The sequence below is a fragment of the Engystomops pustulosus genome, chromosome 4, assembly GCF_040894005.1.
Source record: "Engystomops pustulosus chromosome 4, aEngPut4.maternal, whole genome shotgun sequence".
NCBI classification, from domain to species: Eukaryota; Metazoa; Chordata; class Amphibia; order Anura; family Leptodactylidae; genus Engystomops; species Engystomops pustulosus.
In genome coordinates this window covers 205,919,373-206,161,949 of record NC_092414.1, presented here as the reverse complement: position 1 = coordinate 206,161,949, position 242,577 = coordinate 205,919,373, and the positions used below count along the sequence as shown (strand labels likewise).

Genomic DNA, 242,577 nt, shown 5'->3' with positions numbered 1-242,577 from the left:
TCAGGAGCTGGGTTACGGTAAAAAGATGTTACAGGGGTAATGAGAGGATCAGGAGCCGGGTTACTGTAAAAAGATGTTACAGGGGTAATGAGAGGACCAGGAGCTGGGTTACTGTAATAAGATGTTACAGGGTAATAAGAGGACCAGGAGCCGGGTTACTGTAATAAGATGTTACAGGGGTAATAAAAGGATCAGGAGTCGGGTTACTGTAATAAGATGTTACAGGGGTAATAAGGGGATCAGGAGCCGGGTTACTGTAATAAGATTTTACAGGGGTAATAAGAGGAGCAGGAGCCGGGTTACTGTAATTAGATGTTACAGGGGTAATAAGAGGATCAGGAGCCGGGTTACTGTAATAAGATGTTACAGGGGTAATAAGAGGTTCAGGAGCCGGGTTACTGTAATAAGATGTTACAGGGGTAATAGGAGGATCAGGAGCCGGGTTACTGTAATAAGATGTTACAGGGGTAATAAGAGGATCAGGAGCCGGGTTACTGTAATAACATGTTACAGGGGTAATAGGAGGATCAGGAGCCGGGTTACTGTAATAACATGTTACAGGGGTAATTGGAGGATCAGGAGCCGGGTTACTCTAATAAGATGTTACAGAGTAATAAGAGAATCAGGAGCCGGGTTACTCTAATAAGATGTTACAGAGTAATAAGAGAATCAGGAGCCGGGTTACTGTAATTAGATGTTACAGGGGTAATAAGAGGATCAGGAGCCGGGTTACTGTAATTAGATGTTAAAGGGGTAATGAGAGGATCAGGAGCCGGGTTACTGTAAAAAGATGTTACAGGGGTAATGAGAGGATCAGGAGCCGGGTTACTGTAATAAGATGTTACAGGGTAATAAAAGGATCAGGAGCCAGGTTACTGTAATAAGATGTTACAGGGGTAATAAGAGGATCAGGAGCCGGGTTACTGTAATAAGATGTTACAGGGGTAATAAGAGGATCAGGAGCCGGGTTACTGTAATTAGATGTTACAGAGGTAATAAGAGGATCAGGAGCCGGGTTACTGTAATTAGATGTTACAGGGGTAATAAGAGGATCAGGAGCCGGGTTACTGTAATTAGATGTTACAGGGGTAATAAGAGGATCAGGAGCCGGGTTACTGTAATAAGATGTTACAGGGTTATAAGAGGATCAGGAGCCGGGTTACTGTAATAAGATGTTACAGGGGTAATAAGAGGATCAGGAGCCGGGTTACTGTAATAAGATGTTACAGGGGTAATAAGAGGATCAGGAGCCGGGTTACTGTAATTAGATGTTACAGAGGTAATAAGAGGATCAGGAGCCGGGTTACTGTAATTAGATGTTACAGGGGTAATAAGAGGATCAGGAGCCAGGTTACTGTAATAAGATGTTACAGGGGTAATAAGAGGATCAGGAGCCGGGTTACTGTAATAAGATGTTACAGGGTTATAAGAGGATCAGGAGCCGGGTTACTGTAATAAGATGTTACAGGGGTAATAAGAGGATCAGGAGCCGGGTTACTGTAATAAGATGTTACAGGGTAATAAGAGGATAAGGAGCCGGGTTACTGTAATAAGATGTTACAGAGGTAATAAGAGGATCAGGAGCCGGGTTACTGTAATTAGATGTTACAGGGGTAATAAGAGGATCAGGAGCCGGGTTACTGTAATAAGATGTTACAGGGGTAATAAGAGGATCAGGAGCCGGGTTACTGTAATTAGATGTTACAGGGGTAATAAGAGGATCAGGAGCCGGGTTACTGTAAAAAGATGTTACAGGGGTAATGAGAGGATCAGGAGCCGGGTTACTGTAAAAAGATGTTACAGGGGTAATGAGAGGATCAGGAGCCGGGTTACTGTAAAAAGATGTTACAGGGGTAATAAGAGGATCAGGAGCCGGGTTACTGTAATAAGATGTTACAGGGTAATAAGAGGATCAGGAGCCAGGTTACTGTAATAAGATGTTACAGGGGTAATAAGAGGATCAGGAGCCGGGTTACTGTAATAAGATGTTACAGGGGTAATAAGAGGATCAGGAGCCGGGTTACTCTAATAAGATGTTACAGGGGTAATAAGAGGATCAGGAGCCGGGTTACTGTAATAAGATGTTACAGGGGTAATAAGAGGAGCAGGAGCCGGGTTACTGTAATAAGATGTTACAGGGGTAATAAGAGGATCAGGAGCCGGGTTACTGTAATAAGATGTTACAGGGGTAATAGGAGGATCAGGAGCCGGGTTACTGTAATAAGATGTTACAGGGGTAATAGGAGGATCAGGAGCCGGGTTACTGTAATAAGATGTTACAGGGGTAATAAGAGGATCAGGAGCCGGGTTACTGTAATAAGATGTTACAGGGGTAATAGGAGGATCAGGAGCCGGGTTACTGTAATAACATGTTACAGGGGTAATAGGAGGATCAGGAGTCGGGTTACTGTAATAAGATGTTACAGGGGTAATAAGAGGATCATGAGCCGGGTTACTGTAATAAGATGTTACAGGGGTAATAAGAGGATCAGGAGCCGGGTTACTGTAATAAGATGTTACTGGGGTAATAAGAGGATCAGGAGCCGGGTTACTGTAATAAAATGTTACAGGGGTAATAAGAGGATCAGGAGCCGGGTTACTGTAATAAGATGTTACAGGGGTAATAGGAGGATCAGGAGCCGGGTTACTGTAATAAGATGTTACAGGGGTAATAAGAGGATCAGGAGCCGGGTTACTGTAATAAGATGTTACAGGGGTAATAAGAGGATCAGGAGCCGGGTTACTGTAATAAGATGTTACAGGGGTAATAAGAGGATCAGGAGCCGGGTTACTGTAATAAGATGTTACAGGGGTAATAAGAGGATCAGGAGCCGGGTTACTGTAATAAGATGTTACAGGGGTAATAGGAGGATCAGGAGCCGGGTTACTGTAATAAGATGTTACAGGGGTAATAAGAGGATCAGGAGCCAGGTTACTGTAATAAGATGTTACAGGGGTAATAAGAGGATCAGGAGCCGGGTTACTGTAATAAGATGTTACAGGGGTAATAAGAGGATCAGGAGCCGGGTTACTCTAATAAGATGTTACAGGGGTAATAAGAGGATCAGGAGCCGGGTTACTGTAATAAGATGTTACAGGGGTAATAAGAGGATCAGGAGCCGGGTTACTGTAATAAGATGTTACAGGGGTAATAAGAGGAGCAGGAGCCGGGTTACTGTAATAAGATGTTACAGGGGTAATAAGAGGATCAGGAGCCGGGTTACTGTAATAAGATGTTACAGGGGTAATAGGAGGATCAGGAGCCGGGTTACTGTAATAAGATGTTACAGGGGTAATAGGAGGATCAGGAGCCGGGTTACTGTAATAAGATGTTACAGGGGTAATAGGAGGATCAGGAGCCGGGTTACTGTAATAAGATGTTACAGGGGTAATAGGAGGATCAGGAGCCGGGTTACTGTAATAACATGTTACAGGGGTAATAGGAGGATCAGGAGTCGGGTTACTGTAATAAGATGTTACAGGGGTAATAAGAGGATCATGAGCCGGGTTACTGTAATAAGATGTTACAGGGGTAATAAGAGGATCAGGAGCCGGGTTACTGTAATAAGATGTTACTGGGGTAATAAGAGGATCAGGAGCCGGGTTACTGTAATAAAATGTTACAGGGGTAATAAGAGGATCAGGAGCCGGGTTACTGTAATAAGATGTTACAGGGGTAATAGGAGGATCAGGAGCCGGGTTACTGTAATAAGATGTTACAGGGGTAATAAGAGGATCAGGAGCCGGGTTACTGTAATAAGATGTTACAGGGGTAATAGGAGGATCAGGATTGCATATATTGTAATGTAGTAGTGAGACGTTGAATTACTCCAGTGTGATGTTACAGGGTCACTAGTGTGAAAGGGGATCTGAGGTCTGTTATGTCCGCTCCCCTCCCTCTCTTTTGGATCCCTGCAGGGGAGTAAACAGACTTGTGTAACGAGGAGAACAGAATGTACTTTGACAAAGCTATTAATAGATTTCTCAGCGACAGGAACGGTGTTAGTGTGAGAGAACGGGAGAGAGAAGAGGGAGGGGGAGCGGAGAAAAGGGAACAGAAAGGAGAGCGATTTTTAAGGAGAGGTCAACTGGGGTAATATGGAGAAATTATGTGAAGAGAGATATTGGAGAGAATATATGGAGCAACAGGAGGACATATAAGCAGAGTGTACATGCAGTAATATTTGTAACTACCTGTATGTACTGAGCAGTATGAGGGCTTGTTTTTTGCAGGAAAAATTTATATAATAGGATCCGTTTAATTTCCATGCAGTGTAAAGGGAAGCCAAAAAAAATCTACATTGCACACACATCGCACACCTCCCATCTGTCCACGCAAATCCGGCAAGTCCCGGATTTTGTGCTCTGCCCGTTGTCCCATGCGACGTAAGGTAAGTCCCGGGGCATCAGCTCACTGAATACAGTGATGATGCAGAGTCCCTCCGCAGAGCTGCACACAGCAACAACAGGGGAGAGGACTGCTGCAGGGGAGCAAGGAGAGGTGAGCAGAGGACTGCTGCAGGGGAGAGGTGAGCAGAGGACTGCTGTGGGGGAGCGGGGAGAGGTGAGCAGAGGACTGCTGTGGGGGAGCGGGGAGAGGTGAGCAGAGGACTGCTGTGGGGGAGCAAGGAGAGGTGAGCAGAGAACTGCAGGGGAGCAAGGAGAGGTGGGGAGAGGTGAGCAGAGGACTGCTGCAGGGGAGCAAGGAGAGGTGAGCAGAGAACTGCTGCAGGGGAGCAACGAGAGGTGGGGAGAGGTGAGCAGAGGACTGCTTCAGGGGAGCAAGGAGAGGTGAGCAGAGAACTGCTGCAGGGGAGCAAGGAGAGGTGAGCAGAGGACTGCTGCAGGGGAGCAAGGAGAGGTGAGCAGAGGACTGCTGCAGGGGAGCAAGGAGAGGTGGGGAGAGGTTAGCAGAGGACTGCTGCAGGGGAGCAAGGAGAGGGGGAGAGGTGAGCAGAGGACTGCTGCAGGGGAGCACGGAGAGGTGAGCAGAGAACTGCTGCAGGGGAGCAAGGAGAGGTGAGCAGAGAACTGCTGCAGGGGAGCAAGGAGAGGTGGGGAGAGGTGAGCAGAGGACTGCTGCAGGGGAGCGGGGAGAGGTGAGCAGAGGACTGCTGCAGGGGAGCGGGGAGAGGTGAGCAGAGGACTGCTGCAGGGGAGCGGGGAGAGGTGAGCAGAGGACTGCTGTAGGGGAGCAAGGAGAGGTGAGCAGAGGACTGCTGCAGGGGAGCAAGGAGAGGTGGGGAGAGGTGAGCAGAGGACTGCTGCAGGGGAGCGGGGAGAGGTGAGCAGAGGACTGCTGCAGGGGAGCGGGGAGAGGTGAGCAGAGGACTGCTGCAGGGGAGCGGGGAGAGGTGAGCAGAGGACTGCTGCAGGGGAGCGGGGAGAGGTGAGCAGAGGACTGCTGCAGGGGAGCGGGGAGAGGTGAGCAGAGGACTGCTGCAGGGGAGCGGGGAGAGGTGAGCAGAGGACTGCTGCAGGGGAGCGGGGAGAGGTGAGCAGAGGACTGCTGCAGGGGAGCAAGGAGAGGTGAGCAGAGGACTGCTGCAGGGGAGCAAGGAGAGGTGAGCAGAGGACTGCTGCGGGGGAGCAAGGAGAGGTGAGCAGAGGACTGCTGCGGGGGAGCAAAGAGAGGTGAGCAGAGGACTGCTGCGGGGGAGCAAAGAGAGGTGAGCAGAGGACTGCTGCGGGGGAGCAAAGAGAGGTGAGCAGAGGACTGCTGCGGGGGAGCAAAGAGAGGTGAGCAGAGGACTGCTGCGGGGGAGCAAAGAGAGGTGAGCAGAGGACTGCTGCGGGGGAGCAAAGAGAGGTGAGCAGAGGACTGCTGCGGGGGAGCAAAGAGAGGTGAGCAGAGGACTGCTGCGGGGGAGCAAAGAGAGGTGAGCAGAGGACTGCTGCGGGGGAGCAAAGAGAGGTGAGCAGAGGACTGCTGCGGGGGAGCAAAGAGAGTTGAGGAGAGCACTGCTGCATGGGAGCTGAGAGAGGTGAGGACTGCTGCAGTGGAGCAAGGAGAGGTGAGGACTGCTGCAGTGGAGCAAGGAGAGGTGAGGACTGCTGCAGTGGAACGGGGAAAGGTGAGGACTTCTGTGGGGGAGTTTTTTTTAAATATTTTATTAAGCAGCATCAGAGAAAGGAGATGGTGAGGGGCCACAAAATGAAGGGAAGCTGCAGGGTGGGGCACAATATTAGGGAGGCCACAGGGGTTAATATAAACTGTGTAGGAGTGGAGTAAGGGACAGGGCACAAAGTGTTATGCTCGCCACGTTTGTCCCTCTTCTGCCACATGAATAATGGTGTTTGTTATAAGTCTCTTGCCAACACTGACCCTAATATGGTACATCATAGCGGCAGGAACATTAGGCACTGTCCTATAATTTGTGGTCTTCCCCACTGTCATGGGCAGCAGATCTCCCGCGATCCGTCCTGGAGAATGCAGATAGAGTTTAATGTAATGGTGGAGCAGGGAGCCGTCCATTACCCGCTCCTCCATTCTGCCACTAGGAGGACGAGATGTGATGATGTCATCAAAGAGCTGAGAAGGAGGCATCAGTAGTGCGAGGGGGCACATTATATACAGTATGGTGGTTGACAAAAGGGGTACATTAGAGAGTGTGGGGTCCCAACAATGGGGCATTATACAGTTTGAGACTGTTAAGTCGTGCTCGCGTATCCTTAGGGATGGGATTATGGAGGATTCGATGTCTTTTTCCGGTGATATAATAGTTGAGGCGCTTGTATTAGATAATACATTTCCTAACATTATAACATTTCTGCGCTCGATGAGCTTTACTTGCGCTCCATTTACAGGGATATTCCATGGAGACGGGTCAATGGGGCGACATGTAATGAGCCATGGGCCCTTTGTCCTGCCGGCGTGGATGTGTGATGTGTACACACGTCCTGCGCGGATGAGCACATTCTTACACAGGATAATAGCGGGGTTATTTGTGGTAACCAGAGGCGGTACAGGAACAGGATATATGGAACAACAGGGCTTATATGTTTGGCTGTTTGTGATCCCCCTTTATTTGCTGTTTTTCCCTCCCTCTTTTTACAACATGCACCCGCCGCCCCTCCCTGCCCCCGATCGTTTATCATACAGTCTGCCCTTAACGTCCTGCTTTTCTTAGAAAAACACATCCAAAAAGCTGCAGGGCGGGGTATGGGGGTATTTAAGGACACAGTCAGCATATGGTGACAGCAAACCTTGTACATTGCTAGTAATCCCTCCCAAAGCCAGAGACAGACAGAGCGTCGCCCCCTACAGACACCTGCAGAGCATTGCTCCTCATTCACAGCACCATGTGGGAGTTTTGGGATTAACCCTCTCAAGTGGAGACACGTAACATTAACCATCTGTGGGAAGGATTGGGGGGGGCAAAAAAAGACACATTTATCAAAGTTTTTTTTTTTAATTAACTTTTTATGGTGGAAAGGGGTAATTTTAAAAATAATAAAAGTTTTTTTTTTACCCTGCTCTGACTCCTGGATGTTTGAGGACGCGTTCACACATTGCGTTAAAAACGCATTAAAAAAAAGCAATCCAAACGTTATCACACGTGGATGTAACTTGGCGTTTTCATACCTCAGTTGGAGCCTTTGGATTGCTTTTAAAACGCATTTTAAAAAAAAAAAAAAGTAACGTGTGAACGCGGCCTCAATGTTCTATCAGGGTGCGGTCATACGGTGCGTTTTTGCCTGCGTTTTCATTGCGTTTTTGAACGTAGTTACAACAGCTGAGATGAGGTGATTTGCGTTTGTTGTTTGTGTTAACAATGTGTTTACGTTTTGTTTGTACTTTTGTTAATGCTGCGTTTACAATGCATTTTGTAAACGCAAATGTTAATTGTAATGTAATTAGGCAAATCACCTCATCTCAGCCGCTGTAATGCGTTTCGAAACGCAATAAAAACGCAACCAAAACGCACCGTGTGACCGCGCCCTTAATGACACGTACCGCTAGGCGTCCATTCATAACACAACGCTAGCGCACAGGGGGAGGTCCTCGGCCTGAACGCACATGCGTTTCCAGAGAAACGCATGCGATTGGCTTATCAATTTGCATGCGTTTCCCTGGAAACGCATGTGCGTTCGGGCCGAGGACCTCCCCCTGTGCGCTAGCGTTGCGTTATGAACGGACGCCTAGCGGTACGTGTGACCGCGGCCAAAGGGTGGGGTTAGCACACGGCCGTGGAAATAAGGCCTTAGCTCTATTAAAACCCTTTACTGCTGCGGCACTTTAATAACCAGGCAATTTTTATTTTTCTGTCACTATACCTGTATGGAATCTTGTTTTTTGCAGGACAAATTGTAGTTTTTAACACAATTTCTGTACCTTTCAGTACAGTGTATTCCAAAAAGAAAGGAAATCTAACGCTCTTTCAAATTAAAAAAAAAAAAAAAAACAGGACAAAGCAAAACTTTTTGCATCATCTCCTTTTAGGAGCCGTAACTTTTGAGATTTGTTGTCAATGTAAATGTATGAGGGCTTGTTTTTTGCCAATAGATTTTTGATCACTTCCAATACAATTTTTTGTGTGGATGATTTGGGCATCATTTTCCCTTTTTTTTTTAAAGTAATTTTTGTCATACTGGATGAATACTATTATATGAATACTATACTATACTATACTATACTATCACATAAATACTATTATTTTTTCTTGTCTTGGGTAGATACAGGTTTGGAAATAGCAAAATGATTGTGCTTTTCCTTTTTTTTTTGTTGGTTGCTTTTGTGTAGTGGCATTTATTGTTACTTATATTTGATTACTTTTTTATGGACTTTATTTTTTTTTTTTTTTAAATCTACATTATTTACATTGTCCCTACAGGGAACACTGACATGCAATCACTTGATCTCTGATATAATTGGCTGCACTACTCATGCATGCCAGTCAAGCCTCTGGCATAGCTCTATAGGAATATGGTGCAGATGGGCCTAAGGTCCATCAAAGGATCTTCCTTTTCACCCATATACACATCACGTTTCATGTTTGACCCCGGTGTCTAAGGTGTTAAAAACCCAAGATCGGAGCTCAAGGAGTTGTGTACTGTGGATTATGGCAGCATTCAGTTCTCCATACAGCACTCCCGCAGGAGAATTGAAGTATTACAATAGGTTTTCTATGTCCAGCACAGGTTCACTGGGTCCTCCGGAGAGAGAAGGGCTCTTTGTAGCCTCAGCCCAGACTAATAGACTGTGTGTGGGTCTATCCTAAGCTTCATAAATGTAGAGTGTATTTACTAAGATTGCCATAGGCCCCCCAAGCTCAGTAGACCCTGGCTTCTGCCCAAGTGAGTCTTGTGTGGACATCGGCCCTGGTCCAAATTCTAGCAAAATATTATTGCATGTTGATACAAAGCTCAGACTGATCTCTCCATAATGAAATATTCGGAGGTTTTCCCGATTAAAGGGATATCAGCCCTAATCCCGGGATATCTCTACAACATACAGCATTACTCCATTAACCCTGTCTACATGCAGAGCATTGCTCATTCGGGCTGGCAGAACATTGCTCCAGGATGATCTGGTGCAGTTACATAAACAGACAAAAAGGTTTTCACGCCACTTTTTGGCTGGCAGGTTATTTACAGGACAGCTGTGCCCCGGATGTGGGTGAAGATGTGCGGCGCTGGCGTAGTACTTGGCACAGGTGTTACGTGACGTCGCTTCTTAGTCTTGGAAGGAAGTAATAATGTTATTCCACCGCCGTCCCCCATATTACACAGCACAGTATCCGTGTGGGGAGTAGTTGCCAGGAAATATATAATGGTGGGTACCATACGCCAAGACTTTCCTGGGCTCCTGAATGGCTGCGCAATCTTCTCATGGACATATATGCATATATAAGTGACCTGGTAACAAATTTTGGTGCTGTATTAGTATTCCAATATATGGTATATACACTCACCGGCCACTTTATTAGGTACACCTGTCCAACTACTCGTTAACACTTAATTTCTAATCAGCCAATCACATGGCAGCAGCTCAGTGCATTTAGGCATGTAGACATGGTCAAGACAATCTCCTGCAGTTCAAACCGAGCATCAGTATGGGGAAGAAAGGTGATTTGCGGCCTTTGAACGTGGCATGGTTGTTGGTGCCAGAAGGGCTGGTCTGAGTATTTCAGAAACTGCTGATCTACTGGGATTTTCACGCACAACCATCTCTAGGGTTTACAGAGAATGGTCCGAAAAAGAAAAAACATCCAGTGAGCGGCAGTTCTGTGGGCGGAAATGCCTTGTTGATGCCAGAGGTCAGAGGAGAATGGGCAGACTGGTTCAAGCTGATAGAAAGGCAACAGTGACTCAAATCGCCACCCGTTACAACCAAGGTAGGCAGAAGAGCATCTCTGAACGCACAGTACGTCCAACTTTGAGGCAGATGGACTACAGCAGCAGAAGACCACACCGGGTGCCACTCCTTTCAGCTAAGAACAGGAAACTGAGGCTACAATTTGCCCAAACTCATCGAAATTGGACAGTAGAAGATTGGAAAAGCGTTGCCTGGTCTGATGAGTCTCGATTTCTACAGCGACATTCGGATGGTAGGGTCAGAATTTGGCGTCAACAACATGAAAGCATGGATCCATCCTGCCTTGTATCAGCGGTTCAGGCTGGTGGTGGTGGTGTCATGGTGTGGGGAATATTTTCTTGGCACTCTTTGGGCCCCTTGGTACAACGCCACAGCCTACCTGAGTATTGTTGCTGACCATGTCCATCCCTTTATGACCACAATGTACCCTGTAACATCTGATGGCTACTTTCAGCAGGATAATGCGCCATGTCATAAAGCTGGAATCATCTCAGACTGGTTTCTTGAACATGACAATGAGGTCACTGGACACAAATGGCCTCCACAGTCACCAGATCTCAATCCAATAGAGCATCTTTGGGATGTGGTGGAACGGGAGATCCGCATCATGGATGTGCAGCCAACAAATCTGCGGCAACTGTGTGATGCCATCATGTCAATATGGAGCAAAATCTCTGAGGAGCTTCCAGCACCTTGTTGTATCTATGCCACGAAGAATTGAGGCAGTTCTGAAGGCAAAAGGGGGTCCAACCCGTTACTAGCATGGTGTACCTAATAAAGTGGCCGGTGAGTGTATATAAATGCACAGTGCATCTGTCATGTCTTCTTGAAGTGCAATGGTGTTTCCTCACACTGCTGTGCTCTTAGCTCACTGCAATGAACTGCTCCAGAGCCCCAGACACTTTTCTTGGTTCTGTGCTGTAGCTTTTAACTAGTCATCCGCTAAAGATTATGTATAGAGGAGGAGGAGAAATTGTAGGAAAGTTTAATCATCAGGCTAAGTCGCATCCTTAAAGGGGAAGTCATCAAGTGCTGAGGGGTGCATGTGGACCCCTTTCTTACGGGATATGTGCATCACTTATAATACTGGAGCAAGGAGGGGGTGGCATGAAGATGCATCGTTATATTCTGAGACAGACGATGATGTCACATCATTATTATACACGGGTGACATCATCCTCTCAGAATATCTGCCATAAATTATCGCTTGCCGTGTGACAGATCCATTGTCCTCCGAGTCACATGACAACTTGTGAAAGTGTCAGCCATCGCCTCCGAATCAGCAGGATCAAATCTACTGAACACAATGCAAAAACCTACAAAAATATGCAAATTTATACATTAAGATTGTGTGAACCCATCTGATGACATCACACTGCCTGCAGCGATGACATCATGGCGACATCTAACCCCGGGCTCAGTTCCTATTTTACAACCTTACTCTCTACCCCATTATAGTCGGATCAGAAACAACCCCTTTAATGGTCAGTCTGCCCCTGGATGTACGTTACACAAGGGGAGATGATATAATAGATCCGAAATGTAACTAGCACACACTTCACCCGAACACATGAGAGCGCCAGGAGGGATAGTACACGACCCGTATTATAAAACATCTTATGGTAATCTGGGCTTTACAGAGCAGCTGGTGTGTGGGGCAGTATGGAGGTGACGTCCGGGATTAACTACTAGCAAACCCAGACCAGAGAAGACAAGGGACACGAGTGAGGGATGTAACCAAGAGCCCCAGCACAATATATATCGCTCCAAGATGTACTGTAATAAAGGCAGTCCCTGGGTTACATACAAGATGGGGTCTGAAGGTTTGTTCTTAAGTTGAATTTGTATGTAAATCGGAACTGTATATTTTATCATTGTAATCCCAGACAGAACTTTTTTGGTCTCTGTGACAATTAAATTTTAAAAATGTTGGGTTTTCATAAGAATCAATATTAAGCTTCATTACAGACACCTGTGATAACTGTTATAGCTGATCATTGCAGCCTAGGTCTAAAGTACAATAAATGACCAATATCCAGAGGTCCGTTTGTAACTAGGGGTCGTATGTAAGTCGGGTGTTCTTAAGTAGGGGACCGCCTGTATTCATAGCAGTTATTATATATAGACACAGCCAATACAAACCTTAACACAAATGTTAGCACACATAATATAACATAGATATTTTACTAATGATCCTCTATGTACAAGAATAGAACTACTATAATACTGCCCCCTATGTACAAGAATAGAACTACTATAATACTGCCCCCTATGTACAAGAATATAACTACTATAATACTGCCCCCTATGTACAAGAATATAACTACTATAATACTGCCCCCTATGTACAAGAATATAACTACTATAATACTGCCCCCTATGTACAGGAATATAACTACTATAATACTGCCCTCTATGTACAAAAGTATAACTATTATAATACTGCCCCCTATGTACAGGAATATAACTACTATAATACTGCCCCCTATGTACAAGAATATAACTACTATAATACTGCCCCCTATGTACAAGAATATAACTACTATAATACTGCCCCCTATGTACAGGAATATAACTACTATAATACTGCCCTCTATGTACAAAAGTATAACTATTATAATACTGCCCCCTATGTACAGGAATATAACTACTATAATCCTGCCCCCTATGTACAAGAACATAACTACTATAATACTGCCCCCTATGTACAAGAATAGAACTGCTATAATACTGCCCCCTATGTACAAGAATATAACTGCTATAATACTGCCCCCTATGTACAGGAATATAACTGCTATAATACTGCCCCCTATGTACAGGAATATAACTGCTATAATACTGCCCCCTATGTACAAGAATAGAACTACTATAATACTGCCCCCTATGTACAAGAATAGAACTACTATAATACTGCCCCCTATGTACAAGAATAGAACTACTATAATACTGCCCCCTATGTACAAGAATAGAACTACTATAATACTGCCCCCTATGTACAAGAATAGAACTACTATAATACTGCCCCCTATGTACAAGAATAGAACTACTATAATACTGCCCCCTATGTACAAGAATAGAACTACTATAATACTGCCCCCTATGTACAAGAATAGAACTACTATAATACTGCCCCCTATGTACAAGAATAGAACTACTATAATACTGCCCCCTATGTACAAGAATAGAACTACTATAATACTGCCCCCTATGTACAAGAATAGAACTACTATAATACTGCCCCCTATGTACAAGAATAGAACTACTATAATCCTGTCTTCTATTACCCAGAGTATGAATAGGACCCAGCAGAGATGTGTAGTTGTACTTTTAGGGCTCTGGTGAGTAGAAGGAAGCATGTTCCCCTTTCAGTACAGTACAGGAATGAGTGAGTGCGGTATTTTTGGCAGCATTAGACGTGTAGGCATTCCATGTGGCTGTGTAACGCCATTCTTGGTGCGCTCCGGGTCACACGTGATTGGTGCGGCCAGTGTCAGCTGACATACTGTACAACACAAACAGTCATTCCGTGTTGGAATATTCTCCGTGCTCGGAGCGACCCCGGCACCGCCCTCCTCTGGATGGAGGCATTTTCCAGTACTATAACCTGGATCCGATGTTATTGGAAACGTAACGATGGAGATTTCTCCGGCGCAGGACGCAGACCGGTCTCTTCCATTCACACAGTCTCCAGCCTGTGCGGGCGGTGGTGGTGGGTGGGTGGGCGCATGGATGGATGTAAACAACTGGCGGATCTAGTAATGGCCCAGAGAGTAGAGGAGGGGACGCGCTGTGCCACCTCCTTACACTTCCTTGTCCTCAAACGCCCGTCTGGACACCGGCCCAGAGCTTGTTAATGCAAAACTGACAGTCTGCACGTAGCCGTCTGCAGACACACAAGTACACAGCCAGCGATCAGCCAGGACATAACAACTTGTACAGCGCTGTACACACTCTGATCCAAAGCTGCTTAACCCCGCGCACGCTGATATACCCCCCGCTAACAAGTGCTACACGGTGATCCCACAGGAGCCCCCCAAGGTAGCAACGCAAGCAAGTCATCTAATGGAAGGACGTCATGTACCTCACAAGCACCTCATACCATCACCTCATCTTCTATCATACACATTGCCAGAAACGTACTGAAAGTACAACACCAGCCACACATGATATCAGCATAAATAATGTATAAATCATAGGAAATATATAAGATAAAGTAATCTGTCCTAGTTATCTGATGTACCTCCCATCATGCATCAGGATAGAAAGGATATACTCCTATTATCCTATAATACTGCCCCCTGTGTATAAGAATATAACTACTATAATACTGCCCCCTATGTACAGGAATATAACTACTATAATACTGCCCCCTATGTACAAGAATATAACTACTATAATACTGCCCCCTATGTACAAGAATATAACTACTATAGCACTGCCCCCTATGTACAGGAATATAACTACTATAATACTGCCCCCTATGTACAAGAATATAACTACTATAATACTGCCCCCTGTGTACAAGAATATAACTACTATAATACTACCCCCATGTACAAGAATATAACTACTATAATACTGCCCCCTATGTACAAGAATATAACTACTATAATACTGCCCCCTATGTACAAGAATATAAAACTACTATAATACTGCCCCCTATGTATAAGAATATAACTACTATAATACTGCCCCCTATGTACAAGAATATAACTACTATAATACTGCCCCCTATGTACAGGAATATAACTACTATAATACTGCCCCTATGTACAAGAATATAAAACTACTATAATACTGCCCCTATTTACAAGAATATAACTACTATAATACTGCCCTGGTGTACAAGAATATAACTAGTATAATACTGCCCCCTATGTACAAGACTATAACTAGTATACTACTGCCCCCTATGTACAAGACTATAACTAGTATAATACTGCCCCCTATGTACAAGACTATAACTAGTATAATACTGCCCCCTATGTACAAGACTATAACTAGTATAATACTGCCCCCTATGTACAAGACTATAACTAGTATAATACTGCCCCCTATGTACAAGAATATAACTAGTATAATACTGCCCCCTATGTACAAGAATATAACTAGTATAATACTGCCCCCTATGTACAAGAATATAACTAGTATAATACTGCCCCCTATGTACAAGACTATAACTAGTATAATACTGCCCCCTATGTACAAGGAATATAACTACTATAATACTGCCCCCTATGTACAAGGAATATAACTACTATAATACTGCCCCCTATGTACAGGAATATAACTACTATAATACTGCCCCCTATGTACAAGAATATAACTACTATAATATTGCCCCCTATGTACAGGAATATATAACTACTATAATACTGCCCCCTATGTACAGGAATATAACTACTATAATACTGCCCCCTATGTACAAGACTATAACTACTATAATACTGCCCCCTATGTACAAGAATATAACTACTATAATATTGCCCCCTATGTACAGGAATATATAACTACTATAATACTGCCCCCTATGTACAGGAATATAACTACTATAATACTGCCCCCTATGTACAAGACTATAACTACTATAATACTGCCCCCTATGTACAAGACTATAACTACTATAATACTGCCCCCTATGTACAAGACTATAACTAGTATAATACTGCCCCCTATGTACAATAATATAACTACTATAATACTGCCCCCTATGTACAAGACTATAACTACTATAATACTGCCCCCTATGTACAAGAATATAACTACTATAATATTGCCCCCTATGTACAGGAATATATAACTACTATAATACTGCCCCCTATGTACAGGAATATAACTACTATAATACTGCCCCCTATGTACAAGAATATAACTACTATAATACTGCCCCCTATGTACAAGACTATAACTAGTATAATACTGCCCCCTATGTACAATAATATAACTACTATAATACTGCCCCCTATGTACAAGACTATAACTACTATAATACTGCCCCCTATGTACAAGACTATAACTACTATAATACTGCCCCCTATGTACAAGAATATAACTACTATAATACTGCCCCTATGTACAGGAATATAACTACTATAATACTGCCCCCTATGTACAAGAATATAACTACTATAATACTGCCTCCTATGTACAAGAATATAACTACTATAATACTGCCCCCCTATGTACAAGAATATAACTACTATAATACTGCTCCCTATGTACAGGAATATAACTACTATAATACTGCCCCCTATGTACAAGAATATAACTACTATAATACTGCCCCCTATGTACAGGAATATAACTACTATACTACTGCCCCCTATGTACAGGAATATAACTCCTATAATACTGCCCCCTATGTACAAGAATATAACTACTATAATACTGCCCCCTATGTACAGGAATATAACTACTATAATACTGCCCCCTATGTACAAGAATATAACTACTATAATACTGCTCCCTATGTACAGGAATATAACTACTATAATACTGCCCCCTATGTACAGGAATAGAACTACTATAATACTGCTCCCTATGTACAGGAATATAACTACTATAATACTGCCCCCTATGTACAAGAATATAACTACTATAATACTGCCCCCTATGTACAGGAATATAACTACTATACTACTGCCCCCTATGTACAGGAATATAACTCCTATACTACTGCCCCCTATGTACAAGAATATAACTACTATAATACTGCCCCCTATGTACAAGAATATAACTACTATAATATTGCCCCCTATGTACAAGAATATAACTACTATAATACTGCCCCCTATGTACAAGAATATAACTACTATAATACTGCCCCCTATGTACAGGAATATAACTACTATAATACTGCCCCCTATGTACAGGAATATAACTACTATAATACTGCCCCCTATGTACAAGAATATAACTACTATAATACTGCCCCCTATGTACAAGAATATAACTACTATAATACTGCGGCTATGGGTAGAATATGACTCCTATAGTGTAGCAGGTGTAGATGTGAGGCCTCTCGTGCTATCAGTGAGTGATATTTGGCAGTCAGGATATAAATGTAGTTGGATATAGAACAGAACACTCAGTGACATGTAGTGTGGAGGATGTGTATAAGATAAGGTTATCGTGATGAGGGACACGGAGGGGGGTAGGTATGTACATGGCAGGTGGGTGATCCTCCTGGTAAATATACGGTGTCCTTCCTGTGACAGGTAAGCTGAGGCTACAGACTAATCAGCTTTGTTATTGGGATAATTGAGAACAATGGCGGGGAGTAGTAATGAGCTGGCAGCCGTTTGCCTCCCATTAGCCGGGATTCTCCCATGTGAAGGTCACTTGGGGCGAACCGCGGATTTCTCATTGGGCGATTCTGATATAATGGGTAGAGATTACAGGATGGATACAACAAAGACCGCACAAGGACATGACATGCTGCTCTGAGACTGCCATGTACATGTGATACACGAGTGCACCTTAGAGGGGGGTACCCCAGAAACAGCGCCACTCTGCTCCCCAGGCTGCGTCTAGTACTGCAATTCAGTCCCATTTACACCCTGGATCTGATAAATGTTAAAAATTTCAAACTAACCAATCAGCTTTCATTCTTACACTACAACTTATGCTGGTAAAATAAAAGCTGGTCTGTGATTGGCTGCTACAAAACCTCCTGATTAAAGGGTTTCTTTACATTAACCTTCCAAGGATGCAAACGATTTTCACTTTTGTATTTCCTGTTCTCACTTCCCATTTCCGAAAACCGGAATTTGTTTTATGTGCCATACATTGTACTGGGAAGATGGGGGGTAAAAAAAACTGCTATCAAATGTGGCAAAATAGACACAAAAAAAAATGGTTGCGCTATTTTCTTTAAGGGGTTTCATAAACAAAAGTTAGGCCCTATCCACAGGACCCCCCCCCCTCCCATCGCGAAAATGAGGGGTCCGTCAGACCCCTCGTCTCTACGTCGGGCTAATGGAGCAGACGGCCGCGCATGACCATTCTACTCCATTAATCTCTATGGAGCTGATGGAAATTGCTGAGCGCGGCGCTTACCGATCGCCGTCAGCTCCATAGAGATTAATGGAGCAGAGCGGTCATGCGCAGCCGCCTGCTCCATTAGCCTGATGGAGCGGCTCAACGGACCCCTCGTTTTCTCAATCTGTGGGGGGTCTCAGCACGTTATCCCCTGTATAGGGCCTAATTTTCGTTCGTGGGAAAACCCCTTTAATGGTTGTTTTTTATTGTTAAAAAAACCCCCAGTATACTTCAGTGTATGGACCTGTATAACGGGTTGTTTTTTGCTGGACAAGTTGTGGTTTTCATTGATACCATGTTGGGAAATGTATAATATTTGTGCAAATTTTCTGTGTCATCGATCTGTCAGCTCCATAGACATTAATGGAGCAGAACGGTCATGCACGGCAGTCTGCTCCATTACTCTGATGGAGCGATGAGAGGTATATCAGAACCCTTGTTTTCGTGATCCTTGGGGGTTTCATCACTGAGATAAGTCAAAGTTAGGCCCTATCCTGTGGATAGGGCCTAACTTGTGTTTGTGGGAAAACCCCTTTAAGTCAGGGACTGCCTGTACTGAAGACCACACTAGTGATGCCACATCAGCAGCAGCGCATGAACACTGCAGCCAATCACCCCACAGTTCACCTTCGAGTTTAATTCCACTTCGTCGTATAGGCCTCACTCATAGCAACCAATCACAGCTCAGTTCACAAATATCCTCAGCAGTTTAAAAGATGAAAGCTGAGAACGGATTGGATATTATGCGCAACAAGACAAGTAGTGATAAAACCCCCGACCTCTGACATTATACAGTCCGCCATAGTCCTGCTATTATGTCCGCGGGCACGCAGGCCTGGCACCAGATACTGTGAAAGTGCACACATGGCATTTAAAGGATTTGCACGTTGGACTAAGCTATTTCCATAGACGAAACCGAGACTTGATGTGAGGCTTCTCTCCAGAGGTTTCCTGCTCTGTGTAAGTGGTGGCTCCAATGAATCACTGCTAAAAAAACGTGACGGTATTCAGTGTAGACCATGATGGGATCCTGCCCTCTAGTGGTTAATAAGTGTACCACGAGAAATACCGAATACTAATAGGCTGTATCCCGAGGGTGTTACTTTGGGACTTCATATTATTTCAAATAAATTACCAAAAAATTATGAATTTTATTCATTGATAGAATACCCTAAAAATAGAAAAGAATAGTTGATATAGATATGTACAACCACATTAACTTCCACAGCCAGTGACAACCCTACTACAATACCAGAACAGTATTAAGGCTCACCCGTAACATAATGCTATCACAAGGTCCCTGAACAGTTCTGTGATGTCACTGGTGAGAGTGACATCACAGGACTCCTGCTCAAAGGTAACCCAATGGCATCACAAGGTGATAGAACTCAGTATGGCGGCTCAGAAGTACATAATGACATCACAGTGACATCATAGCGCTGCTGCTTACCAGTAACCTGATGACATCACAAGGTCCTAGAACTCAGAAGTACATAATGAAATCACAAGGTTCTAGAATTCCGCAATTCCATTACTGGGGTGCATAAGAACATAATGACATCAAAATGTCTTAGAAATCAGGAGGCCATGCTAGTGCAGCTGCTAGACAGCGACCTGATGACATCACAAGATCCCAGAACTCAGGATGACATCACAGTATTGCGGCTCAGAAGTATATCATGACATCACAATGTCTTAGATCTCCCCAGTGATTACAAAGGGTAGCACCAGTCTGAGGTGAAATCACATGATGACATCACAGTACTGCTGCTCCCCAGTGACACAAGTGACATCATAAGGTGGCACCAATCTAAGGATAATAACCAAACAATGACACCAATGCTCAACAGTAACCATGTGACATCAATCTGCAGTGAAGTCCCAGGATGACATCATATTACGGTTGTTTACCAGTACCAGAATGACATCACAAGGAATTACAGCTCAGATGTGACATCACACAGAGGCACCACACTGAAGTTACATTTGAAAGCCATTAAATAAAGTCTAGATTGTGTCATATCGAGTGTTGCCGAGATTCTACCCTTCACCTGGTGACATCATAATATCACAAAGCCCCTTTTGTTAGTGACGTGACCCGAAACATCACTAGATATGTGGTTAGTCCTCGATATCTGCTGGTTATTTCATGACATCATAGAAGGTCACATACTCATCCAAAGACAATGACATCACAGAATTGCCCTGAGGAATGATGTCATAGTCCCGGGTGATGTCAGTGCTACGTCACCACGCTCCGGTCTCTCCGTATTAGTTACATTTGCTGTAATCGGACACTAAGGTCTTAAAAGATTTCCAGACCAGGGGGTCGGAGCTACACAATGTGCCCCCTCCTCTCTGCATCTCCTCGTTGTCCCGGTTCATATCACCGATACAGGCCCAGCCCGGGGCGTCGGACCAGGTCACACACCACTTGGAGTGGTCAATATGAGACGAGTAACTGATAGTGGAGCCAAAGGAGATGTTCTGTATGGTGTACGTGTGATACGGCTGCGAGCAGTTGGATTGGAGAATACCCCGAGAATTCAACCAGAACTGCACACACAGGTCCGACTTCAAGACCTCCGACACCCAACCCGAGTACAGATCTGTAGAGACAATGTAGACATTAGGCTCATGCACCTGTAGGATTACAGCTCCTGAGCCATAACCCTATAACGTCTCACCATCTCCAAAATTAGCATGTTTGGCAAAACTGGTGAACTGCTTGCCCCCGGACGAGGTGAGAGTCACCTGCCGCTTCCACGGTGGTTGGGTTATCTGCTTCTTCATTGCTGCAGACTTCAGGTCAGGTAGGTCGCTAGCGAAGGGGTCAGGAACTGAGGAATCATAGGGTGTGATTGTGTTGTACATGAGTTGGGTACCTAAGACAGAACACGTGGTAAATATAGGAATTTCCTGGAGACATGGAAACTGTCAGCAGGTAGGACCGGTCTGGATAGAGGTCTCATCATATATTTATAGGCTGCTAGTAGCAGCAGAGCTGTGAAAAATGCACTTAATTAAAGAGTTTTATATTCATCAAGTGCAACGGGGGCGTGTCCTCACACTGCTGTGCTCTTAGCTCTCTGCATTAAGCCATCACATCCCCTTTAGTATAGTATTCAACCAGAAGCATGACTCAGAGGGGTAGACTATACTTACAGCAAAGAGTACAGCAGTGTGAGGATACCCACAATCCAATTAAAAGAAAAGAAATCTAACATCAATATCCATCATTATAATTGTAATTTGTTAGTAGCAGCAGGACTGTGAAAAATTGACTACATTTCTGAGTATTGTAGCCTCTTTAAAGGAAATCAAAAGCCTTCATGATAAACCAGGGACACTTCTTCATAGGTCCAGGCACTGTGGATGTGATAATCTTCTTATATTTGTTATACATGGTCCCCCTTCATTTAAAATTATGCTAATGACCCAGAGGGGCTCTGCTGGTGTTACATGAGTTCCTCTGTGCTGCACCTTCACAGGATGTTACACTGACAACCACCCCCTTTCAAAATCCAGTCAGCACTTCCCCACTCCCTCCGTTTAATGTAATCTCGCACAGTGAAAGTGAAAATGCTCAATCACAGTGTAACATCCCATAAAGCTGTAGCACAGAGAGAGGTGCTAGAGCCCTTCTGGGAGTATTTTTTAGGAGGAAGGAGGCCATGGATAACCAATATAATAAGATACCACAGTTACGGTGCCTGGATCTATGGGTAAGTGTCCCTGGTTTATCCTGATGGTAGATTTCCTTTGAAGAAGCTACAATACTGGAACATTTAGTTAATTTTCACAGTCCTGCTGCTACTAACAACTGGCAGATCACATTTAAATCTGTAGCCCTTCCTTACCGATGTCTTTGAACTGCGCATACGGGTAAGTGACGCAGATGAAGGACTGGCCGTTGTGATAGGCATTGGGGGGCCAGTCGTACTTTAGTGAGGTGGATGGCGGGAAGTGCGGAGTGCTGTGTATAAGCCAGAAACCCTGCGTATTGTCGAGGAGGACGACACCTGGAAATGGAGGATGATGGGTACTATTAGGAGTTATATATATATACACACAAGGCTTCATAGACACAACCTAATGATAATACCTCACCCAAGTCATTATAGTGTGTGTCCCTTTAACTGTATCCTGACCTTATTAAAGGGATATTATCTTAGGTGTTGGGGTACTGAGACTCCCCATTAGATGATGTCCAGCACAATGCCAGATATATCTGGAGGGGGACACTAGGGTCTGGAAAGGGCACAGAGTTGTCTGGCCCGATATATGTTACGTTGGATGATTGGGCACCTTTAGTGTGGCCACGGATGGCGTTGGTCGCAACGTTAGGAACTTGATCATTGTACAGCACATAGGCCACGTCCTGTAAGACAAAGAGAAGTGTGAACATGACATAAAAGCTGGAGCAGGCTTCTGGTTGACTACTACAGCAATCACAGCATACAAGAGAAGCTTAAAGGGTCAGTGGTTTGATCCTACAAATTTGCAGCCAGTGCTGTGTATTGTCCCTGGAGAGATGTGTGATGATACCTTTGTGTATGGTGTAAGTAGCAGCAGGATTGAGATATATGGATTTATGTTCTATGATTGTACTGGGAGGGGGGGCATGTCCTCACACTGCTGTTCTCTGTGCAACCAGTGTTATGTATTGTTCCTGGAGAGATGTGTGATGATACATTTGTGTATGGTGTTAGTAGCAGCATGACTGTGAAATATGCATTTATTGTATATTCCAGGATTGCATCTGGATTTGGAGCACTCTGGTGCACTGGTGTGTGAGATTTCTTCTCTGAACACGGCATAGGCCCTCCCCTTGAGTATGACTACAATGACAGTTAGTTGAGTGGGAGGGGCTGTTCTGTAGTGCAGTAAAGCAATCTCTCACACCAGTGCTGCGAATCCAGCTACAATCCTGGAATAAAATCCATATTTCACTGTCCTGCTGCCACTAACAAACAAAAATATGATTACACATTTCTCCAGGAACAATAACCAACACTGGCTGCAGCTTTGTAGGGTCTAAACTGCTGACAGATCCCCTTCAATGCAGGGAGCTAAGAGAACAGCAGTGTGAGGATAGTTGAAATCTTGGAATAGAAATTCTTTTTCACATTCTTTTAGCAAACAGCTCACCAGGGCCAATACTCAACACTGGCTGCAGCTTTGTATCACTGGTGCTCGCTCATCAAAACTGACCAAAACTTATGGGAAGTGTTACGAAGAGTGAAACTAGAAGTAAATATTTCCAGCGAACATATTACCCAATATATCGGCAGTATCCGGAAGTATCTGCCCCCTATCATGACTATACCTCAACCAAACTAGCAGCATCATAGTGATCTATGGCTGATGGACACAGCAGCACAGAGTATTTATGCCGTTACCTTAGAATGAGAGGATCGGTAGAGCTGACTGAGCGTTTTTCCTACAGCGCTGTCTGTGCTATTCATCAGCGAGGCCCCACGTACCCATCCCCCGCTGTTACCGTCCTGGTACATGTACTTCATGCCCCCCTCAGGGGTGTGATCCTGCCGGGGTAACTTGTACACAATGAACCTGGGGATAGGATTTTTAAAAAAATAACGTAAAATAAAAAAAAATTATATCAAGAAGACACTTAGGTCTTAAAGGGATTGTCCACATGACAAGATCAAAGAGAAGACAACTCACCAGTCTACAGGCCCTCCCTGGTCTCCATAGCAGGAGATGGCGGCAGAGCAGAGGGCGGGCAGGACGAGGGTCACCAGGAGCGGCAGGGACATCGTACAAGCCGGGGTCCTGGAAATAAGACACATAAGAAGTGGTCAGAGGAGACAGCACATGGAAGCTGAGAGCCACAGGGGTCAGTTGCTGCTGCCGAACCTCACTGTGCACACCTCAGCTGCTGCAGAACCTCACTGTGCACACCTCAGCTGCTGCAGAACCTCACTGTGCACACCTCAGCTGCTGCAGAACCTCACTGTGCACACATCAGCTGCTGCAGAACCTCACTGTGCACACATCAGCTGCTGCAGAACCTCACTGTGCACACATCAGCTGCTGCAGAACCTCACTGTGCACACATCAGCTGCTGCAGAACCTCACTGTGCACACATCAGCTGCTGCAGAACCTCTCTGTGCACACATCAGCTGCTGCAGAACCTCTCTGTGCAGACATCAGCTGCTGCAGAACCTCTCTGTGCAGACATCAGCTGCTGCAGAACCTCTCTGTGCAGACATCAGCTGCTGCAGACAATCATATTATAAACTTTAGCTTCTACAGATTCACAATACACAGAGCAGCAGCTGCAGAACCTCATTATATAAAGTTCAGCTGCAGAACCTCATTATATAAAACTCAGCTGCTGCAGAACCTCATTACATAAAGCTCAGCTGCTGCAGAACCTCATTACATAAAGCTCAGCTGCTGCAGAACCTCACTGTGCACACATCAGCTGCTGCAGAACCACATTGTACACACCTCAGCTGCTGCAGGACCACATTGTACACACCTCAGCTGCTGCAGGACCACATTGTACACACCTCAGCTGCTGCAGGACCACATTGTACACACCTCAGCTGCTGCAGGACCACATTGTACACACCTCAGCTGCTGCAGGACCACATTGTACACACCTCAGCTGCTGCAGGACCACATTGTACACACCTCAGCTGCTGCAGGACCACATTGTACACATCTCAGCTGCTGCAGGACCACACTGTACACACCTCAGCTGCCGCAGGACCACACTGCACACACCTCAGCTGCCGCAGGACCACACTGTACACACCTCAGCTGCTGCAGGACCACATTGTACACACCTCAGCTGCTGCAGGACCACATTGTACACACCTCAGCTGCCGCAGGACCACATTGCACACACCTCAGCTGCCGCAGGACCACATTGCACACACCTCAGCTGCTGCAGGACCACACTGCACTCACCTCAGCTGCCGCAGGACCACATTGTACACACCTCAGCTGCCGCAGGACCACATTGCACACACCTCAGCTGCCGCAGGACCACATTGCACACACCTCAGCTGCTGCAGGACCACACTGCACTCACCTCAGCTGCCGCAGGACCACACTGTACACACCTCAGCTGCCGCAGGACCACACTGCACACACCTCAGCTGCCGCAGGACCACACTGCACACACCTCAGCTGCCGCAGGACCACATTGTACACACCTCAGCTGCCGCAGGACCACACTGTACACACCTCAGCTGCCGCAGGACCACGCTGCACACACCTCAGCTGCCGCAGGACCACGCTGCACACACCTCAGCTGCTGCAGGACCACGCTGCACACACCTCAGCTGCTGCAGGACCACACTGCACACACCTCAGCTGCTGCAGAACATCATGATCCAGTCTAAGCACTCACCCAGCAGCAGTTTGGAGATGTGACTCACTCCACATACAGAGGCGACTAATGCCTCTCACTTCTCCTTTTCTAGCTCTACCCCCTTCCCTTCAAACACTGTGATCTCAGCAATAAATCATCAGTATTGATTTACCAAGAAACCCCCTTTAAGGACTCTTTACACAGCTGATGATCTATGCCCCATGTACTGCAATAACTGCACATAACTAGAGGACACCATTGTGTACAGGACACCTTCCTCCAACCAGCACACAACTATAACTCCTGCAGCACAGACAGCGCCCTCACCCTCTCCACAGCAGGACATCACAGCATCAAATCAGGCCTCTGCTACAGCGCGTGCGCATCAGCTCCGCGCACGGCGGTGAGGCTGTCCGGAACTGTTCTTTATGCGCCTGCGCATAATGCCGTGCTGCCGTGAGTGATGCGCATGCGTACTTGTGCTTCATCGAGCTTCCCGCCTTATTTCCGTGACAGGATTGCGACGATTAGCGGATGAGACGTGACATTTATACAGTATTACAGGATAAATGTGAGAGAGGAGAGCAGCTCCGTATTGGAAACAGGGTGTGCTGCTCTGTTAATACTGGTGCAGGGGGGAATTTATAATCCATTCACTGGTTACCCATAACAATGAATGCCAGCCTCATATACCCACATAATAGTATGTACCAACCTCATATACCCAAATAATAGTGTGTGCCAGCCTCATATACCCACATAATAGTGTGTGCCAGGCTCATATACCCACATAATAGTATGTACCAACCTCATATACCCACATAATAGTGTGTACCAGCCTCATATACCCACATAATAGTGTGTACCAACCTCATATACCCACATAATAGTGTGTACCAACCTCATATACCCACATAATAGTATGTACCAACCTCATATGCCCACATAATAGTGTGTGCCAGCCTCATATACCCACATAATAGTATGTACCAACCTCATATGCCACATAATAGTGTGTACCAGCCTCATATACCCACATAATAGTGTGTGCCAGCCTCATATACCCACATAATAGTGTGTGCCAGGCTCACATACCCACATAATAGTGTGTGCCAGCCTCATATACCCACATAATAGTGTGTGCCAGCCTCATATACCCACATAATAGTGTGTGCCAGGCTCACATACCCACATAATAGTGTGTGCCGGCCTCATATACCCACATAATAGTGTGTACCAGCCTCATATACCCACATAATAGTGTGTGCCAGCCTCATATACCCAAATAATAGTGTGTGCCAGCCTCATATACCCACATAATAGTGTGTACCAGCCTCATATACCCACATAATAGTGTGTACCAGCCTCATATACCCACATAATAGTGTGTGCCAGCCTCATATACCCAAATAATAGTGTGTGCCAGCCTCATATACCCACATAATAGTGTGTACCAGCCTCATATACCCACATAATAGTGTGTGCCGGCCTCATATACCCACATAATAGTGTGTGCCAGCCTCATATACCCACGTAATAGTGTGTACCAGCCTCATATACCCACATAATAGTGTGTACCAGCCTCATATACCCACATAATAGTGTGTGCCAGCCTCATATACCCACATAATAGTGTGTGCCAGCCTCATATACCCACATAATAGTGTGTGCCAGCCTCATATACCCACATAATAGTATGTACCAACCTCATATACCCACATAATAGTGTGTGCCAGCCTCATATACCCACATAATAGTGTGTACCAGCCTCATATACCCACATAATAGTGTGTGCCAGCCTCATATACCCACATAATAGTCTGTGCCAGCCTCATATACCCACATAATAGTGTGTACCAGCCTCATATACCCACATAATAGTGTGTACCAGCCTGATATACCCACATAATAGTGTGTACCAGCCTCGTATACCCACATAATATTGTGTACCAGCCTCATATACCCACATAATAGTGTGTGCCAGCCTCATATACCCACATAATAGTCTGTGCCAACCTCATATACCCACATAATAGTGTGTACCAGCCTCATATACCCACATAATAGTGTGTACCAGCCTCATATACCCACATAATAGTGTGTACCAGCTTCATATACCCACATAATAGTGTGTGCCAGCCTCATATACCCACATAATAGTGTGTACCAGCCTCATATACCCACATAATAGTGTGTGCCAGCCTCATATACCCACATAATAGTGTGTACCAGCTTCATATACCCACATAATAGAGTGTACCAGCTTCATATACCCACATAATAGTGTGTACCAGCTTCATATACCCACATAATAGTGTGTGCCAGCCTCATATACCCACATAATAGAGTGTACCAGCTTCATATACCCACATAATAGAGTGTACCAGCTTCATATGCCCACATAATGGTGTGTGCCAGCCTCATATATCCACATAATAGTGTGTGCCAGCCTCATATACCCACATAATAGTGTGTGCCAGCCTCATATGCTCACATAATGGTGTGTGCCAGCCTCATGTATCACATAATAGTGTGTGGCAGCCTCATATACCCACATAATAGTATGTACCAACCTCACATGCCCACATAATAGTGTGTACCAGCCTCATATACTCACATAATAGTGTGTACTAGCCTCATATACCCACATAGTAGTGTGTACCAGCCTCGTATCCCCACATAATAGTGTGTACCAGCCTGATATACCCACATAATAGTGTGTGCCAGCTTGATATACCCACATAATAGTGTGTACCAGCCTCATATACCCACTTAAAAGTATGTACCAACCTCACATACCCACATAATAGTGTGTACCAGCCTCATATACTCACATAATAGTGTGTACTAGCCTCATATACCCACATAGTAGTGTGTACCAGCCTCGTATCCCCACATAATAGTGTGTGCCAGCCTCATATACCCACATAATATTGTGTACCAGCCTGATATACCCACAGAATAGTGTGTGCCAGCCTGATATACCCACATAATAGTGTGTACCAGCCTCATATACCCACATAATAGTGTCTACCAGCTTCATATACCCACATAATAGTGTGTGCCAGCCTCATATACCCACATAATAGTGTGTACCAGCCTCAAATACCCACATAATAGAGTGTGCCAGCCTCATATACCCACATAATAGTGTGGGCCAGCCTCATATACCCACATAATAGTGTTTGCCAGCCTCATATACCCACATAATAGAGTGTACCAGCCTCATATACCCACATAATAGTGTATGCCAGCCTCATATACCCACATAATAGTGTGTACCAGCCTGATCTACCCACATAATAGTGTGCCAGCCTCACATACCCACATAATAGTGTGTTCCAGCCTCATATACCCACATAATAGTGTGTGCCAGCCTGAAATACCCACATAATAGTCTGTGCCAGCCTCATACACCCACATAATAGTGTGTACCAGCCTCATATACTCACATAATAGTGTGTACCAGCCTCCTATGCCCACATAATAGTGTGTGCCAGCCTCATATACCCACATAATAGTGTGTACCAGCCTCATATACCCACATAATAGTGTGTGACAGCCTCATATACCCATATAATAGTGTGTGCCAGCCTCACATACCCACATAATAGTGTGTGCCAGCCTGAAATACCCACATAATAGTCTGTGCCAGCCTCACATACCCACATAATAGTGTGTGCCAGCCTTATATACTCACATAATAGTCTGTGCCAGCCTCATATACTCACATAATAGTGTGTACCAGCCTCATATACCCACATAATAGTGTGTGCCAGCCTCATATACCCACATAATAGTGTGTACCAGCCTCATATACCCACATAATAATGTGTGCCAGCCTCATATACCCACATAATAGTTCATGCCATCCTCATTTACCCACATAATAGTGTGTGCCAGCCTCATATACCCACATAATAGTGTGTGCCAGCCTCATATACCCACATAATAGTGTGTGCCAGCCTCATATACCCACATAATAGTGTGTACCAGCCTCATATACCCACATAATAGTGTGTACCAGCCTCATATACCCACATAATAGTGTCTGCCAGCCTCATATACCCACATAATAGTTCATGCCATCCTCATATACCCACATAATAGTGTGTACCAGCCTCATATACCCACATAATAGTGTGTGCCAGCCTCATATACTCACATAATAGTGTGTACTAGCCTCATATACCCACATAATAGTGTGTGCCAGCCTCATATACCCACATAGTAGTGTGTACCAGCCTCGTATCCCCACATAATAGTGTGTACCAGCCTGGTATACCCACATAATAGTGTGTACCAGCCTCATATATCCCATAATAGTTATAGAGGTAGGACCCTCACAAGGTCCCCAGGGTCCAGTGTAATATCTGCCCTTAGGCGCGCAGCTTCTTATAGGCATCATGGTGCTTTACATCTCTTTTACATGGACTTATATGAAGAACGACTGGTCTGAAAAATGTTCTTGTAAAAAGCTTGTTTATTGCTCATCATACAGTCAGATCCTCCTACTATTGCCCTGTTTTATAGTCGTTTATAATTTCTCCTTGTATAAGGTGCTGCGATTGATAAGGAGAATGGAGGGCAACGACGCTGGTGGTTCCAGACTGGGCAGTATTTATTTCTGCCTGAAATATCTCATGATTTTTGTAAACGCCATCATATTTGTGAGTTTAGTGCTAAATACATGACCATAAGACACCTGGAACATAAGGGTGGATGACACGCTGACACTTGTGGGACAGGGACGCGCTGACACTTGTGGGATAGGGACACGCTGACACTTGGGTGGACAGGACAGGGACACGCTGACACTTGGGGGACAGGGACACGCTGACACTTGAGGGACAGGACAGGGACACGCTGACACTTGGGGAACAGGACAGGGACACGCTGACACTTGGGGAACAGGACAGGGACACGCTGACACTTGGGGGGACAGGACAGGGACACGCTGACACTTGGGGGACAGGACAGGGACACGCTGACACTTGGGGGGACAGGACAGGGACACGCTGACACTTGGGGAACAGGACAGGGACACGCTGACACTTGGGGGGACAGGACAGGGACACGCTGACACTTGAGGGACAGGACAGGGACACGCTGACACTTGGGGAACAGGACAGGGACACGCTGACACTTGGGGGGACAGGACAGGGACACGCTGACACTTGGGGTGCAGGAGGGGGACACGCTGACACTTGGGGGGACAGGACAGGGACGCGCTGACACTTGGGGGGACAGGACAGGGACACGCTGACACTTGGGGGGACAGGACAGGGACACGCTGACACTTGGGGGGACAGGACAGGGACACGCTGACACTTGGGGGACAGGACAGGGACACGCTGACACTTGGGGGACAGGATAGGGACACGCTGACACTTGGGGGACAGGACAGGGACACGCTGACACTTGGGGGACAGGACAGGGACACGCTGACATTTGGGGGGACAGGACAGGGACACTCTGACACTGGGGGGGACAGGACAGGGACACGCTGACACTTGAGGGACAGGACAGGGACACGCTGACACTTGGGGTACAGGACGGGGACACGCTGACACTTGGGGGGGGACAGGACAGGGACACGCTGACACTTGGGGGACTGGACAGGGACACGCTTACACTTGGGGGGACAGGACAGAGATACGCTGACACTTGGGGGACAGGGACACGCTGACACTTGAGGGACTGGAAAGGGACACGCTGACACTTGGGGGGACAGGACAGGGACACGCTGACACTTGGGGGATAGGACAGGGACACGCTGACACTTGGGGGACAGGACAGGGACACGCTTACACTTGGGGGGACAGGACAGAGATACGCTGACACTTGGGGGACAGGGACACGCTGACACTTGAGGGACTGGAAAGGGACACGCTGACACTTGGGGGGACAGGACAGGGACACGCTGACACTTGGGGGATAGGACAGGGACACGCTGACACTTGGGGGACAGGACAGGGACACGCTGACACTTGGGGTACAGGACAGGGACACGCTGACACTTGGGGAACAGGAACACGCTGACACTTGGGGGACAGGACAGGGACACGCTGACACTTGGGGGGACAGGACAGGGACACGCTGACACTTGGGGGATAGGACAGGGACACGCTGACACTTGGGGGACAGGACAGGGACACGCTGACACTTGGGGTACAGGACAGGGACACGCTGACACTTGGGGAACAGGAACACGCTGACACTTGGGGGCACAGGACAGGGACACGCTGACACTTGGGGGACAGGACAGGGACAGAGGACACTTGGGGGGGACAGGACAGGTACATGCTGACACTTGGGGGGATAGGGACAAACTGACACTTGGGGGACAGGACAGGGACACGCTGACACTTGGGGGTACAGGACAGGGACACGCTGACACTTGGGGGACAGGACAGAGACACGCTGACACTTGGGGGGGATAGGGACACGCTGACACTTGGGGGACAGGACAGGGACACGCTGACACTTGGGGGACAGGACAGGGACACGCTGACACTTGGGGGGACAGGACAGGGACACGCTGACACTTGGGGGGACAGGACAGGGACATGCTGACACTTGGGGGCACAGGACAGGGACATGCTGACACTTGGGGGGACAGGACAGGGACACGCTGACACTTGGGGGACAGGACAGGGACACGCTGACACTTGGGGGACAGGGACACGCTGACACTTGGGGGGACAGGGACACACTGACACTTGGGGGACAGGGCAGGGACATGCTAACACTTGGGGGACAGGACAGGGACACGCTGACACTTGGGAGACAGGACAGGGACACGCTGACACTTGGGGGACAGGACAGGGACACGCTGACACTTGGGGGACAGGACAGGGACACGCTGACACTTGGGGGACAGGACAGGGACACGCTGACACTTGGGGGACAGGACAGGGACACGCTGACATTTGGGGGACAGGACAGGGACACGCTGACACTTGGGGGACAGGACAGGGACACGCTGACACTTGGGGGACAGGACAGGGACACGCTGACACTTGGGGGACAGGACAGGGACACACTGACACTTGGAGGGACAGGACAGGGACACGCTGACACTTGGGGGACAGGACAGGGACACGCTGACACTTGGGGGACAGGACAGGGACACGCTGACACTTGGGGGACAGGACAGGGACACGCTGACATTTGGGGGACAGGACAGGGACACGCTGACACTTGGGGGACAGGACAGGGACACGCTGACAGTGATGAGCCGTGATTAGGATTTGACATGAACATGTTAGAGCATTAGAGCTGCTTGTCTTTGCTGTACTGTGTGTAATTTCCTTCTCTGTATGTTCCCCTTTGTAGATTTGCGGCTCTATACTTATAGGAATGGGACTGTGGATAAAGTACGGCACTGAATCCTTTGTGAGGACCATTGGAAGCCACTCTGCATGCTTCCTGCATGTCAGCTTGTTCTGTGTCGCTGCAGGAATTGTTATGGTCGTTCTGGGATTTTTAGGTTCTTATGGTGCCTACTGGGAGAAGCGAGTCCTACTGCTCATTGTGAGTTACCACTGGAATTGGCAGAATTGGTAAATGAGGTTTTTCACTTAAGACATTTATGGCCTTACACAGTAGAGGGCACAGTAGTCACCACAGGTTACCATGCCTACAGCAGCATATTATTTATATGGGGGTATAAAAGGTTGTATATTGATATTGATCTATCCCCAGGATAGGCCATCAGTAGTTGATTGGTTGCTTTGGGACACATACTGTAGAAGTGAGTTGGATCTGTGTCTGCAGTATAACTGGACCACTAAGGACAGAACCGTTTGCTTCAACTCTGACTATAGTGTGCAAGATATCTGTTATCTGTATGACATATTACATGTCCACATCAGCTGTAACTCAGCATTAGAAGATGATGAAATATACCTGTTATCCTCAGAGTTGTGCAGAATTTATTTATATGTATAATAGATGTAAATGGAAAATACACAAGTACTTTGAGCCTCGCTAAAAGCTGAAAACAATCGGTCATGTACAAAGCTGAGATCATGGCCTTGACCGTGACTATGAATCATGTTATCCATTTATTCCCACGCACAGCTCATTTTTATAATAAAGGTCTTAGCGAAATAAAATGTAGGAGGCAAATCTTTCCTAAAACATCAGCTAATTTACAGGGATGAAAGAACATACTGACATCTATCAAGGCCAAAAGCTTCTTGGCATAAGGGCACACGGACATAGCGGTATTATATGTTGTACAGAGCGTTATTGGGGGTTTGTCATGTATTATATTTTTCATGTAATGAGAGCTGAGCTTGTAGTAACAGTACCTGGCCACTACACATGGCATGGAGTAATATGCACAACAGCAGATCCTAAGTTCTCATGCACACCACCATACGGGGGAACGTGATCCAGCCGCACAATTTGCGGCCCCCATAGGCGTCTATGGCTCTTGGTCATGATGCAGTGAGAACACAGTGGGGCACATTTACTTACGATGGGATAATACACTGTGCCGCGAATCACTAACACCGTGCGCCCGATATCCTGCATGTGTGGCTTCCCCGCTCAGGTCCACCGGAGTTTACCTTCTTTTTCCTGGTGCATGTAAGTGCATTGTCTTGCCACACAATTTGAAAGCTAAATACCGCTCTCAGTCCGAATGAGTCAGATTGTCCGACAGGACTCCCCCGCCATTTCTGTCGGGAAGCATGGAAGCCAACACAGCTACAACATAAACAGATCGCGTGCACCAAAATCCGGGCGCAGACACTTGCTAAATACCTGTCACAGTCCAACGAAAGTGAGCAACGCGACCCTCAGTAAATGAGCCCCAGTGTCTCACCGCACCATGACCGTTTCGCTTTATATGGTTATACCTTTTAACGCTTTTACTTATCAAAGCAATTCTGAGATTGTTTCTTCCTCACAAGTTGTACTTCATTTTAGTGGTAAATTCTGGCTGATAAGTTTTGTGTATATTTATAAAAAGAAATAAAAATATGTCATTTTCAAAATTTGAAATCATCGCATTTGCAGGCAAATAGATTTACCACCTAAATTAGTTGCTGTATAACATTTCCCATTTGTCTACTTTACATTTTCATCATTTTTGAAATGTCTGGACAAGTTATTTTGTTGTCACGCGGCTTATAAATCGAATATTGGTTTTCTGTATTTTCAAAATTGATTATTTTGGGGATAATTACTGTTTTTAATGAAATTTTAAATATATAACATTAAAAAAAACCCCCCTATATAATCAATCCATTTTCAAATCTGCACCCCTCAAACTATCAGGAACATCTTTTAGGAAGATTGTTAACCCTTTGATATGTTCGTTTAGCCCTAAAATGTACACATTTCCAAAAGATAAAATAAGAAAATCTATGTTAAAATTTGTTATGTGATTTCTCCTGAGTACAGAGACCCCCCACATGGGGCCGTTACTTGTTTTATGGGGGCACAGCGAGGCGCAGAAGGGAAGGAGGGACCTGCAGCTGCCAGGATTTTAGTTTTCGCATTGGCCCCTTGTGTAGACTATAAAATTTTACCTTTTTCATTATTGGGGCCATATGGGCATAACATATTTACTGTTTTGGCTACGGAGCTGTTTGATGGCTTATTTTTTGAGGGACATGTTGTACTTTTCAACAGTATCATTCTGGAGTACATGTGTTTTTTGATCACTTTTTTTGCACTTTTTGTGGGATGAAATAGGTAAAAATCATAATTTTGGGTGTTTTTTTAACATTTTTTTTTACGGTGTTCATAGAGCTTGTTCAATAATGATCTTATATGTTTATGGGGCTTATGGGCATTTTTATTAATTTATTTTAATTTAAGAACATTTTTAAAATCTTTTTTATTAGTTCCACCATGGGAACTAATACTAATGTATTGCAGGGTATTAGCTGTGTCAGCCTATGCACATGCGAGATCTTACAGGCACTGCCTGAGGACAGTCCCGATCGGACCTCAGGGCTGCCATTACAGCGATCGGCGCCACCCGAAGACGGCACGGGGTGGCCGATCATGGGGGAGAGACCATTGGCAGGAATGTTAAATGCCACAACAGCGGGTGTTACACTGTGATGTCAACTGTTAGTTACAAGTTAAGAGGTTAATAGGAAACATTTACTCTTCTCCCCTGGCAAAGATTTGTGCCAGGGGCATAACTAAGAGGGGCAGGACCCCATAGTAGATTTCTGAATGGGGCCCCCATCGCACTAAAAAAAGTTATTCAATCATAGACACACATTTATACCCTCGCACAGGCATGTACACATCACATATACACACATATACTGTGTCATATACAAACAGCATATACAGTAAACACAAAAACAGTATATACAGCATATATACATCACATATATACATATTATGCTGTACAATGTGCAGCATAATATGTATATAATGGTGAACATCCTCCGTTCTTTAGTGTCAGGTCAGAAGATGGGGCCCCCTGACACTGCGGGCCCCATAGCGGCTGCTATGACTCCATCAGGGTACAGAGGGGGATGAGGCAAGTTACCCACTCTTTCCTGTCATATTTGCTAGAGCAATTGAACCCCTCACCAATCTGAGCAGAACAAGAATGTCCAGCCCAACTTATTTTACATTCTGGGTTGTATCAAGGTTCTGGTTTGAGGTATGGAACTTCATTCAAAACCTGGAAGAAGGGTCAGCATGGCCTCTCCCCCAACTTCCTGATGTCCCCTCACTGCTCTTCTTTTTTTTCTCTATTTGATTTTATTCCCTTCTTTTTTTTACTGTGTCTCTGGGCCTCCTGATTACTATACAAACCCATATGTCACTGACCGGAATGTCTCCACACTGTTCTCTGATATGTACAATGTATCTAGAAGTTAGTTACTTTGTTCCTATTTTCTATGTTTGTTTTGGGTGTCACGGTGTCATATTTCTTCATTTCTTCATTTTCTTCTACAATTAATTAAACTTGAAAGCTCAGCAAACCGCTGGTAAGAGAAATACCCTCCTATACACATAGATGATAACTACTAATACCAATAAATACAGCCTGCAGATCCTCTAGTAATATATGTATAAGTCAACCACCTGGTTACACAATAACTGGATGCCAAGGACTAGGATCCGGGGGCTGATCACTAGATGTAGCTCTTGGAAAGGTAACAAGACTAATGAGAAATCACATAACATGATAATGCCCCCCTCCCCCCTCCATAAGTGAATGGCTGGATTGTCCTCCATCAAACAGTACATTATTTGTCCCCACAATGCTGAAAGCCGTCAGATTTTCCTTAGTACATAATAGCGGTATTATAGATGTATGACTGTGTTTTTCTTTGTGTCAATATATTTGCAGGAGTCATTTCCTTCTGTTTTGTGTCACTTTCTAAATGAGTGTTATTGTTCCTGTGCAGTTTCTGCTGATAATGCTGACCCTGTTTATCTGTGAGGTGGCAGCAGCTGTTCTGGTTCTGGCTTTCGCTGACTTGGTGAGTATTGTCTGGTAATACTCTAGTATAGATTTTATTACCTTCCCCATAGGACGTATATAGGATGACATGCATCACGCTGCACAGTATGGCACCGCTTGTCATCAGATCATACAGGCACTAAAGTTCTACAATTTACACATAGAAGAAAGGGTGTACGACCAGGCCACTTTCCTACATTCTTTCTTTGTTTATTTCAGTACTAGTGGGTTTCTCAGTTATTCTCAGCTGATTTTTCTGGCACCATGCAAATGTTACCGAAACATGGTAACCAAGGCCTGTATATAGACTGTGCCTCTGACAGCATGATGCATTGTACTATATAGCTAGGCCAATATTTGATGGAAGCTATTAAATAACCGCATATTAAGTCTCCAAATTTTCCATATAATAAAGATTTCTCTTTTTTTTCTTTTTGGTTATTATCCATGTAAGGCTGAAAGCATTGTAAAAGACAAAGGTCTGCAGTCCATCAGGAAGAACTATTATGGGAGCAATGGCCATGGACTGGTGGTGGAAAGCTGGGACTCTATTATGAAAAAGGTGAACTAACTACTGTATAGGTACAATGATGTACACACACAACCCCTGAGGCTTCACTGCTGATAGTGACAAATAACAAACCTTTTTACCTGCATAGATGTGAGTCCAAGGCACACCAGACTCACATCTGAAGATCTCGCCACCTCCTGTCGCATTGCTTCATTGAAGCTATTATAGTACCCCAGCTTCATTGTGCATGAGCTGTACCTATGGCGCTTGGACGGTGAGGCTGGATTGTGCTACGTCTTCTTGGGGAGATTAGTATAAACGTTTGTTTTTTTATGTGCCCATGGTGAAAACTCACACTGGGCACTCTAAGACACTAAACCACTAGTCCATGAGGACCTGTGGATGGTTTTGTGTCCCAAATCTCCCTGATAGATTCCCTTTAAATACTACTGTGGGGTAGGGAACATGAGGTAGGTAATAAGAACAGACCAGAATACTGTTTGCCGGGCCTGATAGCTTCACTGGAGAAGTAGCTCTTCTTGTGTAGAACATTAGATGTATTAACCAAACTACCAAATAAGTATCGTGGAGGTAAGCCCCTACTGCCGGTGTATGGCAGTAACTTTCTCCTCTCTCCTATTCACTATCCATTCACTGCTCAGTGCATGGAGATCTCACTCCTAATTATGTCTTTAACAGGATTATCTCTACTTCTTTAGTTGCTGATGTGGCTTTAATGTGGTGACAGTAGTTCAAGGGCTCTGTGTCCTTAATAGACACTTATGATAGATAAAATAACTTATAATTGGAGGTCTCAGCACTGGGACATAAGGGCATAACTACTAGCAGCCCGGACTATTCGGCACGTAGTAGTGGTGAGTGAAGGATGTGTAGCTGTACTGCTTCTCTTCTTCTGGTATCAATGTATGTCATGAAAGAAAATACTGTAGGTGCACCTGTACTTAATACTGTTTACATAGCAGCTACAGCCTTGCTATGCATTTATCACTGCTGGGGTGCAGAGTATGGACAATCTTCAGCCAAAGACATGCATTTTAGCCTGTAATACTAGGCCCCAACCAAATTTTGGGGGGCATCTCCTTGTTACTTTAGTGCCGCAGACTGGTGCCCTCCTAATTATCCTTATCAACCCTCTTCCTCTTGTCATCCTAGCCAGTTACCCCATGGCCCAGATATTTTTTTTTGTGTCTAAGTATATAGTTTTTTTTTCTACGTTTGGACTAAAGAAATTGCCTTTGGAGCTGGCACATGTATTTATGAAGTGTTTGCGCCAATATTGTGTCATGGCTACAATTTGTCTCGCACTTTAGAAATGTGGAAGGGGAAAGGCAGTGCTTAGTTGGAGTTTGTGTCACATTTATTACTGAGCTGCTCTACAATTCTGTCACAACAGCACGAAGCAAAGGGCACTAAGAAAAGAAAGGTGCAGCTATGATTTTGATTATCTGGCGCAAACTGCACTGAAACAGGTTACACCAGTTATCATATATTTGGTCCCCGTCTTTATACACTTTTCCCCAATTTGGTTGATAAAGGTGAGATTGTATCACCACCTTTGGGTTGTACATTGTATTGCACAGTTTCAAAAGTTTCTTTATTGTATACTAATGTTTTCAAAGCACATTGTAGCACGAGGGCTTCCCTACTGGATGATTTATCCGGAACCCCCCTAGAAGGGAGAACTCAAGGTGATCTGGGCAGAGAAGGTTTTCTGTGATTGAGAGAAGGAGAGACAGTGGGGGGAATTCATGAAGCCACTTACACTAAACTTCTGCGCCAACAATCACTTTCCGACACATTTATAAAGGCTTTTATACCATTATTCCCCTTTTCTGATGAAGGAGGTGTAAGCTTTGGAAAAGGGGCATTGTCGCTGGAAAAAAAGGCCGTGCTCCAAAGGAGGGCGGCACACTCTTTAGACTAGCAAAAAGCAGGTCCAAAAGTAGAACCTAACAGTTTGAAACTAAGACTGATTCATCATCACAATGATGAATCTGTCAGAGCAGAGTGTTGAGCTATGTAATGTTGTTGAGCTATGCACTGTCAGAGCCGGTGACACATTACTGAATTCCCCCCAATGTGTGAGAGACAGAGATGTAGCCCCATCCAGGGGACACCCTGGGCTACATCTGTCTTATCCAGCCCCAGATTTAGCCACCTCCAGGCCTCAGCTATGGCTAGTACACAGCCAGCCTTACCTCAGCCCTGCCTGCTACCAGGTTTTGCACTACCGTACTGTATTCCTAGACCAGAAAATAAAGAATTATACGTTTGCCCCATCGATTTTCATGTGTTTCCTTAAGCTTTCCACGTTGACCATCACAGGTCTTCTCTGTACCATCACCTGGGATTACCCAGGGGGATCCTTGCACCAGACTGCTGTGGGAGATTTAACACTATTAAATGTCTGTTATAGCACAACCCTTTTAAATAAAAAGGCATTTGAATCCCGTTGATATGTAATATTTGTAATGAACCCAGTTTTAAGTCTGACTTATTGCCCTTTTTTTAATTTAAAGTTTGCTTGCTGTGGATTCTTCGGTTATGAAGATTTCATCAACTCCACTTTCTCTGTGAAAACCGGATTAAAGTATCCCAAGGCGTGCTGCAGAGATCCCAAAAAGAGTGACTGCAACGGGATAACAACAACTGAGCAAGTCATTAATAAAAAGGCAAGAGACTGGTTACTGATTAAGAAGGTGATCGGTGATACAAACCGTGACTGAGCATGCCATATATAGCGTCTGTCTAAACGGCTTGTACCTACAATGCCACCTCTTTCTACATACCCTACGGGGGACCACCCACAGGACCATCTTTGTTAGGCTGCATTCACACTACCGTATAGGGATGTATGTACGGCGACAAGCTTGCAGACGTACATACATCCCCCATAGACGGCAAAGGCTGCATGGTGAAAAGATATGTCTTATCTCTCCCTATGTTATGGCTTGTACGCTGTGCATTTCTATGGAGAGGGGAGGAGTCACCCCTCCTCCTATCCATGGCGCCGGACGTATGCCCACCCGGCCGTAGCCGTGCGGGCATATGTTCATGTAAATGCAGTCTGAGGCAGAGCCTAACAGAACTGAAGTATGACACCTCATAGAGCAATAAGCATTGTACTATTTAGAGGCCTCCTTATTGTGGCACACAGTGGGGGTCATTTACTAAGGGCCCGATTCATGGTTTCCCAACGTGTTACCCGAATATTTCCAATTTGCGCCGATTTTTCCTGAATTGCCCCGGGATTTTGGCGCATGCAATTGGATTGTGGCGCATCAGCGCCGGCATGCACGCAATGGAAATCGGGGGGCGTGGCCGAACGAAAACCCGACAAATTCGGAAAACCCGCCGCATTAAAAAAAAAAAATTGGTCGCACGCGCCATACTTACATGCACCAGGAAGAGATCAGTGAACTCCGACGCAACTCGGCGGACCTTGGCGCAGCAGCGACACCTGGTGGACATCGGGCGCAGGACCTTCATGAATCGCCGGAAGACCCGAACGCTCGTCAGTGAAGCCGCCGCTGGAACGCGAATGGGTCGGGTAAGTAAATGTGCCCCAGTATGTATGTTTTTCTCCAATCACTTCATTGTGCCACCATACTGGCAATTTGCATGACAATGCAGTATCGATGAGGCCCAAGATGAAAGTAAAACACCCACACGAACCAGTCATGAAATAATCCATGTACATAAACCTCCCGCTCACATCATCAGGGTATACATCAGTGTTATTGTAATTACATGTATCTTTTGCTGTGCAGGGCTGTTTTCCTACAATTCTTGAGGCAGTGAAAAAGAACAGCATGGCTCTGGGGATCGCAGCAGCTGTTATAACAGGATGGGAGGTGAGGAAGTGGAGATCATTATGGAATAAATGGATTAGTAATTTACATTCTCTGGTAACATCTGTACTCCTAGGCTGCATTAATACCGTTATCTGGCTAACTCCAGGTTGTGAGGCGAACAATTCATGTACAAGATATTGAATGTTCTCCTTAAAACCTTTTCCAACAATAAGGCCGTGTTCACAAGCTGTGTGCCTAACCTAATGGCTTGGGGGCAACTGGATTCCCCTGGTAGCTGAGTGACTGGCTTTAATGCGGCCTAGTGCTGGACTTGTCACAGTCACTTGGTCCAGGTGGAGCAGGCCTCGTCCATGCCAGGCAGGACCAGCGAGGGGATGCAAGAAGATGGGGCGGCTGCAATATGATGAAGGTTTCCAGCTGGGGCACTCCCAGTATATGTGTGATGTAGGGATCCCCGGGAACATGGTAAAGGGGAGGCCAGTGATGTTAGCAGCAGCCAAGGATCCCACATAGAGACACTCCGTGGAACATCAAACTCACAGTTTCTTTATTCCAAGGCCTCAATGCAGCAACGTTAACAGGCTGAGGTGATGGAGGGGGATTACCCTCAGATAGGAGATAGCAGCAGTACACTGCTTTATGCAGGTCGTGTGTCCTCTCACATGGAGGTCTCCGGCTGTTCTGGATTAGTGATGTGTCGTTCGCAAACGAGCCGGATCTAAGAGCCAACTCTTGTTCGTGAAGGTCAAGAGCGATGGTTCACTTAACCCCACCCCTAACCAACTCACCACGTCCTCTTTAACCCGATACAATCAGGTTAAAAGTGGTGTGGAGCAGCGGTGATTGACTGGCTTGCGGCTCCCTATTATATATTAAACAGGGAGCCGTTCAGGAGCCAGAAAAGCCGGCTATTCTTAGTGAGCGGAGCCTAATGAGCCAGCTCACTTACAAGAGCCATAATTCCATCACTATTCTGGATCTTCCCGTCACAGGGAGAATAAATAAACTTCCCTTCTGGGCTCAGTTCCAGGCATCCACCAATTAGGAACTTTGGTGCAGAACAGGATTGTGATTAATGAAACACGACTTCTCATTGGTTAACATGTAAACCCACCGTTTTCCAGGCAGATGTTATGTTCTGCAACATTACCAGTAATGACCAGTGCCAGTAGATGGCGTCTATACCAAGGAATTAAAATATCATTAGAAGAAATAAATATAATGTTGAGACAACTTAATGTAGGACCACTTAGAATATAGGATATAGTCGACTGTATTTCACCTACATAAGTAAGGATCACTTAAAATGTAAAGGTTCGTAAGGTACCCGTCCAGCAGGCCATTACATTTAGAAACGCACATCCAGCGGAGAGGAGCTCACAGTTGTGTTTAGACCTAAACGCTTGCCTGATGCCGGACTGAGGAGACGTGCGCCGCGGAGCTCCCGGGACCCGACACCCCATCTCCCTCCTAAGGCAGCCATCCCTCACCTATACTTGTCCCCTTCAGCTCCGGGGTGCCCCACAAGCTTGCCGCTGTCCTCCGGTCCCGATTTGGAGGCGGCTACGGACTCTGCGCCGCTCCTCCGTACCTCGCCGCGGCCGACCACGTGACCCGCGCGGCGGTCCGTTCTTAGCTGCCCGGTGCTGCTGCACCGACCGCCGGGGAGATTCTCCTGCCTCTGGCTGCCTGGACGCCGCTCCCACCGCCGAGGGCACTGAGGCAACGCTCCAGCCAGCCCTTCATCCTGCTGGAGGCGCCATCCTGCGGACTCCCCTGCGCTGCCTGAGGCCTAGGCGCGCAGGGTTAACCCTGACACTGCTGGACTGATCCAGGACCAGGTAGGGAAGAAATTCCCCTGCTGCTGCCCACCTCTGCCCTGGGGACCCCAAGCTATACAGCCCAGCACTGAGTCCTCCATACTCTCAGTGATCCCCTGCCCGGGTTCTGTTTTATATTAACCCTTGCAGTGCCGCTGCAATACTCCACGTGGGTTTGGACTGTATCTCTGCTAACTACTGGACACTAGGCTCCTTGATTGTTTATCACTGGCCCCCCCCTGCCCAGACGCCATGGGTAACCGGAGGAGGACGGCTAAAATGCTCAAAACAGCGTCCGGGGTGTCTGCGCCTCCATCGGATGATGAATCCGTCCATGAAGATCCTCCATTCCAGTCCCTGGAACCCCTGGATGCGCAGGATTGCTCCACATCCCAAGCCGTTCTAGCACAGATTCAGTCGAACGCTGCCAAAAAGTTAGGGAGATTCTCCCGCACACAACCCTGCTCTCCTCAGGGGTCCCCAAACTCCTCTCCCTCCCTCTTTGAAGGCTCCCAGAGCCCGCCGCAGCTTGTAAGCTATGAGGAGGGTGCTGATCTGCCTGACGCGGCTACGGAGTTGGATCGGAAATTTGCAGAGGTGCTGGCGGCCATTAACGGATGCCAATCCAAACTGGTTACCAAGGTGGATGAGCTGCGACAGGACTTTGTTCTTTTAAGACACGATGTCCACAAAGCTAAAGAGCGAATTACTGAAACTGAACGCAGAATATCTGAGGTGGAGGACGTCCAGAGGCCTATGCCGACACAGATCAGAGAGCTTCAGCGCCAAATGTCTGCATCCATCGACAGAGCTGATGACCTCGAAAACCGCCTGAGACGGAACAACGTCGGAGTGGTCGGCCTCCCCGAAAAAGTGGAGGGGTCTGACCCTGTATCCTTTTTTGAAAATTGGCTCAAAAATATGCTTCCTGCAGATACCTTCTCCCCGTTCTTCACAGTAGAAAGGGCCCATCGTGTGCCATCCCGCCCTGGCCCTCCAGGGGGCAATCCAAGACCCTTCCTGGCCCGGCTGCTGCACTTTAGGGACAGGGACTCTATCCTCAGGGCTGTCCGTACCAAGGGAGAAATTCTCTATGCCAACAGCAGAGTGTCCTTCTACCCTGATTTCTCTGCATCCGTCAGGAAACAGCGAGCACAATTCACCGAGGTCCGTGCCCGTCTCCGTGACAAGGGGTATAAATACTCCATGATGTACCCTTCCAAGCTCCGAATTGTGGATGGTCAGAAGACTCGATTCTTCACTTGCCCAACCGAAGCACTTCACTGGGCTGATGCAGCTCCACGGGCTCCAGCTGCAAGGCCCGCACCTCCTGAGTGACTGGACTCACATATCCTTTTATTTGATGTGCTATGACAATGCTGGACTTAGTCCTGAATAGTTATCCAGGGGTCCCAAATCACTGTTACAGTTTTCTAATATTTGCTTATACTTTACGTGCCTCACAAATGTACCCTGTGATTGATTTGCGCTTTCTTCTTGGTCATCTTGACCAGTGCGCCATTTATGGCACTCCATTCTCTCCCCACCTCCCCCCCTCCCCGCCTCCCCCTACCATTACCTCCTTGCGTCTTCCTTCTTCCCCCCCCCCTCCCCTATTTCCTCTTGGTTCTCTCTAAATATGGCTGCCTAATAACCTCCTGATCATCTATTCATTAAGGGTTGAAGGTCCCGGGACAAATGGTGTAGGTTTGTCTTGAGTTAGGGACCACTGTTCTAATATTTGACTGTTATTGGGTCTAGGTCTACACTACTGCTGTTAGGGTGTTAGACAGGGGGTTTGTATTCTTGGGATTGTTAGTTCAGTTCTGTTATATTTGTTATGCTCACTGTTGTCTGTCTGTCTATGTCTTTGTGGTATGAAAGGATGAATGCTTGGTTGCTCATGTCTCCTTCCCCACACCCCTTTCCCTTCCGCTAATATGTCTTCACTTAAGGTAATGAGCTGGAACGTGAGGGGACTTAACTCCAAATTCAAGAGGGCCCTGATGTTAGATGTCATTAAGCGTCAGGCCCCCCATATTGTATGTATCCAAGAGACACACCTTACGGGTCAGAAGATCCTCTCCCTGAAGCGGGCCTGGGTGGCTAGAGGTTACCATTCCTCCTACTCTGTATACGCTAGGGGAGTATCCATACTCATATCCAAAGCGCTTCCCATAGAGGTCATACAGGTAGCACCGGATCACTTTGGCCGTTATGTGATCATACATTGTGCCTTGTGGGGCTTTACCTTTACTATTGCGTCTATTTATGTCCCCCCTCCCTTTGATCCAGCTGTATTGCACCTAATATCCAGTAAGCTGGCTGCTATGCCTCCAAGTCCGATACTCTGTATTGGTGACTTCAATGCAGTCCCTAACCCCTCCTTGGATCGTACAAGTGGTCTTGACACAGGCTCGGCCCGTCTGAACGAGTGGCTCACCTCTCTAGACCTCGCCGATGTCTGGCGTAGTAAACACCCTCAAGAGAGAGAATATTCATTCTATTCCTCTGTTCATAAGAGCTTCTCTCGGATTGACCTGGCCTTTGTCTCCCCTGATATGATGCAACACGTTGACCAGGTATCCTATTGCCCGCGCAGTGCGTCAGATCACTCCGCCTTGCTCATCAGTTTCCTTATAGGCCCCCCCAGCGACTCCCGCTTATGGCGCCTGCACCCGGCTTGGCTCCTATCCCCAGCGGTCCAGAGTACTGTTAGGGCAGCGCACAGCGAGTTCTGGGATGTACACTCAACCCATCCTGATCCTCTTCTAGTCTGGGACTCGTACAAGTCCTCGGTGCGGGGGGCATTCATGTCGGGGGTAGCTGGCCATAGGAAGTCCTTAAATGCCCAGGAGGAAAGGCTGACGGCTGTACTGGTGACTGCAGAAAAGGATTATCTAGAGAAACCTACTCCGGGGAATAAAAAGACTTGGGCTCAGGCGCAGAGGAACCATCTAGCTGTAGTGAAGGAGCGCACCAGCAAACGCCTGCTAGCCAGGGAAGCGTCCATCTTTGAATTTGGAGATAAAAACGGGAAGCTGCTTGCGTATTTATCGCGGGCTGAACGCCCCTGTGCTTCCGTTCCCTCTATTATTGATGGTAACGGAGCATTGATCACAGAACCCCGGGCCATTAACATGGTATTTCATGAATACTATTCATCTCTTTACAGCTCCAGATTGTCCGCCTCTTCCGTCGAGATTTCCGGATTCCTTGACAGTCTTCCACTTTGGAGGCTCACACAGGCACAGTCATCGGAGCTTGATGCTCCGCTCTCGGCAGAGGAGGTGGAACTGGCCATCCAATCGTTGCCCCCCGGTAAGACACCTGGACTTGATGGGCTGGGAGGTGAGTGGTATAGGGATAACTGTGAGACTCTGGTCCCCCTTCTCCTCAGCCTGTACTCCGATGCGCTTGATAGCGGTTCCCTCCCTGACTCCATGCGAGAGGCCCTTATTGTAGTTCTTCCTAAGCCTGGCAAGGATCCCCTGCTTCCTGACTCATACCGCCCAATTTCCCTCCTAAATTCAGATGTTAAAATACTAGCAAAAATTCTGGCAACAAGGCTTAACAAAGTAATACTATCATTGGTTCACCCGGACCAGACAGGCTTTATGCCTGGGAGGGGAACTGACATAAATATACAAAGACTACACCTGAACATTGCAGAGGCAGAGCGGTCTCCAGACCCTGGGTTTATATTATCCTTAGACAATTGTAAGGCATTTGATTCTGTGGAGTGGCCTTATTTGTGGACCCTTTTGCCTAGAATGGGTTTTGGCCCTCGATTTACAGCATTGGTTAAGCTACTGTATAACGATCCCAAGGCTAGGGTGCGGACTAATCTTAACATCTCACCTACTCTCCCTATGGCTAGGGGCACTAGACAGGGTTGCCCACTATCTCCCCTCCTCTTCGCACTTGCCATTGAGCCCCTTGCTGTGGCGATCCGCCACTCTGAGGGCATTAAGGGCATAACTAGAGGTACTATTATTGAAAAGGTATCTCTCTATGCTGATGATACACTTGTATACCTTGGAGACGTGGGCCCCTCTCTGGAATCCCTTCTGTCCCTGATAGAACGTTATGGGGGGTTCTCAGGCCTTCGGGTTAACTGGGACAAATCGGCCCTCTTTCCCTTATCTGATGTAGGGGTACACTCCCTCCCCGTCCCAGTCCGGGTGGTGTCCACCTTTAAATATCTGGGAGTCCAGGTGTCACGCAAGGTCCAGGCATTTACGGAGTTAAACATTACACCCCTGATAGCTGCAACGGAATCGCGCCTAAAAGCCTGGTCCACTCTCCCCTTGTCTTTGTACGGGCGTATTAATATATTTAAAATGATTTTTCTTCCAAAATTTCTATATCTTTTCCATGCTTGTCCTATACTACTTCCTAAGAGTCTGTTTAAACGCTTGGACGGCATTCTCAGGTCCTTCTACTGGCAGAGTAGCGCTCCGCGATTCAGTCTAGCGCTGCTTCAGGCTCCCAAGTCTAGGGGTGGACTGGCTGCCCCGGATCTGTACCTTTATTACCTGGCTTCCCAGCTAGTATATGCCCAGTGGTGGATAGATATAGACATGGGTAATGCAGCTACTGCACTGGCTGGTGCCCTGGTAGGTTCCTACGAGGCCCTTACAAACCTGCTGTACAGGTATAAGTCCCCATCTGATACCCCACTTCCCCTACGTACGGTAGCGGTGTGCTGGCGTAGGGCACAATCCCTGGTAGAACCGAGCTGCTCTCCCCCTCTCTCGCCTAGGACTCCATTGTGGCTCAATCCGTGGCTCTCTCACTTCCTCTCCCTCCCAGGCTGGACAATGTGGGGGGCGGCGGGGGTGAAATTTGTAGGTCAGCTCTTATCCCCGGAAGCAGAATTACTCAGCTTTAACGAGATAAGGGAGAGACATACGGTACCCAATACGGCTAGCTTCCATTACACGCAACTGCGACACGCATTCAAAGCCCAATTCGGCTCCTTCAGCCTGACAGTGAAATTCTCCAAACTAGAGACTCTGATGAGTACCCCGGACCTCCCTAAGCCACTCACTCAGTGCTATGCTCTCCTACAAGAGCAAAAGTCCAGACCGTTTGATAGAGCCTGTGAACGCTGGAGACAGGATATCCCTGACCTGTCAGATGATGACTGGAGGGAGGTCGAACTGTCCTACTTCACATCTGTAGTGAGTGCGAGGGACTTCCTGATCCAATCTAAATTCCTCCATCGAGTATATTTCACCCCTGCTAGACTATTCCGCATGGGAGCAATGCCTAATGATCTTTGCTTTCGCTGTCAGGCTGAAGTCGGATCCTTCCTGCATTGTGTCTGGTCCTGCCCTAGGGTTCATGCCTTCTGGTCCGAAGTGCTGGAGTTCCTTAATCTACACTTTGATTTCCCACGCTTACTGTCTCCCTCTGTGTGTCTCCTCGGCATCATAAACGAAGTTGTCAATGGCCACCATGACAAAATTTTCTTTAGGTTTGTCTTATATTACGCCCGAAAAGTGGTGGTGATGACCTGGAAGGACCAGGAGCCCCCTCCATTAAAAAGATGGATACTACTCATTAATAGTGTCATTCCCCACTACCGGTCTCTGTATACCAACAGGAAGTGTCCCCAGAAGTTTGATCGCATCTGGTCCAGATGGTGCGCGACTCCCCATACAGCCTTATAATCACATGTGATTTATATTCCTCTCCATGATGAAGGAGACTGAGCGTGCTGGTGTGTGTGTGTGTGACTGATTGTCTATGTGTCAATAGTTATTTGTGTTGTATCAAGATGTCTGGCTGCAGTATCCTGCTGTTATCTACTATGTAATATCCCTCAGGTAGTTTTGAAACGCAGTAAGAACCTGACTGTTACCATGGCTGTTGTATAATAATCCTGTATTGGGGGGAAGGAAATATGTGACAGACAATCTTGATTTCTGGTTTTGTTTATTATGTTTGTATAAAAATTCAAAAAACTGCAAAAATAAATACTTTTAAAAAAGACCTAAACGCTTGAGATCGGGAACAGGAGACAAGTGTTTTGCATTGTTTGCCACCAAAGACTTGTTACTCCCCATGGAGTGTTTAGGTTGAAACGCATCTGCGATCAGATGAAGGTCCTCACAATTCAAACATAGGGTTTTATTTACTCAGGGTCACGGATCGCCCTTTTGTCTGACTTTGCACCGCTTTCAGGATAGGCGCAGCTTTGACGGGTATTTAACAGATGTCTGCGATGAGATTGTGTCGCACGCGATCGGATTGTGGCGCGGCTGCGCTGGCTTCCATGCAACAGAAATCAGGGGGGCAGCCATTGCGACTGATTCAGACTGATTGCGGGATTTAATTTTCAAATTGTGTCGCAAGACCAAGCACTTACATGCACCGGGAAGAAGAAGGTGAACTCCGTCGGACCTGAGCGGGGAAGCGACACATGTAGGATATCGGGCACATGATCTTAGTGAATCGCGGCACAGGGCATGATCATTGGAACTCCTCCGGACTGGTAAGTAAATGTGCCCCATAGTGTGTGAAAACTTCCTACAGGCAGATGCAGACGACATTCTGTTTTTAGATTGATGGGATGCAGCTCAACAAAACACAATGGGGGTCATTTACTAAGGGCCCAATTCGCGTTTTGCCGACGTGTTACCCGAATATTTCCGATTTGCGCCGATTGGATTGTGGCGCATCGGCGCTGGCATGCACTCGCCGGAAATCGGGGGGGGGGGGTGGCCGAACGAAAACCCGAAGGATTCGGAACAACCGCCGCATTTAAAAAAAAAAGTGTCACGAGACTCGCGCTTACCTTCACCAGGAATAGGCCGGTGAACTTGAGTGCATTTCGGCGGGCCTCGGGGAACTTCAGCGCAGCAGCGCCACCTGGTGGACGTCGGAGGAACCACCTTAGTGAATCCCGGCCGGACCCGAATCCACCACAGAGAACGCGCCGCTGGATCGCGAATGGACCGGGTAAGTAAATCTGCCCCAATGTGGGGCATTAATTATTGACCAGAGACCCAGTGTCAGAGACACCCGGAGACCCTTGGGAGAAGGGAGGTGAGGTTTATTACCACTTCTCCACTCCTCACAGCATCGGGCTGAAGTAGCGCAATGAACAGAGGAGCAGAGTCGGCTCCATTCATGTCTATTGGAGCGTGCTATATCCAGCATGCCAAGTCTATGGGAGGGACAAAAATACGCGGCAAACTAAATATGCTCATATCATATATCACATCAATGACTATTTAAGACTTCATAGTTGCACTTGAACCTAAGGCCTGATCTATCCTCATGTGATACATAAAGTAACTGTTAGGCTGTGTTCACACATTCCGTTTGGATTACGTTTAAAAACACCAGTCAGAATGGAAAGCGGCTAGTCCCGAACACATATTCAGTTTTAACTGAAACGCATCCGATCGGCAACACCACATGTTTAGTATGTAACCAAGGCACACGTGTAGCCCTCACTGATCACATGTCTTTCAGTTTCTAAATACAATCAAAACAGAATGTGTAAACGCAGCCTAAGGTCTCATACACACCAACGTCTTAGCAGAGTATCATTTTCTTTTGCCATCGAAGGTGTGAGTGTCAGTGGCACTCAGAGTGGCACTTGTTTGTGGCCTTAATGTAACATTACATGGCACAAAGCCTTGAGCGGGCATACCGGACCTGTCACCTGTGCCCAGGATCTCACCAAGGATCCCAATGGAAAAAGCAAAGGTCTGAGGGTGTGTGAATTTTGTGATACAGAATATCCTTCTCTGAGAGGTGATGTGAAAGCACAAGATAGAGATTTGGAGGGACATTTATCTTAAATCTGGAAACCTATGTCTAGTTTTTGGGATTTTTGTAAGGTTTTTGGGCTTGCCTGATTTATCTTGATAAATGAGGCCTGTGAGTCTGTTGGTTGTTGAGACTTTTGTCTGAAAAGTCGCACAAAAGTCATGCACATTAACATATAGAAGGACATGTATCACTGCTTCTAAGGCAGTTTCTGATGTAGAAGCACTGAAATAATCGCAATGCACACTGCAAGAAATTGTGATTATTTTTGAGCTGGCATAGGGCGTTCCTGCCCCATGCCTGCATACTTTCTAAAAACTTGAATGCAAAACTTTGCCAAGTCGGACCACCTGACGGATACATTTTTAGGGGTTGGCCAGTTTTCAATAAATCTGTTCCATTATACATATCTTTGCATGCACATGTCCATGTACTTTTGCCTTCTGGGAGAGCTTCAGCCTCTCCCTGTTTTCACCATGCTGCCCTCAGCATATATACACAGCTTCCTGTTTCTCACTCCTTCAGTCCGTCCTAATGGTGTCACTCACTGTGCCTCTTTCTCTCGCTGTCTGTCTCGCTGACAGACAAAAGGAGAGGAATGGGAGGAGAACAGGATGAGCCATAACTCTCCTGCTGCAGCTCCTCCTATTTCAGCAGTGCTCAGACATGTAAACAAAGATCCACAGAGAGTTTACAGACAGCACTAAAGGAAACATCAGGGGTGATGAATCAATTGTTGAACATTCCAGGAATATTATTAAAGGAAACCTACCACCACAAATCTACCTATAAAGGTAGATTGGGTGGTAGGTGAATCAATGGGACGTGAGGATAGCCCTTTTAAGGGCTAATCCTCACGTCCCCTCACTTTTTTGATAACTTTTATTCCACATATATTTAAATTTACTTATGCGGCTACTGGGGCATGGAGTAGCCGCATCTGAGGTTACACGAGGCGGCTACTCCACGCCCCGGTAGCCACTTTACCCCTCCTACTCACCCATCTTCGGCGCGCAGCTCCGCGTAGCTGCGCGCCCTCGTCCGGCGATCCTGCCGTCTGCGCATGCGCAGAAGAGCAGGCCCGCGCCTGTTTCGGAGTTGTGACCGCGCAGGCGCGGGCCTGCTCTTCTGCGCATGCGCAGACGGCAGGATCGCCAGACGAGGGCGCGCAGCTACGCGGAGCTGCGCGCCGAAGATGGGTGAGTAGGAGGGGTAAAGTGGGTACCGGGGCGTGGAGTAGCCGCCTCGTGTAATCTCATATGCGGCTACTCCACGCCCCGGTAGCCGCATAAGTAAATTTAAATATATGTGGAATAAAAGTTATCAAAAAAGTGAGGGGACGTGAGGATTAGCCCTTAAAAGGGCTATCCTCACGTCCCATTGATGCACCTACCACCCGATCTACCTTTATAGGTAGATTTGTGGTGGTAGGTGCCCTTTAAGGCCATAAAAGCACATAGGCAATTTATGTAAAAGAGTGGCCAACGTCTTTAAGAGCCCTACACCTCTTGATGTATCCACCATGACAGGAGGGTATGGCCGGCCTATGATAAATACCTCAGTCTAGAATAGTGGACTGATGTAACAGGTTTGCACAGCTAGACAGTGACAGATGAAAGGCACAAGTTAGTTATGAAACTTCTTGACACCAGAAACTAATTCAGAAAAAAACTACCAGTGCAATTATATTAAAATATCAAAATATATTAAAACATTTGCTACACGTGGATAGTAAGTTTGTCTACCCTGTAAACATGTGTCATAGTGCAGTACTGTCCTGTGTATGGTCCCTCACTGGCTTCTCTTCATGTCTGCAGCTGTTCTCCATCATTGTGTCGGTGGCGCTGATCGCCAAGCTGGGATAACACCCGCTGGGAGACGTCAGCCATACACGGCGCACTGCCCCTGCAAAACTCCAACCCCCAGCACAACGTTCTCGCCTGCAGGATCCTTTCTTCTAATGGTTGGTTTTATAAGCCCAGATTTTCATGTTCAGTTTGTTACCTTTTACCAAATATTGTATTTGCATTGTTAGAATGGAGAATAGTTTCTTGTATTTTGTCTCTGGAGGGCGACGATTTATACGAGAAATGCAATTAAAGGCAATAGAAAAGCATTCAATAGCCGCTGTCCCTCAGGCTCGGCAAATGATTTCCAATAGACCCTCAGCCATTGTATATAATGTGGTGCTGGATGTAGCGAGCTTATTCTCTCCTCTTCATTTCTGCTAATGAGTCTCCTCTAATCTCATCTTACATTGTACACGGCACAATAGCCGGCTGTGATAAAGGCAATGGACGCCTGATTACTGCCTTCACATGAGCACAACAATAACAGAGGCAATTTCACGTGAACGGTGCGGTCCAGAAAATGATTGGTTGTTATTATTATGAGTATCGGCACAGCTTTCCTCCTTGTATCCTTACATATGCGGATACATGTGTGTTCATCACTACTATACATGGACATTGCAGCTGCTTGTAGTTCGGTATTTGAACACTAGATGGAGCTACTTGCCTTATAAAAGTAGGACTCCATTACATATCAGGTGTATAAGAAGGTGAGGAAAGAAAGAGAAAGTATCCCAGCTCACCTCCAAAATCACACTTGAGGTCGGCACGGAACCCGCCATGTTTGCACAGGCAAAATACAGCAAGAAATAAATTTGATGGTCCAGCCAGCATCGGTGATCTTTCAGACTTTTATTTCGTCAAAATTCCATTTGTCCACAGTGTTAATTCATAATTCTGACGAAATAAAAGTATAAGAAGGTGAGTCAGATTATACTGGGTAAAAACTGTAATATTCCCAATCACTTTCTCTTGTCATTAGATAAGCTGCTGTATGGAGGACAGTATTTGAATGGGACCTTCTCTTTTGGTGGGACATAGACAGGTTAGGCACACAGCAGCACATTTACGAAGGGCTGTGCACCAGTGTTCTGTCGACCTCTGCATGTTCTTTCTAGTGCATACCGTTTGCACCAATATTTAAGAAGTGCCTGCACCAAATTTGTGTTGCAGGACACCCTTTTGTGGTTGCACTATTCTTCAGGCGACACAAATGTCTGCACTGAAGGGGGCGTTCCCGAGCTCAGTTGGACCTCGTGTCAGATTTAACATGCAAAGTCCGACAGAATTGTGTTGCACGCCCTATGTTAAAGGTGCACCAAAAAAAAAGTGGTGCATTCTGTCAGAGCACTGAAGGGGGAGCTAGATTCATGAAGAACTGGTGCCAGAAATCCTGAATCTGGCGCCGCCTGCACATTACACAGGCATACTGCATACAGTACAGATTGCACTGTAAATGTGCCCCATAATTTTCATTCCTGATATTCAGACTAAAAAAAAAAAAGTAAAAAAAATTGATGGCTTCTGTGAGGCTTTCAGGTTCAGTGTTGTGAAGGTGCACCTCTGCTGCACACAATAGGGCAGATGTATCTTATACCTGCAATTTGTGCCTATGTTTTTTTCTTGAGCACTTCTGCTCTTTGATTCCTCTATAGGCAATTTCCCTTTAGTCAAATCTTTGCGCAATTTCTGAAATTGTACACAATTTTTGGTGCAACCTTTGCCAGTTTCCTACACCCAGTGGGGACTGGAGTGTTTTTGCTACTTTTTAGGAGCAAATCAAAGATGAATTTGGCACAAAGCACGAAAACCAAGCAAAAAAAAAAAAAAAGCAAAAAGGAAAGCCAAAAAAAAAAAACGCTAATAAAAAGATAGATCTGCCCAATGTGTGGATAGGATTAGTTCACTGTATTCAGACATTATTTGCCACAATACCAACCCATGTGTAACCAGTCAGAAAGGATTTATTGCAAGAAAGCTCACACCCTCGCTGCAGCCAGGCTGAACGGGAATGTGTGCATGAGCGGCCACTCATCATTCATCTCTATGGGAGCGACAAACCCATGAACAGCACACTCTCACCTCAGTCCGGCTTTAGGAAGACACTTAATAGACCCCCTTCAGGCTCCAGCGATAGGATCCACATCTATTTATGACACATTGGGGGGAATCTATGAAGACTGGCGCCAGTGCACGGCGTGCTGGATCAACTAAGAGACTCTCTGGCAGGTCACATCTGTGCCGACCAGGTCAGAATTGGTGGAGATTCCTGTTGGTTTTCCATCAGAGACTGTACTAAATACAGTGGCCGGGGTGTCCCAATCTCCATCACACCCAAAGTGGACCACGAGACAGAAACAATGGGGCTTCTTACATACTGTCTCCGTCGGAGAAGGCATTGTAATAACCCCCATTCTGTGGATATGGCATAAATAGTCTATATGGGAAACCCCCTCTAATGCATCTTTTTTACAGCGACTCTGTTAGACACAAGATCCAACCCTTTTGGATCTCACTGACTGTCTAACTATAGGTGCATGCTATCATTTGTATCTATGATTTTGTACAGAGACATACCAGGGGAGATAAACTAAAACTTTACACACTTACTGTGATTTACTGTGTGCCAAAAAACTGCTCTGACCTGCTCTGGGGCACATTTTTTAAAGTGTTTTAGCCGGTCACTTTTATGACTTGTACAAATAAGTAAACAAAGCTTGGAGGGAAAAGGCATTGATTTATGGGTAATGGGTGCATCCTAAGTTGTGTGCCGAAATGTCACCACATTGTCTGGTGTAGACTAATACCAGTTGTAAAGTCACACCAAATAATGTAATTATGTGACAGAAATCATCAGACACTGAGAAATCGTCCCCGGTATAGGACGCTCTATGACTATTACACAGTATTGGTTTCTTCAGTGTTGGTTTCATAGCCGATTACTCCGAAATATGATGTCCCTCCATAGTCAATAAGAAGATATTCTCCTACTGTTGTGCTTTCCTTTTCTTTAAACTCTCCTTACCACAGTATATGTCGTAGCATAGTAAAAATTGAGTTCTCAGCTTGCTACATGTAGATCTGTGGCCTATACTCCTGGAATCTATAAAAATACTTCCATTATATGAGGTGACAGGCTATCACTATGTCCTCCTGAGGATGAAGAGGCTGCAGCGCCAATAATGTACCACACCATCCCCTGCACAGAGGCAGCCGAGATTCCCTTATATATAAACACTAAACCATGCCGTCACTTCACTGTCAGGATCAGTAAGTGTAAGGTAATGACGTATCCTAATAACATGCAATGAAGATAAAACATGCAATCTGGGTCCAGTCAGTAGGACACTATTTTCACCCTCTGCATAACATCATAGACAGAGAACTTCCCAGCCAAACAATAAAACAGACATTGCCATATGTGGTCATTCAGAGCCGACAGGAGGAGTATGGAGACATCCCAGGAGCCTATTCTATCACAAGCCAAAAGAAGGAGGTGTAATCTTATAGTGACATTGTGTCCTGCTGCAACCTTCTGCAGCAAATAACTATAGTCTGCAGGAGAACATGGTAGCAATCACTGAGCAGTGAAATATAGACCATACGACGGCCATTAGTCCCCTGGACTCACAGCATTGTAATGGTTTATACACTGTCACTGCTTCCCCATGAAGTGAGAATATGATTATGGCACAGGACCATAGTCCTCCCAGGGAGGCAGTGACTCCATTATTATAGATGATTATAATTCTGCAATTCCAGGTCCCAGCACAATGTTCAGCACGGGAAATATAGCCGATATATACTTTCTACTAAAATATCCTGAACAAGAGACTTACACCATTAAAGCGGTTTTCCAACAAACTATAGTTAGGCCCTATCCACGGGATAGGGCCTAACTTGCTGATCAGTGGGAGTCCATTGGACCCCTCATCGCTCCGTCAGACTAATGGAGCAGACGACCGCGCATGACCGCTCTGCTCCAGTAATCTCTATGGAGCTGAGATCGGTGAGCGCAGCGCTCAGCAATTTCCGTCAGCTCCATAAAGATTAATGGAGCAGAATGGTCATGTGCGGCCGTCTGCTCCATTAGTCTGACAAAGCGGCGAGGGGTCCTCGTTTTTGCTCTCTGTGGGGGTCTCAGCACTGAGACCCCCACCGATCAGCAAGTTAGGCCCTATCCTGTGGATAGGGCCTAACTTTAGTTCGTGGGAAACCCCTTTAATATTCCAATATACTTTCTTTCCTTACGGTTTTCTAGATCTCTGCTTGCTGTTCTATGTGGAGGATTCGGGTCTTCCGGCGATTCACTAAGGTAGTTCCCCTGATGTCCACTAGGTGTCGCTGCTGCGCTGAATTCCGTCGGAGTTCACTGAAGTTCACTGTGTGCAGGTAAGCGCGTGTCAAGCAACACTTTTTTTTTTAAAATACGGCGGTTTTTCCGAATCCACGCCCCCCGATTTCCGTCACGTGCATGCCGGTGCCGATGTGCCACAATCCGATCGCGTGTGCCAAAATCCCAAGGCAATTCAGGGAAAATTGGCACAAATCGGAAATAGCAAGACAGCAAGCAGAGATCTAGAAAACTGCAAGGAATTGATACAGAAAGCATATTGGGAAATTGTATAACTTTTCATAACACAAAATAAATATCAATCATTTGCAGAATGTGGACAAACGCTTTAAATATTCCCTGCAAAACCTGCAGTTGTCATCTATGTATATTATGATACATGTACAGTCAGGGCACTGAGCAGGAAGCCTAATTATAGTGTCCTGGTGTCCAAGCATCACATCCATTGCGCCACGTCCTGCCGCCAGTCTGGCAGTGAAGGTGTTAGTGTTGTGTTAGTTAAGTGGGTTTACACGTATGTACCAGAACACACAGTAATATATGTGCAGCCTATTTACCTTCCTGCGCCTCAGAGAAGCTGAACAAAAGGGATCCTCTGACTTCCTGGAACAGTCACAGAAAAGCTATGTCGTGTACACTGGGCGGGAGACGGCCTCCGGAATACACATACTCACTCCTTGTAGAGGGATCGCTGACAGCAAGGGCCAGGGGACGCAGCAAAGAGTTATTAAGTCATGTAAAATGATAACTTATAAGCTTAAATGCAAAATAAAAAGCATTAGAGGCACCGGTGTTTTACCTCTATACTACCCTAAACCTCCTCTTTTAGCTAAAATCAAATATACATGTGAAACCCAGCTATTAGATGCTTAGGATTGGACTATAAATCCTATATGGAGGTATAGTTCCATCACATAGATCTCTGTGCTGCACCTGGGAAGAATCGGACTGGCCTTCCATAGGATCGGAGGATCTTCTGGTGGGCCCCTGACACTTGGTGGTCATGTGATCACAGGTCAGCCTCAAATATCCTTTGTAATTCCTTTGTCCTATTATGGGCCATAAGGGTCACTGGGCCCCACTCAGGCTCTGAGTCCTGGGAGCCTTGATTTACAGCTTATCACAACTCTCATAGGGAGGTGTAATCCATCGCTGCGGATGAGTTATTACAGTACTGCACTTATTACTTAATAGAGCAATTTTGGATTTCAGTGTAACCAGGAGAAAGGATCTCTTTGATCTTTGGATCCGGCTACGGCGATTTGTAGTTATTAAGACTTGAAGCAATTAGCTCTCCAATGCTGTGCACCTCAGATGACCCCACAGCGGCAGTAGCGCTGCCATCTCACACACTACAGACGACTCGGGTGTAATAGCTTAACATTAGCCCTAATGAGCCATGTGGTCAGGAATGAGGGCATTTCTAAAAAAAAATTAGGGAAGAAAAATTAGATGCATCCATCAATGCCGGGTCCATAATACAGGCTCAGTCTACGTATAGAAATATAGTGCTGCCCCGGGTAACATTGCTTCCGGGAGAAAGTATCTCTGTAATACAACAGCACAACTTGTGTATGTAAAATCGGTGGTGCAACATGGGTGCATAACACGTAATATGGATCCCAAATGCAGGTCTATCACCCATAGTAGTAAATGTTTAGGTTCCCATCAGTAGTAGCACAGGGGACACGAAGCACTACATAGTATCCATTCATAATAATGGGTTGTCTTTGTCAAGCAGGACAGGACACATCCTCTAGAGCAAGAGGCTCTTTATAATCGCTCCGCAATCCGGCCATGTGACCACTTTCCTGAATAGGAGACTTCAGGATTCACTAATAGGGTGTATAATAGTGGTTATCTACTGTACAAGTTCTCCATGCTCACCTATCCTCCTAAATGAAGGTGACATAATCTATAAAGTAAATTCTTAACCACCTGCCTACCACCATATGTACGGAGAGGTTCCTGTCTCTTCATATAGTCATTTCTGTAACTTGGCGTGAGTGTAGTGCCCATTGTGGTCCCCCCATTACTGCGGATAGGTGATATATAAGGTCTAGCTGCCATGCAGATGGCATTAGTTTGGTTTTTCAGAGGTATGCCTGAAATTATGGCCTGAGGATATGTAAAATGTGGAATTGTCTAGTAAAGTAGTCGTCTTTGTTATAGGTTTTATGAGGTCTCCATGCTCACCCCTCCCCCTGAATTAAGATGACATAATCTATAAAGTAAATTCCTAGCCATCCTCCATATGTATGGAGAGGTTTCCATCTCTTCATACATTCATTTCTGTAATGCGGCGTGAGTGTAGTGCCCATCGCGGTCCCCCCATTACTGCGGATTGGTGATATATAAAGTGTAGCTGCGGTGCAGATGGGATTAGTTTGTTCCTCCTGCAGTACACCTCAGTGCCTGAAATAATGGCCTGGGGATATTTAAGTAATTGTGCAGTAAAGGAGTTGTCTGAGCAGTGCATGGACGTGCCAGGTTCTCCAGAGGGACAGCTCATCATGGAGGCCTCTAATAGAGCAGGATCCTATGTGTTCTTATACTGTTTTTGAAGGCCCTAGATTGTAAAGGGGGTCCTGGCGTCCTGGAAGGGGGTCCTGGCATCCAGACTACTTACTATTACATATACTATAGTGTTTAGTACTGAGCTGTCATTCCTCTCCTCACATAACATTCCACTATTTCCTTTATAGTCTTTGCACTGCACAGATTTCTGGCTTTTCAGGTCAGTCCACATACCTGAGTACAGATAAGTATAATTTGGATAGCGCTGTATATAGTATCTATAGCCCCTATACACTGTTCTCATATACTCTGTCTTCACCCGCTACTCTTGAAAAACCTGAATCTCAGAACCAGCGCTCACCTCTCACCTCCTAAAAGGGACCTTACAAGAAAGTCAGGTTGCCATTTATGAAACACTATTAATATGCGATGAGGAAACCGGGTTTTAACTTATTTCCTTCCATAAGCGGCAGATCCATGTAAATATTCTTGTTATAGGAATTCATTCAAGCTGTGATCCTGACACAATGATCCCCCAAAAAATCAGTCTTGGATCGTCACGTCCATGTTAATTTATATTAGTGGTGATGAATGTAGCGAAGGCCGTGGTCAACATCGCTATGTAGTCTGAGCTTAAAGGGAGGAAGTTGTAAATTGGTTATGATGGGAGTGAATTAAAGGGAATCTGTCATCAGATTTTACCCCATTAATCTACTACCCCCCTAAGGTCAGGTATGAAATTCTTCTATGTGAATCTCTCCCATTTACCTATAATAATTTTTTCCAAAGTCATGAGGAAATAAGCAGAGAAGAGTCATATTTACCCAAGATGAGTCAAGTTTGGAGGCTGCAGATAGAGAGAGATCTTTTCTGTCATTCTGGTGTCATATTAAAGACAAGAATCTCATCTTTTAGATCATAATACTTGTGGTTCTGTGATCTGCAGGATGTGAACAGGAGCAGCAAGTTTCTAGATACATTTAAAACATGTATTGGCGTTTGAAGAGCCTCTAGACTTGACTTATCTCTACTAAAATATGGATTTGTTTACATGTAAATGGATGGGATTTCTCATAAAATAGGGAATTCTAGAAAGGACATTTCATCCCCTACCTGAGGGGGCTGGTAGATTAATGGGGTAAACTCTGGAGCCCCTCTACTTACCCTGAATACAATGTAAGACACAGGGGAATTGTGTTAATGATCTGTGTATCACAGGCCGCAGCCATCTCTCCCCTCCGCCAGCAACTTCCATTACTGACTGTCACACACTGGTGGGTTATCTGCAGTGCAGAGGCTACACAGGACACTGCGGATAGCCCAGCACTACAGGGGATACATGCCACCGCTACATACATCACTCACATGTACAGTACAGGGGATACACGCCACCGCTACATACACCTCTCACATGTACAGTACAGGGGATACACGCCACCGCTACATACACCTCTCACATGTACAGTACAGGGGATACACGCCACCGCTACATACATCACTCACATGTATAGTACAGGGGATACACACCATCGCTACATATATCACTCACATGTACAGTACAGGGGATACATGCCACCGCTACATACATCACTCACATGTACAGTACAGGGGATACACGCCACCGCTACATACACCTCTCACATGTACAGTACAGGGGATACACGCCACCGCTACATACACCTCTCACATGTACAGTACAGGGGATACACGCCACCGCTACATACATCACTCACATGTACAGTACAGGGGATACACGCCATCGCTACATACATCACTCACATGTACAGTACAGGGGATACACGCCATCGCTACATACATCACTCACATGTACAGTACAGGGGATACACGCCACCGCTACATACATCACTCACATGTACAGTACAGGGGACACACGCCACCGCTACATACATCACTAACATGTACAGTACAGGGGATACACGACATCGCTACATACATCACTCACATGTACAGTACAGGGGATACACGCCATCGCTACATACACCTCTCACATGTACAGTACAGGGGATACACGCCACCGCTACATACATCACTCACATGTACAGTACAGGGGATACACGCCACCGCTACATACATCACTCACATGTACAGTACAGGGGATACACGCCACCGCTACATACATCACTCACATGTACAGTACAGGGGATACACGCCACCGCTACATACATCACTCACATGTACAGTACAGGGGATACACGCCACCGCTACATACATCACTCACATGTACAGTACAGGGGATACACGCCACCGCTACATACATCACTCACATGTACAGTACAGGGGATACATGCCACCGCTACATACATCACTAACATGTACAGTACAGGGGATACACGCCACCGCTACATACATCACTCACATGTACAGTACAGGGGATACACGCCATCGCTACATACATCACTCACATGTACAGTACAGGGGATACACGCCATCGCTACATAGACCTCTCACATGTACAGTACAGGGGATACACGCCACCGCTACATACATCACTCACATGTACAGTACAGGGGATACACGCCACCGCTACATACACCTCTCACATGTACAGTACAGGGGATACACGCCACCGCTACATACATCACTCACATGTACAGTACAGGGGATACACGCCACCGCTACATACATCACTCACATGTACAGTACAGGGGATACACGCCATCACTACATACACCTCTCACATGTACAGTACAGGGGATACATGCCACCGCTACATACACCTCTCACATGTACAGTACAGGGGATACACGACACCGCTACATACATCACTCACATGTACAGTACAGGGGATACACGCCACCGCTACATAGACCTCTCACATGTACAGTACAGGGGATACACGCCATCACTACATACACCTCTCACATGTACAGTACAGGGGATACACGCCACCGCTACATACATCACTCACATGTACAGTACAGGGGATACACGCCACCGCTACATAGACCTCTCACATGTACAGTACAGGGGATACACGCCACCGCTACATACATCACTCACATGTACAGTACAGGGGATACACGACACCGCTACATACATCACTCACATGTACAGTACAGGGGATACACGCCACCGCTACATACATCACTCACATGTACAGTACAGGGGATACACGCCACCGCTACATAGACCTCTCACATGTACAGTACAGGGGATACACGCCATCGCTACATACATCACTCACATGTACAGTACAGGGGATACACGCCATCGCTACATACATCACTCACATGTACAGTACAGGGGATACACGCCATCGCTACATACATCACTAACATGTACAGTACAGGGGATACACGACACCGCTACATACATCACTCACATGTACAGTACAGGGGATACACGCCACCGCTACATACATCACTCACATGTACAGTACAGGGGATACACGCCATCGCTACATACATCTCTCACATGTACAGTACAGGGGATACACGCCACCGCTACATACATCACTCACATGTACAGTACAGGGGATACACGCCACCGCTACATACACCTCTCACATGTACAGTACAGGGGATACACGCCACCGCTACATACATCACTCACATGTACAGTACAGGGGATACACGCCACCGCTACATACATCACTCACATGTACAGTACAGGGGATACACGCCACCGCTACATACATCACTAACATGTACAGTACAGGGGATACACGACACCGCTACATACATCACTCACATGTACAGTACAGGGGATACACGCCACCGCTACATACATCACTAACATGTACAGTACAGGGGATACACGCCATCGCTACATACACCTCTCACATGTACAGTACAGGGGATACACGCCACCGCTACATACATCACTCACATGTACAGTACAGGGGATACACGCCACCGCTACATACATCACTCACATGTACAGTACAGGGGATACACGCCATCGCTACATACATCTCTCACATGTACAGTACAGGGGATACACGCCACCGCTACATACATCACTCACATGTACAGTACAGGGGATACACGCCACCGCTACATAGACCTCTCACATGTACAGTACAGGGGATACACGCCACCGCTACATACATCACTCACATGTACAGTACAGGGGATACACGCCACCGCTACATACATCACTCACATGTACAGTACAGGGGATACACGCCACCGCTACATACACGCCATCACATGTACAGTACAGGGGATACACGCCACCGCTACATAGACCTCTCACATGTACAGTACAGGGGATACACGCCATCGCTACATACACCTCTCACATGTACAGTACAGGGGATACACGCCACCGCTACATACATCACTCACATGTACAGTACAGGGGATACACGACACCGCTACATACATCACTCACATGTACAGTACAGGGGATACACGCCATCGCTACATACATCACTCACATGTACAGTACAGGGGATACACGACATCGCTACATACATCACTCACATGTACAGTACAGGGGATACACGCCACCGCTACATACATCACTCACATGTACAGTACAGGGGATACACGCCATCGCTACATACATCACTCACATGTACAGTACAAGGGATACACGCCATCACTACATACATCACTCACATGTACAGTACAGGGGATACACGCCATCACTACATACACCTCTCACATGTACAGTACAGGGGATACACGCCATCACTACATACACCTCTCACATGTACAGTACAGGGGATACACGCCACCGCTACATACACCTCTCACATGTACAGTACAGGGGATAAACGCCACCGCTACATACACCTCTCACATGTACAGTACAGGGGATACACGCCATCGCTACATACATCACTCACATGTACAGTACAGGGGATACACGCCATCACTACATACACCTCTCACATGTACAGTACAGGGGATACACGCCATCACTACATACACCTCTCACATGTACAGTACAGGGGATACACGCCATCGCTACATACACCTCTCACATGTACAGTACAGGGGATACACGCCACCGCTACATAGACCTCTCACATGTACAGTACAGGGGATACACGCCACCGCTACATACATCACTCACATGTACAGTACAGGGGATACACGCCACCGCTACATACACCTCTCACATGTACAGTACAGGGGATACACGCCATCGCTACATACATCACTCACATGTACAGTACAGGGGATACACGCCATCGCTACATACATCACTCACATGTACAGTACAGGGGATACACGCCATCGCTACATACATCACTCACATGTACAGTACAGGGGATACACGCCATCGCTACATACACCTCTCACATGTACAGTACAGGGGATACACGCCACCGCTACATACATCGCTCACATGTACAGTACAGGGGATACACGCCATCGCTACATACATCACTCACATGTACAGTACAGGGGATACACGCCATCGCTACATACACCTCTCACATGTACAGTACAGGGGATACACGCCACCGCTACATACACCTCTCACATGTACAGTACAGGGGATACACGCCATCGCTACATACACCTCTCACATGTACAGTACAGGGGATACACGCCATCACTACATACACCTCTCACATGTACAGTACAGGGGATACACGCCATCACTACATACACCTCTCACATGTACAGTACAGGGGATACACGCCACCGCTACATACACCTCTCACATGTACAGTACAGGGGATACACGCCACCGCTACATACACCACTCACATGTACAGTACAGGGGATACACGCCATCGCTACATACATCACTCACATGTACAGTACAGGGGATACACGCCATCGCTACATACACCTCTCACATGTACAGTACAGGGGATACACACCCCCGCTACATACACCTCTCACATGTACAGTACAGGGGATACACGCCATCGCTACATACATCACTCACATGTACAGCACAGGGGATACACGACACCGCTACATACATCACTCACATGTACAGTACAGGGGATACACGCCACCGCTACATACATCACTCACATGTACAGTACAGGGGATACACGCCACCGCTACATACACCTCTCACATGTACAGTACAGGGGATACACGCCACCGCTACATACACCTCTCACATGTACAGTACAGGGGATACACGCCACCGCTACATACATCACTCACATGTACAGTACAGGGGATACACGCCACCGCTACATACACCTCTCACATGTACAGTACAGGGGATACACGCCATCGCTACATACACCTCTCACATGTACAGTACAGGGGATACACGCCATCGCTACATACACCTCTCACATGTACAGTACAGGGGATACACGCCACCGCTACATACATCACTCACATGTACAGTACAGGGGATACACGCCATCGCTACATACATCACTCACATGTACAGTACAGGGGATACACGCCACTGCTACATACACCTCTCACATGTACAGTACAGGGGATACACGCCATCGATACATACACCTCTCACATGTACCGTACAGGGGATACACACCCCCGCTACATACAGCGCTCACATGTACAGTACAGGGGATACACGCCATCGCTACATACACCACTCACATGTACAGTACAGGGGATACACGCCATCGCTACATACATCACTCACATGTACAGTACAGGGGATACACGCCACTGCTACATACACCTCTCACATGTACAGTACAGGGGATACACGCCACCGCTACATACATCACTCACATGTACAGTACAGGGGATACACGCCATCGCTACATACATCACTCACATGTACAGTACAGGGGATACACGCCACCGCTACATACATCACTCACATGTACAGTACAGGGGATACACGCCACCGCTACATACATCTCTCACATGTACAGTACAGGGGATACACGCCATCGCTACATACATCACTCACATGTACAGTACAGGGGATACACGCCATCGCTACATACATCACTCACATGTACAGTACAGGGGATACACGCCATCGCTACATACACCTCTCACATGTACAGTACAGGGGATACACGCCATCGATACATACACCTCTCACATGTACAGTACAGGGGATACACGCCACCGCTACATACACCACTCACATGTACAGTACAAGGGATACACGCCATCGCTACATACATCACTCACATGTACAGTACAGGGGATACACGCCATCGCTACATACACCTCTCACATGTACAGCACAGGGGATACACGCCATCGCTACATACATCACTCACATGTACAGCACAGGGGATACACGCCATCACATGTACAGTACAGTGGATACACGCCATCACTACATACATCACTCACATGTACAGTACAGGGGATACACGCCACCGCTACATACACCTCTCACATGTACAGTAGAGGGGATACACCCCATCGCTACATACACCACTCACATGTACAGTACAGGGGATACACGCCATCGCTACATACACCTCTCACATGTACAGTACAGGGGATACACGCCATCGCTACATACACCTCTCACATGTACAGTACAGGGGATACACGCCACCGCTACATACATCACTCACATGTACAGTACAGGGGATACACGCCATCGCTACATACATCACTCACATGTACAGTACAGGGGATACACGCCACCGCTACATACATCACTCACATGTACAGTACAGGGGATACACGCCACCGCTACATACATCACTCACATGTACAGTACAGGGGATACACGCCATCACATGTACAGTACAGGGGATACACGCCATCACATGTACAGTACAGTGGATACACGCCATCACATGTACAGTACAGGGGATACACGCCATCACATGTACAGTACAGTGGATACACGCCATCACATGTACAGTACAGTGGATACACGCCATCACATGTACAGTACAGGGGATACACGCCATCACATGTACAGTACAGGGTATACACGCCATCACATGTACAGTACAGGGGATACACGCCATCACATGTACAGTACAGGGGATACACGCCATCACATGTACAGTACAGGGGATACACGCCATCACATGTACAGTACAGGGGATACACGCCATCACATGTACAGTACAGGGGATACACGCCATCGCTACATACACCTCTCACATGTACAGTACAGGGGATACACGCCATCGCTACATACATCACTCACATGTACAGTACAGGGGATACACGCCATCACATGTACAGTACAGGGGATACACGCCATCACATGTACAGTACAGTGGATACACGCCATCACATGTACAGTACAATGGATACACGCCATCACATGTACAGTACAGGGGATACACGCCATCACATGTACAGTACAGGGGATACACGCCATCACATGTACAGTACAGTGGATACACGCCATCACATGTACAGTACAGGGGATACACGCCATCGCTACATACACCTCTCACATGTACAGTACAGGGGATACACGCCATCGCTACATACATCACTCACATGTACAGTACAGGGGATACACGCCATCACATGTACAGTACAGTGGATACACGCCATCACATGTACAGTACAGTGGATACACGCCATCACATGTACAGTACAGGGGATACACGCCATCACATGTACAGTACAGGGGATACACGCCATCACATGTACAGTACAGGGGATACACGCCATCACATGTACAGTACAGGGGATACACGCCATCACATGTACAGTACAGGGGATACACGCCATCACATGTACAGTACAGGGGATACACGCCATCACATGTACAGTACATCACATGTTACTGAAGACGTGGAGGCCAGAGGGAAAATATCACTTCTCTCACTTGTATTTTCTAAAGGAAAACCCTAGGTGTGTGCTCTGCAAGGTAAATATTTAACTTGATCGCTAATGAGGCCGTTCTGTAAACATCACCTAAAGATCCTGTGCAGGAATCCTGCAAATATTACTATACATGGGGAAGATGTGTCTCACACCATAGACAAAGGGATTGTTAGAAATTCACAGACATATCCCATACTGGAACATCAGGACACACAGGCCTCTCCTCCTCCTCCTAATACACAGACATCAGGACACACAGACCTCTCCTCCTCCTCCTAATACACAGACATCAGGACACACAGGCCTCTCCTCCTCCTCCTAATACACAGACATCAGGACACACAGGCCTCTCCTCCTCCTCCTAATACACAGACATCAGGACACACAGGCCTCTCCTCCTCCTCCTAATACACAGACATCAGGACACACAGGCCTCTCCTCCTCCTCCTAATACACAGACATCAGGACACACAGACCTCTCCTCCTCCTCCTAATACACAGACATCAGGACACACAGACCTCTCCTCCTCCTCCTAATACACAGACATCAGGACACACAGACCTCTCCTCCTCCTAATACACAGACATCAGGACACACAGACCTCTCCTCCTCCTAATACACAGACATCAGGACACACAGACCTCTCCTCCTCCTAATACACAGACATCAGGACACACAGACCTCTCCTTTTCCTCCTAATACACAGCCATCAGGACACACAGACCTCTCCTCCTCCTCCTAATACACAGACATCAGGACACACTGACCTCTCCTCCTCCTCCTAATACACAGACATCAGGACACACAGACCTCTCCTCCTCCTCCTAATACACAGACATCAGGACACACAGATCTCTCCTCCTCCTAATACACAGACATCAGGACACACAGACCTCTCCTCCTCCTAATACACAGACATCAGGACACACAGACCTCTACTCCTTCTAATACACAGACATCAGGACACACAGACCTCTCCTCCTAATACACAGACATCAGGACACACAGACCTCTCCTCCTCCTCCTAATACACAGACATCAGGACACACAGGCCTCTCCTCCTCCTCCTAATACACAGACATCAGGACACACAGGCCTCTCCTCCTCCTCCTAATACACAGACATCAGGACACACAGGCCTCTCCTCCTCCTCCTAATACACAGACATCAGGACACACAGACCTCTCCTCCTCCTCCTAATACACAGACATCAGGACACACAGACCTCTCCTCCTCCTCCTAATACACAGACATCAGGACACACAGACCTCTCCTCCTCCTAATACACAGACATCAGGACACACAGACCTCTCCTCCTCCTAATACACAGACATCAGGACACACAGACCTCTCCTTTTCCTCCTAATACACAGCCATCAGGACACACAGACCTCTCCTCCTCCTCCTAATACACAGACATCAGGACACACTGACCTCTCCTCCTCCTACTAATACACAGACATCAGGACACACAGACCTCTCCTCCTCCTCCTAATACACAGACATCAGGACACACAGACCTCTCCTCCTCCTAATACACAGACATCAGGACACACAGATCTCTCCTCCTCCTCCTAATACACAGACATCAGGACACACAGACCTCTCCTCCTAATACACAGACATCAGGACACACAGACCTCTCCTCCTAATACACAGACATCAGGACACACAGACCTCTCCTCCTGCTCCTAATACACAGACATCAGGACACACAGACCTCTCCTCCTCCTCCTAATACACAGACATCAGGACACACAGGCCTCTCCTCCTCCTCCTAATACACAGACATCAGTACACACAGACCTCTCCTCCTCCTCCTAATACACAGACATCAGGACACACATACCTCTCCTCCTAATACACAGACATCAGTACACACAGACCTCTCCTCCTCCTCCTAATACACAGACATCAGGACACACAGACCTCTCCTCCTCCTAATACACAGACATCAGGACACACAGACCTCTCCTCCTAATACACAGACATCAGGACACACAGACCTCTCCTCCTAATACACAGACATCAGGACACACAGACCTCTCCTCCTGCTCCTAATACACAGACATCAGGACACACAGACCTCTCCTCCTCCTCCTAATACACAGACATCAGGACACACAGGCCTCTCCTCCTCCTCCTAATACACAGACATCAGTACACACAGACCTCTCCTCCTCCTCCTAATACACAGACATCAGGACACACATACCTCTCCTCCTAATACACAGACATCAGTACACACAGACCTCTCCTCCTAATACACAGACATCAGGACACACAGACCTCTCCTCCTCCTAATACACAGACATCAGGACACACAGACCTCTCCTCCTCCTCCTAATACACAGACATCAGGACACACAGACCTCTCCTCCTAATACACAGACATCAGTACACACAGACCTCTCCTCCTCCTCCTAATACACAGACATCAGGACACACAGACCTCTCCTCCTAATACACAGACATCAGGACACAAAGACCTCTCCTCCTCCTAATACACAGACATCAGGACACACAGACCTCTCCTCCTGCTCCTAATACACAGACATCAGGACACACAGACCTCTCCTCCTCCTCCTAATACACAGACATCAGGACACACAGGCCTCTCCTCCTCCTCCTAATACACAGACATCAGTACACACAGACCTCTCCTCCTCCTCCTAATACACAGACATCAGGACACACATACCTCTCCTCCTAATACACAGACATCAGTACACACAGACCTCGCCTCCTCCTCCTAATACACAGACATCAGGACACACAGACCTCTCCTCCTCCTCCTAATACACAGACATCAGGACACACAGACCTCTCCTACTCCTCCTAATACACAGACATCAGGACACACAGACCTCTCCTCCTCCTAATACACAGACATCAGGACACACAGACCTCTCCTCCTCCTAATACACAGACATCAGGACACACCGACCTCTCCTCCTAATACACAGACATCAGGACACACAGACCTCTCCTCCTAATACACAGACATCAGTACACACAGACCTCTCCTCCTCCTCCTAATACACAGACATCAGGACACACAGGCCTCTCCTCCTAATACACAGACATCAGTACACACAGACCTCTCCTCCTCCTCCTAATACACAGACATCAGGACACACATACCTCTCCTCCTAATACACAGACATCAGTACACACAGACCTCTCCTCCTCCTCCTAATACACAGACATCAGGACACACAGACCTCCCTCCTCCTAATACACAGACATCAGGACACACAGACCTCTCCTCCTCCTAATACACAGACATCAGGACACACAGACCTCTCCTCCTAATACACAGACATCAGGACACACAGACCTCTCCTCCTCCTCCTAATACACAGACATCAGGACACACAGACCTCTCCTCCTCCTAATACACAGACATCAGGACACACAGACCTCTCCTCCTAATACACAGACATCAGTACACACAGACCTCTCCTCCTCCTCCTAATACACAGACATCAGGACACACAGACCTCTCCTCCTCCTCCTAATACACAGACATCAGGACACACAGACCTCTCCTCCTCCTCCTAATACACAGACATCAGGACACACAGACCTCTCCTCCTAATACACAGACATCAGGACACAAAGACCTCTCCTCCTCCTAATACACAGACATCAGGACACACAGACCTCTCCTCCTAATACACAGACATCAGGACACACAGACCTCTCCTCCTCCTCCTAATACACAGACATCAGGACACACAGACCTCTCCTCCTCCTCCTAATACACAGACATCAGGACACACAGACCTCTCCTCCTCCTCCTAATACACAGACATCAGGACACACAGGCCTCTCCTCCTCCTCCTAATACACAGACATCAGGACACACAGACCTCTCCTCCTAATACACAGACATCAGGACACACAGACCTCTCCTCCTAATACACAGACATCAGTACACACAGACCTCTCCTCCTCCTCCTAATACACAGACATCAGGACACACAGGCCTCTCCTCCTCCTCCTAATACACAGACATCAGGACACACAGACCTCTCCTCCTCCTCCTAATACACAGACATCAGGACACACAGGCCTCTCCTCCTCCTCCTAATACACAGACATCAGGACACAGACCTCTCCTCCTAATACACAGACATCAGGACACACAGACCTCTCCTCCTAATACACAGACATCAGTACACACAGACCTCTCCTCCTCCTCCTAATACACAGACATCAGGACACACAGACCTCTCCTCCTCCTCCTAATACACAGACATCAGGACACACAGACCTCTCCTCCTCCTCCTAATACACAGACATCAGGACACACAGACCTCTCCTCCTCCTCCTAATACACAGACATCAGGACACACAGACCTCTCCTCCTAATACACAGACATCAGGACACACAGACCTCTCCTCCTCCTCCTAATACACAGACATCAGGACACACAGACCTCTCCTCCTCCTCCTAATACACAGACATCAGGACACACAGACCTCTCCTCCTCCTCCTAATACACAGACATCAGGACACACAGACCTCTCCTCCTCCTCCTAATACACAGACATCAGGACACACAGACCTCTCCTCCTCCTAATACACAGACATCAGGACACACAGACCTCTCCTCCTCCTCCTAATACACAGACATCAGGACACACAGACCTCTCCTCCTAATACACAGACATCAGGACACACAGACCTCTCCTCCTCCTAATACACAGACATCAGGACACACAGACCTCTCCTCCTCCTCCTAATACACAGACATCAGGACACACAGACCTCTCCTCCTCCTCCTAATACACAGACATCAGGACACACAGGCCTCTCCTCCTCCTCCTAATACACAGACATCAGGACACACAGACCTCTCCTCCTAATACCCAGACATCAGGACACACAGACCTCTCCTCCTAATACACAGACATCAGGACACACAGACCTCTCCTCCTAATACACAGACATCAGTACACACAGACCTCTCCTCCTCCTCCTAATACACAGACATCAGGACACACATGCCTCTCCTCCTCCTCCTAATACACAGACATCAGTACACACAGACCTCTCCTCCTCCTCCTAATACACAGACATCAGGACACACATACCTCTCCTCCTAATACACAGACATCAGTACACACAGACCTCTCCTCCTCCTCCTAATACACAGACATCAGGACACACAGACCTCCCTCCTCCTAATACACAGACATCAGGACACACAGACCTCTCCTCCTCCTAATACACAGACATCAGGACACACAGACCTCTCCTCCTAATACACAGACATCAGGACACACAGACCTCTCCTCCTAATACACAGACATCAGGACACAAAGACCTCTCCTCCTCCTAATACACAGACATCAGGACACACAGACCTCTCCTCCTAATACACAGACATCAGGACACACAGACCTCTCCTCCTCCTCCTAATACACAGACATCAGGACACACAGACCTCTCCTCCTCCTCCTAATACACAGACATCAGGATACACAGACCTCTCCTCCTCCTCCTAATACACAGACATCAGGACACACAGACCTCTCCTCCTCCTCCTAATACACAGACATCAGGACACACAGACCTCTCCTCCTAATACACAGACATCAGGACACACAGACCTCTCCTCCTCCTAATACACAGACATCAGGACACACAGACCTCTCCTCCTCCTAATACACTGACATCAGGACACACAGACCTCTCCTCCTCTTAATACACTGACATCAGGACACACAGACCTCTCCTCCTCCTAATACACAGACATCAGGACACACAGACCTCTCCTCCTCCTCCTAATACAGAGACATCAGGACACACAGACCTCTCCTCCTCCTCCTAATACACAGACATCAGGACACACAGACCTCTCCTCCTCCTCCTAATACACAGACATCAGGACACACAGACCTCTCCTCCTCCCTCCTAATACACAGACATCAGGACACACAGACCTCTCCTCCTAATACACAGACATCAGGACACACAGACCTCTCCTCCTCCTAATACACAGACATCAGGACACACAGACCTCTCCTCCTCCTCCTAATACACAGACATCAGGACACACAGACCTCTCCTCCTAATACACAGACATCAGGACACACAGGCCTCTCCTCCTCCTCCTAATACACAGACATCAGGACACACAGACCTCTCCTCCTAATAGACAGACATCAGGACACACAGACCTCTCCTCCTAATACACAGACATCAGTACACACAGACCTCTCCTCCTAATACACAGACATCAGGACACACAGGCCTCTCCTCCTCCTCCTAATACACAGACATCAGTACACACAGACCTCTCCTCCTCCTCCTAATACACAGACATCAGGACACACATACCTCTCCTCCTAATACACAGACATCAGTACACACAGACCTCTCCTCCTCCTAATACACAGACATCAGGATACACAGACCTCTCCTCCTCCTCCTAATACACAGACATCAGGACACACAGACCTCTCCTCCTTCTCCTAATACACAGACATCAGGATACACAGACCTCTCCTCCTCCTCCTAATACACAGACATCAGGACACACAGACCTCTCCTCCTCCTCCTAATACACAGACATCAGGACACAGACTCTCCTCCTCCTCCTAATACACAGACATCAGGACACACAGACCTCTCCTCCTCCTCCTAATACACAGACATCAGGACACACAGACCTCTCCTCCTCCTCCTAATACACAGACATCAGGACACACAGACCTCTCCTCCTCCTCCTAATACACAGACATCAGGACACACAGACCTCTCCTCCTCCTCCTAATACACAGACATCAGGACACACAGACCTCTCCTCCTCCTCCTAATACACAGACATCAGGACACACAGACCTCTCCTCCTCCTCCTAATACACAGACATCAGGACACACAGACCTCTCCTCCTCCTCCTAATACACAGACATCAGGACACACAGACCTCTCCTCCTCCTCCTAATACACAGACATCAGGACACACAGACCTCTCCTCCTCCTAATACACAGACATCAGGACACACAGACCTCTCCTCCTCCTAATACACAGACATCAGGACACACAGACCTCTCCTCCTCCTAATACACTGACATCAGGACACACAGACCTCTCCTCCTCCTCCTAATACACAGACATCAGGACACACAGACCTCTCCTCCTCCTCCTAATACACAGACATCAGGACACACAGACCTCTCCTCCTCCTCCTAATACACAGACATCAGGACACACAGACCTCTCCTCCTCCTCCTAATACACAGACATCAGGACACACAGACCTCTCCTCCTAATACACAGACATCAGGACACACAGACCTCTCCTCCTCCTAATACACAGACATCAGGACACACAGACCTCTCCTCCTCCTCCTAATACACAGACATCAGGACACACAGACCTCTCCTCCTAATACACAGACATCAGGACACACAGGCCTCTCCTCCTCCTCCTAATACACAGACATCAGGACACACAGACCTCTCCTCCTAATAGACAGACATCAGGACACACAGACCTCTCCTCCTAATACACAGACATCAGTACACACAGACCTCTCCTCCTAATACACAGACATCAGGACACACAGGCCTCTCCTCCTCCTCCTAATACACAGACATCAGTACACACAGACCTCTCCTCCTCCTCCTAATACACAGACATCAGGACACACATACCTCTCCTCCTAATACACAGACATCAGTACACACAGACCTCTCCTCCTCCTAATACACAGACATCAGGATACACAGACCTCTCCTCCTCCTCCTAATACACAGACATCAGGACACACAGACCTCTCCTCCTTCTCCTAATACACAGACATCAGGATACACAGACCTCTCCTCCTCCTCCTAATACACAGACATCAGGACACACAGACCTCTCCTCCTCCTCCTAATACACAGACATCAGGACACACAGACCTCTCCTCCTCCTCCTAATACACAGACATCAGGACACACAGACCTCTCCTCCTCCTCCTAATACACAGACATCAGGACACACAGACCTCTCCTCCTCCTCCTAATACACAGACATCAGGACACACAGACCTCTCCTCCTCCTCCTAATACACAGACATCAGGACACACAGACCTTTCCTCCTCCTAATACACAGACATCAGGACACAAAGACCTCTCCTCCTCCTCCTCCTAATACACAGACATCAGGACACACAGACCTCTCCTCCTCCTCCTAATACACAGACATCAGGACACACAGACCTCTCCTGCTCCTCCTAATACACAGACATCAGGACACACAGACCTCTCCTCCTCCTCCTAATACACAGACATCAGGACACACAGACCTCTCCTCCTCCTCCTAATACACAGACATCAGGACACACAGACCTCTCCTCCTCCTCCTAATACACAGACATCAGGACACACAGACCTCTCCTCCTCCTCCTAATACACAGACATCAGGACACACAGACCTCTCCTCCTCCTCCTAATACACAGACATCAGGACACACAGACCTCTCCTCCTCCTCCTAATACACAGACATCAGGACACACAGACCTCTCCTCCTCCTCCTAATACACAGACATCAGGACACACAGACCTTTCCTCCTCCTAATACACAGACATCAGGACACAAAGACCTCTCCTCCTCCTCCTCCTAATACACAGACATCAGGACACACAGACCTCTCCTCCTCCTCCTAATACACAGACATCAGGACACACAGACCTCTCCTCCTCCTCCTAATACACAGACATCAGGACACACAGACCTCTCCTCCTCCTCCTAATACACAGACATCAGGACACACAGACCTCTCCTCCTAATATCAGGGGACGCCCCTCTACACAGTCACATGTGATAGATACAATAAAAGGAGATTTCCTTTTATTAAAAATGTAAACATGTCATATAATTATATTACACCAGCAGAGAGGGAACGTCTGGAGCAGTAACACCTTCATTAGTGACACCCAAATATATACATCAGCCCCTGCGTGTCAGTGACCCCAGCGTGACCCCGCCCTCAGTCCATCACGGGGAGTCCCCTCCGATTTCTAAGTTCCCCTCCAGAAGGTTCATGCGGAGCATCAGAAACCATGCAGAGCAATGCTTTACCGACCCCTCAAACCTTGGCATCATATATCTATGGGCACAATGGGTTAATCTTTGGCACTTAATGGTTGGGCAACACAGATTTGGGTCTAGGGAAGACCCTGACTGTGATACCATAAGGCCTCATAGACCCTCAGTCACAGCTCTTGGGTTGGATGAGCGGGAGATTCCTTATCTGTAACAATGGAGTAGCTCAGGGATATGTATGTAACAACGTCTGTGGAGATATGTCACATGCTCAGCTGGGGGTGTAATACGAGCAGTCACCCCCCACCACCCCTATGGGCCTCATACAGCCCCGGGGGGTAGGAGTTACTGCCCCATGAGGGCATCTCGCTGAGCTTTGACAAGAGACGTCTCTCTGACCTAGTTGGACATTTGGTGGAAATATTTTGGGGACTAACAAGAGCAGTTACTCTGCTCCTTGGTGGAAGCGTCACTGAGCTGAGCGGTTCCGCTTGATGGTACTGGTCCGTTCTCCAGGCTTTCATTCATCTTCTCGCAGATAACGTCGACTAAACGTTCAAACACTTGTTTCACGTTGATGTTCTCTTTCGCGCTAGCTTCAAAAAACTCAAACCCTTAGGAGAGAAGAAGAAGAATGACCGGTTACTGAAGCATCTGCTCTACACAAATCCATAGCGGTCTAGCACCATTAAGTGCCATATGCTGTGTAGTGGCCACGCATGGAACTGCAGCTCAGTCGTATTCACTTGGTTCTTGATGGAGGTGGGGACCATCACTTATCTGATATTGATAATCAATACTAACTATTGATCATCAATTATTTAAACCCCATTCAAAGAAAATTAGACTATAGGCCCCTACATTCAGCAGCTCAGGACTGAAGACCTCAGAGCAGGGGTGTCAAACTCATTTTTACCAGGGGCCATCTCAGCCTCTTGGTTGCCCAAAAGGGACAAATGTAATTGTAGTAGTTACATTTATACAGCAGTACTAGTACAATTAGCCATTTGAGGGCAACCAAGAGCTATTGTGCAATTACTTGAGACACACGCAGGGAAAGTATGTGCCCCCACGGCAGCCAGCGGTCACAGTGTCCCCACACGACAGCCAGCGGTCACAGCGTCCCCACACGGCAGCCAGCGGTCACAGCGTCCCCACACGGCAGCCAGCGGTCACAGTGTCCCCACACGGCAGCCAGCGGTCACAGCGTCCCCACACGGCAGCCAGCGGTCACAGCGTCCCCACACGGCAGCCAGCGGTCACAGCGTCCCCACACGGCAGCCAGCGGTCACAGCGTCCCCACACGGCAGCCAGCGGTCACAGCGTCCCCACACGGCAGCCAGCGGTCACAGCGTCCCCACACGGCAGCCAGCGGTCACAGCGTCCCCACACGGCAGCCAGCGGTCACAGCGTCCCCACACGGCAGCCAGCGGTCACAGCGTCCCCACACGGCAGCCAGCGGTCACAGCGTCCCCACACGGCAGCCAGCGGTCACAGCGTCCCCACACGGCAGCCAGCGGTCACAGCGTCCCCACACGGCAGCCAGCGGTCACAGCGTCCCCACACGGCAGCCAGCGGTCACAGCGTCCCCACACGGCAGCCAACGGTCACAGCGTCCCCACACGGCAGCCAACGGTCACAGCGTCCCCACACGGCAGCCAACGGTCACAGCGTCCCCACACGGCAGCCAACGGTCACAGCGTCCCCACACGGCAGCCAACGGTCACAGCGTCCCCACACGGCAGCCAACGGTCACAGCGTCCCCACGCGGCAGCCAACGGTCACAGCGTCCCCACGCGGCAGCCAACGGTCACAGCGTCCCCACACGGCAGCCAACGGTCACAGCGTCCCCACGCGGCAGCCAACGGTCACAGCGTCCCCACGCGGCAGCCAACGGTCACAGCGTCCCCACGCGGCAGCCAACGGTCACAGCGTCCCCACGCGGCAGCCAACGGTCACAGCGTCCCCACGCGGCAGCCAACGGTCACAGCGTCCCCACGCGGCAGCCAACGGTCACAGCGTCCCCACGCGGCAGCCAACGGTCACAGCGTCCCCACGCGGCAGCCAACGGTCACAGCGTCCCCACGCGGCAGCCAACGGTCACAGCGTCCCCACACGGCAGCCAACGGTCACAGCGTCCCCACACGGCAGCCAACGGTCACAGCGTCCCCACACGGCAGCCAACGGTCACAGTGTCCCCACACGACAGCCATAGTGCCCCAACATTTACTCCCCTCTTCCCCTAGGAAGCAGCAGTCTTGTTTATTCCTGTGTGTTTGGACTGTACGCGGTGGCTTACAATTGTTGCACACACACAGGCGGCTGCTGCTTCGGGGGAGCGGGTAAAGGCGAGTACTTTGCCCCTATGCTGCTGTGCACTGGGGGACGGGCCGGATAACACAAGTGATGGTTTTGGCTCAAGAGGCTTGTATTTGACACCGTGCCTCAGAGCATCACCGTAACGGGAAGTAGAATATTCTGGTGTTACACTTTACCAAAAACTATAGACATATAATTCCTATCCCGATAAATCCAAACCCGTGTTACCTAATTCTTCAGCCAGCCTGCGCCCCTCCTCTGCAGGGATCACTCGATCATCTTCTAAGTCACACTTGTTTCCAACCAGCAGGACCTGTGCGTTATCCCAGGAGTAGGTTTTGATTTGGGTCGCCCTATATTGTGAAGGGGAAACATAAGATTAATAAAAATGTCTGCTACAATGTCTGTCCTCCTCTCTTCTGATCAGCCGATTATCGTACATCTATCGAGAGAATCGGACAAAACAATGATATTGGGAAATGGAGGGTCAAGCGATGTACCAGGGGTAGCTGGCTGATGGTTTTCATCTGGACTTTGTGGGTACAATAACGTTTTAAGTAGACACTGTCACCAAATTTGGGGCCCCTAAACCAATATCATAAGCTTTAGGACTTAAAATTGGTCACTGCCGTTCCATTTATGAATACGTTGAGGAGTTTTAGCACTTTTAATCTGTCTAAGAAGAATACCGGCCTCTTCTATGGCCGACGTATAGCATTCTTGGTTCCAAGGGTGTAATTGCAAAAGCAGAATTGTGAATTCAGCTCTGAAGTATAAAACCTTTCAAATATGAACATGCCCGTGAATGTCAGATATCTGGTGAGGATTATAAATGCTGTTCTCTATCCCTACAGCACCCAGAGGAGTAGGTGGCCTCCCATCCCCCCCTCCGATCATTATACAATCACATTAGAGCGGTTTCTTGCTCACCAGTCCTGCACGGCATTGAAGGAGTCCATATTAGAGATGTCATACATGAGCAGGAATCCCATGGCTCCTCTGTAATAGGCAGTGGTGATAGTGCGGTATCTCTCCTGCCCAGCTGTGTCCTGCAAAGATAACAAGAGAAGGTCAAAACTATAACAAAAAAGAAAAAGCCACTGTAGTCATGGCCTGTAACTGCAGAGGAGCGCTCGCTGTGCACCATTATGTCTCATATGTCACTAATTCCCCAACCTGTTATTACAGATTTCATTATCGCACCAGATCATCTATATTGTTGGATATTCCATACCAGGTGAGCCGACTTCCTACCTTACTGAGATTTCCAATCCGAAACCTTAAAGGGGTTCTCCAGTGACTGGTAGCACCTGCGCTGGCTGCTCCATTCATCTCTATGGCGCAGATGGAGATAGCAATCGGCAATACATATGAATAGAGCAGCCGGCGCATGCGCATACTCTCTGGGTACAACAGAGATACAACACCCCCCCATTCTCCTGATTGGTATAATTGAGACCAACACCAGTCAGCAGGTTAGCCACTACCTACACAGCCAACTTGTTTGTCACTGGAGAACCCCTTTAAGAATTGGTAATGCAGCTCTGGAGAGTAATACGGGCTGTAATTGCAGATAAGAACACAATGCGATGTAATTGTGCCAAAAAACACCTTCTGACATATTTCTGAAGGTTTTCAGTCCCATTATTTGTAGCCGTACGGACGGGGGGAGGGTGAAAATGAGGCCAGGTATATGTGAGGATCCAATTCAGGACCAGCCGCCCCAATACCAGGGTTTCTTGAGTCACCTATCCATGGCCGTCCAGCTTGTTCAAATGGTGAAAAAATGGGACGATATTGCTGAATCTGACTACACAAGGCTTGTTTGTAGTCTGTTACCACAGCAACCACCTGTGCAATCCTTACCCAGATTTGCAGCTTCACCCTCTTCTCGTTCCTGTACACGGTCTTGACCTTAAAGTCTATTCCCACAGTGCTGACAAAGGCGGAGGTGAAGGAGTCATCGGCATAGCGGAATAGGAAGGAGGTTTTACCCACACTGCTGTTCCCGATGATCAGGAGCTTGAACATGTAATCAAAGTTCTGGTCGGCAGCATCCTTCTGAGGCTGGCGCGTGTCATTGGCAGAGGCCATCTGTGGTGAGACAAGATTATCAAATGATATCAATAAATAGACACATCACCATTGCCAGCACAACAGCGCCACTCCTGTCTATGGCAATATGTGGCATTGCAGGCTGTATGAATTTGAGTAGATAGCGCTGAGCTCACACTGCAGTGACTCTGGTCTACAAGAAAGCAGCGATTCTGTGGGCAGTCAGCCATGTACCACATACATAATTACTGAAATACCCAAGATGCTCAGAAATGACTGTCAGTGCAAGAATTATTCCTACAGTAAGCAGGCGTCTGTACTGACTGCTGAGCAGGAGGCTTATATTTGGCTTATTGTTGTTGCAAACACAGCAACTCCACGCCAGCCTTCACTTCATAACATCACTCCCTAAGCACAAGCTATCGGAGAGCAGGAGCAAAGGGAGATTATGTTCTCCTACACCCTACATGATTGACTGCAGGAAGAGACAGGACTGTCAGATACAAGACTGATCGCCCGTCTGAACGCAGCTCTTGATTTACATCCAAGACAAGTCAATGGCAGATGTAGATCAACACTGTATTCACAGGACACAGGGATTTGTTTTATTGGATGAATGCTGAAAGTGAAAAGCTGTCCTATCTGAGAGCAGGATGCAATACAGGTGAGCTCACTGATATATAGGATTTAGAGAAGGATTTATGAACAAAAAGCAGAGTAATTCCTGACAGGACTCCTATAGAACAGAGGAAGAGTCCTGATTACCCCGCCCACATACAGTGATTGACAGTGAGAGTCCTGATTACCCCGCCCACACACAGTGATCAACCGTGAGAGTTCCGATTACCCCGCCCACACACAGTGATCAACCATGAGAGTTCCGATTACCCCGCCCACACACAGTGATCAACCATGAGAGTTCCGATTACCCCGCCCACACACAGTGATCAACCGTGAGAGTTCCGATTACCCCGCCCACACACAGTGATCAACCATGAGAGTTCCGATTACCCCGTCCACACACAGTGATCAACCATGAGAGTTCCGATTACCCCGCCCACACACAGTGATTAACCGTGAGAGTTCCGATTACCCCGCCCACATACAGTGATAGTCCTTATTACCCCACCAACACAGAGTGATTGACAGTGAAAGTTCTGATTATCCCGCCCACACACAGTGATAGACAGTGATAGTCCAGATTACTCCGCCCACACACAGTGATTGACAGTGATAGTCCTGATTACCCCGCCACACACAATGATAGTCCCGATTACTCCGCTCCCACACAGTGATTGACAGGGAGTATCTGCCCATACATAGCCTGATATAACATTTTATCTACATTCTCCTACCTCCAGGGGGAGCTCACTGCTTACTGTTACACACAGCAGTATACATGCTATGCAGTGAGCTCCCCTTAGTGGCGGTGGCTGGCAGTCAGAATTTAATCACTTAACGCTATGATGTAATTACTCTGGAAATTCCTCACCTGTCGCCTGTGCTATGTACATTTACAAATTAGGCAAGTTTAAATAAGTGTCTCTGGCAAAGATGGATAGGCATGATCTCAGCTGAAGACTCTGCTTTGTTCTCTACTCCCTGCCCTGTACATCAAATCAATCGAAAGTAAATAAAATCCTCAAAGGAGTAGTAAATCTATGGGGCAGGGGTGACTAGAGGACAGAAGAAAGCCATCAGTCACCACGACGGTCAATAAATCAGGCATCCCCATTACTGTAATCTACAGAATGACTGGACACATAATATACTATCCTCCTTCCAATAGTCTATGGAGATGGCAGGAATCCTGAAGCTCGGATGAGACGGGCGATTGGTCTTTGCTGGCAGTGGCCTGGCCGGATCATATCATCGTGGGATGCCTCCAATGCTACACCGTAACTGGATTGTTCACACTACGTAGTGTTTAAATGGATGACCCTTCTACTCTCAGACAGGTAGAAGTGTGGTAGACAAGGGTGTAGCATGGGGGGTCCTGAATTCCTGTATGAATGAGGTTGTCAGAAGTTTTCTGACCTGCAGATATGGACCTTAAGGATCATCTTTAGATGATGTTACTGAACACTTTATCCTTGATCTCGCAGGCAGAGTATAGTCTACAAATCACAGGGAACCTTCCCTTGAAAGGAAAATAGTCAGATCATTATCGGGTACATCGTGTAACAAAACAAGGTCAGGCACGGGTGGTCAAGATCTTTCATGTGAAGGTCTATTTCTTATCTGCCCACACATGTATCATGTTTTAGCTGTCCATGCACTTCAAATAGCCTTCAGCTATCACTCCCAGTATCCCCCTCTTCTCTCTACATGTAGGTTTGGCCAACATGCCAAACCCTTTATTCAATCATGAATTCTCTTTGGTAGGACTAGGATGACTAGTCAGAGGGAAGGAAGATTAGGCTCTTGGATTTCAACTTTCCCATTAGAGGTGTGAGGACAGGTTATGCCTCCATCCCTAATGAGATAACATGCACTCCTATACAAGCCAAGCATGTATGTGCAAGCTAGATGAGAAGGAATAGATATCAGTTGTCTAAATTCTATGCAAACCTAAGACCTGTCCAAAACAACTAAGTCAGCCTTCAATTGGGGGAATCATCCACAAACTAATATATCATATGTACCCCCTGGAGGATTGTCCACTACAGATTTGGTGTAGACCGTAAGGACATTGTTGTACTACACCCGTAGCATACATCAAGTAAATGGTAAAAGTTCTGCAGTCCTGGAGGAGGACCATTACTAGTGGTGGTCCACCATGAAATGTAGAACCTGAAGCTTGTCTGCCTTTTATCCAAAAGCCAATACTCCTGGCATTATCCAGGGGGAGGTCAAGGAACCAACCTGGAGAGAGAAGATGGCAGATTGGATCAGTTACAAGAACTCTCCATAGAGTAGAGGACATCCAAAGATTGTCCTTAGACTAGGGGACGGAGCACTCAGGGACTTGTCCATAGACAGAGGATGGACATATAATGACTGTCTATAGACAGGAGAGGGAACATCTGATTTCCAAGTGTCTTTGTCCTCAGATGCTTAGACCTGGAGCCATGAAGTGATTATATCCCTGTGTAATTACCGTCCTACGTGGAAGTCTCTCCTGGAGAATGAGGAGCTGGAGAGTTGTGTCCAACCAGCCTGGGTGTTACACTGCCCACACCCCAAAGCAAATAAAACACATGAGCTTGGATCTCTACTGTGCTAGCAATGGCTGAGAACACAAAGCTTACACTTTTCTTGCTGTTCCCCTCATCACGGGGCGATCTGAGAACATCGATACCATCCATATAAATAGAAGACCACCTCTTATTGCATCTTCAATCAACCACCCCTGCGGAGATGGGATGATGACAACCAGATCGCTGTCCGATATAATCTCACTCAGGACAACGCTACAAAATATAATAACTACAATGGATACGCACCTGAGAACAACGCTACAAAATATAATAACTACAATGGATACGCACCTGAGAACAACGCTACAAAATATAATAACTACAATGGATACGCACCTGAGAACAACGCTACAAAATATAATAACTACAATGGATACGCACCTCAGGACAACGCTACAAAATATAATAACTACAGTGGATACGCACCTCAGGACAACGCTACAAAATATAATAACTACAATGGATACACACCTCAGGACAACGCTACAAAATATAATAACTACAATGGATACGCACCTCAGGACAACGCTACAAAATATAATAGCTACAATGGATACGCACCTCAGGACAACGCTACAAAATATAATAACTACAATGGATACGCACCTTCAATTATAGGGCAATGACCCAAATACTCAAGACGCCCAACCCAAACCGAATGTGGTGTCTATGTTATTACCGGAGGAGCATTTGTGCCTAGATCCTGGATCCTCAGCTGGTGGCTGACAACACCCTGCCCCATCTGTCCGATCAGCCTGGGCCTTCCCTGCCCCCATCTCATAGAAAGAACAATCCCACAGATACCTTCTAAGGAAAAGCCACCGTCCACCTCACGCCATGTCCTGACCTTCTATATGGTAGATGCAGGTGCCGCACACATGGACCTGGCAGGATACTCCTTACATAACACACCCACATGTAAGGAGACGTGTCCCAGGACGGTGAGACAGCAGCTGCTGGTGACAATGACTATGCAGTGTGCAGCATACCCCCCAGGACATGCACATTGTCAGCGGTGGTCATTACCTTATCCAGGAGGGTCCAGGAGGCACAGGCTTCTTATCTGCTCACACTTTCCCTGCACTTGTAGAGGGTCCTCTGTCACTGTCCTGCAGTCCTGTGTAGGGTCTAGTGCACACTACTCCCTTGTCCTGTCACTTCTCTGTCTCTTACTCCCCCTGAGCTGTCTGCTGCTGTCTCCTGACTGCTGCCCTCCCTCCCGGATCTGTCTGTTTGCAGGTAGCTCTATCTCTCCAAACTGAGGTGTGTCTCCTTCCCCTGCAGTCTCCCTCCTCACTGGCAGCACAGGCTGCTACCTCCTCCTCCCCCAGCACTCACTCTCCCTGCAGGGCTGGCCCTTCCTGTACAGCCTCCTCCTTAGTCCTGACTATCCTGCACAATGACCACACTCAGCTACTCTATCCGGCTAATTATCTACACAATGTCCATCCAAAAGCTGCAAAGTCATTAAGATAATCCTCTGCAATGCAATATAATGACCTGAGTGTCCTGAACCTGTGCTGTGTATAGTAGGAGTAGTAGTCAGGAGGAGATGTGTGTACTGTACCTGTGCTGTGTATACCTGTCATGGTGTAGTAGTAGTAGTGTGAGGAGGAGATATGTGTACTGTACCTGTGCTGTGTATAGTAGGAGTAGTAGTCAGGAGGAGATGTGTGTACTGTACCTGTGCTGTGTATACCTGTCATGGTGTAGTAGTAGTAGTATGAGGATGAGATGTGTGTACTGTACCTGTGCTGTGTATACCTGTCATGGTGTAGTAGTAGTAGTGTGAGGAGGAGATGTGTGTACTGTACCTGTGCTGTGTATACATGTCATGGTGTAGTAGTAGTAGTATGAGGATGAGATGTGTGTACTGTACCTGTGCTGTGTATACCTGTCATGGTGTAGTAGTAGTAGTGTGAGGAGGAGATGTGTGTACTGTACCTGTGCTGTGTATACCTGTCATGGTGTAGTAGTAGTAGTGTGAGGAGGAGATGTGTGTACTGTACCTGTGCTGTGTATACCTGTCATGGTGTAGTAGTAGTAGTGTGAGGAGGAGATGTGTGTACTGTACCTGTGCTGTGTATACCTGTCATGGTGTAGTAGTGGTAGTGTGAGGAGGAGATGTGTGTACTGTACCTGTGCTGTTTGTTATAGTGTAGTAGTAGTAGTGTGAGGAGGAGATGTGTGTACTGTACCTGTGCTGTGTATACCTGTCATGGTGTAGTAGTAGTAGTGTGAGGAGGAGATGTGTGTACTGTACCTGTGCTGTGTATACCTGTCATGGTGTAGTAGTAGTAGTGTGAGGAGGAGATGTGTGTACTGTACCTGTGCTGTGTATACCTGTCAAGGTGTAGTAGTAGTAGTGTGAGGAGGAGATGAGTGTACTGTACCTGTGCTGTGTATACCTGTCATGGTGTAGTAGTAGTAGTGTGAGGAGGAGATGTGTGTACTGTACGTGTGCTGTGTATACCTGTCATGGTGTAGTAGTAGTAGTGTGAGGAGGAGATGTGTGTACTGTACCTGTGCTGTGTATACCTGTCATGGTGTAGTAGTAGTCTGAGGAGGAGATGTGTGTACTGTACCTGTGCTGTGTATACCTGTCATGGTGTAGTAGTAGTAGTAGTGTGAGGAGGAGATGTGTGTACTGTACCTGTGCTGTGTATACCTGTCATGGTGTAGTAGTAGTACTGTGAGGAGGAGATGTGTGTACTGTACCTGTGCTGTGTATACCTGTCATGGTGTAGTAGTAGTACTGTGAGGAGGAGATGTGTGTACTGTACCTGTGCTGTGTATACCTGTCATGGTGTAGTAGTAGTACTGTGAGGAGGAGATGTGTGTACTGTACCTGTGCTGTGTACACCTGTCATGGTGTAGTAGTAGTAGTGTAAGGAGGAGATGTGTGTACTGTACCTGTGCTGTGTATACCTGTCATGGTGTAGTAGTAGTAGTGTGAGGAGGAGATGTGTGTACTGTACCTGTGCTGTGTATACCTGTCATGGTGTAGTAGTAGTGTGAGGAGGAGATGTGTGTACTGTACCTGTGCTGTGTATACCTGTCATGGTGTAGTAGTAGTAGTAGTAGTGTGAGGAGGAGATGTGTGTACTGTACCTGTGCTGTGTATACCTGTCATGGTGTAGTAGTAGTAGTGTGAGGAGGAGATGTGTGTACTGTACCTGTGCTGTGTATACCTGTCATGGTGTAGTAGTCGTAGTGTGAGGAGGAGATGTGTGTACTGTACCTGTGCTGTGTATACCTGTCATGGTGTAGTGTTAGTGTGAGGAGGAGATGTGTGTACTGTACCTGTGCTGTGTATACCTGTCATGGTGTAGTAGTAGTAGTGTGAGGAGATGTGTGTACTGTACCTGTGCTGTGTATACCTGTCATGGTGTAGTAGTAGTAGTAGTGTGAGGAGGAGATGTGTGTACTGTACCTGTGCTGTGTATACCTGTCATGGTGTAGTAGTAGTGTGAGGAGATGTGTGTACTGTACCTGTGCTGTGTATACCTGTCATGGTGTAGTAGTAGTACTGTGAGGAGGAGATGTGTGTACTGTACCTGTGCTGTGTATACCTGTCATGGTGTAGTAGTAGTACTGTGAGGAGGAGATGTGTGTACTGTACCTGTGCTGTGTATACCTGTCATGGTGTAGTAGTAGTACTGTGAGGAGGAGATGTGTGTACTGTACCTGTGCTGTGTATACCTGTCATGGTGTAGTAGTCGTAGTGTGAGGAGGAGATGTGTGTACTGTACCTGTGCTGTGTATACCTGTCATGGTGAAGTAGTAGTAGTAGTGTGAGGAGGATATATGTGTACTGTACCTGTGCTGTGTATACCTGTCATGGTGTAGTAGTAGTAGTAGTGTGAGGAGGAGATGTGTGTACTGTACCTGTGCTGTGTATACCTGTCATGGTGTAGTAGTAGTGTGAGGAGGAGATGTGTGTACTGTACCTGTGCTGTGTATACCTGTCATGGTGTAGTAGTAGTGTGAGGAGGAGATGTGTGTACTGTACCTGTGCTGTGTATACCTGTCATGGTGTAGTAGTAGTAGTGTGAGGAGGAGATGTGTGTACTGTACCTGTGCTGTGTATACCTGTCATGGTGTAGTAGTAGTAGTAGTAGTGTGAGGAGGAGATGTGTGTACTGTACTTGTGCTGTGTATACCTGTCATGGTGTAGTAGTAGTACTGTGAGGAGGAGATGTGTGTACTGTACCTGTGCTGTGTATACCTGTCATGGTGTAGTAGTAGTAGTAGTAGTGTGAGGATATGTGTGTACTGTACCTGTGCTGTGTATACCTGTCATGGTGTAGTAGTAGTGTGAGGAGGAGATGTGTGTACTGTACCTGTGCTGTGTATACCTGTCATGGTGTAGTAGTAGTAGTGTGAGGAGGAGATGTGTGTACTGTACCTGTGCTGTGTATACCTGTCATGGTGTAGAAGTAGTGTGAGGAGGAGATGTGTGTACTGTACTTGTGCTGTGTATACCTGTCATGGTGTAGTAGTAGTGTGAGGAGGAGATGTGTGTACTGTACCTGTGCTGTGTATACCTGTCATGGTGTAGTAGTAGTAGTGTGAGGAGGAGATGTGTGTACTGTACTTGTGCTGTGTATACCTGTCATGGTGTAGCAGTAGTAGTGTGAGGAGGAGATGTGTGTACTGTACCTGTGCTGTGTATACCTGTCATGGTGTAGTAGTAGTAGTGTGAGGAGGAGATGTGTGTACTGTACCTGTACTGTGTATACCTGTCATGGTGTAGTAGTAGTAGTAGTATGAGGAGGAGATGTGTGTACTGTACCTGTGCTGTGTATACCTGTCATGGTGTAGTAGTAGTAGTAGTGTGAGGAGGAGATGTGTGTACTGTACCTGTGCTGTGTATACCTGTCATGGTGTAGTAGTAGTAGTGTGAGGAGGAGATGTGTGTACTGTACCTGTGCTGTGTATACCTGTCATGGTGTAGTAGTAGTAGTGTGAGGAGGAGATGTGTGTACTGTACCTGTGCTGTGTATACCTGTCATGGTGTAGTAGTAGTGTGAGGAGGAGATGTGTGTACTGTACCTGTGCTGTGTATACCTGTCATGGTGTAGTAGTAGTAGTAGTGTGAGGAGGAGATGTGTGTACTGTACCTGTGCTGTGTATACCTGTCATGGTGTAGTAGTAGTGTGAGGAGGAGATGTGTGTACTGTACCTGTGCTGTGTATACCTGTCATGGTGTAGTAGTAGTGTGAGGAGGAGATGTGTGTACTGTACCTGTGCTGTGTATACCTGTCATGGTGTAGTAGTAGTAGTGTGAGGAGGAGATGTGTGTACTGTACCTGTGCTGTGTATACCTGTCATGGTGTAGTAGTAGTAGTAGTGTGAGGAGGAGATGTGTGTACTGTACTTGTGCTGTGTATACCTGTCATGGTGTAGTAGTAGTACTGTGAGGAGGAGATGTGTGTACTGTACCTGTGCTGTGTATACCTGTCATGGTGTAGTAGTAGTGTGAGGAGGAGATGTGTGTACTGTACCTGTGCTGTGTATACCTGTCATGGTGTAGTAGTCGTAGTGTGAGGAGGAGATGTGTGTACTGTACCTGTGCTGTGTATACCTGTCATGGTGTAGTAGTAGTAGTGTGAGGAGGAGATGTGTGTACTGTACCTGTGCTGTGTATACCTGTCATGGTGTAGTAGTAGTAGTAGTGTGAGGAGGAGATGTGTGTACTGTACCTGTGCTGTGTATACCTGTCATGGTGTAGTAGTAGTACTGTGAGGAGGAGATGTGTGTACTGTACCTGTGCTGTGTATACCTGTCATGGTGTAGTAGTAGTAGTGTGAGGAGATGTGTGTGCTGTACCTGTGCTGTGTATACCTGTCATGGTGTAGTAGTAGTAGTGTGAGGAGATGTGTGTGCTGTACCTGTGCTGTGTATACCTGTCATGGTGTAGTAGTAGTGTGAGGAGGAGATGTGTGTACTGTACCTGTGCTGTGTATACCTGTCATGGTGTAGTAGTAGTGTGAGGAGGAGATGTGTGTACTGTACCTGTGCTGTGTATACCTGTCATGGTGTAGTAGTAGTAGTGTGAGGAGGAGATGTGTGTACTGTACCTGTGCTGTGTATACCTGTCATGGTGTAGTAGTAGTAGTGTGAGGAGGAGATGTGTGTACTGTACCTGTGCTGTGTATACCTGTCATGGTGTAGTAGTAGTGTGAGGAGGAGATGTGTGTACTGTACCTGTGCTGTGTATACCTGTCATGGTGTAGTAGTAGTAGTGTGAGGAGGAGATGTGTGTACTGTACCTGTGCTGTGTATACCTGTCATGGTCTAGTAGTAGTAGTGTGAGGAGGAGATGTGTGTACTGTACCTGTGCTGTGTATACCTGTCATGGTCTAGTAGTAGTAGTAGTAGTAGTGTGAGGAGGAGATGTGTGTACTGTACCTGTGCTGTGTATACCTGTCATGGTGTAGTAGTAGTAATAGTAGTGTGAGGAGGAGATGTGTGTACTGTACCTGTGCTGTGTATACCTGTCATGGTGTAGTAGTAGTAGTGTGAGGAGGAGATGTGTGTACTGTACCTGTGCTGTGTATACCTGTCATGGTGTAGTAGTAGTGTGAGGAGGAGATGTGTGTACTGTACCTGTGCTGTGTATACCTGTCATGGTGTAGTAGTAGTAGTGTGAGGAGGAGATGTGTGTACTGTACCTGTGCTGTGTATACCTGTCATGGTGTAGTAGTAGTAGTGTGAGGAGGAGATGTGTGTACTGTACCTGTGCTGTGTATACCTGTCATGGTGTAGTAGTAGTAGTGTGAGGAGGAGATGTGTGTACTGTACCTGTGCTGTGTATACCTGTCATGGTGTAGTAGTAGTAGTGTGAGGAGGAGATGTGTGTACTGTACCTGTGCTGTGTATACCTGTCATGGTGTAGTAGTAGTAGTGTGAGGAGGAGATGTGTGTACTGTACCTGTGCTGTGTATACCTGTCATGGTGTAGAAGTAGTAGTGTGAGGAGGAGATGTGTGTACTGTACCTGTGCTGTGTATACCTGTCATGGTGTAGTAGTAGTAGTAGTGTGAGGAGGAGATGTGTGTACTGTACCTGTGCTGTGTACACCTGTCATGGTGTAGTAGTAGTAGTGTGAGGAGGAGATGTGTGTACTGTACCTGTGCTGTGTATACCTGTCATGGTGTAGTAGTAGTGTGAGGAGGAGATGTGTGTACTGTACCTGTGCTGTGTATACCTGTCATGGTGTAGTAGTAGTAGTAGTGTGAGGAGGAGATGTGTGTACTGTACCTGTGCTGTGTATACCTGTCATGGTGTAGTAGTAGTGGTGTGAGGAGGAGATGTGAGTACTGTACCTGTGCTGTGTATACCTGTCATGGTGTAGTAGTAGTGTGAGGAGGAGATGTGTGTACTGTACCTGTGCTGTGTATACCTGTCATGGTGTAGTAGTAGTGTGAGGAGGAGATGTGTGTACTGTACCTGTGCTGTGTATACCTGTCATGGTGTAGTAGTAGTGTAAGGAGATGTGTGTACTGTACCTGTGCTGTGTATACCTGTCATGGTGTAGTAGTAGTAGTGTGAGGAGGAGATGTGTGTACTGTACCTGTGCTGTGTATACCTGTCATGGTGTAGTAGAAGTAGTGTAAGGAGGAGATGTGTGTACTGTACCTGTGCTGTGTATACCTGTCATGGTGTAGTAGTAGTCTGAGGAGGAGATGTGTGTACTGTACCTGTGCTGTGTATACCTGTCATGGTGTAGTAGTAGTACTGTGAGGAGGAGATGTGTGTACTGTACCTGTGCTGTGTATACCTGTCATGGTGTAGTAGTAGTACTGTGAGGAGGAGATGTGTGTACTGTACCTGTGCTGTGTATACCTGTCATGGTGTAGTAATAGTACAGTGAGGAGGAGATGTGTGTACTATACCTGTGCTGTGTATACCTGTCATGGTGTAGTAGTAGTAGTAGTGTGAGGAGGAGATGTGTGTACTGTACCTGTGCTGTGTATACCTGTCATGGTGTAGTAGTCGTAGTGTGAGGAGGAGATGTCTGTACTGTACCTGTGCTGTGTATACCTGTCATGGTGTAGTAGTAGTGTGAGGAGGAGATGTGTGTACTGTACCTGTGCTGTGTATACCTGTCATGGTGTAGTAGTAGTACTGTGAGGAGGAGATGTGTGTACTGTACCTGTGCTGTGTATACCTGTCATGGTGTAGTAGTAGTACTGTGAGGAGGAGATGTGTGTACTGTACCTGTGCTGTGTATACCTGTTATGGTGTAGTAGTCGTAGTGTGAGGAGGAGATGTGTGTACTGTACCTGTGCTGTGTATACCTGTCATGGTGTAGTAGTAGTAGTAGTGTGAGGAGGAGATGTGTGTACTGTACCTGTGCTGTGTATACCTGTCATGGTGTAGTAGTAGTAGTAGTAGTGTGAGGAGGAGATGTGTGTACTGTACCTGTGCTGTGTATACCTGTCATGGTGTAGTAGTAGTGTGAGGAGATGTGTGTACTGTACCTGTGCTGTGTATACCTGTCATGGTGTAGTAGTAGTACTGTGAGGAGGAGATGTGTGTACTGTACCTGTGCTGTGTATACCTGTCATGGTGTAGTAGTAGTACTGTGAGGAGGAGATGTGTGTACTGTACCTGTGCTGTGTATACCTGTCATGGTGTAGTAGTAGTACTGTGAGGAGGAGATGTGTGTACTGTACCTGTGCTGTGTATACCTGTCATGGTGTAGTAGTCGTAGTGTGAGGAGGAGATGTGTGTACTGTACCTGTGCTGTGTATACCTGTCATGGTGTAGTAGTAGTAGTAGTGTGAGGAGGAGATGTGTGTACTGTACCTGTGCTGTGTATACCTGTCATGGTGTAGTAGTAGTGTGAGGAGGAGATGTGTGTACTGTACCTGTGCTGTGTATACCTGTCATGGTGTAGTAGTAGTGTGAGGAGGAGATGTGTGTACTGTACCTGTGCTGTGTATACCTGTCATGGTGTAGTAGTAGTAGTGTGAGGAGGAGATGTGTGTACTGTACCTGTGCTGTGTATACCTGTCATGGTGTAGTAGTAGTGTGCGGAGGAGATGTGTGTACTGTACCTGTGCTGTGTATACCTGTCATGGTGTAGTAGTAGTAGTAGTGTGAGGAGGAGATGTGTGTACTGTACCTGTGCTGTGTATACCTGTCATGGTGTAGTAGTAGTAGTGTGAGGAGGAGATGTGTGTACTGTACCTGTGCTGTGTATACCTGTCATGGTGTAGTAGTAGTAGTGTGAGGAGGAGATGTGTGTACTGTACCTGTGCTGTGTATACCTGTCATGGTCTAGTAGTAGTAGTGTGAGGAGGAGATGTGTGTACTGTACCTGTGCTGTGTATACCTGTCATGGTCTAGTAGTAGTAGTAGTAGTGTGAGGAGGAGATGTGTGTACTGTACCTGTGCTGTGTATACCTGTCATGGTGTAGTAGTAGTAATAGTAGTGTGAGGAGGAGATGTGTGTACTGTACCTGTGCTGTGTATACCTGTCATGGTGTAGTAGTAGTAGTGTGAGGAGGAGATGTGTGTACTGTACCTGTGCTGTGTATACCTGTCATGGTGTAGTAGTAGTGTGAGGAGGAGATGTGTGTGCTGTACCTGTGCTGTGTATACCTGTCATGGTGTAGTAGTAGTAGTGTGAGGAGGAGATGTGTGTACTGTACCTGTGCTGTGTATACCTGTCAAGGTGTAGTAGTAGTGTGAGGAGGAGATGTGTGTACTGTACCTGTGCTGTGTATACCTGTCATGGTGTAGTAGTAGTGTGAGGAGGAGATGTGTGTACTGTACCTGTGCTGTGTATACCTGTCATGGTGTAGTAGTAGTAGTGTGAGGAGGAGATGTGTGTACTGTACCTGTGCTGTGTATACTGTCATGGTGTAGTAGTAGTAGTGTGAGGAGGAGATGTGTGTACTGTACCTGTGCTGTGTGTATCGGTTATGGTGTAGTAGTAGTAGTGTGAGGAGGAGATGTGTGTACTGTACCTGTGCTGTGTATACCTGTCATGGTGTAGTAGTAGTGTGAGGAGGAGATGTGTGTACTGTACCTGTGCTGTGTATACCTGTCATGGTGTAGTAGTAGTAGTGTGAGGAGGAGATGTGTGTACTGTACCTGTGCTGTGTATACCTGTCATGGTGTAGTAGTAGTAGTAGTGTGGGGAGGAGATGTGTGTACTGTACCTGTGCTGTGTAGACCTGTCATGGTGTAGTAGTAGTAGTGTGAGGAGGAGATGTGTGTACTGTACCTGTGCTGTGTATACCTGTCATGGTGTAGTAGTAGTAGTGTGAGGAGGAGATGTGTTTACTGTACCTGTGCTGTGTATACCTGTCATGGTGTAGTAGTAGTGTGCGGAGGAGATGTGTGTACTGTACCTGTGCTGTGTATACCTGTCATGGTGTAGTAGAAGTAGTGTAAGGAGATGATGTGTGTACTGTACCTGTGCTGTGTATACCTGTCATGGTGTAGTAGTAGTAGTGTGAGGAGGAGATGTGTGTACTGTACCTGTGCTGTGTATACCTGTCATGGTGTAGTAGTAGTACTGTGAGGAGGAGATGTGTGTACTGTACCTGTGCTGTGTATACCTGTCATGGTGTAGTAGTAGTACTGTGAGGAGGAGATGTGTGTACTGTACCTGTGCTGTGTATACCTGTCATGGTGTAGTAGTAGTGTGAGGAGGAGATGTGTGTACTGTACCTGTGCTGTGTATACCTGTCATGGTGTAGTAGTAGTGTGAGGAGGAGATGTGTGTACTGTACCTGTGCTGTGTATACCTGTCATGGTGTAGTAGTAGTACTGTGAGGAGGAGATGTGTGTACTGTACCTGTGCTGTGTATACCTGTCATGGTGTAGTAGTAGTAGTGTGAGGAGGAGATGTGTGTACTGTACCTGTGCTGTGTATACCTGTCATGGTGTAGTAGTAGTACTGTGAGGAGGAGATGTGTGTACTGTACCTGTGCTGTATATACCTGTCATGGTGTAGTAGTAGTAGTGTGAGGAGGAGATGTGTGTACTGTACCTGTGCTGTGTATACCTGTCATGGTGTAGTAGTAGTATGAGGAGGAGATGTGTGTACTGTACCTGTGCTGTGTATACCTGTCATGGTGTAGTAGTCGTAGTGTGAGGAGGAGATGTGTGTACTGTACCTGTGCTGTGTATACCTGTCATGGTGTAGTAGTAGTCGTAGTGTGAGGAGGAGATGTGTGTACTGTACCTGTGCTGTGTATACCTGTCATGGTGTAGTAGTAGTACTGTGAGGAGGGGATGTGTGTACTGTACCTGTGCTGTGTATACCTGTCATGGTGTAGTAGTAGTCTGAGGAGGAGATTTGTGTACTGTACCTGTGCTGTGTATACCTGTCATGGTGTAGTAGTAGTAGTGTGAGGAGGAGATGTGTGTACTGTACCTGTGCTGTGTATACCTGTCATGGTGTAGTAGTAGTAGTGTGAGGAGGAGATGTGTGTACTGTACCTGTGCTGTGTATACCTGTCATGGTGTAGTAGTAGTGTGAGGAGATGTGTGTACTGTACCTGTGCTGTGTATACCTGTCATGGTGTAGTAGTAGTACTGTGAGGAGGAGATGTGTGTACTGTACCTGTGCTGTGTATACCTGTCATGGTGTAGTAGTAGTGTGAGGAGGAGATGTGTGTACTGTACCTGTGCTGTGTATACATGTCATGGTGTAGTAGTAGTGTGAGGAGGAGATGTGTGTACTGTACCTGTGCTGTGTATACCTGTCATGGTGTAGTAGTAGTACTGTGAGGAGGAGATGTGTGTACTGTACCTGTGCTGTGTATACCTGTCATGGTGTAGTAATAGTACAGTGAGGAGGAGATGTGTGTACTGTACCTGTGCTGTGTATACCTGTCATGGTGTAGTAGTCGTAGTGTGAGGAGGAGATGTGTGTACTGTACCTGTGCTGTGTATACCTGTCATGGTGTAGTAGTAGTACTGTGAGGAGGAGATGTGTGTACTGTACCTGTGCTGTGTATACCTGTCATGGTGTAGTAGTAGTACTGTGAGGAGGAGATGTGTGTACTGTACCTGTGCTGTGTATACCTGTCATGGTGTAGTAGTAGTGTGAGGAGGAGATGTGTGTACTGTACCTGTGCTGTGTATACCTGTCATGGTGTAGTAGTAGTAGTGTGAGGAGGAGATGTGTGTACTGTACCTGTGCTGTGTATACCTGTCATGGTGTAGTAGTCGTAGTGTGAGGAGGAGATGTGTGTACTGTACCTGTGCTGTGTATACCTGTCATGGTGTAGTAGTAGTAGTAGTGTGAGGAGGAGATGTGTGTACTGTACCTGTGCTGTGTATACCTGTCATGGTGTAGTAGTAGTAGTAGTGTGAGGAGGAGATGTGTGTACTGTACCTGTGCTGTGTATACCTGTCATGGTGTAGTAGTAGTGTGAGGAGGAGATGTGTGTACTGTACCTGTGCTGTGTATACCTGTCATGGTGTAGTAGTAGTGTGAGGAGGAGATGTGTGTACTGTACCTGTGCTGTGTATACCTGTCATGGTGTGTAGTAGTAGTAGTGTGAGGAGGAGATGTGTGTACTGTACCTGTGCTGTGTATACCTGTCATGGTGTAGTAGTAGTACTGTGAGGAGGAGATGTGTGTACTGTACCTGTGCTGTGTATACCTGTCATGGTGTAGTAGTAGTGTGAGGAGGAGATGTGTGTACTGTACCTGTGCTGTGTATACCTGTCATGGTGTAGTAGTCGTAGTGTGAGGAGGAGATGTGTGTACTGTACCTGTGCTGTGTATACCTGTCATGGTGTAGTAGTAGTAGTGTGAGGAGGAGATGTGTGTACTGTACCTGTGCTGTGTATACCTGTCATGGTGTAGTAGTAGTAGTGTGAGGAGGAGATGTGTGTACTGTACCTGTGCTGTGTATACCTGTCATGGTGTAGTAGTAGTAGTGTGAGGAGATGTGTGTGCTGTACCTGTGCTGTGTATACTTGTCATGGTGTAGTAGTAGTGTGAGGAGGAGATGTGTGTACTGTACCTGTGCTGTGTATACCTGTCATGGTCTACTACAGTGGTGGCGAACCTATGGCACTGGTGCCAGAGGCGGCACTCCGAGCCCTTTCTGTGGGCACCCGGGCCATCACCCCAGTGCACCAGACGGGACTCAAAGAATCTTCCTGCAGTTCCAAGCAACATTAAAGATGCTGATTTCGGTCCTATAATAAAGTGATACTTACTTCACTGCTTGGGACTGTAGGAAGAGGGAGATTGAGTAGACAGGGCCAAATTATCTTCGGAGGACCTCCTGCTGGCCCCCACGATTCTCAGAGAATACAGAGGGACACTGGAAAGAAGCTAAAATGATGCAAATTTTCCATCTTGTCCTCAGGAGGCCAATATGATCGAACTTTGTTGTTGAACAGTAAGCAATAAGTTACTGCTTTAATTTTTGGTTGGCATCTCGCGATAAATAAGGGGGGTTTTGGGTTGCAGTTTGGGCACTCGGCCGCTAAAAGGTTCGCCATCACTGGTCTAGTAGTAGTAGTAGTAGTGTGAGGAGGAGATGTGTGTACTGTACCTGTGCTGTGTATACCTGTCATGGTGTAGTAGTAGTGTGAGGAGGAGATGTGTGTACTGTACCTGTGCTGTGTATACCTGTCATGGTGTAGTAGTAGTAGTAGTGTGAGGAGGAGATGTGTGTACTGTACCTGTGCTGTGTATACCTGTCATGGTGTAGTAGTAGTAGTAGTGTGAGGAGGAGATGTGTGTACTGTACCTGTGCTGTGTATACCTGTCATGGTGTAGTAGTAGTGTGAGGAGGAGATGTGTGTACTGTACCTGAGCTATGTATACCTGTCATGGTGTAGTAGTAGTAGTAGTGTGAGGAGGAGATGTGTGTACTGTACCTGTGCTGTGTATACCTGTCATGGTGTAGTAGTAGTAATAGTAGTGTGAGGAGGAGATGTGTGTACTGTACCTGTGCTGTGTATACCTGTCATGGTGTAGTAGTAGTGTGCGGAGGAGATGTGTGTACTGTACCTGTGCTGTGTATACCTGTCATGGTGTAGTAGTAGTAGTAGTGTGAGGAGGAGATGTGTGTACTGTACCTGTGCTGTGTATACCTGTCATGGTGTAGTAGTAGTGTGAGGAGGAGATGTGTGTACTGTACCTGTGCTGTGTATACCTGTCATGGTGTAGTAGTGGTAGTGTGAGGAGGAGATGTGTGTACTGTGCCTGTGCTGTGTATACCTGTCATGGTGTAGTAGTAGTGTGAGGAGGAGATGTGTGTACTGTACCTGTGCTGTGTATACCTGTCATGGTGTAGTAGTAGTGTAAGGAGGAGATGTGTGTACTGTACCTGTGCTGTGTATACCTGTCATGGTGTAGTAGTAGTAGTGTGAGGAGGAGATGTGTGTACTGTACCTGTGCTGTGTATACCTGTCATGGTGTAATAGTAGTAGTGTGCGGAGGAGATGTATGTACTGTACCTGTGCTGTGTATACCTGTCATGGTGTAATAGTAGTAGTGTGAGGAGGAGATGTGTGTACTGTACCTGTGCTGTGTATACCTGTCATGGTGTAGTAGTAGAAGTGTGAGGAGTAGATGTGTGTACTGTACCTGTGCTGTGTATACCTGTCCTGGTGTAGTAGTAGTGTGAGGAGGAGATGTGTGTACTGTACCTGTGCTGTGTATACCTGTCATGGTGTAGTAGTAGTAGTAGTGTGAGGAGGAGATGTGTGTACTGTACCTGTGCTGTGTATACCTGTCATGGTGTAGTAGTAGTGTGAGGAGGAGATGTGTGTACTGTACCTGTGCTGTGTATACCTGTCATGGTGTAGTAGTAGTGTGAGGAGGAGATGTGTGTACTGTACCTGTGCTGTGTATACCTGTCATGGTGTAGTAGTAGTAGTAGTGTGAGGAGGAGATGTGTGTACTGTACCTGTGCTGTGTATACCTGTCATGGTGTAGTAGTAGTGTGAGGAGGAGATGTGTGTACTGTACCTGTGCTGTGTATACCTGTCATGGTGTAGTAGTAGTGGTGTGAGGAGGAGATGTGTGTGCTGTACCTGTGCTGTGTATACCTGTCATGGTGTAGTAGTAGTGTGAGGAGGAGATGTGTGTACTGTACCTGTGCTGTGTATACCTGTCATGGTGTAGTAGTAGTAGTAGTAGTGTGAGGAGGAGATGTGTGTACTGTACCTGTGCTGTGTATACCTGTCATGGTGTAGTAGTAGTAGTGTGAGGAGGAGATGTGTGTACTGTACCTGTGCTGTGTATACCTGTCATGGTGTAGTAGTAGTAGTGTGAGGAGGAGATGTGTGTACTGTACCTGTGCTGTGTATACCTGTCATGGTGTAGCAGTAGTAGTGTAAGGAGGAGATGTGTGTACTGTACCTGTGCTGTGTATACCTGTCATGGTGTAGTAGTAGTAGTAGTAGTAGTAGTGTGAGGAGGAGATGTGTGTACTGTACCTGTGCTGTGTATACCTGTCATGGTGTAGTAGTAGTAGTAGTGTGAGGAGGAGATGTGTGTACTGTACCTGTGTTGTGTATACCTGTCATGGTGTAGTAGTAGTAGTAGTGTGAGGAGGAGATGTGTGTACTGTACCTGTGCTGTGTAGACCTGTCATGGTGTAGTAGTAGTAGTGTGAGGAGTAGATGTGTGTACTGTACCTGTGCTGTGTATACCTGTCATGGTGTAATAGTAGCAGTGTGAGGAGGAGATGTGTGTACTGTACCTGTGCTGTGTATACCTGTCATGGTGTAGTAGTAGTAGTGTGAGGAGGAGATGTGTGTACTGTACCTGTGCTGTGTATACCTGTCATGGTGTAGTAGTAGTACAGTGAGGAGGAGATGTGTGTACTGTACCTGTGCTGTGTATACCTGTCATGGTGTAGTAGTAGTAGTGTGAGGAGGAGATGTGTGTACTGTACCTGTGCTGTGTATACCTGTCATGGTGTAGTAGTAGTGTGAGGAGGAGATGTGTGTACTGTACCTGTGCTGTGTATACCTGTCATGGTGTAGTAGTAGTGTGAGGAGGAGATGTGTGTACTGTACCTGTGCTGTGTATACCTGTCATGGTGTAGTAGTAGTAGTAGTGTGAGGAGGAGATGTGTGTACTGTACCTGTGCTGTGTATACCTGTCATGGTGTAGTAGTAGTAGTAGTAGTAGTAGTGTGAGGAGGAGATGTGTGTACTGTACCTGTGCTGTGTATACCTGTCATGGTGTAATAGTAGTAGTGTGCGGAGGAGATGTATGTACTGTACCTGTGCTGTGTATACCTGTCATGCTGTAGTAGTAGTAGTAGTAGTGTGAGGAGGAGATGTGTGTACTGTACCTGTACTGTGTATACCTGTCATGGTGTAGTAGTAGTAGTGTGAGGAGGAGATGTGTGTACTGTACCTGTGCTGTGTATACCTGTCATGGTGTAGTAGTAGTAGTGTGAGGAGGAGATGTGTGTACTGTACCTGTGCTGTGTATACCTGTCATGGTGTAGTAGTAGTAGTGTGAGGAGGAGATGTGTGTACTGTACCTGTGCTGTGTATACCTGTCATGGTGTAGTAGTAGTAGTAGTGTGAGGAGGAGATGTGTGTACTGTACCTGTGCTGTGTATACCTGTCATGGTGTAGTAGTAGTAGTGTGAGGAGGAAATGTATGTACTGTACCTGTGCTGTGTACACCTGTCATGGTGTAGTAGTAGTAGTGTGAGGAGGAGATGTGTGTACTGTACCTGTGCTGTGTATACCTGTCATGGTGTTGTAGTAGTAGTAGTAGTGTGAGGAAGAGATGTGTGTACTGTACCTGTGCTGTGTATACCTGTCATGGTGTTGTAGTAGTAGTAGTAGTGTGAGGAGGAGATGTGTGTACTGTACCTGTGCTGTGTATACCTGTCATGGTGTAGTAGTAGTAGTGTGAGGAGGAGATGTGTGTACTGTACCTGTGCTGTATATACCTGTCATGGTGTAGTAGTAGTAGTGTGAGGAGGAGATGTGTGTACGGTACCTGTGCTGTGTATACCTGTCATGGTGTAGTAGTAGTAGTAGTGTGAGGAGGAGATGTGTGTACTGTACCTGTGCTGTGTACACCTGTCATGGTGTAGTAGTAGTAGTGTGAGGAGGAGATGTGTGTACTGTACCTGTGCTGTGTGTTATGGTGTAGTAGTAGTAGTGTGAGGAGGAGATGTGTGTACTGTACCTGTGCTGTGTATACCTGTCATGGTGTAGTAGTAGTAGTAGTGTGAGGAGGAGATGTGTGTACTGTACCTGTGCTGTGTATACCTGTCATGGTGTAGTAGTAGTAGTGTGAGGAGGAGATGTGTGTACTGTGCCTGTGCTGTGTATACTTGTCATGGTTTAGTAGTAGTAGTGTGAGGAGGAGATGTGTGTACTGTACCTGTGCTGTTTATACCTGCCATGGTGTAGTAATAGTAGTAGTAGTGTGAGGAGGAGATGTGTTTACTGTACCTGTGCTGTGTATACCTGTCATGGTGTAGTAGTAGTCGTAGTGTGAGGAGGAGATGTGTTTACTGTACCTGTGCTGTGTATACCTGTCATGGTGTAGTAGTAGTAGTGTGAGGAGGAGATGTGTGTACTGTACCTGTGCTGTGTATACCTGTCATGGTGTAGTAGTAGTAGTAGTAGTGTGAGGAGGAGATGTGTGTACTGTACCTGTGCTGTGTATACCTGTCATGGTGTAGTAGTAGTAGTGTGAGGAGGAGATGTGTTTACTGTACCTGTGCTGTGTATACCTGTCATGGTGTAGTAGTAGTAGTGTGAGGAGGAGATGTGTGTACTGTACCTGTGCTGTGTATACCTGTCATGGTGTAGTAGTAGTAGTGTGAGGAGGAGATGTGTGTACTGTACCTGTGCTGTGTATACCTGTCATGGTGTAGTAGTAGTAGTGTGAGGAGGAGATGTGTGTACTGTACCTGTGCTGTGTATACCTGTCATGGTGTAGTAGTAGTAGTGTGAGGAGGAGATGTGTGTACTGTACCTGTGCTGTGTATACCTGTCATGGTGTAGTAGTAGTGTGAGGAGGAGATGTGTGTACTGTACCTGTGCTGTGTATACCTGTCATGGTGTAGTAGTAGTAGTGTGAGGAGGAGATGTGTGTACTGTACCTGTGCTGTGTATACCTGTCATGGTGTAGTAGTAGTAGTAGTGTGAGGAGGAGAGGTGTGTACTGTACCTGTGCTGTGTATACCTGTCATGGTGTAGTAGTAGTAGTAGTGTGAGGAGGAGATGTGTGTAGTGTACCTGTGCTGTGTATACCTGTCATGGTGTAGTAGTAGTAGTAGTGTGAGGAGGAGATGTGTGTACTGTACCTGTGCTGTGTATACCTGTCATGGTGTAGTAGTAGTGTGAGGAGGAGATGTGTGTACTGTACCTGTGCTGTGTGTACCTGTCATGGTGTAGTAGTAGTAGTGTGAGGAGGAGATGTGTGTACTGTACCTGTGCTGTGTATACCTGTCATGGTGTAGTAGTAGTAGTGTGAGGAGGAGATGTGTGTACTGTACCTGTGCTGTGTATACCTGTCATGGTGTAGTAGAAGTAGTGTAAGGAGGAGATGTGTGTACTGTACCTGTGCTGTGTATACCTGTCATGGTGTAGTAGTAGTAGTGTGAGGAGGAGATGTGTGTACTGTACCTGTGCTGTGTATACCTGTCATGGTGTAGTAGTAGTAGTGTGAGGAGGAGATGTGTGTACTGTACCTGTGCTGTGTATACCTGTCATGGTGTAGTAGTAGTAGTGTGAGGAGGAGATGTGTGTACTGTACCTGTGCTGTGTATACCTGTCATGGTGTAGTAGTAGTAGTGTGAGGAGGAGATGTGTGTACTGTACCTGTGCTGTGTATACCTGTCATGGTGTAGTAGTAGTAGTGTGAGGAGGAGATGTGTGTACTGTACCTGTGCTGTGTATACCTGTCATGGTGTAGTAGTGGTAGTGTGAGGAGGAGATGTGTGTACTGTACCTGTGCTGTGTATACCTGTCATGGTGTAGTAGTAGTAGTGTGAGGAGGAGATGTGTGTACTGTACCTGTGCTGTGTATACCTGTCATGGTGTAGTAGTCGTAGTGTGAGGAGGAGATGTGTGTACTGTACCTGTGCTGTGTATACCTGTCATGGTGTAGTAGTAGTAGTGTGAGGAGGAGATGTGTGTACTGTACCTGTGCTGTGTATACCTGTCATGGTGTAGTAGTAGTAGTAGTAGTGTGAGGAGGAGATGTGTGTATTGTACCTGTGCTGTGTATACCTGTCATGGTGTAGTAGTGAGAGGAGGAGATGTGTGTACTGTACCTGTGCTGTGTAGACCTGTCATGGTGTAGTAGTAGTAGTGTGAGGAGGAGATGTGTGTACTGTACCTGTGCTGTGTATACCTGTCATGGTGTAGTAGTAGTGTGAGGAGGAGATGTGTGTACTGTACCTGTGCTGTGTATACCTGTCATGGTGTAGTAGTAGTAGTGTGAGGAGGAGATGTGTGTACTGTACCTGTGCTGTGTATACCTGTCATGGTGTAGTAGTAGTAGTGTGAGGAGGAGATGTGTGTACTGTACCTGTGCTGTGTATACCTGTCATGGTGTAGTAGTAGTAGTGTGAGGAGGAGATGTGTGTACTGTACCTGTGCTGTGTATACCTGTCATGGTGTAGTAGTAGTGTGAGGAGGAGATGTGTGTACTGTACCTGTGCTGTGTATACCTGTCATGGTGTAGTAGTAGTAGTAGTAGTGTGAGGAGGAGATGTGTGTACTGTACCTGTGCTGTGTATACCTGTCATGGTGTAGTAGTAGTAGTAGTGTGAGGAGGAGATCTGTGTACTGTACCTGTGCTGTGTATACCTGTCATGGTGTAGTAGTAGTGTGAGGAGGAGATGTGTGTACTGTACCTGTGCTGTGTATACCTGTCATGGTGTAGTAGTAGTAGTGTGAGGAGGAGATGTGTGTACTGTACCTGTGCTGTGTATACCTGTCATGGTGTAGTAGTAGTAGTGTGAGTAGGAGATGTGTGTACTGTACCTGTGCTGTGTATACCTGTCATGGTGTAGTAGTAGTAGTGTGAGGAGGAGATGTGTGTACTGTACCTGTGCTGTGTATACCTGTCATGGTGTAGTAGTAGTGTGAGGAGGAGATGTGTGTACTGTACCTGTGCTGTGTATACCTGTCATGGTGTAGTAGTAGTAGTAGTAGTGTGAGGAGGAGATGTGTGTACTGTACCTATGAAGATGTTTTTGGTCAGGCACAAAGTTCTCAGGCATCCGGTTGAGCCGCTTCACGTGGCCATTAGATTTTAGATAATTGGTCAAAGGAAACGCAACTTCCCATCCATCCGACTGCACAGGTGTTACAATACATTGATATAGATGGAAGACTTCTAAGAGAATATGGAGGGTCGTGTTAATGGAAAATGTCTTGAAAGAAGAGTCTGGCAGGAGTACAAGCGGCAGGTAGTGGACACATAGGAACATAGAAGATATAGAAAAGGAAATCCAGCACTTGATTCATATCCATCCAGAAAAAAAAATGTTTTCTTCTTTTTAGATGAAAAACATGACATTTATTTCCATCTTGTTAAAAATATAGCTTCCATTAGTCATGACAAAAATGGAGCAGAAAGCACAAGTCACGCGTTTTGAATCTTGCGATTCTTAGTAATAGTCTCAGACTACTGCAGGCCTGAAAGACTCCATGGTGCTGAACACAAAGCCAGCGGCTAGCTGGATATAGCTGTGTGCGCTGGATTGTACACCACCACGTGTACATTAGTTATTACTAATACCCCTCCCTTCATATAACAAGGTATGTACTGAGTCAGTAATAGGGTGTGTAGTAACATTTCTCAGATGTATGGCTGCCATGAATATATTATAAGGCTTGGGCATCTGATCTAGAACAAGAGCGGTAATATACACTCCACAAAAAAATAAAGGGAACACAAACATCTCAGGGGGCGCGAGATTCATGAAGACCGGGCGCCACAATTCATGAATCTGCCGCACACTGCACATAGTGCAGACTGTGCTGTTTTTGATAAATGTGTCCAATTGGCCAATGAGTGAAATATTCCATTGGCAATTCACCAGGCTTTAGAACAATAAAACATAAAAATGATCAATGTAAATCAAAATACATATCCCATGGAGGTCTGCATTGGGAATGCTATGCAAAGTGTATGTGTGGCCTCCACTTGCCTGTATGACCTCCCTACAATGCCACTGCATGTACATGATGAGGCTCAGTAGTGTGTGTGGCCTCCACATGCCTGTATGACCTCCATCCGATGCCTGGGTGCGCTACTGATGAGGCTCAGTAGTGTATGTGGCCTCCACGTGCCTGTATGACCTCCCTACAATGCCATGGCATGTACCTGATGAGGCTCAGTAGTGTGTGTGTGGCCTCCATGTGCCTGTATGACCTCCCTACAATGCCTGGGCATGTACCTGATGAGGCTCAGTAGTGGGTGTGGCCTCCACATGCCTGTATGACCTCCCTACAATGCCTGGGCATGTACCTGATGAGGCTCGGTAGGGTGTGTGGCCTCCCTGTGCCTGTATGACCTCCCTATAATGCCTAGGCATACTCCTGATGAGGCTCAGTAGTGAGTGTGGACTCCCCCTGCCTGTACAACCTCCCTACAATGCCTGGGCATGTACCTGATGAGGCTCAGTAGTGGGTGTGGCCTCCACATGCCTTTATGACCTCCCTACAATGCCTGGGCATGTACCTGATGAGGCTCAGTAGTGTGTGGCATCCACATGCCTCCCTACAATGTCGGATATGCTTCTGATGAGGCTCAGTATTGTGTGTGGCCTCTCTACAATGCCTGAGCATGCTCCTGATGAGGCTCAGTAGTGTGTGTGGCCTCTATGTGCCTGTATGACCTCCCTAAAATGCCTGGGCATGATCCTGATGAGGCTCAGTAGTGTGTGTGGCCTCCCCGTGCCTGTATGACCTCCCTACAGTGCCTGGGCATGCTCCTGATGAGGCTCAGTAGTGTGTGTGGCCTCCCCGTGCCTGTATGACCTCCCTACAGTGCCTGAGCATGCTCCTGATGATGCTCAGTAGTGTGTGTGGACTCCACATGCCTGTATAACCTCCCTACAATGCCTGGGCATGCTCCTGATGAGGCTCAGTAGTGTGTGTGGCCTCCCCGTGCCTGTATGACCTCCCTACAGTGCCTGGGCATGCTCCTGATGAGGCTCAGTAGTGTGTGTGGCCTCCACGTGCCTGTATGACCTCTCTACAATGCCTGGGCATGATCCTGATGAGGCTCAGTAGTGTGTGTGGCCTCCCCGTGCCTGTATGACCTCCCTACAGTGCCTGGGCATGCTCCTGATGAGGCTAAGTAGTGTGTGTGGCCCCCACGTGCCTGTATGACCTCTCTACAATGCCTGGCCATGCTCCTGATGAGGCTCAGTAGTGTGTGTGGCCTCCCTGTGCCTGTATGACCTCCCTACAATGCCTGGGCATGCCCCTGATGAGGCTCAGTAGTGTGTGTGGCCTCCCTGTGCCTGTATGACCTCCCTACAGTGCCTGGGCATGCTCCTGATGAGGCTCAGTAGTGTGTGTGTGGCCTCCCCATGCCTGTATGACCTCCCTACAGTGCCTGGGCATGCTCCTGATGAGGCTCAGTAGTGTGTGTGTGGCCTCCCCGTGCCTGTATGACCTCTCTCCAATGCCTGGGCATTCTCCTGATAAGTTCAGATGTTCTGGGATCTTTTTTCGAACTTGGATTAAAGCAATAGTCAACTCCTGTACAGTCTGTGCTGGAACCCTTCCATTGAAAGATGATGCTCTATTAGGTTCAGGTCTGGGGAATGGGCAGGTCAGTCCATAGCATCAATGCTTTCATCATGTAGGAACTGGTGCCACACTACATCCACATGAGGTCTAGCATTGTCACACATCAGAAGGAATCCAGGACCCTCTTTACACCATTACTGACTTACTGCCATACCGCTCATGCTGGAGGAGCATCAGTACATCCTCTACGGCCTCTCCAGACTCTGTCACATGTGCTCAGTGTTAACCTGCTCTCATCCGGAAAGAGGACACAATGCCAATGTCAAATCTGCCAAACTTGGTGTTCTCTGGTAAATGCCAATCACCCTCCATGGTGTTGGGCTGTGAGCTCCCCATTCTCATTGCTGGGGGTCTGACCACTGGGACCTCCTAAATCAGACACTTATCCTCTACTCACTGGAAAAGGGAAGTGGTGAAGTGCAGCCACCATGGATCAGACACCTCCTGTAGGTTGAAACCTCCAGATTTTCACATTGAAATCTGGTAATTTGAAGTCAAGTCTTCTCACACTCTTGATTATGTTGCTCAAACTATCCCTGGGGAATATTCACAGATACCCCCACATTTTTCTCTGACTTTCACATCTCGCAGTCACAATGGTCATCATAAATTACTTTTGAAGGAACTGTATGGAAACTGGTTTTGAAATCCCTGGCCAGGACCTTATAATTCTTACTTAGGATGGAAATGGATGACAAGGTTCCAGCAAGCCCAAATAGACATACCGTATATACTCGAGTATAAGCCGACCCGAGTATAAGCCGAGACCCCTAATTTTACCACCAAAAACCAGGAAAACCTATTGACTCGAGTATAAGCCGAGGGTGGGAAATGGATTGGTCACAGACACCCCCCCCCCCAGTATATAGCCAGCCAGCCCCCTATAGTATACAGCCTGCCCCCAGTAGTATACAGCCATCCCAGCCTGCCCCCAGTAGTATACGGCACAGCCCAGCCTGCCCCCAGTAGTATACGGCACTGCCCAGCCTGCCCCCAGTAGTATACGGCACTGCCCAGCCTGCCCCCAGTAGTATACGGCACAGCCCAGCCTGCCCCCAGTAGTATACGGCACAGCCCAGCCTGCCCCCAGTAGTATACGGCACAGCCCAGCCTGCCCCCAGTAGTATACGGCACTGCCCAGCCTGCCCCCAGTAGTATACAGCACAGCCCAGCCTGCCCCCAGTAGTATACAGCCAGCCCAGCCTGCCCCCAGTAGTATACAGCACTGCCCAGCCTGCCCCCAGTAGTATACAGCACTGCCCAGCCTGCCGCCAGTAGTATACAGCACTGCCCAGCCTGCCGCCAGTAGTATACAGCACAGCCCAGCCTGCCCCCAGTAGTATACAGCACTGCCCAGCCTGCCCCCAGTAGTATACAGCACTGCCCAGCCTGCCCCCAGTAGTATACAGCACTGCCCAGCCTGCCGCCAGTAGTATACAGCACTGCCCAGCCTGCCCCCAGTAGTATATGAGAGAATAGGAAGGCAAACAAGGGAAGACCAGACAGCGCTCATAGAGTAGTATTGTTTGAATAAACAGTTGATTTTTGAAAAAAGTGGTTGGAGAGAGGCTCACCGGATATGGTTGTGCTAGATTAGGCACAACACTATTTGATGTTTTGGACCGGTGAGGAATATCAAAAGTGCTGCCTCTAGACAGTAGTTATCCGGACGCGGTTGCCAGGACGGTCGGGATCTTGATATGGAGAGGTGAATAGGGTACTGTCAAATGTGGCGCACACAATGATTCAGGATGACTCGTCAAGTTAAGAGGATCGTTTATTACTGGTCTCGGAACACAACGCGTTTCGGAGTATTAGGAACTCCTTTCTCAAGTGATAAGAGACTAAAAGACAGGGTATATAAAAAGGCTACGTATAAATAGATAGATAAAAAATTTTTGAGGGAATGATAAAAGCAGGAGTAGTAAGAATCAAGAAGATAATGCTAATCAGCGAGAAGTAGTAATAGTGTTTTACAGATGAAAACACATATATCAGCAGTGGCTGAGAGGTAGACAAAATAACATGAAATAAATATGAAATAAATATGTACAAACAAAACAAACAAATTATGTTAGACAATAATGTTACAGAATACAGATGGTATGTATAATAATTCATGAATAAATGGATAGACAATAAAAGTTGATTAGATAAAGTAGATATGATCGAAAAGAATAAATAAATAGATGAATACACGAATAATTAATTAATTGGACAATCAGCATTTCGTCAGAAAGAATGAAGCGCTTCAGATATTTAAATATGAATGGTCCATATGAATAGTTCATGGATAGAAAGAAATCACAAATATATATAAAATACATAAAATACACAAGGCTGGCAGAATAAAGTGCAGTTACTAAAAAGAAATTTTTTGCAGTACTAGCAGAGTACAGCGAGGTTAGTTTAAACTATTAAGAGTAGGATATGGTTAATTCTTACCTGCCGTGCAGGGGGTGGGACACTTGTTGCAGCGGCTATACTGAGCGTTCTAGTGAATGAGGTTAAGTAGGGGAGTAAAGGGGACGGATTCGCGCCAGATTGTGCTCCAAGAAATTGACGCAATACGAGTGCCTCCCATCTTCCATTACCACCAATTCACAACAACCAACGAACCCACCCAAAACAGAATATAATATCAATTTCATCACAACCTACAATAGCGGCCACAATACCATCAAGAGTATCCTTGAGAAGCACTGGCCCATCTTACTGAACGATCCATATCTATCCCAAAACCTATCTAAAAAACCGAGTGTAATCTACAGGCGAGCCCAAACACTCAAGAACCATCTGGCTCCCTCTAAATTACGAAACCCGCTATCCAGCTCAAACAGGAATTCTATACTCACCGAACTCACCGGCAGCTTCAGATGCGGACAAACAGGATGCAAATGCTGCCTTAACATCACCAACAAACTAAGGTCATTCAAAAGCAACACCACCAATGAGAGCTTCGCAATAAAAAGCTTCATGAACTGCTCCTCAACATACGTAATTTATCTATTGGAGTGCCCATGCGGCCTCCAATATGTCGGTCGAACCATCCAACAACTCAAATCACGCATGAATAGCCATAGAAGCAACACTGTAAATGGCTACACTAAACACAGCATCTCGAGACACGGGCTCACTCACCACCAAAAGGACTTCACCGCATACTCTATAACACCCATTGAACACGTCCCAGAAGGAAATGATCGCTACAAGAAACTCTGTCAAAGAGAGATGTTCTGGATTTTTAAAATGAACTGCTTGACCCCTCATGGCCTCAATGAAACTCTAGAGAACCCCTTCTAGACTTCTTTAACTCTCTTTATGCAATTGAATTTTAACGTCTCATTTTATCTGGATAATTCCTTCCACCCCCCTTGTATTACATCCCCTCCCCCTCCTACTGCATTTATTATTGATATACCACAATTCAGTTCTCTTCAACTCAAATACTTCCCCCCCCCCTCCTCTCCTTCCCAGCACATATCCCCTCCCTATATTCATAGGTCACACCCCATTTTTAATACATCAATTTACACTTCTTCAGATCAGCGTCTCATCCAATGTTTCTGGCGCACCATGTGTGCGCCAGACAAATCTGTCGCCACTCTCAGCGGCATCCAGACTTCACGCGCATGCGCCACCCTTTTATGTTGCCGCTCACCCCGGCAAACATTACATTGGTTACTAAACACAAGGCGCATGCGCCACCCGCACAATCTGGCGCGAATCCGTCCCCTTTACTCCCCTACTTAACCTCATTCACTAGAACGCTCAGTATAGCCGCTGCAACAAGTGTCCCACCCCCTGCATGGCAGGTAAGAATTAACCATATCCTACTCTTAATAGTTTAAACTAACCTCGCTGTACTCTGCTAGTACTGCAAAAAATTTCTTTTTAGTAACTGCACTTTATTCTGCCAGCCTTGTGTATTTTATGTATTTTATATATATTTGTGATTTCTTTCTATCCATGAACTATTCATATGGACCATTCATATTTAAATATCTGAAGCGCTTCATTCTTTCTGACGAAATGCTGATTGTCCAATTAATTAATTATTCGTGTATTCATCTATTTATTTATTCTTTTCGATCATATCTACTTTATCTAATCAACTTTTATTGTCTATCCATTTATTCATGAATTATTATACATACCATCTGTATTCTGTAACATTATTGTCTAACATAATTTGTTTGTTTTGTTTGTACATATTTATTTCATATTTATTTCATGTTATTTTGTCTACCTCTCAGCCACTGCTGATATATGTGTTTTCATCTGTAAAACACTATTACTACTTCTCGCTGATTAGCATTATCTTCTTGATTCTTACTACTCCTGCTTTTATCATTCCCTCAAAAATTTTTTATCTATCTATTTATACGTAGCCTTTTTATATACCCCGTCTTTTAGTCTCTTATCACTTGAGAAAGGAGTTCCTAATACTCCGAAACGCGTTGTGTTCCGAGACCAGTAATAAACGATCCTCTTAACTTTACCTGACGAGTCATCCTGAATCATTGTGTGCGCCACATTTGACAGTACCCTATTCACCTCCCCAGTAGTATACAGCACTGCCCAGCCTGCCCCCAGTAGTATACAGCACTGCCCAGCCTGCCCCCAGTAGTATACAGCACTGCCCAGCCTGCCCCCAGTAGTATACAGCACTGCCCAGCCTGCCCCCAGTAGTATACAGCACAGCCCAGCCTGTCCCCAGTAGTATACAGCACTGCCCAGCCTGCCCCCAGTAGTATACAGCACTGCCCAGCCTGCCCCCAGTAGTATACAGCACTGCCCAGCCTGCCCCCAGTAGTATACAGCACAGCCCAGCCTGCCCCCAGTAGTATACAGCACAGCCCAGCCTGCCCCCAGTAGTATACAGCACTGCCCAGCCTGCCCCCAGTAGTATACAGCACAGCCCAGCCTGTCCCCAGTAGTATACAGCACAGCCCAGCCTGCCCCCAGTAGTATACAGCCAGCCCAGCCTGCCCCCAGTAGTATACAGCACAGACCAGCCTGCCCCCAGTAGTATACAGCCATCCCAGGCTGCCCCCAGTAGTATACAGCCAGCCCAGCCTGCCCCCAGTAGTATACAGCCAGCCCCCAGTAGTATACAGCCAGCCCAGCCTGCCCCCAGTAGTATACAGCTCCCCAGCCTGTCCCCAGTAGTATACAGCACTGCCCAGCCTGCCCCCAGTAGTATACAGCACAGCCCAGCCTGCCCCCAGTAGTATACAGCACAGCCCAGCCTGCCCCCAGTAGTGTACAGCCTGCCCCCAGTAGTATACAGCACAGCCCAGCCTGCCCCCAGTAGTATACAGCACAGCCCAGCCTGCCCCCAGTAGTATACAGCACAGCCCAGCCTGCCCCCAGTAGTATACAGCACAGCCCAGCCTGTCCCCAGTAGTATACAGCACAGCCCAGCCTGCCCCCAGTAGTATACAGCACAGCCCAGCCTGCCCCCAGTAGTATACAGCCAGCCCAGCCTGCCCCCAGTAGTATACAGCCAGCCCAGCCTGCCCCCAGTAGTATACAGCCAGCCCAGCCTGCCCCCAGTAGTATACAGCCAGCCCCCAGTAGTATACAGCACTGCCCAGCCAGCCCCCAGTAGTATACAGCACTGCCCAGCCTGCCCCCAGTAGTATACAGCACTGCCCAGCCTGCCCCCAGTAGTATACAGCTCCCCAGCCTGCCCCCAGTAGTATACAGCACAGCCCAGCCTGTCCCCAGTAGTATACAGCACAGCCCAGCCTGTCCCCAGTAGTATACAGCACAGCCCAGCCTGCCCCCAGTAGTATACAGCACAGCCCAGCCTGCCCCCAGTAGTATACAGCCAGCCCAGCCTGCCCCCAGTAGTATACAGCCAGCCCAGCCTGCCCCCAGTAGTATACAGCACAGCCCAGCCTGCCCCCAGTAGTATACAGCCAGCCCAGCCTGCCCCCAGTAGTATACAGCCAGCCCAGCCTGCCCCCAGTAGTATACAGCCAGCCCAGCCTGCCCCCAGTAGTATACAGCACTGCCCAGCCAGCCCCCAGTAGTATACAGCACTGCCCAGCCTGCCCCCAGTAGTATACAGCTCCCCAGCCTGCCCCCAGTAGTATACAGCACTGCCCAGCCTGCCCCCAGTAGTATACAGCACTGCCCAGCCTGCCCCCAGTAGTGAAAGAGAAACAAAAACAACAACGAAGGAGGACGGCGCCTCGCGTAATAACGTAGAGACAAGTGTACCGAATGTGGTGAGAAAATTGGTTGCTCACCTGGTAACCACTTGGGTACAAGCGGTAATAAATATCCAATATGGGGGAGGATCCTTGATGTTACGGAGGTTTTGATCTTAGGTTACTGCAGCAACTTTTGGGCGCTCCGAAAGACCGGTAGCCAGAGATACCGTGAAATGAATAATGCAAAATGGAAAAAGTGAAGGGGGCCTGGAAAGTGCGCTTGTAACCGAACAAAAATCTCTCCAAGTATAATGGTTAACACAAATTTTATTGGTAGCAGTGATATCCAGTAACGCGTTTCGGGGAGACCCCTTCGTCAGACCAGAACTAGTAGAATAAATATATACATAAAATTGATGGAATACAATGAAATACATGAAATGTGAGCACATATAAATCAATTCATAATTAGTATAATGCAGTTATAGCGAAAATATATATATATATGAAAGGTTAAAAGTCATTTAATAAATGATTGTATAAAAAGTGTATTGCTAAAAACCAAAGAGAAGAAAAAGGGTGTACAGGACGAGAGAAGTACATAAACAAGCAGGGGAAATAATGGCATAATTAGCTGAGTCATTAGGATCAGAATGGAAAGATGGGTAGTAATTGTAGTATATGTATGGGGAATTGATTGGATGGATTGATGAATAGAGGGTGGGAGATGAAGTGGGCTTATGTAAAAATATGATATATAAATAAATAGGTAAATAAATATACTTGTATAATAATTGGGGTGAACAGGCCGAGTAGCTAGAAGGCATGAGGGGCACAATAAATAATATTAATCTAATAAGTTAATTTAAATAAATTAATTAAATTAAATAGTATAGTAATTGGGGTGAACAGGCAGAGATGCTAGAAGGCATGAGAAGCAAAAATAATGAACTAAATAATTTAAGAAAGAACTAAATAGTTTAAAAATAAATGAGAGACTTACATGGGACCACTGAGTGGGAACTCAGACTAAATGGGAAAACAAAAGACAAGGAATGAAGATGTGGACATTTAAATGACAGCCATAGAAGGACATTAGGGATAAACCGAGGGATGAAGCCCATTATACTTACAAGAGCGCTGAGAGGGAGCTCAGGCGGTCAGCTACTGAAGGAGGCGCGCGGGGAGTGAATCTGATATAAGAATGAGAACGCCGGCGCCTGCGTGTAAAGCGGCGGGCAGTGGGAGTCGGCGCATGCGCGCTGGTGCTTGCGTGCAGATCGGCAAATAGTGGAAGCTGGCGCATGCGCGCTGGGATCGGGACATCGGTGTGTCTAATAGAAGAGATGAAAACGTAGGCACTGTGTGTATGTGCAAATGGAAATAAATAGCGGATGGGAAAGGAGAGGATGATAGCCACTAAGAGTATGAAGGTGTAACAAAGAACTATGCATGACAGTACCTAAATAATAAGATAAGATATTTTTAGATAAGTTTCGGTAGATAAATAAATAAATAGATAAATGGAAGAATACATCTGAATGATTCAATAAAAAAATCAGGTACATAGGTGATAAATAAATAAATATGGTGCATAGAAGGGTACATAAGTAATAAATAATTAAAGGTACATAGGAAATAATTAGGGTACATAAGAGGAAACTTAAGTAATAAAGGTACATAAAAGGACGGCAGGAGTGACATAATCTTGATGCCTAAGTAATAAATAAGCAATGGGCCGTAGGTCCACTAACATAAGATAAATAAATATGAAATTAAAATAAAATAAAAAATAATAGTGTTAAAATAAAGAGCAATGGTCAACACGCTACATGGAACAAAGACCATACAATAATAATAATAATAATGACTAATAAAAATGTTCTGTAAATAAATTTCATACGTTATTAAGATGTGCTGTGTGGTATTATATAATCTATTATTTAATATTGCCCTCAACGGAGTGGAAACGGACTTAGAGTGTGTGTGGAAATGTGTGTAATATTTAGAAGATATTTTCAAGAGATTCATTGAGACCGGCTGGCATGAGACACTGAAGTTTATAGATCCAGTACATTTCGCGTTTCTTTAGATGATCGAAACGCTGGGGGGTGGAGGGACTCATATGTTCAATAGGTGTTATGCTGAATTCCCTATAACTCTGTTTGTGGTACAGGGCCGCATGTCTCGATATACTATGAAGGAGAAAACCGTTAGTGATGTTACTCCGATGTTTATTCATACGTTCTCTCAGTGGTTGGATAGTGCGGCCATTGTACTGTAATTTACAGGTACATTCAATTAAATAAATAACAAAGTTAGAACTACAGTTAAGGAAACTTTTAATTTCGAACACCTCTCCAGTTGAGAGGAAGTGGACCTTCTGTGGTGGATGGTTTCGCAGCACTTGCAGAGGTTGTGACCACATTCAAAACTGCCTAAAACTTTTGGAAAAAAGGATAGGTCAGATTTTGTTTTTTTAGAGGTGCGTAAACCGCTAGGTGCCAGGATATTTTTTAAAGAGAGCGGTCTTCGAAAAGTAACGGTGGGATTAGCAGAGATGCTGTTTTTGAGATATGGGTCGTGGAGCAATAAATTCCAGTGTTTCTTAAGGATATGTTTAATTCTGCCACCATCATTAGAGTATGTGGTGATGAAATTGGCTTGGTTGAAAGCTTCTCCGGTCTTCTTTATGCTCGGTTTAAGGCATTCGTCTTGGCTTAAGGCGCCTGCCTTGGCACAGGCAGAGGAGATGGAGGAGGGTAGCCTTTAGCTTTAAACCTATCCTTTAAGACTGTGCTCTGTGTGGTATAGTCAGCATTGGTGGTACAGTTTCGCCTTATTCTTTTGAACTGACCAAAAGGTATATTTGTTTTCCATTTTTTGAAGTGGTTGCTTGCAAAATCTAGGTAACTATTGCTGTCAACGGATTTAAAATAGGTTTTGGTAAGGATCTTCTGGTCCACATGATAGACCGTGACATCAAGGAATTCAGCAAAGCTAGGTGTAATATTGGATGTGAACTGTAAGCCCCAGTTAGTATTGAGGTCCTCAATGAAATCTAGAGCTTCCTTCTCACTCCCTTTCCAGATTATAAAAATGTCATCTATATATCGCTTATAGACAACACATTTGTCATAAGATGAATGCGTGAAGATGTTCTGTTCTTCGAAGAGACCTACATATAAGTTCGCGTAGCTGGGAGCGAATTTGCTACCCATTGCTGTGCCCCTTTTTTGTATAAACATCTGGTCACTAAAAGAAAAATAATTATGATGGAGGATAAATGTAATGGCCCTCAGGATGAAGTTGCTCTGGATGATGGACATACTGGGATCACGGGCAAGAAATTGTGAAGTAGCATATACACCAAGGTCGTGGGGAATTACAGTGTAAAGGGAGGATATGTCCATAGTGATGAACAGGTAGGAATCAAACCAGGGAACTGGAAGAACATGTCTAATTAAATCTGAAGTGTCTAGAGTAAAAGAGACCAAGTTCTTAACGTATTTTTGTAAAAACAAATCTACATTGTGGGATAAGTTGGCCGTGAGGGAATTAATCCCAGAAATGATGGGGCGTCCGGGTGGGTTGGTGGCATTTTTGTGCACCTTGGGTAGATAGTAGAACGTTGCCATTGCTGGTTCTTCGATTCGAAGGTATTGGAGCTCCTTTTTGGAAAGGACTCCTGATTTAAAACCCTCGTCCAAGAGTGTATAAAGTTGCGACTTAAACAGGTGTGTGGGATTCTTTTCTAGCTTGGAATAAAAGGCCGTATCAGACAGGAGGCGAAAGGATTCTTTAATGTAATCAGATTTGTTGAGGAGGACTATCCCACCCCCTTTGTCGGCGGGTTTGATAATGACCTCGTCGTTAGTGGATAGTTGCTTTAGTGCCTTCCTTTCTTTGGTTGTGAGATTGCTTCTGAAGGTATGTTGGTTCTGTTGATTATGTGTGCTGGACGTGAGTTTCTTAAAGTCAGATGAAACTAACGTGTAGAACGTTTCTATATGGTTACCTTTATGTTGTGTAGGGTAGAAAGTAGATCTCGGTTTGAGATCTGTATGAATAATTGATGCGGGGTTGAGTAAGGGTGGTTTGGTAGTGGTGGTGCACTCTTCATTAATGTCCTGTTTAGGATTTACTATATTGAAGTGTCTTTTAAGTGTTAATTTACGGATAAATCTGTTCAGGTCCACAAACAGTTCAAAATCGTCTGAAGTTGATGAGGGACAAAACGAGAGGCCCTTCTCTAGTGTTTTGGTCTCAATTTCGTTCAGGACATAATTAGAGAGGTTAAAGATTTTAACTAGGGTCACAGAGTTGGCTGTACGCGTATCATCAGATGTTTGGGGGATCGAGATTATGGGTCCGGGTGTCTGGGGAGTGGCAGTATCCAGATCAGAGGTTACTTCAATCTCTTTAGTTTTGGTGTTTCTATTAGTGATTCGTCTTCTGAGGATGGACTGCATAGATCTACGTTTGCCTCCTCTGTTGCCTCTCTTGCGAGATTTTTTCTTTTTACACCTAGGGGGGCTGCCATATGCACCGTTTCTTTGAGATTTGGTGTGTAATGAAATGAGTAATGAGTAATGGTGTGTAATGAGTGTGTTGTCACTTCTTGAGGAAGTCCTAAAAAAGAGGAGCTTGACTCGTTAGTGGAGGGGGGATCCTGTAATGGATCGATGGGGTGACCTCTCTTGTGGGAGGTGACTCGCGGGGTAAAAAATATAGCCTCTTCTTGTGGGCTGTCATCTTGTGGGCTGTCGGGTCCCAAGTAGCTGTCATGTACAGTGAGAATAGATGCATTGGGTTCTATAAATTTGCCCGAGGGCAAAGTAGGTTTGGGTAGTTCGAAATCGAACGGACAATTGGATGTGGGGTTATGAGATTCAGCTGTTGATGTGAGTTTGGTAGGGTAAGTCTTGTGTGGTGGACTGACTTGTCGTGACCGGTAGAGCTGGGCCAATGGATGCTTTGTTCGAGGTCACAAAGGTACGTCCATGCGTGGTGGATGTAGGTGGAGGATTCTTGTGTTGCGTTTTATTATGTATTGTGTTGATCCACTTCTTGATAGGTTGATTCTTGGCCATGCTGGTGGAAGGTTGATGTCTATATGGACGGGTCCCACCAGGGGGGTATGTGTTGTTCGTGTTGGTGGGTCTAGTATTTGACAGGTTAGCTTTACTGTTTTTTGTCCAGAATTTGATGTTATTAGAATTATAGTCAGTACGGTCTCTCTCGAGTTTTCCCGTTTTTCTATTGAGAATGTCTTTCTCAAAAGATTCTATCTCGAGATTTAATCTATTGTTTAGTTTGTGATATAATGGATGTTGTTCATAGGTTTTAAGTTTACAACAAATATTATCAATATTCACAGTAGCAGTATTAGTGAGAGCCGATCTCTTATCAAACAGACATTTGATCAGTGACAGAGAACAGTCGTGGAGTAGTACATCCCAGTTTTTTACAAAGTCTGGATCATTTTTAAAGGCTGGTTCTGGGCGGAGTCTTAGCCCTCTTGGGATAATGTCTTCTCGTAGATAGGTTTCGAGAAAAAGTCTATCAAGGTGATGTTGTGATTCTGTTTTGAGAGATAATTCCAGATCATGGAAAAGATCTGTAATTACCTTTTCATCAGAGACAGAGGGTGTGCCAGCAGAGTTAGTAATAACTGGCTTATCTGTTTTAGAAGTGGCGTAGTCCTTAAATATCCGTTCACGTTCCCGGAGCCTGGCTTCTTTCTGGCTCATGTTGTGGTAATGGACCTTTCAGTCAAACTCGTAGAGGTATATATAGTAGGGATGGATAATACCAGAGTTGCAGGCAGCCTGAGGATCTTCGTTGAAACTTAACCCGGGACGGCCAAGAAGCCGCTGGTAAGACTAGAGAAAGAGAAACAAAAACAACAACGAAGGAGGACGGCGCCTCGCGTAATAACGTAGAGACAAGTGTACCGAATGTGGTGAGAAAATTGGTTGCTCACCTGGTAACCACTTGGGTACAAGCGGTAATAAATATCCAATATGGGGGAGGATCCTTGATGTTACGGAGCACTTGATGTTATACAGCACTGCCCAGCCTGCCCCCAGTAGTATACAGCACTGCCCAGCCTGCCGCCAGTAGTATACAGCACTGCCCAGCCTGCCGCCAGTAGTATACAGCACTGCCCAGCCTGCCGCCAGTAGTATACAGCACTGCCCAGCCTGCCGCCAGTAGTATACAGCACTGCCCAGCCTGCCCCCAGTAGTATACAGAACTGCCCGGCCTGCAGCCAGTAATATACAGCACTGCCCAGCCTGCCCCCAGTAGTATACAGCACTGCCCAGCCTGCCGCCAGTAGTATACAGCACTGCCCAGCCTGCCGCCAGTAGTATACAGCACTGCCCAGCCTGCCGCCAGTAGTATACAGCCAGCCCAGCCTGCCGCCAGTAGTATACAGCACTGCCCAGCCTGCCGCCAGTAGTATACAGCACTGCCCAGCCTGCCGCCAGTAGTATACAGCACTGCCCAGCCTGCCGCCAGTAGTATACAGCACTGCCCAGCCTGCCGCCAGTAGTATACAGCACTGCCCAGCCTGCCGCCAGTAATATACAGCACTGCCCAGCCTGCCGCCAGTAGTATACAGCACTGCCCAGCCTGCCGCCAGTAGTATACAGCACTGCCCAGCCTGCCCCAGTAGTATACAGCCAGCCCAGCCTGCCCCAGTAGTATACAGCCAGCCCAGCCTGCCGCCAGTAGTATACAGCACTGCCCAGCCTGCCGCCAGTAGTATACAGCACTGCCCAGCCTGCCGCCAGTAGTATACAGCACTGCCCAGCCTGCCCCAGTAGTATACAGCCAGCCCAGCCTGCCCCAGTAGTATACAGCCAGCCCAGCCTGCCGCCAGTAGTATACAGCACTGCCCAGCCTGCCCCCAGTAGTATACAGCCAGCCCAGCCTGCCCCCAGTAGTATGCAGCACTGCCCAGCCTGCCCCCAGTAGTATACAGCCACCCCAGCCTGCCCCCAGTAGTATACAGCCACCCCAGCCTGCCCCCAGTAGTGTACAGCCTGCCCCCAGTAGTATACAGCACTGCCCAGCCTGCCCCCAGTAGTATACATCCAGCCCAGCCTGCCCCCAGTAGTATACATCCAGCCCAGCCTGCCCCCAGTAGTATACAGCACTGCCCAGCCTGCCCCCAGTAGTATACAGCACTGCCCAGCCTGCCCCCAGTAGTATACAGCCAGCCCAGCCTGCCCCCAGTAGTATACAGCACTGCCCAGCCTGCCCCCAGTAGTATACAGCACTGCCCAGCCTGCCCCCAGTAGTATACAGCACTGCCCAGCCTGCCCCCAGTAGTATACAGCACTGCCCAGCCTGCCCCCAGTAGTATACAGCCATCCCAGGCTGCCCCCAGTAGTATACAGCACTGCCCAGCCTGCCCCCAGTAGTATACAGCCAGCCCCCAGTAGTATACAGCCAGCCCAGCCTGCCGCCAGTAGTATACAGCACTGCCCAGCCTGCCGCCAGTAGTATACAGCACTGCCCAGCCTGCCGCCAGTAGTATACAGCACTGCCCAGCCTGCCGCCAGTAATATACAGCACTGCCCAGCCTGCCGCCAGTAATATACAGCACTGCCCAGCCTGCCGCCAGTAGTATACAGCACTGCCCAGCCTGCCGCCAGTAGTATACAGCACTGCCCAGCCTGCCCCCAGTAGTATACAGCCAGCCCAGCCTGCCGCCAGTAGTATACGGCACTGCCCAGCCTGCCCCCAGTAGTATACAGCACTGCCCAGCCTGCCGCCAGTAGTATACAGCACTGCCCAGCCTGCCGCCAGTAGTATACAGCACTCCCCAGCCTGCCCCCAGTAGTATACAGCACTGCCCAGCCTGCCGCCAGTAGTATACAGCACTGCCCAGCCTGCCGCCAGTAGTATACAGCACTGCCCAGCCTGCCGCCAGTAGTATACAGCACTGCCCAGCCTGCCCCCAGTAGTATACAGCCAGCCCAGCCTGCCGCCAGTAGTATACAGCACTGCCCAGCCTGCCGCCAGTAGTATACAGCACTGCCCAGCCTGCCGCCAGTAGTATACAGCACTGCCCAGCCTGCCCCCAGTAGTATACAGCCAGCCCAGCCTGCCCCCAGTAGTATACAGCCAGCCCAGCCTGCCCCCAGTAGTATGCAGCACTGCCCAGCCTGCCCCCAGTAGTATACAGCCACCCCAGCCTGCCCCCAGTAGTATACAGCCACCCCAGCCTGCCCCCAGTAGTATACAGCACAGCCCAGCCTGCCCCCAGTAGTATACAGCACAGCCCAGCCTGCCCCCAGTAGTATACAGCACAGCCCAGCCTGCCCCCAGTAGTATACAGCACTGCCCAGCCTGCCGCCAGTAGTATACGGCACAGCCCAGCCTGCCCCCAGTAGTATACATCCAGCCCAGCCTGCCCCCAGTAGTATACAGCACTGCCCAGCCTGCCCCCAGTAGTATACAGCACTACCCAGCCTGCCCCCAGTAGTATACAGCACTGCCCAGCCTGCCCCCAGTAGTATACAGCCATCCCAGGCTGCCCCCAGTAGTATACAGCACTGCCCAGCCTGCCCCCAGTAGTATACAGCCTGCCCCCAGTAGTATACAGCCATCCCAGGCTGCCCCCAGTAGTATACAGCCAGTCCAGCCTGCCCCCAGTAGTATACAGCCTGCCCCCAGTAGTATACAGCCAGTCCAGCCTGCCCCCAGTAGTATACAGCCACCCCAGCCTGCCCCCAGTAGTATACAGCCAGTCCAGCCTGCCCCCAGTAGTATACAGCCTGCCCCCAGTAGTATACAGCCAGTCCAGCCTGCCCCCAGTAGTATACAGCCCAGCATTAAAAAAAAAAAAAAAACTTATATACTCACCCTCCGGTGGCCCCGATGTGCAGCGCTGCTCCCCCGATGTCTGCACGGCTCCTCTTCTGGCTTCCGCGCCCGTCCTCTGTGCATCGTGCTGGGAGAGAGCAATGGCGGCGGGGCACATCGGGGCCACCGGAGGGTGAGGATGTAAGTTTATTATTTTTTAAGCCGAGGGGACGTTTTTCAGCACATTTTTTGTGTGCTGAAAAACTCGGCTTATACACGAGTATATACGGTACATCACCAAAGCTGTGATCACAAACACCAGCAACCCAGCTTTCCAGAGCTAAAGGAAAGCTGGGTGTGGTGAACAAGCCTGCCAGCAGAGGGTCACAACACTAGTGGTTATTGCATTGCCCTGCCTCCTTTATCCTAATTGACAGGTCTCACTGCTACAAAACACGCTGCTATATGGAACATTGAGTGAGCCCTCTGTTATATCATTGGCCACTTCATATCATGCAACCAGGATGATGTCATCTATGGTCCTGTTACATTTGCATAGTCTACCCCATGTATTACATTTGCATAGTCTACCCCATGTATGTATCTGATCACATGAAATCACAGCAGCCTCTTCCATTGAAGAAATGTTTATATACGGCAGATCAATGAATCTGGATGTGAATGTCCAGACGAGAATAACCCTTTAAGTTCTACTATTCTGGAACTCTGCAAATGTATCTGATGAAAAAGACAGAACATGAGGGGAAGACGTTACTACATATAAAGATAAACATAAACTAATAGAAGGATAAGTCACGGACGTGCTGTCAGTCCATCCAGAATCGGTTAAGCAAATCTCCACGGTCTCCACCCAATACTTGGTGTCCTCTAACCAGTTCATCACCAGAACTAACTACATTAAAAGAGTCTAGGGGTGAAACTAATAGGGGACCATAAGGAGTCAGGTAAAGGGAAAGCCAATGTAAGCTGAAGAAAACTGAAAAGCTGCTCGATCTTCAGGACATATTTTGACTCCATGTACAGTAACACGTCAGCAGATAATGAAGTACCAGACAGGTGATCAGACCTCCTAGGCCCATAGTGTATGTGAGTGGGCAGGAAGCAAAGTAGACAGAACCAGAGAGAGAAGAAGCTAGAGGTAAGTATAGAGTTTTTTTGTTTTTTTAAGATGAAGCTCTTGAGTTGAGGCTCGAAGGCTGGGGACCACTATTGTAGAGATAATAAAGAGAAGGACCTCCAGCCATGAAATCCTCATGTTCTCAACATGTACGTGTATAAGGGTCCTTCCAGGAACTTTGAAGGTCCTCAAACTGCAGAACTAAAGGTGGACAGGGGGGCCCCTCCTCCCCCAAGTGCTTTGATTCTAGTAACATATGAAAATATAAGTAAATGCTGTTATAGAAATTAGACTTGTAACGGCCCACAATTATCATACAGGACCCATCAGTGCATTGTGTCATCTTATCCGGGTTGTCTCATGAAAACAAAAAATATTTCTGACTTTTGAAAGATGCTCTAACATACTCCAAAACACAGAAGAAACTAATATAACACCGCCACCTAGTGGTATCATCATGTACATATAGTAACCACTACATATTCACTACAAAGCCTCCACTGCACAACATCTCACACCAAATGCCAGGTATTATACCGGGGTCTACTTCTCATAATGGTGCATAGGGGGCAGTATTATAGTAGTTATATTCTTGTACATAGGGGGCAGTATTATAGTAGTTATATTCTTGTACATAGGGGCAGTATTATAGTAGTTATATTCTTGTACATAGGGGGCAGTATTATAGTAGTTATATTCCTGTACATAGGGGGCAGTATTATAGTAGTTATATTCTTGTACATAGGGGGCAGTATTATAGTAGTTATATTCTTGTACATAGGGGGCAGTATTATAGTAGTTATATTCTTGTACATAGGGGGCAGTATTATAGTAGTTATATTCCTGTACATAGGGGGCAGTATTATAGTAGTTATATTCTTGTACATAGGGGCAGTATTATAGTAGTTATATTCTTGTACATAGGGGCAGTATTATAGTAGTTATATTCTTGTACATAGGGGGCAGTATTATAGTAGATATATTCTTGTACATAGGGGGCAGTATTATAGTAGTTATATTCTTGTACATAGGGGGCAGCATTATAGTAGTTATATTCTTGTACATAGGGGGCAGCATTATAGTAGTTATATTCTTGTACATAGGGGGCAGTATTATAGTAGTTATATTCTTGTACATAGGAGGCAGTATTATAGTAGTTATATTCTTGTACGTAGGAGGCAGTATTATAGTAGTTATATTCTTGTACATAGGGGGCAGTATTATAGTAGTTATATTCCTGTGCATAGGGGGCAGTATTATATTAGTTATATTCTTGTACATAGGGGCAGTATTATAGTAGTTATATTCTTGTACATAGGGGGTGGTATTATAGTAGTTATATTCCTGTACATAGGGGGCAGTATTATAGTAGTTATATTCTTGTACATAGGGGGCAGTATTATAGTAGTTATATTCCTGTACATAGGGGGCAGTATTATAGTAGTTATATTCCTATGCATAGGGGCAGTATTATAGTAGTTACATTCCTGTACATAGGGGGCAGTATTATAGTAGTTATATTCTTGTACATAGGGGGCAGTATTATAGTTATATTCCTGTACATAGGGGGCAGTATTATAGTAGTTATATTCCTGTACATAGGGGGCAGTATTATAGTAGTTATATTCCTGTACATAGGGGGCAGTATTATAGTAGTTATATTCCTGTACATAGAGGGCAGTATTATAGTAGTTATATTCTTGTACATAGGGGGCAGTATTATAGTAGTTATATTCTTGTACATAGGGGGCAGTATTATAGTAGTTATATTCCTGTACATAGGGGGCAGTATTATAGTAGTTATATTCCTGTACATAGGGGGCAGTATTATAGTAGTTATATTCTTGTACATAGGGGGCAGTATTATAGTAGTTATATTCCTGTACATAGGGGGCAGTATTATAGTAGTTATATTCCTATGCATAGGGGCAGTATTATAGTAGTTACATTCCTGTACATAGGGGGCAGTATTATAGTAGTTATATTCTTGTACATAGGGGGCAGTATTATAGTAGTTATATTCCTGTACATAGGGGGCAGTATTATAGTAGTTATATTCTTGTACATAGGGGGCAGTATTATAGTAGTTATATTCCTGTACATAGGGGGCAGTATTATAGTAGTTATATTCTTGTACATAGGGGGCAGTATTATAGTAGTTATATTCTTGTACATAGGGGGCAGTATTATAGTAGTTATATTCTTGTACATAGGGAGCAGTATTATAGTAGTTATATTCCTGTACATAGGGGGCAGTATTATAGTAGTTATATTCTTGTACATAGGGGGCAGTATTATAGTAGTTATATTCTTGTACATAGGGGGCAGTATTATAGTAGTTATATTCTTGTACATAGGGGGCAGTATTATAGTAGTTATATTCCTGTACATAGGGGGCAGTATTATAGTAGTTATATTCTTGTACATAGGGGGCAGTATTATAGTAGTTATATTCTTGTACATAGGGAGCAGTATTATAGTAGTTATATTCCTGTACATAGGGGGCAGTATTATAGTAGTTATATTCTTGTACATAGGGGGCAGTATTATAGTAGTTATATTCTTGTACATAGGGGGCAGTATTATAGTAGTTATATTCTTGTACATAGGGGGCAGTATTATAGTAGTTATATTCCTGTACATAGGGGGCAGTATTATAGTAGTTATATTCTTGTACATAGGGGGCAGTATTATAGTAGTTATATTCCTGTACATAGGGGGCAGTAGTATTGTAGTTACATTCTTGTACAGAGGGGGCAGTATTATAAAATGCTGTATCATGTTATTGTTTCATAAAAATCTCACATTTTATTCATTACAAAATTTACAAAAGTAGAGAATTCACATTAATTGACAATTGATCTGGAATTATAGAAGTGCAGTCGCCACCTTGTTGCTCCTCTTGTTTGCTGGTCCCCTGCAGACTCCTCATATAGAGGGCAGCAGCAGGGCAGTAAATACAAGGTTGGCGCCATTACACAGCAATGTCACCAAGTTGCAGAGAGAGGAGAATCCGTGGTAACGCATGAAGGTTTTGCGCAGGGCTCGGTATTTGGGGTCCTTCTCCCGTAGGCGCTTATATGCCTCAATGTTGGCGCTCAGCCCGATCTCTCCTCCCAGGCCGTGCTCTCGTTCTATGTCCTGAATCTTAAACATGGCGTCGGTGGTGGCCGGGGAGAACCAGCGAGCGTTCAGTGCTGACAATATCAGCGTCACAAAGAAGAGGGCAATCTACAATATACAGAGAGAGGCGAGAAGATGGACAGAAAGTCAGGTCTACATACACACACCACTCGCCCCCGGGCTCCCCAGACCTGCGCCACTTGCTCGCACGCACTCACCTGCACACTCTCAGACGTGGACAGCAGCTCCCGTGGATGATACGTTGCATACACAACCAGATTCAGGAAGGAGAAGCCCATGATTATGTGACCATAGAACGGAAACAGCTTACTCTGCACCAGCCCGAATGTATGGCGGGGCAGCCCTCGAATCATCACAATGGCTGCAGAGACAGCAGATGCACATGTAACCTACACAGTCTCACATTAAAGAGAACCTGTCAGCATAAAACTACCAGGTCAGGAATGAAATGTCCTTTCTAGGATTCCCTCTTTTATGTGAAATCTCACCCGTTTACCTTAAAAAAAAAGTCATGTGACAATGAACAGAGAAGAGTCATATTTGCCTGAGATGAGTCAAGTTTTCTTATTCCCCTGTGCCGACACACAGCCTGCTGGATCTACTAAGGCTCCAGAGGGGAAGAAGAGCCGAGAGAAAGGTGGAAATGGGGTTTGTCATATTAAAGATAAGAATCTCATCTTTCTGATCACTTCCGTCTTGTTGTTCTTTGAGCTACAGAACCAGAGATCCCGGCAGGTAAAGAAAAAGACAGCAACTGGATCTTTATCTGCAGCTCACACCCCTACGTCTGGTTCTGTAGATCAGAGAATGACAAACAGATTCTTATCTTTAATATGACACCATGTTTCCAGGTCCTATAGTACTGAACATAGGGGCATCTGAAGAAACCCCTCCTCTGCAACCAATAAATGTGACTCATTTCAGGTAAAATATGACTCTTCTCTGCTCATTGACACATGATATTGGAGGAGATTTGTTATAGGTAAATGGATGAGATATCACATAAAAAGGGAGTCTTAGAGAGGGCATTTCATCCCCTACCTGAAGGGGGTGGTAGATAAATGGGGTAAATGACAGGTTCCCTTTAAAGGGGAAGTTTGCCAAACATTATAATCCTGGATACGTCACCTGCCACAAACGTCACCCAGCACTGCATGCCCCATACTGCCGCCAGCACCAGGAGGTAGAGCACCTTCACCAGGCTCCCGGGGTCCCCCTCTGCACCCATCCTGCAGACAGACAGTATAAGTGCTAATCATTATTAATAACGTTACTACTACCCCCATCATATCTCACCATGCACCCGGCGCTGAGTCATCCCACCTCCTGGAAGTCCTCCAGCAGATAAGGAGGGAGCAGCCTCATGCACTGGGCGGCTGCACTGCCACCTGTAACCATTGCCTATAGGTGACCCCATTATAGACCACAGGCACCGCTTATCCTATACAAGACATTGCCCATCTATACATCACATGGCTTCCAACCCCTTGCAGTACCACTGCTTGCTGTCACTGTGGGATAAAGACACCAATTGCTTACAGTCTATAACCTGTATGACTATACCTTCTGTATACTATACAGCTCAACATCCCTATTCACTGACAGCAAGCAGGCTGCTTCACAGATAGAGTTCCCCTTTAAGTATGAAGGAAATGACTGGCCATATACAAGAACTATGAGATACACGGAGGATCAGTGACTCCATGCAAGAAGCGGCTCTTATAGGGAACTACAAGTCCCAGCAAGTCAGACTGGTATGTACAAAAACACACACACACTGCGACATTTGAGTAATCTAGTGACGTCACATCGCCCGCCCCTTGTACCTGTCAGTCATCTACTTCACGGTCTGAGAGCAGCAGAGCGACTGGCAGCTACTTCCGGGGTTACCGCCAAGTGATTGCTCTTCATGACGTCATGAGATGTTAGTATTCGCTGATTGGTTGTAATGCGCCGGCGGGGTCTTTTCTAACCAATCGCCTTCTTATACTTCACTTATTGATCGGTGGTTGTATAAATAGTGGACGACGGAAGCCCGCCTGAGGCAAAAGTCCTCGTCTTCACTGTTTGCCGCAATGAACGGCAGGTGACAGCTGAGCTGGAGCAGTGATGGCGGCCATGTGACTGTCTGCTAGACCTCAGTGTGTGTGTATAACAGTGACATCCACAGTGTCCCCAAACACTAACAGACGTGTTACTGAGCTCCTCTCTCCTGCCCCTGATCCTAGTAGGACCTCTGCTGGTGCCCCCTGGTACTGCTGTGGCACAGACATGATCGGTCCTGGCAGGCTGCTCTGACCTCCGCACTGACAACCATTTTCCACCTTGTACATTTTTATTACAATTCATATTTTAGAAATGAGGCAGCAGAGTGACACTCACAGGGTCTTCAGGCTTGTAGTCGCCTGTCAGGGGGGAGGGGGTCTCCCAGCTATGAACTAGAGCTTGTGAGAAGGAGCCCCAGCAGCAGAGCCTAAGCCCCAAGCCTACATGGGGCTCCCAGGAGCATCAACTAACAACTAGAGAGCGGGAAATGGTTTCCTAACAATCCGCCTGCAGCGTAAGTCACCACAATGTTGCACTTCGGGGCTCCTGGAACTTTTTTTCTGTGGCAAAGTAGCAGAAGCCAGAAATTTCCTCACATCTTCTGCCATCTTCTCATACAGTCCTGCTGCTATACCTCCAAACCATCCCAAATTCAGTGGGACAGTCCTAGATTTCCAGATCGGTCCCATTGTCCTGTCCAGACTGTAGTGGAAACAAAGACATGTGATACCGGTATGTCCAGGGTCTCTGTCCCCATAGGAGGCCACTATCAGTGATAATAATGGGGCTTATTTACTAAGGGTCCCGTGGACGTGGGTTTTCCAACTTTTTGGGGATAGGGTCGCAAGCAATCGGATTTTGGCGCTTTCAAGTGATAGGAATCGGGAGGCGGGCCGTCAGACGATCCGACGGATTCGGACAAACCGCAAGATTTAACTTTGAATTTGTGTAGCAAGATCAAGCACTTACATGCACCGGGAAGAAGAAGGTGAACTCCGGCGGACCTGATGGGGGGAAGCGACACACGCAGGATACACGCAGGGACGGACCCTTAGTAAATGTGCCCCAATGTGTCCACAGCAGAACTATTACTGAAGATAACGCCATCTATAAGATGCAGAGTCTTTGATACTGTGAGACTGACGCGTCCAGAAACCTTCCCCCAAATACATTGCACGCTGGCCCTGGTGTGATAATGGGGAGGATGTGGGAGCGGCGGCATAGGTAAGTACATGATTAGCAAGTACAAGAAAGGTGGGGGCACTGAATATACAATAATGGGACATATAAATAAATGAATCATTTGGGGGAGACTACAGTATATTCTCATTTGTTGTGTTGTAGCCTCGTAGTGTTGTTCTGGGCAGTATATATTATTTAGGAGCACCGTGTGGGGCATGTCTGCTATCCAGGTGACTGTTTAAAGTAAAATGGGTATAAGTTGGGGGCTACAAAAAGGGAGGCAATATAAGGTGGCAAAAGAAAAAGGAGGACATTAAAAGGAGGGGTATACAGGAAGGGGTATACTACGTGGGGGCTTCTACACTTTATTCAGTGTGGGGGCCATTGGGGGGAATTCTCCCAAAAAGGGGACCAAATAATGAGTTTTCAAGCTTCCTATGATTTATTCCCATCACTATAGTTTCCTATAAGATCCTTCTGATACTTCTGAGTGAGAAATCGGCATAGATAGAGACTGCTGGAGCTACTAGTTTTCTATCTAACCCAGTCTGGAGATGTTGTATATGAGACATCCTGATGATTCCACACAGTTCCTGAGAGGTCCAGTAGGGGGCAGTGCTCCAGTGTTGGGCTCAGGTATGGAGAGGTGGGTGCTATGATCACACAGCATATGCCGTCAGCCTACTAATAAGCCCCCTGCAGCTGCTCTCTCCTCCTCTTCCCTCCATCACACTATTCTTTTCCTCATCCCTTCATTGTCCATCCTAATCCCACTCTCTCCTTCCCCGATCTTTTCTCCCGCTTCATTACACCCCTCCCTTTTTGCCTGATTTGCTGGTATTTTCACCATTTCTTATTTTTTTGGTATTTTGATAATTTTTCCACCTCCTTATTGTTCCTCCCATATTCATCTCTTACGTTCTGTTTCCCTCATTAATTGTCCCAATATTGTCATTTCTCTCCTTGTGTTTTCCATCGCTCTCTCCCAATCCTTCTGCTACGAGACAGTGATCAGGGACCCAGCTGTCTCTCCTCCCTCTAGGCTGACATCCCGGAGCGTGGAGGGGAGGGGAATATCTGCACCATGCCAGCAGGTCTGTGCTAAGAGGGGACTGGAGGGAACAGTCATTATTGGGGATTGTCATCATATAGTGTCATACACCACATCCATATCACATCCTCATCCACCAAATATCAGGAGACCTACTATTACCCCCCCAAAATACTCAGTGATGGCCTGGCCCTAGTATTACAGTAACCCGGCTCCTGATCCTCTTATTACCCTGTAACATCTTATTACAGTAACCCTGCTCCTGATCCTCTTATTACCCCTGTAACATCTTATTACAGTAACCCTGCTCCTGATCCTCTTATTACCCCTGTAACATCTTATTACAGTAACCCGGCTCCTGATCCTCTTATTACCCTGTAACATCTTATTACAGTAACCCGGCTCCTGGTCCTCTTATTACCCCTGTAACATCTTATTACAGTAACCCGGCTCCTGATCCTCTTATTACCCCTGTAACATCTTATTACAGTAACCCGGCTCCTGGTCCTCTTATTACCCCTGTAACATCTTATTACAGTAACCCGGCTCCTGATCCTCTTATTACCCCCGTAACATCTTATTACAGTAACCCGGCTCCTGATCCTCTTATTACCCCTGTAACATCTTATTACAGTAACCCGGCTCCTGATCCTCTTATTATCCCTGTAACATCTTATTACAGTAACCCGGCTCCTGATCCTCTTATTACCCCTGTAACATCTTATTACAGTAACCCGGCTCCTGATCCTCTTATTACCCCTGTAACATCTTATTACAGTAACCCGGCTCCTGATCCTCTTATTATCCCTGTAACATCTTATTACAGTAACCCGGCTCCTGATCCTCTTATTATCCCTGTAACATCTTATTACAGTAGCCCGGCTCCTGGTCCTCTTATTACCCCTGTAACATCTTATTACAGTAACCCGGCTCCTGGTCCTCTTATTACCCCTGTAACATCTTATTACAGTAACCCGGCTCCGGATCCTCTTATTACCCTGTAACATCTTATTGCAGTAACCCGGCTCCTGATCCTCTTATTACCCTGTAACATCTTATTACAGTAACCCGGCTCCTGATCCTCTTATTACCCCTGTAACATCTTATTACAGTAACCCGGCTCCTGATCCTCTTATTACCCCTGTAACATCTTATTACAGTAACCCGGCTCCTGATCCTCTTATTACCCCTGTAACATCTTATTACAGTAACCCGGCTCCTGCTCCTCTTATTACCCCTGTAACATCTTATTACAGTAACCCGGCTCCTGATCCTCTTATTACCCTGTAACATCTTATTACAGTAACCCGGCTCCTGATCCTCTTATTACCCCTGTAACATCTTATTACAGTAACCCGGCTCCTGATCCCGTTATTAACCCTGTAACATCTTATTACAGTAACCCGGCTCCTGATCCTCTTATTACCCCTGTAACATCTTATTACTGTAACCCGGCTCCTGATCCTCTTATTACCCCTGTGACATCTTATTACAGTAACCCGGCTCCTGATCCTCTTATTACCCCTGTAACATCTTATTACAGTAACCCGGCTCCTGATCCTCTTATTACCCCTGTAATATCTTGTTATAGTAACCCGGCTCCTCATCCTCCTATTACCCCTGTAACATCTTATTACAGTAACCCGGCTCCTGATCCCCTTATTACCCCTGTAACATCTTATTACAGTAACCCGGCTCCTGATCCCCTTATTACCCCTGTAACATCTTATTACAGTAACCCGGCTCCTGATCCTCTTATTACCCCTGTAACATCTTATTACAGTAACCCGGCTCCTGATCCTCTTATTACCCCTGTAACATCTTATTACAGTAACCCGGCTCCTGATCCTCTTATTACCCCTGTAACATCTTATTACAGTAACCCGGCTCCTGATCCTCTTATTACCCCTGTAACATCTTATTACAGTAACCCGGCTCCTGATCCTCTTATTATCCCTGTAACATCTTATTACAGTAACCCGGCTCCTGATCCTCTTATTACCCCTGTAACATCTTATTACAGTAACCCGGCTCCTGATCCTCTTATTACCCCTGTAACATCTTATTACAGTAACCCGGCTCCTCATCCTCTTATTACCCCTGTAACATCTTATTACAGTAACCCGGCTCCTGATCCTCTTATTACCCCTGTAACATCTTATTACAGTAACCCGGCTCCTTATCCTCTTATTACCCCTGTAACATCTTATTACAGTAACCCGGCTCCTGATCCTCTTATTACCCCTGTAACATCTTATTACAGTAACTCGGCTCCTGATCCTCTTATTACACTGTAACATCTTATTACAGTAACCCGGCTCCTGATCCTCTTATTACCCTGTAACATCTTATTACAGTAACCTGGCTCCTGATCCTCTTATTACCCCTGTAACATCTTATTACAGTAACTCGGCTCCTGATCCTCTTATTACCCTGTAACATCTTATTACAGTAACCCGGCTCCTGATCCTCTTATTACCCCTGTAACATCTTATTACAGTAACTCGGCTCCTGATCCTCTTATTACACTGTAACATCTTATTACAGTAACCCGGCTCCTGATCCTCTTATTACCCTGTAACATCTTATTATAGTAACCCGGCTCCTGGTCCTCTTATTACCCCTGTAACATCTTATTACAGTAACCCGGCTCCTCATCCTCTTATTACCCCTGTAACATCTTATTACAGTAACCCGGCTCCTGATCCTCTTATTACCCCTGTAACATCTTATTACAGTAACTCGGCTCCTGATCCTCTTATTACCCTGTAACATCTTATTACAGTAACCCGGCTCCTGATCCTCTTATTACCCCTGTAACATCTTATTACAGTAACCCGGCTCCTGATCCTCTTATTACCCTGTAACATCTTATTACAGAAACCCGGCTCCTGGTTCTCTTATTACCCTGTAACATCTTATTACAGTAACCCGGATCCTGATCCTCTTATTACCCCTGTAACATCTTATTACAGTAACCCGGCTCCTGATCCTCTTATTACCCCTGTAACATCTTATTACAGTAACCCGACTCCTGATCCTCTTATTACCCCTGTAACATCTTATTACAGTAACCCGGCTCCTGATCCTCTTATTACCCTGTAACATCTTATTACAGTAACCCGGCTCCTGATCCTCTTATTACCCCTGTCTCTCTGCAGGTTGCTCTGGAGCGGTGCACATGGCAGCACATGAGCCTGAGATTAAGAGCAGCGTCTCCTTTATCCCGTGCTTCTTATTTGTAGAGGTAAGAATCAATGTATTAGGAGAAATGTTGCATGGTACAAGTTAGTATTAGTGGGGGATTTTTAATGTGGTTCTAATATAATATACTGTAGGTAAATATACTTTGTGAAGATGAAGTTGTGGTAGATTTCTTCTATGACTTTTTAACGACTCGTAAAACTCTTCTAGAACTTCCTGCGTTGGAGGGTGGTGGGGGGCTAGTGATATGTAGAAGATGTACAGATCATCTTTTATGATTTGCTAGAAGTACGTGCCATGAAAGTGGGGCACATGTGACATGATGTGGTGGACTGGTGGAGTGGGATGTGACATTATGTGACGGGAGTGTTGAACGCTTGAAGGACCTTCTCCTCATATAGTTCCCTCACATCTCCTGCCTCGTCTGTCCTCCTTGCTTCTTCCTCTTACATATCTCCATCTAACCATTCCTACCACCTGGTCTTTCTTCTTGGACATCTTTCCACATATCATACATAGCCCTCAGCTCTCCACCAGAAGTTATCTTTTCAGATCGACCACCTACCCTATCTCCATAAAATTTGGTTGCTATCATTCACAATCCCATCTATTATCAACTACGGTCCCACCACCAGATCCCATCTCCAGCACATTACCTTCCTTCTTCATCTCTCCTTTACATCTCTCGCCCCTCCACCAGACTTCCTTCCCTTCACATCTTCTTTGTCTCTTGCCCTTGTTCCTCTCTCTCTGACGAGATGTTCTATTTCCAGCTTGTCCTCATGGCCGGGACAGTTATCCTCTCCTACCACTTTGAGTATACGGACACCTTCCCTGTCCACTCCCAGGGATTCTTCTGCTATGACAGCACATTGTCCAAACCTTATCCGGGTCCTGAAAGTAGCAGCCGGGTCCCTCCACGTCTCCTGTACCCGCTCATCACCGTGCTGCCTGTCCTCACGGTAGGTATATTTGCGTTTGGTGGCTATATTAAATCTAGACAATGTAGATCTTCTACAAGAGCCTGAGCTGGTTGCACGTCTAAAGGATAATCTGGCTAAGGATGTCACATAACGGTAATTTAACGTGATGGTGCAAGACAGGATGACAGCGGGGGCTGAGAATGGCGATGTACTGCGTGTGTGTGCGCGCGGTGCCCCGGGCAGACTTATATCATTTCATACTTTCTTGCACATTTCTCCTCGACATGAAAGAATTAGAATTTTTCACTGTTAAGAGATGAAAGTTGGTCCATACTGTCCCATCTTCTGGATCTCTGGTCATTATATAATTACTGTGATTTATGTCTTCTGAAAACTTGGCCAGACCTGTTCTGCATCATGTGGAAAACCTTCCTGGATGAGACGAATGAAGGTGATGTAGGAACAGTGGAGCTCCATATTAACGGTCCTGCTTGACTTGTGATGTTCTCTCCAGAAGTCTTTATTAGTTAGTGTTTCTCCAGAATTCAGTGTCTTTCTGGGTCACGATATGAATAGTGTTGCACCAGAGCCTTCCACTTTGTCTCCAGGTCTTCTAGGTTCCTTGTTGGCATCTTCATGATTCTACCTCTATCTTTCCTGTCCTCTACATTTCGCATTTCTGGTGAACAGGTGATGGTGTTTCTATAAAGTATCCATCTTCTATAATCCAAGTTACAGGCGGTCCCCTACTTAAGAACACTCGACTTACATATGACCCATAGTTACAAACGGACCACTGGATATTAGTAATTTACTGTACTTTAGCCCTAGACTGCAATAAACAGCTGTAACAGTTATCAAATGTGTCTGTAATGAAGCTTTAATGTTAATCCTGGTTCTTATGACAATCCAACATTTTTAAAATCCAATTGTCACAGAGACCAAAAATGTTCTGGCTGGGATTACAATGATAAAATATACAGTTCCGACTTACATACAAATTCAACTTAAGAACAAACCTACAGTCCCTATCTTGTATGTAACCTGGGGACTGCCTGTATTCCATCATGTGTCCCATAATTGACCCGTCTTCTGAAATGCTAGTCATAATTTGAAAAATGTTTCTGAAGTGCTACTTGTCTACTGGTAATTCGGTAGACTTTCTGATGACGTGACCACGGTTTCTTATCGCATGTTTCTTGTATTTCTCTTTGGTTCACAATACGTTGAGATAATTCCTGAGGTTGGCCATTTTGGTTTCACATTGACGGATCAGATAACTTTGGTGGATGCATACCAGATTTCTCACTACTGACCAGAATTATGGTCATCAACGCCAAGGTTAAGATCCATTGTCCATTGGCACAATTCGTTGGTGTGTCGTAAAGGATGGAGTGTGTTTAGGGTTTTCAGGGTTCACATTCTGTAATTTACTTGTGTGTTGTTGGGTTGTCTTCTGATCACAGATCCTCCTGGGGGAAGTGTCCACGGCCCTTATCAATCCTCGCTGGGGTAATAGGGAGAAGATCATTTCCTGTGGAGATTGTTGCTTCTTCAATCCTCTTCTGCGACGCATTGTCAGGATCTTGGGTGAGATTTCCAGTTCAATGATGTGATCTACATGTATAGATGAAAGCTCCTGTGGCCTGTGACATCTCTACTGCCCAGCACTTTCCATGATCCATTTGTGATGGTGGTGTCTTCTTCTGTGGTCATCAGAACCTGAGGGTTTGATTAATTGTCCTTTCTACCTGGTCCTCAGGACTTTTCTCCTTTGGCCTCTTCTGCACTGTTATCTTTGCTGGAGCTGTTCAGACCGTCACCGGTAACCAGGCCCCCCATTTCCTGTCCGTCTGTCGCCCCAATTACACTGCCCTTGGATGCAAGTCTCACATGCAGTATATAGCATCACCCTATGCCTGCAGTGGGGACCCCGATCTCATCAATGAAGCTCGGAAAGCCTTTCCCTCAAAGCCGGCAGCTCTGGGGGCGTACGCTGCGGTGTACACCACGGTCAGTCCCAGTCTCTGTCTTTATTTGGTCACATATCAAGTTTAAAGAATTTTTTTTAATTTTAATGAATTTTATCTATTTTTTGTCCAAATTTTCCCTTACGACCTAAGGGATACCCCAATTCCCCATCACCATGGTGACATACAGTGATTGTCTGTCCATACCCACAGATGTATGTCACCCTCGTCCTGAAAGTGAAGGGTTCGCGGCTGGTGAAGCCCTCCCTGTGCCTGGCGATGCTGTCTCCTGCCTGGCTCCTGTGTCTACTCCGCGTGGCTGAATATCGGAACCACTGGAGAGACGTTCTGGCCGGCACCATAGTCGGAGGAGCCATCGCTGTTTTTCTGGTAAGCAATGAGAAAACCTCTGTAGGAGGGACTTGTTGTCGCATCTAATGGGTGGTAGAACTATGATGTTACCAGCTCTGGGCCCTATATTCTGCAATTACTATACCTAAAGTTGACCAAAATCCTGTTCCTGTGCGACTCTATCACTTAAATTGACTTTTGTGACTTTTTTATACACCCAAAAAATTCATATAATGATAAATATTTCCCCCCATAAAGGGGCAGGTTCGTTAGAGTCCAACCACCTTAACCCCCCACCTTCCACATCTAATTTCAGGTGACCTGTGTCCTGAATAACTTTGGGAGTTCCTCATCGGAAGAGGGCGACCTGATAGAGAAAGAGCAGGAAGGGGTCATTGAGGACGAAATCCCTCTACCTACAGCATGTGAAAAAATAGCTGTGGTGAAGGTAAGGTGATAATACCACCGGCCACAAGAGGGGGCTAGAGATGTGTGGTCTGGAGGCCTGAAATTACCCTACCAATCAGATGGCCCTAAATTCCAGAGTGGGTGTGTCCTATTCAGTCTAGGGGTGGGTACAGATGGTTATGGGAGGTCATACGGATGAAATCATTCTCAGTGACCCCTTACTCTCACCCACATTACAGCGGAGTCCTGCTATCCTCATGTAGTCATGCAGATCATTCCTAGAGCCACTGATACAGATCTGAGGCCCAGGAGAGGCTGCAGCCTGCGCCCGGTGCTGCAGCATGTCACAGGTTAAGGGCAAACTCCACCCACTGCAAGAACACACCCACTGCAACCAGATTGGTTAGCAATGACCCCATCTACAGAAAGAGTCCAGTGACAGCAGGGACACAGAGTCACATAGATCTTGTGGACTGTAGTTAAGCAGCCACCAGGAACATTTGAGATTTTTATATATAGACATAAGTGACCTCAGACAGAGCGATTACTAGATTATGTTCTCTTAATGACCAGATAAAGATAATGACCCCAAGAAAATGGCTGCGTTTGTTGTCACATTGTGATATGAGAAGCCGTCCTAATATATTTTACTCTCCAGAATGACATTCAGGTCTCTCTTTAACATGTACAAAGAGTCCTCCATAACCACCTCCTGTGGCAGAGAGTTTCTTAGTCTCACTGCTCTTACAGTAAAGAATCCCTTTGTCTATGGTGATGGTAGAACCTCCTCTCCTCTAGGTGTAGAGGATGCCCCCTGTCTATGGTGATGGTAGAACCACCTCTCCTCTAGGTGTAGAGGATGCCCCCTGTCTATGGTGATGGTAGTACCTCCTCTCCTCTAGGTGTAGAGGATGCCCCCTGTCTATGGTGATGGTAGAACCACCTCTCCTCTAGGTGTAGAGGATGCCCCCTGTCTATGGTGATGGTAGAACCACCTCTCCTCTAGGTGTAGAGGATGCCCCCTGTCTATGGTGATGGTAGTACCTCCTCTCCTCTAGGTGTAGAGGATGCCTCCTGTCTATGGTGATGGTAGAACCTCCTCTCCTCTAGGTGTAGAGGATGCCCCCTGTCTATGGTGATGGTAGAACCACCTCTCCTCTAGGTGTAGAGGATGCCCCCTGTCTATGGTGATGGTAGTACCTCCTCTCCTCTAGGTGTAGAGGATGCCCCCTGTCTATGGTGATGGTAGAACTGCCTCTCCTGTAGGTGTAGAGGATGCCCCCTGTCTATGGTGATGGTAGAACTGCCTCTCCTGTAGGTGTAGAGGATGCCCCCTGTCTATGGTGATGGTAGAACCACCTCCCCTCTAGGTGTAGAGGATGCCCCCTGTCTATGGTGATGGTAGAACCTCCTCTCCTGTAGGTGTAGAGGATGCCTCCTGTCTATGGTGATGGTAGAACCTCCTCTCCTCTAGGTGTAGAGGATGCCCCCTGTCTATGGTGATGGTAGAACCTCTTCTCCTCTAGGTGTAGAGGATGCCCCCTGTCTATGGTGATGGTAGAACTGCCTCTCCTCTAGGTGTAGAGGATGCCCCCTGTCTATGGTGATGGTAGAACCACCTCTCCTCTAGGTGTAGAGGATGCCCCCTGTCTATGGTGATGGTAGAACCTCCTCTCCTCTAGGTATAGAGGATGCCCCATGTCTATGGTGATGGTAGAACCTCCTCTCCTCTAGGTATAGAGGATGCCCCCTGTCTATGGTGATGGTAGAACCGCCTCTCCTCTAGGTATATAGGATGCCTCCTGTCTATGGTGATGGTAGAACCTCCTCTCCTCTAGGTGTAGAGGATGCCCCCGTCTATGGTGATGGTAGAGCCTCCTCTCCTCTAGGTGTAGAGGATGTCCCCTGTCTATGGTGATGGTAGAACCTCCTCTCCTCTAGGTGTAGAGGATGTCCCCTGTCTATGGTGATGGTAGAACCTCCTCTTATCTAGGTGTAGAGGATGCCCCCTGTCTATCATGATGGTAGAACCTCCTCTCCTCTAGGTGTAGAGGATGCCCCCTGTCTATGGTGATGGTAGAACCTCCTCTCCTCTAGGTGTAGAGGATGCCCCCTGTCTATGGTGATGGTAGAACCTCCTCTTATCTAGGTGTAGAGGATGCCCCCTGTCTATCATGATGGTAGAACCTCCTCTCCTCTAGGTGTAGAGGATGCCCCCTGTCTATGGTGATGGTAGAACCTCCTCTTATCTAGGTGTAGAGGATGCCCCCTGTCTATCATGATGGTAGAACCTCCTCTCCTCTAGGTGTAGAGGATGCCCCCTGTCTATGGTGATGGTAGAACCTCCTCTCCTCTAGGTGTAGAGGATGCCCCCTGTCTATGGTGATGGTAGAACCTCCTCTCCTCTAGGTGTAGAAGATAACCCCTGTCTATGGTGATGGTAGAACCGCCTCTCCTCAAGGTGTAGAGGATGCCCCCTGTCTATGGTGATGGTATATCCTCCTCTCCTCTAGGTGTAGAGGATGCCCCCTGTCTATGGTGATGGTAGTACCTCCTCTCCTCTAGGTGTAGAGGATGCCCCCTGTCTATGGTGATGGTAGAACCTCCTCTCCTCTAGGTGTAGAGGATGCCTCCTGTATATGGTGATGGTAGAACCTCCTCTCCTCTAGGTGTAGAGGATGCCCCCTGTCTATGGTGATGGTAGAACCACCTCTCCTCTAGGTGTAGAGGATGCCCCCTGTCTATGGTGATGGTAGAACCTTCTCTCCTCTAGGTGTAGAAGATAACCCCTGTCTATGGTGATGGTAGAACCTCCTCTCCTCTAGGTGTAGAAGATAACCCCTGTCTATGGTGATGGTAGAACCTCCTCTCCTCTAGGTGTAGAGGATGCCCCCTGTCTATGGTGATGGTAGAACCTCCTCCTCTAGGTGTAGAGGATGCCCCCTGTCTATGGTGATGGTAGAACCTCCTCTCCTCTAGGTGTAGAGGATGTCTCCTGTCTATGGTGATGGTAGAACCTCCTCTCCTCTAGGTGTAGAGGATGCCCCCTGTCTATGGTGATGGTAGAACCTCCTCTCCTCTAGGTGTAGAGGATGCCCCCTGTCTATGGTGATGGTAGAACCACCTCTCCTCTAGGTGTAGAGGATGCCCCCTGTCTATGGTGATGGTAGAACCGCCTCTCCTCTAGGTGTAGAGGATGTCTCCTGTCTATGGTGATGGTAGAACCTCCTCTCCTCTAGGTGTAGAGGATGCCCCCTGTCTATGGTGATGATAGAACCTCCTCTCCTCTAGGTGTAGAGGATGCCCCCTGTCTATGGTGATGATAGAACCTCCTCTCCTCTAGGTGTAGAGGATGCCCCCTGTCTATGGTGATGGTAGAACCTCCTCTCCTCTAGGTGTAGAGGATGCCCCCTGTCTATGGTGATGGTAGAACCTCCTCTCCTCTAGGTGTAGATGATGTCCCCTGTCTATGGTGATAGTAGAACTACCTCTCCTCTAGGTGTAGAGGATAACCCCTGTCTATGGTGATGGTAGAACCGCCTCTCCTCTAGGTGTAGAGGATAACCCCTGTCTATGGTGATGGTAGAACCGCCTCTCCTCTATGTGTAGAGGACGCCCCCTGTCCATGGTGATGGTAGAAACGCTTCTCCTCTAGGTGTAGATGATGCCCCCTGTCCATGGTGATGGTAGAAACGCTTCTCCTCTAGGTGTAGATGATGCCCCCTGTCCATGGTGATGGTAGAAACGCTTCTCCTCTAGGTGTAGAGGATGCCTCCTGTCTATGGTGATGGTAGAACCTCCTCTCCTCTAGGTGTAGAGGATACCCCCTGTCTATGGTGATGGTAGCACCGCCTCTCCTCTAGGTGTAGAGGATGCCCCCTGTCTATGGTGATGGTAGAACCTCCTCTCCTCTAGGTGTAGAGGATGTCCCCTGTCTATGGTGATGGTAGAACCTCCTCTCCTCTAGGTGTAGAGGATGCCCCCTGTCTATGGTGATGGTAGAACCTCCTCTCCTCTAGGTGTAGAGGATGCCCCCTGTCTATGGTGATGGTAGAACCTCCTCTCCTCTAGGTGTAGAGGATAACCCCTGTCTATGGTGATGGTAGAACCGCCTCTCCTCTATGTGTAGAGGACGCCCCCTGTCCATGGTGATGGTAGAACCGCTTCTCCTCTAGGTGTAGAGGACGCCCCCTGTCCATAGTGATGGTAGAACCTAGTGGGAGAAGCCGGCGTGCGGCCTGGACGGGACCAAGGCAGCATCAGGAGCCAGGAGAGGTAAGTCCGGGCTGAGGGACGGGAGACACGGCACAGAGCGGAGCACGGGTGTACCCGCAATCCATGACATGGATCGTGGGAGCACCCGTGACAGTACCCCCCCTCCTTCTTTAGGGCCCCTCTTCTCTTCTTCTTCAGCCTCTTCTTTCACCTTCTCCAATTCATCTTGGTGATGGGACACATGAGGAGGAAAGCAGAAATAGGACAAACCCCAAGCTGAGGATATCCCCGAGACGTCTGGACAAGTACTTAACTTGCATAGACTCCTTTCGCAAGCAGTACGGCCGGAGGCAGAAGTGGCTCTTAAAAGGCCGGAGCAGCACTGGGAAACTGCGAAGTTAGGGGCGGCTCTTGGAAAGCTGGAACAGCATTAAGAAGCTGCAGATGCTGGAGTGGCTCTTTGAAAGCCGGAGGCTCTGGAGTGTCTTCTGGGAAAGCTGGAGGAGAACTTGGAAGCTGTGGATTCATGGCAGCCGGCTGGAGTGGTTCCTGGAAAACCGGAGTAGAGCTTGGAAGCTGAGGAAGCACGGCGGCCGGATTTTGGAACACTGGAGCCAAGCGAGGCCGACATGGAAGCCGGACTTGTAGTTGCTGGCGATCAGACAGCTGTTGAGGCATGGAGACAGGCTGCAGTGGCTCTTGGAAAGCCGGAGCAGCACTGGGAAGCTGGGGAAATGGAGCCTGTGGTAGCCAGGAGTGTAACAGCTGTCGAAGCAGGGTGGTAACCCCGCTCAGATCCTTTCTCCAAGAAAAAATCAGTTGAGACTGCTGGGCGAGAACATCTGCCAGCAACTGGTCTGCGTCCTTGGAACAGCCTCTGACGGGATCCATGGCCTTGGCGGAGTCCATGGCCGAGTCCCTGATCCTGGCAGGGTCCATGGCCAGATCTTGCTGTAACGGTCACACAGACAACAGAACTAAAAGCCTCTATGGGAAGAGTCCGGAGGGAGGAGTCTGTGGACCAGTGGACCCTCAGTGGACACACCGCGGGAGATGGTATGAGGCCCAAGGTGGCAGCCAAGGTAAAGGATATGCAGGAAACAGTCCGTGCCTGGATTACAGCAGGAACACGGTGGAACACTGGTAACGGTGGCACGGACTGGAGACACGCTGGACTGGAGCCCTGGAAGGCACAGCAGGAAGTACGGAGGCAAACTGAAGCCTTGACACAGGATGGCAAGAGCACACGGAGGTACATTGGTAAAGCTGGAGACAAATACACTGAGGTGTCTGGGAACGCTGGAGACACACAGGAACACGGAGGTGTCTGGGAACGCTGGAGACACACAGGAACACGGAGGTGTCTGGGAACGCTGGAGACACACAGGAACACGGAGGTGTCTGGGAACGCTGGAGACACACAGGAACACGGAGGTGTCTGGGAACGCTGGAGACACACAGGAACACGGAGGTGTCTGGGAACGCTGGAGACACACAGGAACACGGAGGTGTCTGGGAACGCTGGAGACACACAGGAACACGGAGGTGTCTGGGAACTCTGGAGACACACAGGAACACGGATGTGTCTGGGAACGCTGGAGACACACAGGAACACGGAGGTGTCTGGGAACGCTGTAGACACACAGGAATATGCAGGCGCCTAGGACACTGGAGACACACAGGAACACGGAGGTGTCTGGGAACGCTGGAGACACACAGGAACACGGAGGTGTCTGGGAACTCTGGAGACACACAGGAACACGGATGTGTCTGGGAACGCTGGAGACACACAGGAACACGGAGGTGTCTGGGAACGATGTAGACACACAGGAATATGCAGGCGCCTAGGACACTGGAGACACACAGGAACACGGAGGTGTCTGGGAACGCTGGAGACACACAGGAACACGGAGGTGTCTGGGAACGCTGTAGACACAGAGGAATATGCAGGCGTCTAGGACACTGGAGACACACAGGAACACGGAGGTGTCTGGGAACGCTAGAGACAGGAACACAGGAAAGCGTCTGGGAATGCTAATGGGCTTTCTCTTCCACAGGAACGGCTTAGGGAAGCCTGGTATGGAAACTATAGAAGATCCTAGGAGAAGATCCGGCGGGGAGGTGCCAGATTATAAGGGCGAGACCAGATAAGCGAACTCCAATCAGGAGGACGTTGGACCTTTAAGGCTTAAAGATCCTGCACTTGCGCGCCCTAGCAGAGGGAGCACGCGGCCTGGACGGGACCAAGGCAGCATCAGGAGCCAGGAGAGGTAAGTTCCGGCTGAGGGACGGGGACACGGCACACAGCGGAGCACAGGTGTACTCGTGATCCGCGACATGGATTGCGGGAGCACCCGTGACAGGTCCTTAAGTGCATAACTTTCCATTTATCTACATTAAACCTTACGGCCATTTCTCTGCCCACTCCTCAAGCTTCCACAAATCCCTCTGTAATGCTTAAATATCGGCCTCAGTATTAATTACTTTACAGAGCTTAGTATCATCTGCTAATATTGAAACTTGACTGTGTAAACCCGCAACAAGGTCATTAATAAAAATATTTAAAAGAGGTGGCCCCAATACTGACCCCTGTGGCCTCCACTGGTCAACCCAATCGGAGAATGTGCCATTAACGACGACCCTCTGTTTTCTATCACTTTTATGTAGCACTGTACCAACCAGTCTGGAACGTACCTCCACATAGAAGCCAATCAGATTAGTCTGATGGGACCGATCCCTCATAAACCCATGCTGATGCTGAGTTATATGGTTATGTACAGGGAGATCCTCCAGGATAGCATCTCTAACTCCTCAAATATTTTCTGATGTTAGACTCACAGGTCTGTAGTTTCTAGGATCACTTTTTTGCTTTCTTATATTTTCTAGAGTACAAGCGACTGTGACATCATCCCTCAGTCTCATCCTAGTAGGATCTTGGAAGTTCACCCCCCGATGTCTCCTGACCCTCCTCCGTGTCTAGTCCCTGTAACCCCCGATGTTCTCATCCCTTCAAACTGTATTTCCAGCCAAGTATGAGTCCCCCAGATGTATCTGGGGAAAAGACCCCTCAGCACAGCTTTTATCTAGAGCTGGAGGCAGCTGAATGGTGAGCAGTAGCCAAGTGTAAGCACTGAGCCCCCCACCCTGTGAGTACCCCAACCCTAAACTACAGACGTCCCCTCATGTGTGACCTGTAATATATCACAGCTGATGGGTTCTAGTATTCTGAACCCAAATCCACAGGAACCTCCACCAGTTATCTGCAGCATCTACAGGGGAAGCTTCAATATCAGCACCAACACATATGTTATATCATCCAACAACATCTTCTTATCTAAAGGGGGCAGTATTATAGTAGTTATATGTGTGTACATAGGGGCAGTATTATAGTAGTTATATTCTTGTACATAGAGAGCAGTATTATAGTAGTTATATTCTTGTACATAGGGGGCAGTATTATAGTAGTTATATTCTTGTACATAGGGAGCAGTATTATAGTAGTTATATTCTTGTACATAGGGGGCAGTATTATAGTTGTTATATTCTTGTACATAGGGAGCAGTATTATAGTAGTTATATTCTTGTACATAGGGGGCAGCATTATAGCAATTATATTCCTGTACATAGGAGGCAGTATTATAGTAGTTATATTCCTGTACATAGGGGGCAGTATTATAGTAGTTATATTCCTGTACATAGGTGGCAGTATTATAGTAGTTATATTCCTGTACATAGGGGGCAGTATTATAGTAGTTATATTCCTCTACATAGGTGGCAGTATTATAGTAGTTATATTATTGTACATAGGGGGCAGTATTATAGTAGTTATATTCCTGTACATAGGGGGGCAGTATTAAAGTAGTTATATTCCTGTACATAGGGGGCAGTATTATAGTAGTTATATTCTTGTACATATGGGCAGTATTATAGTAGTTATATTCCTGTACATAGGGGGCAGTATTATAGTAGTTATATTCTTGTACATAGGTGGCAGTATTATAGTAGTTATATTCCTGTACATAGGGGGCAGTATTATAGTAGTTCTGTTCCTGTACATAGGGGGCAGTATTATAGTAGTTATATTCCTGTACATAGGGGGCAGTATTATAGTAGTTATATTCTTGTACATAGGGGGCAGCATTATAGCAATTATATTCCTGTACATAGGGGGCAGTATTATAGTAGTTATATTCCTGTACATAGGGGGCAGTATTATAGTAGTTATATTCCTGTACATAGGGGGCAGTATTATAGTAGTTATATTCTTGTACATAGGAGGCAGTATTATAGCAGTTATATTCTTGTACATAGGGTGCAGTATTATAGTAGTTATATTCTAGTACATAGGGGGCAGTATTATAGTAGTTATATTCTTGTTCATAGGGGGCAGTATTATAGTAGTTATAGTCTTGTACATAGGGGGCAGTATTATAGTAGTTATATTCCTGTACATAGGGGGCAGTATTATAGTAGTTATATTCTTGTACATAGGGGGCAGTATTATAGTAGTTATAGTCTTGTACATATTGGGCAGTATTATAGTAGTTATATTCCTGTACATAGGGGGCAGTATTATAGTAGTTATATTCTTGTACATAAGGGGCAGTATTATAGTAGTTATATTCTTGTACATAGGGGCAGTATTATAGTAGTTATATTCTTGTACACAGGGGACAGTATTATAGTAGTTATATTCCTGTACATAAGGGGCAGTATTATAGTAGTTATATTCTTGTACATAAGGGGCAGTATTATAGTAGTTATATTCTTGTACATAGGGGGCGGTATTATAGTAGTTATATTCTTGTACATAGGGGGCAGTATTATAGTAGTTATATTCTTGTACATAGGGGGCAGTATTCTAGTAGTTATATTCCTGTACATAGGGGGCAGTATTCTAGTAGTTATATTCCTGTACATAGAGGGCAGTATTATAGTAGTTATATTCTTGTACATAGGGGGCAGTATTATAGTAGTTATATTCTTGTACATAGGGGGCAGTATTATAGTAGTTATATTCTTGTACATAGGGGGCAGTATTATAGTAGTTATATTCTTGTACATAGGGGGCAGTATTATAGTAGTTATATTCTTGTACATAGGGGGCAGTATTATAGTAGTTATATTCTTGTACATAAGGGGCAGTATTATAGTAGTTATATTCTTGTACATAGGGGGCGGTATTATAGTAGTTATATTCTTGTACATAGGGGGCAGTATTATAGTAGTTATATTCCTGTACATAGGGGGCAGTATTATAGTAGTTATATTCTTGTACATAGGGGGCAGTATTATAGTAGTTATATCCTTGTACATAGGGGGCAGTATTATAGTAGTTCTTAAACATAGGGGGCAGTATAATAGTAGGAGGTTGACTTTGAGTAAAGTAGAATGCTCCTTCCAATGTATTTTTATACGTAAATGTTCGGGGGGTTCATAATAAGACACATGTAGCACAGACCCGCTATTATTTCTAGGTACATATGGCGCTGTGTGCTGATATTACATTCTGAAGCTGCAGACTGATTTGCTGATGAGCTAGAACATTGGTTGCTACAACCACTAGGAGCAGTTTATTGCTTATAGATTTTTACAGCTTTATACTAGTTGTATAAGTCCATGGATAGAAGCTCCCCCTAGTGGTGACTGCAGGCAGCCAGAAAGTCTGCATTCAGCTGTACAGCTATCATACCTCATGATGTTGTGGTATAATAAGTGGAGCTCTTGTCGGATGTGGACCCATTATATGTTTTGTTATCGTGGCCCTTTGTCTAGGTCCTGCCCCTTCCCTCTGGCACAGGATTACACTTATCACCTGATGATTGTGCACTATCCCATGAAAGGTGCGGCAGTGACACCCATCATGGACACAGCGACCGAGGTTGTGCTGACTTTTGTATTCACCTGCTTTGTACCGTTTTACATTTTTGTAAATGTTGCACAAAATGGGTTCTAATAAAGTGTATTCTGTCTTGTATACTGTGGTGCGGATCTGGAGACCATCCAGGAGACATATACAGCAGTCACATGTCTATAACATGGAGGCGCAGTCTTCCCCAGACTTGTGTCCTTACACTTTAGTCTCCTGACCCATAATTCCAAGCCTGAATCACTGCTACCTGTGTGATACCTGCAGCTCGCCCGGCGCCTGTGACCATCATCGCGTGTAGGTTTGGTCCCTGCCACTGCCTTAAGGATAACATGGTCCAGCGTCATCTCCCCGATCCTGCCGGCCGCTGGGGGCTCTAGTGAAGGGACGGTGGAGGCTGGTGACATTCATCAGGTATGTAATACAAGGACATAGCGTGATAAAAAAATAACCAGGTTTAATACAAAAGTTGTAAAAAAATGCAGGAAACAGATATTTACATTGACTTATCAAAATTAAAAGTGGGGCAGTATGCAGGGTATATACCCCGGACACGTATATATACAACAGTATTCAATCCATTCATTGTCTCCATGGGATTAGGGGAGTATAAATGTACATGGGTGTATATACCGGCAGTGGTTACATGGTAATACATGGATTACAGATATGGCAGGAAGTATATATGTACATGGGTGTATATACCGGCAGTGGTTACATGGTAATACATGGATTACAGATATGGCAGGAAGTATATATGTACATGGCTGTATATACCGGCAGATAAGGTACTAATACATACATTACACATAGTACCAGGGAGTATATATCTATGTATATACCAGCAGTAGTAATATACTAATACATGTTATACACATAGTACCAGGGAGTATATATCTATGTATATACCAGCAGTAGTAATCTACTAATACATGTATTACACATAGTACCTGGTAGCATATATCTATGTATATACCAGCAGTAGTAATCTACTAATACATGTTATACACATAGTACCAGGGAGTATATATCTATGTATATACCAGCAGTAGTAATCTACTAATACATGTATTACACATAGTACCTGGTAGCATATAGCTATGTATATACCAGCAGTAGTAATATACTAATACATGTTATATACATAGTACCAGGGAGTATATATCTATGTATATACCAGCAGTAGTAATATACTAATACATGTTATACACATAGTACCAGGGAGTATATATCTATGTATATACCAGCAGTAGTAATATACTAATACATGTTATACACATAGTACCAGGGAGTATATATCTATGTATATACCAGCAGTAGTAATATACTAATACATGTATTACACATAGTACCTGGTAGCATATATCTATGTATATACCAGCAGTAGTAATATACTAATACATGTTATACACATAGTACCAGGGAGTATATATCTATGTATATACCAGCAGTAGTAATATACTAATACATGTATTACACATAGTACCAGGTAGTATATATCTATGTATATACCAGCAGTAGTAATCTACTAATACATGTATTACACATAGTACCAGGGAGTATATATCTATGTGTATACCAGCAGTAGTATATACTAATACATGTATTACACATAGTACCAGGTAGTATATATCTATGTATATACCAGCAGTAGTAATATACTAATACATGTTATACACATAGTACCAGGGAATATATATCTATGTATATACCAGCAGTAGTATATACTAATAAAAACATTACACATAGTACCAGGGAGTATATATCTATGTATATACCAGCAGTAGTAATATACTAATACATGTATTACACATAGCACCCCGGAGTATATATCTACCAGCAGTGGTAATGTACATATATTATAATGCTAGAAAGTAGCAATTAATAGCAAAAGTTATAGACTGAACTTCGTTGGGTTCCTAACACTCTAGAGGCGCCAAAGGGGTGGAGAATATTTCACTCTTGGTTCACACAACACATCAGCTCGGCAGGTGCAGCACATGTTATCATGGTCAGACCAAGCAGAATCCCCAGTGACTAGGGCTCCCCATGAGATGTACAGATGTGTATTCACCTATAGAGAGAGGGAACATCAGCCCCGTCAGGGGGGCGATTGTCTGCTGGTCCCCAATTCTCAGTTTGCTCCAGGCCCCAAACTATAACGTAAAAGATATGGTACTGGAAAAGGCATCCTAGGGCCCCTTATCCTCCTGGTGCTGGGTGCATCTTCTGGAGTCCAAGTTAAGCCCCTGAGCCCAATGTTTTAAAATCTGTAAAAGGGTTAGCATAGAGGTTCCTAAGCGCTTCAAACAATGGTGACCCCTATTGGTATTTCCCATTATACAACATTTTCAGAAATTCTATACATCTCTGGCAGAATTAAAGGAAACCTACCATTTGATTTGATGCATTAGGAAGCAAACATACCTTGAGAATGCTGTAGCTGATTTGTTTTGCTGATAAAACAATTATAAAATTATGATAATGGTGCTGTCTCGCTTTATTCACTGCAGAACAGGATGACGTAATCCCTGGGTTGTGTCTGAAGGTAGAATAATCAATTGCTGCACCATCCCCCAGCTGCTGCGTATGAGTGATCGAGCTCAGGTTGATTAGTCATGTCTTGAATACGCTCCATGTGAAATGACAAGCTCTGTGTGTAATGTTTATGTAGGCAGCCAGCCTGACCCAGCTTTCCCAAGGGCATGAATGTTATAATTGTTTTTCAGCAAAATCAATCAACTCAGGGATTAACCAAGATATGATCCTGCATCAGTGTAGCTACAGCATTCTCAAGGTATGTTTGCTTCATAATGCATCAAATCAAATGGTAGGTTTCCTTTAAGTCTCCCTCAAAGGCTAAAGGTTATAACACGAGTGACCTATATCCTTCCATGGAATAACAGGTCACAAGTCGGACTGTAACAAGTATGGAATGGGGTCCTAAATGATTACGTGTCCTTAAGAGTAGTCTTTCGGCCCCTTCAGGCCCGGCAGTGTCCCTATCTGCTGCTCCAGTTTTACAGGATAGTGTTATGAGTTGTACACCCCACGTGGTATGTAGACAAGTCCTGAGAGGCCCTCAGTCTCTCCAGTACATTCCCAGTCCTCCCATCTTAATTAGAAGAATAGTCACTGGGAGTAGACGTGGGCCGGTAACTGGGTGCAGATGCTGTTCTGGTAGATGTTAGGAGAAGGTGGAGGACTGTCTTCTCCGGGCTCAGACATGAGCAGGTAAGCATACTTCAGGGGCTGGCGGGGAGGAACAGACCGAGCCCTGGGGAATAAGAGTCCATCACATGTCTCTAATACAGTGTACTCAAAGCTGGATCCTGGACTCAGCTTCCCTTCCTCTGAGCTCAACGAGTCTTCTCTCTGGATGGTAAGACTACCAGGCTTCTCCTTTGTAGGACAGCCCTTACTCTCCTCCACAGGTGGGACCTCGTCAGAGGGCATCTCGCTCGCATCTTCCTCTGGTCTTCCCACACTCCTGGAGGTCTTCTCTTGACTAGAAGCCTCTGATGGACCAAGTAGCTCCATCTGTGCATCTATTTGTCTTTGGGTTATCATCCAAGATGGAAATTGGGGCAAAAAGGTCTTATCAAGGGTGACATAGCTATCCTTTGGTGGCAGAGGCGCTGAAGGTAAAGGAGGAGGCATTGCATTAGGAAGTTCTGAGAGGACCTCCAGGGTAGAGATGGGAACTTCATGAAACATATTTCTAGATATCCACATCAGGTAAGCGTCCGTCTGATCCAACCACAGCTGTTCCCCCACAAAAAAAGAAGATATGAACTACAGGTATAAATATACAGTATATACATATATCCTTCTATATATTTATCAATACCTTAAAATTGCCTTTATGTGTTGTGTAGAGCTCCTTAAAGTGATGTTCGGGGCTTGGTATTTTTGGCCAAACCTTCTTCTTGAGGAACCTGTGGTGAGGTAAGTCTTAGTCACTGTCATGAGGTTTTATCTCATCATAATAAGCTTCATAAAGGTCACTTACCTTTTCTGACATGTAATTACCAGGATGATGACGCCAATCAGGATCAGGCCAGCAAACACGTAGAGCAGGACGTGGAATATGTCCACAGCTGAGGAGACATGGGAGTGGGACATCAGTGGTGACCATCTCCAGCTCCTTAGCGGGAGCCTTTGGTCGCTTTTTGTACTCACCATCCGATATCTGGACATCAACGTCCGTCCAATCACTCCAGTAGCCGTCATATGTCCCAGCGGCCTTGACTCGGACGCTGAGCGTATACTTGGCCCCTCTGACATAATTTCGGAGGATTAGCTTCCTGTAACCGTCCCTTGCTTCCACCTGAATATAACGAGTGTAGACGATTACGGAGAAGACCACATGTGACAGCAGCTCATCATGTCACCTCACGTGGCCTCGTTCTTACCTCTTGGACGGTACCGGTCTTGTTTAAGTTGTTTTCCTGGCTTGTATATTTGACTTGATATGTGAAGGTTAGTAGGCTGCTGTAAGTGTCGTTGACGATGACCCACAATTCGGGCGGCGTCGGGTGCTCTTGTACTTGGATGATTTTAAGGGGCTCCAGGTAAACTTCAAGGAGAAAAAAATTTGGGCTCAGTGCGAGTTTCTTAGCAGAGATACATTGCAGATGTGATGGTTGGTACAGGCTTCTTACCAAAATGCTCGGTTGAGCAGGTGCGCGTGTAGTTGCGACGCTCTTCATGATCTATCAATGTGATATGGAACGGATCGAGAGAGAATAAGTCCACGTATGCGCTGGGGATCTGGCATAGGTGCCACCACGTGTCATTGGTGGCCTCCACTGTCGTTAAGCTGCAAGCATTCACCTCACTGCAAGATGGAAGAAAAAAATTATCTCACTTTTTGGGGCCAATTTTTACTTTTGCTTTGCTTTCAGTGGGAATTGTGTATTACTTGACATCCCCTCTGGGGGCGCTGTAGGAAAACCGAACGCTTCCTGCCAGGTTTCTCTAGAGATCACGGCTATTTGCTAGAGATATACTCACGGCTTATAGTAAAACGTGTAGCTGGAGGCGTCCGATCTGTGGCTTTCCCAGAAACACACAAAATCATACAAGGTGGGGGTGAAGCAGAGAGGAATCTCAGACTTATCTTGGATGACGCGGTACACTGTGAATACAAAGAGTAAGGGGCGGTTATTCGCTAATACCCATCTGTGGCTTTACTGTGATACATTCCTGAAGACGATGAGGCCGATTGTATCATACAAGCTGGAGACAATGAGTCCTCTGACACAACATGGCGGCACAGAGATGCAGAATGAGGTGTTTATAGATGAAACTGACTGTACATTTTCTGTGACCCCCATAATGTTATAGGAAGCGACACCCCCGCAGGAGGATTATGGGTATGTTCACACAACGAGATGAAGCTTCCCACTGACTTGGTCTGGAAGTGCAGGGAGTGCAGTTTAAAGAGAATTATGCAATTTTTGGAGTCAGATTTGGCTGGTGGCCCCAATAGTCCGAATAAATGAGATGAACCTGCACAGCAGAAACCTTAGTCTTAGCCACTTCTCCATCTACCATGAAAATCCATCGTGATAAACCAGGGACATTACTCATAGATCCACGTACCGTGACTGTGGTATCTTCTTATATTTCTTATCCATGGCCCAATATCAACTTTTAAAATTATGCTAATGAGCCTAAATGGGGCTTTACCAGAGTGCCTCCATACTGTAGTTTCACAGGATGTTTACACAGTGGGGATCATTTACTAAAGGACTATCGGACGCATTTTCGTCGAGTTACGTTTTGCACCGAATTGCCCCGGGTTTTTGGCGCACGTTATCGGATTGTGGCGCAGGAAGAAGCAGGTGAACTCCGGCAGATGTCAGCATGGAAGCGACGGATGCAGAACGATCTTAGTGAATCGCGTCAGACCCGAATACTCATCAGACAACGCACAGTGGTATCGCGACAGGACCGGGTAAGTAAATGTGTCCCAGTGTAGGAGCACTTCCCCCTTCTACTGTGTGTGACTACATCAGACAGAGGGTGGAGGAAGTGCAGTGTAACAGCCTGTGAAGCTGCAGGACGGAGGGTCTCTTTTAACAAGACCAAAGCTCTTCTGACTCAATCGCATAGTTTTAAAAGTTGATTTGAGAAGGAAGGAGGCCATGGATAGCAAAAATAAGAAGATACCACAGTCCGGTGCCTGGATCTATGTCCCTGGTAGACTTCCTTTAGAACGTTATATAATAGAGCCCGGGTCTCCAGCTATTCTGTACAATGAGCACGCTCTGCATGTGGTCAGCTATCTATGCACAGCTTTGTGTCCCTCCTAGGCTCCTGTACTGCACCTCATGCTCTTTGTCAGTTTCTCAGAATTAGTTGAACAGAAAAGTTTGGGTGAAGATAATAGATAAAGAGTTTTGAAGAGAAAAATCATTTCTGCTGAATGCTGTAAAAACAGGGAGGAGCTCCTGAAAATTGTAACTTTAACCCCTTTGCCACCACAGTCTTGGACTCCCTGCGCATTTTTTAAACCTGTGATAACAATGTTGTGACACTATGGGGCAGATTTACTTACCCGGCCCATTTGCAATCCAGCGGCGCGTTCTCTGCGCTGGATTCGGGTCCGGCCGAGATTCATTAAAGTAGTTCCTCCGCCATCCACCAGGTGGCGCTGTTGCACTGAAGTTCCCCGGAATGCACTGGAGTTCACCGGCTCGGGCTGAGTGTAGGTAAGTGCAAGCTCCGCGACACATTTTTTTTTTTAAACGCGGCGGTTTTTCCGAATCCGTCGGGTTTTCATTCAGCCACCCCACCCCTCCCCCCGAATCCACCAAAATCCTGGGGCAATTCAGGGGAAATCGGCGCAAATTGGAAATATTCAGGTAACACGTCGGGAAAACGCGAATCGGACCCTTAGTAAATGACCCCCTATATCTTTAGCACTTGTTTTTTTCTTGACACATCTCACATCATGTTAGTAGGGTTCTGTTCTGTGTTTGTGAAGTTTGAAATTTGCATGAATTTGGAAATATTTGCCAGTGGTTGAAATTTTAAAATGAGGTACAAACTAAACGTTTACCACGTCTCTGCTTTGTGTGATGTATTTTTTTTTTATTGTGTAAGACATTAGATGACAAACTGAACTGCAAAGACAGAGGCAAAACTACAGGGGTAACTACCAGGGTTACAACTATAGCAGCTACTATAGGGCCTGCAGTGTCGGGGGGCCCGGCCACCCAACACATGTCTTTATCTATACAATATGCAGCATCAGATTTCATTCTTCTTAGTGCCTGGAAATAGTCGGAACTAAACAGTGGGAGTTGCTCACGTTCATCAGCAGATCTTCTATATTAGTGGTCTGTGGGCCATCCAGATCTTATTTACTGTGTTATGTGCTGATCAATAACACTGTATCCAACAACCCCTAAAAACTAGGTCAGAACGGTCTACATCACAGTTTTTCAACCTGTGGATCGCGACCCCTTTGAATGACCGTTTTACAGGGGTCGCCCAAGACCATTAGAAATATGTTTTCCGATCGTCTTAGGGACCGATACACCACTCACCTATCCATCTCCACCCGCTCCCTGACCATTCCCCCGGTAATTGAATAATCTTATGAAGTGCTACGGAATAATCTGTATAAATAAAGTTTATTATTAATCTAAAGTACATCCTTAAGGCACAAATACATTTGATTGGGAGAGCAACGCTGCACAGTTACATCTCCCAGATGCCAACAGCGCAATGTTGTAACACCTCACAGGACAGCAGAGAGCCACAGAAGGCTGGAGAGACTAATAAAGAGAAGGCAGGTAAGTAATTTTGACTGCTCGCTATTTGGGACATCACTGTGACTGCTGGCTACTGGGGGCATCACTGTGACTGCTGGCTACTGGGGGCATCACTGTGACTGCTGGCTACTGGGGGCATCACTGTGACTGCTGGCTACTGGGGGCATCACTGTGACTGCTGGCTACTGGGGGCATCACTGTGACTGCTGGCTACTGGGGGCATCACTGTGACTGCTGGCTACTGGGGGCATCACTGTGACTGCTGGCTACTGGGGGCATCACTGTGACTGCTGGCTACTGGGGGCATCACTGTGACTGCTGGCTACTAGGGGCATCACTGTGACTGCTGGTTACTGGGGGCATCATTAAGACTACTGGTTACTGGGGGCATCATTAAGACTACTGGTTACTGGGAGCATCATTATGAGTACTGGTTACTGGGGGCATAATTATGACTACTAGTTACTGGGAGCATCATTATGACTACTGGTTACTAGGGGCATCACTGTGACTACTGGTCACTAGAGGCATCATTATGACTACTAGTTACTGGGGGCATCATTGTGACTACTGGTTACTAGCGGCATCACTGTGATTGCTGGTCACTAGAGGCATCATTATGACTACTAGTTACTGGGGGCATCATTGTGACTACTGGTTACTGGGGGCATCATTATGACTACTGGTTACTGGGGGCATCATTATGACTACTTGTTACTAGGGGCATCATTGCAACTACTAGTTACTGGTGGCATCATTATGACTACTGGTTACTAGGGGCATCACTGTGACTACTGGTCACTAGAGGCATCATTATGACTACTAGTTACTGGGGGCATCATTGTGACTACTGGTTACTAGCGGCATCACTGTGACTACTGGTCACTAGAGGCATCATTGTGACTACTAGTTACTGAGGGCATCATTGTGACTACTAGTTACTGGGGGCATCATTGTGACTACTTGTTACTAGGGGCATCATTGTGACTACTAGTTAGTGGGGGCATCATTGTGACTACTGGTTACTAGCAGCATCATTATGACTACTGGTTACTAGCAGCATCATTATGACTACTGGTTACTGGGGGCATCACTATGACTACTGGCTACTGGGGGAATCATTATGACTACTGGTTACTGGGGGAATCATTATGACTACTGGTTACTGGGGGCATCATTATGACTACTGGTTACTGGGGGCATCATTATGACTACTGGTTACTGGGGGCATCATTATGACTACTGGTTACTGGGGGCATCATTATGACTACTGGTTACCGGGGGCATCACTGTGACTACTAGTTACTGGGGGCATCATTGTGACTACTGGTTACTAGCAGCATCATTATGATTACTTGTTTCTGGGGGCATCATTATGACTACTGGTTACTGGGGGCATCATTATGACTACTGGTTACTAGCAGCATCATTATGACTACTGGTTACTGGGGGCATCATTATGACTACTGGTTACTGGGGGCATCATTATGACTACTAGTTACTGGGAGCATCATTATGACTACTGGTTACCGGTGGCATCATTATGACTACTAGTTACTGGGAGCATCATTATGACTACTGGTTACTAGGGGCATCACTGTGACTACTGGTCACTAGAGGCATCATTATGACTACTAGTTACTGGGGGCATCATTGTGACTACTAGTTACTGGGGGCATCATTGTGACTACTGGTTACTGGGGGCATCATTTTGACTACTGGTTACTGGGGGCATCATTATGACTACTTGTTACTAGGGGCATCATTGTGACTACTAGTTACTGGGGGCATCATTGTGACTACTGGTTACTAGCAGCATCATTATGACTACTGGTTACTAGCAGCATCATTATGACTACTGGTTACTGGGGGCATCATTATGACTACTGGTTACTGGGGGCATCATTATGACTACTGGTTACCGGGGGCATCATTGTGACTACTGGTTACTGGGGGCATCATTGTGACTACTGGTTACTAGCAGCATCATTATGACTACTTGTTACTGGGGGCATCAAATTTGACTACTGGTTACTGGGGGCATCATTATGACTACTGGTTACTGGGGGCATCATTATGACTACTGGTTACTGGGGGCATCATTATGACTACTGGTTACTAGCAGCATCATTATGACTACTGGTTACTGGGGTCATCATTATGACTACTGGTTACTAGCAGCATCATTATGACTACTGGTTACTGGGGGCATCATTATGACTACTAGTTACTGGGGGCATCATTATGACTACTAGTTACTGGGAGCATCATTATGACTACTGGTTACTGGGAGCATCACTATGACTACTGGTTACTGGGAGCATCACTATGACTACTGGTTACTAGGGGCATCACTGTGACTACTGGTCACTAGAGGCATCATTATGACTACTAGTTACTGGGGGCATCATTGTGACTACTGGTTACTAGCGGCATCACTGTGACTGCTGGTCACTAGAGGCATCATTATGACTACTAGTAACTGGGGGCATCATAGTGACTACTGGTTACTGGGGGCATCATTATGACTACTTGTTACTAGGGGCATCATTATGATTACTTGTTACTAGGGGCATCATTATGACTACTGGTTACTGGGGGCATCATTATGACTACTGGTTACTGGGGGCATCATTATGACTACTGGTTACTAGGGGCATCATTATGATTACTTGTTACTAGGGGCATCATTGTGAATACTAGTTACTGGGGGCATCATTATGACTACTGGGGGCATCATTATGACTACTGGTTACTAGCAGCATCATTATGACTACTGGTTACTGGGGGCATCATTGTGACTACTAGTTACTGGGGGCATCATTATGACTACTGGTTACTGGGGGCATCATTATGACTACTGGTTACTGGGGGCATCATTATGACTACTGGGGGCATCATTATGACTACTGGTTACTGGGGGCATCATTATGACTACTGGTTACTGGGGGCATCATTATGACTACTGGTTACTGGGAGCATCATTATGACTACTAGTTACTGGGAGCATCATTATGACTACTGGTTACTAGGAGCATCATTATGACTACTGGTTACTGGGAGCATCATTATGACTACTGGTTACTAGGAGCATCACTGTGACTACTGGTCACTAGAGGCATCATTATGACTACTAGTAACTGGGGGCATCATAGTGACTACTGGTTACTGGGGGCATCATTATGACTACTTGTTACTAGGGGCATCATTGTGACTACTAGTTACTGGGGGCATCATTATGACTACTGGTTACTGGCGGCATCATTATGACTACTTGTTACTAGGGGCATCATTGTGACCACTAGTTACTGGGGGCATCATTATGACTACTGGTTACTGGGGGCATCATTATGACTACTGGTTACTGGGGGCATCATTATGACTACTGGTTACTGGGGGCATCATTATGACTACTGGTTACTGGGGGCATCATTATGACTACTTGTTACTAGGGGCATCATTGTGACTACTAGTTACTGGGGGCATCATTATGACTACTGGTTACTGGGGGCATCATGACTACTGGTTACTGGGGGCATCATTGTGACTACTAGTTACTGGGGGCATCATTATGACTACTGGTTACTGGGGGCATCATTATGACTGCTGGTTACTGGGGGCACCATTGTGACTACTGGTTACTGGGGGCATCATTATGACTACTGGTTACTGGGGGCATCATTATGACTACTGGTTACTGGGGGCACCATTGTGACTACTGGTTACTGGGGGCATCATTGTGACTACTAGTTACTGGGAGCATCATTATGACTACTGGTTACTAGGGGCATCACTGTGACTACTGGTTACTGGGGGCATCATTATGACTACTGGTTACTAGCAGCATCATTATGACTACTGGTTACTGGGGGCATCATTATGACTACTAGTTACTGGGGGCATCATTATGACTACTTGTTACTGGGGGCATCATTATGACTACTGGTTACTGGGAGCATCATTATGACTACTAGTTACTGGGAGCATCATTATGACTACTAGTTACTGGGAGCATCATTATGACTACTGGTTACTAGGAGCATCATTATGACTACTGGTTACTAGGAGCATCATTATGACTACTTGTTACTGGGGGCATCATTATGACTACAGGTTACTGGGGGCATCATTATGACTGCTGGTTACTGGGGGCACCATTGTGACTACTGGTTACTGGGGGCATCATTATGACTACTGGTTACTGGGGGCATCATTATGACTACTGGTTACTGGGGGCATCATTATGACTACTTGTTACTGGGGGCATCATTATGACTACAGGTTACTGGGGGCATCATTATGACTGCTGGTTACTGGGGGCACCATTGTGACTACTGGTTACTGGGGGCATCATTATGACTACTGGTTACTGGGGGCATCATTGTGACTACTGTCTACATCACTTTGGCTATTGGGGTCATCACACAGTTAAGATTCATAAAAGTAGCAAAATTACAGTTATTAGGTAGCAATGAAATAATATTATGGTTGGGGGATCACTATGCAAAGGGATGCAGCATTAGGAAGTTTGAGAAGCGCCCCTCTAAGTGATTGTGGATTTATCAGAATGTCTCATGTCCAAAAATGTCTTCCACTGTGTGGCAGAGGGCGGTCTAGTTGTCACCAATCCCTCACCGAGAGATTCAATAGCCATAAGCAGCCTTTATAGCCGGCCTAGTGTCTCATCACTCGTGTAGTCACTGTCATACATAACTGCACGCTAGGCTTACAGACACCTCCAGTATACAGTGTATACTGTATATATCTGCTATATGTGACAATAGAGCGCTCTGTGGCCTCTGTGCGGAGTAAACACAGCACATGTGCGTCCCCCTCCTAGGACACGACATCTGCTGCACCAGATAAGACGTCCTGTGATAACTACTACACGACTATGACGAGAGTCTCCCCAGGACATAGAAGAAAACATATTTTTGTTTGAGGCTCCAAGTCTAAGATTTTTTTTTTCTGGTGGTTTATCCCAAAACTTGTTATTGCAAATATAAACATGTTCAGAGAACAGGTTCCCATCACGTGCCCCCCCCCCCCTTCCCCCTCATAAGTGAGGTCTATCATTTCTAAGCCCCATATAAATATGATAGAACAACTTTGTAAGTATTGTGACACCTCTCCATAAGACTGACCCATAGTCCAGGCCAGACAGTTACATTATATACGTCTCAAATCACACGGCATACATGTAACATGTACACTAGGGCTACATCCACAGTATACAGGCTGTGCTGGTACATACCTTCTATATACACACATGGGTGATACTAGTCTGGGTTTTGCCTCCCAAAATTTTACATTATTCTAAAAGTTTTGGGTTCATGATTGAGAATGTTTTTGAGGCATCTACGGACCCCCCCACTGGTCTTAACTAAGAATACTATGATATATACAGACAGTCCCCGGGTTACGTACAGGATCAGTTCTGTAGGTTCGTTCTTAAGTTGAATTTGTATGTAAGTCGGAACTGTATATTTTATAATTGTAACCCCAGTCCAAATTTTTTCTGGTCTCTGTGACAATTGGATTTTAAAAATGTTGGGTTTTGATAGATACAAGGATTAACAATAAAGCTTCATTACAGACACCAGTGATAACTGTTATAGCTGATCATTGTAGCCTAGGACTAAAGTACAATAAATTACCAACATCCAGAGGTCCGTTTGTAACTAGGGGTTGTCTGCAAGTTGAGTTTTCTTAAGTAGGGGACTGCCTGTACTATAATAAATACTATGATATATACTACGATATATACTACCATATATACTATAATAAATACTGTGATATATACTATAATAAATACTTTGATATATACTATAATAAATACTTTGATATATACTATAATAAATACTATGATATATACTATAATACTATGATATATACTATAATAAATACTACCATATATACTATAATAAATACTATGATAATGAAACAAATAATAATGAAGTCAAAATTCCTAATAACGGACTTACCTCTGTTAATGAGAGTGGTCAGTGCACTGCTGTTCTCTGAGCCCCTGCACAGCGCTGTGTAGATGACCAGCAATAGGCAGCTGCAGTAGAGCACCCGGGGCGTCCTGGACATGTTTAGGGTGTAGGGTGCACCCATGGAGCTGGGCATGGTGTCCTGTGGTGCACATGTACGAGGAGCCCTGAATGTGTGTGTCTCTCTGTGTCCTCGCTCTATGTGGCATGTTCTGCAGTGTGAGATAAGGCAGAGTGTGGAGCGTAGACACAGGAATAGGCTGAACCTCTGCGGCTACAGAGGAATTGTACTATTATCAGTCAGGGGGCGACTCTCTGCTGGACTCACTGACCCCCGTCTACCCAATATTAGGCTATTCCCTGTATGTTTATGACTGCGCTGCCATACAAGGATGATCATTACCAAGAAGATTGGAAAAAACAGAGTTAAACAATAACACAAAAAAATTGGACTGGCCTATTAGAGTAACAGATGGCCCAGTGGTTCCCAACCTTTTTGATTCTGGTGACCAGCTGCACCCAATTTTTTTTCCCAGGTATCGGGATGGGTAACCCCATAACCACAGTCTCTAAATAAAAATTGTGTGCCCTGCAAATAGTCCCACAAAGTGTGCCCCGTTTTATGTAGCCCATTATTAATGTCTATTTAAGAAGGGGGCTACATGAATGAAGAAATTATAATAGCCCCCACACACATTTATAATGTCCCCTTGTCTTTAGTCTTTTCACAGTGAGGAAAAAAAAGTATTCATCCAGTACCTCGAGTTACCTAATTTTTACCACAAAATAAAAAACTGGGAAAACTTGAGCAGCAGTCTCCCCTCATTAATAAAATGTCCAGCAGCCTCCCCTCATTAATAAAATGTTCAGCAGCCTCCCCTCATTAATAAAATGTTCAGCAGCCTCCCCTCATTAATGAAATGTCCAGCAGCCTCCCCTCATTAATAAAAATGTCCAGCAGCCTCCCCTCATTAATAAAATGTCCAGCAGCCTCCCCTCATTAATAAAATGTCCAGCAGCCTGCCCTCAATAATAAAATGTCCAGCAGCTCCTCTCGTCAATGAAATATCCCACAGCCGCCCCTCAATGATATGTCCAGCAGCCTCCCCTTATTAATGAAATGTCCAGCAGCAGCCTCCCCTTATTAATGAAATGTCCAGCAGCAGCCTGCCCTCATTAATAAAATGTCCAGCAGTCTCCCTTCATTAATAAAATGTCCAGCAGCCTGCCCTCATTAATAAAATGTCCAGCAGCCTCCCCTAATTAATAAAATATCCAGCAACCTCCCTGCATCAATTAAATGTCCAGCAGCCACCCCTCATGAATGTCCAGCAGCAGCCTTCCCTCATCAATAAAATGCCCAGCAGAGCCCCTTAATTAAATGTCCATAGCAGAGATCCCAATAAAATGTTCCCAGCAAAGCCTCCCAAATAAAACGTCCCCATCAGAGCCCCCAATGTAATCTCCCAAGCAGAGCCACCCATTGAAATGTCCCCTACAGAGCCTCCTCATTAATGAAATTTCCCTAGCAGAACCCCCCGATGTCTCCAGCAGTGCCTCCTCAATTAGATGTTCCCAGCAGTGCTCCCCCCCCCCCCCCCAATGAAATATTCACAGCGGAGCCCCCTTAAAAATAGCAGCTCCAGTTTCTTCTCTTTGCAACAGCCTGGTAGTACGGGCAGAGGCATGTCTATGTCCGCATGCACTAGCTATAATGTAATCATGTAAACATGTCCTTTCTTTCCCCGGAATACAGCGTTGTGCCTCATACATCGCTATGGAGCCTCCTCCTCTCCCCGGCGCCGGCCATGCTAAGGTAGGGCGGGCACATGTGTGTGTGTGAATATAGCCTAACATCGGACAACATTGGATCATTCAGAGATCCTCACTGAACTTCTGGAGGGAGTTTGCTGCACTGAAAGTAAAGGGGTTGAATAATATTGCACGCCCCATCTTTCAGTTGATTATTTTTTACAAAAAGTTTACAAGTTTTACAAAATATTTAATCAATTTTGTTCCACTTCACAAATGTGTCCCACTTCTTCCTGATTCTTCACCAAAAAATTACAATTTTATATCTTTTAGTTTGAAGCCTGAAATGTGGCAAAAGGTTGAAAAGTTCAAGGGGGCCGAATACTAATGCAACGCAAGGGTTACGTACAAGATAGGGTCCATAGGTTTGTTCTTAAGTTGAATTTGTATGTAAGTCGAAACTGTATACCTTATATACTCGAGTATAAGCCTAGTTTTTCAGCACAAAAAATGTGCTGAAAAATCCAAACTCGGCTTATACTCGAGTCAAAAAATAAATATATCTAAACTCACCTTTCCGGCGACCCCTGTATATCTTCTGTGCGATCTGTCCGGAAGCGGCGGCAGGCTATATACACTGGGGCAGGGTCTGGCAGGCTATATACACTGGGGCAGGGTCTGGCAGGCTATATACACTGGGGCTGGGTCTGGCAGGCTATATACACTGGGGCAGGGTCTGGCAGGCTATATACACTGGGGCAGGGTCTGGCAGGCTATATACACTGGGGCAGGGTCTGGCAGGCTATATACACTGGGGCTGGGTCTGGCAGGCTATATACACTGGGGCAGGGTCTGGCAGGCTATATACACTGGGGCAGGGTCTGGCAGGCTATATACACTGGGGCAGGGTCTGGCAGGCTATATACACAGGGGCAGGGGCTGGCAGGCTATATACACTGGGGCAGGGGCTGGCAGGCTATATACACTGGGGCAGGGGCTGGGTGGCTATATACACTGGGGCAGGGGCTGGCAGGCTATATACAATGGGGCAGGGTCTGGCAGGCTATATACACTGGGGCAGGGGCTGGGTGGCTATATACACTGGGGCAGGGGCTGGGTGGCTAGATACTGGGGAGGCTGTGACCAATGCATTTCCCACTCTCGGCTTATACTCGAGTCAATAGGTTTTCCCAGCATTTTGTGGTAAAATTAGGGGCCTCGGCTTATACTCGGGTCGGCTTATAATCGAGTATATACGGTATTTTATAATTGTAGCTCCTTCAATTTTTCTTTTGCCCCAGTGACAATTGAAGTTTAAAATTTTTTTGCTCTAATGGGACCAAGGATTATCAATAAAGCTTCATTACAGACACCTTACAGCTAATCATTGCAGTCTGGGACTAAAGTAAAGCATCCAGAGACTTCACCAGAGGTCACAGGGGGCAGAGGGTGCATCTTTAACAAGGGGTTTTCTGTAAGTCGGGTGTCTTTAAGTAGGGGACCGTCTGTATGTAATATTATTGGGGAGGCTGTTTGTAGTTAAGTTAGCTGTGCAGATGGTATCCGGATTACATACAAGATACGTTCCATAGGTTTGTTCTTAAGTTGAATTTGTATGTAAGTCGAAACTGTATTTTTTATAATTGTAGCTCCTGCAAAAAAAAATTTTTTGTCCCAGTGACAATTGGTGTTTCACATTTTTTTGCTGTAATTGGACCAAGTATTATCAAAAAAGCTTCATTACAGACACCTCACAGCTGATTATTGCAGTCTATATACTATAGTAACATCCAGAGAGCTTTACCAGAGGTCACAGTGGGCAAAGAGGTCTGTCTTTAACTAGGGGTTGTCTGTAAGTCAGGTGTCCTTAAAGGAAACCTACCACTTGTAGTGGCAGGTTTCTGATGGAAATACCGGGCACCAGCTCAGGGTGAGCTCAGGGTGAGCTGGTGCCGGAGCTTATTTTCGTTAGTGTTTTAAACCGCGGTATCACGGTTTAAAACACTTTTTAAACTTTATAGCGGGCGCAGGGAGGTACGCGCTCGGCGCTTACCATGCGCGCGGCTCTCCTTCACTTCCTATGTAGCCGCGCGCATGGTAAGCGCCGAGCGCGTACCTGCCTGTGCCGGCTATAAAGTTTAAAAAGTGTTTTAAACCGCGATACCGCGGTTTAAAACACTAACTAAAATAAGCTCCGGCACCAGCTCACCCTGAGCTGGTGCACGGTATTTCCATCAGAAACCTGCCACTACAAGTGGTAGGTTTCCTTTAAGTAGGGGACCGCCTGTATATAATATTATTGGGTAGTTAATTCAACCGTAATGTTCTGTGGATGTTCCTTTTTATTTAGTGGGACTTTTAGTAGGTTGGTAGAAAAAAAAATAAGGTGAAAAAAAAACCTCTACTAGGAAAAAAACAAAATCTGGAGCTCTTGTTATGGGCAATTCTCTTACAATATGTATTAGAAGCTTGTGAGGAGAGGTGCACACCACAAGACAGGGAGGAGAGAGAACGGCCAAACCGGTGTCCTCCACCATCTTATCTGTCACAGCAGACACGGCTCTCTCTAGGCGTCCTGCACAATTCTCCCGCCACTATATCTGCTCTGATCCCCGTCACTGCGGCCTGCACCGCACATATATACTGCCACACGTATTACAGGAAGGGGGGAACCTTTCCACAGAAAGCCGATACCATTCCAGAGAGACAGAGCAGGACTGGGGATACGGAAGACTGGACGCCACTTTATCTCGCCAAAATTATCGGGACAATTGTTCAGACGGGACATGTTTTACGTCATGGAGATAATCTGTATATTCACTATTACTGCTTCCCCTGCTCGTCCTTATTATAAGAAGGAAACGGGTAAACTCTCCTCCGCCTCCATGACTTCATACAACCAATTTACATCTCACTTCAAAGGTGATTTTCTGGATGAGACCACCACACTGGGCCAGGAAAGAAACAAAAGCTAGAAGGTGTTACACTACCTGACAATAGCAATGGTTTTTATACTGTAAAGAGAGGGGGTTTTTTTATCCCTAGTGATTTTCCCCTGTAACTGTGACATCTATAAGAGCCAAACCCAAAATTGTGCTATTAAAAACTACATATCGTCCCGAAAAAACTAAACAAAAAAACAAGGCCCAGTACAGCCATGGTGAGAGGAAAATTTAAAAAAAGTTATAGCTATGGGAGTGGCCAGTGAGAAGTGGTTTTGCCCATCCCCCGACCTTCGGGAAGCGGCACCATCATGCAATGATTTTAAAAGGGAGGGATATGGGAGTTTTTAAATGTGAAATAGATGCATGATGGAGCGGTTTCCCAAGGGGGGGGGGGGGGTCATTTCCCTCTGGCCACTCCCATGGGACACAGCTCTGCAGAGAGAATGGTAAACTTTCATCCAACTTTTCTTTTTATCAGAAAAAGACAATTTTATTATGAAACACTTTGGCAATGTGCACTGTTCTCTATGGGGGAGCCAGAAAAAGGGCTCCTGATGGCAGGTTCCCTTTAAGGTGGAAAATAGGTGCAGAAATTAGGGATTAAAAAACACACGCATTCAAAACGCAACATGAACGGCACATGAGTGACCAGCCTCAGGCGCACAACACATGTACAAGAGTACAGGAGGTCCCCAACTTAAGGACACCCGAATTACAGATGACCCTTAGTTACAGGTGGACCTCTCTGAGCACTGTGACCTTTAGTCCCAGGCTACAATGAGCTAATGTAATGTGAGGTGTCTGTAATGAAGCTTTATTGATAATCCTTGTTCCCATGGCAGCACAAAGTTGTTCATATCCAACACACAGACAAAAACATTTTTTTGCCTGGAGCTAAAATTATAAAATATACAGTTCCGACTTAAGAACAAACCTAAAGAACCTATCTGGTAGAATAATAATTCATTTATTTATATAGCGCACACAGATAACGCAGCGCTGCACAGAGTTTGCCAAATCGGTCCCTGTCCCCAATGGGGCTCACAATCTAATCATCCTACCAGTATGTTTTGGAGTGTGGGAGGAAACCAGAGGACCCGGAGGAAACCCACACAAACACGGAGAGAACATACAAACTCGTTGCAGATGTTGACCTGGGACTTGAACCCAGGTCCCCAGCGCTGCAAGGCTGTAATGCTAACTAAGCCACCATGCTATAACCCAGGTTGCACACATTACACACCGTGGTAAGGAAGACGAGGCATCTCTCCGTTATGTTACGTGGCCATATCCTGATGCCACTGGCCTCATACTGTATAATTCCTTCCTGACTTCAAATATGTATAAATCCCAGGATCAACGTCACATTTCCACGACCCATGACCTGATACCTTAAGGCCAGAGGGTGAGCACAAAGGAAACGGTCGTGGACTATATATGTGGAGGATAGCGTATTTATGGATGTGAAAAGACTGTAAAGCTGTGTGTAAATAATGATGGGGGGCAAAGTAATGGGGGGGGGTGTGATATTCAGAATCAGATTTTGGGCTGCTCTGTAAATGATTTCTGCTTAGATCAGGGTGAATGTACAATAGGTTATTGCTATTCGTGCAATTCCTGGATATAAAACATCAGACGGACCATGGAGGGACTTATCTCTGTGATGAGCTGCTCGCTAACAAGTGCCTGAGAGATAAGAGTCCAGGAGGCGGGAAAGAGACTAATACTAATGTGTTTTTGTTTACAAACCTGCCATTTGGCTGCAGAGCAGAAATCATTATCAGCGGGCAGCAGATGATACGTCAGTGATCCGCGCTATGCTCCGCCATGTGTCACCCCCTGACCACAGATACAGATCACAGCCCCCAGGTTACACACATCCTCAGCTCCCCAGTTATTGGGGGATCTTATGTCTCTGGACACCTGGGATGAGGCTTTTGCCCTGTTTAGTCCTGATCACTAGATGCCTCCGAGCTTCTATCCAGTTCTATCTGAGGTGTTATTATTATACATGGGGGAAGTTGTGGGTTTCCTCAGCTTTAGGCTTCCTGCACACAAAGGGTGTTTTCCCCTCTTCTTGCAAACGCCGGATCTCTTGTCCATTTTTGAGGTCAGTGCGTCCTCAGGGCGCAGCTACACATGGCGTTTGTATGTCGCTTACAAACACAATGCAAACGCCTGGAGTAAGTGTTTACTAAACGTGAAGCAAACACTATCTTAACCCTCTCGGGACTCAGACTATTTTGGCCTTTAGGACCCGGCCCTGTGTCACTATAAGTGGTTGTCGCTTTGGAACGCTATGAGATATCCAGGGGATTTTGAGATTGTTTTCTCGTGACACATTGTACTTCAAATTAGTTTAAAAATTTGGATGATATCTTTTCTTTGTAGTTATGAAAAAAACAGAAATTTGGCAAAAAATTTGAAAAACTCTTTATTTTCCAATTTCTAAATTCTCTACTTTTGAAGCGCCCAAATTCCTTCATAACCCAAATGTCTGCTTTATGTTGGATGTTTTTTTTTTTAACATTCCACATATTTTACTAGAATGTTATGAGGCTCAGAATGTGGGTGCCATTTTTCAAATTTTTTGGAAAATCACCAAAACCCGTATTTAGATGGAACCTGCTCAACTTTCAATTGCCTGTAAGAGGCCTAAATAATAGCGAGACTCGTAAATTACCCCATTACGGAAACTACACCCCTCAACGTATGAAAAAACACGATTTGTTAACCCTTTGGGTGTTTTATAGGGATTAAAACAAAATGGAGGTGCGGTTTGCGGTCATATTTTTGGACAATACATTCAATGTATTTACTAAGGGTCAGAACGCCGCACTTTCGTCGGGTTTCCCGCGTAATTTAAAAAATGATTTGCGTCGCAAGATCAAGCACTCACATGCACCGGGAAGAAGAAGGTGAACTCCAGTGGACCTCAGCGCAGCAGCGACACCTGGTGGATATCGGGTGCACGATCTTAGCGAATCCTGGCAGACCCAAATCATCAGACAACGCACCGCGGGATCGCGACAGGACCGGGTAAGTAAATGAGCCCCATTAATTAAATGAAAAAAGGCTCCACAAAGTTTGTTACCCAATATGCGCTGACCCCCCATATGTGGTGGTGACTGCTGTATGGGTGCACGGCCGGGCATAGAAGGGAAGGAGGAGCCATCCAGAGCAAATTTGCATTGTCACATTGTAAAAGCTATCATTTTTTTCCTTTTAATGGGGTTTATTTTTTTGCCACCTGAGAAGCCGACCCGAGGCCCCTAATTTTAACAAAAAACTGGAAAAAAAAACCTATTGACTTGAGTATAAGCCGAGGGTGGGAAATGCATTGGACACCGCCTCCCCAGTATATAGCAAGGCAGCCCCCTGTAGTACCATACAAGGCAAGTTACCTTCCGATGCCCCCCCCCCCCGGCAGGTCCTTTCCTATCCATCGCGGCCCCAGCATCGGCTCTGTGTCCCCGTGCGGTCTGTCGCAGGGATGGTGACGTCAGCTGCTCGCTGACATCATAGTGTGTGCCAATGTCAGCGCAGATAGTAGAATGTCAGTGGCTGACATCATGGTGCCTGTGACGCACCCTGTGGGGACACGGAGCCGATGCCAGGGCCGCGATGGATAGGAGGAACCTGCCGGGTTTGGGGGCGTCGGAAGGTGAGTACACTGATTGTTTTTTTTTCTTGACTCGTGTATAAGCCGAGGAGAGGTTTTTCAGCAGATTTTTGTGCTGAAAAACTCAGCTTATACTCGAGTATATACTGTACTTTGAATAAAAACTAATTTGGAGAAAATCTCGTTCACTTTAGCACCGCCATCTTTGCAAAAGCATAACTTTTCTATTTTTTCGGCCGACAAATATGGTTAAGGGCTTATTATTCGCGAGAACAGTTGTTCTTTTTAGTGGTGTTATTTTAGAGTGAAGAACATTTTTTAATCCGTTTTAGAGCATTTTTTTAAAAGGTATTAAAAATAATCTTTTTTCTGAAGGTTTTTCAAGTTTTTTTTCCCCCAGTGCTTACCGTGCGGGTCCAGTAACAATTATGTTGTATTATATCGATTGTTACGGACACGGCAATGTGGTTTTCATTTGTGTTTTTTATAGTTTATTAAGTGTTTGTATGGGAAAGTGACATTTTAGGAGCTTATATTTTTATTTATTCTAATATTTAAACTTTCCTTTTTTTACTTATACAACCTTGAATCAGTGATGCTCTGACCGCTGGTACAATACACTGCTGTACAATACAAATTCATTGTAGAGCAGTGCAATCTGAGTTTACAGTCAGACGTGGAAGGGATCTGACTGCAGAAGGCATCGGGCAGCCCTGGGGCACTAGGCAGACCTCAGGGTTGCAGAGAAGAGGATCGGATGCCCCGGTAAGCGGCACAATGGATCCGACCCATAGGGGGAAGACCCTTACACGCCACAGTCAAGTGTAAGAGGTTAACATTCACAATCATTTGGAAACACGGCACAAAAGCCACATGTGAATGAAGCCTTAAAATCCCATAAAATTTAACTGTGAACGCATCGAAGCCGGTTCACAGCACATCGAAACCCAGATAGGAATTGGGAAGCCGGGTACCGCATGTATAATGCAGAAAAATCACTAACGATTTTGCAAAGAATTTCTCCTCTCCCTTAGGGTGATGCCACACTTGGCGTTTTTGGTCCGTTTTTCCCAATTATCTTAATAGATAAACAGGTTGTAAGCAGCCAAATGCATGTTAAACAGCCAAAAACGGACTGAAAACGGATGTTTAAAAACGGACCAAAAACGCCACCCTTAGGCCGTGTTCACTCGATGCGTTTTTTGCTGCATTTTTGACGCATTCCAAAGGCTTAAACTACTCAATGTACCCTCAGCACGTGATCCAGGCTGAAGCTTTTGGTATCCGTCAAAAACGCAACGCATCGTGTGAACGCAGCCTCAAGGCAAAATCCGCCTCAAATACGCAGCAAACGTATATTTAACCTTAGACACGTTTAAGATTGTGCAGTTTTGCGGATAATGACCTACATCTGTGCTGGGAGTTGTAGTTCCACACCCTCATAAAGATGAGGAATCGACCAAACCTATCATCTGCGGCAGCCGCCCGTCACCTCAGACACCGCCGGCGGCCATTACCTCAGCGCGCAGTGACGCGCACAAAATGGCGGCTACCGCCGTTCCCGCCACAACATGTCTCTGACGCTGCTCCGGTTACTGAGGGAGCTGAGCGGCGCCCCGGAGCCCGGTGATGTGGGGGCTGCAGGATGTGGACCCCATGGACCTCCGGCGCTGGTCCTGGCGTCCCCGGAGTGCGGTATAAGCGGCCTTATGTTTATGGCGGCGGCTCTGGCCGCAGAGGAGGAGGGAGCCGTGCTGTACCTGTGCCCGCAGCCGCTGCAGACTGTACCCAACATGGGCAGAGCGGCCCGGGACCCGCTCGTACTCAAGGTGCCCGAGAGCAAGGGGCTGGGGGCTCTGTGAGGGGCTAGAGGCGGAATATATAGTGAAGTGATGTCCCTTGTGACCAATCAGAGCACGGCTTACATTCCCGCTAGGCAGGTTTGCGGATACATTCTGATCTCTGATTGGTTCCTATCGGTAATTAGAGGCACATTCACATGAAGCTGTCAAAATTGTATTTACTAAGCAGCAATTGGCACAAAATGGGCCAGAAATACACAATTATGTGTAACAGCAACAAGGAAAAGCAATGCCAGTGTGAATAAGTCATAATGCATTTTCTCTCAGTGGTGCCATTGTGTTTATAGAATGAAAGGGGTGGTCCATTTTAGGCAGTGTCCTATTTTTTTAAACTTTGCCATATTTTTACATTGTAGTGCAAAATTTTTATAGGCCATCTATACGAGATCATCAGAGATCTGACTAGGTATTGCCCCTCAAAACAGCCGTGTGAGAGGTTACGGTAATGCAGCTTCAGACCCTGTTCACATGTTGTGTTTTCAAATGCAATGCGGTGGGGCTTGTCCAGATTGCATATGCGGATCGTCTAAAAACACATGCGTTTTGTCATGAGCATCATATGTTTTGCATTATTTACACACAAAACATACGTTGCCCATCTGGCTAAGCCCCTTCCCATTGCATTGGAAAACGCAATGTGTGAACACGTCCTCAGTCCATACAAGCGAACGATACGATGTATTTGTAGACTACTCCCTGAAGAGGATGGCCCAGGTTATACTTAGTGTAGAGCCTCCCATCTTTGCCAATCTCCCAAACAGTCTCCAGCCACTATGGTTCCCAATTTTCACTACCTCTTCTAGATCTGGAGGCCACACGCTACATCACTACTGTCACCATGTGTTTGGCTTCTGGGACTTTTTTACACTGAACGTTTAAAAAAAAAAAATAGCATGTTTATAGTGTCTCCGGCCTCAAAATATCCACATTTGATATAAAAAAAAGTCCAAGGGCCAGTTCTGGCTTCCATTTTGGAATATCTTTTTTAAAAATGGGTCTATTTTTCCCCTTAAAGAGAACCTGTCACCCTTAAAATCAGCACTAGGAGCTGCTTACTAAAGCACTGCTAGCATTATCAGACCTCTGATTACGCGATCTAACAACAGAGTACGCTACAGAGTACTTTGAGAGCGGTCCGGCGTATTCGTGAGGGGGCTGTTCGAGGCGCTGCCTCTTCCTCGGACCACACCACTCACTCCATAGGCCAGTGGTGACTGCCGCTCGTCATGCTCCTTAATCCCACCCCTTCCTGAATACGCCGGACCGCCCTGTTGTACAGCGTGGCAGTGTCTGCTAGCGTTATCGGAGGTTTCCAATAACACTAGCAGTGCAACACTGTTTTAGCACAAGGAGCCATTTTTGAGGGTGACAGGTCCTCTTTAAAATTTCTTTGGACTTTCAGTGGTGACATCTTCCCTTATTTGCTTTGATAGTTGGATGCAAAGTGCTGAGCCAATTTTTTTCCATCAGAAGTGACGGAAGGTTGAAGACTGACTTTCCGTCAGAAATTTTACAATATTTTTTTATGTATAACTGATGTCTTGGATTTCTATCAGTTTGTTCCTTCAGTTATCATCCTCTTTTTTATTTTATACTGAGCGCCCTCTGATTATACATTTCAGAGTTTCAATTCGACCTCTAGTGGCCAAAGCGGAGGAATAATTGTAATGAATTGTAAATCCGCTTTACTTATTAGTTTATTTGTCTAGACATCCGTTTAAAGTGCAGTTTGTTTTTATAAAACAAAAAACAGAAGCAAAAAAAGCAGATGTGAACTAGCCCTTGTTGTGAGAGAGAAATCTTTTACTAGACCCAACCCAAAACAATGAGAATCTGCTTTCTCAAGCTCTCTCTGCCTCTCTCACAGTGGAAGTCTCAGCACAATCCTATAGACCAAATGGTTCCACATGTTGATTGTTTCTTTTCTGTATCTCCTCATAGCAAATCCGCTTTGTTTACCCCCCTTCTATGAAGGATCTTCTTCAGTTCTTCTCTTCGCTTCATCTAATGTCTCCTCCTCCTTCCCTCATCATGGTTGACGGGCTTGAGCGATACCTTCCTCCTACGTGCAGCCTCCAGGATGGAGCTCGTATTTGCGCATTGATGTTGGACTCAGTTTCCCACTTAGGCTGCGGCCTCCTAGTATCTGCGGCACCGAGCTCTGAGGGAACTGATGGGGCATTTCTGGCCGTTGAAAGATACTTCCCAAATCAGTTTGTGGTGTATCATGATCTGTGTCCTGAGGGTAAGAAGCAGACGTTTAAGATGAGCTTCATGTCTCCGAGACCTCGGTGGAACCTACGCATCAAGGAAGATGGGAGTCTAGGAGTCAGTCCTTGCATCACCGTAGAGGATCACAGCCCTAACGTACAGAACTAACGGACGCTACGTGGGTTTTCACAGAATTGTTATATTTTTATATGAAATTGTTCAATAATAAAAATATGTTTTGAGTAAATACATTTCCCTGGGTGTCCTCTTGTATGCAGCGGTATGTGACTATTGGATATGGTTGCCTAGGTTGATGGACAGCTATTAACAGAGGCATAACAAGACCCCGATGGGCCCTGGTGCAAACCTCCATATACCTAAACCCTTGCTGGTGCCCTATCCTGCACGTTATTTTTGAGAATAAACCATCTATACCATCCACAGACATAGGCAGGCATACATTATCTATGCATAACACACATAAAAGCACCGCACCATGTACTGTATACTCTATACACACCATATGTAAGAAACACTGAAAAGATAAATATATACAGGGTGTAACAAAAAGTTTGGAATATCTGGCAAAATAGACATCGGTTCAAAACCGTACAATTGCATATGTGTCAATTATTTTTCAAAAATCTATACAATTCTACCAATTTTGGCCCCTTATTCCCTACCCCCTGTGGGTGAGGCGGGGGGCAACCTTAAAATCTTAAAGAGAACCCGTCAGGCAAAATAACCCCCCTAATCTAAATATATTTTCATAAACTGTTATTAGAAAGCATTGCCTCTAACCCTTGATTGTCCCTCTACATGCCTGTACACCCAAGCAATGAGGTCCTAAAACTGTATGCAAATGACCTGTGAGATGTCCAATGAGTCATTAGCATATTCAATCTGTCCAGCTTATTCATGAATCGGAGGCACAGCCACACCCCCTGTGCTTGACTGACAGCCCTTATAATGGTGTAATGGCTCCTCCATGTGCTTCCTGGTGCTGGCACCCCTGCAGCCTGTGTGTGTATGAGATACTCCTATACACATGACTGACAGCCTGTATAATGTCTCCTCCATGTGCTTCCTGGTGCTGGCATCCCTGCAGCCTGTATGTGTATGAGATACTCCTATACAAATGACTGACAGCCTGTATAATGGTGTAATGGCTCCTCCATGTGCTTCCTGGTGCTGACGCCCCCTGCGGCCTGTGTATGAGATACTCTTATACTCATGACTGACAGCCTGTATAATGGTGTAATGGCTCCTCCATGTGCTTCCTGGTGCTGGCATCCCTGCAGCCTGTATGTGTATGAGATACTCCTATACACATGACTGACAGCCTGTATAATGGTGTAATGGCTCCTCCATGTGCTTCCTGGTGCTGGCGCCCCCTGCGGCCTGTGTATGAGATACTCTTATACTCATGACTGACAGCCTGTATAATGGTGTAATGGCTCCTCCATGTTTCTTCCTGATGCTGGCACCCCTGCAGCCTGTGTGTGTATGAGATACTCCTATACACATGACTGACAGCCTGTATAATGGTGTAATGGCTCCTCCATGTGCTTCCTGGTGCTGGCATCCCTGCAGCCTGTGTGTGTATGAGATACTCCTATACACATGACTGACAGTCTGTATAATGGTGTAATGGCTCTTCCATGTGCTTGCTGGAGGCCACGCCTCCTGCAGTCTGTGTGTTTATGTGAAAGATACAACAGCTCCAGGCAGCCATGTTATATATAGCAGAACATATCAGATTCATGTGTAGCTGATGTCTGTGTCTCTGTGTATTAGGAGGGAGAGCATGTCAGCAGATAAAGCACAGACACCAGCAATGCTTTACTATACATTACACACAGACATGAGCAAGGGGAGGGATAACAGGGGTGACATCACTGCCTCTGACCATGTGACCAGCCTCATTAACATAATTAATGTATGAATTGAGCTGTTGTGAGTTGTGAATTGTGAGCTGCTCCAACAGGTAGTGGTGACAGAAATAGAGACCTGATGACAGGTGTCCTTTAAATTAGAATTTTTATTGCAGATTCGGATTCCTCAGGAGAAATGACATGGGCGCAGGCTCTTTTCAGGCTTGGTTGTGGTCGCCTACCCTGTGACCGTGATCACTACGCCCCTGACTACTAATATAGTAATTATACACTCACCGGCCACTTTATTAGGTACACCTGTCCAACTACTCGTTAACACTTAATTTCTAATCAGCCAATCACATGGCGGCAACTCAGTACATTTAGGCATGTAGACATGGTCAAGACAATCTCCTGCAGTTCAAACCGAGCATCAGTATGGGGGAGAAAGGTGATTTGAGGCCTTTGAACGTGGCATGGTTGTTGGTGCCAGAAGGGCTGGTCTGAGTATTTCAGAAACTGCTGATCTACTGGGATTTTCACACACAACCATCTCTAGGGTTTACAGAGAAGGGTCCGAAAAAGTAAAAAACATCCAGTGAGCGGCAGTTCTGTGGGCGGAAATGCCTTGTTGATGCCAGAGGTCAGAGGAGAATGGGCAGACTGGTTCGAGCTGATAGAAAGGCAACAGTGACTCAAATCGCCACCCGTTACAACCAAGGTAGGCAGAAGAGCATCTCTGAACGCACAGTACGTCGAACTTTGAGGCAGATGGGCTACAGCAGCAGAAGACCACACCGGGTGCCACTCCTTTCAGCTAAGAACAGGAAACTGAGGCTACAATTTGCACAAGCTCATCGAAATTGGACAGTAGAAGATTGGAAAAACGTTGCCTGGTCTGATGAGTCTCGATTTCTGCTGCGACATTTGGATGGTAGGGTCAGAATTTGGCGTCAACAACATGAAAGCATGGATCCATCCTGCCTTGTATCAGCGGGTCAGGCTGGTGGTGGTGGTGTCATGGTGTGGGGAATATTTTCTTGGCACTCTTTGGGCCCCTTGGTACAACGCCACAGCCTACCTGAGTATTGTTGCTGACCATGTCCATCCCTTTATGACCACAATGTACCCTGTAACATCTGATGGCTACTTTCAGCAGGATAATGCGCCATGTCATAAAGCTGGAATCATCTCAGACTGGTTTCTTGAACATGACAATGAGGTCACTGGACACAAATGGCCTCCACAGTCACCAGATCTCAATCCAATAGAGCATCTTTGGGATGTGGTGGAACGGGAGATTCGCATCATGGATGTGCAGCCGACAAATCTGCGGCAACTGTGTGATGCCATCATGTCACTATGGACCAAAATCTCTGAGGAGCTTCCAGCACCTTGTTGTATCTATGCCACGAAGAATTGAGGCAGTTCTGAAGGCAAAAGGGGGTCCAACCCGTTACTAGCATGGGTACCTAATAAAGTGGCCGGTGAGTGTATAGCTCATAGTTTCCACTTGCAGTAGCTGCAGGCACGTAATAAAAACAATGGGGGTCATTTATCCCATGTTGGCGCGTCATGCCCACTGCTGGATACATCATGCGCTCAGTCCATATCGGTCCAACAGCCCGGCCCCCATACTGAAAGCCGACGCCGATGCACCAAAATCCAATCACGTGCGACAAAAAGCCCTTCCAAATACGTCGCACATCGGAAATAGTCAGACGATAGTGCGGTCTGCGGACCCTCTGCGGAATGTGCCCCATTGTGTTGCTATTATGGTTGTAAAACCTTTTATTTTTTTCCCAATGTAGCCAGATGAGGATTTTAATCTCTGCAGTGTGGATTTTCTTTTTTGGACCCTCTTGATTAGATCTCACCAATCTCTCATGAACACTGGGGGATAAGACAACTACTATCACACGGTGGATTGGGCCCGAAAAATAATCATGGACACTAATAATGGGCAACGTGTTTGAGTTACTACGATATGGAAGCAAGTGTCTGCCTGATTGCCATGGTAATGACACCAAAGTGTTCTATTGTGTGATGTCACAAGTCATAAGATTCCGACGTCAGGATTCTATCAGACCCAGCACAAATCTGGAAGGTGTCCAGCAATAATGAAGCACCTCCTAGTGGTCCTTACTCTGCACTTTTGTCACCTGTGCAGTATTCTAGGTAATTGTGCTCTATAATATGTCCTGCCCATATTAATGTCATGGATGGTGTTGACCTCGATAACCTCGGGAGGGCTTAAATTTGAATTTCCACCTTACACGTAGATTTTTAGCGCTAGTAATTTTATGGACATGTTTGATAATGTGGTGTATATAACCATTGACCCCTTGTAACCCAAAATGGTCACAGAAATAACTTGAATTTGACAAAAGTAAAATTGAAAAAACAAAAAATTCTATGAAAATCAGTGGGCTTAGTAAATCAACATTAGACTGAGCTGTCCCCTAATAGTCACTATTTATGATATGGAGTCAAGAGAAGAGCCGGTTATTATAGTTTTATAACGTTCTGTCTCGACAGGTGCCCCGCTGGATTCATCAGAAGGGGGATTCAAGCTTCCATGGTGGACTGGAATAGGTGCAGGATCGCAGATTAAAGTTTTCCCTCTTCCGATATTAGAAGCTATTGAATAGATTGTAATTTTTGTGTCTCTTCTTCGCAGTTCTGGGGCTCCTTATACTGCCCCTCATCATATGGCTACTCTACAAGTGCTTCCATCCCCGAACAGTCATGAGCCAGTTCCTGTAAGTCTGAAGTATGGGTAGATATGGGTACATTACTGCCTGCTTCGACCCACTACCTGTTTCCAGCCATTCTTGTACGCTGCCTGCCCTGACCTCATACAGCCCCTGACTATTCTGTTGCCTGATGCCTCTGTGTCATGTACCAGTAATCAATTGTCAAAATTACCACTGGAGGCTGTAGGATTCTTCCTTCATAGTGTTGCATTTTAAAGCCATTGGTGTAATGGGTTCAGTTATTGATCTACAAGTCACAGCTCTGAAGCTTTTGCCAAACTACCGTATATACTTGAGTATAAGCCGACCCAAGTATAAGCCGAAGCCCCTAATTTTACCACCTGGGCAAATATATTGACTCGAGTATATGCCGAGGGTGGGAAATGCATTGGTCACAGCCTCCCCATTATATAGTTTGCCGGACACTTCCTCATAGTATATAGCCAGCACCTGTCCCCCAGTATATAGCCTGCCAGCCCATATCCCCATTATATAGCCAGCCTCCTGCCCCAGTATATAGCCAGCAGCGGGGGAAGCCGGAAAGGTGAGTTTTGATATATTTTTTTAACTCGAGTATAAGCCCAGTTGTGCTGAAAAACTAGGCTTATACTCGAGTATACTGTATATGGTACTTGCCCCAGCAGATGCTAAAATCTGCATGTAGTTCCCACTAGGTTAATGAAGCCTAACTTCAATTATGCTGTAGTAATAATAAGTACTAATAGGTCCTGCCTCATGGTTTATTAACGGGAGGCCTCTTCAGCTGATTCCCAGGACCAAGGTGTCCTCCAGTTGTCCATGATTTGATGTTCTTGCTTCTTCCATGTCTTTATGATCCCATGGAGCTAATTTGTCCTTTCTTTTACAGGAAGTCTCAAGGTTTTCAGTTCAATGGTGAGTATTGAATATGTGTGACTATGGACTAGGTAGAAGGAAAATGAGGAAATGTTTAGTATTGGAGGATGGTAAGAATAAGAAGTTTAGTATTGAGGGACGAGGAAAAGAAAAGGTTAAGTTTTAAGGCATGAGGGTGAAGGAGAAGTATTGATGGAGAGGGGAGAAGAAGAGGTTTACTAGGAGAAGATGAGGTAATAGTTTGGGGGGACCCCAAACATTCAGAGAGGGTAAGTATGGGTGAAGGAGAGGTTCAGAATTGAGGAACAAGGAGACGGACAGGTACTAAAGAATGAGGGAAAGGAGCGGTAATGAAGGAAACTATGGGGTTTGAATTTGAGACAATGGGGCTGATTTACTTACCCGGTCCATTCGCGATCCAGTGGCGCGTTCTCTGCGCTGGATTCGGGTCCGGCCGGGATTCACTAAGGCAGTTCCTCCACCGTCCACCAGGTGGCGCTGCTGCGCTGAAAAGCATCGGAACGCGCTGGAGTTCACCGGCTCGGGCTGAGTGAAGGTAAGTGCAAGCTCCGCGACAGATTTTTTGTTTTAAATGCGGCGGTTTTTCCGAATCCGTCGGGTTTTCGTTCGGCCACGCCCCCCCGATTTCCGTCGCGTGCATGCCGGCGCCGATGCGCCACAATCCGATCACGTGCTCCAAAATCCCGGGGCAATTCATGGGAAACCGGCGCAAATCGGAAATATTCGGGTAACACGTTGGGAAAACGCGAATCGGGCCCTTAGTAAATGACCCCCAATGCCTGGTATAGGACCTGAGTGACGTGTGATGTAAACACTAGTCTGTTCCTTCTTCAAGTGTCAAAATCACATACAAAATGTCTGTTATTTCAGAACATATATAATTTCTCATTAATTTCTTTGCAGGTTGAATATACACCAGCTTTCTCCACGTGCCTCTTTTTTTCTGTTCACTCTTAAGTAAAAAGTATACAGGATGCACGGTTTTAAAAAAAATGCTATGTGGTATAGTTTATTCAGCGGTTTCTTAGTTTTACCTGTTTCGGGGGGACTTTACAGCAGGTTGCAAAATTATTCATAACCCTTGAACTTTCACATTCTAAAACGTTACAGCTATATACAGTATAAATTCTATATGTATGTATCGTATGTACTATACAGTGTGTGTATATGATGTGTATATACTGTACGTGTGTATATACTGTACGTGTGTATATGTGTATAAATGTATGGACGTGTATATGTGTATATACTGTACGTGTGTATAAATGTATGGATGTGTATATACTGTACGTGTGTGTATATGATGTGTATATACTGTACGTGTGTATAAATGTATGGACGTGTATATACTGTACGTGTGTGTATAAATGTATGGATGTGTATATACTGTTTTAGGCTATATTCACACTGCCGTTGCCCGCCCGTACCGTACCGTAGGGGGCAACGGCAGTGCATGGGGAGAGGAGGAGGAGGTGAGTGCAGCTCACCCCCGCCCCTCTCCATAGCAACCTATGGTGCACGGCGCCGTATTACGGGAAAAGATAGGACAGGTCCTATCTTTTCCCCGGGTACGGAAGGGTACGGTGCCGCACGTGTGCGGCACCGTACCGCTCCCGTAGGGCGCCGTGCGCCCATTGCTGCCTATGGGGGACGTATATCGGCCGTATATACGTCGGCCATATATACGTCCCCCATACGTTAGTGTGAATGTAGCCTTAGTTTGTATATACTATATGTGTATAAATGTATATATGAGTACATAAATATGTGCATATGAGTGTATACATGTATGTATGTGTGCATGAGTGTATCAGCGTAGAACTTTGTGTAAATAAGTATATAAATGTGTGCGGATGAGTGTATACATGTATGTATGTGCATGTAAGTGTATAAATGTGCGTGAATGTAAAAAAGTGAGTGTGTACAAATATGTACATTTTTTTTTAAGGGGAAAGGGGGCCCCATGCAGAAAACTGCTACGGGGCCCAGCCTCTCCTACTAACACCCCTGCACATTGGGGGTCATTTACTAAGGGCCCGATTTGCGTTTTCCCGACGTGTTACCTGAATATTTCCGATTTGCGCCGATTTCCCCTGAATTGCCCCGGGATTTTGGCGCACGCGATCGGATTGTGGCGCATCGCCGCTGGCATGCACGCGACGGAAATCGGGGGGAACGGAACCGCCGCATTTAAAACAAAAAATCTGTCGCGGAGCTTGCACTTACCTTCGCTCAGCCCGGCTCGGTGTATTCCAGTGCGTTCCAGGGAACTTCAGCGCAGCAGCGCCACCTGGTGGACGTCGGAGGAACTACCTTAATGAATCCCAGCCGGACCCGAATCCACCGCAGAGAACGCGCCGCTGGATCGCGAATGGACCGGGTAAGTAAATCTGCCCCATTATGTTTTACATACATATGTGAACAGAAACCAGCACCCGGTGTTTTGCATTATTTAAATACAAGACACCCTGTGTAAACGCAATGCAAACGCCAAGTGTGGTCGCAGCCTAAATCACTGGGTCTTATTGTCTTCAGAAGTTAAATAATTAGTGAATAGAGTAAATGTAGAGTATGGGTGTTGAGAATGTCTGGATGTTAGAGAACATCAGTGAACAAGCTGCATCATGTAAACCAACAAACACATTAAACATCTTGGGGATAAACTTGTGACAAAGTGCAATGGGTTGGGTAAAATAAAACCTATACCAATCTTTGGTAATCTCCAAGAGCACTGTTCAGTCACTTATCTGTAGCTGGAAGGAGTATAAACCAACAGCTAACCTACAAGACATGGCCATCCACTGATGGTCCAGACAAGAGGCCTAGGGTCACTCCAGAGGAGAGAATCTGTCCAAAGAGCAACTATTAGTTGTGTTCTCCACAAATCTTTCCTCTATGGAACAGCAAGAAGAAGCCATTACTGAAAGCCATAGGAAGTCCCATCCTATGTTGGGGACACAGAGAGCACATGGAAGTAGGGGCTCTGCCCAGAGGACACCAAAATGTTTCCTCTTCAGTGGAAACCGCTATATGTGGAGGAAACACTGCACATTCCCCTGAACACACCATCCCCACAAAAAAGGGGAAGAGGGAGCAGTACTCTCCTCCAATTTAGCAGAGCTCACACATGTAAACAAAGAAACATGGAGAGTCTGCACACAGCACAAAAGTAAGTAGCAGGACTTCAGAATCACTTAATGAACATTCACAGATTATCCCCAAGGCAGTAAAGGTCCATTGGCAACTTACACAAGAAGTTGAGAAGAAAAGAGTCGCCAATCTGTTTGGTTTTGATGGATGATTGAATTTTTTTTTTTTGGTACAATTTTACAGTGTTATTGGGAGCATTAACATTTAAAAAAAAAAAAAAGCAAATCCACGATTGTTTTTATGTTTCTGTTTCTACGAATGGTGTAATTTATTTTTCATTTCAGTTGTGAGGGTTCCAAATTCCCTTAGGCAGACATAGACCCCTGACGCCACAGTGAAGCCTTAGCGTGAGCTGATGGACAGGCAGTGGTAGCCCCTCCCTCTTTTAAACACTTTAGATGCAGTGGCCACTATTACTGTAACATTTAAGGGTTAATTTGTCATCATGACGATCAGTCTCGGCTCAGCAATAGTTTTATAATAAATCAGATAACCAATGTCTGGTTGCTATGGGTGACAACACATTTTACTTTACTCCTTCAGATCTTAGTATCCACTTCGATGTATTGCACCGGGAACCGGTAGGACGAGTACAGAGCTTGCTGATTCATCCAAGGTTGTGACCTATATACATACAGTGATTGACTGCCCTGTAATTACCCTAAACAGCATGGGAGGTTATATTGTTGTGCTGAGAAGGGAGTAACATCTGGGTCAAAACCACTCATAGGGGCACGATACAAACATAGGAGACAGTAACCGTGTCCTCGTAGAAGAAGACGAATGTCAGTGCATTGTGCCCTGAAACGTAAATAATCGCGCAATTAGTATATACCAACATCCCAGATCGCTATCATAACCACCCAAAACACAAGGCATCCTCTCTAGTACAAGGCCACCAATCAGAGTTCAACTGTAATTTTTATAAACAGAGGGGGGAAAATGAAAGCTGACCTCTGATTGGTTGTTATGGGCAACCAAAACAGTTCTGTTCTCAGACACTTGTCCTGAAAAGCGGGGCTCCCGTGTGCCAAAAAATATAGGTGTTACCAGCGCTTATTGGTCTACTTTTAAAAGTAGGCCAATGGACTATAAAAATCCTGAGCAGATTATTGATGGAAAGCAGCACTGGAGGAGGACTATTATTATATAATTTTTAGGTTAACCTTTTTATTGAAATGGTTTTTTAGATCTGTGAATGCTGTAGACTTCACGCCTGATGTGGTGGACTACATTACTGACCTGGATTATTATTTTTTGTAAATATAATGGGTTTCAGAGAGTTAGGATATTAGTGAAATACATTTCATTAAAAAAAAAATGTTTTTTTACTGAAAACTTGCCTTAGTAATGGTTATTTTCTAATAGACGGCGCCCATTACTAAAGCTGGGGCCTAGTGTTATCCAGTAGAAAAGGCTAACACTAACCCCCTTATCATTACCCCCGGTACCCACCACCACCACCAGGGGAGCCGGGCACAATCCAGCACCTGACCATCTATAGATGAGGCACTGGGGCGGCCGCAGTAATGTCAGGGTACTGCTGCTGCTGTATCTGTATCTCGCTGGTATTTAAAATAAATGATTCATTGAAAAAAAAGACATGAGGCTCCCCCTAACTTTAACCCCTTCCCGACTTGCGCTGTATTGCTGCAAAGGCTTACCGGTAACACCCACGATTGCCCCCGGGGTTAGTGTTATCCTTTTTCACTGACTTACACTAGGCGCCGCCAATATTTTTAGGAAATATAATTTATTAAAATAAAATCCAGGTCATCGATGAAGTCCCTAGAATCAAGCAAAGCTTAGAGCAGTGGTGGCGAACCTATGGCACGGGTGCCAGAGGTGGCACTCGGAGCCCTTTCTGTGGGCACCCGGGCCTTCACCCCAACACAGAGTTTACCAGCTAGGACTCAAGGCTTTCTCCTGTGATCCAATACAGCCCAGGACGTGCCATGCTGAAGGCGTGGATAGAGATGGATTGTCATTGGACCTCCTGCGCTGGGTCTCCTGATCCTTCCTCTTGAGGGGACCCTGGAGGGAAGCTACAATCAAAATTTCGACATCATCTTTCTAATGTATTGGTGAACAGCAGGGATCAATACGATACTGCTTATATTGTCATGTTGGCACTTTGTGACATATATGTGGGTTTTGGTTGTAGCTTGGGAACTCTGTCTCCAAAAGGTTCGCCATCACTGGCCTAGAGCATACACGGACCTGAAAAACATAAAAGAAAAGGTATCAGTATATATATAGACACAAGTGTGTATATATATATATATATATATATATATATATATATATATATATTTATATAATATATATATTTATACACATATATATGCGTGCGAAACGCAGTCCATCACATGACAGGCTGCAGGCCTGGGTGAAGCGAGGGTGCGGGCCCTCCATATCTCAGTAGAGCAATTTACGGACCATTTACTCTCGCTATAGATATGGGACCCAAAAGGTGTGTCCTTCATGGGACTAGTCCTAGGAGCATTGATGACACTATAATCCCTAAGTCTGTACTTTGGTGAAGGGAAACCAAGAGGATAATACCTATTTGAGTAGTCTCTGTACAGCAACAGCTCAACAAGGTGGGTCAAGAGATGTCAGTGCATGGCAACAAAAGCAAAGGCAGAGATGTGGTCCATGGACAAGATGAGTTTGTGTATAACAGTAATCAGAGGTCAGGACAAGCTGCATAGAGTCAATACGGTAATCAGACAGGTGTCATGACAAGGTGGATCAAGTTCAGGGTTGGGTAATAATAGCAAAGGTCAGGGCAATCAGCACAGAGTCAATATGGTAATCAGGAAGGGGTCAGGACAGGCTGCATAGAGTCAATACGGTAATCAGGCAAGTGTCAGGATAAGGCAGATAAGGTTCAGGGTTTGGTACAAGCAGAGGTCAGGGTGAGCAGCACAGAGTCAATATGGTAATTAAGCAGGGGTCACAACGGATGGAACAGGTAATACAAGTAGAGGTCAAACGGGCAATACAAACAAACTATAGTAAACGGTTTTACAGGACACTAAATATGTTATTCCTAATACCTTAGAAAGGGTGGTATGGGATTAGGAGCTCATATAGACCCAAGGTGATCCACGACGGCCATGACACCTTAGTCGTAAAATCCACCTACACTCTGCCAGTACAACAACACATTGACCTTCCCCTCCCCCGAACACAAAAATGACACAACACCTTGTATTAAAGTGCTTTTTATTGCATGACTCAAGTGGTTAGTGGTCACATGTTTTTGGATTTCATTGGTCAATAGATTAATAGGAAATATAATTGCCCCTTTAATCATTACAAAAAGTTGGATTTGGTGTCCTAGTGGAAAAGGGTCTTAGCCTGAGAGATGGTCTACACCTGGCCATGCGTGGTCCAAAATGTGAAGATGTCTCCACATACTGGAATGACGCCCCCTTGTTCCAATGGCGGCTGCTCAGTGACAGCTCCTGCCAATCCTGTTTTGGCTTATGTCACATGACGTGTGGTTTTGGGTCAGTCTCCTCTGTAGTCAAACACTGGCCTAAACTGTGACCTTGACACCAACATTGGACAGGTGTCCAATGGCGTAACTAGAAGCTGATGGGCCCCAGTGCAAAGTCTGTGCCAGGCCCCCCCCCCCGACTATAATGTATGGTATATAGTAATAGCCTTCTCATATGGGAAAGTGACACCATAAGGGCCCCCTAAACCTCTTGGGCCCAGGTGCGACCGCAAACTCTGCACCCCCTCAAGTTACGCCCCTACATACATCCCAATTTTACTTATTTTTTTATTGCCTCCCGTTTTGCTTTAGTCCACATCAGGGTCAATCCTTTGAAATGTCATAAGCAACCAAAGAATCCTTAGTGCCTCCAGATCTCCTGACCTACAATGTGGACCAAGATAGTAGGGTCTTTTTATATATTCCCTCCCAGGAGGAGTTTGATCTGCCCATTATTATCCCCTACTGAGTGCTGTCACTTCTCTGGCTTTAAAAAGTGGTGGTTAACCTTAGTAAGTTGTTATTTCACCCCCCCCCCCTATGGGCAAGAATTGACTTCTATAATTCTGCCCCCCCCTTAAGGAATAGTATAATCCCACTATAATGTTGCCCCCTCCATGGACTATACAGTATAAGTACTTTAATACTGCCTCTGATGGATAAAAAATTAGCTACTATATTACTGCCCTCTATGTACAGATCTCTATATATTATAATACTGCCTCCTATGGACTAGACTGTAATTACAGAAATAATGCCCCTTATGCACAAAAACAACAAAAACCTCTATAATACTGCTCCCTATGGTGCCAGAACCAATGGAGGAAGTGGAGCTGACTTGATCGGGAATCTGTGCTTAAAATATATCAACTGGACCTACAACAACTTCCACCAACTCCATATATTTTAATAGATGCTGCTCCAAAGATTCCGGAACCGTTTGAAATTTTTCTTTAGCCCTCACCATTCCCAAGCAATCAGTGCTGGAAGAGCCATCACCAAATATGCTAATGAGGCCCTGTAATGTCTGATAGGTGGTGGCCGCCCACTTGACAGTAATGAGTAGTATATTGTTCATTAAAACTAATGGCACTGATCAGTGTTGGACTGGCATGTGTTGGGCCTACCAGAGGTGGTGATCTGGAGGACCACCCTTCAACCATAAAATACCATACAAAACTCATATCATGTAGGATGTATCATCAAAAAGATCTAGTAATCTATAATATCGGAATCATCCTATATAAAATAGATCATAATATCCTATGATTACTGCATTAACTTCCAAATAAAAATCTTTGGGGGCCATTATAATGTGTTAGAACATGGGGCCCACCGGAGGATCCTCTGATGCTCTGGTGGGCCAGTCCGACACTGGCACTGATTGTCTAGGAACTGTAGGGGATAGAGAAAAAAATCCAACTGCGACAGATTCTGTTGTGAGGGATCTATTAGGGATGATAAAGAGGAGAAACTTCTACAATAAAAATTTAGGCTAGACAATATCATATGTCACCATACTGAATTTCCACCAACTTTCCATTTATCGCGTCTAGATCCAGAAATTGATATCATCCCATACAGTCATGGACATAAATAGGAGGTGTGCATATACAAGAAAACTTGGAGAGTATATTCTTTTATATAAATTATCTAAGGGATATGCTGAATATTTAGGTGCACATTTCTATACACTATTCAGGCCTGATCACCGGACGTCTTCATAATGGAGCGTGGGCTTAGGCCCCTGGAGGAAAACAGGCTCAGATAATGGACCTTCCAGTTTCTTCAGGCTACACTGTCTTCATAAATATATATGGAGGAGTAATGGACTAGGTTAATGGAGATGGTTTTTGAGGAAGTCCTTGGTCCTGGGTTATGGCAGGTCTGAAGGTCAGCTGGTTTTATCTCTTCTCCGGAGCACAAAGTCAAAATTGGCCGAAGTGTTCATGGCATAGTATACGTTGGCAGTGTCCGGGATGGTCAGTTCTGTAAGGGATTGGAGAGAAAAAATTACATCTACTGAGTACTAATAGTAACCACTGGGTCAGTGGATGAAGCCACCATCTTGAGTAGATTTTGAACATTTTCATTCATTTTCCCCAACTAACTTGATTGAGACTAGTCCCAATGATATGTACCGGACTACAGTGAAATTACGTCCAATACGACGTAGGGCCGGGGGTGGATTATCACTGCCATGGGCCCCGGGATGTATGAGTATTATAGACCCTACAAGTCTGGAATCACTTCCTATATATGATACTAGAATCAACTTCTTAGGGAATGGAGGATGTGTCCCTTCTGCTGCTTTCAATCTGGGGTTTCAGAACCTTTGGGGGACCTTGAAAGTTCCTGGAATGGCTCTTGTGTACATGCATGCTGAGAGATTTAACAGATGTAAGAGGATGTAGGTCCTTTTCAGTATAAAATTTGGTGGGTGGATTGGGTGGGGTGGTCATGGGCCACTAGAAGGCTTAGGCCCTGGGAAATCGCCTTTATTACTGCGTAGGCCATGGTGACTGGCATGACCGATATAATCTGGTGCAATTTAGGCCTAAAACCTCTCAAATTTAGCAAGCGATGTACACAGGTCTTAGACACATGACGAATTGTATGACTAAAAGGGCGTAATTTTGTGAAGGAAGTGTGGATTTGTGGGAATTAGTTGGTTGTATGTGAAACACACACAGTTATACCAATGTCACCAGGACCACCAGTGACAATATAATGCCAATATAAGGACTTCTTGACAGCAGCTTTTAGGGGAGATACGGATAGATTGGACATTATTATGTTAATATATTTTTTCCATGTTTATAAGCCTTCAATAATACCAAAAGAGGAGTCATGAATGAGCATTAAAAAGGAAGGATCGTGTATGGAAACAGTTACTCATCAATGTCTTTTTCTTATCTCTACGCTATGCACTGGACTTCAGATACACTGCTCACTACAGGAGAAAGAAGAAGCAAAAGAAGGCACAGAGAAGGAAATCTACCATCAAAATCCATCAATATAAACCAGAGACATCACTCATAGATCCAGGCACCGTCACTGTGGTAATCTTCTTATATGTGTTATCCATGGCCTCCTTCCTTCTAAAAACAACTCTTAAAATTATGCTAAAGAGCCAGAAGGGCCCTGGGGGGTGTTACCAGAGCCCCTCCATGCTGTAGCTTTACAAACTGTTACATTTCCCTCTGTGTGAGATTACATCAGGCAGTGGGTGCAGTGTAACAGCCTGTGGAGACAGAGCATGGAGGGGCTCTAGTAACACCCCCAGAACCTTTCTAGTTAATTAGCATAGTTTTAAAAGTTGTTTTTAGAAGGAAGGAGGACATGGATAACAGATTAGCACAAGAATACTACAAGAAGATGACCACAGTTACGGTATCTGGATCTATGAGTAAATGTCCCTGGTTTATCATGTTGGATTTTGATGGTAGATTTCCCATAATGAAGTATACTACAAAGTTTTCTGGGACTTTGATAATCAAAATTAAAAGAAATATAACATAAAAAAAAAAAAACAAGATAACAAAAAATGAAATTGACACGTGACAAATAGAAATATGTAACTTTAATATAAGAAGGATGACTATATTTTGGAATAAACCCCCTCACCTTTCCCCTCGGACAGCAGCTGCACCAGCTGGAAGTCGTCCGGTTTACACTCCTCGATGTTGTGTTTATGTAAGGCTCTTTGTATCACGACGCGGGATTTATCCTGGCTGGTCAGCTGGAAGAGATAAAATATTGGAAAATGACAAAATTAATTAGTTGGTTGAGATCATGCAAAACTGTAGTAAAAAAAGTACATTATTAAAAATGTAAGGGGGCGGAGCCACCTACCAGAATACTCTTGTACAGGTTCCCATGGGTGTTTTCCATGCTGACACGGATAATACACAGGTCGGCTATCTGCTGGTTGTATACAGGGAGAGAGGGGGAGACTGGGGAGCGAGGTGAGGAAACACATCGGGGGGCGTCTTCTCTGACCGGAGTGCTGGGGGGAGTCAGAGGCTCCGACATACCTCCCCGATCCTGCAGGAGTCATAAAGCACTTACATGTACATACAGTCCCAGATGTGTGCAGTGTGTGCTTCATGGTTATATGGAGGTGTGTGAGGTTATATGTGAGCTATGTGAGGTTATATGGAGGTGTACTGGTTATATGGAGATATGGAAGGTTGTATGGAGGTGTGTGAGGTTATATAGTGGCGTGAGAGGTTATATGGAGGTATACTGGTTACATTTCGGTGTGTGACGTTATATTAAGGCCTGTGAAATTATATACAGGTATAATGGCTATATGGAGGTGTGGGAAGTTATATGGAGGTGTGGGAAGTTATATGGAGGTGTGGGAAGTTATATGGAGGTATACTGGTTATAGATTTGGATGTGAGCTAAACTGTTACCATAGGGCTATGGTGGTGTACGTAGTAAACTGTTATATACAATATAATTATTATGAACAACTAGTTGTGAAGCATTTCATGATATTATATAGGTTATACTGGTATGTACGGCTTGTAGGGATATACTATTTATATGGTAATATGTGATGTTATATAGAGGTACACTGCATAGAGGTATATGTAGATATACGGCTTATAGGGAGGTATATAGGGTGATGAGGTTATATGGTGGTGTGGGAGGTTATATAGAGGTGTACTGGTTACATGCTATTATTATGGTAATGTTTGATGTTATATAGAGGTACACTGAGAGTATATGTAGATATACGGCTTATAGGGAGATATATAGGGTGATGAGGTTATATGGTGGTGTATGAGGTTATATTGGAGCTATGGGAGGTTACATAGAGGTATAGTGGTTATATGGAGGTATGGAAGGTTATATGGAGGTGTTGGAGGTTATATAGAGGTATACTGGTTATATGGTGGTGTGGGAGGTTATATGGTGGTGTGTGAGGTTATATTGGAGCTATGGGACGTTACATAGAGGTATAGTGGTTATAGGGAGATATATAGGGTGATGAGGTTATATGGTGGTGTGGGAGGTTATATAGAGGTGTGGGAGGTTATATGGTGGTGTGGGAGGTTATATGGTGGTGTGGGAGGTTATATAGAGGTATACTGGTTACATGCTATTATTATGGTAATGTGTGATGTTATATTGAGGTACACTAAGAGTATATGTATATACGGCTTTATAGGGAGGTATATAGGGTGATGAGGTTATATGGTGGTGTGGGAGGTTATATAGAGGTATACTGGTTACATGCTATTATTATGGTAATGTGTGATGTTATATTGAGGTACACTAAGAGTATATGTATATACGGCTTATAGGGAGGTATATAGGGTGATGAGGTTATATGGTGGTGTGGGAGGTTATATAGAGGTATACTGGTTACATGCTATTTATATGGTAATGTGAGATGTTATATAGAGGTATACTGAGAGTATATGTATATATACGGCTTATAGGGAGGTATATAGGGTGATGAGGTTATATGTTGTTATACCTTGGCCGTGACGGGCTCAGCAGGACACAGCGCAGCGATGAGGCCTTCATCAATCTCACAGCTGCTGCAGGAACCTGATGGAGAAACCCGGTCTCCATTCATCTTTGGACTGAAGACTTCAGAGCCCAGTAACAACCTGTGAAATAGATGACGGTATAACAACAAGAAGGCGGTGACACCATGGGATTGTTACACCGCGTACAAGGGGCACTCACGAGCTGAACCTCTTGGTGAGTTTCCTGCGGATACGTGGGGAATTAGGACAGGAATCTGCAGGAGGCTCAATAGTGCGGGATATCCTGTAACTGATGAGAAGTAACATATCACTTATCTATATACACCAAAATAAATTAACTTTACATCAAGTTGATTTACAGCAAGACATAACCCATAGTCTCTGTGAGTAAAATGTCTTGGATTGTGTCTGCAGATCCTATAAAGATCTATGTGTCTCCATGGTAACAGACTACAAACGTCCCCTGTGTAGTCTGATACTGTATTCTAGTCTGTAACTAGGGAAAATGACTGTACATTTTTTACTGGACCTTCTCAGATCCAGAACACCTCCACCCATGTCCTCATTGCAAGATTTAAAGTAGATTTACAATATTTAAACCAAAAAAACGGAGCTCCTCACCTTTGGTCCTCGGTCAGCTGCCGATGCGTATAAAAAGCTTGTAGGATGTCCGGCTTTGGCGTTAGAACATAATGGCGACACGTGAGCTGGAGTTTCTGGATCTTAGCCAAGACTTCATACTCCTTAAAAAAGTAGAGTGTGAGCTCTTGTGATTAGAGGGCGGCAAATACGGCAAATATACCTGGTATAGGTTTAACTGTCAATAAAACTATATTCACACGACCCCAGGGGGACGTATATACTGCCACAAGCTTGGGGCTGTACATACACCCCCCATAGGCCGGCAATGGGCGTACGGAGCAATATGGCACTGCACATGTGCGGCACCATACCGCTCCGTACACGGGGAAAAGATAGGACATGTTCCCCGTGTTACGGCAGCAAGCGGCATGTATCGCAGTGTAGAGGGGAGGGGTCACCACTCTTCGCCGGGCCGGGCCGTAGCGTACGTTCGCATGAATGTAGCCTAAAGGATAAGACTTACCTTTCTCCTCTTCTCAAAGTTTATGAGGCCTCCCTGTAAAAGATAAAGAAGGTAAGAAGAGGAATGTCTGGGGAGTCCACCAGGGGGTTAGACGGAATTTATCTCACCTCTACATTGTCAGGAAGTGCAGTATCCAGCATCACAAGGTCTGTCAGAAACGTCCCCAAATATGGCACTGTCCCCTGTGCTGGTCTCTGAAATAAGAATATGATCCAATTTAAATTCCAGGAACAGAACATTATGCCTTGCATGAACATTGGTATGTCTTCAGTCACCACTAGGGGGAGCTAAGGAGCTAACTGCATACTGTGTTTACATTAAATTCAATGGTAGAGCTGTATACGCTACACCCCTCACCCTCTCTGGTGGTAGTGGGATAAAGAGAATAATTTTATCATTTAACCCATATGTAGGCTGAGGATTTGTAGCTCTGTGATGGGAAAATGGAGCTCTGATTGCTGTAGTGATAAATTACGAAATTAATCTGCACAAAATCTGGAACTAACAATTAAATAGTGCTAAAAGGTGAGTATTCTTTCTACTACTATGGACTACCATGATTTGCTACGTCTTAATCCTTGAGGGTCAGTGCATGTTTACTAGTTTATATAGTATAATATAGGTGTCACCCTGAATGGTGCTGTTATGGATGGATCTGTGACTTTCATTGTTATGAGGGTACTGTCTGTGACTTGACAATGTGAACTTCCCCTTTAAGGAGTGTCTTGAATTTCCAAGCAGGATCATGATTTCTGTGTACAAAAGTTCTCTAGACGTTGCATGCAAGGAACTACTAGGTCATCCGTAAACATCCGTAAGCTTGCAACGTAAGAAGGAAGAGGAACAGGTTAAGTACACAGTGTCACATTTCTCAAGATGTGACGAGTGATAAGATACCTGAGACCTGGAGCTGCTGTGAGCTGGATGGCTTTATTTAGGGGCAAGACAATAGTTTGGTTTAAGATTGGGAGCTACACTCTTACTAACCCCCTACTCATTGTGGACCTCTACAGCAAAAGATGTCTGTATCCATGGTAACAGACTACAGGACTACTAGTCTTACAGCTGAGTGGGTAGCGCTTCTGCCTTGCAGCACTGGGGTCCTGGGTTCGATTCCCACCCAGGTCAACATCTGCAAAGAGTTTGTATGTTCTCTCCGTGTTTGCGTGGCTTTCCTCCGGTTTCCTCCCACACTCCAAAGCATACTGGGGCACATTTACTAAGGGTCCGAATCGCGGGTTTCCCGAATTTTTCCGGTTTGCGCTGAATTGCCCCGGGATTTTGGCTCACGTGATCAGATTGTGGCGCAGGGCGACGGCTTTCACGTGACAGAAATCAGAGGGCGTGGCGAGGGATTCGGGAAAACCACGGAATTTTAAAAAAAAATTGTGTCGTAAAAATAGCACCCACACCGAGATGGAGGAGGTGAATTCCAGCGGACTCCAGCGCAGCAGCGACACCTAGTGGACATCGGGCGCACGACCTTAGTGAATCCCGGCAGAACCCGAATCCCGCTGGATCTAGACTGGACAGGGTAAGTAAATCTGCCCCACAATCTGCCCCACTGTTAGGTTGTTTAGATTGTGAGCCTCATTGGGGACAGGGACCAATTTGTCATGCTTTGTGCAGCGCTGCGTAATCTGTGTGCACTACATAAATAAAGAAGTATTATTATATTATTATCCAGTCTTTGCAGTTCTGTAAATACTTCTCCTTTTAAATAAATTTAAAAAAAAATCTCCTCCTTTTCAATAAAATTGGTAATGTAGCAAAAACCAGGCGACAGAGAATGTGCCCACACTATCAGACAACACAGGGATTGTTTTTGTAGTCTGTTACCGTGGAGATGCATAACTGTCCTCATGAGCTGTCAGCATTTAACACTAGAGCATTTTTAATTTCTTTTTGATACAATAAAGCAATAAAGAATTTGTGAAGGTGACTACGAGCTGAATAAATCAGTTTGTGTTCATTAAAAGGGAAACTGTCAGCAGGTATGAAAGGTAATAAGGTAATTAGAGTGTAATTTCCTGGAGCCAGCAACATGTGATAATACTTTTCCAAGATTGTTGTATAAAAATTCCCATTGTGGCCTCTGGGATGGCAGATTATGCTGTAAGCATATACAGAATAGTCACAGAGGTGGCTGTCCCGTGTGAACCCTGGCTCCCTCGCAGGGTTAATATTATACAACAGGGCTAGTTACTGATTCCCATGTCACACCGATGTTGAACGGAAGCCAACCGTGTAGGAGCTGCGTTGTCCCTCTGACCTACCGTGGAGCGGACCTGCGAGGCTGACCTCTGAAGTGGGCGGGGCTCGTTACGTGCACTGTTTGTCCTGCGTAGGGGAATCTCATCCTGAAGTAAAGAAAACATAAGAACGATCATATGTACATATACAGAGGGTATGGAAAGTCTTCACATTTCTCACTCTTTGCTTCATTGCAGCCAATTGGTAAGATCAAAAAAGTTTATTTCTGCTCATTAATGGGATATTCCAGGAATATGAACGTCTGATACAAAAATGTATAATTATATAAATAAATGAATATAACAAAACTCAATGTCATTAGTCACAAAATGGAGCTTAAATAGTTTAATTTTATGATTCATTAAATCTTATGGGCTTTCTAATCACCAAGATGGCCGCCACTGTAAACTACAAGTCCCATGATCCTTTAGTTCTCAGTAACTCCTCCTCCCTTTTATGCTCTAACCTATAACCTCACCGAAATGACGTCTCACCACAACACTGGCCATACTGGAGGCACTGCAACCAACCGACTACAGCCAAACAAAGTGCTGATCACATGACCTGCCCAGGCAGGAGCAGGACATGTGATGTGGACATGTGACCAGCGGCCAATCCTCTGTCCATTGTCTGCTCCGCGTGGAGGCAATTAACGGCAGTAGCATTTTATTACTTCATTACATTGTGTGTCCTCAGCATTTTTCTGCTAAGTGGGAGCAAAATTTTAAATATCAACTAATTACATATTAGCTTATATTTTAAGGACCCATTTGTATACGAATTACGCTTATTCCTGGAATACCCCTTTAATGTACACTCTGGACCCATCCTGACACAAAAGAACAGAAATGTAGATATTTTTACTAATTTATTAAAAAAGAAAAACTGAAATCTTCCCCGGTGATAAGTATCCGGTCCCTCGTAAAAAGTATTCAGCCCCCGGTGATAAGCATTCAGCCCCCGGTGATAAGCATTCAGCCCCCGGTGATAAGTATTCAGCCCCCGGTGATAAGTATTCAGTCCCCGGTGATGAGTATTCGGCCCCCGGTGATAAGCATTCAGCCCTCGGTGATAAGCATTCAGCCCCCGGTGATAAGCATTCAGCCCCCGGTGATAAGCATTCAGCCCCCGGTGATAAGCATTCAGCCCCCGGTGATAAGCATTCAGCCCTCGGTGATAAGCATTCAGCCCCCGGTGATAAGCATTCAGCCCCCGGTGATAAGCATTCAGCCCCCGGTGATAAGTATTCAGCCCCCGGTGATGAGTATTCGGCCCCCGGTGATGAGTATTCAGCCCCCAGAGATAAGCATTCAGCCCCCGGTGATAAGTATTCAGCCCCCGGTGATAAGCATTCGGCCCCCGGTGATAAGCATTCGGCCCCCGGTGATAAGTATTCGACCCCCGGTGATAAGTATTCGGCCCCCGGTGATGAGTATTCAGCCCCCAGAGATAAGTATTCGGCCCCCAGTGATAAGCATTCAGCCCCCGGTGATAAGTATTCGCCCCCCGGTGATAAGTATTCGGCCCCCGGTGATAAGTATTCAGCCCCCGGTGATAGGTATTCAGCCCCCGGTGATAAGTATTCGCCCCCCGGTGATAAGTATTCAGCCCCCGGTGATAAGTATTCAGCCCCCGGTGATAAGTATTCGCCCCCCGGTGATAAGTATTCGGCCCCCGGTGATAAGCATTCGGCCCCCGGTGATAAGCATTCGGCCCCCGGTGATAAGTATTCAGCCCCTAGTGATAAGTATTTGGTCCCCGGTGATGAGTAGTCAGCCCCTGGTGATAAGTATTCGGCCCCCGGTGATAAGTATTCAGCCCCCGGTGATAAGTGTTCAGCCTCCGGTGATAAGTGTTCAGCCTCCGGTGATGAGTATTCGGCCCCCGGTGATAAGTATTCAGCCCCTAGTGATAAGTATTCAGCCCCCGGTGATGAGTATTCAGCCCCCGGTGATAAGTATTCGGCCCAGCTTTGGAGCTGGTGCAGCCAGGAGACTTCTTGGGAAGATGCTACAAGTTTCTTACTCCTGGATTTGGGGATCCTCTGCCTCTTCCTTGCAGATCCTCTCCAGTTCCCTCAGGTTGGATGGTGAACGTTGGTGGAGGACATTTTCAGGTCTCTCCATTGGGTTTAGGTCCGGACTCTGGCTGGGCCGGTCAGGAATGGTCACAGAGATGTTCTGAAGCCTCTGCTGTGGTATTTTAGCTGTGGGCTTAGGGTCACTGTCTTGTTGGAAGGTTCAGCCCAGTCTGAGGTGATGAGCAGTGACTGGTTTTCTCCACCGCTTAGAATTAACACCAAAAAGTTCAATCTTGGTCTCATCAGACGAGAGAATCTTATTTTTCATGGTCTGAGAGTCCTTTATGTGTTTTGCACTGTATGCAGCTTTCTTATGTCTTGCACTAAGGCTTCCGTCGGCAGCCATAAAACCCCAGCTGCTGGAGGCTGCAGTGATACGTGACTCCCATCTCCTTCCTGCTTCTCTGAAGCTCAGCCACAGGGATCTTGGGGTTCTTCTTTACCTCTCTCACCAAGGCTCTTCTCTCATGATTGCTTAGTTTGGCTGGACGACCAGGTTGAAGAAAAGTTGTACTTGTCCCAAATTTCTTCCATTTAAGGATTATGGAGTCCACTGTTCTCTTTGGAACCTTGAGTGTTGCAGAACTTTCTTTCGTCTCTGAGCTCTCTGGGCAGTTCCTTAGACCTCATGATTCTCATGTGCTCTGACATGCACTGTGAGCTGTGAGGTCTTATGTAGACAGGTATGTGCCTTTCCTAATCAAGTCACATCAGTTTAATTAAACACAACTAGACCCTTATGAAGGAGTAGAACCATCTCAAGGAGGATCCCATTAAGGAAACAATTCACATTCTACTTTTACCTGCAGGTTATAATAAGCCCCTTAGCCTTACCTTGGTCAGGATCTCCCGACTGATTTCATGGTTGTTTTCATCTGAGAAGATGGCCGATAACTTGTGGAAGATGTTGAGATTGTCTCTGCGGAGGGAGGGGAGCGAGTTAAAGGGATTCCACCTTGAAGGAATCCTCTCAGTCATATGTATAATGCTTTTAGTGTTATTTTCCCATAACATGACTCCACCGCCTGCTCTGGAAGATCAGAACTCGCTGGAGTTCCGCTTTAAATCAATCGTTATGTTATTGTTAAAGGACACCTGTCATCAGGTTTCTGCCGTTTGTTCTGTCACCTCTACCTGTTGGAGCAGCTCACAAGGATCCCATCCCAGCCTTTATCTAGTTATTTCATACATTATTCATTGTAAAATCATCTATTTTTTATCATGTAAATGAGGCTGGTCACATGGTCAGAGGCAGTGATGTCACCCCTGTTACCCCTCCCCTCTCCTCCCCCTGCTCATGTCTGTGTGTAATGTATAGTAAAGCATTGCTAGTGTGTGTGCTGCATCTGCTGACATGCTGCATCCTCCTAATATACATGTGAGAGACACAGACATCAGCTACACATGAATCTGACATGTTCTGCTGTAACATGGCTGCCTGGAGCTGCTGTATCTCTCCTAAACACACACACATGCACACACAGGCTGCAGGGGGCGTGGCCACCAGCACCAGGAAGCACATCATTATACAGCCTCACATCATTATACAGGCTGTCAGTCAAGCACTGGGGGTGTGGCTGTGCCTCCCACTCATGAATAGAGTGGACAGCTTGAATATGCTAATGCTTCATTGGACATTTCACAGGTCATTTGCATACAGCTTTAGGACCTCATTGCTTAGGTTTACAGGCATGTAGAGGGACAATGAAGGGATAGAGGCAATGCTCTCTAATGGCAGTTTATGAAAATATATTTAGTTTAGGGGGTTCTCTTTAATAATATTGGGAAGTTAATATCCATAAAATCATCCATAAATATCCATAATATCAGTAGTTGCACACTCAGCTATTGCATGTATTAGTAGCAATGTCATGATAGTTACCTGCTCACGGCCGCCCATGTTCTCTTTAACCTGTAGATTGAATTTGACTGAAGGGCCGACAATATGGCTCTGAGTGATGAGAAGTTACGTAGAAACCTACAGTACTGAAAATGAAAAAACCTATATCAATCCTAGTGCAAACTAGGCAGGGTGTGGCAGATGATTAAATACTGGCAAAGGGTCTTCATTAATCTAGCGCCCTCTGCACTGCTTGTGAGGTGTGCCCCATATATTTTTATAAGTGCACTTTTAACATAAAACGTGCAACACAATTATGTCAAGTCGCTGTATTAAATGTGTCGCAAACTAAAACTAGGCAGTAACGCGCCCCTTTAGGTGCACATTTTTCTGTCTTGTGGGACTCAGGGAAGCCGTGACACAAAATTGGCCCAATCACATCTTAAATACATTTGAAAGCTCCAAAGACGTTCTTTTCAGTACAAGGTCTCCTGTGGTGGGAGAAGCATGCTCCATGGCACATAGCTCCTCCTTCCTGTGGTGGGAGAAGCAGGCTCCGTAGCACATAGCTCCTCCTTCCTGTGGTGGGAGAAGCCGACTCTATGGGCATTGCTCCTCCTTCCTGTGATTGGAGGAGCAGACTCTATGGCACATAGCTCCTCCTCCCTGTGATTGGAGGAGCAGACTATGGCACATAGCTCCTCCTCCCTGTGATTGGAGGAGCAGACTATGGTACATAGCTCCTCCCCCCTGTGATTGGAGGAGCAGACTATGGCACAAAACTCCCCCTCCCTGTGATTGGAGGAGCAGACTATGGTACATAGCTCCTCCTCCCTTTGATTGGAGGAGCAGGCTATGGCACATAGCTCCTCTTCCCTGTGATTGGAGGAGCAGGCTATGGCACATAGCTCCTCCTCCCTGTGATTGGAGGAGCAGGCTATGGCACATAGCTCCTCCTTCTTGTGGTGAGAGGAGCAGACTCTATGGCACATAGCTCCTCCTTCCTGTCTGTGTCACCCTCTAGACTCCAGCTCCCCCTTATGCATAGGCCTCACCTGTGCGATAGAGATCCACTTCTCCAGCACTTTTGCTCTCATCTGTGGCTTCATTTGGATGTCACTGAGGACGGAGGCGGTCACACAGGCTGTTACCGCATTAAACTGGGCAACTGTAGCTCGGACGCTTGGCGCAACATGTCTGTGCTCCTTCTTGTCACGCTGGGACCAAATACTCCCAAGACAGTGACAGGACTGCAACTTCTGGAACAGATCCTGGAGCAGGACAAAAAGATATGATATTAATCATTGTGTGTCCATATCATAGTCATAGTCGCACTGAATGTACTTACCACATCTATCAGTGTGAGCTGTTCCGCCACATCCTGGGGTGGGTATGATAATAGACATGTAGTATTTCCGGATGTATCACAGTCGCCCTCTGATGGTCGGGTAATAGATGTCCAATCTGATAGAGAAGAAAAAGGTAAGTACAATGGAAGAGCTTCAGAGACAGGAATTCTAGATGGAATTATTTTCATTTCACCTTTTGGTGAAGAATCTTGATCCGTCTCGTCTTCTAGGCTCCTTACGAGGCGAAGGAGCTGGCTGGGGTTCTCACGGCTGTCTTGGCTTAAGTAGGAGGAGATGATCTGCAAACACTGAGGAGAATCTCGGAAGTCTTGAGGGTGTCTTTCCAACCAGGTCTGGAGGACACCACGTACCACCCTGGGATAAAGATAATAAACTGTTATTTTTATGGGGGTTTTTTTGTTTTGTCCAACATAAGAGAACCTTTAGCTTAAAATAAGAACATGTAGGTGCCTCTTCTTTTGTAAATTGAAGATGGCCAAATAATAGAGTGGACGTTTATACAACCCACTCTTATGGACAACGATGAGCGTATTTGGTCAATGGCGTGGCTAGCTCTTACCGTGGATACGTACCCACCGTATTGGCCATCATAATCTCTTAGATATAGGGATATAGGGTCTTGTCCCCAACTCATTTCTATGGCCAATTATAAAGTGGACATCTTTAGATCCTGGGGGGTCTCTACTGCTGACTAATTTGATGGCCATTTCATGATTCAATACAATCAAGAAGAAAATCATTGATTTGGTTGGCTCAAAGTGACCATTGAATACGCTTATATATGGGGTTTTTCGAACCCCACTGAACTGCCTGTTAGCTTCCACAATCGTGTTCTGCCTGAAGGCGTAATGCCTGAAGGCCCTCTTCAAAATGGTAAAAGGCAATGATCGTTATAATATTAAAAGCCAATTTAAGTCTATACTTTACAGATGAACCCTTTAAAGTAGGAAAAATTGCCTAAACCTAGTGTGGTAGATATATACATGATTTATGTGCCACTCACCTCTGCACACATGGAGTGTCTGGAATGGGACTCCCGGGTGTTGCAGGCTCCTTATCCCCTGGTTTCTCAAGACGCCTGAAGAAAAATTTGAGAACTTTTTAGATTTCAAGTTCCATTCTTGGATATGTGGACACTGAGCTATAAGACCAAGAGAATTTTGATACATCATGATTATATTTAGGAGGCTGGTCCACCACCTGATGACCCTCTAGTAGCCCCTGCCTCTAAAAGAGTAGAGAACCTCAGTAGAAGACAACCCCATTTAGAGCTGACCACTATATCTTAAATCAAAATCTTGGCTGTCTGGTTGACTTATATTAATGAAAGCTAATTTGCATACTTTTTCCCATGGTGCCTTGCCTGAATGTGTATTTCAGGTGCCCCCTTAAAAAAACTATTAGACCTTATTGATGTTCTGACAAAGGAACCCCACTTCAACAACAATATGGTGGAAGATATGAAGAAGGTGTAAATCAGTGGCCTAGCCGGGGCTTGTTCTTCTCTTGCTCTTCCTTATTCAGTAATAGTTGCCATGGTTATCTTCATACAATGCTGTCTTGGTGTCACTTAAACATTTAATGAACCTACCCGATGACAGAGAAGTAAGTAGACGAAACCAGTATATAGAGAGGGTGTAGGAAAGAGAAGAGCATCTTAGGTAAGAAAAGACGAATGAAGAAAATTTGCCCCAAAAAATAGTCTTTTTTGTCCCCACCTGTCTAGTAGCAGCTCCAGGACCTTTTCAGGTGAGGTAAAGGCACGGTAGGTGCTCAAGAATGTGGGCACATACCCAGGATCACTTCCCTGATACTCGACCAGGAGGTTCTCCACCAGCTTCTCCAATGTCCCAGCACGAAGGCTACGGACCTTACACGTCTTATAATGGACATAACCTGGAGATGATGCGACAGTCTAAAGGCAATGGGAGCAGGTTAAAAAAAAAGTAGGAGATGAGCCAGGAGGTCGAGGAGAAGAAGAAGATAAAAGAGATGTAAAAAGAGAAGACTTATGGTGTCTCTTCATCAATGCTTGTGAATGAACTTGAAGCCTTTGACCAGCAGTGGTGGGATGTCATGCACCTCTGAAATTAAAGGGCCCTTTTATGTCAAGTTTGAATGGGAAGAGGGTGGTCAAAACTTAATTGAAAAAGTGATCACCTGATCGACTTTCCTCTACCCATAGTTCCCGAACAATTAAAAATGGAGTTGGCCAATCTCACTTCTAAGCAATGTCTGCTCTTCAAAATACGTGAATACTGTCCATTACATGAATTTTAATATTCTTGGAGGTGTCTAATCAGACCACTTGTCAACCTGTACATGTGAGGTTTCAAGGGGTTGATTTTGGATGAACAGGGTATAAGCCAACAACTATTGAGGAAGTGGACAATGTCACGACTGATAATCAGCATGTTACATCTACACACTCAGAAACAGCACCACACCAGTCCATGGTAGTTTCTGGTATTGCAACCTCTATTGTCTTCACACTGCTATTCTGCCCAGGGCCGCATCTGGTAAAAATATTGCCTCAGTCGGCAAGTGTCTGAGCACTGAGGGGGGCGACAAGCAGGGGAATCACAGTTCACCTAACTGCGTCCTTGTAACTGCTGCTGTCAGATCCCGGGCAGTGTTGCCGATAGTACATGCCTGCTCACACAAATGCTGCCCACAAAAGGAAGCACAGCAGTGTGACCACAGGACACCTCAGTGCACTTGGAAGAGTTACATTACATTTTCACTTTCCTGCTTTTATTATGGCGTGCAAAATATCAATTGTATGTGGTGCCCTATTAAAAACTACCCAGATATTACCGTTAATTGCTAACTCTGTAAGAAATCTGGGCCATGCCAGTAAGACTCGCCCAGACCTGGCACGCTGGACATAACAGCTGGGTCCCATGTGTGTCCGCCATCAATTACAGGATGTGTCAGATGTAGGGACAGGAGAAGCCCTCACACCTGGGAGGATGACATCACATTACATCCGTCTATGTGCGATGTGTGAAAGGGAAACAGTCAGCAAGATTAAAAAAAGTGGAAAAAAAAAGTGTGTGGCCGGATCAAAATCAAGTAAAAGTAGGATATACTGTACATTTTAGAAAAGGTACAAATAGGACATAAATACATTTTAAAGGGGGACAGTGCAAATATACACAAATTTTAAAAGGGATGCATACAAAATATTCATGACTTATAAATGGGTGTACTCTAAAACTCTGACCATAAAGGGGTTCATGAAGAATATGAATAAATCAATGGGTGCACAATTATTATGTTGCACACAGCATGTACATGAAAATTAAAGGGATACAGAAAGATTTAAAGGGACGATTTATGATACTAAACTAGGTCCATGGTGGTAGTGTCTCAATTCGACAGGTTCACTTTAATACAGAAAGTTGTAGTATGAGATATACGTGAGATGTGATCCTACCAGGAGGTCTCCGGAGGGGCTCTCTGTCCTCACTCTCCTCAGGGTCACTCCGTAGACGGCTCCATCTTCCACCTCCTCCCCCCACTCCTGCAGAGCGTTCTGAGAAGAGAACAAGTTCAGGGTTAATATCCCGGCCCCAGGCTCTGTGACAGATACTTCATCCCTCATTTGGGTTATAGTGAGGGCCCGACTCTGGTGCCAGTGATGAAACAGTTAATTCGTCTCATCTTTCCAAATCTAAAGTCACTTGTCCGGTTTGTCCAGGTCCCCCTCCTCCTCCTCCTCCTTTATCCTTTGGCCGCCCTATTAACTCAGCAGGCCCAGATACAAAAACCAAATTATATATTAGACAGACGAGGGCCATTCCAGGACTCGGCGAGGCAGTCTTGCCCCATAACCTCCTCCACGCCCCAAATTCTGCCACACCTGTCTATAGTGACACTCTCCACTGAACACTAGTACAGTATTGGGGTCCCTGTTCCTACAACATAATTAAGGGGACCCTTTATCTATTTTGAAAAATGAGAGTTTGTTCCTCCAAAAAGACCTGACACATCCTTGTGATCTATGGATGACCTAAAGAATTTAATAGGAATAGTGTAATGCTTCATATCTCCTGCGGAGGAGCTGCAGGTAGAATGAGCAGTTACTTCCAGGTTCCCATACAGACTACAGCTAAATTTTGGACTTTCTCTTACCATTTATTGTCCCATCTGGAATTTAAAGGCAATTCATATAAGCAGGTGGGTGGGATTACATGCCTCCTACATCACTAACTACTCAAATCTACAAAATTCTGGGAGCTGACTGCATATAGTAATCACTGTGGTCACATATAGATGGTGTGTTCAGTAAAATCTAGAGTAAAAAGGACTCTTTCACAATGAAACTTTAGCTCAAGAGTCCAGTGGGTGGTTCTACGTCGGGATTGACAGTCCTTTTCGTAGATAGACAGTCCTTTCTGAGAATAGGACCGCCCAGTGGACTCTTAAAGGGATTTTCACACAAAGGCAAGTTAGGTTCTATCCACAGAATAGGGCCTAACTTGCTGATCAGTGGGGGTCTCAGTGCTGAGACCCCCACAGATCGCGAAAACGAGGGGTCCGACCGAACCCTCGCCGCTCCTCAGACTAATGGAACAGACGGCCGCGCATGACCGTTCTGCTCCATTAATCTCTATGGAGCTGATGGATATCGCCGAGCTCCATTAGTCTGAGGAGCAGCTAGGGGTCGGTGGATAGGGCCTAACTTGCCTTCGTGGAAAACCCCTTTAATCCTGGAATGACAGAGGTTCAGGGGTTGTCTCCGTTTTTAAAGGACATCTACCACCAGGATAAAGGATTGTAAACCAAGTACTCTAACATGCTGATGTGTGCCCCCTCTTGCCTGATCTATTCTTCTTTTATCTCCTTATTCCCTTGTTTTCACAAAAAAAAGTTTTAAAATCTATGTAAATGAGCCTGAGGAGCTCCGGGCTCAAATAACCGTAATGGAACCCAGAGCCCCTCAAGCTCATTTGCATAACCTTTAAAGCCTTTTTTTTTTAAAAAACAAGAAGATAAGAAGCTAAAAGTAGAGCAGATCCTGTCCGAGGGGGCACAAACCAGCATGTAAGTGTACTTGGTTTACAATCCTATATCCTGGTGGCAAATGTCCTTTAAACAACCCCTTTAAGAAAATAACTATAATATTATAAGTATACTAAAAGCATATATATTACTGCTATAAATCGGCACCATAACATTCTACCTTCAGAGAGGACTGACTTTTCAATGTAAATCTTTCCCTTTAAATAGAGTCACCTGACCTTATAACTAGTTAAAAGCTGCATTCACAGTTCTGCCGGTGGTTATTGGAAACAGTCAGCAAGTTTGCTGCCAGATACACTGCTCACAGCTTATACATCAGAGGGAGTTTGTTTTTCTAGATCAGATTACAGTATGGTGCCCGAATGTAAAGCAATGATTTCAGCTCTGAAGCTTCGTCAGTGGTTCATTCAGCATCTTCACAAGACATGAGGATGATGGGAGGATCACACAGAATGACATTGTGGGGTGTGCAGAAGTAGTAGTCAGGGGCCCAAAGGCTCCATGAAGAGGTATTAAGTATTATAAATGTCACATGGCAGTGGGGGGCCCTGTTAGAGATTAAGCGTTGGGGCCCAGGAGCTTCAAGTTACATCTCATCTGGTGGTAGAAGCTTAATGGAAGCCAGAACGTCATGCGTCTGCAAGTTTAACCCTATGTTAGTGCCTCACCCGAATTTACCAATAACTTCCCAATACTATGAAAATAAAATGTTGCAAGAGAATGCAGATAGTATGGAGGTGGTAGTATTTTGCAGACCCAAGTGCAGGGGCGTAACTTGAGGGGGTGCAGAGGTTGCAATGGCACCCGGTCCCAAGAGGTTTAGGGGCCCCTTATGGTGTCACTTTCCCATATGAGAAGACTATTACTATAAACCATACATTATAGTCGGGGGCCCTGGCACAGACTTTGCACTGGGGCCCATCAGCTTCTAGTTACACCACTGCCCAAGAGGATTCCCTCTCTTCCGACAAGTCACTAGTGAAGGTAACAACACCATTCTTTCCTTCATGACGAGGCAAAAGGTCCTTCAGTCCCAAATGGGATGTGGTGGTCTCATTGGTTTCGCAAAGTGCTCCCTAGTTTTAAGCCCCAACTGGAGCAACGTAGAAAAATTCTCCAATGTTTCCCCAATTCATTCATAGAGCATCAACTTTACCCAATATTATCCAAAAATGGACTTGGCGGCCATTATGGCCAATTTTTGTATTGACAAGAGGGAACGATATGATAGGACAATTTGTATCTCCTTTCTGATTGGCTAATTACAGGGCTTATCTGACCTTGGGTCAATGACCACCTTTAGAGTGCTAGCTCTGAGGGACTCTATTTACACACAATAGTAACGTAACAAAACATGAGAGTGTACCATAGTAATCTCTTTGCCCATGGCACGAGCGGGTTTGGTCCCTGGAGGTTGCTCTTCGTCCGACATTTCGGTTCTCAATTCCGCCTTTTGGACACCACGTCACAAAAAGACAATCAACGTATAGAAATATGGTGTCATCAGATCTGGTGGTGCCATGTCGGTAGTCCAGGCAAGAAGTGAAGGATGTAGATCAGAAGAGACCACCAGAGATGACAAGTCACAAGCGAGACTGCCCCAACTAGATAGTAAATCCAAAAGTGAATCCCATGGGAATTATGAGTTAATCCCACGCAACGTTAGAGTCTTGCCCAAAATGTCACCACCCATTAAACCCAACTATTTGGAGAAGAAGATGCCTAGGAAAAGACACAACGGATCCTTCTTATGTTTATAGATCCCATGATCTTCATAATCCCACCGCTGATCCTTGTCTATATGTTGGGGCTTGTGTCACCTTTCGTGCTTTGTTGTTGCTCCATAACTTTTGAGTGACTTGCTTTTTATCTTCTCCTCCGACACTTGACTTTTCAGTCTTGACAGCTCTTACTCGTCTTCTAATTTTTCCCTCAGTCATTTAGACAGAACCTTGTCCATTCCTCCAGCAGAAACTTTCCGTAGATCCTTTCCCTTGCCGGCTGTCCTTGACGTCCCCTCTCTCCTTCGCTGTGGTCAGCCTTGTTGTGGAAAGTTTCTTTCTTTTGAAATCCACAGACTGATATCATCAAGGGATTAAATCCCAACCCTTTAGAAAAAGAGGGAAGGGAGGAGAGAGGGGAGGAGAGACCTGGGAAGTCGGAAGGAGGGAGTAGGACAGAACATAGGGGTAGTAGATAAGGAAAAAGAGGAGAAGAGAGATCATGGACAACGTAGGGGGATCGTGAGAGAGAAGCTGGAAGTGGAGAGGAGGACAAAAGATTATTATAGGAGTAGGATAGAGGAGATTTACACAAGGAAGGAGGAGAGGAGGACTCTGCTGCGCTCCTATCACAAAGTTCACTGCAAGGTTACAGAGTTCTTGCAGAATAGTTAACTCTGATGGCTGAGGAGCCTTCAAATGGGGGAGGGTGCAGAGAGGTGCTCATAATAGGAATAAGCTGTTTCATGTATACACATCACATATGTGTGCTTCCACATATGTACACACAACATGCCTTGAGGTAGCATTCAATAGTCCGGAATATCTCTATATGGATACGTAAGTTGTGTCTGGACATACTACAAAGCTCATTGTTTTGGAGTATTTGGTATATTTTTCTTTCTTTGGCTTTACGGGACCTCATTTACATAGTGGATGTCAAAAGAAGGTCCATGGTGGGCACATGGGAACAGTATACAATACACAAAAATAATGTTGTATACTGTAAAAAAAAAATTCGATTTGCCAGGGAATTCGGTTGGAGATATCCAATGAGGAATATCCCCATCCTATATCTTTGTGAGAAGCCAAAAACAACATGTGAACATGGCTAAACTTACATTGGTCAGCCAAACGCCAGTGCTTGAATTGGGTACCACATGCCCATCATGATCAAAATGTTCACACCTTCCAACTTCACCAATATGTTTATTGTACCCTCAATAGCTTTCAATCGATCCAAAATGAGCACCAATTTACAGCGTGTGACATCAAATGTAGACATCTTCCTGACAGTCTTTAGCTAATGGACCTTCACCACCACCGAACCAAAACCTCCCCACATTACCAACCCTCCCAAAAAATTTAAAAAACCCATTAATGATACAAGTCACTGCTTCATGCCGGCTGTTACAGTGATTGATGACGTCTCTGAAGTCTCTATTTTAGGTATAAACACAAATCTCATCTTGGTTGTTGCCAAAACACAGAAATTCAAAGTAAAACCAAAGTCACACGGCGAGAAAACAAATTGTACACATCAGATAGACCAGGCGGGAACTGTAGCCTCATATCAATGATGGCGGGTAGTCTATAGAAGTGTATACCGTACACCACTTATAGGAGTACTCACACTCAAGTACACAATGGAGAGAAACTTGATACTCACCTTGTATCTCAAATCTTCATCATCATTTGTTAGACAACGATACGCTTGTAAAACAATCCCCCAACTCATGTCAAGGTCCAGAGACAGACTGCTGCGGGAGCCGGGATCTCCAAACATTTTGGTCTTCTAAAAATAAAAGAGAAAGACTCTGTTAGAAACTAGAGAGTCTCGGAGTACTCCAGAACTTACAATCTCTGACAGTAGCTTCATTCCTCTCATGATGGAGCAGGAAACCCAATTGGCATCATCAATGAGAACATTTGCCCCAAACCTTTGGTGAGGTCTATCCTGTACAGTCCATAATCTCATTCAGGTGCCTACAAGTTCTCTTTATGGACCGGTGTCCATATAAATGACTACTCCACCATTTTTCTTTAATCAATGACCTCTGTATCTCATTTTGTCATCTCTCGTTACACAAAAAATAAACTTGTTATTACGACGCTAAAAATGCTTCTAAGAGTTTCATCATTTCATTAATATCCGCCTTGTGGGTGCTCATGGTCGTGCTGCTTTCCAATAACTTGGTTCTTACTACGATTTCATTCTGTGCGGTTCTTCTAAATTTGGTCTAGGATTTGGTCTAGGATCTACTTGTTTCTTCACCTTCCAAGCAGTCAAGGTTTTTGTCATCGTATTCATGTCCATAAATCCAACCAATACCAAAACTCCAGAAACAACTCCTGCTGGATGGATGTCTTTTCCTTACCGAGGAGACTCTAGTTTTCCATATCTTCATATTGTAAGGTCTGTAGACTCTTCCTAGGACTTCAGCCTTTGTGGTTCTTCTAGATTTGGACTAGGATTCTCTTGTTTCTTCACCTTCCAAGCAGTCAAGGTTTTTTGTCATCATATTCATGTCCATAAATCCAACCAATACCAAAACTCCAGAGACAATTCTTGCTGGATAGATGTCTTCTCCTTACCGAGGAGACTTTGGTTTTCCATATCTTCATATCGCTGGTCTGTAGGTTCTTACTATGATTTCAGCCTATTAGGTTCTTCTAGATTTGGTATAGGATCCTCTTGTTTCTTCACCTTCCAAGCAGTCAACGTTTTTCATAGTGTTTATGTCCAGAAATCACGACCAGTACCAAAACACCTGAAGCAACTGTTGGTGGATAGATGTCTTCTTCTTACCGAGGAGGTTTGCCATCTATTTATTTATAGGTAATATTTTTCCTCTTTACATATAAACATACCCTATTTTCCAAGGGGCATTACCTGGTCTACAAGACTTCCTAAACCAATGACAGTCTCCAGAATGTGAAATCTTACCCAACCAGGACCTTAAAAAAACGTTAGCTAATATCTAAGGTAGGTTGAATCTGCAGGTGCATTCACATTATCTTCTAGAAGGGATCATCTTTGGTTCCATATCAAATCACTAATGGGATCAAATTTGGCCAAAATTTTTACCATTTCTATGGTGCAAATTTTATTGCCTTTCAAAAGTATGGGATTTATATTACTTGGCACCATAAAATGAAACCTATAAGGGAATATAATAAAAACTTTCAAAATGGGCTTCTGCGGCTCATTATATGGAGTGTTTACTCCCTTTACTTCCGAGACGGAAGTGTTTCCTGCCTTGTATGAAGGTTTAGTGCAGGACTCATTATAGGAATGCTTGATCCTGGGCCATTTCCTTTGCACAATTCTGTCATATGTACATAGGGAACATATTAAAAAGCCATAAACCTGGGGGACGCGTCCTTTTACTCATACACAAAACAACCACCGGAGGAGACACCGTGCATCCCCATTATATGGGACAAAGATTATAGTATAATGACCAGGACACATCACGTAATACGAGCCATACCCATAACAAGACAGGGCTCAGTAAAGTACTGCGCCCCCAGTGGTTATTACTCCACATAGCGCCACTCCCTAAAGTGTGATGTGGTAAGTGATCGACAACCCAAATCTATACATTACAAATTGTGATAGTCGTATTCCATAATAGATTCATAAATGTCTGAATTTTGGGCAATTTATGAGGAAGAAGCACTGGGGTTCCCTAGGGAGTATTTAAGGTCACAGAAAATGGCTGCTGATACAGATAGGGACCAGACACACGTAAGGTATTAACAATACATACCCTATATAATATAATACATAAGACAATATACAATACCCCACTACATACACACATACACTTTCCTCACCTTATCGTCTCACCTCCCAACATCACCCGCCAGAATTAGAAAAGTGTGCAAGGAAAATACTTCACCTCCAAGACATGGGGTGAATTTGGCAATGTGTCCCCCTCGCTTACGCCCCGCAGAGACGCAGCTGTGTGCGCCGCTGTATGGAAGGAAGCGTAGATGATGTCCCTGTTACCTTTGATCCCTGTTTTTCACTTGTCTGACTTTTCTCTCTCCCTTCCTCCCTCTATCCTACTACGCTGGAAGCCTTCCTCTGACATCCTGCTCTCCCCCTTGTCTGAATTTTGCAGACTCAGGAGCGGGTGGTGGGGTGGAATGTCACTTCCTCTGACCCCTCTCCTGATTTTTCCCAGACCACAAAACAATGGCAGATTTCTGTTGTTTTCAATAGCTCATAGATTACTAGAAACTCTGCCGCAAGTCTCACTGTGCAGATAGGAGGCTACAAACTAAGGAGATTATTAACCTCTCAATCACAGTATAATGTAATCCATCTAACATACTGAAATAGAATGAAATAGGGGTAATAAGAGGATCAGGAGCCGGGTTACTGTAATAAGATGTTACAGGGGTAATAAGAGGATCGGGAGCCGGGTTACTGTAATAAGATGTTACAGGGGTAATAAGAGGATCGGGAGCCGGGTTACTGTAATAAGATGTTACAGGGTAATAAGAGGATCGGGAGCCGGGTTACTGTAATAAGATGTTACAGGGGTAATAAGAGGATCAGGAGCCGGGTTACTGTAATAAGATGTTACAGGGGTAATAAGAGGATCAGGAGCCGGGTTACTGTAATAAGATGTTACAGGGGTAATAAGAGGATCAGGAGCCGGGTTACTGTAATAAGATGTTACAGGGGTAATAAGAGGATCAGGAGCCGGGTTACTGTAATAAGATGTTACAGGGTAATAAGAGGATCAGGAGCCGGGATACTGTAATAAGATGTTACAGGGGTAATAAGAGGATGAGGAGCCGGGTTACTGTAATAAGATGTTACAGGGGTAATAAGAGGATCAGGAGCCGGGTTACTGTAATAAGATTTTACAGAGGTAATAAGAGGATCAGGAGCCGGGTTACTGTAATAAGATGTTACAGGGTAATAAGAGGATCAGGAGCCGGGTTACTGTAATAAGATGTTACAGGGGTAATAAGAGGATCAGGAGCCGGGTTACTGTAATAAGATGTTACAGGGTTATAAGAGGATCAGGAGCCGGGTTACTGTAATTAGATGTTACAGGGGTAATAAGAGGATCAGGATCCGGGATACTGTAATAAGATGTTACAGGGTAATAAGAGGATCAGGAGCCGGGTTACTGTAATAAGATGTTACAGGGGTAACAAGAGGATCAGGAGCCGGGTTACTGTAATAAGATGTTACAAGGGTAATAAGAGGATCAGGAGCCGGGTTACTGTAATAAGATGTTACAGGGGTAATAAGAGGATCAGGAGCCGGGTTACTGCAATAAGATGTTACAGGGTAATAAGAGGATCAGGAGCCGGGTTACTGTAATTAGATGTTACAGGGGTAATAAAAGGATCAGGATCCGGGATACTGTAATAAGATGATCAGGAGCCGGGTTACTGTAATAAGATGTTACAGGGACAATAAGAGGATCAGGAGCCGGGTTACTGTAATAAGATGTTACAGGGTAATAAGAGGATCAGGAGCCGGGTTACTGTAATAAGATGTTACAGGGGTAATAAGAGGATCAGGAGCCGGGTTACTGTAATAAGATGTTACAGGGGTAATAAGAGGATCAGGATTCGGGTTACTGTAATAAGATGTTACAGGGGTAATAAGGGGATCAGGAGCCGGGTTACTGTAATAAGATGTTAGAGGGGTAATAAGAGGATCAGGAGTCGGGTTACTGTAATAAGATGTTAGAGGGGTAATAAGAGGATCAGGAGCCGGGTTACTGTAATAAGATGTTACAGGGGTAATAAGAGGATCAGGAGCCGGGTTACTGTAATAAGATGTTACAGGGGTAATAAGAGGATCAGGAGCCGGGTTACTGTAGTAATATGTTACAGGGGTAATAAGAGGATCAGGAGCCGGGTTACTGTAATTAGATTATAACAAACGGAAAAGCCAGCTCACCAATTCGCCCTTCCTTGCAGTCCTCCAGGTGCACGGGTATACGTGTAAGCCCACACGAACATAGAAAATTTAAACAGCACAGGATTCCAGCACTTTCACAGAGGACGCTTGTAGTATTTCAAGTTCTTTATTCCATCAAAACAGGTCACAGCAGATGCAGCATATAGACACAAACAGATCAACGCGTTCCGTCCGGTTAGGATCATGACTAAGTCATGGATCATGACTAAGTCCTAACCGGACGAAACGCGTTGATCTGTTTGTGTCTATATGCTGCATCTGCTGTGACCTGTTTTGATGGAATAAAGAACTTGAAATACTACAAGCGTCCTCTGTGAAAGTGCTGGAATCCTGTGCTGTTTAAATTTTCTACTGTAATTAGATGTTACAGGGGTAATAAAAGGATCAGGATCCGGGATACTGTAATAAGATGATCAGGAGCCGGGTTACTGTAATAAGATGTTACAGGGACAATAAGAGGATCAGGAGCCGGGTTACTGTAATAAGATGTTACAGGGTAATAAGAGGATCAGGAGCCGGGTTACTGTAATAAGATGTTACAGGGGTAATAAGAGGATCAGGAGCCGGGTTACTGTAATAAGATGTTACAGGGGTAATAAGAGGATCAGGATTCGGGTTACTGTAATAAGATGTTACAAGGGTAATAAGGGGATGAGGAGTCGGGTTACTGTAATAAGATGTTAGAGGGGTAATAAGAGGATCAGGAGCCGGGTTACTGTAAAAAGATGTTACAGGGGTAATAAGAGGATCAGGAGCCGGGTTACTGTAATAAGATGTTACAGGGGTAATAAGAGGATCAGGAGCCGGGTTACTGTAGTAATATGTTACAGGGGTAATAAGAGGATCAGGAGCCGGGTTAGGTAATAATATGTTACAGGGTAATAAGAGGATCAGGAGCCGGGTTACTGTAATAAGATGTTACAGGGTAATAAGAGGATTAGGAGCCGAGTTACTGTAATAAGATGTTACAGGGGTAATAAGAGGATCAGGAGCCGGGTTACTGTAATAAGATATTACAGGGGTAATAAGAGGATCAGGAGCCGGGTTACTGTAATAAGATGTTACCGGGGTAATAAGAGGATCAGGAGCCAGGTTACTGTAATAAGATGTTACAGGGTAATAAGAGGATCAGGAGCCGGGTTACTGTAATAAGATCTATCTGGGATAATAAGAGGATCAGGAGCCGGGTTACTGTAATAAGATGTTACAGGGGTAATAAGAGGATCAGGAGCCGGGTTACTGTAATAAGATGTAACTGGGGTAATAAGAGGATCAGGAGACAGGTTACTGTAATAAGATGTTACAGGGGTAATAAGAGGATCAGGAGCCGGGTTACTGTAATAAGATGTTACAGGAGTAATAAGAGGATCAGGAGCCGGGTTACTGTAATAAGATGTTACAGGGTAATAAGAGGATCAGGAGCCGGGTTAGGTAATAATATGTTACAGGGTAATAAGAGGATCAGGAGCCGGGTTACTGTAATAAGATGTTACAGGGTAATAAGAGGATTAGGAGCCGAGTTACTGTAATAAGATGTTACAGGGGTAATAAGAGGATCAGGAGCCGGGTTACTGTAATAAGATATTACAGGGGTAATAAGAGGATCAGGAGCCGGGTTACTGTAATAAGATGTTACCGGGGTAATAAGAGGATCAGGAGCCAGGTTACTGTAATAAGATGTTACAGGGTAATAAGAGGATCAGGAGACGGGTTACTGTAATAAGATCTATCTGGGATAATAAGAGGATCAGGAGCCGGGTTACTGTAATAAGATGTTACAGGGGTAATAAGAGGATCAGGAGCCGGGTTACTGTAATAAGATGTAACTGGGGTAATAAGAGGATCAGGAGACAGGTTACTGTAATAAGATGTTACAGGGGTAATAAGAGGATCAGGAGCCGGGTTACTGTAATAAGATGTTACAGGAGTAATAAGAGGATCAGGAGCCGGGTTACTGTAATAAGATGTTACAGGGGTAATAAGAGGATCAGGAGCCGGGTTACTGTAATAAGATGTAACAGGGGTAATAAGAGGATCAGGAGCCGGGGTACTGTAATAAGATGTTACAGGGGTAATAAGAGGATCAGGAGCCGGGTTACTGTAATAAGATGTTACAGGAGTAATAAGAGGATCAGGAGCCGGGTTACTGTAATAAGATGTTACAGGGGTAATAAGAGGATCAGGAGCCGGGTTACTGTAATAAGATGTTACAGGAGTAATAAGAGGATCAGGAGCCGGGTTACTGTAATAAGATGTAACAGGGGTAATAAGAGGATCAGGAGCTGGGTTACTGTAATAAGATGTAACAGGGGTAATAAGAGGATCAGGAGCTGGGTTACTGTAATAAGATGTTACAGGAGTAATAAGAGGATCAGGAGCCGGGTTACTGTAATAAGATGTTACAGGGGTAATAAGAGGATCAGGAGCCGGGTTACTGTAATAAGATGTTACAGGGGTATTAAGAGGATCAGGAGCCGGGTTACTGTAATAAGATGTTACAGGGTAATAAGAGGATCAGGAGCCGGGTTACTGTAATAAGATGTTACAGGGTAATAAGAGGGTCAGGAGCCGGGTTACTGTAATAAGATGTTACAGGGGTAATAAGAGGATCAGGAGCCGGGTTACTGTAATAAGATGTTACAGGGTAATAAGAGGATCAGGAGCCGGGTTACTGTAATAAGATGTTACAGGGGTAATAAGAGGATCAGGAGCCGGGTTACTGTAATAAGATGTTACAGGGGTAATAGGAGGATCAGGAGCCGGGTTACTGTAATAAGATGTTACAGGGGTAATAAGAGGATCAGGAGCCGGGTTACTGTAATAAGATGTTACAGGAGTAATAAGAGGATCAGGAGCCGGGTTACTGTAATAAGATGTTACAGGGGTAATAAGAGGATCAGGAGCCGGGTTACTGTAATAAGATGTTACAGGAGTAATAGGAGTATCAAGAGCCGGGTAATAAGAGGTTTGGTTATTGATTTGTATAATAGAAGGGTTTTGATAAACCAGTGGTGCCATAAGATAACCACCAATCTACCGAGCAGACAATGTGGACGCATGAGATTTGTTCCCATGTGATGCAGTCAGTATGAAGCGCCTGGTGAAGGTCTTGTCACTTACGTTACTTTTCATTCCTTATCCCTCTTCCTTATTTCTTCCATTGTAACAAATTAGTTTAATGCGTAGAATACGTCAGGCCATATCTCTGAGAACGCAGGGGCGCGCCATACGCCAGATCTCTGAGGCCATTAGTGCAGGGAGAAGCTTTTCAGAGAATTTTTATTTATTTGTTACAGCGAGAACATGAGAGGTCACGTATCAGCGTGGTCCTTGTCTCTGGGTAACGTCACAGGCAGCTGTTCCCACAACACTTCAGATCTTGGCCGCGTCATGAGAAGTCAGAGCCTGATCCTGTGCCCCCGTCCTTGTCACTTACACAGATGGACGGGGGTAAAACTGGGAACAGACAGCGGGGGAGGGGGGGGGGGGTGAAAGGAGGCAGTAAGTTGTCACAAAGTGTCTTATATTCTGTTAGAGAAAATCATGCAAGTGATCAGAACTACAAGATGGACAGGTGTGATGCAGGACAGGTAGCTGAGCACAGAAGTGTGATGCAGGACAGGTAGCTGAGCACAGAAGTGTGATGCAGGACAGGTAGCTGAGCACAGAAGTGTGATGCAGGACAGGTAGCTGAGCACAGAAGTGTGATGCAGGGCAGGTAGCTGATCACAGAAGTGTGATGCAGGGCAGGTAGCTGATCACAGAAGTGTGATGCAGGGCAGGTAGCTGAGCACAGAAGTGTGATGCAGGGCAGGTAGCTGTGTACAGAAGTGTGATGCAGGGCAGGTAGGTGTGTACAGAAGTGTGATGCAGGGCAGGTAGGTGTGTACAGAAGTGTAATGCAGGGCAGGTAGCTGAGCACAGAAGTGTGATGCAGGACAGGTAGCTGAGCACAGAAGTGTGATGCAGGACAGGTAGCTGAGCACAGAAGTGTGATGCAGGGCAGGTAGCTGAGCACAGAAGTGTGATGCAGGGCAGGTAGCTGAGCACAGAAGTGTGATGCAGGGCAGATAGCTGTGTACAGAAGTGTGATGCAGGACAGGTAGCTGAGCACAGAAGTGTGATGCAGGGCAGGTAGCTGAGCACAGAAGTGTGATGCAGGACAGGTAGCTGAGCACAGAAGTGTGATGCAGGACAGGTAGCTGAGCACAGAAGTGTGATGCAGGGCAGGTAGCTGAGCACAGAAGTGTGATGCAGGGCAGGTAGCTGAGCACAGAAGTGTGATGCAGGACAGGTAGCTGAGCACAGAAGTGTGATGCAGGACAGGTAGCTGAGCACAGAAGTGTGATGCAGGACAGGTAGCTGAGCACAGAAGTGTGATACAGGACAGGTAGCTGAGCACAGAAGTGTGATGCAGGGCAGGTAGCTGTGTACAGAAGTGTGATGCAGGGCAGGTAGGTGTGTACAGAAGTGTGATGCAGGGCAGGTAGGTTTGTACAGAAGTGTGATGCAGGGCAGGTAGGTGTGTACAGAAGTGTGATGCAGGGCAGGTAGCTGTGTACAGAAGTGTGATGCAAGGCAGGTAGGTGTGTACAGAAGTGTGATGCAGGGCAGGTAGGTGTGTACAGAAGTGTGATGCAGGGCAGGTAGGTGTGTACAATAGTGTGATGCAGGGCAGGTAGCTGTGTACAGAAGTGTGATGCAGGGCAGGTAGCTGAGCACAGAAGTGTGATGCAGGGCAGGTAGCTGAGCACAGAAGTGTGATACAGGACAGGTAGCTGATCACAGAAGTGTGATACAGGACAGGTAGATGATCACAGAACTGTGAGGAAGGACAAGTAGCTGAGCACAGAATGTCGCAGAAGAACAGATAGATGAGCAAATAAAATCAACATAGAATGCTGGACAGGTAGATGAGTAAGTTAATTTATTGAAGGACATACAGAATAGGTGCATATAGAACTATAATGGAGGACAAGTATCTCTGGGATACAGGATAAATATATATTTGGAAAGCCTTTAGAGTGCCCTATGTAGTGCTGCTTTTATGTTTGGTATGAGATGGGACTGCACATTTGTAGGTAGGGTTTGCAAAGCTGCCCCAGTTCTAACCAGGACAAGCCAAATTAGCAGGGACTGTCTCTGAAACGTCAGGGTAATCCCAGAAAATTTGGGAGATGAGCATTGAACTATTAAGTAGGACATGTAGATGAGCGAAGAATACAGCATTATAAAGCAGTCCAGGTGGTTGAGTGTAGATCCAGGACAGAGGCTGCTCATAGCTCCCCCTCACTGTTTCCCCTTTTTCTTTTTGGGACGGGACTTTCTCTTGGTTTTGGACTCGATGATTTGCTGAGACTGTTTCTTCAGGCTGGCTCTTGTCACCACATCACCTTCATCCTCTCCGCTGTCTTCATCGTCTGTAGGAGGACACAAGTTAAGCGGCAGTGATCCCCTGCACTATATGTAGCAGTTTCCTATTCCGGCCCAACTTACCCTCAAATGTGTCTGGCTTGGTCGCCGCGGGCAGGGGAATGCGGACGTTAAATGCTGGAAGCTTGCCCTCAATGGAAGCCTGGAACTGGAGGTAACAGATTACATAATAATATTCCCCATGGTAATAATAATTCTTTATTTATATGGTGCCTACAGATTACGCAGCGCTGCACAAAGCCGAAATGGTCCCTGTCTCCATGGGGCTCACAATCTAAACAACCTACCAGTATGTTTTGGAGTGTGGGAGGAAACAGGAGGACCCGGAGGAAACCCACACAAACACGGAGAGAACATACAAACTCTTTGCAGATGTTGACCTGGGTGGGATTTGAACCCAGGACCCCAGCGCTGCAAGGCAGAAGTGCTACCTACTCAGCCACCGTATAACATCTATGCATAGAACCAGTTTCATGTCAGTGGAGGTAAACTGCAGTACCAGGCACAGCCCACTGACAACAGGGCGCTGTTTCTGGAGTAAAACAAATCTTTTAAAGTTAAAGGGTCCCTCCTGCCCAATTTAGCAATGGAGAGACGTAACCATATGATTTCCGGTCAGTACTTACCTCCTCTTCCTCCATCTGCCTCAGGATCTCTCCTATGTTCTGTCCTTCTAGCTCCTCCAAGAGCTTCTGCAGCTTCTGATCGGTGGTGTCCAGGATATCCAGGACATACTCATCTGACTGAGGTGACAGATCCTTAGCTGGAAAATGGCTCCTGGGCTTAAAAAAAAAAAAAAAAAAAAAAAAAAAAAAAAAAAAAAAAGGGGAATATAGCTGCAACCATATTACAAATACATGATGGCTTTACCTTCCATGGTGCCCCCATACGTGACCCCATACTCACCACCTTGATGTGCTGCACTTTAGTAGCCAAGTGATCCACTCCAGATTTTCCTGCCACCAAAATTTTGGTCATTTTTTCAAACTCCTCCTTATACTTGTCCCGTCTCTTCTCTTCCTTTTGTAGATGAGCTTGAAGCTCCTCCAGAACTTGCTGACCGCTGCGATTGTGGAAGACGTGACAGGACTAGTAAAGCATTGTGTATGGTGCGGACAGCTATAGTTACCCCTTAGAGATGTTCTTTATGTATATAGTGAGGAGATAACGGTGGCCTCATACACCAACATCAGGGACAGTATTACCCCCTAACTCCCCTAGCAGTACATGGCAAGACTTATGTGTAGGTACCTGGATAGCTTGGCCTCTCCTGAATACTTTAGCTCCTGGAAGGCATCTTGAAGTCTTTCCTTTTCCTCCTTAAGCCTCACCAGAGTCTTCTCGTTCTCACTCTTCAGCTCCTCCAAGTGTCTGTGTGTCTCTCCCTGGGCGATGAAGCGTCTCACCACCTCCTAATCGTTGGAGAAAATGAGGAAGATTAGTTCCGGCGGGTTAGTAAGGTGGTGACCATATTGTGCAGCTGCTCATCTTCCAAATAGGCGGCTTCTATAAATGACTGGCCACCCATTTAATACAAGGTTGGGTTGAGCCAATGTAGATGGCCCACTCCATCCTCACCAGATCTCTCACCTGTGTATCTGTCACCCCTGTGGCCTCTTTAATCCTCTGGAAAGCCTCCTGGTAGGTACGGATGGCCTTTTCCTCCTCATGTACATTGGATACCAGCTGGATGTCAGTAGGAGCATCTTCTCCAGGCAAAGTCACACGCTGAGCCTATATAAGTCAAGAATGGAGAATGTGTTAGTTATCAATGTGATGTTCCACCACTAGGGGGAGCTTACTGTATGCGATTAGTATACAGGATGCAGTAAGGATCTTAGTTCCCCCTTGTGTCTTCTGGTGTATCGGTAGCACCACTAGCTCATCAATGCTTCAGATGAAGCCCATGTTTCTCATCAACATCAGTTTTAATACAATTGGTGACAATGGCTCCTCACCCTGCGTTCGGCCCTCTCGGCAAACATGCGCCTCTCCTCAGCCTGACGCTTGTACTCCTGAAGGATCCGCTCCCTCTCCCTGCGCTCGCGGTGAAAATCCTCTTCCTGACGCTGAAGATCTGCCTGTAATAAAGAATATCTCTCATCAACGCAGCCATAGACAAGAACTAAAGTGTCCTAATCATTGGGGGGGACCCCGGGACTACCGCCTGTTCTAGGAAGACCATACACTATTATTATGTGTGGTTATACAAGCTATAGGTGTACATCACATCACAGCTCACATACCCGGGCCATATCCCGGGACATCACCGCATCCTTGTTCATCATCTGAAGTTCCTTCAGCTCATTCCTCTGGCGGAGGATCTCGGCCTCTAGTAGATCCAGCTGTGACTGAAACGTCAGACTTTCCTCCTGTAGAAGCAGCGACAATGACGCTTATGTATAACCTGAGACGCCATGAAGAGAAGGGCGGCTATGGCGCTCTCATACGTCACCTGCATGTGGTCCTTCAGCTTCTGGTACACGCTATAGATGTGTTCTGACTCCTGTAACTTTAGCTGCGCTTTTTCCAGTCGATTCTCCAATAGGCGAAGAGTCTGTAGGGGGTAGGGAGAGTTTATAAATAAGGGGATAAAAGCTGTGTATGGGGGTAAAGCAGAATAAATCCATGGTAGATGAGGACAGGAGAAGTAGCACAACCATACAGTGTATATGAGCCATAACATTAATAGCAAATGTTCCCTGGGCTCTGACCCATCGAGGCCCGGACTCAGATGTCTGCAGGAGTCCAGTGCTATCAGCAGCAGAGCCGGTGATAAGTGAGGTGTAGATTTCATGGAGTGGACACATCTCATAGATAATTTTCTACCACAAATCCCACAATTGTATATCTGCCTCAGTATACACTATGACACCACAGGATTCCATGTCACACACACACAGGTACACACAGCGCCCCCCAGAGGAGATGTCTAATGCACCAGAATCACAGGAGATGTTTGAACATGTGATTGGATATAGATTTTTGTTATGGAGGATAAATAACCTGCTGAGGAGTTTCCTCCTGTTCTGCGGCTTCACTCTGCGAAGGAAACAAGTAAAAGATGAAGAGACACAATATAAGGGCGGCCTAATGGGGGGCATCCTCTGACAATATGCCCCCAACCCCAGTGACACAGCCAACATGGCAGTCACCCTGCATGGGTGACACAAGACCCTGCTTGTATTCCGTATAGAGGTTGTCTGGAAGATGAAACACAAGGCTCATCCAAAAACAGCCCCACACCTGACTAGGTTTTTGCTGGTATTGCAACTCAGCTCCATTCATTAATACGCAGCTGTAATACCCGCACAACCTATGGTCAGGTGTGGCGCTGTTTTAGGAAAATAACAGCCATGTTTTTTTAACTTCTGGACAACCCTCTAAATAGCAAATATATCTCCTGATGAAGAGGAAGGATAGCCTCCATACAGGAGCAGGCACATTTATCACTGAGGAGTCTGGGACGGCGGGGTGACATTCCCCACACCACCCCAGCCATGTGGCAGACCTGCTGATTGTTGACATGTGTCCCCAAGACACACTGTATAACCCCAAAAGTGTTAGTTATCCAGCTTTTCTTCAGTCCTGAATAGCAAATCTGCCTAGTATAGTAGAAATACTGTTTGTCCCTACTATTGAGGTACATCTGGAAAAGCTAGGTAGGACAGGGGCTGTCGTGGTGGTCAAATTGCCCAGCTTTTCCAGAATCATAGGTGAGACTGGTAGACTTTATGACTCTGTGGGGCAAAATAGTAGCATGTACATCTGTGGTGGTCCAGTGGCTGTATATTTGATCTATACGTCACTTTTACACCATCTTGAGCACTTGGCTGGCAGGAAGCTCTATAAAACCGACCCAGAGCAATTACCTGTTCCTCCTGTGCCGCCCCGCCATCTTTATCCGCCTTTTCCTCCTCCGCCACAGCGTTCTGCTTGTATATCAACTGCAGTTCATCCAAGCGTTTCTTCCGGACTTCTGTCTGGTGGCGCAAGGCGTTTAGGCGCTTGATCTTGTCGCAGAGCTTCTGGTCCATTAGCTGCACAGCGGCCTGAGGAAAAGGATGAAGAGTATCAAGAGCAAGTATACAGCTTTGGTTTGTCCTCTTCTGTCAAGTATCGCCATTTCAGGTAGGTTTTCCGATGGGGATCTTGGATTCTCCTTGGAGATCTCCTTTACATGAACATGGACTATACATACTTACTTGTCCACTTTTGCTCCTCATGGCTGCTCTCTCCACCACATGGCTGTGGAAGGCCTCCTTTATCACCTTCTCATCGCCCTGAGGAGCACAGTGATCAGGACAAGTGACATCATCTTTAGTAATAGACATTTTCCAGCTTCATGTATCCCTTTACCTTCCCTAATGAATAAGTGCCAAGTATTCCTAATATCAAAAGTGGGGAGACCAATGGTGCTCATTTTGTAATTTCCCCCCATCGAACACTACTTTCAATTGTATTTGGGGAACGAGTCATGCATCTATGTATACAGTCACTTTCCCCTTCTGGCATCTGTAGCTACAGTATTAAGTAGATTCCTAGACAGTCTCCTCCCCCTTCTGGCATCTGTAGCTATAGTTTTAAGTAAGTTCCTAGTAAGTCTTCTTCCCCCTCTGGCATCTGTAGATATACTATCCAGCAAGTTCCCTGTTAGTCTCCATTCCTTTTTAGCATCTGTAAATAGAGTAACCGGTAATTTCCCTGTCAGTATTCTCCCCTTCTGGCATGTATACATGTAGTCCCCATGAAGTTCCCTGTTAGTTTCCTTTCACCTCTGCCAACTATAGTCTAACTGACCTAGTAGGCCCTCAGTTAGACTCTTTACCTATAAATATAGTCCACAATCACACACGTTCACAATCAGACTCCTTCCCCTATGGCTTTGGAATCTGTAGATATAGTATCCAGTAAGTTACCAGTCAGTCTCATTTTCCCTTGGCACCTGTAAATATAGTCCCCAGTAAGATCCCCGTCAGTCTCCTTCCCCCTCTTGCATTTGTAGATATAGTCTCCAGTCAGTCTCCTTCCCCCTCTTGCATTTGTAGATATAGTCTCCAGTCAGTCTCCTTCCCCCTCCTAATGTTTTACTATGTAAAGACATAATAATTCTCCACTGGATCAGTATTTTTTTCAGCTTCATGTGCATTTATCCACTTCCAGGGTCTTACCGCAAGGGCATCAGCCAACTTCTTATGCAGCTTCTTGTTCTCCTGCCGAAGGAACTGAATGCTCTCCCAGTTCTTCTGGATGGTTGTGCTGGCGCTCTCCTGGTACGCCTTGTGGTCGCCATCTGCCATGAATGATACAGATACATCTTGCATTATACACAATGGTGACCACTAAGCCCCTATGGTCAGTGTACGTGCTGATAGATGACCACTTACCCAGCAGCTGGATCTTCTTTTGTAGCTCCGTGATCTGCTCATGAATAGGAGGTTTCACCCCGGAAAGAGCCGACGTGCCGGGCATGGCTGCCTGATAGAATATATATAAGGGTAAGTTCACACTGGCATCACACACATGCTTGTTGTCGGTGAATGAAAATTTCCCTACATTTGAAATCTGCAAACTTGAACAGACCTTACACTTCTCACAGCGTAGAAACAATGTGTGTATCTAACATAATTAAACTAGTAGGTATAAAATGTTGTTTGTAGAATTCCCTCTTTAAGGTGAAATCTCATTCGTTAACCTATAAAAAATCCTGAAGTCTTGTGAACATGAGAGGAGTCATATTTTATCTGAGATGAGTCTGCAGGGGAAAGTAATTTCAGATGCCCCTATAGCAGTGATGGCGAACCTTTTAGAGGCTGAGTGCCCAAACTGCAAACCCCCCTTATTTATTGTGGAGTGCCAACCAAAAATTAAAGCAGTAACTTATTGCTCCCTGTTCTTCAACAACTTTCGATCATACTGGCCTCCTGAGGACAAGATGGAAAATTTGCATCACTAGCTTCTTTCCAGTGTCCATCAGAGAGTCATGGGGCCAGAGAAAGGTCCTGTCTACTCCCCCTCTAAACTGGAAACACACTTGACTAACTTAACTCCAAAATATGACTCTTCTCTGCTCATTGTCATTTTTATAGGTAAACAGGTGAGATTTCACTGAAATCATCCACTGCCTGAGGAGGCTGGTAGTTTAATGGGGTAAAATCTGGTATTAGTTTTTAGGGTAGTATGTTCTGGGGTCCAAAAGTTAGAACATTAAGCTCTTGGGTCTGTGTTAAGACGTACCGTAGTCTGGTCTGGGGTCAGCCAGGCCTATGGTCTATATTTATTTAGTCTGGTCTGGGGTCTGTATTTAGGAACAAACTGGTCTAGGCAGTTTGATATGAGGTCTTTACTTAGGGGAAGCCTGTTCTATGTTGTGTATTTAGGTAGTCTGTTCTGTGTTCATGTAGTCTGGTCTGGGGTCTGTGTTTAGGTAGACTGGTCTGGGTCTTTACTTAGGGGCAGCCTGTTCTATATTTATATAGGCTGGTCTGGGGTCTGCGTTCAGGTAGTTTGGTCTGGGGTCTGCATTTAGTTAGTATGTTCTGGGGTCTGTGTTTGGATCGTGTGGCCTGGGGTCTTTAATTAGGGGCAGCCTGTTCTATGTTGTGTATTTAGGTAGTCTGGTCTGGGGTCTTAACTTAGGGGCAGTCTGTTCTATATTTATCTAGTCTGGTCTGGGGTCTGCGTTCAGGTAGTTTGGTCTGGGGTCTGCATTTAGTTAGTATGTTCTGGGGTCTGTGTTTGGATCGTGTGGCCTGGGGTCTTTAATTAGGGGCAGCCTGTTCTATGTTGTGTATTTAGGTAGTCTGGTCTGGGGTCTTAACTTAGGGGCAGTCTGTTCTATATTTATCTAGTCTGGTCTGGGGTCTGTGTTTAGGTAGTGTGGTCTGGGGTCTTTAATTAGGGACAGCCTGTTCTATGTTCTGTATTTAGGTAGTCTAGTCTGTGTTCAGGTAGTCTGGTCTGGGGTCTGTGTTCAGGTAGTCTGGTCTGGGGTCTTTACTTGGGGGCAGCCTATTCTATATTTATCTAGTCTGGTCTGGGGTCTGCGTTCAGGTAGTTGAGTCTGGGGTCTGCATTTAGTTAGTATGTTCTGGGGTCTGGGTTTAGATAGTGTGGTCTGGGTTATTTTATTAGGGGCAGCCTGTTCTATGTTCTGTATTTAGATAGTTTGGTCTGGGGTCTGTGTTCAGGTAGTCTGGTCTGGGGTCTGTGTTCAGGTAGTCTGGTCTGGGGTCTGTGTTCAGGTAGTCTGGTCTGTGTTCAGGTAGTCTGATCTGGGGTCTGTGTTCAGGTAGTCTGGTCTGGGGTCTGTGTTCAGGTAGTCTGGTCTGTGTTCAGGTAGTCTGATCTGGGGTCTGTGTTCAGGTAGTCTGGTCTGGGGTCTGTGTTCAGGTAGTCTGGTCTGTGTTCAGGTAGTCTGGTCTGTGTTCAGGTAGTCTGATCTGGGGTCTGAGTTCAGGTAGTCTGGTCTGAGTTCAGGTAGTCTGATCTGGGGTCTGAGTTCAGGTAGTCTGGTCTGGGGTCTGTGTTCAGGTAGTCTGGTCTGTGTTCAGGTAGTCTGATCTGGGGTCTGTGTTCAGGTAGTCTGGTCTGGGGTCTGTGTTCAGGTAGTCTGGTCTGTGTTCAGGTAGTCTGGTCTGTGTTCAGGTAGTCTGATCTGGGGTCTGAGTTCAGGTAGTCTGATCTGGGGTCTGAGTTCAGGTAGTCTGATCTGGGGTCTGAGTTCAGGTAGTCTGGTCTGTGTTCAGGTAGTCTGATCTGGGGTCTGTGTTCAGGGGCAGTCTCTTCTACATTTAGCTAGTCTGGTCTGGGGTCTGTGTTCAGGTAGTCTGGTCTGGGGTCTTTACTTAGGGGCAGCCTGTTTTATATTTATCTAGTCTGGTTTTGGGTCTGCATCTTGTGGCTTCCTGGTCTGGAGACTTAAGCTCCAGGGCTCTGGGGGGTGTTAATATATTAAGTGGCTGCAGATCTGTGTTTGAGGGGGTCATATACAGAATTTGGGTAATATCACATATTCAGGACGTCTCCTGTGGTGCGGCCCCCAGACCGCTACGTCTGCAGCCCATCACATCACTAGTGCCATTATCTGTTGTGGAATATTTGCCTGAAATGTTGCATTTTTAACCCATTCATTCCAAGGTAAATTACAAAACCGCAATAAAAACAGTGAGTGATATTTTTGTGGCGGATCTTTGCACCTGTAAGTGATGCACGTCTGCACATATTGGCGCCATGTCTGATAAATCTCACATATATAATACATTGGGGCACAGCCCGACCCCCTCACCTGCTCCTGTGTCTCCAGCAGCCTGCAGCTCTATCCACAACAACTCCGTTACTAAGCACCAGTTTCCCTGGCAACGACTGACACCCCTTCTCATTGGATAACAGCATTTCCGCCATCTTGGTCCTCTCAAAAGAAGCCCCCGACAGGTTACTCTCAACCAATTTCCTTTTTCACCGTGACAAAAAAAACAAACAAATTCGATCGAAAACAGTTTAGAATATTATCACTCGATGACTAATGTTGTCAGAAATCGATTAAAGTGTGAAATAATTTGGAAATACGTAAAAACAAAATTTGCACGGTGTTTTGCCTCAACTAAGATGGCGGCCGGTGTTGTCAGGAAGTGACGTAGGCGGAAGTGTGGCTTTCCGGAGACTTTGCTCAGGCTGACGGTGACAGGGAAGCGCTAGAAGGCGGATATTGGAGATGCGGCAGGTGGTGCTAGTGCTGGGGCTGCTGCTGGCCGTGCTCGGCTGCCGGGCGGTGGAGGTGAAGAGACCCCGCGGGGTGTCCCTGTCCAGTGAGTGCTCGCTTCATTCATTATTATACACTGGTTCTGTGTGCGATACCTCCTCCAGCCCGCTGCGTGGCGCTGTGATGTGCGGCCACTGCTGGTTATACGCCTCATTCCAGGAGGCGTCACATATCCCCGCCTCTGCCAGTCTGATGTGAACGGCAGTTATCGCCCCCTGGTGGCCGGGCTGAGAACTGCACCTCTAAACCGGATTTGCTTCTAATCTTTCAGATTTTTCGAAGAAGCGACTGCAGTCGGTAGAGTGTCAGCATGGCGGAGCTCACACCCTGCAGGCTCCCATTCAGCGCTATTGCTGAGTAACAATACTGCTGGGTGACAAATCTTAGTGTCAGAATTAGGTTACTTATGTGGCTATACATCCTCATAATGTAGGTGTTAGTTGTCACTCAGCTTTCCCAGCATCCCGAGTGGCTGATATGTGGATAAGCTTCACTGTCATCCCTCTTCTTCCCCAGAACTAAGCATCCTTGTCACTCAGGGGTCTGAGAAAGGGCTATAAATAGCACCCAGCTTTTCCAGGCTTTGTTCTGGTCACTCTGGGTGTTTTACTACACAACACGTGTCACTCAACAAGCTGAATGATGGATATTAGACCACAAGATTAATCACCCAGCTTTCCCAGGTTCCTGGATGGCATATGTTTCGCATTCACATCTTTCCTGTTCTGTCCACTGCTAAAATGTCTCCTTGTCCCTGCAGATCGCAGCTTCTATGAAGAGAATAAGCCCTTCACCTGCCTGGACGGGTCCCGGACCATCCCCTACGACCGTGTAAATGACGACTACTGTGACTGCGCGGATGGGACGGATGAGCCTGGTAAGATCCAGGAGAGCGCCCTCCGCTGGAGACATGCTCTTATCCACCAACGGGTCTGATGCCCCATCTGCATGACCGAATAGAACAACCCCACTATGGGGACATAAACCTCTAACACAGAGCATTTATAGAGAACCTGTCAGCAGGTGTCACCATACAGACTGCAACTAGTGTTATGTATTGTCCCTGGTGGTCTGTGTGATCACATCTTTTTGTATGTTGTTAGTTGCAGCAGGACTGTGAATTGTGGATTACACTGCACCCATGTAAGATGATAACCAGGTATTGACGACCTTCTCTCTCCCATCAGGCACTGCGGCATGCTCCAATGGAAAGTTCCACTGCACCAACCCGGGGTACAAGCCCATGTACATCCCTTCATCCCGGGTCAACGACGGCATCTGCGGTACGTGGCAGGAGAAATGTTCATACTCAAATGATGTCATCAGGATCTGTGCTCCCAGGCTGGTGTAGGACTACAATTTCCAGCAAGCCTGAAGTGGTAGTTTCACTGGAAAGGGTTTAGAACTAGACCCCACAGTGGTAGAGCTTTTACCTCTGGCACATATATTGTTGCTTTGAAGCCCCCTGTAATGAAGTGAGGGAGGGGTTTAGAGACCACCAGGGATTCTGAGGAAGGGGATACAAATATATTACAGCTGCTTCTGTATTGAAGTCTATGTGGTCTTTAGTCCGGGGGGTTAGTAGTAGCCGCTTTGTTCATCTGAGAACAATACAATTAAAGGGAACCCCACTAATTCTCTAGATAGAGGGTCCCATATCCTATGATTGATCCTGCTGCTCCATTCCATGTCTGTGACTGCTGGAAATAGCTGAGCTGAGGTGATATCATAGGAAATGAATGGAGCGGCAGAACGCAGTGTTAACCAGCATCAGTAGGGGGGGAGCAGGACCCCAATTATTGAAATCCGTGTGGGCCCAGTTCTAGGACCCCCACTGACCAGTGTTCCTTCCCTTATCCTAAAGCTGAGATGTTTACATGTGAAGAGTATAGTCTTTTATACAGCAAGTGAGGTCCTGGGCTGCAGAGCTGACAATCATCTCTTCTCCCCGCAGATTGCTGTGACACTACTGATGAGTATAACAGCGGAGCCCACTGCCAGAACACGTGCCGGTGAGGATTTTCTTACTCTGAAGGATGAGGGCGTATCGCTTGTGTTTGTAGGATTTCCTTCTATAATATCTTCTTCTGGTTTTGCTCAGGGAGATGGGCAGGAAGGAGCGGGAAGAGCTGGAGAAGAAGGCGGAGATGGCGCGGGAGGGCATGCTACTCAAGCAGAAGTTTATCGAGGAAGCCCGAAAAGGCAGAGAGGAGAAGCAGGTGATAATATAATACATGAGACCTTGGCAACAGGGCCACTCTTTTGTATAGGTTGTGTCTGGTATTGCAGCTTGCCTTTCAGTCACAATACTGTATGTACTCTGGGACAGACGTGGCGCTGTTTGAGATAGAAGGCAGCAATAATGCGCTTATTTATGATACAGGAAGGCTACCTATGGGGTGTATATTTGGAGGGTCTTATCTGGCTGCTCCTCTGTTGTGCAGGTGAGGCTGCAGGAGCTGGCAGAGAAGCGGCAGAGCGTGCAGACACAGGTGGACGCCCTACGTGCCGAGAAGGAGGCGGCCGAGCAGCCAGAGAAGGAAGCGAAAGATGCCCACAAGAAGGCGTGGGAAGGTGACAGCCTGTGGCCTCTCGTGTTGTATCCTGCACTGTACCTGGATCTGTGCACTTACCATCACATATTCCGTTTTTTGCAGAACGCCGGGAGGCGGAGACGGCGGCCATGGAGAAGAAGCGCTCCCAGGAAGTGTTTACTCAGCTCGACCAGGACGGGGATGGAAAGTGAGTGCACAACAAAGGGACCTGCAATTATATGCTTACAGCACCTCTAGGAAACATATGTGTCACTATAGTAACAGACTACAGGTACCCAGTCCTGTAGTCAGACGTGTATCTGTTATTGTAATGTCTGTTTTTTGTATAGGCTCTCGGCATCGGAGCTGCTCGACCACTCGGAACTGGATTCTGATGGCGATGGGTCACTTTCAGATAAAGAGGCCCAGGTGAGGCAAAAAAAGGTGGTCCTAGTACTCGGCCTCCCACTACCAGAGGTCTATCCGGTTCCTATGTCAGCAAGTGCAATGGATGCGGGACTGAGGTGTGAAGCCAAATATGTCCCATCAGGATCCGCCCCCTTTGCACTTGCAGGTTCATTTACATATATTTAAAGAAGGCTGGTTTTGGAGATAACGTGGATGGTTCAGGAGGTGTCGTGTCTTCCTCTTCCCTCTGGTGTAGGAACTCCTCGGAGGATCCTCTACGGTGGATGTTTCCAGCTTCCAGGAGTCTGTGTGGCCACAGATTAAAGAAAAGTTCAAGTTAGAGGTAGGTACAGAGTCCAGGGGGAAGCATCTCGCTGCTCTACATAGAGGTCTGACTTATGGCTCATGTTTGCCAGAGTGACACCCCTCCAGCGCCTCCGATAGAAGAGGGGACAGAAAGCCACCCAGAAACCCCCCCAGAGGAAGATGAGGAGGACGATGTGGAGGAGGGAGATGAAGAAGATGATGACGACGACTCGGACGATTATCACAGGGTATTAATGTTCAACCAATAAGAAGCCAAAAACTATTCACAACCTACATGCACCCCCTAGTGGTGACCCAAAACTTGGTTAAATAAGGGGCCAAAATATTCGTTACGAATTTTAGGAAATCCAATTATTACATGGAGGTTCACAAGTTTATATGGAAACTGGTAATTGTTAAAAAGTTATATTATTTTGTGTCTGATCCCCGTCTCCTCTTTTATCAGCCTCCTCCAAGCAAGTCCCAAGTAGAAGATCAGGAGATGCCGCCGTATGATGAGACCACCCAGGCGCTGATAGATGGTGAGAGCTATTACCCATCATGTAAATAATGCCGCACTACTACCTCCATCATCCGTCCTAAACCTCTTAATATTCTCTTTCAGCTGCTGAAGCGGCACGTAATCAGTATGAGGAAGCAGAAAAGTCACTACGGGAAATTGATGATACAATGAGGTGTGTAGTCACCCGGCTCCTGATCCTCTTATTACAGTAACCCGGCTCCTGATCCTCTTATTACCCCTGTAACATCTTATTACAGTAACCCGGCTCCTGATCCTCTTATTACCCCTGTAACATCTTATCCCAGTAACCCGGCTCCTGATCCTCTTATTACCCCTGTAACATCTTATTACAGTAACCCGGCTCCTGATCCCCTTATTATCCCTGTAACATCTTATTACAGTAACCCGGCTCCTGATCCTCTTATTACCCCTGTAACATCTTATTACAGTAACCCGGCTCCTGATCCTCTTATTACCCCTGCAACATCTTATTACAGTAACCCGGCTCCTGATCCTCTTATTACCCCTGTAACATCTTATTACAGTAACCCGGCTCCTGATCCTCTTATTACCCCTGTAACATCTTATTACAGTAACCCGGCTCCTGATCCTCTTATTACCCCTGTAACATCTTATCCCAGTAACCCGGCTCCTGATCCTCTTATTACCCCTGTAACATCTTATCCCAGTAACCCGGCTCCTGATCCTCTTATTACCCCTGTAACATCTTATCCCAGTAACCCGGCTCCTGATCCTCTTATTACCCCTGTAACATCTTATTACAGTAACCCGGCTCCTGATCCTCCTATTACCCCTGTACCATCTTATTACAGTAACCCGGCTCCTGATCCTCTTATTACCCCTGTAACATCTTATTACAGTAACCCGGCTCCTGATCCTCCTATTACCCCTGTACCATCTTATTACAGTAACCCGGCTCCTGATCCTCTTATTACCCTGTAACATCTTATTACAGTAACCCGGCTCCTGATCCTCTTATTACCCCTGTAACATCTTATTACAGTAACCCGGCTCCTGATCCTCTTATTACCCTGTAACATCTTATTACAGTAACCCGGCTCCTGATCCTCTTATTACCCCTGTAACATCTTATTACAGTAACCCGGCTCCTGATCCCTTATTGCCCCTGTAGCATCTTATTACAGTAACCCGGCTCCTGATCCTCTTATTACCCCTGTAACATCTTATTACAGTAACCCGGCTCCTGATCCTCTTATTACAGTAACCCGGCTCCTGATCCTCTTATTACCCATGTAACATCTTATTACAGTAACCGGGCTCCTGATCCTCCTATTACCCCTGTAACATCTTATTACAGTAACCCGGCTCCTGATCCCCTTATTACCCCTGTAACATCTTATTACAGTAACCCGGCTCCTGATCCTCTTATTACCCTGTAACTTCTTATTACAGTAACCCGGCTCCTGATCCTCTTATTACCCCTGTAACATCTTATTACAGTAACCCGGCTCCTGATCCTCTTATTACCCCTGTAACATCTTATTACAGTAACCCGGCTCCTGATCCTCTTATTACCCCTGTAACATCTTATTACAGTAACCCGGCTCCTGATCCTCTTATTACCCCTGTAACATCTTATTACAGTAACCCGGCTCCTCTTAGCTTTGCTGCCCCCGGATTGCACTTTAACCTCTTTGTTGTCTTCTTTGTGTTTAGGAGTCTGGAGAAGGAGATTTCGCTGGATTTTGGGGCACATGGCGAGTTCTCCTATATGTATGGACAATGTTATGAACTTTCGACGAGCGAGTGAGTATTTTGGGTTGGGGGGTACTGATAATACTGCGATTTGGATCCTGGGGGTTCATGTGTTCAGGGTATGAGTTGGTCCTTATGCTCCTGTGATTTGTGTTTCCAGATATATTTATCGTCTGTGTCCCTTTAATCGAGTGACTCAAAAGCCAAAGGTTGGAGGATCAGAGACTAATCTCGGGTAAGAGCCGAGCGTTTCCTCGTGGTGTCGCTCTGTCTTGTTATGGCCTGTATTTTTGATCATGTTCTTCCTTCTCTTCAGAACATGGGGATTCTGGTCTGGACCCGAAAATGATAAATTCAGTTCAATGAAGTATGAACAGGGAACAGCCTGCTGGCAGGGACCGAACCGCTCTACACAGGTGAGTGCTGGTCCACATCACCCAGAGGGATGGGCTTTGTAACTGCAGCTCCTCCTACTGTAGTTGAAGTGGGAGGGGCCAAGTGATGGGTCACTTGTATGTGACATGTAGCAGCGGTAATATATTTGTCTCCAGGTGAAGTTATACTGTGGGAAGGAGACGGTGGTGACCTCCACATCAGAGCCCAGTCGCTGCGAGTACCTCATGGAGTTCTTCACCCCGGCCGCCTGTCAGCAGCCGCTAGACATCCCACAGGAGGAGCACGACGAGCTGTGATGGCTGCAGCAGTCCAGGTACAGACAGGCTGGGTGCTTTATACACGTGATAGGGAGGAATATATACTGGCCGGGTGCTGTGTACACTTGATGGGATGGAGTATAAACTGGCCAAGTGCTATATACACATGGGGTGGAGTATATACTGGCCGGGTGCTATATACACATGATAGGGAGGAGTATGTACTGGCCGGGTGCTATATGCGCATAATAGGGTGGAGTATACACTGGCTGGGTGCTATATACACGTGATGGGGGTGGGGGGGTATATACTGGCCGGGTGCTATATACACGTGATGGGAGGAGTATATACTGGCCGGGTGCTATATACACGTGATGGGGTGGAGTATATACTGGCCGGGTGCTATATACACACGTGATGGGGGTGGGGGGGTATATACTGGCCGGGTGCTATATACACGTGATGGGGGTGGGGGGGTATATACTGGCCGGGTGCTATATACACGTGATGGGGGTGGGGGGGTATATACTGGCCGGGTGCTATATACACGTGATGGGGGTGGGGGGGTATATACTGGCCGGGTGCTATATACACGTGATGGGGGTGGGGGGGTATATACTGGCCGGGTGCTATATACACGTGATGGGGGTGGGGGTATATACTGGCCGGGTGCTATATACACGTGATGGGGTGGAGTATATACTGGCCCAGTGCTATATACACATGATACGGTGGAGTATATACTGGCCCAGTGCTATATACACGTGATGGGGGTGGGGGTATATACTGGCCGGGTGCTATATACACGTGATAGGGGGGGGGGCTATATACTGGCCCAGTGCTATATACACGTGATAGGGGGGGGGGGGTATATACTGGCCCAGTGCTATATACACGTGATACGGTGGAGTATATACTGGCCCAGTGCTATATACACATGATGGGGTGGAGTATATACTGGCCCAGTGCTATATACAAATGATGGGGTGGAGTATATACTGGGTGCTGTATACACAGGTGTGACAGATGGGAGCAATGATTTGGACCATTCATGGCAGAACAGTTCTGGGGGAGCAGAGCGGGACATGGCCTCTGGTGTTTCTGGCTCTTAAGATCGGTTCTAGGTGAGGCCAGTGTATCAGAGCGGCTTATAAAACTTCCAGAATCACTTCTGTGAGTTGAGCACTAGGGGGCAGTGTTGAATACACTTCATTACCAGGCTCTGTATTTATGCCTTTCCCTTTTCGTTCCATTTGACACCTCCACTTCATTCCTTTGGTTGGTACCATCACAGGGATTGTGATTTTATATAGGTTTTAACAGATTTTAAAAAATTAAAACCTTTAGGTTTTATAAAAATTTATGAGTTGGGGGGGGGGGGGAGTGGTGGTTTGGGGTCTATTTCCTGGGATTCAACACTGCGAATAACAGTTTTGATAGTTTGGGCATTTCGGGAAGCGGTGATTCGTACAAGTCTAGGATTTTTTGTTTGTTTGTTTTTATCAGTTCTAGGGAAAGGGAGGCGATTTGAACTTTTGATATATATATTTTTTTTTTTTTACTTTTTAAAAAAAATTGTTTACTATTTATACCTCCAAAGGTACTTTACCCCTTGGCTGTCTGATCCCTTTTACCATATACGGCAATATTGCAATACGTGCCAGATTTTCTCATGATCTCTAAGCATCTTCTGACTGGTCTGGGAGTCTAGTATACACTCCTGGCTGTTGTGGTAACCGATCACTGGCCCCTGATGACCTCACAAAATCCGATCAAATCCAATATGGCGGCACAGGATGTGAATGCCTCCAACAGCTTTGCCGAAAGCATTTATATGGTCGACACCCCCGATCAGTACCAGCATGGACCACAGGAGGGTGTCTGCTGCAATATGTAGTAAACACCCTCTGGTAAGGAGAAGGCTCAGCCCCTGAGCCCTCTCTATCCTCCCGCTCAGGCGCACGTTGGTAAGGGGTTAATCACTGACAGCAAGCAGAGCTTTATGGAGGTATCCTGTAATTTGGATAAGGGAAAAGAATAAGATCCCTGCTCTGGAGCCAATAGAGGGACATGGATGAAAAAGGGTCCTGTGGCTGACACAAGGGGGCGCTAATGATCTATACTCGTGCATGAAATATATGTAAAGTATCTATAATTTGCACATCTAGTCATTTCATATTGTCCTTCCTTTGTAGATAGCCGGACTCTGTGTGGAATCCCAGGAGCTGTGAATATTTGTCTCCCCGGATCCTCTCCACATTATCGTCCTCCTCTTCAAACCTCATTCCAGATCCCATCTGTCTCCTCTTCCCAAACGCTGCAGTAAAGGACACTGGCAACCGAAAGACACATTCCCTCCCCCCAACCATCCCCTCCATTGCTGCTGCCCCCGCACCGCCTCCACCAATATTGTTCATACTTGGGACCTAAAAGGGAATGTCCATCATTAGAAAGTAAAGCGTCCTCTCACAGAGATTGTAGTAGGTCTGCCCATGACTTTTATCTCATTCCATGTGGCTGAACTGCAGTACCAGATGTGGCCATGGATGGGAGTGGAGCTGTTTCTGGAAGAAGGCTCTTTTTTTTTTTTTTTTTCTAATTATGGACAATCCCTTTAAATAATGCAATGTGCCCATTGGCTGCTACTTTGTGTTTCTTGTTTCCTTGCTTGGAGGGGATTGTTCTCCTTGTGTTGAAAATACAATGGTTGGTTTATATAAATGCTGACTGTGTTGTCTGTTCTTGCACATCTCCCTCTCTAAAGTCACCCCTAGGGGGAGCTAACTGCAGACTGGAAATCTGATTTATTATTGACCTTTGCCGGGTCTAAAAGTTATCTATTTGACGCAATAAAGGTAATTGTGATGTTTGTCCTAAGTGCAACCGTAGGGACCCCCACCAGTATCCACACCCCATGCGTCACTTCTACCCCAATCTAGGAAAGATCTATCAATGTGGGAATGTCATAAAAGCAGGATGTGTCACCCACATAAGTTACATGGAGTAGGAGCTGCCTCTCCCCATTTCATAAATAATGGGTACAGTGTCTGTGCTGCTGATAAGCAGCGAAGAAGGGATTCCTTGTATCATATATCAATATGATGCCAGGAACCCCACCCCTTCACAGTGAGGTTGGTCCATGACACTGGGCACCGTGATTATGGGTTGACTTGATTAGTGTGAAATAACCCTTAGCCTGTGGCCCCACCTTGTTGGACATATGTTGGGAATGTACACCTCATTCTTTATAAGTTGTCAATACAAGTGACATTACATATCGGAGCAAGTATTAACATATGAAGAGAAAACTGCATGTTAAGTTCAGAGACCTGAGGAGGAAAGAACTTCCTGTAGAGCTCAGTAGTGATGAGCAGTCCGGCTTTTCTTAGTGGTCTGGATCATTTAGCGCAGCTCACTGAAAAGAGACGACTCTAATGGCTTCTGAGCGGCTCCCTTTTCAAGGTAGACTAGGGAGCTTCAATCAAATCAATCACCCATCTCCATAGAACTTTATCTAGTTAAAGGGGGAGTGGTTGCCCAATTAGGGGCAGGGTTAAACGAGTGACCCATCACTAGAGGTCAGAGATGTGAGGAGAGAGCTTCCTGTAGGGCTCGGAGACCTGAGGAGGAGAGAGCTTCCTGTGGAGCTCCGAGACCTGAGGAGGAGAGAGCTTCCTGTGGAGCTCCGAGACCTGAGGAGGAGAGAGCTTCCTGTGGAGCTCCGAGACCTGAGGAGGAGAGAGCTTCCTGTGGAGCTCCGAGACCTGAGGAGGAGAGAGCTTCCTGTGGAGCTCCGAGACCTGAGGAGGAGAGAGCTTCCTGTGGAGCTCCGAGACCTGAGGAGGAGAGAGCTTCCTGTGGAGCTCCGAGACCTGAGGAGGAGAGAGCTTCCTGTGGAGCTCCGAGACCTGAGGAGGAGAGAGCTTCCTGTGGAGCTCCGAGACCTGAGGAGGAGAGAGCTTCCTGTGGAGCTCCGAGACCTGAGGAGGAGAGAGCTTCCTGTGGAGCTCCGAGACCTGAGGAGGAGAGAGCTTCCTGTGGAGCTCCGAGACCTGAGGAGGAGAGAGCTTCCTGTGGAGCTCCGAGACCTGAGGAGGAGAGAGCTTCCTGTGGAGCTCCGAGACCTGAGGAGGAGAGAGCTTCCTGTGGAGCTCCGAGACCTGAGGAGGAGAGAGCTTCCTGTGGAGCTCCGAGACCTGAGGAGGAGAGAGCTTCCTGTGGAGCTCCGAGACCTGAGGAGGAGAGAGCTTCCTGTGGAGCTCCGAGACCTGAGGAGGAGAGAGCTTCCTGTGGAGCTCCGAGACCTGAGGAGGAGAGAGCTTCCTGTGGAGCTCCGAGACCTGAGGAGGAGAGAGCTTCCTGTGGAGCTCCGAGACCTGAGGAGGAGAGAGCTTCCTGTGGAGCTCCGAGACCTGAGGAGGAGAGAGCTTCCTGTGGAGCTCCGAGACCTGAGGAGGAGAGAGCTTCCTGTGGAGCTCAGAGACAGGATTGTTTGAAGGCACAGATCTGGAGAAGATTTGGGGGAAGGGTGGGGGGCACTAAAACCAAAAAAAACACTGCTGAATGTTCCAGAGAGCACATTGGCTTTCCTAAGTTATAGAGACAATCCGCTCGCCTTTGTTTTAGGGGGGTGGAACTGTGGGAATGGCATTACACATTTGGTGGACATGTCTGAGGATAAAATCATTTTGGAATACTTGGCTTTAAGATTTTGACAGTGCTCCGCCCCATGCTAGAGCCGAATCCTACAGCTTTATTGAAAAAAATTCAAAGATTTAGAAATGGGGAGCGTTATCGTAAGTCATTCCTCCCCACTGCCATCAGGCTGTTCAACAAACAAGGCCCAAACAGAAGTAACCCGCGCCCCCCACCTAACCAGTCCCTGCAAGTCCCATCCACAGACTGAACATCAAACTGCAGATCATTGCTTGTCTCTTTTTTGTCTTTTTATCCCCCTTTTCTTTTTGTTCATTTATCCCTAATATTATTGTTGTCATAGTTTGTACTTCACTCTCTGTACCCTCTCTGCTGCTGTAACGCTGTGAATTTCCCCACTGTGGGACTAATAAAGGATTATCTTATCTTATCTTTCAAACCAACTCTGTACGGCAGCCGTGGCTGAGAAGTGGAGCGCAGCACCTTAGGTGTTGTGGACTGCTCTGCTATGGATCCCCCTCCCTTTTGACTACTCTTCTTGTTCCCGTAGTCAGGGCCTATTAATACTGTACACATACCCCTACCCCCTGGGGCTTCCCCTTGTCTTGTGTCTGTATTCATCTGGTTGATAATTAGTTTTTCTGACTATTTATTATGAGGTCATTGCTATGATACTATTTTTTTAACACCTTGCCTGTAGGACCTGGTTTCCCCTAGCGGACCTCATTATGACTAGTCTTAAAATTCCCTCTTCTTGCTGTTTGGCCTTTGAGTGATTGCCAGTTCTGACCTGTAGACCAGATTGGAACTGGCAGAGTTTTCCATCAGAGATTGTAGTAAATGTAGTGGGGCTGTTCATGCCCCTGCCCACCATACACCCGCCCCAACACGCCCAAAATCTCTGCTCCGGCAGTGAGCACCAACCTTTTTTTTTATGCACCTTTAAATGTGTTGCGGACATTTTCTAAATACAGGCAGTCCCCTGCTTAAGAACACCCGACTTGCATACGACCCCTAGTTACAAACAAACCTCTGTTTTTTGGTTATCTACTATATTTTGGTCACGGGCTACAATAACCAGCTATAACAGTTATCACAGGTGTCTGTAATGAAGCTTTAGTGTTAATTCTGGTTCTTATGACAACCCAACATTTTTAAAATCCAATTGTCACAGAGACCAAAAAAAATTTTGGCTCGGGTTACAATTATAAAATATACAGTATCGACTTACATACAAATTCAACTTAAGAACAAAGAACCTATCTTGTATGTAACCCGGGGACTGCCTGTATATGTGTAAGCAGTTTGCACTAAAAAGAGTGTGCAAAGTCAGACAAAAAAGTGGCGCCGGGGCTTTAATAAAGGTGGTCACTGTGCTTGTTACCCTCCTGTGTTTTGCCCCCTGAGAGGGCAATCCTGGCGCGTTGTGCCTTCATGTCTGCATTCCTTTAATAAAAACCATTGAAATTCCTTTCCAAAGAAGTTTGGTACAACCAGGACTATTCCTAGAGCTGGTCGCCCCAACAGTCTATGTAATCTAGTGAGAAGAGTGACCTGCGCTGCCGGCCCAAAATACCTGCGGAGAGGTGCAGAAGTCTCATAGACCCTTACAGAAATCTCGCGATTGCCTCAAAACGTTGTGCTCCAAAAAAGGAACCACCATTTCTGTCCAGGCCTGGTTCATGAGTTTTAGTTTTTCTTAAATTCTGTTGAATTGTTCATTTTCATAGAAATGTGATTTATTTTTACTTTTGTCAGATTCAAGTAATTTCTGTGACCATTGTGGGGTTTTCTATTATTATACGAGGGGGGACCAACAATTTGTCCATGTGTGTAAGTAAACGTATGGTGTAAGTTGAGACCAAGTAAATAATCCACCATCAAATCTTTCCTCACAGGTTACAAATGGCGAAATAATAAAGTGTAAATCATTGTGCCGAAGGAATGGCTGAACCCTCACTATTCCCAACCTTTTCCTATACTAACAATGATGTAGTGAGTTGATCCCAAACATTATGAAGCCAACAGTGGGGGGGGGGGGGATTTATCAGAAGTGTCTGAGGTAAAACTCTTCTAGTTATTGCTTTGATTATCTACACACATTGCTTTGGTTTATATTTAATCCATTTGAAATGCTTTGACTTTTGTTAATTGCTAATTTCAATAAAGTTTAATTGAACAGAAAACTGTTCTAGTTGCCCAATCAGAGTTCAGCTTTAGTTTTATAAACAGCTGTGAGAAAATGAAAGCCGAGCTCTGATTGGTTGCCATGGGTAATTAGTACAGTTCTGCTCTCAAACACTTCTGATAAGTGTGTTTTTAATACTCACCTGTAAATTACTTGTTCACATTACATTAGTTATTAATAGGAACAATTACAGGAAATCTATCGTCTGGAATCTAGTAGCCGGGGATGAATGTAGATACCCCAGGGCAGTGTAATCCTCCACCACCTCCTCACACATTCACATAGCGGCTCTCATGGTGCCACTGGTTTCGGGAAAGCCCTTGGTCTCCCACTGGCTTCACAATTGGTGCAGATGTGTAAGGAGGCTTCACTTTACATATTAGGAAAGCAGAGCAGAACTATTAATAGATGTGTAGTGGTAAATTACCTCATATCCTGTCCCCCCATTACACACACATTACAAAACACATGAGGTAAAGTGGACAAACCCCTTTAAGAGTGCATTCACACGGCGGTAGGCCTGCCTGGCGGGTATACCGCTGTGCGCTAGAGAGGTGGAGGTGACCCCTCAATAGGAAAATAGCAGCACACGACCGCACACTCGGGAAAAGGTAGAGCATGTTCTATCTTTTCCTGGTGTATAGCGCGGGGTGTTACCACCACCGGGCCGCCATTGCCGTCTATGGGAACGTATATGCAGCTGCACATACATCCCCACAGACGGCTATCTGAATGTGCACAAAATGTTAGAGTTGGTGGAGATGGTGTTAGGGATCTCTCAAAAAGAAAGATTTATAAATCTGATTCTTTCTTTTCTTTTCGGTAAATGCAAATAGCACAGGCGGTCCCCTACTTAAGAACACCCGACTTACAGACAACCATAGTTGCAGACAGACCCCTCTGACCTCTGGTGAAGCTTTCTAAAACTAAAGTAAGCAGCTCCTAGTGCTCGATCAAACGCCGCAGTGTTAGAGTGATAGCGTTACCGGAAACCTCCGGTAACGCTATCTAACACTGTGGCGGGGTACAGTGTAATTGTCGGAGAGCTCGCAAAGCTGTCCGACGTATTCATGAGTGGGCGGGGTTGGGGCGTGGCTAGGGGCGGTGACTGCCGCCTAGCGCGCGGCAGTCACTGCTGGCCTATGGAGCGAGCGAGCGAGCGGGCGGTCCGGGGAAGAGGCAGCGCCTCGGACCGCCCCCTCATGAATACATCGGACAGCTTTGCGAGCTGTCCGATGATTACATTGTACTCTGCCGCAGTGTTTGATCGCGTTACCGGAGGTTTCCGGTAACGCTATCACTGTAACACTGCGGCGTTTGTTCAAGCACTAGGAGCTGCTTACTCCTGGTGCCGAAAATTGAGGTGACAGGTCCTCTTTAAAATCCCATTCTTGTAATTTTCTGTGGATTCACGGAACAGATTCTCACATTCGCTTCTTTCTCCCCATTTCAGCGCAGTCACATCACACACGTCCTTTCTCACCAAATAACCAGTAAGACCAGTGATTTTTTTTTTTTATTAATAATCATCTTTTTATTTCCTTTTTTATACGTTTTATTATTCAGTGCTCTCAGCTCAATGGATTTCAAACCAGCTTATAAAAAAATGCACGTTATTCTTTTTTTTATTTGTGTTTTTGCTTTTTTTTAAAACAATGTGTCAACCCCTTTTTTTTTTTTTTAAACTTTGTTCTTTAAATAAATTATCACCTTTTCCTCCAATTTCCTATTCAGCCCTAGATCCTCGATAGAGACGGGCTTTATCCGGAAA

At 46.0% G+C, this 242,577-nt stretch overlaps 10 protein-coding genes across 27 annotated transcripts; 4 read left to right on the top strand and 6 right to left on the bottom strand.

Moving 5' to 3' along the window:
• Positions 1 to 19,489: 19,489 nt before the first annotated feature.
• On the bottom strand, positions 19,490 to 57,944 carry DNASE2 (deoxyribonuclease 2, lysosomal). 6 transcript variants are annotated; one of them, XM_072149643.1, is made up of 7 exons: positions 57,879 to 57,944; positions 24,047 to 24,154; positions 23,761 to 23,932; positions 22,667 to 22,739; positions 22,219 to 22,380; positions 21,046 to 21,243; positions 19,490 to 20,967 (listed from the first exon to the last, which is right to left on the bottom strand). In XM_072149643.1, the coding sequence occupies exons 2-7, from the start codon at positions 24,136 to 24,138 to the stop codon at positions 20,630 to 20,632; spliced, it is 1,035 nt and encodes a 344-aa protein (XP_072005744.1). In that variant the 5' UTR covers positions 24,139 to 24,154; positions 57,879 to 57,944; the 3' UTR covers positions 19,490 to 20,629. The 6 variants fall into 6 exon arrangements, with proteins under 6 accessions (XP_072005744.1, XP_072005743.1, XP_072005745.1 ...); XM_072149642.1 differs by lacking the exon at positions 57,879 to 57,944 and adding an exon at positions 26,035 to 26,170; XM_072149644.1 differs by lacking the exon at positions 57,879 to 57,944 and adding an exon at positions 26,072 to 26,099.
• On the top strand, positions 26,170 to 53,240 carry LOC140128169 (tetraspanin-1-like). 4 transcript variants are annotated; one of them, XM_072149646.1, is made up of 8 exons: positions 26,170 to 26,313; positions 30,267 to 30,377; positions 33,046 to 33,243; positions 37,107 to 37,181; positions 37,617 to 37,724; positions 40,214 to 40,366; positions 41,465 to 41,548; positions 52,935 to 53,240. In XM_072149646.1, the coding sequence occupies exons 1-8, from the start codon at positions 26,242 to 26,244 to the stop codon at positions 52,980 to 52,982; spliced, it is 849 nt and encodes a 282-aa protein (XP_072005747.1). In that variant the 5' UTR covers positions 26,170 to 26,241; the 3' UTR covers positions 52,983 to 53,240. The 4 variants fall into 4 exon arrangements, with proteins under 4 accessions (XP_072005747.1, XP_072005749.1, XP_072005750.1 ...); XM_072149648.1 differs by having other exon boundaries at positions 26,174 to 26,278; XM_072149647.1 differs by lacking the exon at positions 26,170 to 26,313 and adding an exon at positions 26,369 to 26,410.
• Positions 57,945 to 77,373: 19,429 nt separating the features above from the next.
• On the bottom strand, positions 77,374 to 129,120 carry RAB3D (RAB3D, member RAS oncogene family). 3 transcript variants are annotated; one of them, XM_072149637.1, is made up of 5 exons: positions 129,010 to 129,120; positions 81,769 to 81,996; positions 80,833 to 80,951; positions 80,131 to 80,255; positions 77,374 to 78,197 (listed from the first exon to the last, which is right to left on the bottom strand). In XM_072149637.1, the coding sequence occupies exons 2-5, from the start codon at positions 81,994 to 81,996 to the stop codon at positions 78,016 to 78,018; spliced, it is 654 nt and encodes a 217-aa protein (XP_072005738.1). In that variant the 5' UTR covers positions 129,010 to 129,120; the 3' UTR covers positions 77,374 to 78,015. The 3 variants fall into 3 exon arrangements, with proteins under 3 accessions (XP_072005738.1, XP_072005736.1, XP_072005739.1); XM_072149635.1 differs by lacking the exon at positions 129,010 to 129,120 and adding an exon at positions 86,184 to 86,518; XM_072149638.1 differs by lacking the exon at positions 129,010 to 129,120 and adding an exon at positions 85,962 to 86,020.
• On the bottom strand, positions 126,802 to 129,143 carry TMEM205 (transmembrane protein 205). Its single transcript, XM_072149639.1, has 4 exons — positions 129,010 to 129,143; positions 128,312 to 128,412; positions 127,381 to 127,544; positions 126,802 to 127,270 (listed from the first exon to the last, which is right to left on the bottom strand). The coding sequence occupies exons 1-4, from the start codon at positions 129,018 to 129,020 to the stop codon at positions 126,968 to 126,970; spliced, it is 579 nt and encodes a 192-aa protein (XP_072005740.1). The 5' UTR covers positions 129,021 to 129,143; the 3' UTR covers positions 126,802 to 126,967.
• A 1,951-nt stretch (positions 129,144 to 131,094) lies between these two features.
• Positions 131,095 to 148,510, top strand: PLPPR2 (phospholipid phosphatase related 2). The gene is made up of 8 exons (XM_072149634.1): positions 131,095 to 131,505; positions 134,624 to 134,709; positions 135,440 to 135,628; positions 137,056 to 137,179; positions 137,352 to 137,602; positions 137,773 to 137,949; positions 138,227 to 138,358; positions 145,420 to 148,510. Exons 1-8 carry the CDS (start codon positions 131,496 to 131,498, stop codon positions 145,567 to 145,569), a joined length of 1,119 nt encoding a protein of 372 aa, XP_072005735.1. The 5' UTR covers positions 131,095 to 131,495; the 3' UTR covers positions 145,570 to 148,510.
• Positions 148,511 to 148,839: 329 nt separating this feature from the next.
• Positions 148,840 to 172,053, bottom strand: EPOR (erythropoietin receptor). Of its 2 annotated transcripts, none has more exons than XM_072149632.1 (8): positions 171,914 to 172,053; positions 153,419 to 153,542; positions 153,067 to 153,242; positions 152,818 to 152,981; positions 152,585 to 152,732; positions 152,415 to 152,502; positions 152,253 to 152,340; positions 148,840 to 152,167 (listed from the first exon to the last, which is right to left on the bottom strand). In XM_072149632.1, exons 1-8 carry the CDS (start codon positions 171,945 to 171,947, stop codon positions 151,535 to 151,537), a joined length of 1,455 nt encoding a protein of 484 aa, XP_072005733.1. In that variant the 5' UTR covers positions 171,948 to 172,053; the 3' UTR covers positions 148,840 to 151,534. The 2 variants fall into 2 exon arrangements, with proteins under 2 accessions (XP_072005733.1, XP_072005732.1); XM_072149631.1 differs by lacking the exon at positions 171,914 to 172,053 and adding an exon at positions 162,174 to 163,681.
• Positions 171,968 to 174,828, top strand: SWSAP1 (SWIM-type zinc finger 7 associated protein 1). The gene is made up of 2 exons (XM_072149633.1): positions 171,968 to 172,333; positions 174,308 to 174,828. Exons 1-2 carry the CDS (start codon positions 172,076 to 172,078, stop codon positions 174,743 to 174,745), a joined length of 696 nt encoding a protein of 231 aa, XP_072005734.1. The 5' UTR covers positions 171,968 to 172,075; the 3' UTR covers positions 174,746 to 174,828.
• An 11,619-nt stretch (positions 174,829 to 186,447) lies between these two features.
• Positions 186,448 to 216,867, bottom strand: RGL3 (ral guanine nucleotide dissociation stimulator like 3). Of its 6 annotated transcripts, none has more exons than XM_072149622.1 (19): positions 216,728 to 216,867; positions 209,318 to 209,443; positions 204,339 to 204,437; positions 202,618 to 202,814; positions 201,903 to 201,977; positions 201,072 to 201,253; positions 200,878 to 200,993; positions 200,585 to 200,800; positions 199,572 to 199,675; positions 198,524 to 198,608; positions 195,633 to 195,716; positions 193,464 to 193,550; positions 193,357 to 193,389; positions 192,873 to 192,994; positions 192,451 to 192,540; positions 192,236 to 192,371; positions 190,597 to 190,788; positions 190,369 to 190,483; positions 186,448 to 188,730 (listed from the first exon to the last, which is right to left on the bottom strand). In XM_072149622.1, the coding sequence occupies exons 1-19, from the start codon at positions 216,737 to 216,739 to the stop codon at positions 188,636 to 188,638; spliced, it is 2,166 nt and encodes a 721-aa protein (XP_072005723.1). In that variant the 5' UTR covers positions 216,740 to 216,867; the 3' UTR covers positions 186,448 to 188,635. The 6 variants fall into 6 exon arrangements, with proteins under 6 accessions (XP_072005723.1, XP_072005724.1, XP_072005727.1 ...); XM_072149623.1 differs by having other exon boundaries at positions 192,451 to 192,534; XM_072149626.1 differs by lacking the exon at positions 216,728 to 216,867 and adding an exon at positions 211,664 to 211,766.
• A 1,649-nt stretch (positions 216,868 to 218,516) lies between these two features.
• ODAD3 (outer dynein arm docking complex subunit 3) lies at positions 218,517 to 227,530 on the bottom strand. 2 transcript variants are annotated; one of them, XM_072149628.1, is made up of 15 exons: positions 227,328 to 227,526; positions 224,428 to 224,518; positions 224,212 to 224,333; positions 223,246 to 223,323; positions 222,913 to 223,092; positions 222,047 to 222,082; positions 221,496 to 221,597; positions 221,287 to 221,412; positions 220,999 to 221,121; positions 220,631 to 220,774; positions 220,292 to 220,452; positions 219,947 to 220,103; positions 219,667 to 219,822; positions 219,104 to 219,188; positions 218,517 to 219,027 (listed from the first exon to the last, which is right to left on the bottom strand). In XM_072149628.1, the coding sequence occupies exons 2-15, from the start codon at positions 224,510 to 224,512 to the stop codon at positions 218,897 to 218,899; spliced, it is 1,686 nt and encodes a 561-aa protein (XP_072005729.1). In that variant the 5' UTR covers positions 224,513 to 224,518; positions 227,328 to 227,526; the 3' UTR covers positions 218,517 to 218,896. The 2 variants fall into 2 exon arrangements, with proteins under 2 accessions (XP_072005729.1, XP_072005730.1); XM_072149629.1 differs by lacking the exon at positions 222,047 to 222,082 and having other exon boundaries at positions 227,328 to 227,530.
• Positions 227,531 to 227,683: 153 nt separating this feature from the next.
• Positions 227,684 to 236,683, top strand: PRKCSH (PRKCSH beta subunit of glucosidase II). Its single transcript, XM_072149630.1, has 17 exons — positions 227,684 to 227,847; positions 228,562 to 228,678; positions 228,989 to 229,084; positions 229,756 to 229,813; positions 229,903 to 230,020; positions 230,246 to 230,375; positions 230,459 to 230,543; positions 230,686 to 230,764; positions 231,000 to 231,086; positions 231,160 to 231,297; positions 231,516 to 231,591; positions 231,675 to 231,744; positions 233,271 to 233,360; positions 233,470 to 233,544; positions 233,626 to 233,725; positions 233,861 to 234,018; positions 236,158 to 236,683. Exons 1-16 carry the CDS (start codon positions 227,754 to 227,756, stop codon positions 233,999 to 234,001), a joined length of 1,554 nt encoding a protein of 517 aa, XP_072005731.1. The 5' UTR covers positions 227,684 to 227,753; the 3' UTR covers positions 234,002 to 234,018; positions 236,158 to 236,683.
• Positions 236,684 to 242,577: the final 5,894 nt, after the last annotated feature.

Excerpts from the sequence above, each read along its gene's own strand:
- LOC140128169 (XM_072149646.1), top strand. The coding sequence starts at position 26,242 with ATGAGACGTGACATTTATACAGTATTACAGGATAAATGTGAGAGAGGA. Across the intron at positions 26,314-30,266 it reads AGCTCCGTATTGGAAACAGG|GTGCTGCGATTGATAAGGAG; the intron begins GTGTGCTGCTCT and ends TCCTTGTATAAG. Across the intron at positions 37,182-37,616 it reads TTCTGGCTTTCGCTGACTTG|GCTGAAAGCATTGTAAAAGA; the intron begins GTGAGTATTGTC and ends TATCCATGTAAG.
- PRKCSH (XM_072149630.1), top strand. The coding sequence starts at position 227,754 with ATGCGGCAGGTGGTGCTAGTGCTGGGGCTGCTGCTGGCCGTGCTCGGC. Across the intron at positions 231,592-231,674 it reads CACCCAGGCGCTGATAGATG|CTGCTGAAGCGGCACGTAAT; the intron begins GTGAGAGCTATT and ends ATTCTCTTTCAG. Across the intron at positions 233,361-233,469 it reads TATGAACTTTCGACGAGCGA|ATATATTTATCGTCTGTGTC; the intron begins GTGAGTATTTTG and ends TTGTGTTTCCAG.
- ODAD3 (XM_072149628.1), bottom strand. The coding sequence starts at position 224,512 with ATGCCCGGCACGTCGGCTCTTTCCGGGGTGAAACCTCCTATTCATGAG. Across the intron at positions 223,093-223,245 it reads TGAGGAGCAAAAGTGGACAA|GCCGCTGTGCAGCTAATGGA; the intron begins GTAAGTATGTAT and ends CCTTTTCCTCAG. Across the intron at positions 221,598-222,046 it reads AGGAGGAAACTCCTCAGCAG|ACTCTTCGCCTATTGGAGAA; the intron begins GTTATTTATCCT and ends TACCCCCTACAG.
- TMEM205 (XM_072149639.1), bottom strand. Across the intron at positions 127,545-128,311 it reads CTGGGTGACGTTTGTGGCAG|CCATTGTGATGATTCGAGGG; the intron begins GTGACGTATCCA and ends CTGTCTCTGCAG. Across the intron at positions 127,271-127,380 it reads CCACGTCTGAGAGTGTGCAG|ATTGCCCTCTTCTTTGTGAC; the intron begins GTGAGTGCGTGC and ends TGTATATTGTAG.
- DNASE2 (XM_072149640.1), bottom strand. The coding sequence starts at position 25,950 with ATGTGCAGTTATTGCAGTACATGGGGCATAGATCATCAGCTGTGTAAA. Across the intron at positions 24,155-25,879 it reads TCCTTAAAGGGGGTTTCTTG|GACCCCGGCTTGTACGATGT; the intron begins GTAAATCAATAC and ends TCTTATTTCCAG. Across the intron at positions 23,933-24,046 it reads CAGGGAGGGCCTGTAGACTG|GTTCATTGTGTACAAGTTAC; the intron begins GTGAGTTGTCTT and ends TCCTATCCCCAG.
- RAB3D (XM_072149637.1), bottom strand. The coding sequence starts at position 81,996 with ATGGCCTCTGCCAATGACACGCGCCAGCCTCAGAAGGATGCTGCCGAC. Across the intron at positions 80,256-80,832 it reads TTCAATGCCGTGCAGGACTG|GGCGACCCAAATCAAAACCT; the intron begins GTGAGCAAGAAA and ends TTCACAATATAG. Across the intron at positions 78,198-80,130 it reads CAGGCTGGCTGAAGAATTAG|GGTTTGAGTTTTTTGAAGCT; the intron begins GTAACACGGGTT and ends TTCTCTCCTAAG.
- EPOR (XM_072149631.1), bottom strand. The coding sequence starts at position 162,321 with ATGCCCAGCTCCATGGGTGCACCCTACACCCTAAACATGTCCAGGACG. Across the intron at positions 153,543-162,173 it reads GACCACTCTCATTAACAGAG|TGTACCGCGTCATCCAAGAT; the intron begins GTAAGTCCGTTA and ends TTGTATTCACAG. Across the intron at positions 152,733-152,817 it reads AGACCGGTACCGTCCAAGAG|GTGGAAGCAAGGGACGGTTA; the intron begins GTAAGAACGAGG and ends CGTTATATTCAG.
- RGL3 (XM_072149622.1), bottom strand. Across the intron at positions 199,676-200,584 it reads AGTGGATCTCTATCGCACAG|TACTGTAGGTTTCTACGTAA; the intron begins GTGAGGCCTATG and ends TTTCATTTTCAG. Across the intron at positions 193,390-193,463 it reads CACTTCCTGACAATGTAGAG|GGAGGCCTCATAAACTTTGA; the intron begins GTGAGATAAATT and ends TATCTTTTACAG.
- PLPPR2 (XM_072149634.1), top strand. Across the intron at positions 137,180-137,351 it reads ACGCATTGTCAGGATCTTGG|GACTTTTCTCCTTTGGCCTC; the intron begins GTGAGATTTCCA and ends CCTGGTCCTCAG. Across the intron at positions 137,603-137,772 it reads ACGCTGCGGTGTACACCACG|ATGTATGTCACCCTCGTCCT; the intron begins GTCAGTCCCAGT and ends CCATACCCACAG.
- SWSAP1 (XM_072149633.1), top strand. The coding sequence starts at position 172,076 with ATGTCTCTGACGCTGCTCCGGTTACTGAGGGAGCTGAGCGGCGCCCCG. Across the intron at positions 172,334-174,307 it reads GGGACCCGCTCGTACTCAAG|CAAATCCGCTTTGTTTACCC; the intron begins GTGCCCGAGAGC and ends ATCTCCTCATAG.